This window comes from Seriola aureovittata, chromosome 3 (genome assembly GCF_021018895.1).
Source record: "Seriola aureovittata isolate HTS-2021-v1 ecotype China chromosome 3, ASM2101889v1, whole genome shotgun sequence".
NCBI classification, from domain to species: domain Eukaryota; kingdom Metazoa; phylum Chordata; class Actinopteri; order Carangiformes; family Carangidae; genus Seriola; species Seriola aureovittata.
The window spans coordinates 25,901,969-26,159,184 of record NC_079366.1 but is presented as its reverse complement, the minus strand read 5'-3'; the positions used below and the strand labels follow the sequence as shown (position 1 = coordinate 26,159,184).

At 39.6% G+C, this 257,216-nt stretch overlaps 7 protein-coding genes across 13 annotated transcripts; 2 read left to right on the top strand and 5 right to left on the bottom strand.

Annotated features, from left to right (window-relative positions):
* Positions 1–696: 696 nt before the first annotated feature.
* LOC130166796 (general transcription factor 3C polypeptide 1-like) lies at positions 697–30,180 on the bottom strand. 2 transcript variants are annotated; one of them, XM_056372562.1, is made up of 44 exons: positions 29,720–30,180; positions 28,276–28,485; positions 27,106–27,282; positions 26,847–26,990; positions 26,570–26,666; positions 26,362–26,485; positions 25,909–26,085; positions 25,349–25,464; positions 24,684–24,736; positions 24,249–24,577; positions 24,010–24,069; positions 23,700–23,830; positions 23,001–23,125; positions 22,747–22,900; positions 22,401–22,504; positions 22,027–22,154; positions 21,496–21,882; positions 21,193–21,338; positions 20,530–20,627; positions 20,350–20,446; positions 19,910–20,093; positions 19,680–19,776; positions 19,314–19,446; positions 19,124–19,211; positions 18,752–18,813; positions 18,172–18,280; positions 17,930–18,072; positions 17,483–17,625; positions 17,318–17,402; positions 17,121–17,233; positions 16,969–17,028; positions 16,779–16,872; positions 16,424–16,596; positions 14,784–15,437; positions 14,026–14,165; positions 13,318–13,422; positions 12,937–13,229; positions 11,575–12,128; positions 11,271–11,457; positions 7,153–10,451; positions 4,515–4,784; positions 4,031–4,360; positions 2,748–3,005; positions 697–2,225 (listed from the first exon to the last, which is right to left on the bottom strand). In XM_056372562.1, exons 1-40 carry the CDS (start codon positions 29,938–29,940, stop codon positions 10,239–10,241), a joined length of 6,708 nt encoding a protein of 2,235 aa, XP_056228537.1. In that variant the 5' UTR covers positions 29,941–30,180; the 3' UTR covers positions 697–2,225; positions 2,748–3,005; positions 4,031–4,360; positions 4,515–4,784; positions 7,153–10,238. The 2 variants fall into 2 exon arrangements, with proteins under 2 accessions (XP_056228537.1, XP_056228539.1); XM_056372564.1 differs by having other exon boundaries at positions 24,255–24,577.
* A 1,648-nt stretch (positions 30,181–31,828) lies between these two features.
* On the bottom strand, positions 31,829–45,694 carry LOC130165983 (axin-1-like). 2 transcript variants are annotated; one of them, XM_056371204.1, is made up of 13 exons: positions 45,186–45,694; positions 43,543–44,233; positions 41,539–41,732; positions 41,247–41,402; positions 40,460–40,594; positions 40,193–40,289; positions 39,787–39,924; positions 38,354–38,750; positions 37,555–37,732; positions 37,266–37,439; positions 36,049–36,348; positions 35,772–35,921; positions 31,829–35,136 (listed from the first exon to the last, which is right to left on the bottom strand). In XM_056371204.1, exons 2-13 carry the CDS (start codon positions 44,161–44,163, stop codon positions 35,010–35,012), a joined length of 2,667 nt encoding a protein of 888 aa, XP_056227179.1. In that variant the 5' UTR covers positions 44,164–44,233; positions 45,186–45,694; the 3' UTR covers positions 31,829–35,009. The 2 variants fall into 2 exon arrangements, with proteins under 2 accessions (XP_056227179.1, XP_056227178.1); XM_056371203.1 differs by having other exon boundaries at positions 37,266–37,442; positions 45,186–45,689.
* A 14,712-nt stretch (positions 45,695–60,406) lies between these two features.
* On the bottom strand, positions 60,407–64,362 carry thumpd1 (THUMP domain containing 1). Its single transcript, XM_056371207.1, has 5 exons — positions 63,581–64,362; positions 62,676–62,853; positions 62,507–62,592; positions 61,962–62,124; positions 60,407–61,872 (listed from the first exon to the last, which is right to left on the bottom strand). The coding sequence occupies exons 1-5, from the start codon at positions 63,785–63,787 to the stop codon at positions 61,541–61,543; spliced, it is 966 nt and encodes a 321-aa protein (XP_056227182.1). The 5' UTR covers positions 63,788–64,362; the 3' UTR covers positions 60,407–61,540.
* A 217-nt stretch (positions 64,363–64,579) lies between these two features.
* On the bottom strand, positions 64,580–69,389 carry eri2 (ERI1 exoribonuclease family member 2). The gene is made up of 9 exons (XM_056371205.1): positions 69,196–69,389; positions 68,848–68,912; positions 68,669–68,749; positions 68,437–68,564; positions 68,164–68,326; positions 67,808–67,908; positions 67,331–67,412; positions 67,153–67,241; positions 64,580–66,685 (listed from the first exon to the last, which is right to left on the bottom strand). The coding sequence occupies exons 1-9, from the start codon at positions 69,216–69,218 to the stop codon at positions 65,243–65,245; spliced, it is 2,175 nt and encodes a 724-aa protein (XP_056227180.1). The 5' UTR covers positions 69,219–69,389; the 3' UTR covers positions 64,580–65,242.
* Positions 69,390–69,564: 175 nt separating this feature from the next.
* LOC130164109 (RNA exonuclease 5-like) lies at positions 69,565–79,596 on the top strand. The gene is made up of 19 exons (XM_056368556.1): positions 69,565–69,832; positions 70,676–70,972; positions 71,162–71,288; positions 71,397–71,508; positions 72,202–72,309; positions 72,622–72,710; positions 73,595–73,710; positions 73,836–73,974; positions 74,357–74,451; positions 74,569–74,671; positions 74,766–74,854; positions 75,428–75,536; positions 75,941–76,057; positions 76,140–76,277; positions 76,597–76,689; positions 76,810–77,164; positions 77,274–77,464; positions 78,702–78,811; positions 78,890–79,596. The coding sequence occupies exons 2-19, from the start codon at positions 70,692–70,694 to the stop codon at positions 78,933–78,935; spliced, it is 2,418 nt and encodes an 805-aa protein (XP_056224531.1). The 5' UTR covers positions 69,565–69,832; positions 70,676–70,691; the 3' UTR covers positions 78,936–79,596.
* Positions 79,597–79,981: 385 nt separating this feature from the next.
* On the bottom strand, positions 79,982–89,949 carry parn (poly(A)-specific ribonuclease (deadenylation nuclease)). 2 transcript variants are annotated; one of them, XM_056372775.1, is made up of 26 exons: positions 89,803–89,949; positions 89,458–89,535; positions 89,278–89,357; positions 88,550–88,617; positions 87,986–88,067; positions 87,735–87,795; positions 86,744–86,909; positions 86,205–86,267; positions 86,050–86,088; positions 85,894–85,936; positions 85,687–85,767; positions 85,450–85,506; positions 85,169–85,246; positions 84,987–85,030; positions 84,823–84,865; positions 84,417–84,492; positions 84,216–84,326; positions 84,052–84,121; positions 83,903–83,958; positions 83,267–83,353; positions 83,106–83,180; positions 82,815–82,995; positions 82,577–82,704; positions 81,904–81,970; positions 81,658–81,821; positions 79,982–80,984 (listed from the first exon to the last, which is right to left on the bottom strand). In XM_056372775.1, exons 1-26 carry the CDS (start codon positions 89,819–89,821, stop codon positions 80,938–80,940), a joined length of 2,064 nt encoding a protein of 687 aa, XP_056228750.1. In that variant the 5' UTR covers positions 89,822–89,949; the 3' UTR covers positions 79,982–80,937. The 2 variants fall into 2 exon arrangements, with proteins under 2 accessions (XP_056228750.1, XP_056228751.1); XM_056372776.1 differs by having other exon boundaries at positions 81,658–81,818.
* Positions 89,950–132,637: 42,688 nt separating this feature from the next.
* elfn1b (extracellular leucine-rich repeat and fibronectin type III domain containing 1b) lies at positions 132,638–256,798 on the top strand. 4 transcript variants are annotated; one of them, XM_056372019.1, is made up of 9 exons: positions 132,638–133,115; positions 171,072–171,124; positions 199,741–199,804; positions 237,645–237,695; positions 239,183–239,362; positions 247,069–247,829; positions 247,920–248,073; positions 249,495–249,661; positions 251,012–256,798. In XM_056372019.1, exons 6-9 carry the CDS (start codon positions 247,546–247,548, stop codon positions 253,122–253,124), a joined length of 2,718 nt encoding a protein of 905 aa, XP_056227994.1. In that variant the 5' UTR covers positions 132,638–133,115; positions 171,072–171,124; positions 199,741–199,804; positions 237,645–237,695; positions 239,183–239,362; positions 247,069–247,545; the 3' UTR covers positions 253,125–256,798. The 4 variants fall into 4 exon arrangements, with proteins under 4 accessions (XP_056227994.1, XP_056227993.1, XP_056227992.1 ...); XM_056372018.1 differs by lacking the exon at positions 237,645–237,695; XM_056372017.1 differs by lacking the exons at positions 237,645–237,695; positions 239,183–239,362.
* Positions 256,799–257,216: the final 418 nt, after the last annotated feature.

Here is a 257,216-nt window from a genome sequence, read left to right as displayed (position 1 = left end):
AAGCTGGAGCGCAAAAGAGTCAGAGCTAATTGGGAGGAGGACTCTTGTAGTTTTATCTAAAGTTGTATATAAAGTGGATTTCTGTCTTAGACTAGGATGTCAGTTGCACATGCACTGAGTGTTGTGTGTAACTGAATCCTCCGGGCGCATTAAAAGAAAGCTTAAATTATTCCAGTCTTTCTCATGAGATACAGAGAAGAATTTTCAAATAATAATAAAACAATAATCAGATAATGAAAAACTAATCAGCAAAGCAGGGACAACATCCTAAACTGTTTTCTTTTTTATTATCAATATGTATGTTTATGACAATAAAACCTAATTTTAATGGGCTTTAAACACAAACAAACAGTGTGATACAGTCATTACTGTCACATCACATATTAAGCGAAATAATCAAATAATACTGCAAACCTACTTAATATTGTTATTAGGGATAAACTGGGAACTTTAAATTGCCTTTCTCTTTCTTTTATTTCTCCTCTTGTAGATTTTGTGAATATTTCATTAAAAAAAAAACTATAAACACTTTTTCCGACGCCATACAAAGTAGTTGTGATTGAGTAAATCGTAGTTTCCCCTTGGTCAGAAATGTTTGTGAGTTTTTCGATGCAACCACTGATGCCAAAGTGAAGGATATTCAAATTCTGCACTTACTGGCTTGAATGTTACGAAATAAACGTACAGAAAACACAATTATGGCAACAACATAACATTTATTGAACCTTTCAACCAGTATTTTTGGTCCAGATTAAAACATCTCAACAACTATTGGATAGATTTTTCCATTATGTTTTTGCACAGACATTCGTGATAGCGAGAGGATAAATCCTAATAACATTGGTGATCCTCTCTTCCTGTATTTCCCCCGATTCTTTCGTGAAATATATCAATATGTACTAATATTGGCACAAGATTTTGTACAACCATTGATCCTACTGCTTATATATCAGTATTACATAGTAAAAAGCATCCTTACAGCAAGCTAGCATCCAAGTATATGTGGAGAACTTTTGACATCAGGCGCCGGTTTCACAAAGATATTTTAGACTGGTCTGTAGACCAGTCATAGATTATAGATTATAGATTATAGATTATATCATAGATTAAAAGAAGCCAGACCGTTTCACAAAAATAATGACCGACTAATTTTAAGCCAAAAAAAAAAAAAAATTAGACACCTTACCTCCAGGCTAACGATGTTACCATGGTAACGGTCAATGACACTTGCACTGAGCAGTACCAACCAACAACAACAACAACAACAACAACAACAACAAACAGGAAAACATAGTTCATAATTTGTGGTTTTCTAACATAGTTATGGAGAGAGCAAAGCAAAGGGAAAGAGTTTTTAGAGACCGCGGCCATTTTTTACCAAATCAGATTTTTTTTTATTGTTACACTCTCCGCAGAAGTAAAACGTCCTTGTAACTACATTTTCCTCTGCGGTAAGTGCGATTCCTCTGTCGGCCATTTTGATTTATTCATCTATTTATTTTAAACAGTAATTTACCCAGAATTCATTGTGCCGCAGACTGGCTTAGGTTAGTCAAAAACCAAACTGCTTTGTGCAGCGGATGAATTCAGACGTCTATCTGAAGTCTGACTATTTGTTATTTTCTATAGTGACAATACACATAGTCAAAGTGTTTGTGCAACCAGCCCCAGATGTGAGCTACAGTATATACAGCTGAAGTCAGAAGTTTGCACTGCCTTAGACAAATACATTTAAACTGAGTTTTGCACAATTCATGACATTTAATCCTAATAAACATTACCTCTCTTATGTCAGTTAGGATCACGACTTCAGTTTAAGAATGTAAAATGTCAGAATAATAGCAGAGAGAAAGATTTGTTTCAGCTTTTATTTTTCTTTTATCGCATTCCCCGTGAGTCAGACGTTTACATACACTTTGATAGTATTTGGTAGCATTGGTCACTCAGACACCTTGACTTTGTTGTCCTTAAATTATTACGCTATGTTTGGGATCATTGTCCATTTTGAAAACCCATTTGAAATCTGTGGAGAGGCTAAAGAAATTGTAATAATGACTTTAACCAAAGTGTATATAAACTTCTGTACTCAACTATACCTTCATAGCTTTAGAGGCATTTGATTACATGTAATAAAAGCATAAAACACATAATGAACCTGTGACTTGGTCTGCTGTCGGTGCTGTTGGGCAGTACGGAGGTTGTGGGTTTGGCTGTTGGTGGCAAACCTGTGGACAAACACACAGTTGACATCAACCACATAAGTATCACCCACCAGTAACTGAAGGTCTTCACTTTATCATATTTACATACACAGAAAAATTTGAAATGTGGTGAGAAAAATGGCAATTAATGAGTGGAGAAAGTCAGAAATACTCATGTATTTGCACACATGTAATTGTGTATGTATATATGTATTTCTTTTTACACTTCACAACTAAAAGTATCATTATTTTTCAGTCATCTAGTAATCCTTTACTGCTCTCGTCTGCTTTGGGGCTCCATAAAGCGAACAAAAAGATAGATCATTAAAAGATTATACTATAACATGAATTTAGCATTTATGTAATTATCTAAAATTTGCTTCTCAAGTCTAACTTATGGATTATTAAGTACTTCCATATATGCATGATTGATGATGGTAGCAAGAGTGTTTTCAAAGTGAGCATGTAGTTGACTGCAAAGGGAGTCAAATCAGAGGTTTAAGTAAAGCAAGAAGAAACAGAGAATAGTTTGAAGTTTGAACTCACTTTTGACAACCACGTTAAACGTGACATTGATATACCCTACATTGTTGCTGACCATACAGATGTACTGCCCTTCATTCTCGGAAGTTACAGATTTGATATAGAGAAGGCTGTGCAGAGAGGTGGAAAGGCGATGTGATGAGTGCATCCAGGAGTATGAGGGGCCGGGGTTCGCCGCAGCCGAGCAGTTCAGCTGTAGAGGGTTTCCTACTGTGACGGTGATCGGATCTGGATGTGATGAACTCTCTAGCTGAGGCTCGTCTGTGTGTCGATTGAGATGGAAGGGGAAGAGACAGGGAGAAATACAGCACTGTCATTAATGCACAAAGCAAACAAGAGCAAAGTACATACAGCCATTAAACCCAGATAGCAAAATAAAATCCGGCCCGTACTTAGCCCACATGCTTCTTCCGGCCCAATATATCCCTGGTTACACACGGCCTGAATCTGGCTCATATACAGCATGATTTTAAGATTCTACTTACACATCTGGACCGAGTCCAACGCAAACACACAGAAAATCGTCCAGCTGTCAGTCAATATTGGAAGATATCACCGAGACTCTGCCCAGATGTGGAAGTATATGGGCCAGACTCGGACAGAGGACCCAGGCGTATGTTGGGCCAAAAGATTCAATTTGCTATCAGGGAAGGAACAGTTTGATAGTTTGGGGAAATACGCTCATTCACATTCTCTCCAAGAGTTAGATGAGAATATTGATACCACTAACATATATGCATATTTGTTTCCATTGTTTATGCTAAGCTAAGAAAAGCGGCTCCTGGCTGTAGCTTCATATTCGCCATCTACATGTGACAGTGGTATCAATCTTCTCAGCTAACTCTCAGCAAGAAAGCAAATAAGCATCGAACAGCTCCTTTAAAAATGGGTATACACTGTAAAAGATGACAACAGGACGACTAAAAGACCAACTGTAGAAAAAATTTTCTTAACCTGTGCATTGTGTTACGTGCTTGTTTTGTTAATTATATTTGTGGGTCTCAAAAAGTCTTTAAAAAAAGCAATAAATTCAGTTCCCTCAACAAAAGGCATGAGAAGGTATTTTTAAGGTTTCTAAGAAGGTTGGTTTGAATCTGTTAAGCCATCAATAACATTTTTTTTGTTGTTGCAGTAATTGATCAATTATATTAGTGGGAATTATATTATATACAGTACATCACAAAAATGTGATGTCAATAATGTCAACTAACTTTATTCTCCCCATTGGTTTGTGACCGTGAACAAGACATTAAATTGCATCATCTGTGGGATGAATGCACACTCACAGTAAACAGTGGCAGTGGCTCTTTGTGATGTCACCAGTGGAGGGAGCTCTGGTCCTTCAGGTCCCAGTTCCAGCTTGGCCTCACACCAGTACTGGAGTCCATTATCTTCTTTTCTGGGGGTGATGCTCAGAGAGAAGATCTCAGTCACTGGTTTCTTGTGTGTGTTGTTGGACTGTAGTTGAGTCAGTGCTGTTTGTCCTCTGTAGAACGTCACACTGAGCTTTTCAACAGGAGCAACGTTCTGTACTTCACACTGCAGAGCGTAGTCATGGCCCATGAACATCGGCCCAGTGTGATTAAGAAAGCTGATGGAGACACGGTCTGGAGGCTCTGTGGAGACAAACAGAGAGAGATGTAGACACACAGGCGTACAAAGCAAGCCAGAGCTGACCAGCTGAGTATAAATCCTGTTAACAAATAATAAAGGAAACCATCACTGATATTCTTTAGATTAGGTATTTTGGTAAACACAAAGTTAACTTACTGTACACAGTTATAGGCAGGGTGGTGCAACACTGGTGATTAGTAGTATCATTAGTAAAATAGCACATTGTATTTGTGTCCCATTCAGTCATCTTTTCAACCTTCCATACAATTGTGGTTCCATTAATTGTATGGCTTCCCAGAGCTCTTTCCAAATTATAAATGTTTTTTGAGCAGGGCTCGCACACGGAGCATCTGGCAGAGGTTGCATCACCATACTTCACCACCAGTCTGGAAGGAGTGAACTCAGGTTTCTCTGCACAGCTTGGATCTGTAAGAAAGACATGAAAGGCTGTTATCCTATTTAATTATAATAACCATATAGTGCACCTTGAATGAACAATATCCATATAAAAATAAAAAACACTTTTGTACATTCTAATTTTACACAAAGTAGTTATGCTGTCTACGTTTTCATTTATCCCAGATATTTGATTGTCTCTCATCAATTAATCAATTTATTTATTCTTTCAATTAATCACTTTGTTACTAATTCAATAAACAAGATGCTGTAAATCTATTATGTAATGAGCAAATAATAATTAGTGACCTATTTTCTACCACTGTCACAAATAATAATAATAACTAGAAAATTCCAGGGAAATTTTGAGTGCCACGGGGGCTACTGCAGGGATGAGTACATGATTTATTTCCAGTGTTCAAAAGTCACCCTGATCATATTCTGGTTTTGAGAAATGTCTTGATATAAAAGACTCTGGTATAAAACAATGTCACATCCCTCCATCATGTATTATGTGGGAAATATCTCATATTCTGTGTTGTTGTTTTTTTTATAAAACAAGAGGCAACATGTCTTCAAACTGGCATTTAAAGGGTTAAAAATCCTGAAAACTAATAAACATTTGGTAGGTTTGAGCAGAACTGAAGTGGTTTAAGAGATTTATGCAAAAAAAGCAGAAAAAAATATTGATATATGATGATTTTATAGCATTTTCTTTGTGTGTCCTTTTTTGGACGCGAGGAACCCCAGAGGATACAAAATGTGTTACCGGTGTATAATAGACCTGTAACAGTAACTGACATTAGATTTTAAAAATATTTCAAAAAAGACACTTTCTTGCAGAAATCCATACCTTCAGCTGTAACACAGCCAAAATGATCAGCAAATCAAAAAAGAAAAGTGAAGAAAATGTCCAAAAAAGGACAGAGGGACCCCTGAGGGTTAATAAATCCCATGAACCGCTATTATGTTTTTTTCGGTGCTAAATTTAACGTTACTGTGGAGGAGAGCAACGCGACTAGAAGTGACAGCGAGAGAGGGCTAGTAGCTTCTCCTCTCCTCTGTCTCAGCGGAGACCGTCACAACTTCATTCACTCTTTTAACAAAACAAAAAAAAAAGCAACGAAGGAAGCAGTAAATGGACTTACATATTTAAGACCTAACTAAATGTAATTTAAGACCTAACCTGCGGCTAATGTAAAGCTAGCGGAGCTTGGAGAGTTGGTTATCTGGTTGCTAGGCGCACGCACGCACGCACACAGGTCAGGAGCTGCCGTTGCCATGGCAATGTGAAAATCTGCCCAGAATTTGGCTTCTACATGGCTTCAAACAACTGCAAATTATGAGAAAACCGTTACTTCTTTTCAAAAACCGAAAAGACCGTGACAGACACTGAAGCCAGAAGTTTCTCACAGTCTCTATTTTATTCAGATATTCCTTAAAATGAGTGAGTAAGCTCAGTGCGAAGACAGAGTGAGATTATTTTGAAAAAAAAAGACGATTACATTAGGTGTCAATGAGAGTGAGACAGGTATTGCTGCCGGACTCGGCACCCCCGTTTAAATTTTGTGCAGACCCTGCCTGTCAAAGTTACATTTTATGAATCCCAACAACTGTCTACATTTTCAGAAAGAATTATTTGTCTCCTTTTTAAGGTTTGGCCATGAGCTCGAGTTAAAAATAAAAATAAAGGTTATTTTTTACTGCTTCACGCACTCTAGCCAACTGACGCTGTCACTCTAACTTTGAAGAAAAAGTGATTTGCACTCCTCCTTTGAGTGCTCACAGTTTGAAAAGTTTACATGTTATGTAAAAACAGTTCATGTGTTTTTGAGAGAGCAGAAGTTTTCCTCCGTTTTATAGTTTGAATCACATTTCTACGTGCAGGTATGAGAGAGCTGGGTGACTCAGAAAAAAGGTGAAATTTTGTGGGTTTCTAAAGAAAATTCCAATGCATTCCTAATGCATTATTTATTCCCAGTAATTTGGGAATAACTTTGGGAAAAATTGGAATTTTAACACCAAAAGTCGTAGCACGTCTTTCGGGAACAAGACGCACATTTTGATGTATATGTATATCCGCCCCGAGGCACTCCTCTAGAATAGCTGAGAGGAGGAGCTGAGCACCCGTGGCACTAATAATAATAATTGCTTTCTTTACAAGAACAAAATAAGTGCCAACGTGAAATCCAGAGGAATGAATACCCAAATGAATCACAAAAATAACAGTATTAAAACATGTCCTGAATTGTAAAGGTGCTTTCAGCCCCTTTTTTTTTTCCAAAAACAACCAGTACAGATCATCATTGTAATAATTAATAATTAAAAAACTCATTTATACAACAAATAGCCTGATGACAATAAAAGGCAGATTACAGAGGGAAAACTCTTCACTTACCACAACTGGAGACATGGAAGTCACGCAGAGAACTCATCAGAAAAACCACCGAAAGAACCAAAAACTTTCTTTCCATTCTCATAAGATAGAAAATGAAAATCACCAAACATGAACCCTGAAGACGGTCAGAGTGAATGCACTATATAAATTCAGTCCCTCGATTTAATGGTCTATTGTAGTAGAACAATGTTGGCACCGCAGCCTGTTTTTACTACACACGTCCTCTCTTTTTCAGTTATGTCCTCAAAGTTGGAAACCTGTGAAAGTGAAAGTGACATTATTCAGTTTAAGATCACGACCTCCATTTGAGAACCAGGCTAGACGTGTTTATAGACCCTCCCTAAACCGCTCCCAATGCATATTAAAAGGTACTTCACAACAATGGTTCTCAAACCTTTTCTCATCCAGGATCCCTGAACTGACACGAATTAGACCCACAGACCCACCTCTGATTAGATTTTTGCTTTTAGATGTTTTATTACAGAAAGTGTTTGAAACCCATGATCCAAACAGTCATACACTCTGTCTTTGTTTTACTAATAGATGGAATCACAATGAGAAAAAAAGATTCCCCTTTTTGCTGGGGACCCGCAGGAAACACAGTGGAGTTGTCATTGGACCATTTGGATGAAAGCTGTCGTCACTTCATCTTATCCTCAGAGACGTTTGAGTTAAATTGTGTCATAATTAGTGTATGTTTTTGTAAAATAAGGCCAAAAATGGATTCTGTGATGTCACAGTGACCATGAACTTTGATCACCACTTTGATCAGTTCATGTTTGAGTCCAAATGGACATTTTTGGCAAATTTGAAGAAATTCCCTAAAGATGTTAATGAGATATTGCGTTCACAAGAATTCGACACTCAAAATTAATAATTAATGATTAATAATCTCTGCAGCTCAATTAGTAAGACTCTGATAGAAAATATCTCCCATGAAATCTCTGGATTATCCAGTATAATTCATATCAATTTTGAATGTTTCAAGTACCACAAACAAAACACTATTCACCTCCATCGTAGCCTATTGGGGTTACAGCAGAGATCTTTTTGCTTGCATTAAATTGAAGCTGTGTGTTAATATCTAGGTAATGTGTCTGTATTTGGGAAGATGCCAGTGGTATCTATTTAAGGAAGTCCATAGACGCACGCCCAGAGACAACAGTCTCATGTGGTAAAAACTGAAAGTTTGGTACTTCAAGGATACAGAGCAGAGGAAGCTGACCCCAGATCAACTGGAGAAAGATAAGAACATTCCTCAACTTCCTGCGGATATAAGTCGTTTCCTGACACCCATTACTGTGATTACTGGACAAAGTCATGCTCACCACTCCACTCTCATTTACTCCTCAACAGTCCTTATACACTACCCACTGCATTATTCTTAAAGTCTCCGTTTTTAACATATTCTTATGTTGCTTCACCCTCTCAAGTTCACACACAAGAAGACAGGACTCCATATAGGAGCAGAAATATTGGAGGTTTTCTGAGACCAGTGTGAGTGCACTGGAAAAGAACAGCTTCAGAGGGTGGTGTCATGTTTACTAACTTCAGAAGCGTTAAGGGAATTGTAGGTTGCAGTATGTCACTGATTACAAGAACAAGCTGTGCAGACACCAGCAGCCAAACCTCCTCAGTAGCCAAGTACAAATTTGAGGTATTTGTACTTAACTTTCAGAGGGAAATAATGTACTTTTTAGTTACTTCACCAATTAAGATTTTTGCATATAAAACAGGACGAGGTTATAAAATATCATCCTTTTTAATAAAATAAACTACCCAACAATATATACAAGTATAGCTGAAACAATTAGCTGATTTAAGAAAACTTTCCAAACATTTCATGGTTCCACCGTCTCAAATGTGAGGATCTGCTGCTTCTCCTTTTAGTTATTTGAATATTTCTTTAAATGTATTTGTAATACTTTTGACGTTTGAGCTAAAGAAGGTTTGTGAAGGTGCAGAATACATCACCTACTTGTGCATTCTGATCCTTTTAAATGAAAAATCAGGTTGAACTTACAGTGGATGCGTTTTCTTCAGCAGGTCCTTCAGAGGTCTCCTCACCTTGAGTCCACATACAGACAGGTGACATAATAAAAGGAAAACCTGAATGAATGAATAAAGAATCATGACAAACACAGATGCTTCGGTACAGGGCATGAGGGAATGGTTTGACTGAGTGGTTAAATGACCTCAGCTATCTCATTGAGTTGGTCAGTGGTCAAAGCTCATTAGCTGGAGGTTAGTACATATGACACTCCCCTGATACTAGTGCACTGCACAAGTATGAGCACTATGGAGCAATGTTTTGATGAGTCGGCCCCCTGTTTTGTTTTTATCTTGTGCAGCTGCATGAATGCCTGCGCACCTCACACAGGTAACAAAATACAGATTCCCGCTGCTAAATTCATGCTACTCCGCTCTACTCCGTCTACACTAGGCTGGCTGGAAAAAAAACAGTCTGATAAATCCAACACAAATACATTATTGGCAAAAAAGGAGAGCATCAGCAAACTAAGGGATGTTATCCATGAAAACAGGATGGGAATCAAGTGTCATGGCACAACCTGCATCAAGTCCAACACCCACTGAGATCATATTTGGCAGATTAACCAGATCAACAGTTGTATTCTTCCAATAAAATCATGAGGCATGTTGCTTCAAAGTAACCCTGCCAAGAGGAAATTCACATCACCCTTCCTGAGTGGAACAATACCTTAAAAATTTCACTACCAAAACACCCCCACTTTGCTGCAACACAAAAGTCAAGAATGTAATGTGATGCATTTTTATTTATAATTTTAAATTAGAGTACAAAAAACTGACCACAAAAAAAAATTATTTTTAATTTTAGAACAAAAATAACAACAAAAAGTACAAAGAAATCCCTGTTCTGTAAAACCAGAATTGATGACATGACACTTTTTGTAAAATCACATTATTTAGGTTTCACAACGGCCTGATACAACTTTTTACTCAGCTTCTTGAAGCTTCAACTTCATCAGCCTTATCGTGTACCTAACCTGATGCCAGGTCAAGCCAGGTAAGATCACGCGCAGGTCGTGTGAAGTGGATGAAGACTTTCACGGTATACAGTAGTTCCAGTGACGTTCGTTGGGTAACACCTGGCTGAGCCGCAGGCAGCAGCTGATGGTGGGCTCATAAAACACTGTATCTGGCTCCTCAATCTTCACGTCCGTCTCCTTTCTTGTCTGGTGCACGGAGCGAGTGAACAGTGAGGGCTTAGGACCTTTAACCAGAGTTTTCTTCGTCACGCAGCCCATGTCTATAAGTGCCTACAGAGGAGGGAGGGAGGGTGATACATCAGTCTATTTTTTTTATTCAGTGAATTGTGTATTGTATAAACATAATTGAAGGTTTAAATATTATTATTATCTTAATAGCATTAACAAAAACTTCCCAATCATCACTTCAGCCATGAAGTTGCCCAACTGAATATTCCCACATCACTTAAACGCAGCAAGAAATAAAGACGCATACACAAATGAAGGTCTTTGTACAGAGGAACAAAGGGGAGGAAGCACCAGTAGAAAATCTAATATTTGACCTTCAGTGGTAAATTCAGGCATTTGTAAACCTGGTTTTAACAGTGTCACTTGATTACTGTCAAACAAATATTGAACAGTTATCAATGACAGCAAGGACACACAAATATTGGGAGTGGAAAGAAGTTATCATCCACTTAAGAGAATTCCTGAAACTTAAGTCAAATAAAATACGTATGTCCACATACTACGTCTGTGAAAACACATTCAAGAGACGTGACAACCACACTGCTGATCGATGTTAAACTATTGTCAACAAAACTCAACCTTCCCTGACGTTTTCACTCTCAACGCTTTCTTATAAAGTGAGAACTGAAATACTTTTAATGTGAAAATTCGTGAGGAAGTGTTGAGTTTCATTCATGGTAGTTTAACGGGGAAAAGGAAAAGTGCTGCTGCACAAAGTGGGATAAGGACTGTGGAAATGGAAAACACAATGAATTTATGAAAACAACACATTAACCGAGGACCAGGAGGCTGGTTTTCTCTACCACTCTTTCAGAGTATTGAAAGTATTGTAAAATAAAACATCAGAGTATTTCTGTTTACCTGCATGAGGTCCAGCACCGCCATTGGCTGCAGCACATCTTTGTAATGTTCCACCAGCGTCTGCAGTGTGAGTCCGGGTCGGGACATGATGTGGTAAAGAGTGGCCTCCAGCATGCCCTTACACACCTGCCGGTTCAGCGTACCATCCACCATGCGCCACGGCCGGCTGATGAAACTCACATTTTCACTGTGTGAGGTTGATGATGACAGTGATGGAGACAGAAAGAAAAAGGAGATTAGATACAGGAAAGGAAAATGCACGGTTAACTGCAATAAGATTATTGGGATCACAGTCTGTACTTACTCAACATTAAGGGGAGAGCATGCGTCTTCATCTCTTTCAGCATGTATACGGTCCTTTCTGACTCTCTGCTCTCTCTCTTCTTCCTGTCCCTCCTCAGTTTCCATCTTCTCTCGTCCAGCACCCTCCTTCGCTTCCACTTCATGGTGCGTCTGTTTTCCTCCCTCCTCTTCTTTCGAATCCAGCTGTTTGTCTCCACTTCCCACATCTGCACTCTCTTTCTGCTTTTCCAGCTGTGCTTCCTCGTTCAGTTTCTCTCTTGTTAAATCGCTTGACCCTCCCTCCACCTCCTCTTTGTCTTCGCTCTCTTGTCTGTCCACAGCAGGTTTTTTGGCTGGTGGTTCCTCTGCTGCGTGTTGGCCTTCTAGCCTGGACCTCTTGCGCATGAAGGGGATGTGGTGCTCATTCTCCAAAAATGGGAGTTTGTCAGATGTGAAGCGTGACTGGGACCATTGCTTGGTGTTTACAGTCAGCAGCCACGGTTCAGCGTGCTGTGTGAGCACCCAGCGGACACCCAGACCCCCAGCTTTCACCACCTGGCCTTCTTCTTGTAACTCCTGGAGCAAAATAAAACAAAAAAAAACATCAGATCAGACAACCTCTTTCAACACAGAGAAAGAAGAATCATTCATTTCAATGTCCTCTACATGGATCATCAGCTGGTGAGGATGCTGACTTTCTCATTTGCGACTTTAGCCTCAGTCTCTCAGGATTATATCATGTAGCCACCAAGTGCATATTAAAAGACCCTTTTACCAGGTTCTCCTTTTAAAATGGGCAAAATGATCTGGAGTCTGCTGGAGAGTTTTCAGCCAACTCATGGAGTTAGCATTAATCAGCTGGCTAGCTACAGCTGCTAACATCCGTTAGTGACTGCTCTTATTTTAGCCAACAAACGGTGGTTATCAGCCAGAAGCAGCTTTTGTTTACTTCTGTGTAAAACCAACGGACCATTGTTTCAAATATTACTACGTATTCCAAGTTGTAAATCTGCCGCTGTTATCATTTGACAGGTTTCCATTTTTCATCCATGAGAATATCTGGAGCTGGGAGAATACACATAACACAACCACAACCGTCTGTGGAGCCAATTCCTCAGCCAGGTGTCACAGCGATGACGCCACTAAAAGAGCTTCAGTCAAACCTCAAACGAACAGAATAATTTCTGTTTGTTGGTGCAAACTTTAAGTCACAAGCTTCATGTATGTTATGATTAACTCGTTAAGTTTTTCATGATATTTCATCTGGGTTTTTTCATATGACTAGAAAGCTTGACAGACGTAGCAACAACAAGTAACAGGGTATTGTGACTTGAACGTTACAACAAGTCCAGTCCAGTTCTTTAACAGCTATGCTTGTGTTTACCTTCATGTACTGCTGCAGGCTCCTGGTGCGTCCGGACCGTGGCTCCTCCAGGTGTGTGTGAGCCTGGTAGAGATCATGCACGTCCAAACCATTCTGACCAGCTTCATATAAGCTCCTCCTCAGCTGAGCCCACGCTTCTATATCCTGAGGAGTGTATCCTCTTTGCTGAATCAAGAGCCTGTCACACTCCTCCACACTGTGGGAAGAAGAGGAGGAGGGGGAGCAGACGGTGTAGGTGAGGATGGGGGGCAGCAGGGATGGACCACATTTAGTCAGGTCCAGTGGGGGACAGTCTATAAATGAAAGAAAAAAGGAAATCAAGAATTATTTTTTGCAGATCAAAAATCTGTTTGTACATCTGTTGAGTGTTTTGATACTTACTCTCCATAGTGAACATGTTGTGAGCAGGCGTGCTGCGCAGCTGCAACTTCATAATGCACGACTCCACCACAATGTTGTCATTGGTGTTGAGGTTACGTAGTTTGACTAGAAACAAAACAAAACAAATTTTTTGACAAATCTGAATAGGACTGCGACCAACAGTTATATTCACTGCAAATTTAATTTAATTGCAAATTCAAATCAATGAATTATTGACCATCAGTCCAAAACCCTAAGATATTAATTTTAACTGATGTAAATTTGAGACAAACTCTCACATTCAAGAGGCTAAAATCAGATTACTTCTTGATAAACAACTTTTCAATTATTAATCAATTGTCAAAATTGTAATCTTCTGTCGATCAACTAATTAATTATTGACTATTTGTTTCAGCTCCTGATCTAAATATACAAAAGAGCACACTTGTCTGTAAATCAAGAACTCCAACACTTTGGGTTGTGTTCCCGTAAAAAAATAATTTATGGATGTATATAATAGCTTTTAAAAGAGGGATTATCTTGTTAATATGTATTTAATATGTTTCACCATTTCATCACCTACGTTACTGTTACACTTGTTGTCCAAGGTCAAATTAAGTTGCTGAAAACCAAACTTTGCTTTCTTCCATCCACCAGGCATAAGACAAATTTACACATCATATATCTACAGAAAACATTCAGCTACAAAGTAGAAAGGTGAAACTGTACCTATGCCTGGGCAGCAGTATCCTCGCATCATCAGGTAGTTGGTGTGTGAGGCCTGATGTGCCTTCACCTCCAGCTTCTTTCTCCCCTCACACTCCTCACCGTCGTAATCATCGTCATCCTCTTCCTCCAGTGCTGCCATACTAAAAGGCCACAATTCCCCTCAAGTTAGATTTTCAAAGAAATCTGAACAGATTAAGGCTGAAACTAAATTATTTTCTGATTCAATCAATCAATTAATGATAATACAGAAATGCCAGTATTCAATTCACTGTCACAGAAAAGCTGCAACTATTCACATCTGAGAAACTGTAACCCTGAATTTCTGGCATTTTTGCTCGATAAATCAACTGATTAACTTTCTGTCAGTCAAGCTGTTGATTAATTGATAACAGTTCCGGTTTAATTCAATTGTATTTGTATAGCGCCAAATAACATAACCAATACACATTATCTCAAAGCACTTTACTGGGTAAGATCAAAGTCAAGAGAGGGAAGCAAGAGAGACCAGGAACAGCTTTATATAATGATTGTTGATTGTTACAGCAAAAATAATAATAATAATATTAGTAAAAAAGTTCTTATGTGGTGCACAAAACATGCAACACTAATTCCACTACAGAGAGTACAACGGCGAGTATGTTTTTTGTAGGTGTAGTATATAAAAAAAAAACTTGATTAGAAGTTATTGTAGGCATATTTTAATAAAATAATAAAGCCATGTCATGAATGAAGAACTAATAACATGAACAGTGTCTCACCTCTTGACCACATCGTTGTCCACCAGGTTGCTGTCCACCACCACCATCTGTTTGGGTATGGACACGTACACACTCAGCAGCCCCAGAGACATCAGGCTGAGACTGATCACACAGGCGCCACCTGAAGAGTCCAGAGAGAACTGCAGCATGTCAGACACATCCGGAGGATCCTCTGGGACTTTGGGTGCTGTGTTCGAAGCTGCAGCCTCTACTGATGGCTCTTCTTTGGGCAGATGATCGTCTGTCTGCTCCCTGCTGGACGGATCTTCAGCAGAGGAGGCTGTGAGGCAATCTCCTGCGTTTAACTGTTCATCTGTTTTGTTCATCACCTCATTGTTCATGTCTACATCCATCAGCTTTTCGTCTCCTTTCACTTGTCTTTGGTCGTTCTCTCCTTCCTTTGTAGACTCAGTATTTGGTTGTACCTCAGGTTGACTCTCTGGTCTGCCTTCAGCCTTTCCTCCGCTTTGTTTTTCTTTTCTTTTAGACCCTGTTTTTCTCTCCAACCCTCCATTACTGTTCTCTGACCTGTTTTCAGTTTCATGGTGAAACACAGTAAGAGGTCTGTCGTCTCTTGTCCCGTTGTTAATGATATTCCTCAAGAAGCGGAAGGAATCGGTGCACAGCGAGTGAGGAAAACGCCATGAAAAACATCTGTATGGGAAACAGCGGGAGAGTAATTTTGATTGATTGATATAATTCAACTGTGAGGTTTGAACATGTGTTAGAAAAGAAATGTACAGAGGTGAAAAAAGAGTTTGAAAATACCAGAAAGAAATGGCAACAATTTCCTTAAAGTTTTTAGTTTTCATCATATTATTCTGATTTCATACGTCTGCTACAGAAACTACCATTTAAAACACCACCTTCCTAAAAGAGTTTCTAAAACTGCTTTTAAATCCCACATGTTAATACAATAAGGTTATTCACTGATTAGATGCCTGTTAAACCACTTACACTCTCTAATAATCAGACACTCTAATCCTGACCTTTTGTTTTCCTCGTGTGACTTAAGGTATTCAATTTCTTTTAAATTTTTTGTTCGTCTTTACAGCTGGGAAAATATGAAGGCAGCTGGAAAATGACAAAGCAAAACTGAGGTGAAATTGTATTGAGATGGTATTGCACTGTATAAGATGCTTAAAATCAAAATAAAACCTAAATTTAATTGCTCTTCCATAAGCCGTAGTTCATCAGTAACTGACCGTACACTATACATTCAATATGCACAGTTTAGTACAACAGTCCTGTAATAAATCCTCCTTCAGGAAGGTTACAACTTTCTGTTTTTGTTGAAACTGTTTGATCATTTTGGAGGCTGCAGTCTGTGGTGGAATTGTACTGCATGATACTATTGTTTAATAGAATAATAGAAAGAGTTTCTATTCTATTTTTATATCAATGTCGATAAGATAAATAAGAGAAACACATTTCTTAGACTGCATTAGTTGAACTAAAAACTGAATTCATGATCATTTCCTGTCAATAAACCACAGATGAAAAACTAACTCTGGCGCAACACATCAAACGGCAGCATCTATCTTCACATGGTCCCTTATGATCAAATCAAATCAAATGATACATGATAGAACAGTGGGGTTTTGCAAGCTTCAGTGATGGAAGTAATTATGAGTAATGACCTGTAGTAGGACTGGGACAGCTGGTAGGACATGGGCAGGATGGGAAGCGCTCGGTTCTTCTTTGGCCCAAATGGCTGATTGACACGACGGCGGTTAACCAGACCTCTCTTCCTGCATTGTATGAAGACTTGGCACAGCAGCTCCTGGTTGTACCTACTGTACATGTGGAAGGTCTAAGAGCAGAGACAGAGCAATCATAAGTCTGCGAGTGTTTTGTGTTTGCGAGTGTAGAAGGAGAGGAGAGATGAAAAGGGCAGCTTTAAAAAAGCAGCTCGTAATTTTTCACGGTGGTCTGTTTTATTGTTGAATGCTGTATTGATAAACTTTGTGAACAGAGGAATGAAACGGAAGTTACCTGAAAGGATCTGGACGACTTCATCTGACAGTTGGTCATGGCCAGAGTGCTCTGGATCAAGTTATGCAACACTATGGCGTGAATGTCGTCTGTGCTGCAATGGACAAACGCACACATACAATTAACTGCCACCATAAGAATCCAAATACATTCAACAGAAATAAAACAAAAAATCAAACTGAATCGTTACCTGTTGAGAGCATCTTTGCTTGAAACCCACTTTCCATTGTCTATTGTGGAAACCTTAAACCTGTAACACACACATACAGCACACTGTTACATTACACGCTACACTCAGCTACGTGTCTGAAGCCGGCACATCCAACCTCCTCCTTTTCTTACCGCGAGAAGAGCTGCTGTTTCGTGTCAGGCATGGTCATATCACGAGTGCTCATGACAGTGCTGAACTTCTGCCTGAGAAGCCTGGCGTACTCTGAGAAAGCTTCTGCGCAATCCTAAAACAACACAGACGGAAATATTCAACTGTGAAGTCATAAAGTCAGTAACAAAACAGCAACAACAACAAAAGAAAAACCCACCTCTGGTTTATCAGGATCACCAGGTTTCTTCTCCTCCAACAGTTTCATCAGAGATTTGTCCTGGTACACCTCAGCCAGACAGATCCTGCGGCGCACAACTTTGGATGAGTGACACTTCAGGAAGTGCTTAAAAGTGTTTTAAAGCGTGTCTGAATCTGTAGCCACCTGTAGTTCAGAAGCGTCTGAGGATTTTTGAGGATGTATCGCGAGCGACGTCCGACAGCAACCGATGTTTTATCCATCGACATCTCAAACTCTGCGTGGAGCAGGTCTCTCACACCACAGTGAGGTATGAAGGGCCTTTTCAACTGCAACACATCAACAATATACTCTATGTTTCCTTTGCAACAGCTAAATAAAGGATAAATAGTAGTAACACAAGAAGAGACCTAATTATATATATAATTATATTTATAATTAGGTAAGACAAAGAGTTTATTGTAATGTTACATTACTGACCTTAGACTAAAAAAACATATAATGAATCATAAAAAATAAAACCCAACTAATCCAAAGATGTCTATGCTAAATGTACTCACCTGTGTTTTTTAAGTGTGTGTGTGTGTGTGTGTGTGTGTGTGTGTGTGTGCGTGTGCGTGTGTGTGCGTGTACCTTGCTGTTGAGCAGGTGTGAGGCCACGCTGCAGAGCATCATCAGTGAGTCTTCCTGCACAGACCAGTAGACTCGTTGTCTGGTCATCATTTTCAAAGCTCGGTGGTCCGCCTCGTCGTGGGCAGGGGTGCGCTTCTTTGGCTCTTTAAGGCAAAACAACAAACACGCACACAGACTGTCAGCTTTCCTTTTTCCAGTCCATCAGACACATGCGTTTACTTTCATGTTTAGGTGTCCTGCACCTTTCTTCTTCTTGCGTGGGACCTTGACAACCTCCTTCTTGCTTCTCTTCCTCTTCTGTCTCTTTCCACCGACCACCCTCTGGTTTCTGCTAGCAGGCTCTATATCCACCTGGTTACGAAGACACAAGTACGAGAAACATTGTTTGAAGCCTCTGCTCTTTGTTCTCATCTGCAGGGGTAAACAAAACCTCACTAACCCAACATTGTTTAAAAATAAGTGCAAGTCTATTACTCTCCACTACTAACACTTTTTGAGACAGGGCATGTGAGCAAATTCTTATAACATTCGGGGCAACCAACCGTGCTCACTGCTGAGTGACATTGATCATAACAGACTCATAATGGATTGAAACAGATGGTTAATTGTTTTGAAAATGACATCTTCAGTGTAAATAGCTCCTTTAACATTGTTATTGTCATTTTCTAATTAGGTAAATATCGGAACAAGAAATTGTACTTGCTGGAGCCGACACAGCTGCAGTTAAAGCAGACAAAACTGTTTATTACAAGCGATGTACCGATAAATAAAACAAAATTATAATAATAAAATAATGAAATAAAAAATGATAGAACCTTATACCTCTACATTTTCTAACAGCAGTGGTCGCTTGGTGGTCACATATCGAGGTGTAGTCATTCCTCCTGTTAAATAGACGTATAAAAACTATGTCATTGATGAGTAAGATAACAGTGACAGTGACAGTGCGGCTCTAATGGCTCTTCTCTCTCCTCAAAGCCAACACAAGAGTGTGCCGCAACACAAGATTGAAATTAAAATAGCTGCATAATGACAGCATCAATGAGACTCTAATACAGTGTTGTACCCGTATCCATTCATCTGTTTTAGGGATTGTTAATGCTGGATTAAAGCAAGAAGTCGACTTGTCACACAGAGCTATGAAAGCTTTGTTACGACTGGACACAGAAATTCATTATGTTCAAAGTGACTCACCAGCTTTAAGAGCAATCCTGAGAGCATTCTTACTCAGCAAGCTCTTCAGTCTGATTTTGTTTTCCTTCGCTTCCAAACCGGTTGAGCTCTTAAAAAAAGAAAACAAACAAACAACTGATACATGTGCCCAAAATGCCAAAAGCACACAAACACACACTGTCCATGTTCACCTGTGTTTTGTATTATTTACCGGTTTGACAGAAAGTAGGTGATTCGTCCACAACCAGTTCCTTTTAAGATGAGCAAAAAATTCAGAGTCCAGACCTCCTGCTCCTTTACCGTCTCCTGGTATCGACCCGTCATCACACACCTCACGACTGCCCCTGTGTGTGTGTGTGTTTGTGTGTGTGTGTGTGTGTGTGTGTGTGTAGAGAAACATAATAACATCACTCACACTTCTAAGTAACACACTGGTGGTGATCTGCATTTGTAAAGTTTAGCATAGAAGGAAAAACTTAAATTTCATGTTCCTTGAGTTCACTATTATTTTAAACCTGAAAAAAAAGAAAAACAAAGCGGAAAAGAGGAAAAGTAGAAAAAGTCTCACTGCACTTACTTTAGCAGGTTTGCCATTCCTACAAACACGTTGCGGTCTTGCACAAAAGAAGGAGCAGAGTCGTCATCTATCACGTTTCTCTTACTACGGATTACCCCTAAAAAACAAACAAACAAAGAGACAGACACGTCTTACAAAGGTGACATTATATTTTTCCATATGGTTGCCAGCGCTGTGAGTGATTCTGCTTTTATAAATGTGTGTGTGTGTGTGTGTGTGTGCGCATGTACCCAGTGGTGTATTGAGGCAGACACACATCAGGTCGAACCAGTAGTTTTCAACATCCTCATGAGTGTTGAATGTGTACTGGCGCCTCTCGAACGGTTTGTCAGATAACTCTGTGACCAGCCAGTAGTGAGGTTCAGCGTTGGTGGTGTCAACGATGGTGGCGTGACGTTTCAGGTACACAAACACCTTTATATAAAGATATGAATGGAGAATTCAATTAAAACGTTCATGCTTTATTCAAAGCACACGCTATAAATATTCTAAATTGTGTATAGACACATTTACAGATATTGATATTTGTATGTTTGAATGTAAACGGTGAATAAAAGCCAAATACAAGTCAGTGGTCTATTAGAGGATCAGAGCAGCAGTACGATGATGATGATGATCTATTCTTAATCCTCTCTGTTTGTGTTTGTGTTTGCACTGACAGACTGCGTACCTGATCTTTCTCCTTAAACTTCTCCAAAGGACCAAACTGCAGCAGACCCATGTAGACCAACTTCTGCAGGTTCTCATGAAATGAGAACAGGTATTTCCTGGTATGAAGAGCCCATAAACACTGAGTTCAGAATCACAGTTATGATGCGTTATAGAGAGAGCGAAGGAGAAAGAAAGTCACCGTTTATAAAGCAGCTGTCTTCTCATTCTGGCGGGCAGCGATCTAACAAGATGGTGTTGCTTCACAGGGTCGTTGAGATATTCCTCCAGTCCATCCACCTGCGGACACGAGTGTTTTTATGTCGTGCATCCTCATGCATTACAAGTTTCTACAAGAAATGGGCCATCAACAATATCTCATATCTCATTATAATGATATAAAACAGGGAAAAGCAGAAAATCTGTTTATTTTCTGTCAACAACATGACTATTATTTCTTGTTTTTCCAGTAAGAACATGTCAAATCATGTTTGTTTTTTCGGCTGTCGGCCACAAAGACATTATAACTCTTTGGATTCACTCTTCCCTTGTTCCGCGCAGGTTTTCAACAATAAAATCAAATGTGAAAGTATGTATAACGTTTACAATGGTACCGCAGCAGCTGCAGAGTTCCTTCATGAGGCAGATTGAGACGACAGAGTAATTATATAAATGTAATATTAAAATTTAAAGCTTTCTTTCAAATCAAATGCTTGAAAAAGGTGTTTTATATATTTACAGTTAATTATTTGATGCAAAGTAACACCATGTCAACGTAATTCTTCAGACACAACTACTATACAGAAAAGTAAAGTGAAATAACTGCGTAACATTGTTTTAAAAACAGAACGAAACATGAGCTCACCTTATAGTTGATCTGTATGACCTGAATGAAGATGGAGAGAGGCAGACAGAGGAGCAGGTCGCCCACCATCGCCCAGCCGCCACTAAACTCTTTGTGTGCACGAACAGGAGGAATGAACTTCTTCCACGACTCTTCATCAGTGTAAACTATCAGAGACAGACAGAAGATTACAGAAAAACCAAAGCGTGTAGATAGGAAACTCTGAAAGAGCAATTTTTGTCTCAATAATTAAAATAACTACTGTACCCACATTCACTAATACTTGCTACTACACATACATAGCTCCACTCATGATGCTCTCACCTTTCAGGTCAGACTGAGAGCGACCAGGTGGTGATTCATCCGTCTGCTCCTCCTCTTCATCACCTGATGTCTCGTCCAATTTAGACACAGCTGAATCTGCAATTTGTGGCTTCTCAGAGCTGGCGGCAGCTTTTTTAGGCAACTGTGTCTGTCGGTCTGTGTTTGTGGAGTTTTGTGTGTCTTTCAGATCCTGTTTTTCATGCTTGTCTTGGTGTTTGGCTTCAGGATCAGAGCTGCACAAGTTTGCTGGCGTTTCGCCGGTTGAGTCAGAGCTGGTGGAGTTGTGTCTGAGTGGGTGTCCGTACATCAAGTACCACAAGAAGTTGTGAACAACACGCAGACGATGCATCTTAGGCTGGAAGCCAAAAGTCTTACCCAATCCTCGAACTATAAAACCAGAGAGAGGCAGAAGACCAAGAACAAAACAATGGATAAGTGACACATAATTAGAGGAGGAAGAAAAACCTATCAATGAATATACAGTCATTCAGTCCTCCCCTTTGTACTCTGTGGTATACAATCAAACAGAACCTGTAGTGGGCTTGAACTCCTCGTTTTTAAGGATTGCTCTCCTCTTGTCAGCCTTGCTATTTGAGCCTGTGCTCGCCTCTTCAGACTCTGATTCTTGTTCTCTCAATTTCTCTTCAGCGTGCTGCAGACTGAGGCACAGCAGAGGAAAAACAAGAGGCTGGATCAAGAAACAGGCTACAGGACATGTCCCATGGTTATAAACAGAGCAATAATAAGTCAGGGTTGAGTATGCAGTACACAGTTACACTGAGAAACTGATAAAATGAGGTAAAGTCTCAGGAGTCAGACAGTGGGAACGAGCTAAGATACAGTATACTACTCAGACATTCTGGATTCCTCACTGACTTGTTTAAAAATATTTAGTTTACACTCACCGTACGGCCGAGTAAGAGCTGGAGATTTTGAAACGGACCTGCTCGATAACTCTGTGCACTATGTCATCATTGGGCTGAATGGACGGATGAACCACCATCTCAACCTGCATGTGCAAGAACGTCAGACAGACAGAGGAGGTGAGGGGTGGGGGTAGTAATATAAAACGTATTATTTCTTTTCTAGTCTCCACTCTGTGCAATTGTCTCTGCTAAAAATAATCTGACTGAGTAGTTAAATTAAGTTTATTTTACCACAGGGAGTGGATGTAATGAAAGAGAAAAGATATGGAGTCAGGTATGGAAATGACCATCAAGGTGTGGCGTGGCGTGTGGCGTGTGCTCGTACCTTCTTGGTGATCCCGTCCTGTATGACAGTGGTCGTGTAAATCTTAAGCAAGCCTTCTCTGGACAGACCGTGGACGAGACGTAAAATAGTTTTCTTGCAGCACTTTGAGCTGACTCCATCCTGCTTTTCTTCGTCATTGATCATCTTCTGTAAGCTGGAGAAAGACAGCATGTTGACGGGTTTTCTTGTTTCCTTTTCTATTGTACGATAAAATGCTTTGGAATAAACTGATAGAACATTTGAGACAAACTGACGGGAAAAGACCCTCTATGATTTTGAAGTTGCGCACGGCCTCGACGATCAGGTTCTTCCTCTTCAGCAGGCGGTACGTCTCATGAGACCTCTCCAAAGACTTTCTGGGTTTTTTTGGACTGGGGCTCTGAAGGAGGTGGAGAGAGCCGTTACTTTCATCTACCCATCTCAAACAGATTACCTTCAATTTGGGCCCCATTCTTCATATGTGGATAACTGATCCAGATTAGATCGTTGATGGTTTGACATAAATCTGGATTATCTGGTTCTTCAAAGCTGGTTTAAAATTTAACTGAAGCCTTCAGCCCCCGCAAAAGTGCAGCTTAGTGACAGTTCGCTGTATCAAGACCAAGACGTTTCAGGGTGAATCCCATACGTGAACACATGAACATTTTCAGATACAAATGTCTCGTTTTCTTGAAGAACTGTTGATTGAATTATGATTTTAGATGAGAAAATGCAGGTTATTGAAAAATCATTACGATCTGCTGACGAAATTCGTTAATTACCTTTTCTATCTATACATATACACATGATAAAATATAAAACTAAATAAAAGTTTGTACCAATCCAGATGTTGAGATACTGACACAAGACATAAATTCAAAAAGTCAAAAAGTCCTCGTACTAAAAAGCCAGAGCCAGAACATCGAGTTCTAGCTGGAAAAAACAAACTAGTGAAAGCAACTCATCAGACTGACCTGCCCCTCACAAACATCTTTAACAACCACAATGTTGTTGTCTGCTGGGTGACTGGGCGATGCCGCGCTCTGAGGTAAAGAACTGGCAGGAGTCAAGTTGGATTGTTCTCCTTCCTCAGTTGCAGCTTGCTCTGACAGAAGAGACAATAACTGTGATTAAACAGAATAAGGAGGAATACATAAAAAAAATACCGTATCATGTCAAAGAAAGTATGAAACGATGCTGCAAGGGCGAGTCATGAGAGGTAAAATACCTCTTAGCAACACTTTTGTTGGCTGTGAATGACGTGTAGCAGTTCAGGCAATTTACCTGTGTTGAGAACGTCAGGTGCCACACTGGTGTTGGATTCACTGCATGCCGAGGTTTCACCTGAAGGATGACAGGAATTTAAAAAAAGAAAGAGGGTGAAACAACATAAAGAGCTGTAATTAAACCAGCTCTTTCATTATGAGAAGTTGGGATAATTATGAGAGTTTAGATTTTGGCTAACACAGTCCTTTTTAAATAATATCTGTTGTGAAATGTGCACAGGGTTAATGAGGACTCACATTTACCCGGTGTAGGTTGTACTTGGTCGGTCTGTGTCTCACTGCCTTTCCTCCCTGTCGTCTTTCCTCTTGCTCCTGACTTTCCTCTTACTTTACCTCTGCCTCCATCCAACCCTTCATCACTACATGTCTGCCCACCCTCCATGGCACCTTTGTCTCCTTCTCCACCTGCTTTCCGAATCTTTTTTGACGCTGTCGACTTTGAGGATGATGGCGTTTCAGGGGTGGCAGGTGCAGCATGTGATGCTCGTGGTGCAGACGAGTAGAGGAGTTTCTTGCGTTCCTGCTCCTTAGCAAACAGCTGGAGCTGATCGCTCACACCCACAGACCTGTCGAGAGAAGTGAGCAGAACAATAATATTGATTCTATAGTATCTGATATAATGAGGTGTTAAAATAAGAATTTAGAAATATATTCTCATTTATAGATACACACTTATGGCTGATGTATTTTGTAGTCCTCTGCCGACCCTCATCCTCCATGAACCCCTGCAGGGTGAAAGACATCACACACATAAAACTGAAACACATTTACATCATAATAAAATGGTATGTAATCAAATAGCCCTGAAGGTTGAATCAATAGACTGAAATTTTGACCAGATGATGGTGCTAGATGAAACGTTCAGGGACCACCAACGTGATTACAATCCATCCTGAGGGGTAACATGAACATCAGATGGGGGGGTTCATCACAGCGAATCAAAGAGGAAGGCTTTTCTTTCGGGTGGTTGACCGCTGCTGTTTTGTTTTTAATGTTTATTTGTTTTTTTTTTTAAATGATCTGTTCGTGTAACAATTACAACGGATTTCAGTTTCAGGTTCTTTATGACCTTTTTAACTTTTTGTTTTCTGGATAATAATTTGGAACAGTGTATTTTTAGTTTTTACCAAAATATAAAAAAACAATCTGATGTTTTTGCCTGTAAGAACATCCACACTGTAAAATCATTTTTGAGGATAAAAAAATAAATAAAAGTCAACAAACAAATGGACCATTGTGAACTAAAAAGTCTTTTTGCTAAGGAGTAAATTTAGTTATTTTTTTGTTTCCAATATAGAAAAAAATGTGGAAAACACTGTTTACAGCCTGAAGCTTACCTTAATTAAACCCTCCCTCTCCAGTCTTCGGCAGAGCATACGAGACTCCAGTTTACCAACGTTCATCTTGTACCCGATACCAGTCTTGGGGATTCCCTTTGTGCCAGAGGATAACACTGCATGACAACAAAAAAAGAATTGATGCAATAATCATTTGGAGGTTAGAAAAGTTATTTGCATAATTAGAGTGTAATCCATAACTTCTTGGACAATGCTAATTTTGTTTGTTGGCTCTGTCCTTTCGAACATCGGATCTGAATAGAAACCATGGATTTGAGGATTAAGCGCTGATTTTAAGCATTAAGTCACGGGTGAAAAACATGAGAAGAGTTTCCTCAACAACATCTACATTTCATCTGCAATAATCTGGAGCACTCTGGAAAATGTGTCACTTTTGCATTTCTGGACTGCGGTGGACAACCTGGTGGATAACCCCATGTGCTTGTTTCTGCCACTGACAAAATCAAATTTACAAAGACTTGACAACTTTTAAATCTAATCACTTTTCCACATTTTCCTGGATTTCCTGTTTTTCGAAAGAAGGCATTGATGCACCGTACCGATGTGATAGGCTTGTGACAGCACATCCTTCTCCATGATTCGCGGCTCTTGAGGGAAAGCTCCTCTTCTTGCTCCGGAGTCATCTTCCTCATCCTCATCATCATCGTCATCATCAGTGACACCCTTCCTTGAATAAGGCTTCAGCAGCCTCAAACAGCGCACAAGCACTTTATTCCCTGGGGAACACAAGTACGATAACTCAGTGCTCGTGTCAGGCATATGGCAATAAGATATAATACATATAATATGTATTTATGCTTTTCCGCATCAAAAATAATGTTTGTAAATTCTTTTATTTATTACATCACTTTATTAGGTTACACTTTATTTGGATAGTCTGCCTACAGAGAGTTTACAAAGTATTTGTAACATTTCAAAAGACTATTAGTTAGTTCAATTAGTACAATTCAACTGTTTCACTAACTCTCACTGGTGCTTCAGGGGCATGTTACCTTTTTTGGTGGTGCAGGGCCCAGCGCTGGGATCCAAGTCCTCCAGAGGGTACTGGCAAAACTCGACCAACTTGGATGTTCGCATGTATTGACACACACGCTTGAAAGTACTGTCACTCATGTTCTGCAAGAAAACACACTATTATCACCACAGACAGACAGAGGAACACACACACAGTCCAACAGACCCTCACAGAGTGATACTCACAAGTTGCTCTTTGAATGTGATCAAAGTGGCAAACTGACCAGGTAACTGCTGGAGGACATTGGACACGTACTCCATCAGTATGTCATACTTAGACCTCCTGAAAGAGGAGAAAGGGTTAAGAGGAATTTCTCCAAAAAGAGAGACAAAGACAAAGAAAATCTTAATACTACTTTTACAAAAGCACAAACATCGGCTTTGTTCCCTCATCTTTCCTCCATATGTGCACAACAGTGAAACGCTGTTGAGAGAAAAAAAGAGACGAAGACACTAAACAAACCTGTTTATGTGGAAGCGTTTGAGCAGCAGAAGTATGGAGTGTTGCTGTTGTCCTGACTTCACTCGTGTGACATGAGACTGCATGCTGATGAGTCCATGCTTGACGAGAGACTTCCTCATGTAGTGTAACTTTCGAGCATCGGTCCTGTTGAAACACAACACTGGCTGTTATGAGACAACTGAGCACATCGGCTTGTGACAAAGCAAACCCAGAACAGTAACGACCCTGAGCTACATGAGTGTGTGTATGTGTCTCCTACTTGAAAGAGGATCCATGTAGATCACTCTGTAGCTCTCCTTGCCAGCGGGCTCGGCCCACTCTTTCCAACACACAGTAAGAGTCGTCGTTCAGTTTTAAATCGGGATCACTCTCGCTACCGATCACAGTCCGGAATCGCAGAGACTGAGATGCCACCACAACAAGCTTTCGGCCATATCTGAGGAGGAGGCAGTTAGCAAGAAGAGAAAAAGTGGAACATAAGACAAATGTACAATTTGCAGTAAACTTATATTATCTCACTTTGGTTCTTGTGATTAATTCAGGATTAGATTAATTTATTGTTTGTGCTCTTTGTTTACTAATTTGTAGGTTTTTGAGTGAAAAATAGTTAAGTCAAAACAGACAATCTGAAATATAGGGTAATTGTTTATTTGTCAGAATACCATTTAAACAAAGAGAGGAAAGTGTACAGGCATACTATAAATACATAAGTAAGTATGCATTGAGCTGAGAAGAGTATAATCTGGAATTTCAATTAATTCATTTTTCACAAACACTGAATCAGAAAAAAAACTGTTTTTCTGCTTTAATTACATTTTTACAATCGGTCAAGGAATCTTACCTGATAAAGGTCTAAAGCCTGTATGTCATAACTAAACAATGCTCAGTATAAGCAGCCGACATTGTTGGGGGTTTCTAGTTGCTTCTAATTTTACCGAATCCATCGCACTTGTAACTAAGACTTGATGGTATTAAAGGATTGTTGGTGTGTGTGTTTTTACCAGCAATCTGTTATTAAAATTCAGACAGATTCAAGCAGATTCTATAAATATGTTCACTATCATGTCAATGACTTCTTTAGTTCCAACATTTATTTTTAGCATTTATTAGTATTTAATTAAGAGAAAGGTTGAAAGTTTGCCAACTTTACAACTCTATGCAATTTATTGTTATTATATTGTTCTAACCAACCCACTGATAGAGTTATTAAATATTACACAATGCTTTGATAAAATCTAACATTCCTTGCTCCATATCTAATTAATAACACAATGCTTGTTTTCATGGTTCATATGACCTCAATAAAAATCTAAATTTTTCAAATGCAGAATGCTTAAATCAGTGCACATATCAATTTTGTGTGTAGGTGGTGGCTGGTTTGTAAAAAGCTGTTGCTACATTGAATACTTTTCAAACAATATCTACCAACCTTTCCAGAGCCTCCTCCAATTTGACCAATGCGGTGAGGGACTTGGATCGGACATGCTTAGTGATGTCTATCCTGTCTATGAAGAAGGCACACGAGCCCTGTATCCCATCCTTGTTTTCTAGAATAATATGGACGGGGTAGACATCTTTCTTTTTTTCAGGAAACTTCTGTGCTGTTTCAGTGCCTGCCTCTGGATCATTCTCTTTAAACCTGAAAACAAACACAGCCATGCACAAAGCACAAAGTCTATGTTATGGCATCCAAACACTAATACAAAGAAGCACATGGAACATGAAATATCCTACAAAGAAAGTTGATTCACTGTCTTTACATTACACCTGTATGTGATTGCTGAACACTTCAGTCCAAAAGCAGGGGAATAAATCTGCTGATAAAACAGCCAGCACTCTTCTGGTTTCAGGCTTTCCACAATATTTTGGAACCTGGCAAAATAATCTCAAATGATGTCATCTCAGGTTGACATTGTCAAGGTTATTTTTTGGACAGAAAGCCAGTGTTACAAACAAGGATTTTAAGTTTGAAAGATGCCCATGGCGTTAAGCAGATGGAGAAGGTGTAATCAAAGATGCTAGTGAGGAAACGTAAGACATTTGGGATTTTTATATTTCAGCCTCTCTTGCCTCAATTATCTTAAATATACCTCTGTCACCAAACTTTACAGAAGTAGAGTAAGGACCAGTGTAAGAATTCCCTTCATTCAAAGGAGCAGAGCACAAACCATTACGAACAATCTCAGACTAAAAGCACACAGAGTTGACTTTGAGCTTCATAATGCAACATGTCAAAATGATCAGTTCAACATAACAGAGATAACAGAAATACCCCTGGCAGAATATATGTATGAAAATGAAAATGAAAACTGAAACATAACAGCTTGTGTAATCTATCCCTTTTTTCATTAACCATATATTTTTCATATATGCTTAGAGTCTATAATGTTGTCATCCTGAGGTGTAGATTCAACTGTAGAATCATTTTGGAGGATATAGTTTGTGGTGCTGTTGAGCTGCATTGCGTTATTCAAATTCATGAGGGCAGGCTATACAACAGATAGATGCTATATTTCAGTTTCAACAAAAACAGAACATTATAACATTCATGAAGGGAGGATTGTTTGTAAGGATGTTTGTATTAGATTGTGTTAGTTGGCAACTGGGTGTATTTCTTCGAGTGAAGATATTCCCACTACAAACTTTCTTAAATTTGCACATGGTATTTTTGATCTGTATACTATTGTTTTTTTTTTAACTGAACACTGCAAGAGCACACGGTGTCAAACTGCACACTGCTGGTTTTTCTGATGGTGTGTTCTGTGTATTTTCTTGTTAGGGAAGTATATAAATCTTTCTAAACACTTCAGTTCAGCTCAGCTCAGCTCAGTTCGTTCATGTGGACAGAACTCAGCCTTCCATGATAAACTCACCTGTCTGTCAACACAACATCCCCTCTCTCCTCTGGGAGCTCATAAAATTTCAGGTCGGTGTTGCTGATAAGTGACCTCCAGATAAGCTCCTTCGTGCAGTCGTCAAACTTGAGGGGAAACCTGGGCAGTCTATCCTCTAGTCGAATCCACAGGGTGGGAATAGTTATCCCATCCAGTCCCTCCAAAGCCACTTCATCCGCGACTGCACTCCACGGGTCCATAGCTTGGCAACTCCTGGGCTAACTCTCAGCTAGCTAACATGCTAATATTTACCACTAGCTAGCTACTTAACAGCTTGTGTAGCCGTCCAGGGCTCATAAATTCTCTATACATTAAAGACAGACTATTCGCGTTGCTTCCGCGTCATATAAACCTGCTAACAAACAAAGAATTAAAAAAAAAATGAAGAAAAACTTGCTCTCGAAATGTTTCGTCCAACTCCGCTTTCTAACTAGTGCTCGTCTGCGTACGTGTTTACGTCACATTTGAACTTTGACCTCACGTCGTGCGTCAACCAAAGATCCTCAGCGTTAACCTATGGCGTTAACTAAGAAAAAGAAAATCTACAAGGAGGCGTTCAAGTACGGTTTCTGAATTATTTTCATGCATACATCAGGAGAAGAACAGATGTTACACTTAAGTCACACATATTTTGTTTAAAAAATACTAACTCAACAGTACAATCACTCCTGAAAATATATATTACTCTGCAAGGCTGGTTTACCAAGCAAAGCCCCAGGTTCCCTCCATATCCTTTTGATCTACATGTGATTAATTGAAGCAAATTCACTATCATCACTGAAGTAAAATATCGGCTATGATATGTCCTCCATCTGGTGTTGTAGAGGGACCCTGTGTCAAAATCTACCTTTAAACCTTGACTGTTTTCTTTATATACAGTATATTTCATATATTTGTTGTAAAATCTGATTTTATCAAACTGTTTCCATTGTTTCTGAGTATAAAGTAATAAACACATAGAAAACCTGCACCAAGGTAGCATTACTCCATCACAGAAGCACTGTGACGCTGCAACCAACAATTGCTTTCATTAACCATAAGTCTAACCAGTAATTTTCTTTAATAATCAATTTATTGTTTAGTCTATAAAATGCCAGAAAATAGTAGTAAATGTCCATAATTATTCCTGGGAGCCCAAGGTAACATATTCAAAATTGTTGCCTAGTCTGACCATGTTGTGTTTACTGTCATAGAAAAATGAGAAGAATCGTTGAGTAAATACACTACTGCAATGCCTTATTTATTTATCAATATAACTTGGTTATTGAATATTTCTTGTAACAACTATAAAATTAACTGCTATTAAATTAAAAGGTTAAACGTACATAGTATTTCACTTTGACCCGGTTACTCAGGAAAAAAGGAAAAAACAACATATTCAATCCTGAGAGTCCAGTCCTTCTAGATAACAGTGTGACTGAAAAAAATACTGACTGTGCGATTTGGGTAAAAGCTCTGCAAAAGGCTTCTACATGGACCTTAAGTTGGGAATGTTTTGTTAAAATCATCAGCCTCAGCTCACCCCCCTCTCAGCCCGGCCGAGCACCGAGTTAGCTGCCCACTATATGTTCTTCTCAGGTTCAAAAATTTAGTAACTGTTGCTTTCACAGCAATTTCACCTAATAATAAACAAGATAGCTAATGAGAACATATAGCAGGATTCATTGACAGCAATAACACAGTTTAATTCACACTACATTTAACTTTTATGTAGGTCCTAAAAATAACTCATTCTAAAGAGGGGTCCTTTTGATATTATTGATGATGTCATTTTATGTAGGTGACCAGTGTAACCACTCCACATATTTAAGTTGTATAGTGTAAATAAATAGTATAAATATTTGGCATTTTCTGTGAGGTAAGTGGCAGAATCTGTCACATAATAAACATTGATAAGATTTCATGGGATTTTCAGTAGCAGTTCATTAATTTACTGCAGTACAATACCTGAGTTCATGTTGTTCCTTTCACCTCATGAATGTATGAAAATGTATGTGCATTGTTGTATGTTAGAGTAAGAAACGTAAGTGAACAAAGACAGGTGGGGGAATACTGAAAATACTACCTTAAAAATAACTGCAAGGAAAGGTTTATTCAACATCTTTATTATGAAGTACCTTTTTAAAAGAAATGTACAAGTGGAACCAGCACAGTGACATCTTGGCGTTTACCTTTGAAAAACAGAAACACCATGGACATGTGGTGCAGGTCTGAAGACGTATGAAATGGTAATGTACATATTTACAGCAGAGAGTCTATCAGAACAGAAGTGAGCAAGCATGACTGCAGCTAAAAATACAACGGGACTGACTGAAAATAAAAAAGCATGGATTGGTTCAATAAACATATTCTGAAAGATAACATGATAAAGGCACTGTGTTTCACACAAATCGACACCACAACAGACGCGCTTGTTTGTTTTGTCCATCAAATCATAATCACAAGAAACAACTCTTTAACAAATGTTGTCATTTTAACTGTCCCTGGGCGTTCCAGCAAAACAGGTAAAATATATCAGAGGGCCATAGCATTTTACACATAGACATTAAAACAAAATAGATAATTCAACTCGTCAGGAAAACATTCCTTATAAAGAACATGCTTGGTGATTATTAAAATTACATTTTTTTTTTTATAAACAAATACATATCTAAATTTAAAATTTTATATTGAAGGCAAAATGTGTTGAAGTAAGGACAAATGTTTTATGATCCTATGTTTCCCTTACTGGGCGGAAACCCAGGACAAATTGTACTCAACATTCCTGCAAGACCTTCTCTCGGACGCCTTTGTTTGATGAACACATTCAGTTAACTACCAGCATAGAAAACACAAAACACACAGTCAGACCAAGTGTTGGAGATCAGCACTGAAGGTAGACTCTGGCATAATGACATGACAAATGAAGGGGTTTCCTTTGAGGATATAGCGGGTAGAAGATTTAAAAAGTCAGATTACATTCAGCTTACATAGCTGGTGTGTCATCAGTGCAGTGTACACTGTGTTTCATATTCATGATTTTATGATACTCTGGCACTGAGGCCTCATTGCTGTACTCCAGTGATGTTAAAAGCATGATAGAAGAGTTCGACATCTTTGGAAATTATCTTTTTTGCTTTCTTTATGGAGAGTTAAATGAGAAGATCCAATACCAATCCCATGTGTGTACATTAGATAAGAAACTGCAGCCAACAGCCAGTTAGCTTAGCTTAGTTTAGCATAAAGACTACAAACAGAGGGAAACCCAGCTCTATTCAAAGGTAACACCTACCTGCACTTTTAAAACTCAATTAAAATGTATCATCTAGTTAGTTTTAGACCTGAATCAATCAATACCCAACACTCTCTAGTATCAGATTATTAATTAATTGTGAGAATTTGCTGCTTCTTTTCTCTTAAGTGATAAAAAACCAAATATTTTTCATTTTTAAAATGTTGGTCAGCAATTTATAGATATGGTCTCAAACTTTAGGAGAGTGTGCTGGGGTAACATTTTATAGACTGATTAGTTAAGAAAATAATAGGCAGATTAAATAAATGATAAAAATAATCAGTAGTTGCAGCCCTAGTTTGTTTAACCCGTACAAACGTTAAACAAACCAACTGCTTGCTGTAGGCTTCATATCTGCCGTACAGACATGAAAGAAGTATCTATTTTCTCACCCAACTCTCAGCAAGGAAACAAATAAGCGCATTTCTCAAATGGTCAAACTATTCCTTTAAAATAAGCTCCAGATTTTAAACTCAAAGTTAAGCTACGATGTTTGAGGTGTGGGAATCTGCAAGAGGAAGAGGAGATTCCCTTCTGCTCATGATGAAAAAAGCACATTTGATACTAGTAGACTTGGACTGCACAGACACATGCATGTAGGCATACGGGACGTACGATATGCTCTTTGGCTGAGTTCAGACATACAAAGACCGACATGGGCTTTCACACTCACCAACGCGCTTCAGAATAAGCATTCTAGATAGTAATGGCACTGGCCAGGCAGGCAGGCACCTAGACTGAGCTCGGAGTTATGTACACAGGCTCTCGATATAGCATTAAAGTTAGAAGATACATGACAGGACAGTGTGACCTGTTTGAAAACAACAGATACTGTGGTCAAAGACGGCGCACCTTTAGTGTGCACTCCCCTGTTTCATGAGGATTTTTGAGGATGGAAAAAAAAAAAAAAAGAAGAAGTTATCCTATGTTCAAAATCTATCGCGCAGGAGAACAGAACTGCACACTCAAAAGGTAAACAGTACAGAACTGAGGTGCATGGATGTGGTTCAGAGGAAAGAAACAAAGAGAACGGCTGCCCTGACATGACTAATGAGCTAGCTTCAAAACATACACAATAATACAAAATTAAGTTGAGATATGACGAAATTAGGCTGCATTAGTAAGTAATAGTACCTGCCTTGTACATACACAATTCAAATAAAATGAAAACAAGTAGCTAGGATACTTGTCTTATCAAAAATATGTAGCTTTGGTAAACAAGTTATGTAGAGAACTGTTGTCTGAACATGTTGATGTGAGAGATCACTACATGACATCTAGGAATCAAGGGTGAGAAAGTTTCTCTGTATTGAGGCTATGAAGTCAGTGAGAGGAGAAGCAGGCGAAAAAGTTCCACTCCCCAAAAATCCTCTGTCCTCTCCCCTTGTCACCAGCTGATGAGGAACAGAGACAGCAAAAGGCAGCGAGACTCCCGAATGGAACAAAACTGCGTTCTTTACTGTCCCGAGCACCGATTGAAGAGTTTCCGTGGTAATGTAGCAGCATCGTAATGGTCTGCGGAGGACAGACGCCTCCAAAGCAGAAGTGGAAGACTACTTTATCCTCTCTCCTACCAGCAGTCCCCTCACCCTTTTCCATCCATCGCAGTGGAAGTGGAAGACTGGTCAGACATCAGATTTTAACAGCCCTCCTTGAATATCCACAGTGGAGACAAGACAGGTGAAATAATTTATGTTCCTTTCCTCCGCTCCTGTTTCATCTGGCCAAGCTTCTTCGCTTGATGTGGGTTTGATCCAGGCGCTGATGCAGATATCCAGATATTCCATAAAAAATAACCACCTCCTTAATACTTGAGCTTCTACCATGCAGCGCAATCTCCCCTCTGTCACACGTCGCTCCTTCCATCTTTCTACTTTCTTTCTTTCATTTCCTTAGCTGAATTTCCATCCAACCCCAATGTTCTCTTCCAATCTCCTCTTTTCCAAATGATGTAACTCTTTTGTTTGCAAATCTGTTTCGTCTTCCTGTTCCCAAATTTCAGTCAACCTTCTCCACCTTCCCGATGATCTTCTCCTCGAAGATAGGCAAGATGGCGTCATCGTCGCGAACTTCCTCAAACACCACACCACAGTCAAACTCATCGCTCACCTTCTTGAAGTAGAACCTGCAAACAAAAGACAGTCATTAGTTCTCAACTACAGTTGTGTAAGTGCCAAACAGTGATCCAAACAATCAAATAATAGGTTCCTCTAAATTGTACTGCAGGTGGCAAATTCTATTTCTGCAGTTAAATATTATTACTGATATGCTGATATTTTGCCATGTTTACTTATATTCTCCATATATTATAGGGCTGAACAATTAATCAATATGTTATGGAAATCACAATATGGCTGCAACTTTTTTGAAAAATTGCAAAAAGCAATGTCGTACTATGAGATGCCCCTGCCTATAAATCATATTCTCCAGATGTAAGGGGAAAAAAAAAAAAAAAAAAAAAATTTTTTTTTCTCAATGAAAATGAAATCCAAAATGACCACTCCAACTTTTTGCATATCGTTCAGCCCTTATATACTATGTTTAATTAAGATTTACTCTGAGTAAATACAATCATATTTTTACTTGTTTTACTGTCAATGCACTTAGAAATTAAATTATGACACTTAAATGTAGTTAGTTGCTTGCAGGTGAAGAGTGGAGCCGCACAGAAGTTAACGGCAGCTTTTTCTGTTGACATTTCTGTAATATAATAATTCTAATAATCTTCAAATATATCAGATCAGCATCAGATGTTCTCACCTGTAGTGGCCCTTTTTGGTAAGCAGCTCCTTGAACTGGCCCAAAGTCACCACACGGCCTTTGACTGATGTTCTGTATGGGATTGGCTCTCCACAAAAGTAGTAAGCGACCGTCATGTTCTCACACACTTGGCGCTTTCCAGACTTATGCCTTAAAGAGAACAAATCCATGTCAAAACACTCAAATAAGAACACATCCACAAAATAGCCACAAGCACAGGCCACTGCGGAAAATAATAATTTTATGCTACATACATAAAATTGACCTGACATCTCACCTCTGCTTGGCCTGCTGTAGTGCATTCCTCCTCCTCTCCTCCTCCAGCCTCCTCCTAGCCTCCTCCAGCTGGGTGAGGGGGTTGGGAGCCGGGTTGGGGGGCATAGCTGGGTCCTGGATGAAAGGGTGCGAGGGTTGGACCTGGGCGGACGATGAGCCGGGGATGGCGGCGGACACCGAAGAGGGGTTGTTACGCAGCTGGGCAGAGACCCAAGGATGCACAGCTCCAGGCCGCTCCACTGAAGTTGGACGCGGTGACTCGCTGCTGGTTCCCGTCCTCCTGGAGCTACTGGTGCTGCCGCTGGAAAAACAACAGGGAGGGAGAGAGAGGATGAATGTCAGGGGATTTGACTAAAAATATACAGACTAATGTATTGTACTCACTGAGACTCATGCTGATTTACAGCTCCTAAAATAACTAAAGAACCAAAGCATTTAGAGTAATTTTTTTACACAGCTACATTAATATGATTCCACTCAATCCTGCCTTCTTGAGGAAAAGCAACTGATAACAGTTGGACAAGGCACTGTGCACAAATATTATCCGCATGATAAGACAGAGCTAAAAATGTATTTTTTGGCAGGAACACATGGAGGTGTGATATGAGCGTGCATGCATTCTTTTGTGACATTTGGTGGAGAGACTAGCGATGGCTTCTTATAGCAATCCTAACTTGAAAAAGATATGCACAATTTGCGACTCTGCAGTTCACTTCAACTCCACAGAGCTACATAGCTTCTTTTAAGCTCTTTACTCTTTCAGTTTTCACTCGAAGTGCTCTCATTTCCCCCATTTTTTTCAGGAAAAAAAAAAACTCTACAAGGCAGCGACTAGCGAGCTGAAAATTTAGCAGATAAAGAACCAGATATTTCCTGCAGGAGTTGAGAGACTCCTACAGAGATAAAAGGAGAGTGAATATTGGACTTGTATTGTATTTACAATATATTGTATCAGGTAGACACAAACACCACTACAAATGAAATGGCATAATAATATTCCAGTCTTGTGTTTACATGCCTGTAAGAGGCCAAAATTATCAAAAGGTTTAATTGATCTTCATTTGTAAATCGTATGTGGACGGATATTATACAGATCATTTTTAACTGGTAAAATGATCACACCATAAATAAAGTAACATTATTAAGAAAATATACCAAATATTAACTTAGATTCTAAATATAATTTATCATAAAAAATTAAATCTTTATATTACTCACCCATGGGAGCTTTTCCTTTGTCTATCTCCTTCCATCATCCACTGCAGGATCTTCTGGTTTCTCTCCAGATCCTCCATTGGCACCTGGGTCTCCAGACCACGCCCACTCTCCTCACCTTTGCCTGATGTCTCCGCAGTCTTCTTGCAACCTCGGCGTGATAGCGTGCTGCCTTTGCTACTGCAGAACGAACAGGTAACACGAACAAACTTAGGTCATCTGAGTAAAAGACAGCACATACAGTTTGCTGAAGACCTAATAAAGATCGGCACATATAACCACACCAGCTTACCTGTAACCCATCCCCTCAATCGTGCTGGCTCCAGCCCCATCAGCATAGTTACGACTTCTCCCTGCGTACTGGCCGGCCGGGTCTCCGTTCCACAGGAAGTTGGGCTGAGACCTAGAGCCCGCCTCCTCCTGTCCCTCTCGTCCTCTGTGGTGGTACAGCTGCTTGTGGTGATGGATACCTGACACAGACATCAGGGTGAGATCCATTAGTGAGCTATTAGACTCTCTTCAATAGATCCTAGACTCAAGTACAACACACACTGCTGCTGCAGCTTCATTTGACGCCCACAGCACACGCTGCACACGTTATTTCCACACCTGAGAAGCCAATCTCTCCGACAGCAGCTCACCATGAAAAATTTTTAATACTATCTTTATAAAGCCATTTCTACTTTTCTCATAGTCAACACTACATTAAAAGTCAAAAACAATTAAATGAGCGCGTGTCCAAAGCCTGATGCATCTTTTCCCTGTGTCAAAGATTTCCACTGTTGCTCAAAAACTATTAAAAACACATTAAAGAGCCACACTATTGCACTGTGCAACATGTTTCATCATTACAAACAACAGAGGCACTGGACTTTATTATGAGTCCATCCCACATACACAGTCCACAATCAAAGAATATCATGTGCTATTACCAGACAAGAGGGAGTCAAGGTGGAAAAGTCGGTGAAGAACATTAATATAGACACCACTGATACGTCAGGTTACTTTACACAGAATATAACAAAGGTCATCGTACACTGCCAGAGTGTTTGGGGGTTTATTCTCTCTCCTTCCCCTCCACAGCCTCTTACCTTTGACCCCAGCAGCAGGCAGACTGTGACCTCCCCCTCGGTGTGGCGGGTAATGGGGCGGTCCGATCCCCCCGTCAGGTGAGCGTGACGATTTGGGAGGAGTGTGTCGACCCCCTCCTCCTCCTCCTAAGGTGCTGTTGGTGGCCCCTGGCGACTGGCAGCCCGGCGTTTTCATCACACGCGATACATGTTCATCCAAGATAGATTCTGGGTCATCGTCGTGGGAATCCTCCATGGCAACCAGGCCGCCATAAGTGGTCACTGTTGCCGTGTTAGCAGTGGTCTCTGAATAACGGGCGCCATAGAGAGGTGGAAACGATGAGGGGAGGGGGAGTGGTATGCTATGAGAAGACATGGAGGTTGTCATGGAGATGTCAGCATCGTCCCCCTCTTCTTCCTGTTGGGAATAACAGACAAATATTTTATTTCTAAATGGACATGAACATTATTTGAAGCAGAATGAACACACAAAGATGAGGACTGAGAAAAATCCCCTTTCCAAACATGCATGCGCTGGTAAATTTCAGACAAATAATGCAATATATTTGACATTTTCTTATCAAAAATAAGGAGACATCATTAAACATCCTTGTGACAGTTTAACAGCCTATGCTTAAATCTGGCTGCACATTCTGTCTGTAATTCTAACTTTATGTTATTAAAAAAGAAAATAAATGAAAAAACAACAAACACTGCAGCACATATTATTTTGACAGAAATTATTATTAGGCTGCATACGCAACTTACTATGTGGATATAACATTTGGAACATTAAGTACAAATTTAACAAAGTCCCACTGGCCGATCCATCACCCCATTTAGTTTTAGTGTTCACAGCTTCTGAGTGTGTTCAGCCAGAAAATATCTACTAGCAGAACAGCAAGAGTACAGAAGACATTTTTTTAAATGATGTACATGATTAAGATCATTCTGGTAAACCAACAGTAATAAAGTAAAACATAATTTAATTATCTTTTACAATTAGGGCTGTACCTGGATCTGAAGTTGCTAGTTTTCGTTGAATATTAGACTTTTGGAGGATATTTATATCACAGTTTCTGCTTTTGCAATACACCTGTTTTTGATTTTCAACTGTGATGTGAAAACATCAGATTTCCACAGGCAGAGCAATATAAAGTGTACATCCTAGCCACAGTTCGGTTATAAAATCCTAGTGCAGCATTGAGTGTCTCTCCTGCACGGCTGCTGAACTCACTGCGAGCCGATTTGCCAACCATAACGCACAGTTCCTCATTACTAAGGAGATAAACTGTCCAAGTTCTCAATGTGACTTTCACTCATAATTCACCAAGTATTTCCGAGGCAACAACAACATCAACAACTGTGTGAACAACTGCAATGAATTCCAGCTTCACTCTCAGTATCAAAATCCCACCACATCATGAGAAGCACATACACAGTTTTACACTCACCAGTCGTACTCTCTTCAGCCTCTCTTCGAGTCTTTCCTGAGCCTCTCTCTCTCTGAGAACCGTCTCCAGCCTGCTGATGAGCTCTGCTGCAAACCTCTCAGGCTCTACGTGGATGTCCTTTGGCATGCGGTACGTGCGCTGCATATAGACACATCAACAAAAATTAGAAGCCATAGATTCCTGCACACATCTGCTGCTCAAATTTATGAGCCAAATTTGAAAATCAACATGTTGCTAAAACATTTCAGACATAAACATAGATGTACTCATTCCAATAAAGAAAAAATACTGTGAAAGCTCAGAAATGTTTGTTTATCTCGTTATGTTAATATCAAAATAACAACTGTGTGACAAGGTAACCCTCTTGCAGCCATTTATTAAAATGAACAGTGTCTGTTTAACTCACAGGTATATGAGGTAGGGGCACACGTCCATTGGCTTTGGCACTTTCATGCATCTCTTTACGATGCTGCTTCCGATATCTGTATGGAGGAATACCATCTCTGCACACACAGATAAACAACCATCAAACACAGATCTTGACAGCTCATTAATTACTACTGAGGCGCACTATGGTTATTAAGCACATTAACATCCAGTAACTGAATTGTAAAAGGAGTGAATCAAGTAATGAATATGTGCAATGAATGTGGGTAGATCTGTGTGTACTTACACACTGCTGTCGGTCAGCGACAGTGTGTCTGCATCACTCGACATGCTCTGCTGCTCACTGTCATTGGCACTGGTGGCTGGAGCGCGAGCATATCCCATGTTCGCGTAGTATGGGTTGACCGGCTCCCTCCATGGTCTGGGGTTGTGTGGAGAAGATTTTAATGAGGTGAGCTCGCATTCATGAATTTTTGACACATGAATTTTCAGGAGGTTTTTCCATGACAGTAAACACCATTTCTATGACCAGGACATGTTTCAAGACTTAATTAAGCCAATATAATTATTTGTAATAAATATTCCAATAATAAATTTCTCATTGAAATTCTATTTTATTAAGAAAACAACAATCTAGCTTCAAAATAGGTGCAACAAGAAAAAGGGTTAAAGCGAGGAATCAACAGACTTTTCCTATGATGAAATGTACTCACATATTTTTGTTCTGTTTGATATATGACGTAAAGGAAAAGCCAAACAAATGAAAAAGCAATGGATATGAGCAGATTTGGAAGTGTGTTTAAAAAGAAGAGTTTTTAAAACCTAAGACAATTGGCACCAATATGAACTATTACAATTAAACAGGTAAAGGTCTCGGGTATACACTACACATGGTATTGTGTTGAAAGGACAAATATTGGTATCATTACCAATATTGGCTAAACGACCGCTGAAATGTTCCAATAGTAATGAAAAAATGTTCAGTGTTACAGGAAATAACATCACAGTCATTTTTATGAGTGCAAGAACCTTGACACTCACTCCCACACACACACACACACACACACACACACCTGTACTCCCTGCTGTCCTGCCTCCTCCTGCTGGACGTGGCTCTCTGCGGTGCTGTCTGCATCAGCAGGCTGTGAGTCAGCCTACCAGCTGGTGTGTCTCCACACTCCTCCACATCTTTTTCTTCCTCCACCTCCCTCACTCCTCCTCCCCCACACCTAAGATCATCACAGGCATTAATTTAATTATTTCACTAGTTATGAGAATGTTTTTGTCAGTGTTTGCCCTGAGCAAGTCAGAAAAGTGCGATCAATGACGTTAGTGGTGTGATGCAAAGTCTCAAGCCCGTCTCACCTCCACTCCTCATCCTCAGCGAGTGTGGGTAAGTACCCAGGCACAGGCTTGGCTGGCCCCGATGAAGGACTCTGATCACTGGGGTTAGGTTTGGGGCTCTCTCCTCCTGTCCGTGTGTACTCCAGGTACAGGTCTGACTTAAGGAACAAAGGGTATGTGTTCTCCTCCATCATGGCCTGGATCTCTGTCTGGGCCTGGAAAACACAAACAATGGTCACATAATGCTGCCTAAATATGTAACAATCACTTCACATCATTTCTAATAACACAATTAGTGCACAATCTCATCAATGGAACACACTGTTCAAACTGAAGCAAAGACTAATGGCGTTAAAGGTTGTGACCCAGCTCCTGGCTCTTCACTTGCTCTTGACTGAACACAATTGCTGCACTGCTTAGCTTTTACATGTAAGTGTAAACACAAGCCACAATAATCACTATAGCAAACTGTTACCAATTACAGACCAACACAGTCAACCGAGGTAAACCTGCATTTATGTAACCGACTACGCAGCTAGTTTAATACCCAGAGCATACTGACGCAGAGAAGTGTGTTAAACCCGCACTGGCATTCTATCTGAAAGGGTCAACGTGCGTTACTCGATGTGCTTTCACAACCCTTCTCCTGACTAGGTTTGACGGCAAGTCTGATGGTCTTTTAATTAGGGAAAGAAATTTAATGTATTGACAGTAAAACAAAATTTAACTGACCGCTAGAATCTTGTAAAAACAAAAAAAAACAAAAAAAATAAACAGCATTTAGAAAAGAAAGCAAAAAAGATCACGAGGGAAGGTTGGCTGCAGAGAAAATAATTTGGTTCTTTATGGTAATTATGTAATATCATTCTGTGTAATTTTGTTCTTTAAAAAGGAGTTGTGTAAGGCACTGCAGTCGGACACATTTCTGCTAACAAGACCTGTGATAGGAGTCTAATATACTATATGTGGTCAGAACAGTAGACCTACGTCATATCAAGAGAGCAATGAATACAGAGAATCAAAAAGATCAGGGGTGAAAGAGGGTACAGGTAGGTGAGCAAGAAACCTGAAACTAAAACTGAACTCCTTTGTTGTGGTTAACTTGCTAAAGCAGAAAAACACAAGAAAACATGAATCTGTGCTTCGACAGAGACATTTATAGAACAAGAGCAGCACCTTTTTTTGAGACATATTATAGAATACTATTTAAATTCTACTGCAAGGATGTCACAACCCTTTATGACCACAGGAACATGACTGAGAACCCAGAAACCTTTAGGGGTACTCGGGTGCTACAACTGCATTTTGACTGCAGGAATCTAGGTTTTAGTACCAGGACCACAGATCATGAACCTAAACAAATCTCTTCAGTGGAGCAGTGCTGAATGTTGCTGAAAGGTCTTTCACAAGCTTGAAGGCTGCAACAACTAAAAAAATTAATGCATACACGAACATACAACCTATACTATGATGAAATTGTATTTGGTATGTTCTTCAACTAATATACTCTCCACAAATCCTGGCCTTTTCAAAGACGGCGACACCAGCTGAGATGGAAGCAGACGTGGCTGTCAAATTCCTCAAATGTAGAAGTAAACACTGTCATACAACTGGACTATGATGGATCTATGGGCATTTAAACAATAACACTTGGCCTACAAATGTGCACTGGGGAAAGGTAATTAAAGCTGTGAGAGAAAAAAAGGTGAAGTTCTCAGCATCAGGCTGCAGACAAAGACAGCTGCCATCAAAGCCAATCGTAATACTTTTTAGGTGTCATATATGAACTTGCAAACAGGCATAATTCAGTTTCAGTTGCTGTGTCCTTCCAGCCCACTGCTTTGCTCAGGCTGATACCTTAACAGCTTACATTTCAGCATGGCTGAACCTGACAATATTATAGAACTGAGATGAACAGAATACAGCCAGTGAGAAATCTATAATATCCTGCACTGGTCTGTGTAATCCAACATGCATCTCTCTGCTAAGGAATCTTTACAAGCATGAAATCAGTGTCTTGAATACCTGTTCAAACATTGCAGGGTCTGGATGTGGCCTTCCCACACAGTCTCTGATGAAGCTCTTGGTGGCTGCTTTGATCTGCCTGGAGACAATCCCACTTCCGTCTACAATGTACTTCCTGTAGATGGCCTTGGCCAGCTTTGCCCTCTTCTCTTGGCTCGTCTTCCTGAACCCCGAGCAGGCAAACCAGAAGTCCAGAAGGTCTGCACACCCTTCCTGGCACAGGAAGTTTCGGAACAGCTGGATTCCTTCCTGGTCGTCTAGGAGAGAGTGAAGTGACTCAGCCCACTTCAGGTAAGGTGGAGTTGGTGAAGCCGAGCCCTCAGGTTCATACCCCAAGTCCAGATCAGGGCGACGCGGAGTCGCAGACGATGAGGAGGGTGTGTAACTTGATGGATCCCCCATTTTAGATAGTGAGGATGACAGGGGATAGCCGAGGGTTTGGGAAAGGGTGTTTGGACGGGTGTTCGTTGACTGGACTGGGGGGTCCACATCAGACCCCTCCTCACCAGGAACCGGGGGTCGCGGGGCATCCTCAGTGAAGTGGGTAGGGCCGCTCAGAGAGGCCACAACCCCACCACCACCCCTGTACCCAATCCCATGTAATTCTCTGACAACACTCATGTCTTTGATTGCACAAGGCAGCGGTCAGATCTTCGCCTCGAGCAATGATTCTGCTGGCAAACGATTCACCCTGTGATGGAAACAAGAAAAGCGGTTAGTTGCAGCAGTGGGTGTTAGCTCAAAGGAAATAAACATTATTACTAATATGATGAAACTGACTGACTCATCTCTCACCTACTAAACTGTGTCAGATCAATTATTCATTCTCACACTCACACACACACACACACATACATATGTACCACTAAGCAAGAAAATGAGATGAGCAAAACATGAACAACATGAAACTAAATAGGACAGGACATAAATGTGGTTGACAATGAGGAGAATCTTATCACAAAACTGAAAATAATGCGAGTGAATGTTAACTTAGCATGTAAGCTGACTATCACATAAGATTTTAGAACCAAATATCATTACTACCGGCATCTACTTGCAAATACCAACTGAGACTCCAGACTGACCAACAATTTAATGCTGTGTACGTGAATGTTCAAACTGAATTTCAGCAGTAAGTTTTTGTCGTCAGTTTAAGAGTCCCAAACCAGCGCCAGAAGCTGTCAAAACAAAGCTCACACTTCGTGTAGTTAAGCAAAAATATTCTATATAATCAACATTTGTTAACAAGCTAAGACAGCTAGCTAGCCTTGTAGCAATGCCACCACCAATGCCAGTGCTTTAAAGTGAGAATCTCATTCATCTTGGCCTGCAAAGACGGTGGGGGATGGGTACAGAAACAAACTCTACAACCACACAAGACGGGCCTGCATGCAAAACACTTCCACACAGGCGTACTTTGTACATTTATTCGTGCGAAGCAAACTCGTACAGAAGCAACGCCAACTTTCCAACTGATTAACTCCGACAAATCAGCCGATTTAAGATCAAACAAAACAAGAAAGCGAGGGCACGTTTTCCACTCTGCTGGCTGCAGTGCCAGCTAGTTTTGGTTAGCTTGCTAACTGGCTAGCTTAGCTAGGTGCGTTAACGTCCCGTGTTTTCCACAAAAGTGTCCGTCCTACCGTCTCTGAAAGCCCGTTCCCCGTAATCCGCTGCATTGGGGATACTGGCACGAACTGTTAGCTCCAAAACGCAGCATATGGATAGCTTTCTAATATTAAATATTAACGAAAATAACCCGTCGTCTTGCCCTTAACTCCCCATGGTGGCTGGTTTCAATAATACGGAGCGAGAGAATACGTGCGTGCGCGCCGACGCTGTGCGGTGTGTAGCACGTTTATAGATCCCCAATGGATAGAAGCTACACACAGTGTCACTAACTTAGCTTAGGAATAGTGAAAGAAGTATTTTGATTTTTTTTTTTTTTTTTTTACTTAAGTTAAATTAGCAATACCACAATGTACGGACAGAACTGCATTCAAAATGTACTTTCATAAAAGTGCATGAATATTATGAGCAAAATGTATGTATTCACTTCGCATGTACATTTAAAGCTGAAACATTTAGTCGATTAATCGATCAGTCGTCAGAAAAATAATCAGCAACTACTTTGGTAATGGATTAATAGCTTCAGTAGTGTCAGTCGAACAAAAGATTTCAGCCTTTCAAAAGATTTGCAGTTTTTCTTTATCATATTACTGTAAACTGAATATTTGGGTTTTTTGAAGACGTCACCATCAGCTCAGCGAAATTTTGACAATGTTTTTGTAGACTTAACGATTAATTGATAAAAAATAATTGGCAAGATAATCAATAATGAAAATAATCATTAGTTGCAGCCTTTAAATAAAGTACATGTACCTCATACTTAACATATGAAAATGAAAGTATCCTACTCACTTTAGCTATATTATATTTAGAGCTGAAACCTTAATTGATGAACAGATTAGCAAGTAGGCTACTTTGATAACAGATTTATAGTTTCAGTCGTTTTAGTCGAGCAAAAAATTTGAAAAAACGCCAATTATTTGCAGATTTCAGCCTCTGAGAAGATTTGACACTTTTCTTTGCCTTACATCATTTTTAACTGAATATTTGATTTTTAACAATTTTTTGAGGTTTCCTAGACTAAATGATTAATCGAAAAAAAAAATTGTCAGATTAATCAATAATGAAAATAATTGATTGTAGCAGCCTTAATTATATTATTGGATTATTGTTATTACTGATGCATATATGTAAGAAACATTTTAATGTTGATCGCAGTGGAGGTAATATTACATATTTTATTTACTGTGAGTGGATGTATTTTATATGCTCATAGGTTTTTCAAATCTCAATTTGTAATGTAACCAGTAACTAAATAGTAATAAATGTAGTGTACTAAAAAATACATAGAGTGTAGTAGAGTAGAGTTTGGTAAAAAAGCAGTGCTTGCGTGAACAGTTGTGTAACTTAATAGTAATTCCAAAGATTACAACATTTATGGAATTATCTTGAACACTACCGGCCGAGTACATCTGGTGGGGATTTTCTGTTTTATACATATTTATCAATTCACTGATTGTTCATACCTAAAAAAATACTTCCATTTCCACAAGTTCTTACAGTAACCATACCTATGCAGTACACACTGATGGAGGAAGTATTTAGATTACTTAGATAAAAGTAGCAATGCCATTATTTAAAAATACTTAGTTACAAGGAAAAGTCTTGCATTTGAAGATTTATTTAAGTTAAAGCGCAGAAGAAGTACAGCAAATGTACTTTAAGTATCCCAAGAAAAAGTACCCATCAGACGGACTAGCATTGGAGTGGGGCAAATACGAACAACTTCATACAGCACGGTTATTTGTTGTATAACCCATAACAAAGCATCTTATTTTATAGACTAATGATATGTTCTGTAAGTGAAATCTTGATATGAAAAGTAACTAGCGACTGTAGCTGTCAGATAAATGTAGGCTACTGGAGTAAAGAATATGATTCATTCATGGGGCAGAAGTACAAATAGGAAAAAATGTACCTACTTCAGTAAAGTATGATTATATTTTTAATTAAGTACAGTACTTGAGTGAATGTACATACGATTCATTAAATAAATTGATGTCAAACAGATTTTATAGATCATATCAGTTCTATCTGTCGCAGATCTATGTAAGGGTAGCGAAACTACGCCCAACAGCGCCCCCACCGCCAACAATAGGTCATTACACAAATTGACAAGATAAAATGGATTGCATTACAAACGCTGTCATTTTAATTGATTCTAAAATTTCTTTTGACAAGCTGTTAATACCAGACATTGTCATAAAGATGAAATAAAAGCCAGGATGCATTCAAATAAAATAAAAAAATTAAGGAGCCCAAATAAATAAATAAAAGAGACAGACACAAGAACAGCACCACAGACAAAATGACCAGGTGCAGCTTACTTTGCTCCAGGCAGGAACCAGCCGGTGTGAATGCGAGACAACCCCGAAGAAACCCACATGTGCTGGTGAGAAACACCAAAGCAAAACGAGGAGTCGACTCACCTCGGATTGTTTTAGCAGGTGTTCAGTTAACGGAGCCCATCTCCACTGGCACAGTGACTGACAGGACAGAGAGAGCACGCCGCCGCCGCCGCCACCTGAGCGTCCCGCTTGTCACTCCCCTCCGCCGGGCTGTCAGTCAGTCAGGAGCACCGAGCTGCCACCAGGTTGTGTGTGAAAGTGTGAGTGTGTGTGTCAGAGAGAGAGAGAGAGGGGGGGGGGGGGGGGGGGGGTGTAGAGAGAGAGAAAGAGAAAGAGAAAGAAAGGAGGGAGAGAGAGAGAGAGAAGGTGAGATTAGATTATTTATTTTCTCTCATTGCTACCAATAGATTAAACGCATCTCTTACCAAAAAACGTGCTCACATGCTCTCACATGTGAAGTGTCCAAAAACCACACATGCTTCATCACATGCTTTGTATTATATGTGGAACTGATGATTTCACATGTGACGCTTCAGGCTACATTTTATATGAGAAGTCTGAAAATCACATTTACTCATATGTGTTTTTATCATGTTAAATGGTCTCCAATGTGTGCTTTTTTTCCACTCAAAAAAACCTGGAAAAAATCTCACTAAAAGGTAATTTTAGTGACTGCACTGGAGCTTTCAATCATATCACATGATCTTCATCAGCAGATGGAGATTGCCCAGTTGTCATGGAATCTTAAATGCTCAGACTTCACTTTCTTGCGAGCACTTTAACGATTTCTCCATCCCCTTAAATTCAAATATGATTCACGACCTTGGAAACAGCAGCTGACAGTCTGCTCCATAAGAGCTACTAACTGGACCTTGTGGTGAGATTGAAATTTGTTATCTCTAAGGTTGAGAATTAACATTGAACCTCACTTAATAACAATACTTGAAGAGTAATTCATGTAACGCTTTGTCATTTACTAATAAACTAATAAAACATTAATTTTCATGGCAAATGTCAATAACATCGGCACAAGTTAAAGATAAAATCCCGCCTTATGTACATTACATTTAAGGCTGTAACTAATGACTTTTTACATTAATAACCAGTTTGCAGATTCATTTTTCAATTAATTGATCTGTTGTTTAGTCTGTAAAACCCCAGAAAATAGTGGAAAATGTATAATATAATTTCCCAGAGCGAAAGGCGATGTCTTCAGGCAGATTTTCTCTATTCAATCAATACTCCAAAACCCAAAGATATTCAGTTTACTACAAGATAAGACAGGAAAAGTGGTACATCCCCACACTGGAGAGGCTAGAACCATCAAATATTTGCCATTTTTGCTTAAAAATGGACATAAACGATTAATTGACCAGCAAAACAGTTGCCAATTCATTTTATTTCAATCGACTAATTGATAAATTGAGTAATTGTTTCAGCTCTAATTACATTCCAATGACTTTGAATCAGTCAGTGTTAATATACCAATGCAGAAAACACTGTCCAGAAACTTCAGTGAATGATGTTTTAATGTCAATGTAAATTAAAAATGTGAAAATGCTGCAGTCATTATGATGTTAAACTCTTCGGGATTTGTCTTTGGATGATCATCACTACAGTCAAAATATGAGAAAGATACAGAACATACATTTGGAGTAAAGTCGCCTTTCAAACTTAATACTTCAATAGACCTCTGAAACAAATGGCTCCACAGTGTTGTACAGTGGTTTACCATGCTTCCTGTGAGTTGTTGCAGCTAGCTGTCCCGTGTGGAGAAGGCGGGGTCAGGTGGCTCAGGTGAGGTCCAGACACCTGTCCTCATCTCTGTCCACTCTGGGATGGACTGCTTCTCCATCATAATCTGAACCTGGGAAACACACACACAAAAAGAAATGAAAAAAATAATGATCATTAAGAAATAAGCCAGCTGAGCAACAGACATTTTTTCAGTCACATCTGTGCTGTAGCTCTGATTTATGTCATTTTTATTTTCCATTTAGGCAATAATAAAGTCTGTAATGTACAATTTGATCAAAACAATTTAATATTATACTGGTATATCATGATTTTAAACAGATATTGTCTGGGATTTTGGTCTTTATAGTATTAAAAATGTGTATTCTTACTGTCTTAAAGGCTACTTTAGACTCAAGTGATGCATAGTTTTTGGACTATTGTGACTGAAACGTACAATAAATGACTATGTTTGATCATATCCACAACAGATGAGAGAAGCTTCTTAGTGGTGCCCACCCTTAAGACCAATTAAATCCCAGAAAACATAGGATTCTGCCACACTTTAAAATCCTAGCTAATTATGAGCTTATACCTTTAAAACCATTCAGATGTGTTAACACAGAGCACCAGTGTGAAATAGTTCAGTAAGAGATCTAGAGAAGCCTGTCACAGGGCGGCAATGAAGCGGGGCTGTTCGCTGCACCGATGGCTTAAGAAAATGATGATGAAATGTTTGGCGATGTGTTTGATTGGCAGACTTTACAGGCAAGCTAAACACGCTTCATTATGGAAATGTATTCATATCACTTTGGCTTATATCCTCCGCAGTCAACACACATCCACACATGCATACACAGGTTCCTGCTGCAACAGGCTGGTGTTGTTGTGGTTGCTGCAGTGTCTCCAGAGACAATGAGGAGAGAGGGAAGGGAGACAAAGAGAGAATACTGAGGAAGATGAACTTGACCTTTATGATGTCTTGGTGAGGAGGGGTTGGGGGCATGTTGGTACTTATGAATGTATAATGAATCTTGACTATGTATGTGTGTCTGTGTGTGTGTGTGTGTGTGTGTGTGTGTGTGTGTGTGTGTGTGTGTGTGTGTGTGTGTGTGTGTGTGAGAGAGAGTATTGTAGAGGTCTGAGCTCTTAGCTGAAGAAAGGTCATCACAGAGGGGAGGCACCAATACACCTTGGTGCCTCCCCTTGCCCCCTCCTCATCTATGTATCTATGTATCTGTCTGTCTATTTATCTGTCTGTTTCTGCATCTATCTATCTCTTTTGCCAATGACCAGATTTTAAATGTAACAGTCCAGACACAAAAAATACTTTCTGATACATTTCACTTTTGTGATTTTGGGGGTCAAACATCTGAATTCGCAGGTGTATTTTTCAGTTCAAAGTGCAATTTCCTTCCTTTTGAATTAAAGTTGCATTTTAAAAACCTGAGTGAGCAGCAGTCAACCATGGGCTTAAAGTCTACAGTCATGCCAGCAGCTCTTTGAGGCTGTACTTAGTGCACAGTGCTGCTTCGAGCTTGATGCTATGTTTACCATAGCATGCTATCATTTGCTAGTTAGCAGAAAACACAACAACAAGTACATGCTGAGGCTGATGGAAATGTCATTAGTTCGTAGTTAGTTAGTATTAGACAAATTTAAAATTTTGACCCAGTGATGGTGCGTTATAGAATACGAAGAGAGCACCATCCTATTTTAGGATGAGGAGATTCGACAATATATATTCACTGTGTGAGTATAACCCTATGTACGGTAAATTTGAGATTGTGCCACGCTGTTGATACCAGGGTGTATATCACTTTAATATTTCTGGTTGCATTAGTCTATAAACCTTTTCCACAGCCGAGGGTTTCATGTACGGAAAGTTACTGATAACATTAATGATGGCTCCATTGTATTTAGGATTCCCAGTAAGACAGTGAGTCAGCATGCACAATAACAGGACCCTGACACTGAATAAGGTAAATGGAATTCAACTATCGTTCATTTTTATTATTTCCTACTGTGACATGTCAAAATGTTTCTGTTAAAAAGGCCTAATCTGAGCAACAGGATTGGGTTTTATTATGATTTTTGCATGGAAGAGCTAAACAATCATCCTGTTTGGTAATTTTATACATAATCTTTTTTCTTAAATTAATTTCCAGATATTTTTTTTAAACAACACGTATGAATGTTGTAACAACAAATTACAGATACTGTGATAGGATTTCATCTAGATTCGCCACTCTTAGTTACTTTTGTTCCTTTTTTAACTGTGTGTGCTTGTCTCAGATTCTAGGAGACTGTATGCTTTGGCTAATAAGTGTGTGTAACAGAAAATTGTAGGGTATGCAGCCTTAGTTACAATTCATCTTGCACTGCTAAATTACAATGTCATTGATCTTTGATGCCGCTTCCAAGATCAACTGATGACTCTAGCCGGCCGCTCTGAACTATTCTTACAATCTCAGTAGAAGACAAAGAGCCCCAATGAATTACTCTTTCACTGTTGTCAAGTAGCCTATGTGACGAAAACAACCATTTCCAGTCAAGATAAAAGTGGATTATTAATTCTTAAATTGAGGCAGCCCCCTTAGACAGCTGAGATGGAGCTTTTGGTCAGTGCGCTGGTCCAGCTCAGGGGTGCCTTTGTTCCAGCTGCCACAGCAGATTTAGGCGTCTGTACGGAGGCCTGTCAGAAACAGGCTTATCTCTTGGGGGCCTCCCAGCACAAAGACCCATTTAGATGCTCACAGAGAGTGAAATCTTCATTATATACCTCTTGAAAGAGAAACAGACCTTTGCTCTTTAAGAAAATTAATTGGAGACAAGTAGTTTGTTTGGCTGCAAGGAAAGCTCCAGAACAAAGGATAAGAAAGATCTTGTACAGTGGACTATTTTATTTGCCGTGTAGTGAGTAGGATGATGTCGACATTTCATGTCGGTTTGTTTTCATGTTTACTATAATTTTTACATAAACATTGTCCTGCAGCCACGGAGGACATTGAAAGTTGAAGGGTTTCAACTCTATTTTTGTCTTAACCATTTAATTTCCTCCATTTTTTCTTTTTCTTAAAGAACCCTAATTAATTTACATGAAAGGACAAACAATATCTGAAATAAAGGAGCCAAAGTATCAATATCAAGGTTTTCTATCCATTCATGCAATTATCCATCTCTCTATCTCTCTATCATCCCTCCACCCATCCGTCCATCCACCTGTCCATCCATCTGCTGGCCTTTCCCAGCCATGCCTGTAGTAGCAGTGTCAGTATATCTGCCATGGCGTCCTGCTGATGTGTATTGTGATGGTGTTGAATACTCCAGCTACCAATATGGCCTGCACCAATACTGGATTAGCCACAGTGGATTAGCTGGCTGCCCTCCTGCTGCTTATTCAAATATTGTTTCACGTATTGTCATCATTGGGGCAGAGCTCTGGCCCAGTAGCCTGTGAGCTACAGAATATTCTTAAAGAGAATCACAAAAAAATGTCTTTGCTTCCATTTCCCCACAAAAGAATCTGATTTCATTTTTCAGCGAATGTGGAATTTGGACTACCGAGCGCTGGGAGAAAACCTCGATGGGGTCGGAGAGCGTCTGCAGCCCTACAACAGTGAGAAAAGGGAGGATGGAAAGATGATGGAAAGCAAAACCCAACCAAGGCCAAAATCAGGCATGAAAGCGTGCCTTGATCTTTGATACATGGTGTTCGTCTTTTTTTTTCTCCTCTCTCCCTTTCTCTCTTTCACCCTCACACATACACTTGGGAGTCAAGGCAATTGATGTGCTGCCTTTGATGGCAAAGAGAGGCCTATATTAACAGCCAAAAGACCATGATGAAAGGGCCGAGAAAAAGAAAGAAAATGGGTAGAAAATGTGTTATTAGAAAGAATGGCAACTCATGATAAATACTTGGGATGGAGTGATGGTAACCAGACATCGGGGCGTTGAGGGTTTGATGGTTTAACAGCAGCGGAGGAAAGGCTAAGGTAGACGGAGAGCTTACCGTGCTAGCCCGGCGGTAGTGGTGGCTGAGGTTGGCTTGGTGGTTCCAGTGTGTCATGCTGGTGGTCATCCTGTTAGAATAAGGGAAGTGAATACACTCGCTGCCCGGCCTGGGTTCCTCCTGGTGATGCAGAGGTCCAGACGCCAGTGGACGTCCCATAGCAGAAGCAGTCGCCATCTTTGTCCCGTTGTTGTCTTGGATATCCTCTCCTGCGTCTTCATCCCTCCCTCGCTCCTTTGATCATGCCTCCCTCCCTTGCTCTGTGCCGTATGACATCATCACGCAGCGGTATCGACAAGCATCAAAGAACCTCTGGGCAGGGCTGTGTATCTGTCGGTCTGTGCGTTTGAAAGGGGTGTAAATATGGAGCATAAAGAGTGCTGTAACCCCCCCGCTCCCTGCATCCACTGTTCTGCTCTCCCTGCAGATGGATGGTTTATTAGACCAATACAAAACTATACACACACATGCACACACCCACACCACCCATCTCTCAGACGGGTGTATCCCGTGGCCCCCTGCTGTGCCTGTAGCGTTTGATGATGTGTTTAACGGCTTCATTCATCCCAAAGCTCGCTCTTTTTCTTCCCCATTTACTTCATCTTCCTTGTCCATCTTTCCAAGCTGTTGCCGCAAACACAAACGTGTTCTTACTCAACTTTGGTGCTAAATGACAGTTAATTCCTTCTCAAACTGATCTACCAACTCGCCTCCTTGAGTAGCCGCCCCTCCTTCCTCCCACTTTGACTCTCATCCCCTGCTCTTTCTCTCTTACCTCTTACAGCTGGTCGGTACCATTTCCAATCCTGTTAAAGCTGTATGTCCTCTTAAGGAGCCCTTCTGTCTGTCTGTCATCTGCCTGAAAATCACATATACATGTTTCACTGTCACACTCTCAGTCCTCGGCGGCAGCTGTTATCCAATCCGATGAGATCTTCCCCCCAAAAACACACATAATTAACATCAGATCAAGTAGCATTTGTACAGCATTAATGTACCAGCAAACAGAATAAAGCCTTTACAACTCAATACTTTTATGTCTTTGACATACATTTCATTTAATTAACAGTAAACAAACAGTATTCCTATATCTGACCTACAAAAGCAAAGTGGAGAAAATGGATTTCAAGTTTTCAGGCTGGCTAACAAACTGTCTAAAAGATAGAAATGCCTTCATTTTATGCTTCTCTTGAGGCTGATTATTTGACCCCAACTTAACCATACCAAATCACATGAATACTAGGATTTCAGTCTAAGCTTGAATATATCTTCTTACTCTTCTATATCTTTCTTTCTTTCTTTCTTTCTTTCTTTCTTTCTTTCTTTCTTTCTTTCTTTCTTTCTTTCTTTCTTTCTTTCTTTCTTTCTTTCTTTCTTTCTTTCTTTCTTTCTTTCTTTCTTTATATTTTAGTTTAGTGTAGTTACACTCTAGTTTAGAGGTTTTACTCTTCAACATGACTACATTTAGCTACTGTTACATTACAAATATTTAACTATGTGGATTATAAAAATTGAATAACTTAGATGTCCGCTGATCAAATTAGATATTTGTCAATGACAAGAAAGCTTGAGGAAAAAAAGTAAAGTAAAAAAAAAAAGAAAAAAGAGAAGAAAGCTTTAGCTAAGAGTAACCTGCAGCTTTATTTGCAGCTCTCTTGTTTTAGGAATCTAGTTGGTCGTCTCTCTGTGGCAGAAAGCAGTTACTTGGATTTTACCTTTGTCTTGTACTTACTGCAAATTTTACTTGCTGTCTTCACAGAAACTATACATTTATATGGGATATATTTTATATTGCAAAGAAGTTTTAACCAAGTTGTGTAGAGAATTTTAGTTTAAACTTAGCCTTTAAACTTAACATTAGCTATAGCCATCTTTGTGAATAAATGTGTGTGGCCAAACATGTGCCTTGCCTCTAGCATTTTATCAACACTATCATCTCTCTAATTTCAGTGTTGTTGCACATGTTGGTAAAGAGTATATAACTAATGCTATATCTGAAAAGTTGATTCTGAAATCCAGTCATACCAATATTATTGTATGTCTTTTGCTTATAGCAAGCAAGCTAACATAAGCTACCAAATCTGAATGAATAATTCTTATACAGTGCAAATAAGCTCAAACATGTTCTTCACATGCCACTGGGGTTTAGAAAACGTATCATTTGACATGATAGGCATCATTCTGAGTCATTACTTGTGAAAAGCTGATAACACGATTGAAGATGTACTAAAATAGCTGGGAGTAGGGTCTTCTAAAGATGATGGTGCCTGTACAAATGGGATTTCTTAACAATTGTACTGACTCAAATTACATCTTATGAGTCTCGGTGTCATTCAGTTATAAGCTGAGCTCTTTCTGTGTGTTCATACATCTGTGTTAGGCTTATATCAAGTCTCATTAGTGAAACATGGACTTGATTTCTTCCTTTTAAGCACTGACCATTACATGGAGAAACAAAATAAATTTAAAGCGTTTTAGAGTCACATGCCTCCTCCCTCTAGCCTCCATGTTGTTTAATTTTTCCCTGGTTTTTATTCACATCTTAGCTCCATACGCTGCCCTCCTGCCTCTCTGCCCCCGAGTCCCCCCTGCTGTCTATCTAATTGTCAAGGTTCTTGTTAGCATTATGCTAAAGTGCGTCTCTCTGCAGCAAAAGCCATGCAGTGATATGGAAAGTACCCTCAGCAAGGACTATGCCACTGATGAGAATGAGTGAATAAATGTGAGTGTGCGGATGAGAAAAACTGCTCCTAAATTATTTGTTCCCTCTCTACAACTGCACAAACTGTCCTAAAACTAAGCTCTCTTTTTCTAGTCCACGTTTCAATCACATAAACAGTAATTTACATTCAAACAGCAACTTCATCCCAGGTATTAAGAAAACTAATTTCACCACATTAATAGATCCCTTAAAAATGCCCACTTATTTCCTCCATAAATTACTTACCATAATCCTAATCAACTAAATCCGTCTGCTGATTGCTCCTTTTCTGCAGGGACAAATAGGAATGTTTGGAATCAATTCGAGCACTCTTGGCCTACCTGTAGGATTGTTGGGGTAACAGCTAATAGCAGCGAGCTGACAGGCTGTAGAGGGTTGATAAGCATTTCTCATTATCGAACCCTATTCACATAGCTGACTGCTACACACGCGCACACACACACACAAACACGCACACACACAAACACGCACGCACGCAATCTCTCAGAGAAATAGATGCTCTCCAAAACATATTCCCTTCACTGTAACAATAGATATAAATAAATAAATAAATCATTGTGCATCTATTGACTATGCATGTTCATGACAAAAGGGAAAGCATCTGGAAAGCTACAAACTGATACATACCTAGAGAGGACAGACAATATAGCAGAAAAGCCGTACTATACAATGGCTCTGCAGGAAAATACCAGCCTGGCAAACGCTCAAAATCGCTTTTTTTTGTAGTTGTCAGACGTTCAGATTCAACTCAGTGGTCATTTCTGAGGCTATAATTTGTTATCAAGCAAATACCACATTTAGTGTCCTTCAGTTAGTGTTGGTCAGCTCATGAATTGCCACAAGCAAATGCAACTGTCCCATGCTCTGTTCTGTTTTCTGATTTTTGAGACTTTATCCCAAATATTGCATAAAGTTGCGATGCTTGTGAGTGACACACCAAATCTCATTACAATATTATAAATGCAGATATACAGCTTTAAGAGGTCTGACAGTTATGAATATGAACTTGGTAAACCCGACATCTAAATCACCACCCACATTTCGGATCTGTTCATTGGTTCATATGAAACTTCACTTTTTTTCACATTATTTATTATGTTGTAGATTTAACATTGTATAATGTGAAATAAAACAGGAATTGAATCTGACAGCAGACATTTTGACTTGGTGAAGTGGGTAAAGCTCATGGTTTACTATTACATTAACAATGACTCTATTCCAGGGCACAGTGCAGTAAGCAAGGACAATGTGAGAATGAGCCAGCATGCACAAAAGGAATTCAGCCGTCATCCATTTTGTTATTAACACCTATGATGTGTCAACATCTTCCATGAGGCCCGTTATGTAAGAGAATGTTTAATTGTTTGGGAACTTCTTGTGGTCAAGTCAAATTTTTATAGAGTGCTTTTAAAAACAACAAACATTGACCAAATTGCCAGATAAGACTATGAGATTATTTGATTGATGATTACAATAGAATAAACCCACAGATATAATTAAGACGATATAAGTAAATGAATCAGGACTACGCCAAGGTGTCACAAGATAAATCTGGGGGTCATAAAAAGATTAATGGGGCAGTAAATAAAGGGTTTTAATTGTGGTTGAAAAAAACCTCAACTCAAGGTCCCCTTACTCATAGTTCTAGAGATTTTTACCCATATCACACTGTTTTCATCAGCAGATGGACTTTAGTCAGTTGTCATCAATCATCATGCTCAGTATTTAATGTGGCTCAGTCACGTCCGTGTTATGTCTGAATGCTACACTCAGACACTTTTAGTTTTCTGTTTCTGAGTGAATTTCTTCGTGCTGGGTCGGTGCATTCTTGTTGGTAAAGATAAGGAGGGAAGGACGAACTGTAAATGTAGCTGCGATACAGAATTATGGGCAGAGCTTCGTCTCTTTGTCCATGTATCTGTTTTTCCATCAAATCACTGTGTATCCCTCCCTCTTGTATACATGTTCACAGACATATACAGTTCATCCTATCTAGTTTAGATATAGCTTAATGTTTGTCATGTCATAGTGGCGTGCATCACTTTATCCTTCTCTTTAGACATTTAATGCTTTCCTACAAAGAATACCATTTATGTTACTACTTGGTACTTCTTAAGATAATACACTAAGATTACCATTTTTCTAAGTGGGACTTGGTTGCAAACAGACAAGCTGCCCAATTGATATATACAAGGGATTGAAAACACATTTTATCAGTCAGCGTCTTTCTATGAACAGCAGGTTCCTCCATGAACATAACATTTCTTGTCAAATTTGGAATAGTCCTAGTTATTTCACATGAGAGGTTTCTGTATTTGTGTTTTTGTCTGAGGTTTTCCCACTGGTGAGTCTCTGTCAGAAAAGGTGATCAAAATGTGATAACCCCTAATAAATAATAATTAAATTATAAAATTAACAGATTTTTTTTTTTTCTCAAAATGTAACTCTGATTGTGGTTTATTTAGTCATAAGGTTATAATGTGATGCTTAATTTTTGAAATTGATTTATAACCATGGTCATTTTAACCACATGCACTATAAGTGAAAATTGGACCTGGAGTCCTTGAAAAGCTTTGAAGTTCAACAATTTGAGCCTCGCCGTGTTCATTCTGCAGTGAGAGAGAGAAGGCTACAGTTGTGAATGGGTTGAGGCCATTGTTCGGATAAAGTGAGACAAATGAGACCCTGGAGAGCGCTGCTTATCCACTCATAAAGGTCAGATATGGAGTCACACCAGTGGATGCTAATCCTGACCCTGGGGACTGTGTGCACATGCGCCTGTGGATGCAATTGTTTCACAGGCCTGTGACATTTAAACCTGAATGAGTGTACAGTCCTGGGTGGCAGAACAGTGTGTACGTGCTTGTACGCCTATTTGGCTGGAAAGCAGTGGGCTTTTGCGCCCATGGAGGTTTAATTAGACATGGCCTTGGGGGCAATTAAAACATCAGAGGCTATTTTCTCATGTAGACAACACCAAGTGTTTACCACTGTAAATATTGTCTTGATTTTGATTATGCTGTTCCTGGCTAAACATTTAAAACTGTCAGCTTCCACAGAATGCTTTTAATGAACTGAATGTGCTATCTTTTCTTTCTTTCCAAAAACCATTCATTAATAATAAAAAAAATGCTGTAGCATCTATAGGAAATTTTGTTATGACGTCTTTTATAAAAAATAAAAATTTCACCTGACAGCGGAGATATCATTAAGATGCTGCCACTGTGATATCATTATGGGGTATCACTGTACTTTAGCCATCCTGTAGGCCGGACACACAGTCTAATTGGTATTGTACTAATAACACACTGGCACTCTGAAAACATATAATCCTTTCCCCTTGTGTTCGAGCTATAAGCTTGTCAGCAGGTCACACTGATTGGGGCACCCAGAGTCAGTGGCGATGTAATTTGTGAGTTTTAGTTGAATGCAGTGGAGATAATGACTGAAGGGTCACAGCAACAGTCCCAGCCCAAGTGTAATGAGCAGAAAAAGAATTCATTTAATGCATGTGTGTGTGTGTTGTGTATACGTGACTGAGCTGGAGAGCTGTATATACTTCTCCTTCCTGTGATTATTGCCATCACTGCGTCTTACACCTTGTTTACTGCTTAGTTTGTTGCTTTAGAAAAAACACATTTACATTGTTTTTTTTTTTTTAAAAAGTTTCTCTTAATTTTAGACATCTATAAACAAAGACAAGTTCTCCTGGTAATATCTTCAAAAGACAAACCATAAAACTGTCTATGACCTTTCGAGGCAGGCTTGGTGGACGCAGAGGAGAGACCCAAGATAATTCTACAGAAGCACATGTTGTGACTTAAACCTGCAAACTGAACAGATACAAAACTCTGAATGAGTCGCAGAATGCAAGACCTGTGCAAAATCCAGACTTCAGTATCTCGACAAATATACTGCATGGATTGCCATGAAATTTTGTTCTGCATGGCCTTTGAGGTCCCCAGAAAATAAATCCTATTGATTTTGGTGATCTCCTGAGCAACCTGTCTCAACAACTGTTCGACAGATTGGCCTGAAATCTGGCAAGGACACATGCCGCCTTCGGGATGATTCATTGTAATTTTAATCATCCATAATTTTTCACCTAGCGCTTTAGTCAGGTCACAATTTCAGTTTGTCGAATACTTTGGTTTATGACCATATACCAGCAAAATTAATTACATTATCAACCTTAGCTGCATTTTATGTTTAATGTTAATATACAAAACGTTAGCATGATTAGAGGGTGAACATCAGCATGGTAGCATTGTCTCGGTGAGCGTGTTAGCATGCAGTGAGCATAAGGTCGAAGCTGTGTGACACTGGCTCAGTCACTAGTATCTCTCGTGGACTCTTTTGTCTTATTTCTTCAGATTGTTTTGTTGTGGAAATGTTCGCAAAAAATCTGATGAAACAATAAAACGTGACAAAATATAACAAATTTTATTGAGGCATTTTACCACTCAAAAAAATTAACCATCACACCCAAAACAGGTCAGATTTTTGGCATCACAGCTTGTAGTGGCTAGTTCCACTTTATCACTTTTCTGCTGTCAAATACAGGAAAATTCACAACATCCGTCATGAGACATATTATTGTCGGATATGATCTATCAAATTAGGTGTAATCTTTTTAAACCGATATGAAAGCCTACACTCTTCACAAGCACAAAGAATTGCAAGATATATAGAAAATTATTTGAACGGTAGGTGAAGTAGGTAAGACATGAGGAAATCTTAACAAGGGTTAAGGTTTTGTGATTAATTAAACCCATGAGCACAACTTGTCACACAGATGTCCATGCCTCTAGAAAATGAGGCATTAACTCCATCTTGTGGTGCAGAGAGGAAACTGCCAGTTCAAGGATGACGGTGGTGGTTAGAGGGACACAATGTCAAATAGGACGTTTTACTCCATGATGTGAAACGTAAAAGCCCTGAGAGCCCGCAGGTGAGAACATTATACGTACTTCATTATGTTTATGTAGCAGTTTTCAAATTCCCTTTTTCCTCGCTGTGCCAATCAGCGACGCACGTTGTATCATTAAATGAGAAAAGGATACAGCCAAAAACACAGGCAGCTTTAATTCAGGTACAGCTTTTGGAAATAACATGTCTTACAAAAACAGTCTATTACTACATGTGACACACAAGCTGACCTGAACCAAACTCTGTTTTTCTTTAGTTTAAAAATGTCAAAAAATAAAATGACATATAAATTTAAAAATGAAATTCAGCATTAAAAAAATGTGAGCTGTTGGCAAAGTGATGCTGCAGAGGGGTGATATGTACAGTTACTTCAAAATCACTGCTATTTAAAACAGACATCTTAATGAAGTTGGCACCGTTGTCTCATCGTCATGAATAGAAAAAAAAAGACATTAAATTATATGAGGATCCTGTTTGACTCTTGTCAGCCTTATTATTTTTTTTTAAGTAATGTTATCCTTCCATTTAAAAACAAAATTACTACAATATGACGCAACTTATTATGTCTGAGAAATTTTAAATCTAACTCAGCAGCTGACAACCCATTTCTTTAAAAGGGATCCCTTATTCCCCTTCACCTTGACTCTTATCAACCTCCTTTTTGTCCTCTGGCACATTTTTGTCATTTTCCTCTTCACCTTTCTTGTCTTCTTGGTTCGTCTCCACTGCATCCTGTTTCTCCTTCTGCTCAGGTGTGCTTGCATCTGTTTTTGCTGTTGTCACATCAGGCTTTGGTGCATCTTCTTTTACTACTTCCTGAACGTTGTACTTTCTATACAGTGTATAGTCTTTTACCACACTGAGGCAACACACAGCCTTAATGACCTCCACAATGATTGTCAATTCTGGGTTCGTCAAATCCACTTTGTTTTTAGGGTTCAGCTTCCCCACAAGACCTGCAATGATCAAAAAACGAAAGGTCAATTCAGTTTTAAACACCGTCATAATTAATCTTAAAAAAAAAAAAAGGTCAGATCAATATTACCTGCAATTGATTTGATGATTTCGTCTCTCTTGTTGTGGCTGCTGTTGCGGGCTTTGAAGGCGATCTGATAGGTAGCACAACTTGGGGTTTTGAACCAAGGCTCCAAGAAGGTGGTCAGGTACTTCACCATATCATCCTGGAAGGCCTTGCACGTTCCAGTTACCTGGATGAGATCAAAACAAGGATCACACACTGCAGACAACAATACTAAATTATTTTTGTTTTGATATATATACTTGACATTAAGTTTGATTGTAATAAAACACTGCACCTTATTTAAACGACAGAAAACAGCCTAACTGTTGTAAATTAGGTGTCTACGTCATTAGAAGTGTTATATCTAAAAATGTCAAATAATGTGTCATTTCCAAAACCACCAGTTTACTTGTAATAAGCATAGAAATCATTTAAGTCATATAAAAAGCTAATCTGCTCCAAAGTCCCTCAACCTCTTGTATAATAACATCTTTTTATGCTGCACGTGCTGAATCACTTCTATCACATTAAAAAGAGTTAGGTAGATTGCTATGATTTCAGCTGCTCACTGGTAGCATCCGAAGGATCACGCGGGACTTTTTCTTCTTGGTGGTGTGGAGATCAGACAGGATGTGATGAACCAACTTGTCAGATTCTAGGAGAAAGCAAAGAAAACAAATATTATAGCCATATTACAAAGAGATAAACCATTAACTCTTCTTTCAATTAAATGCTTACCCAGATTTTGAGTTTTGATGAAGATGACATTGTTTGCTCCGCTGTCCAAAGCCTGGAAGCGCCTCTCGGGTTTAGTTCCAGATGCTTGCAGCTGTGCCACTTCCTTCTTCAGTGCGACCTCAACATCCTCTTCTTCAGCATCTTCTTCTTCACTGCTGCTCCCAGTATTATCTTGCAACTGTGATAATAAGAGTAGCAAATTTTAAATACCATATTAGGACTGCAACCAACAATCATTAAATTCATTTTTCATATTTTTTGAATTTTTCTTTTTTGAAAATACAGATAAAGTCCAAGGCTGACTAAGGTGATATCCTCAAATTGCTTGTTTTGTCCCCCTGACCACAAATCCCGAAACCTGAAGCGGTCCACTTCTTATAATATATGTCATGTTAAATCAGCAATTACTCACATCTGATGAGCTAAAACGAGCATATATCTGTAATTCTTGCTTAACAAGTTACTTCATTTGCTCGTGATTAATTGTTTGAACATTACATCAGATTGTTAGACATCATTTTTTGTCGTTTCTGACTCAGAAAATGAGTAAATACTGAAATGGAAACCAGGTTTACATTTAGTTTAAATTTCCATATGCATTACAAGCTGTCTGTTCCAGAGCAATAACGCATCCTTTTGCCCTAGCTACCTTCATATAATATAATATAAAACACAAATGCGCAATAAAAAAAGCTAAATAAGGTCAAAAAAAAAAAAAAATTACAATTCAGCTTTTGTTTCCCACTACTTTTTCGAGGTGCAGTTCACTTGTTCAACCTGCACAGAAACTTTTGGAAACAGAACTAATATCAAAATGGCCTTTAGCTTTTAAACGCAGACAGTGCTGTGCAATGTCCTCTGATCTTACAGCATAACAGGAAACATTCAAATGTTGTCTCGCTCACCTTCTCGGGTCCGTAGAGCTCGTCGGCGTATTCGTTGAGCAGATTGAAGGCCTCCGCGGTGCACTTCCTCTCGTTCATGTTGCATGTGATGAGGATCCCCTCCATGCCCACCTCCAGCTCTCGGGAGCCCTTCCACCGCTTGTTGTGGTGGCCGGCCACATACCGCTTCTTGCTCCGTTTCCTCGACTCGTTTTGCGCGGCTGACATGTTAGCAGAGAGGCTTTCGTGCTGATTCAAAGCTTTGTATTTAAGCTCAGTAGCAGCGGGCTACCTTCTTGTTTTGGTTACTCCCCTTCGGCTTTATTAGCCGTTAGCGTAACCGTTGGAGCTAACACAAACTGTACGAGATTTTTAAAACTGCAGCGACTACAATGTTAAAGCCATGAGAAGTTCACGTTTTTAGTATAAACATGCGCTCAAGTTGAAAGTGCGGCTGTTTCACGTTTCAAGGAACGACGTCTCATTCAGTCACAACATAGCACGTTTTAGGTAGCCATGTACGGCGTGCGAAGAGGGACAAAAGCCTTCGACATTTTCACGATTCAAATATACTGTTAACTCACTCACCGCGTATTTATTTAGGAAACACTATACTGGGTAAAGCTTCCCTTTACTCTGAAACAATTTCTCTATGCCCAAGCTCATCTGAGATGGACTGACACAAGGAGGAGAAACAGTTTAAATGGTTTTTGGAAATCGTGGACATTGTGTCCTCCCAACTATGGGGAAAAAGGACCATTCAGATCGTTGCAGACTTCAGAAGCCAGCATCTGTGGCATCTTTTGGGGGTGTGTTCATACATCAAATTGAGAATGCATATATATTTATTTATTTAGTATATTACGTTTATCAGTCTGAACGTTAAATATCTTGTCTTTGTACTGTATTCAAATCATTGTTTCCTGTTTTTATTTAGCCTTAACAGAGCAGTCCAACTTCTTCAGAGTTGGGGTTGTACTTCATGTAAAGGTGATGCTGAAAACCAAGAAGCAAAATGAATAAAGTAAAAAACTATTGTGTTTATTTCATTAAGCACAATAAGCACAAATACAACTGTCTTTATTATCATTATTAACCATTTAATTTAATCTCCAAAGGGATAACATTCATTTTTAGCCATGTGTTTATTATTGATTCATACATGACAAATGCCTCCCATAAAATGCATCAAAGCAAAAATACTCAACTTACAATTTGCCATAGCAGCCAATTTGCTTTTTAGCATTAATTGAATTTGCTGACATCAATTATCAAAATTGGAATCACTAACTTTAGCATTTAAAATGTCTGATAAATAAAGGTTTGATTTGACTCCTGTATGTACTTCATAAAAGGAGAACTCTCCAATATGTGTGGCAGTGCAATAAATAAAATGTCCTTCATTATCTAAAAGCCCAACTCTTCAGGGTTTTTTTTTCCTTTTTTTCCATTACATTACATTTACTCATTGGACAGACCTTTTTATCCAATCCATGTACAAGTGGGGGGGCATCATTACAGCTTTTTCTAATATTAGAGAAGATTAGGGTTAGACACAGGTTAACCAACAAAATAGTTATTCAGGAACCACCTTTGTGGGAATTATTCATACTTTGCATTGAAAGTGTCTCAGTGTCAGAGTGACTGGTACGAGGGTGGAGGTGCAACTGTTTCTCCAACACCTTAATAGCTTTTTCTTAGTGTTGACCTTTGTTGCGGACGACAGTTCAGAGCCGAGCTGATCTGACAGAGTGAAACAGACGACCCGACAGCAGGATGGTCGACTGCACAACTCTTCATCAGAGATGACTCCCATTTGAAGAACTCGCATCCTTTCTGGATCCTGCCTCCGCTGCCTGAGCGGCGGACCGGACAGCAGTAAAAACCTCGGCCCTGGTTCGGACCACCGTTGGACACGACCTGTCGCTTTGCACGACGGCCGCACGCACACAGTGGGGATGTGATCTTCTGTCCTCTTGTTTTCGCAGAAATGAAGGAACGGCTGGTACATGATGAGAGTGTGTTGGCTGACAAAGAGCAGAGGACATTCTTGGGGGTGTACGAGCGAGATGAGGAAGGATGGGAGGGAGCTGCAGCCTGTTTTGCTGGGTCAGTGTAGATGGAAAAGGAAGATGGAGTCTTTTTGTGCTTTCTATTTTGCGTGATGACTGGTTTGGGCTTGGCAAATGAGGTATTCAGTGTGGAGGTGTTTTCTGGGATGAAAGATTTGCGCCTGAATAAAGAAGGCATGTTTGTTTCGGAGGTTTGTGGGGCTCCTTCTGACTTCTCTCGGAGATGTAGAGAGGTTTTAAGTCCTATTTCATGCCTATTTGTTTTGGAGCCCCAAGTAACGGCCTTAGGCACAGCAAAATATGTATCTGGCTCTGAGATCGCCGAGTGCTGCACCATCTTCTTTAACTGATCCGTTCTTATCTTCTTTGTAGATACAGAAGCTGTGGATACGTCACTGGTTTCAGAATTGTTTTCCACACTCATATTGGCCCTTAAATGTGAATTGTCAGAGTCTTCCCACACATAACATCCACTGTCAAAATCTGACATGTACTCAGTGTCACACTCTCTATCATCTCCATTGATAACATCATCTTCAGCACCCTCCAACACCACATGATCATATGAAGCACACCTCTCCTCTGCTTCCACTAGAAGATCTTCACTTTCCTCTTCCTCCACAAGTTCCACTGCTGCTCTGGTTTTTGAGAGCCGGTGATGTGGATGTGAAAGGGATCCCAGAGTAGTAGAACACAGAACAAGGCTTTTGTTGCCGTTACTGTGTGGTGAAGTACCATTTACCATAACTGCAGAGGAAAGGTTAGCGACACCCTCTGAGGTAACTGACCTCCTGCTGCGTCCCCACAGGGGTTTACTTGTACCAGTCAGAACGGTCTTGGGTGAGATCAGGCTTTGAACAGATTCCTGAACCGAACATGACGTTTCCTTTGTATCTAAATTCATTGTATTGGTTTCTGAACATGATTTTATTTGACATGGTTTAGGTGATGAGGGTTTGGTTGTGGTAAGTGTATTTTCCTCTTTATCAGTGTTGGCCTTTTCTTTCTTGTCTGCAGTTGTGTTTCCAAACATGGGTTTGACTGTTGACGGGGTCTGTGAGAAGAAGATAAGATGAGAGATATAATCGACAACTCATACAATATAATCCATTCCTGATTTTCTTTGAAACTGTAATATGAAATCATTTGTGTTAGTAGTTATTGTGGTTATGTTCTACAGCCCTTTGAGCTGCATGGTTAGTTATCGTTCCCGGTCTCCAGAAAGATGCATTTCAAATTTCATCAAGAACAAAATTATTAAAAATGGACCACATAAAAGGCAGGAAGATCATGGTTTATTACTTGCAGCAGTCCACAGTCATATTTGTTTATTTATATAAAAAAATCTGCACAAAACATGTAAAAAAAACTACATGTAAAATCTCTCTGAACCAAAAAGGCTACATCAGTGAAGATCTCCATAGATTGTAGTCATCATCCGTAACAGGCTTTGCTTTTGGAGACAGAAGGGCGGCATGGTATTTAGGAGCTGGGATGTATCGTCGGACGATTGCCACTCACCCTTTCAAGGCTTCTAGTGATCTTCATCACACACCCATCCCTCATCATCCTCGCAGCCAACTGAGCTGTATTTCGAGAGTCATCCAAACCTGAGGGGAAAGAGGATAAAACAGGTTTAGATTATATCTGTTGTCTATGCAGATTTATTTGGACCAAAGAACTTTTGCTCTTTTTGTACCTGAATGTTCTCTCCCTGAAAACTGTATTCCTAGATCTTGTAGCGCCCCGTTCAGGCCTTTGGGTTTCCTGTTGTAGAAGAGCTGGAAAAAACAGAAAAAGGATTTATTACACGTGGGCCAAAATGATTAGGCCTTTAGTTAATGATACACATTGATAATTAATTAATTGCTCAGATAATCATTTATTAAATAAAATTGTTACAGCTTCTTAAAATGTGACAATTGCTGTTTTCTCTACTGTAAATTGAATACCTCTGGATTTGGAAGATGTTGGTCAGAAAAAATAAGCGATTAGGCTCTGATAAATGAATTTTGTCATAATTAAAAATGTAAATTTAAAGAAAAAAAACAAGAAATCCCAGGATAAGATTAGTAGATTAATCAATTACAAAATGTATTGTTTGATCACAAACATAAGTTAGACAGCACGAAAGAGAATAGATGTCAAAAGGGAAATCAAGTGAGCTTGTACTTACTCTGTATGTGCTTCTCAGGTCTATCCAGCTGTTGAGTACATCAGGTTTATGGAGCTGCTTGCGCTTACACTCGTACTGTAAACAAACTCCAAGATCCCAGTCTGATACGCAACGCAAATGGTGGCACATTACATTTGTATCGACAAATACAAGGAATTCAAAGTTCTTGTATAAGTGTCGCTATGTCTGAAGATGGAAATGGCCTTGTCTTTGACATTCTGTGTGATCTTTTTTCCAACGCAGGAAAGAATCTCTTAAAGTGAGCCAGGACCACATGACGAGGCGTACCAGGTTCGTTACTAACAATTTATGGCTCAGCAAGCCGAATTATAGACCAATTAAAAAATATTTTTTACCTGACCACGTGAGGAAAGTGCACAGTTTTTGAGAAGGTGAAGGTGCAGAACATCTCTGTTGTCTGTTTGGAAAGACCACACCCTTCTCAAGCTGCAGGTTTTGTATCCAGCGGCAGAACCGAGAAAGACAGATCTGGAGTGGGATCCCTGCCTCAACTTGCACCTGGGAGACAGAGAAATGAAGCTGTCAGATGCAACATAAAACCATACACATGTAAACACAACTAGAAAGTGCAGTGGTCTTTGTAGCTGTAGTTGCATATGCACAGACACCTGTGTAATCCCTGTCAGCTCAGTGCAGAACTTAGACAGAATAGGGTGCTCCTGGGGTTGAACATATGTGTGAAACTCAGACTCGACTTCCCCTGAGGACGTGTTCAGCAGGACAGCAGGGAACTCAACTACAGGAAGGTGGAAAGAAAATAAAAATGTTACTGCCAATAAAGGTGGAAAAAATAAGTCGTCCTATATGAAACATATATTTTAAAAGATCAGTTCTACTTACTAATTTCCTGGCTGTAGTTGTTTTTCTCTCTCCAGCAAGTGGACTCAAAGTCAATCACAATCAGATAGGAAAATATTTGATCTGAAAGAAAGCAGACAGTGTTACAGAACTGCCACAGCAATCAAATCTAAACATTAACCCTCTATGTAAACGTTATCTATTCAGACGATCATACTCACTAGATACCAAAGATTTCTTTGACCCGGATGAAGATTGACTCCGCTGCCTCAATAACCCGAGCTCTCTGTGGAGGGAGGGAGAGATTAAAGAGGAAAAACTAAAACCTTAACTACCGCAAACACGACCGATTTCCTTGAATGCAGTTACTAAACTAAACGTTCATGCTGTTTTTTGTCAAAACTACAATTTCTTTTTGCTGAATAAAGCACTGACCTTTAAAGACATTCAACTTAACACAAATGTTTAACCTAGATACTCGAACGTATCTTTGTCTTTCCAGTTTGTTGTTTGGGTTGGCTGTTTAGCTAGTTAACAGGCTAAAGGCTGTTGGTTTACCAACTACTTACTTGGCCAGTTTCTTTGTAGACATAACTGTTTCTTTGAATCCAGGAACCGCTGAGATTTTTGTCACTAATCTTACAATAAAGAATGCAAAATTATGATAGAGTCTCGCCAGTAGCTACTGAGGAAAACAAAGCTAAAATCGCGCTGTTCTTTTAAAAAAAATACTCATCCATCATTCTGAGCTCGATTAGTTGTGTCTGCAAAGTATAATCAACTGCCGAAACAAATAACCGATCATAGAAAAGCCACGAAGTTAGTCGAAACGGAACGAACTATACTTCCGGTTTGACCATCTCATATCAAAATAAAAACATGAAGAAGAACGAAAAAAAAAAAAATATATATATATATATAGAGGTATAACGATATGGTGTCCGTTTTGTATCTAAAGCACGATTTTATTTTATTTTTAGACCAAAATCATCAAATATACCCAATTTTAGCGACATATATTCACTCAAAGGCATCACGATAGTCAACATATTCGTTTAATCTGAAATTGAAAACCGGACCTGCTGCTTATATATTTGAACTTTATATTACCGCATAACGTGCGACAGTGTCTCTGTTTTAGCCATGTGTTTTTAACAGTGGCGAAAAAACTGTGAATTTGGAAACCAGTTGGACAAAAAACATCTGGTATTTACTCATTTTACCATCGTCTTTATTCCCGCGCATAGACTGAGCTTATACATACTGCACTCTTGGATCGTAATTGTAGCTAAAATTATTCTTTTAACATGTTGGCTAGTTAGGTGTGTGGAGTTTCCTATGTGTTATTCTAAGAATGAACCAGCAATCTGACCCTTTAACTCTCACTGTTGTTAGACACCACAAAGTTCACCATACACCATAAACACTGTGCTGCCATGAGGCTGTTTAGCACACACACCGTAAGTGAAATGATAGTGAAATTACCTGTAGCGACAAAGTTTACACGTATTGTATTTACATTTGCAGTTGCAGTACAAATAAAGCAAACACATTATTGAACTTGTTTCCATAATCACTCTGTAAACACGTTTTTATACAACAACTTTTCTGTCTTCTATGTCTCAGTTGTGTATGATGTAATTTGCCTGCAGAATTATTTTAACAATATTGAAACTAAAATAGTGTAAAGATATTTCCTAAAAATACTGCCACAGTAGGGCCAGGAAGTATCATTAATATGATAATTTGATAATATGATAATGATAATTAATCATCTAAACAAGAAAATGTTAGATCGAAAAATAAGTGAACAACTGTTAATATCTAAAGAAGCATTTAATGCAGAGTTCAACATATAAATGAATCTGCAACTACAATTAGTGAATGATGGTTTCAAGATAACTAGATTTTTAATCAGCTGTTCTACCTTCATGTGCACCATAAAAGACCTGTGTAAAACTTAGATGTGCATAAACCTGTGTTGAAATGATACGTTTCATAATTGACAGCCAGAGCTCATTTGAAGTATTTGTTTTTATTTCCCTGTAGAAACATCAGCTCCAACATGGAGCCTTCATCATCATCACCATCACCATCACCATCAGCAGCAGCAGCAGCAAGCAACAGAGTGAAAAGAAAGAGCACTGCCCTGACAGCACATGAAGAGTCCAAGAGATTAAAAACCGAGCAAGAAGGTGAGGGGGTGGTGGAGTGTCCATATCCGCCCCGCTTACCGAGGATCTCTGTGCCGCTTGAACGCCTCCAGCAACCAATTAAACTGAATGAGCTGACAGAGCTGCTGCATTATGCCGCTCTGGGGAAAGCAGGCGGCATCAAACAGCCCAGGTAATGACTTTTGTAGCACGATCGGATCTATTTCATCGGCTCTCACTAAATAACGCTCTGTAATTTACTTATACTGTGTTTGTATGTCATAAAGACATCTAATTGAAGTCTTTTATCTTGCAGACTACACCCCCTTATATTCTTTTTAAATCTAATTTTTATGTCATCATCCTCCTTCCTCTCTGCCAGTTGGTGTCGTCTCCACCACCAGAGGAAGGTTAAAGGTGTGAATGTTGTCGTCGTGGAGGGTCTGACCCAGATTCATTTTTACAAACACTACCTCACCCTGCGACACCTCAGGACCAACTACAGCTCTGTAAGTATCCAGAGGAAAGTCGTGACACAGATTATGTAATGAGAGAAGTTCTATTCACGGTGTCAGCAATTCTGACTTTAATGTCTGTTTTAAATCGGGCTGTTACAGAGGGTCACCTTCACTCCATCATCCAACAACGTAGCGTCTGAAATCTTCAGCAGTGAACCTAAATCAGAGGGTCCATCGCTTTCACACAAGGAAAACAATGAATTGCACAAAGGTTAGATTCATGTATGTAGATATGTTCTATCTATAATATGAATATTATCAGTAAAACACAAGGCTATTGTCCAAGAAATAATTATATCATGATAAAACCTACATGACTTTGCCTTTTCTTGACTTTCCTAATATCTCAAGAGTGATGGTGGAAAGTTAAAACGTACTTACTTATTTGTTACGTATCCACAAAGTTCAGAGGGAAATATTCTACTTTTTACTTCACTACATTTATTTTACAGCTTAAGTCACTTACACTCATACAAATAACAAGTTAATTTCAACCTGAACATAAAATATGCTGCATTCTTACAGGTTAAACTACCATTACATAAAGTAGTTGAAATGAGCTCCACTTTGACCAACTACAACAGTAAAATGATGCTTACACATTAAAGTATCTGTAATAACGATTAAATAATAACATATAATAATATAAAACTCAAAGTGACATTATTCTAAAATAAAGTATTTTTTTATTGCTGCTTTTACTCAAGTAATCTCAATACTTTTTTCACTAGGACCTAAAACGCTGTGTTACACTTAAATGTTGAAAGCAGAATATCATCACATTATTATGTTCAGGCGTTTTGTCAAATATTTTATAAATGTCTCCTCGCTTCGGTTGTTTGTGTTTTTTCTCTCAGTGTTATTGCTTTTTGAATGTGTCTGTTATTTTGTGTTGCTGCCGCAGCTCTGAAGAATCACCCAGTAATCACCCGGTTTGGGATACGGAGGAGAGGACTGACAGCGTACGTCCTCATGGAGGAGGAGATGATCAAGAGACACTACCCTGTGAAAGGTGAATTTCTTTCTGGAGAAAAGACTTGCTTCAGGTTTTACTGCCACTCTGCTCCCGACTGTGTCTCAGCAGGCATATGTCATATGTCATTGTTTTCCCATCTTCACCAAGATGCCAGTGTTATTTTAGATCCATGCACTCTGGAGACTGTTCTTGAAAAGTTATGGGCTGTGAAAACACCAGTGTAGTGTGGAGGGAAGGCCTCAGCAGAGCGAAAGAGACGCATTTTCAGATTTAACTGGCTTAGTGTAGACACGGTCTCATTCTCTCATCTCCGCCTTCTCACTTCTTGTTTTGTTCCCTTTGGCACAGGAATGCCAGGGTTTGAGGAGTTTGTGTGCATAGACAGTGTTGACTGTGTGACTGACGGCAGCCCTCTGTATGGACTCGACTGTGAAATGGTGAGTTACTATTAATTATTCTTAATAAACTCTTAATCCAGTTTCAAATGTATCCACGTTTCATACATTAGTGACAGACAGGCCCCATTATCATGGTATGTTTATTCTAGCAATGCATTCTTGATACACCAATGTCACAGTAGTGTTTCAAGTGATATGTTATGAATACACTGGAATAACTTGAATTATTGTAAATATGATGTTTTGATTTGTTTTTTTTAATGGGCTATTATAAATTTAAATTAATTTATAGTCATCAGTTATATAAATACGCTTTAAAGGGGCCATTTGTAAGTTTTGCTATTGCTACATATCCAGCGTTAGCATTAACAGCTGTTTACTTACCAGTCTAGAAGAAACATTGTGACAAAGAACAGTAGTTTAAATGTGCTTAAAAACAACATAGCAGATTTTATCAAGTGTTTAGCAGGAGTTTTTCCCCCAGAGACAGAATCCTTTTTTAAATGGAAGCATATTTATGTTACTGGTAGTCCGTAAGCGATGGATATTTACCACCTCTCAGGATGAGCTACATCACTTTAAAGCAGTTTTATTCAACTCGTAGTTCATCTGAGGAGCAGCTCAAATTGTCAGACACCTCCTCTGGCTACAGCTGTCACCCCGCAGAGTCTGCACATAACTGCGTTCTGCTTCACCTCTGCCTTTTTTTTTTTTAAAACCGAACCGTGCTGAGCTCCTTGTTTGAAACATTTTCTCCATCATTTGCTGCTTCCTTTGTTGCTCTGTCTCCATTTCTTGTCCTGAGTACGATGATATGATCACTCTTGCTGACAAGATCTTGTCAAAATATTGTGTCCAAACTTATTCCACGATTTCCATCCCGGTTCCAAACAGTTCCTTATTGTTTTGCTGTTGTGCTTCAGTGTCTTACAGAAAAGGGAAATGAGCTGGCTCGTGTTTCTCTGGTGGATAGTGATGGGAACTGTGTGCTGGACGAGCTGGTGAAACCTCAGAACCGCATCCTCAACTACCTCACCAGGTACACACACACACACACACACACACACACACACACTGTTGTATTATTAATAACCAACATCACGTACTATGTTTAAAGGTTAAAGTTCATTTCTGTTGCCCACGCTGCCGTGTGCCTCCTGATAGGTTCTCTGGTATCACCGCAGCGATGTTGCGACCGATCACAACCACCCTGCGGGATGTTCAGGCAAAGCTCAGGGCTGTGTTGCCACGGGACGCCGTCCTGGTCGGCCATTCACTTAACAACGACCTCATAGCTCTGAAAGTGAGTGACGACTGACGTATTGATTTCTGCCTGCAACAGCCATGAAATGATGCTGACAAGCTTGAGTTTGAGTGCGGTCTCGTCCTCCTGTGTTTTGGGGTGTTTGAATCTTTCATGAAGATGAAGCAGGTGAAGCTTTGCAAACATAACTGCAGAGAAATTAAAGAGAAGTGTTTGTTTAGTAAGAAAATGTCAGAACCATTATTCCTCTCTGTGTAGTCTGCTAGCCCTGGATTTCTCAGACACTGAGGGGTGCAAAAACAGAACCTCAGTAATGTACATACAAGGTATTTTATTCTGGAGGGACTTCACAGCAACCACAGACATCATTTTTTGAATAAAATAAGTTTTGACCAGTATTGTGTCTCTGTGCTCCCTGCAGCTGATCCACCGGCATGTAATCGACACCTCGCTGCTGTACAGGAGAGAGTTTGGACAGAGGTTTAAGCTTAAGGTCTTAGCGGAGACAGTGCTGAAGTAAGTTTTCCATTCCTCTCTCTGTATTTACGTCTCTCTCTCTCTCTCTGTCTCTCTCTCTCTCTCTCTCTCTCAGCCACCATGACTAATAATTCAATTGTCCTCTTGTGTTCCCAGGAGGCAAATACAAACTGAAGAGGGAAAGGGTCATAATCCCATCGAGGATGCAGTGGCAGCCCTGGAGCTGGCCCAGTATTTTATTAAAACGGGACCCCGTCAGGTAACCCGTCGCTCCCTAAAACACACACACACACACACACACACACACACGCACAGAGTTGATACAGCATTTTTCTGTGTATGCTCACTGTCAGGTGGTGGAGCATCATCTGGAGGAGCTGTGGGGATACACAATAGAGGAGGAGTTCACTGACCCTGCACCTGCACCCACACCGAATCACAGGTACAGAACCTGATACAATCTGTATACCTCTTTGTTTTCTTTACATCTTACTACATTCGCTCAGACCGTGTCCGCACAAAGTCAGGAGACCTTATTGTTCTTCTGAGCTTTTGGACCTCTGTACCGAGCTATTATTTTTCACAACCAAAATGGAGCTTTCTGTGATGTTTTATTACAAAAACACAGCCTTCACATTTTTAAAAAACAATGACACAAACCTCCGCAGACACAGAAAATGGTCCAGAATTGACCTGAAAACATCATGGATACAGTTTTCAGTAATTTCAGATTAAAGCCAGTTCGAGGTTCGTCAGACTTTCTCTCTAACTTTGTCTTTGTCTTTGTCTGAAATGTCTATGATGAATAATTTCAACTACAGCCAAAGGGTTTATGACATTTAGCGCCTTGATAATGGAAATGAACTGAAAGCATTAAATCCGATCAGAAAATTCATGCACATCATTGTCACGAATAGAAGGATTTTGGTTTTCACCCGCAAAGTGAAATCCATCTCATCACACGTTCTGGTGCACATACACATGACAAACTCTCTGTCCCTCTTCCTTGTTGCAGGTTTGCCGACGTATTGCAGACACTCGGCCGGTCGGTAGCCTTTTTCGGGAGGCGTTCTGACGTAGCCCTGGACCTGTCCAATCAGCAGTGGCACAACTCTGACAATGAGGTTAGAAGCTTGGTGGTTTTGACTCGGGAGCCGGTCAACTCCCTCTTGACCTTCACCTGATCAAACACTGTCTTCTGTCAAGTCTTCTACATGCAGTGAGTCTCATAAAGGCTTTGCTGGTTTACCTATTTATTAGACATTATTAGATGAGACCTGCCTCGTTTAAGTTATGGATGTTCCAAGTTTAATGACATTTTTGCCTAATTTGGAAATGAAACAATAAAGTGAGAAAGCAACGAAAGATGCATTAAGTTGCTCCTTTGGTTCAAGATATATATAGACTTTAAGTGATACTATATTATAAGTGTCTTATCCTTTTTTCATTCCCTTCTTTTCACCCTCCTCCAAACTTTTCTTCTTCTTCCTCTTCTTCTGTCTCTACAACTGCATCCTCTCTCCCTCAGTTGTTGGCATCTTTCAGGAGACAGATCAAGCATCCGTTCCTCTCAGTGCTGCATTTGTCTTCCCTGTCAGACCACCTGAAGGGGTGCGTTCCTCCTCAGGAGCAGCAGCACCAGAGCGTGAGTCACTTATTACTTTACATCGTACATTTAAAATGGCAGTGATATTTTAATGCTGTGTGTTTGTGTGTTTATCCTGCAGGTGTGTGCAAACCTTCGCGATATGTGTGTCGTATTTGGCGGGCCGTTCCCTGCGGGTTTCTCTGAGAGGGAAGTGAAGCGTCTTTTTGGCTGCTGTGGACCGGTTCGGAAAATCAAAATGCTGAACACGTCCGTCAGGGTATGTCTCACCTGCATCATGATCCTCCATTTCTTGCAGTTTTCCTTTTGATAAACTCTTTTGTTTGTTTTATTTCTTTCACAATTTGACCAATGAACAACTAAATACCTCCTAAGACATGGTGCTGTCCATTTGTATGAAAAGGAAGGGTGATGAGTATTTACAAAGACATGCTAGGATCTTTTTGTTCTGCTGTATTATAGTGTGAAAGAGGAAAATATCTCCTTGATCCAGTGTGACCTTGATCTGGTGATAAAAAATATTTTCCTCCTTCAGCTCCTATTAAACTTCCTCTCTCTGGATGTGCTTTGGTCTCCAGGTCCATGCAGAGGTAGAGTTCGAGCTGCTGGAAGGAGCTACGCTGGCTTTAAAAACTTTGAATGGGTTTAATTTGCAGGGGCAGCCCATCAAGGTGACTCTCTCGCCTCTTTTTCTTGTGCTTTTTGTTACTTATTCACTTCACAAGTTATTCCCAAACTTTTTTTTAGATTGCTCCATCTCCAACACGTTTGCTTGTGTGTGCATTCTTTAGGTCAAGAGGCCTGTTAATGAGTCAATGCTGGACCTGGAGGTCACTCTCGATGCTTTGATGGATGACGTTCTCAACACCGGTCACCTCTTTGCTGTCAAACTAAAGCCCAGTGTGACTGAGTCCATAAACCTTTCTGCAAAGGTCAATGGACACACATTCGATGCAGGTGCACCCTCTGTTAAAACAGTGAATGGGTTTCAGCCTGCTAAAGTGAACGGTAAACGGCTGCAGCTGACCGCCACAAAGTCTGGACTGTCTGAGGAAACAGTCAGAGAGACATTTGGTCACTTTGGGACGGTGGAGAGAATCGTCCTGCCTGCCAAACCTGGAAAACATGCAAGACATGCATACATACGTGAGCACAAAGCTACAGTGTTTTCACTATTCACTACTACTTACTCTTGCATTTGTGGGTGCACAGATTGAAATTGAAATTCTCCACCTCACTTGTGTCCGGTTGACAGAGTTTGAGAGTTCAGAGGGCAAACACGCAGCCCTCAGCTCCTCTGAGGACCTCTGGAAGGAGGACTACATCATCTGTCCATCCCTGACTCCGCCCCACTTGAGTTCATGGGCTGCCATGACAACAACAGTGACTACAGTGGATGCTGAGGTGGAAGACAATGAGAGGACCTGCGTGCACACCAGTTATCAGGTAAGAAACAGGCTGTATTGACTCCAGAGGGTTGTCATACATTTTTAAAGGTTCCATATTTTGCAAGTTTTGTTATCCATAAGAATGTTTAGTATATCTGCTATGAAAAATATAGCAGATTTCAGGTAAACACCCTGAGAAACCAAATCCTGCAAGACTGTGTGGTGGGTCCTTGGGAATGGCTGAGTTGTTACATCACAAAGTTACAAAAGTCCTGACGGCTCGTTTTAAGGCTCCGTGTCTGGATACAGTGTGTGTGCATTCTCTGAGGATTGGAGCGCTTTGATACGTTCACAGTCTTAATTTAGAACCTAGACCTGCTTTATAATCAAAAAAGACATGGAAATACAATATGAAAATACAATTTATACAGTATGGGACCTTTAAAACAATAGTGTAGAAATTTTATATGATTGTTTCAGATTAATTTCTACAAAAATATTTCAGTTCTGGTGCAAAATGATCCTGTCTGTGTGTTATTTTATACTTTACCGTCTGCCATAGTGTCTCTTGATTTGTCAGCATGCCAACATGCCACTCATCAGTATTCAGCATGTGGGTAGGACTTAGACACGTTAGCTTTTATCTCAAACATCTAAACCTGACAAAGTAGTAGACTGACCAAAGCCGAGCAAAGCCTGGATAACAGCATGGCTTTTTCTCTGGTGCCTCCCCCTGACCAAAGTGTCCATTTTTTCCCCAACTATTGGTAATTATACATAGTATATAATTTAATATACTATGTGGTGTGTAATGACAGTAACAGCCACACGGGGCTGCTGGTGTAGTTACAGTCTTGTATACTTGGTTACTTTCTGTCCTGCTCTTAGTAACAGAGACAACAGCTGTTTGAGAGATGTTTGAACATCATACTTGAGTGATTGTTCTGGCTTCCAGCTGCCAGCCTCAGTCAATTCTCACTACATCTGCTCAAGACAAAAAAAAATCTCACTTTAAAAACTGAGCTTTTCAGATTAAGGGTGGCTTTGTGGGGCTTATTTCTCCTGGCATCTCTGTCCGACGGTGCGATTGTGCTTTGTGTCTCTTCCGACATTTCTTATCTTGCTATTCTTATTCTTATCCTGGACCTGTGATTGTTGAAGCTTCTTGAAGCCGGAGGGTTGGAAGAAGTTGCAAATAAGACACAGTTACAAGTGTCGTTTGCGATTTGGTTTTTCAGAGTGTTTATAATGTCTAGTGCACATGTAACGAAGAACCCAATACGTCTAACCTGCAGGACCAGAAAATGGAGCTCATGATGGGGAAATTGGACCGCCGCCTCGGGAAGCTCTTCAGATCTCTCCCAGACTGCACCCTGTCTGTGGTTGTGCTGCTTGGACATACCAGGTGAGGACTCTCGACAGTGTCTGGGGAAAAACTGCTACCAAGTTAAATATTTTTTAATCCATCTCTTCTCTTCCCTAGTGCTCATGGACACCTTCCTGGTTTGTGCTTTATGGAGGTCAAGTAAGGGTCTAGAGGAGATCAGTGATCCAGCAGAAACCTGCGCTAACAAAATACCTTCCTCTCCAGTGATGCCTGTTCAGTGGATTAACTGACACAGCTGAAATCAATGATGATAAAAAATAAATTGCCAGAGACTTCTTTCCTGTTTACTGAAAGAGCTGAGCGTGTTATCTCTGCATGGTACACTTTTCTCTTTGGCACATGTATATTAAAGGCAAGGTAAAACTACAATATTTTTGTAGACTGGAAATAAGCAAAGCTACAAAAGTAGCTTTCGGCTTTGGTACAAAATTATTTTCATAACAATAAACCCTCCTAATTTGTACAAGCATTGTTGGCCTTTGGTTTTACTTGGCTAGACTCTTAATTGGAAACATTAATGGAAGTCGGACGAACTACAGAACTGTGCAACACACGCTGGAGTAAAGATTACGAGTCTCCCAGATCCCATTTGTTCTACTGGAAGAAAACAAACATGGCAGTCTCATTAGATTATGTCAAATACGTCATTATCATACGCACTCACATATGAACTGATGTATCATGGATACTATTCATGTTTTTAAATGAAGTGTTACTTTTTCAATGAAAAAGACTTTTCTATGGAGCAGTATTTATCATGAGGGATCTATGCATTTTGATGTTGTGCAATTAAAACTGTTAATGTCAAATTTTGTCTTTTCGTTTATTGACTAGGACTACAACAAATCATGGTATTAAATTGGTCAAACTGGAGACTGATGGTACACCAAAAATATTTGTGACATTTGTGGGCCATCGATGCAGAATACTAAAGCTTTAATTACATTACTACTTAAATGACTTTATTCGTTCAAGAATAATTATTTTTACCTAGAGACTAGTCGGAAGTAGTACATTTAAAATATGCCAATTTAAGGTTCCCAGATGAAGATGTTATTTGATCAACTATATTATCGTGTTTTACGAGAACCTTAAAAAGCCCCATTTCAGAGCCTTTTAAATAAGTGACAACGCTCGAATGTTCGCTCCATCTGATCAGTTTGAGAACAGAAGGTACAGAAACAAAGATACTAAGAAACATTCTTTAATTGTTTCCCTTTCCAAGGAAATATTTCAGGATTTTTAAACTTTTATCTTATACAAAAATGTACACGTCTTCTTAACGTTTACACCTTTTGAACATACTTTGACATTGTTTCAGGGTTGACACAGTTACAAAACATTCAACACAAAAAAGTAAAGAAAAACATTTCTGTACAAAAAACAAAACAAAACAAAAAAAAATACAAGCACCTCATGAAGGATCAAAATGCCACCAATCATAAATATCACATTATCATTGATAAGCTTATATGATAAAACTGGAGGAGTTGATAGAATTTACGTTTTTTTCTTTTTAAAATGGGAAAAAATATCTGACTGCATTAAAATACTAAATAACCCTGACATTGTAAACTACAGGACCTGTCAAGTGGTATTTTATCTCTCACAATTTATGAAAACGGATTCACAGGGATACAAAGACTAGAGAAAAAAAGTACATCTCCCTCACATGCAAACTCGCACACAACTCACGCTCCCAAAATTTAAGACTGATTCGAGGTGACGTGTCATTAAAATTGATGAATGGTTCCAAAGTGATAGCATGGCTGTGGTGGCAGATCCCAGTCTGGACACATCAGGATAAATGAACATTTCTGCACTTAAGATTTTCAAGATCTCGTGGTATATATGTGTGTATGTGTGTGTGTTTACCCAGAAGAGTTTCCTGCTCCTCTGTGGTACAAGATCAAAATATGGCAGCTGTCGTTATGGCTTGTGTTCTCTCTTTCAATAGTCCAGTCAAGACGTTTGGCTGGTAGCTTTGGACACGGTATCCACAGCTGTTGAGTGAACGAATGAATTTAGGGCATGCACCACTCCCAGTGATGTACGACCATACAGGAAGTGCCCCAAGTGCTTAGGAAGAGACTCTGAGCAGGAGCCCAGTGTGGGACAGTGGCCTCTCCACGTCCCACTTCTCGCTACCAGACTTCTGGGACTTCAAACAGCGATGTTGTAGACTCCGCCGCTGCACAAGAGAGGGAGAGGCATGTTAAGATGAGAACATTTCGAGTATGTTGATTTGCAAGTGATCACACAGAAATCTTGTTTACTGTAACATTTAACCCTTTGAAACGCAGGCTTTTTGCCCGAGTGCTAGCACGGCTGTCGACTCAGTCTTAACTCTTTATGACAGTCACTATATAACTCGACAAGTCGTTTGGTTCTAAGGATAGGTTGGCCTACCCAGAAATGCCATCAATTTGCATGTCAGTAGTTTTACACACAGACAGCATTAATGAAAACAGAAAAATCTTTTTGTCTTTTAAATAAGATAAGATAAATAAGATTCAAATAACTGTTTATAACTGGACAGATGATTGAGATGGACCGATGAAGAACCATGCTAACAGGGCATTCTGAACACTGGCTGTCAGTAGTCTGTGACTTTGGTTGATATTTATTAAACATTTTATGAAATCTATGTGCTGGAAAGTCACGCTGCATTAGCTGTTGTTGATGTAGAGACAAATATAATTACTTTTGATGCTGAAGAAATCAACAGATCTTGCCTCATAATCATGGTAATTAGATATTATAAAAAGAAACACCATTTTTCCTCTGGTTTCTAGGTGGATTAACAGACATTTATCCACAAACAACATGCAGCTTCAAAGGGTTATCGAGCCTGACAAACACACCTTCAGACTTCTTTTTCTTGTTCTTTTGACCTTTCCTCCCGTGGACTGCCGGGGCTTGTTGCCAGGTGATCGTCCCGTCAGCATCATCAGCTGGATCTGTGCCCTCGGGACTTTCCTCCTCATCAGGGACTGGACTTAACCCTGCTGAATCTGATGCATCTCTGCTGGGCAGAGCAGCCATTAAGAGAGTTAAATCACAGCAAACAGGATTAATAGCAACAGGATGAGCGCTTCTATTTCACTTACCCCGTCTTTAGCCACCCCTCTGATGTCTTGCTCTCGACAGCCTCAGCATTTGCCTGTCCACTTGTATCTAGGGAACACAATAACAACTGGAGCATGAGAGACGAGATAAGACCTCCTTATATGGCAAGTGTATTTTACCTAGTAATTCACAGGACTGACAACACACAAGCAGAAAACTGAGGCTTAGACAGGGATACACTACAACTTGAAAACCAGGACTAATGGCTTCTTATGCGTCAGTTCAGATTTCTTGAACATTATCTGAGGGTTGCAAAAAGTTCCACCATTTTTGTGTGACAATTGTGTGAAATACGAAGATTTAAGATTCAACAGCGACATCAGATAAATCCACATGTTGCGCAACTCTAAGATCTCAGTGAATATAATACCCAAGATGCATCACTAAAATTACTTTGAGCTTCCTCAATTGAAATGAAATGCTCAAATATCAAGCAAAAAATACACACATCTGACCCGTCTGCTCTGGAGCGGGTGGCCATAAATAAAATCTGATCTTAGACTAATTACTCAGCCTTAGCTGATGATTATTTGAAACGCCACCTGCCCTCTTCCTCAGGACACAATGAATCTCTGCCAAGTACTTTCCTACAGGAAACCTGCAAGTTACCACTCTGCTGCAGGAAAGTACGTATGCATGCATGCGTTCACACACCATCAGTTTTCATCTTCTTGCTGCCGGTGCTATCTGGGTACGAGTAGTGACTCCAGCCGTCTGTAATTACAGGTTCTCCACTCCCCTGTTCTCCCTGAACCGGGCTGATGCTGCGTTTTCTCAAAGCCCTGGAACAAAACAAAAAAAAAAAAATAAGCCATAGGTACAAGAAGAAATACCTGCAGAAAATCCTAGGCAACAGAATATTAATCTGAAGTGTACAGCATCACATGCGTACCTGGAATATCCAAAACCACTAGTAGTGGATGAGGTGTAGTGAGCTTTCACCCAGCCGTCCTCTCCCCAGGTTTTGGCGGTCTGACCGATCTTCTCCTTCTCCTGTTGCTGCTGCTTGCCCTGGACGTACTCTGCATACGTCTGGATCCTGTAGCTCTCTGCATAGCGGCTGGTGTTCATAGCTGCAGGATGAGAGGAACAAGTTAACAAGCTGCATCGACATTTTTTTATTTTATTTTTTTTGTGTGCAGATGACAAGAGTCCAGTCTGACGTGAGGAAGGTCGAACTCACCTATCTGCACCTGGTCTGTTTGACTTAAGGACACAAATGCTGATGTGTCATCTATCCATGAAACCTGGATGTTCCCTGTGTGGAAAGCAGAAGTCGAACGTGAGTGATAAATCATGGGGTCATAACTGTTTGCAAGCAGAACACACAAAATCACATCTTACCAAAGGCACTAAAGAGCTGGTAGAGGTCACTGGTCTTCCATTCTTTTGGGAAGGTGACGTACAGGACGTGGTCTCTTTTGGGTTGCACTGCAGGAGCAGAAGAGATCAGCAGAACAAAGGGTGAGGTGGAGAAGTGGCTACAGTGGCTTTAACTGATATTTGATATTAATGCTGAACAAAAAGAAAATCCAATAATTTAATTAGCTGAGGAATTAAAGCCCATATAAAAGGTTATATACACAGCTAAGATGATATCAGGCCTGAGGTTTAGAAAAGGTGGAGTGGAGTTTTGTATTCCGTTTTGTTGAGACCTGACGAGCAGGCTGAACGCATTTCCTTCCTCATACAACAATTTTCATTACACTTTAAATTATGCATCGTTTACATCTATGTTTGCTAGCTCACGGTCTTCCTCTGCAAGTGCATTGCTACATTTCTTTGCACCACACTGTCACTCAGCAGAATAGCAGGAGTGTGTGTGTGCACTACACAAACAAAATGGGGAACCACTTGCTCCACAGTGCTACTATTGGTAAACCCCACAGGCTGCCTTTAAGTACGGCTAAACTTCTAAGCAGTAGTTAATGCAGCAATCCTGACATATGGCTGGGCCGTGCTACACAACATTTTACTCACGATCTGGTCCTGTGATGTTGAGGTAGGGAATATCTATTATCCTCATCAGGAACAGCCTTGAGAACAGAAAGAAGAAGAAATGATAAACCTCTTAAGTGTTTGAACTGTTAATAAAAAGAGCAGCAAATGAACTTAAGTGCGTCTCTTACTTGTTGAAGAAAGGCTCAATGAGTTTGGATCGAGCTGAGATGTAAGCTTTGGGTGGAGTCAAGAAAGAGCCTGAAAAGTGGAGCGCAGACCAGCTTAGACAATATGTATTTAGACACTTTTTTTTTATTTGAGAACAGGACCAGCGTGATCGTTCGTGTGTTACCCAGGTAGTTGGCCATGGAGATGAAACAGAGGCCAGTGATGTAGGCATCGTACCCTGCCTCATGGAGCTGCTCCTGGGCTGTGTCGTAACTGGGGAACCCCTCATCCGTTTCTGGAACAGCACAGAGAAGAAGAAGTGTCAGCAGGATTTTTGTACAGTGAAGAATATTTCAGGCAAACGTTTCAGGGCGTATTTACTCACCAACTTGTGGTGACTTGAAGGGGCTCTCCTTCAGCTGTTTCTCCAGCTCTGCCAGAGAGGTGTTAGTGATCAGCTCCTGCAACACAAAAAAAAAAAAAAAAAAAAAAAAAAAAAAAGGTAAAAAACAAGCTGTTAGTATTATAGTTTAGAGACATAAAAATCACAATTTTGCTCAAAAAATCATCATTACTTGCTCGATTTTCACTGGCAAGCCATGATCATAACTAATAAGCACAACTTAAAAGAGCATAGTCAATTTTACTGGTTAGGTATGCTGACACAAGAGAGTCCTGCTTCACAGTGGCTCTCCATATACAGTAATTTTACAGTGCAGAGAACACTTCCTGGACAGACTTACAGCTAAACAAAAAGATAACATGCTAAACAAATAGTTAAAAATGTCTACCTTAAACGGCTGAGTGGAAGCCATTAACTTTGTGTCCAGAATTCTGCAAGTCAACAGGTAAAAAAAAAAAAAAAAGATAAATAAGACATTAAAGAACAAAAAGCAAAGACAAGCCTCAGTTGTGAAGACACAGAAACAAACTTAGCAATAGAGTGATACGTTACCTTGGGAAGACGCACATCGTGACCTCTTTAAAGTCTTGGAGGTCCTGGAGAAGAGAGCATTGGTATAAATTATGAATAGAAGACATTACTTTGCTTTAAAACAGCTTGTTTGTGTAGCAAAAGGCTGAATATTTAGCAGCCAAAAAGGCTCCGTATTTAAAAATCCCCTCTTGAGTGTGTACCTCTGGAAGTGGGCAGTAGAACTGGTGGATGGTGTGCATCACATCCAACAGCATGTTGTGGCCAACCACGAGTTTGCCCTGTGTGTCAGAGGAAATGAGTTACAAGTCCGATTTTACCGAAGCCAAAGATATTTCAAGAGCAAGTAAAGCTCGATACTGCATCTTATGAATTGGGATTTAGTCTATACTTTGGAGTATCACTGTTTATTTGTGTGTGTGTTGTAACTATGAGAGGCACTAGAAAAACAAACACAAACACAGAAGTAGTGAGGTTTACTTACAGATTTAGAGATGGCATGGATCACCCTGGAGAAGCCAACAGCATCATTGAGCTCCTCCTGTTGGGGGAAGACAAGTGTCGGGTAAAAATACAAGACGTAGTCAGACAGTGGTGCAGTCTCCTTCACAACAACGTCACACAGAAAACGTATGCGTGTCTACATTCAATACACTATTGTGATAAACAGAAGAAGAGTGTGACGGGAATATTTGATATTTGTCTGAAGCCCACACTCTACCTGCTCTCTCTCCAGTTTCTGCTGCTCCCTCCTCTTCCTCTCCTCTTCATCCACTTTGCTCACCTGGATGTAACGCTCCTTCTGCAAACAAAGAAATCACATCTATGATTCTTCCAAAAAAAACCAAACAAAACCCCCCCACCCCCCCAAAAAAACACAAAAACAAAAACAGGAAGCAAGATAAGCTGAGATGAAAAATGCTCTAACCTTTTCTGTTTCAATGGTTTCCACATGAAGCCCTTTGGGAAACCTGTAAGAACAAGAAGAATGTTAAATCTATGACAAACATATAACAACAATAATAATAATAACAATAATAATAATAATAATAATGATAGCAGCCCAGGGGTAAGTGCCACTCACTTCCAGTTCAGTGTCTGGTATATCAGCTTTCTCTGAAACCTAGTAAGGAAATATGAATGTGTGCACATATTAAAATACAAAATCGGCACAGAAAATACAAACACAGGCAGATGTGGCTTTTTGAAGGGGGGGGGGGGGGGGGGGGGGTAGATTACCCAGTACATGGCTCCAGGTCCAAAGTCTTCTCTGAGTTGGTGAAGAGGGCCTCAACTTTCTCTCTGTGTGGAGAAATGGAGTAATAAGTGATCAAAATATAAGAGGGTAAGGTACCAACAGAACTGTGAAGTTGCATTTGTTTGAGGTTGGCAAGTTTCTCTCCATTAATATGTAATCACATGTGACTCAAAGTCACAGCACCAGCTTTTTGAAAAGAGCAGCCTGAATGTTTTTTCAGTGATTTCCCCGCACATCCTCCTGAACACTCAGCTGCTCCCCAGTCGGTTTACAGACGAAGTTTATCATTTATTTATACCAAGGAATTCTGGGGCAATGTTTCGGGGAGGGGGATTTCCTACTGGCTGACCACACCCACTTTACCCTCAAGGAAAGGTAATCAGGTCACGTAATCTTGGTCCAACTAGTGTGAAGGAACTAAGCTACCGCGACTTCATTCTCTACTCCTCAGACAAAAACAACCCCGTCACTACCCACAGCTCTTTTTTTTTTAGCCTTTAAATTAATCTTTAACACTTACACCACCCTGTTGATGAAGTCTTTATGCTCCTCGGGTACATTTGCAGCACCTTTGGAGGATGGAGAGATGTAGGATGGTGTCCCTACACCGTTAGCATGCTGATTCCTCCTCTCCTCCGTCTGCTCCCTCAGCTGGGCTTCCTCGTCTTGATTTAGGTACGGGATTCCTTTGAAAACCCAAGAAAAATCTGAATGTTACTTCTGTGTAGCGAGCTGCTGTTCTGTGTTGGCTCTTCCCACCGACTGTCCAAGACTACACATTCCATCAAATTAAACTTTTTGATACAGAGCCCATGTGCTGGAAAGGCTACTGCAAGATGAAAAAGAAAGTTGCTGAGAATTATTTTCAGCAAGATGTCATGCATTTTTTAAAGTTACGCCATGTTGTCAACAACAACATCAACAGAACTGGTAAGAGAGGAACATACGAGTGAACCAGAGCGAACAATGCTCTTGCAGGTTCTGCTAAGCCTGTATAGCTTTTTATGTGTCATTACATTTCTGAGGCCGTGAACACAAGTGGCAGTGAAACCAGGGAACACTTTCCTCAGACTGTAAGAGACAACTAGGTGTCTACAGAGGCTGCACTGGCATTTCATTTTGTCAGAGATCTGGATTCAGGCTAACAAAAGACCACTATCACAAGTCTGAATGAAGAGCAAAAGGCCCAGAACCAGCTGTTCCAGTACTGGTGACAGATGACAGCTTTTCTTAACACTGGTGCTGGAGGGGGATACCAGCGCAAAGAACAAAAACCAAGTTAAAGTACTGATTTAAACAGGATTGCTTTTCCTACAGAAACCCCTTTTATTAAACTGCGATATGAAATTAACAAGACTTTGGTTTGTATATCAGTCAATCTGATAAGAAACTGACAAAGCACTCACTTCCACTTTATGTAAAAGATACATGGTGCTATAAACTCATATCAGTTTAGAGTCAGATATTGAGGGTAGATACCCATCACTACACATCATGAGATACACACTCACCGTGACAGAACACCTTGTTGAAGTCAAATCCCTGACTGGCCAGAAAGTCAATACTGGAACTCTGAAATGAAGAAAAAAAAAAAAAAAAAAAAAAAAAAAATTTCTTCCATCTTTCCCATCTATCCCTAATATTGAAATAATCTTTTCACAGCTGACTGAGCAGGAAATATTTTAAACCATCTAAATCACTGTATCCAAAAGTCATTTGTTGTTCACAAAAGGAATTACCCTGAAGAATAACACCGACTTACTTGGCAGATGAACTTAATGTCAGGAGAAGTCCTGCTGAATGGTTTCGGGAATATATAAAAATTAAACGGCTTCGTGATATACCTAGGGAGACATGATAAGAGGAAAGAGAGAAAAATGAGGGTAATAGCTGGATCACTTCCATTATTAGTTCTTAGTTGACAAATGTTTTTGCATAAAACCTAACAGTGGCATTGGCAATGGAACTTAGGATAAATCAGTTGCTACACAATAAATGTTCTTGGGCCCTGAGGCAGTTGGGCACTTGGTAATCCAGCCCTGCTTTAATTCAGGAGATGGTACAAGGAGCAATTGTTAATTGTCAGTTTAACAATAGACACAAATTTATCTGTCCAGATACTGTGTCCAAAAACTGTCGCCCAGAGGACTTGCAACAAGTTGGCTCTTTCTCTGTACCTGATGAAGAACCAAGTCTGTCTCAAAATATTATCTCTTTGCTGAATGCAAAAAATAAGACATTTAAATATGAGCAGATGGCGATGTTGGGACACAGAATAACACGGTCAGATTTTAAATTGTGTATTTGTTCAGCAGATATTACTCACTTTGACTTTGCCTGGTCGTATTTGAACGTACATAATCCAAACTGGAACAGTAGAAAGTCCATGGAATGCTGGTGGATAGAAAGACAAAATGTTTAATGAGATAAAAACAAACAAACAAACAAACAAACAAACAAACAAACAAACAAACAAACAACAGACTGCTGCAGGGCTAGGGAGGCAAGCTGGGATGCACTGGATCTTCGTCCTGCTCCTTTGTTCTGGCCTCTCCACCTTGTGTGCATGTTTTGTCTTTCTGTCTCTGTGTAGTTTGTTTCTTTCACCTGTGTGAATGGTGTGCTTAAGTTTTGCCCTCTTGTGTGTTTGTGTAGTCTGTCCTCTTTCCAGGTCCTCATGGTGGAGAGGAGGTCCTGTGGCTCAGGTCCCATCTGTCTACCTGCACCTGAAGGTTGCTCTATCATATTCCTAATATATGTCTACAGATTTCAATGTTGTAATCCTGTTCTATTCTGTGCATATAGCATCTATTGCATGTGTCTATCCTGGACAAGGGATCCCTCCTCTGTTGTGCTTCCTTACGATTCTTCTATATTTTTTCCCATTTAAAAACTTCTCTGGGGAGTTTTTCGTTATCCAAATCAAGGGTTTAAGGACAGAGGGTGTTGTATGCTGTACAGATCGCAAAGCCCTTTGATTTATGATATTGGACTATATAAATGAAACTGACGTGATGTGTGATTGATGTGCAGTAATTATTAAGCTCTGCAGACCTTTTTCAGCTTCGTGTATCGCTCCTCTGGTGTGTCAAGCCCGTTGGTTAGTGCACTGACATTGGGGCCGTCGCTTATCCCTAAAAAAAAAAAAACACACAAAATCACATGTCACATTTCAGCAGAAAAAACGTTGGGTTTTATCAGTGTCCACTTCAGCTAAAACTCTCACACGGTTACCTGAAAATTCTCCATCGATGGCAAGGAAGTCGGCATCCTCTATCGCGCTGTACACCGTGTTCAAACAGTCTTTATAATCTGGAAAAAGTAAAAGTGCATTAATACTAGTATGTTAGCGTGATGCGGAAAGCGTGCTAGCCAGCAGATGAGCACACAAACCCGCAGCCGTGCTTGTTTCCTCGCAGCTACTAGCTAGCTAGCTAGCTAGCTAGCAGCACAAACACAACAATTAAAGAGCCTTAAGCATCATAGATATGTTTCATGACACTACTCAATTGTACAATTTTATAACGTATGAGTCCAACTACAAAAGATCAAGCGTGCAAAATGCGGCTGACTACTTACTTTTTCGTGTCACCTCCATCCCTGCACAATGACTGAACCCGGCTGACAGCTAACACCAACTAGCCTCCGTCAACTGGCTTTTAACCGTTTTACAAACACTTCCGGGCCGCTGCTGCGAGACAAAGTGCCGCTGCGGAGCTGCGGCGTGTCTATACAATCTATTCGGTCGGCATTTTTGTTATTTTAGAGACAAAATCATATTTATTACAATAAATATATCAGGTTATTTATTACAGTACTTGCTGACAACAATTTTATATTGGACTGATAGTGAAGAGATGTAATCACATTTACTCAATTACAAATTTGAGGTAGCATACTTGTACTTCCCATGACTTTTTCTTTTTATGCCGCTTTATACTTCTGATCTACTACATTCAGAGGGAGATTTTTTTACTCTACTACTTTCACCTCACAGCCTCAATTATTTTCAAATTTGTTTGACATGTATAGATATAGTATCTTGTGTCCATTGTTGATGTATGCATATGGCTTGTAGGCTACATAATAGTCATATGTTTATGTTTATTATTAGTACTGTAACCTGTGTGTAAGTACATTGAGATTCTGTAGAAACTGGAGTCAAATTCCTTGTATGTCCTCGTATTCAGATCCTTCACCTAAGGAGCCTATCTATCTATCTATCTATCTATCTATCTATCTATCTATCTATCTATCTATCTATCTATCTATCTATCTATCTATCTAATTCCTATCCACTGTGGGGTATTATTTCTGTCTCAACCCCTAGATTTGTTGTTGTTGCTTCATGTTTCTCTCAATATCTATATTTAATTTATCATTTCATCACAGTCTGCACCTGTGGTGCTCGATGCAATGCTGTACCTGTATGTCTATACAGCTATTCTAAGATTCTAACTATCTAAACAGCCTCTTTCTCTCCGCCTCACTATGTCTCTTCTTGTATCACTGTATGTCCTTTGTGCAAAATCTAAGGGTAGGGTGCATCAAATTTAAGGAGGAAGATGCTCCCAAAATGCAGCTCTACTGTCAAATCATGCAGGGGAATTAAAGAAAATCCAGAGAAAAGGTTAAAGGGAAGACACCAAAAGTAGAATTCCTTATACTGTTCATGTGCTGAGAATAACACACAGTTATTGGCTCATTGCCTTTGCTTTCTTCAACATGACAGAACGCTGGAGCCGAGCCAACAAACAATGACACTATATGTAAGGAAACATACTGGATAAAATCCATCAAAGTGCTATATTTGCCTAACATATTCCTATCAAGATCCACAAAAGCTGCCTTTCACAAGAGTGGGTTTTGTGGGTCTTACTATTCATCAAGATTGTATCGGCTACACTTATAAGTTCCTGATGTGGTGTTAGGTGGTGTTTCTGAAGTCAGCCTGGCAGTGCGGCTGACATTGAGTTTCATAGAGACAGAACAATTTCTGCAATTATTATCTACACTTTGTATTGTATAATGGATATAAAAAAGTATGGAGTAGGAGAAAATGTCTCCACATTAAAAAGCAGGGGTGTATTCTTCTCTCCAGTGAAATGCAAAGATGACAGTTCAAAAAGTACAGATGGGAAGTTTTCTTTTCTTTAATGAAAGGAAGTAGCCACAAAAAGGCTTCAGCTTTTATGTCTAATGTTTTCTCCGGGGGGTATAAAATTGTAGAATTATATTTTCTTTGACAGAATCTTACTAAGTTTTTGCTTTTTTTGAGCTTTAAGGCCTTTAAACACAACCAAAATCTATATTATTGCAGTGTAAGTCAAATATAGTTGTGTACGAATGCAATGAGCTGTATTTTGTGTGCCTTTGTAGAGTTTTATTACCTTGAGAGAAGACAGGCTATACACTCACTCTAGATTTTTATTATGATATATTTTTCAAGATGACAACAAGCAGAGGAGAACATCAAAACAAACGAAAGAAAGAAAGAAAGAAAGATGTAGGAAACAAACAAACATCAGGATGACAAGCGATTTGATGTAATGGTTGGTGTGTGGTAAGCTGGGTCATCAGCTGAGGATCAGCATTCATTGATGTTTTGCTCCTTTAACCCCAGTACATCTCCTGGTGGTGGAGAGGTAACAGAGATTTCTTGCTGCCTCTCACTGCTAATGCCTGAGGTGTTGTCTGGCCCCCAACTGCTATGCCTCCTCCTCAGCCACACCAAATCTGCCTCTTTTGGCCTCCTCAGATAGATTTTTAATGCCTTGCCTTCCTCTTTCTAGATATTGAGGAGTTAATGAAGCCCTTGCATTCCACCTCCACAGGGCGAACAAAACCCCTGCAGCCAGCCTGTCTACATCCATCCAACAGATGAGCGCACTATGAGATAGTCAGCCTCAAACCCCTCCTCCTATGGGATCCTGTGTTATATGAATGGGATGGTCTTGGTGACCATGGAACACATCATCATGTCAGGTTGGAGTGACATAGAGGTTATCTCTCTGGGGAACTGAGGCTGCCTTCCCAGGTCGACTCTCCCTGGTCGATGTTCTGCTCCTTGCTAGGTTCAAGGAGTCTTGGTGAATCTTTCAGGCAGAGGCTTTTGGCTCTCTCTCTGTACCTGGTGAACTGGATGAGGTGCTTGGCTGAGGAGGAAGGCCTACTGTTTGCATCCTGCCGGCATATCTCAATCACTCCAGCCAGTTTCCTCATCACAAGGTCTCGCCGCCCTCTTCCATGGTGGCCCTCGACCAGAGAAGAGCAGCCTCACCCCACCCCAGGAGCACACAGCACAACTGTTCAGCTTGTGGCCTTCATCAGGGTCATCACAAAACATATTAAGAGCAATATTTAAGTAGGGTAGGTATGACACACAAAAGATATAAAAATCATAACAAGCCACATACATTACAGCCAGTGGGGCTTGTACAAAATGTGTCCATTTGATGTGGCATAGGTCCACCCCAAAAACACTTAATTTCAAAGAAGGCCTATAAAGTGCTAAAAGGTAACAAGATGCAACATAAAAAGTACATCATAAAATACACAAATACGTTCAAACCACTGCTAAACCACGTAATTGAACATTATGTAGGAACCACTTCCTACCATTGGTGCAGGGTTAATTGGTAACATCATACTTTGTCCTTGCCAAGGAGTTGGGCAATCCTCGCCAGGCCATCTGAGAACCGTCTCTGAACTACTCTCGCCATCTGCCTGTCTAAGAGGAACTCTGCTGTGTAGGCTGTGGACAAGTTTGTCTGGACAGCAGTGGAGTCTCTTCCCCCGCCTACGACAAAGATGGTGCTGTCGCTTCTGATCCCTTCCCAGAGAGATAACTTCACAACTTGGATTGTTTTATTGTCGTTCTAGCCCACGTTCACAAGCTCATCAAGCCTCTTCAGCTGTCTCGATGGGCATGCTGCTGTCTGGAGCATGGTTGTCATGTTGTCCATGTAGCCTCTCAGCGGTGGTAGTCTTTGTACCGATGGCAGGTTCACTCCTACAACCATCCGTCCTGCCCCAAAGAGAATGATTTAAATAAGATGGGGGAGATTGCACATCCCATGGCGATACTTCCTTCCAGCCGTTGCCAGCCTGTGGTGAAATCTAGGTAGGTACAGCACATTCAAAGGTCCTTGAAGTATTTCGATACCAAGCTTCTGATACATTCAGGGATGTAAAAAAATTGTAGGGCAAAGTCAATGAGTTGGTGGTCAACAGACCCTTATGCATTTGCAAGGTTCAGCCACACGACATGAAGGTCACCTCTCTTTCTTGGGCCTCTGGATCTGTTGTTGAGGGCTCTACGCACCCTGGAAAGCCTGGCACTCCAGCTTCTGGCAGCTGGTGTCGATGACAACGCTGGTTATGAAGAAGTTGGTCAATCTCTTGACCATGATAGAAAAGAGCTATGTTCCTGAACTGGCTGATTTAGCAGTTCTGCTTCTTGACCGTGATAGGTCTACGGTAGGTTCCACAGGATTTTCAGGGGCCATGCAGGGTAGTTCTAGTAGAGCATTTATGGTATCCCATTGGGGCATGGAGTTGATGCTGATCTCGCCTTTCTGACGACCTCTGTAACCTTAAAAGCAAAGATATAAGCGATATGGAAAAAAGATTACAGCAGAGCACATTATGCTTATGTAAGTGATAAATGGCAGGGAAAGTGGGAGTGAGAAGGTCTGTGTGTGTTTGTGTTTGTGTTGAACCTCAACTGAGGGCAACTGAATCACAATTGATCAATGGGATGTCTATATTTTTGAATGACCTTTAATGTGTCATTTCAAATTTACTGCCAAGAAACTACAAACATACTCACATTAGTCATACTTTGATTGTTCATAATGTGGTTTTAAGGTCCGTCACACATGTGAGCAGAAATGTCCCCTCTAACAGTTGAGCCGAACCTGAAGGTGTTTCTACATTTTTTGAGAAAAAATATATCCTGGGATGTTTTCTCATTCTTTACACCACCAGACATCAGAGAGCTGTTCTGGTCAGTGAGTAAGTGATAACACGGTTGCTTTAGCTCGACTCAGCCCCTGTTCCATATCAATCTCAGGAAATCCGTTTCTCGAAATGACTTTTGCTCTTTGTTGAGCAAAGTGCAGTAAAATTTGTAATACTGAGAAAAGCTGAACCTTTTTTTAAAAAATTGTGGAGCATTTCATGCTTTCAAAGGATACATTTTTTGATGTCTGTCTTAAAACAATACTAACAAGCCCACACTCTATATACTCCATACACTGTAATAGTTTTTGTTTGCTGTAATTGCTCCTTCTGTCCTTACTGGCTGCAAATGAATCCACTCTTAAAGCTATGTAAATTTAGGTGACTGGGCACAAAATCCACAGTCCCTATTCTGTGCAAAAATAATTTGCACATTCTAAATTTCATCTTAAGCTAATATGACATTTCAGCAGTCTGAGTTAAATGCTGTGGGTTTAAGATACAGGGATTCAAGTCAAGGTTTTAGTCTTTGAGTTATTATCATTCTGCAGGAAACACTGTCAGTGGAAATACACAGTGAATTTCATATTCAAAACACTGTAACTTTGGAAGATACCCACTCTAGTTACCCGAACTTTAAAGGGGTTTTCTCTGCAGGTGAATGGATTCTTGCAAGGAGTGGGTGATAGTGATTGTCGTTTGACAAGAGCTTAGGCTATTGTTGCATTTACAAGACAAGAATTTATAACACGCCCTCTGAGCAGCGCTACGTCTTCAGGGCAGATTGGAGGCTACAGTAAGTCGCTATTGGAAAGTGACCAGATGGGCTGGGGCTAGCTGGTTAGTACCCAAACTTTAGTAGAAGGAAAAACGTGAAAGAAACTTTACACTGCCGTTGCTTTCCTCCACTGGAGACAGCTCTTGGCAGGTAGAGGAATGAAGTCTGATGCTGAACGTCAACGTTTCTTCTAGACTGGTATATTAAGAGCTGTTCATGCTGACACTGGCTATGTAGCAATAGCAAAACCTACAAATAGCTCTAAATGTAATTGTTTTTATCACAGATCACTCCTTTCAGTTCAGTTTTAAGATTCATAATCTGAAAATGTATTTCGTCCACTTTTTTTCCTAAGCTCACATCACTGTTCAGAGGCAGCTCAAAACTGAGCTGAAAACAGCGTTGTCCATCACCAGTGAGGAGCCTAGCTGCTAACAGCTGCTAAATTGAAAGTTATTTCAATGTACAAATGGGCACGTCAGTTTTTTTTTAAGGCAGACTTTAAATAAAAGTGAAGCTGTCCTTTAATGGACTGTGACAGTGGGAGCGATGACAGGAAACTAGAGGAGAGAGTGTGATGGGGAGTGACATGCAACAAAGGTCCCCAGTCACACATGAACTGAAGCAGTCTCATTCAAACCCTGGCCTTTGAAATTAAGGTCAGTAGCAGTAGTACCTACAGTATATGTGTGTACATAATTTGTTAAAATATGTTAGGTAATGTGTGTTTTACACTTGCTAATATTAACTCGTCAAACTCAAAGCCAGGATTTAACCTATTATGGGGCCATAGGGGAAAAATAAAAAATAAGCTGTGTGCAGAGTGTATGTAGCCAGACACCTGTCACTCAGTGTCAATGTACACATGACAGCAGCATTATATTTTGCCTGGAGTCCCATATCCAACCAGCACTGTTTAGGAATATGCAGCATGAAACTGGATTGCCATTTTGTTCCACTTTATTATTCAGTCTACATGAACATGTGGCAGCTGTAGGAGGAGTCATTGTTTTTTTAAAATCAATAAAACAAACATGCCAATTTAAGATTTGTTATTTATTTTAGTTTACCTACAACAGCCTGTATGATTCAATTTCATCTATGCCGTCTATATTCGTGGCAATTTTTCCTGCCGCTATTTTTGTGTCTGGCACTGGAATTTGACGTCCCAGCTCATAATCCCAGCCACTAATCTCTGATAGGTTTGGTTGTTTTTCCAACACGACACCAGACCTCTTTGAAATCAGAGATGGACTAGATTAGGTGGATCAGGTTAATTGGTTTAGTTATATAATTCAGCTTTACTGCATGAGTTTGGGACTCAGCGCACAGTCTGTGTTCTGCTAATGAATGTAATTTTGACGTGGGCTTGCCCAGTTGAATTATTTCATGTTGAGTCAGGTTGTGAAGGTGCAGATAGGGCTCTGCAAAACACGGCGGGTTGGATCTTGACAAACTGATAATGAAACAGCAATCTCAGGGAATTATCGGGGAGAGAACATCAGCAAAGCCCTGTGCACTTGGTAAAGGTGAAACAATACAATGTAATCTTGGCTGCGCTTTCATCCCTGAACAGGACAGGCAGTTTAGAAATGGGAAAGATTTAAGTTTTAGGTGGATTTTGGGAGGTGAACAAGCAACAATACAACACTTTTATATGAAAAAAGGTGGTGACTGTTGGTGGTATCGTTGGTTTGAATTTTTATTTAAGCTTGTGCTGTAAACCACTATATCACCTACATCTAGATCTCTCATTTAAGTTTGGGATTCACTCAAATCCACATGCTTGTATGAGTCTTGTTGAACTGCAACAATAGGCCGTCTCTCTGCATGAATGTGATGGGCATTGAAGCGAAGTCTAACGCGAGACACATCAGCTAATAACGTCGCAATAATGAGATCAAGATTTAAAATAGTTCAGACAGGGTTTTTTCAGGCGTCCTGTCACCCACCATTATTAAGCCTATACCTCTGCTGCCTGCTCTGTTTTGCTGTAACATAATAAACCAGTGTCAAAAGTACAAGTTTTGGTAGAAAAGAAATGCTTTTTAATCTGGACGTAATCAGTGGTGAAATCTAACAACATTTACTCAAGTCCTGTTCTGAGATACAGTTTTGATGCACTTGTAGCATATGTTTCTTGCATATATCGGTGTTATCATACTTTATACTTCTCCACATTTATTTGACTCCTCTATCTTTATTTGAGTGATTAGTTAATTTTAAGGGTTAAAATTTGACATAAACATGAGTTTATAAAATACAACAAAAGATTAAATCTACTTATACTTGAATGAAAGATTTGAATACTTCCTCCACAACTAGATGGTCTGTCATATTTATTACATAGCAAAAACAGGTTCAATACAATGTACACACATCTGCATGACCTCTACGTGCATTTAAAAAAATTTTTTTTTTACTTCTTTCTTCTTCAGCACTGTTGGTAAAACAGATACAATATTTCCCCAAACTTCATGAAGTTTCCTTTAGGTTCATGTAGAGACGGCACCCACAGGAGGGCGCTATACTCCACAATTTCTGATGAGTTGCTGTCTTGTTATCTGGCTTTTAGAGAGTCCCTCCCCTCTTCGCCTTCACACACACACACACACACACACACACACACACACACACACACACACACACACACACATAACCACATGTGGATGCTTGAGCTGGCTATAAAAGCCCTCTGCTCCCTCTGTATTTTTTTCCTTTTTCATCAAAGCACATCATACCTTTTACAGTCAAAATGAGCACAATGGGAGGCCATAGACTGGTTAGAGCCAGGAAGTAAATGAAAGAAAGGGAGAGGCAGGAGAGAGGACGGGAGCTGCAGTTTATGGAAAAAGCAGGTTGAGGGGAGACCATTAGCATCTGTCAAGTGAGCGTGCCCACGTGTGTGTGTGTGTGTGTTGTTTGTCTGTACATCTCCACAATCAACCTTTTTATAGAGCAGACAACGAAATTGAAGGGAGGCCACCGGGGATGGAAGAGGTAAAGAAGGAAAATATGTTAGTGAAAGAAGCAATCAGGAAAGGCTGGATGAAGGTCAAGGAGGATGAAAGACCAGAGACGTGTTATATTCCACGTGTAGAGAAGAAAGGACACTTAAGACTGAAGAAGCAGGAGGTTGACAAAAGAAAGAGAGAGGTTGTGATGTGACAGTTAGTGGTTCAATAAACATTTTCTAGGCTGTCACGCACATAAAAGCGCACACACACACACACTCACACTCACACACTCACACACACACACACACACACACGCACAGAGGAGCTCCCATTTTTATAACCTGCTCAGACAGTCGTGTTATTGCTCTCCTAATCATGCGTGAGATTAGGTGGCAACACACAAGCAAAAACCTGCTGTTGACACGTCCTATGCCATTTCATCTCGCAGACACACACACACACACACGCACGAACACACACACACACACACGCACACTCTCGGTTTTTACTGGTCCTCCGGTGAATAGAAACTAATTTGCTTTCAGGCCAAACAGAGGAATGAATAAGTATGCTTTATCACTGTTTAACTGTGGGGTGGGGAAGGGAGAAGAACAGAAACGTTACTGTGAAAGGGATAAAAGATTTCCAGAGTTGTGGAAGTGTAACAGATAAGTAAGAACAAAGAATAAATTGATGGCAATTTAGGAAGAGGAGCTTTGCTGGCTGCCTCTGGTTCTTCGTTTAAAAAGAACTTCTGCGAGGATGAGGGGTTTGACTCGGATGAAAAGAAGAGCTGGAGTGAATCTCAGTTGTGGAGACAAGACGGAGGAAGTCTCACTCTGAGGTGAGACTCATAGAATTTGTACCAACCATTTCCCATCAGCGGTGTACAAAAATGGTTCCGCTCCAGACTCTAAATATATCACACGTGATCAGAGAAGAGCTGTTACCTCTGAAATCTGCAGTATTTCTGGGTTCCCATTTGTTTGCTGTCGAGGCGACTGAAAATCTCAAACCAAACACGTCACGTATGAACATTATCGGAATCCAAATTTGTCTTGGTGACTTTGGAGCAGAGAAATTCAGCAGCTCATGGGCACGCAAACACAACAGGGAGACAACATTTAGTACAAAGGCAGAGCACAGGGCGCACAAGAGACCAAAGACAAAACATATCACTTCGTACACACTCATACTGCAGTATGAGTGTGTGAGTTAGTGAAAAAAAACAACAGTAACTGGATGCTGAGGCATAGATATATTTTAAAGCTGCACTGATCAATACTTTTATATTAACAATGGGTCAAACTTCTATGTGTAAAGTGAAAGAGGTTGCTTGTAGTAATTTATCGCCAGCTCTACAAAACATTTTAACATCTTTAAGCTCATTGTTTTGATTTTACGGTCCACAGCTTTTACTGTTTTGACTCAGTTCCACCATCTCTCATCAGACGCACAAGGCAGCTGTTTTTATAGATAGTGATGAGCTGGTGAACATAGTGGAGCTTTTTATAAGCAGCTGAAGAGCAAAAATGCAACTGAAAGGAGGGTGAATGTTGAACTTACATTCTTCAGGTGGAAACAAACATGACTGCAAATCAATGGTAATGTTTACATGTCTGCTGGATGTGTCAATAAACAAGTGTTTGCTAACGCTTTCACTATCAGCTTTATTCGGTGGTCTTAACCATAATCTTGTGTTTACGGCTGATTGCGTGAAGTGGAGGGAGGGGGGAGCCCCCAGATGATTACAGGTTTAATCTGCCAAACACTTGAATATTGCATATTTTTAAAGGCGGGTACCAGTGTTGTAAATGTTTGTAAATTGCTGGTGATATGTTCGATCTTTTCTCGCAGATGTCATTCACAATTAAGAATTTAACTTATACCCAAGTCGTCACTTCGGGATGGAGTCTCTTTGCTCTGTCTTACCGTGAACTTTGCCCGTTAGCTTGTGTTAGCACTGCAAGCGAAAGGATTCAGACATTTCCACTACGATATCTGATCGAGGTACGATCAGGTGTTACACTTTACATTGCAGTTTTTGGCTTTGCTGCTTGCAAACCACAAAGTGACACAACAAGGCCACAGGAGAGTGTTGCTGCAATGTCAGGGCCGAATAAAAAGCCTTTAAACCATCTTTAGAAGCTCAACATACGGCTGGATAATATTTTATACTGAGCAGTTTTATGTAACAAACTCAGCTGTGAACCGCTGAAGATGTGTGATGACACCATATGAGTGTTAGGATTGTTACAGCTCTGCTATTATTTCTGATTTTCTTCACATACAGGTCAGTTCAGGAGGGTAAAGAGATAAACTGGCAGATATATTGGCCTTGTATTTACATGTAGGTGTTAGCAGTTGTTCTCACTGTGTTACATATGAAACACAGTCATCAACATGGGGATTTTATTGACTATAATAGAACCCACACATAGGCAGACCTTTACACACACACACACACACACACACACACACACACGCACACACACACACTCTCTCACTCAGAGCTGAGCATTGGATGATGATAATCTCAGCCTGTGATGGCACTCACTGCCACAGTAATTTTATGAATCACTTCCAATTTCCCAGGCTTCTGACTCTGCAAGATAGGAGGCAGTTACCAAAAAACTGTTCCAGTTTTCTAAAAGAAATGCTCATGTTATCCCCATTTTAATGTCCAACGCTATCTCTACCCGCAAGATATGAACATAGATAGATAGATGGATAGATAGATAGATTGATAGATAGATAGATTGATGTTACACTCTCTTTCATCATTCAGCTCTGTGAAAGATGTACAGAAGCATACACTCCTGCTTGCTTTTCTCTCTTTCAGCCTCTGTATCTTTAACACATACAGGTATGAACACTGATGTTTGATCCTTGCCAGCGCTCATAACATCATTACAATTGTGTCGTAGTTAGTATCTGTATAGAGAGTGTGTGTGTGTGTGTCTTTCTATCACTTGGTGTTGAGCAGGTACAGTACATTTGGTTTGAGCTTTTTGTTGCCAAGAAAACATCTGCCTGGTAGAAAATGGACCGATGACAGCTGTGAGAGTGGAAACAGTCACTCAATAGTAAAGGTGTGTGCCAGAAAATTTAAAAAAATCAGCTGAAAGATGTTAAAATGCTCAGAGAGTTGATTGAAACTGAAGAATTTGGTGATCATTCTCAGCAGGTTCATCGTTACAAGCTACTAGTTTAACATTAAACATAGTCATTTGATCCATTATTACAAAAATATTAAAAGCTTTCAGTGTGTGCACATTATTTACTTTGATACCAGGTGCGATCTGACAGGTAGCCTGATCAACATTGGTCAATATAAAACCATTGATCTCCATCTGCAACTGTACAGATCTCAGCTTCAAAGACTTAATAATTCAACAGACACAGTGTTTTTTTTTTTTTTTTTTTATAAAAATATGCTTTTCAAAGGAGTGAGTGGTTTAAAATTATGGATTTGTTTATTAAAACTATGGACTATTTCACAACCTGATTCTGACTCTGCAGCCAAGATTCAAAGTTTAAAATTAGTGCTTTTAAAGAAATATTTCCACAGATTAAAAAAATGTTTCTGTGTTGCCACTTCATTTCACTGAAAAATGGCTTTCAGCAGTGCCTGAAAGCCATTTTTCAGTTAACTAGATTTCCTGCTCGTTCTGACTGGATAGATTTGATGAATTAATCAATTTTTCATCCAAACACATTTGAAACAAATTGTTACATTTAAAAACAGCAGGGATAAAAAATTTCACAGAAGTCCAGTTAACAGCATCGCTTTTGGTAAACCACTTGTTTAGATGAAAAACACCCCCTCTGAAATATCATATTAAGAGCTACTAGTGCTATTAGTGTAATAAAATATCCAAATTTTAGTTAAATCTGTAAACTGAGAACATAAAACACATCCATCACAATCACCATTAATATGTTCATTTAGGGAGAAAAATTGTTGCAAATCTCCATCCCACATTAGAATTTATAAACAGGCTACCTTTCAGTCCGGTACAGTAATACCTCCAACTACAGCCTGAAAGAAATGACAGAATCAGCAACTCTCTGAAAGAGTGTGAACAAAAAAATGAATTAAAGCTTGTTCACAGCAGACAGTATCCCGACAAAGTTAATCTGCTCATCCTTGGAAAATGGGTGGTTCTTAGCTTGTTGACATCGAGACTATTTCCAGGGTTATAGAGTGCTGCAGGGATGATGTGTTTTTGAGGGCCAACCCAGAAGTTAGCATCTCCCTGGTTCCCTTGACAAAAAGCTATGTTTACATTAGCCTTTGGATTACTGCAGGAAATAAGCTTTAAACAAACTACACCACTGCTGCATGACTTCAATCGCTATACTTCCAACACAAGTATAAACACAAAGAGGCCGTAAAAGCAGATTGTTGAGTAGATCGTTTTTGTGTTCACATTGATGATGTTTAACGTCCCCAAAAACCACTGTAGTGTCATTTAGCCACTTGTTAGCAACCAGCCTTTTTAAAAAAAAAAGATTTAAAAGCTTAGAGAAATTATGACTGGGGTATTTACTGATGTATTTCATGTTGTAGAATAAAACATGAAAATGTCTTGAGCTTGTGTTAGCTAATTTCCAGGTTTTAGAACTCATTCCTGAAGCACTTTACTTGGCAAACTACTGGAGCTGGTGAGCTAATGGCTAACATGCTAGCAAGTCATAAAGGCTCTCTAAGCTAGCTGGCTCAGCTAATAAACTAGCAAGACAATAAGTTACCGCAGTAAACACACCCAAGGAGACATAGTTGTACCATCACCTCCTGTCACATAACTGTCCACAAACCTATTCCTTTTTGTGGAGCAGTTTTTCCTACAGCACAGCAAAGTTCACCGAAGTTGAACTCAACACAAAAGATTTGACAGATTTACTTTTCCCCCTGCCAGCAGATCCAATGATCACTGAGTAATAAGCCTTTTCCAACAAAGGCTTTTTGACATTTCATTGTAGGAAAAGCTCAGGTGTAAAAGACTAAAGTGAACAGTGGCTGAAAACCTTTTAACTGCTTAAGTTTCAGGGTCCTGATATTATTCTGCATGCTGGCTCACTTGTAGCAGTATCATGGCTCACTGGGACATTTGAATAGCCAATGGTAAATTTATTAGTCTTCTCCTACAATGACACAAGTGAAAATATTGGCTGTGAAAATTCCACCGAAATCAGCTGATTTCACACCAAAATTTCACATTACGCTTTCACATCATGCTGGTGTGACAGAGCCTTTATACCTTAGTCATGTCATATAGTAATTTCTGTAACTCCTGGTTGCTGACAGTCAGCAAAATTATGATAATCATAATCATAATTATAATGATGATTATGATTATCATAATTTTGACTGAGAAACTCTTTTTGGTTAAAGCTCTGATATAACTGACTTGATATATGAAGCTGTTGCTCAAAGTCTGTTGTTCAGGTAATCAAAGCCAATTTAAAACAGGCGCTTTCACTAATTACGTTTCTTGATTAGACCTCCTCTCTAGACTGTCTGAGTACGATCAAACTGTGCTTGATCCTTTATTCTACTGTTTAGTTTTCCTGCAACTGGTAGGACAGGGCAACTTTCATCTTTACCATTTTTATCAGTACATACTTTGGTGACATGGTGTTAAGTATTTTACTGCACAGCTCCACCTGACATCCACCTGACTACAGGTCTAATCAGGGTGATTAAAAACACCTGTGCAGTTTTGCAGGTCTGGAATGTATCTAGTGCCATATAATGAATTCACATTATTTTTAACCCCTTACACAACCGACCGTGTAATAACACAACCTTCTTAATCAGCATCATTCATATCCAGTGGTATGAATGAAATCTTTCCCATCTCCCATCCATCATATATGATGTGAACATGGCATTAGAAGCTCAAATACTGTAAAAATTATATTTCTGTACAGCAAAACTGCAACAGTAACAGTTTGTGACTGGATTATGTTTTCTATAAACATAATGAAGACCTGTCGTTAATTTACAGATTTGACTAGTCACATATACATTGAAACTGAATGTATAAACGTTTCACAGACGACGTGTTTCTTTTCTGCCAAAATATCCAATCTAGCAGCACAATATCCGCTTATAGTGACTACAGCATTTTTAAACCTTTTTACGGTTCTGTTCATTCACAGCACTCGGTTCAGTTTAGAGAAAGAATGTGGTCTAATTTAATGCAGAAAAAAGTTCTGCCACAATGTGTTTATTTCCAGACCATGTGAACCCCGTTCTCTGGTGTGACAGGTGTGTGCTTTATCAGCCCCAGCCACCTCCTGTACTCCACGGCAGTTAATACATGTAGGGCTTCAATTATAAAAAAAAGAAAAAAGAAAAATTACCTCTGGAGATAATCCATCCAGCGATTACGTTTTCTACAAAACGTATTTGCTGCTGCAGTTCAGTTGTATATAAAGGTAATTCCCAGGAGACAGGGTTGGAAACTCACAGAGAAACTGATTAGAAACTTGAAAACTATCCTTGATTTTTTTTTTTGCAGGAGGTGTTGCAATACATTACACAGGTGCACCTAATTAATGGGTAACTGCTTTTTCCTGTCATTGTGTGTTGCTTTCTGGATCAATAACCTCCTCCACCCATTTACTATCTTACGTCTGGCTCCACATACACAAGAATTTCATCTTGGACAAATCCCACAGTCCTGGATCTCAAATGGGTCAGTGGAAACTCACAAACACTGACTGTCTGCATGGCCCGCAACCGTCTTTCTGTCCTGTCACTGCTTTGTGCAAATTTCACTTTGATCTGTTCTTTGTACGGCTATATATATGTATATATATATATATATATATATATATATATATATATATATGAAAGTTGATTCATGCACAGCAATAACTCATGCATCATCAAGTAGCTGGATTTCTGTATGTGACGCAAAATGCCATGAAAACTCTATGAGTCATAGTTTGATAAGGGCATATACATGTCTAAAGTGCACTTCAGTTATGAGATTGAATCCTTTGAGGCCTTAATTCAAAGCTTGTTTGGGTGAATTTAACAGAAACTGCTGTTTACAGGGCAATTTCTTACTGAGAATATTGTTTGATTTACAATAATGCGAGAATGTTGCTTTCCATTTAAAAGTCATCACTTTGTGCATTATACCTTCAAATTGTGTGGGTGGATGGCAACCAAACTGTAGAGGTAGGAGGGTTTGTTTATGTGTTTGTGTCGAAAAGTGAGAGAGGAAACCTTAATGAAGACAGAAGTTGTGTGTTTGAACAACGGTTTAACAAAGACTGTGTGTGCTGATGGTCAAAACATGAGGCATGAGTGTATTGTGTGTTTATGATGGTGCTCAGTTACCTTCAGCTGCTGCGTGGGCAAAGAATGAGAGTGACATTAACATGAAAACACTGTGCATTATTTATAAAGAACCAGTTTGCTACAGCGCGGAGGTATATGAATGCACACATGAGTATGAACAAATGCCTTCCCACACAGTGCATCAGTTGGCCATTCAGTCTGAAGTCAACCAGAACATCAGTCAGTCACTTCATCAGTTAGCCGATCAATCTTCTTCTTTTTTAGTCGCATTAGCAGCATCCAGGGATGGCAGTGTATGTCATTCTATCAGTTGGTTTTGTTCATTATCAACAACTACTTGATGGTTTGCAATGAGATTTGAGTTACAGCTATTCAAGGCTCCCAGAGGATGAATCTCACTCTCTCTGTTGACTTTTGGTCCAGTGCCATCATGAGGCCGACATTTGTGATGTTGAAGTTATGGACAGGCATTCATGGTCCTCAGAAGATGAACCATCCTGACTTTGCTTATCATGTGAAATATCTCAATATCTGTAAGGGTGGAGCGGCACACAGTTGTGTACAGACATTCATGGTGCCTAGAGGTTCTGATGATGTTGCTGATCCCGTGACTTTGTCCCTGTAGGGCCACCATGAGATTCACATAGGCTTTCAGTAAAATGACTCATCATCTACTAGATGGATTGCCATGCATTTTGTTACAGACATGTTCTCTTTAGAGTAAACTGCAATCGCTTTGACTGATTCCTGAAATTTTCCTGTTGTATAACCATCTGTTCAGAATTTCAATCAAAAGCCTTGGATTATGATCAAATACCTGCAAAACTGACATTAACATTCCCATCATCCTCAGCTCTAGTTCATGTTTAATTCTATTTGGAAGGCATGCAACAGCTAAAATGTGAAGGCATACATTTTTGTGGTTAGTAAAATGAGACAATCGTTATGAAAATATCTATCTTTGCTGAAAGGTTTATGGTCAATGGGAGGAAACAAAAACTAAAACAGAAGCTTGAACTTTATCATCAAAAGGCTCACAGCACTTACCACACTGTTTGACTGCTAAATCTTCAATGGAAAGTGAAGAAACACCAAAGCAATAACTACTTATCATCACAGAGGTGATATAAGGCCCTAAGATAGGAATAAAAAAAAAAAACTATGTGCAAGATTACTAGATCACAGACTGCTCATGAATTTTTCAACCTCTGCATGAAGTATATTGATTCAAAAAAAATTCTGAAGTCTTATTACATCACTCGTAGTGTGTGCTTGGTGTCCTTTCTTCACCTCCTTTGTCTTTCCCAGCTAACCCCTTCACTGTCTCTGTCCTCACTCTGTGATATCCACCTCTCTCTTTTAGCATTTATGTGCTATGATCCTACTTCTCACTTTGAACTCCAGTCTGTCTGTCTTTCCCACTCGGTGTCCTCGAGTGTCACTGTCCAAACAGCTTTTCAGTTACAGCCTGAATACTGTCGGACTGTGGGTGCCTCTGGGACAGGAATTAATTTACAGTTATTAATGTTGCTTTAATGTCTGTAGCACTAAAGCAACATCAGACAAATGTGTTATTCTTTCATTCAGTTTGTGATATATGGCAATATATAACATGGAAGTTTTGCCTCGACTAGCCGTCTGCTGACGTAGGCTGTGGTCACAAAGTCTTTTTTGTTTAGGAAGTTTCCTAACTTAGAGAAAAGACCTGGAAAAAGCTCAGTGTCGGCCGTGATAAGAGCTGGTCATTTTGAATTCTAAATGATGGGGAAAAAAGCTTCAATGCTTCCTATCTTATATCCTTTAACATAGGATACACTGGACCTTCCTTTACAAAAGGAAAGGAGATAATGCGGTCCCACAATTCCTTGCGGCAGCAACATTTAAAGCCTTGTAGTTTAATCCTGACATACTCACATAAATGTAGAAACATCTGAGCATCTATTTTATGCTTTTGACATGAAGCAAAAGTTATGGAAATCCTTACATGATTGACTGAGCTCCAACTCCAGAAATATAGATGTCTTCTCTTTGAAATCTGTCCAGGAGTCATCTTCAAGAACAAGAACAAGCGTATTGAATTTCTAGTAAACAATATCATAATCATGACATAATACTATATACATAACCCTGGTGTAAGTGCAGTTGGATTCTCTCTGGTTGTCTTTTCCTAAGTCCTTAGGAATTGTCCTTCTCATCTTTCCTTGACCTTGTGACATTTTCCATTGAGGTGAAGGAAAAGAGGTAAGGAAAGGAGATTTTTAAAAACTTTTCGACCGTAGCCAGAAACCGACTGGGGACAAACAGGAAACATGACAAAGGGGAAAAACAGCAGGAACACAAGGGAATGAGGGCGAGACAAAGCCGATACCCAACACATCCAGTACACTATAGATCAGAACAAATAGTTCTGAAGTGTCTTAAGTTAAGTGAAGTGCTTTGTAACATCCTGTAGGACAATTGCCTCCGCTGCTCTATATGCCCATAATTCACCTTCCTCTGTGACACTGTGCACTGGCTTGAGACAGATGTTCAATAGAAACAATAGAGTACTGTTTAATAGTGGCAGTCAAGAACAGCAGAACAAGGATTCCTGCAAACAAACAAATAAATAAATATAATGAAACACATACAAGGGACAAAAACAAATCATTCAGGGTTAACCCCCCCCCCCCCCCCCCCCCCCCCCCACACACACACACACACCTGTTATTATCATTTTCACAAAAAGCTGAAAAATGCAGTTTGTCAGTATAGGGTACATACAAATAGGCTCATCTATCTATCTGTGTGTGTGATGAAAACTGAGAGACAGAGGAGAGCAGAGAATTTATGGGAAATCACTCACACACAAACACACACACACACACACACACACACACACACACACAGAGTTAATCTCATACAGCCTTGTGTTCGGGCAGGATTCTGAGGTAGCTTGAGTTCAGCCTTGAAGGGGAAGAGACGCCACGATGGAGGAATAACGAGAGAAAAAAAGGGGGAGAGAAAAGAAATGAGAACTAATGAGAGGGGGATCATGTAAGGGTTTGGGGCTGTTCTCATTTTCTAATTTGGCAATAGCAGACATGCACTCACACACACACACACACACACACACACACAATCAAACCCACATATACACACTCATCTGATTCACAAACTATAAACTAATTTTTTGGTGGTTGGTCTTATTTTGTTGTGGGTTTATTCTGTGAGTGTGTGAGTGTGTGTGTGTGTGTGTTGTGTGTTGTGTGTATTTAAATTATTGGTGTGTGAATGTGTGATCATGCATGTAAAGAGTTTATTACACATGTTCAAAAGAGGGATTGATTATGTGCTATAAACTGACACCCAACACATCGTGGCCTTGACTTGAAGCACCAGATACGAGCAGGAAATGAGATTGTGTTTTACTAGCGTGTCACACAAGTGCGCGCATACACACACACACACACATTTGCACACACAGGAGCGGAAAAAGTCATATTCTCATTTATATCTGAGAGACGAAATTCAACATTCGCTCATTAAAATCACTGTCAGAAATGTAATGCGATATATAGTTCAGAAATTTGTCATTTCATACAGTGTGTAAAAGGGAGAAAATTATCTTACGCTGACAAATGTGTTTGTGTGTGTGCATGTGTGTGTGTGTGTGTGTGTGGGCATGTATTGCAACCTTTATAACCAAAGCTTGTCTTATTTGTCTGCTCCTTTTTTTTTTTCCATTTTTAATAATTGCAAAACATTTCCGTGACTTTAATTTGAGCTTGCCATCTGCTTTAAAGCCAATCTTTTTTTCCCTCTCCCAATGAATTTAATACACTTTGTCTCCTGCTGCTTTCAACAATGTTTTACACCCATTTTGCTCAAGTGAATGTCTATAAAAAATGAATCTTTTCACAGCCAACCAGTTTAGAAGGAATTGAAATGAAATCTATTTAAAATAAACTGCAGCTTTAGTGAGGCTTTCCCTTGGCTGAGGAGGTTTACACACTGATTCAGGGCCAATCAAGATGGTGCTCAGTGTATGAGTGAAGTGAAGGCGAAGGATAACTAAACACGGACATCCTCTCCAAACCAAAGATGATTCAACATTTGAATATTTTCTATTTGATATAAGATGGTATCTTCCATGTTCTGTTTCAATTTCAATATTTGGCAGCAAGATCCAGGTAAATGAAGTTTAAATATATTTGCCCATTATGAACGGCATAATGTGGCTCACAGTGATAATGACAGATGTAACAGTAACTGACAGGCTTTGGGATGGATATGTATTTACATAATATATGTCTACAATGTACTGTTAGCATACATATATATAAACACATATTATTTGACATAATATATATGTCAATATATGAAATTGCTCAAATTTCCAATGGGTTTTTATATATATATTATAAAGTTTTCTTTTTATATACACATGGAAATTCAATATGTGTACATATAATATTTTGGTTGCTTACACCTTATACAGGTGGATGAGCAGAGTATGGCGATGCCCAAAATGAATTCCCTGCTTACTATGTAGTCACTATATTAACTGTCGGCCAAGTGATCCAATGTCTGAGTGTGAAATTGAAACCGTACAGACTACAGTGCCTGCAAAAATCTCTCTGACTGCGCTCCTATGAATAACAATGGCATCAATTGTTTCAAGCAAATGACCAAAACGACATTCAGTATGTTTACATTCAAATCACAAAGCCCACAGTGCAACACATCGCATTTTATAATTGCAAATGCAAATGCAAAAAATAGTAAATAAACGACTCACTGAGGAAATTAAGTCTTACTTGTAAAAGAAGGACTGGATTCAGATGTATTTGATCTCTCTGTCTATCTCCAGCTTTGTTGCGGCTGCTAGGTTGTTATAAAATTACACCTTTATCATTCTTATTATTGTAACGTGGAGTCTTGTGACCTCAAGGTAGCTGCACCCAACTTTAACATAAGCAGAGATCTATATTCTTTTATTACATTCAAGCGTTTAGTGTCCATGACTCTGAAAACATCTGGTCTCCTTCACGTTCAGTTGCTGCAGTTATGAGACTTTAGTTTGACCATAGACTTTGTTAAAAGGTTCATTGCTGTGTGTCAAGAGTCTCAACTCAAGGTCCAACTTTTTCCCAGAGCTTTCAATTGCATCTCAGTTCTTCAGAGCGTTAACTCAGTTATCACAACAGCAGAGGCATCTCCATGACAACTGAGAAAATCCCATCCCCTAATGAAGACTGAGAAGCGGCCGAAAGCTTGTTAGCAGACCCTGAGTTGAGTTGAGATGTTTTTTTGGGAAAAAATTGAAAACTGATTCTGAAATGAACTGGTGGTCAGTGTAATGAGGCCGTACTAAAGTAATATTAAAGTTTTGTAAGAAGCCCGGCGGCAGAGTTTCCAACGAGCCGGCACCCTGCAAAAGTGCTGTAGAATATTTCAATGAACATCATGATTGTTGTATTGCATACTAACTGAACAACTGAACATTGTGGCATCACTTCAGAGGCCAGTAAAAGAACACCTGTTGGACGACTTGTTGGAACTAAGAAGACACTTCCAGCATTAAAGAAAATATGTCAGCGATGGAGAAACTGAGATACGACTTAGTGCCGTTAGAAAATAAGAAGTCAAGCAGTTTGCAGCAGAAGCTTTATATCTTCAAAAGATATTATGAATAGAAGGAGATCACAAGGCGGGCAGCTGCCATTGCAACCTTGTATACAATATTGCATAAATTTAAAAGATGGTGTCATTGAAAACTGAACTAAAATCATGTTCAAGGCCGGGGATGAACCTGGGGAACTGATGATGAGTGTGAAACTAGACTCCTAAAGACTTTCTTTAATCCTAATTTTGCAAACATTGGTATGACTTAATGAATCACAAAAAGTAAAAGTATTAATTGTCTCCCATCCGATTAAATCTGTGCTTATTCTGGTCCACTGGCACAGACATAACTCACAGCTTGAACCAATAATAGACACACTGACTGGGGCTGGAGGCCCAGGCCTCTCTTAATTATTACACCGCTTCGTAGAGCAGGCTGAACTGTAGCCTGTGAGCAAACACACAAACAGTTTAATTCCCCAAACACAGCGCACTCCGTGTTCATAAGGGTGGAAGGTGAGCTACACTGTGGGTTCACATGTCCCTGAGCGAGCTGTTTTTCATCCCAGATGAGATGCTCTATCCTGGGCATCCCTTCTCCCAGCAGCCCCTCCTCCCAGCAAACTATAGTCCATATATCCTCCCGTTGACATTTATAACATGAGCCGTTGCACTGCTGTATACTATCTGCACATACATGCTTGTGCTGTTTTTCTCCTCCACACATGCACATACTGTACATGCAGAGAATCACATTTATGTAATAACGAGAGCTGTAAATGAGCTCAGCAGGAGGATCACGAGGGCGAAGATTAAATCCTGTCAGTAGCGATTTTCTTTTATTATTCCTATCGGCAAAGTCAATGTATTCACGACTTCCACATGGTATTATTATGTTATTTTTTATGACCTCTTAATTAGCTATTGTAGCCTTGACAGTTATTCTCCTTAGGAATCAGATCCGACTAAAAAGGAACAGGCTGGTACAACAGGAACTTCATCGAGGTACAAGTGTATAAATTGACAATATTAGTGGGATTTACTTGCAATCACCTGAAACATACAGGAAACAATGACTGTTAGACTTCCTATTTTGTTTGATTTACTTGATAAAATACATGCTATTTTGATTTTCTTTTGCCCACACACGAGCCACAGTGGCTGCTGCCCACCCTCCGAGCAGCCGTCGTAGCAGCTTGTGAACTGGAGCGTGTGCAGTACCACATGTGAGGCTGAATTGCAGAGGATGAATCTAATAAAACCTTGAATTTCCGTAAATTGTCGTGCAGAGAGAGAGAGAGAGAGAGAGAGAGAGCTATTTCATGAGCAGATATGCAAATGAGCTGCTTTTGAGTGTCAACATGTCAAAGGAAGCCCCAGTCAGTAAAAAAAAAAAAAAAGAAAAGAAAAAAATGAAATGGGAATGAAATTGTTGGAGGTCTTTCAGGCTGTGCGGCAGAGACTAACTGTGCAGCTGCTCAGGCTCTGCTCTTACAGCACACACACCAGTCGATGCTCAGTGGAGCTAAAGAGAACTCCTTCAGTGAGTTGCCCTGCAAAATGAAATTATCATGTCTGATGATGAGCGCAGGTAATGACATCTACTGCTGCATTTTATGAAACCCATTTGAACTGCTGCTAATGTCACGTCATTATGGCACAATGTGAACGGGATGTACATATATTATAACATGATGCGTGTGCAAAACCGAAAGAATTAATTTACCCAAATTATAAAAAAAAAACATTTTCTCATTAACCACACGTGTTTCTGCAGTTCAGTTCATATTAGAGGAACAACATTCAGTTCAAGTGCTAGGTCAAGGTGACATGTAAGGTAGAGGGTGGTAGATGGGTGTATAACACATCGGTCCTGCTACTAATTTACTACAGCAAATACATTATGGAAGAAACAGCAGGTTTGCCAGATCACGTTTTTATCAAGATGATGAGGAAACATTTTTAATTAACATCTGCAAATTGAAAAAGGTTCATACAAGAATGTATCTACATAACGTTTGCATTTGTTTTCCCTACAGTATCTGCTCATGGCAACTGAGGCATTGTTAATGTTTCAAAGCACTTGGTTAAGTTTAGGAAAAGATGTCGGTCTTGGTTAAATATTGAAAAAGACAAGGCTGAGTTTACTTTTTGAATATTTAAATCTGCATTAACTGAGTTTTTGGCCACCAACAAGCTACCAATATGACACTAGCCATGTCGACTCAAAAGGTGATAACATGCCAAACTGCTAGTAATCAGATGACTATACATCCAGCAGAGATGGAGAGAGATTAACATTAACATTTGGACTCACGTTTCTGGCCACCTGAGGAATACCAGGCCAATATTCACTCTTGTTTTACCTCTGTTTTTGGTATCCATGAATTCCTTAGGAAAATGTCTCTTCAGCTACTAAATGCTCCAATATGTCCAGTAGCTAATCAATAGTTCTGTGTCTGCAATATGATGCTGGGCAGGTAGCGGTGGGTTTTCAGAGCTTCTTCACTGGAAACAGCTGCTGATTGGAGTGCAGGGCTGCCACCCATCCCGTATAATTAGGACTCGACCCGTATTTGAAAATAAAATGCTATATGAGACATATAGCGAACACAGCATGTCTTCAAACTGCTGTGAATAACCTAATGTCAAGAAAAAAAAACAAACCAGTTATAGCTTACAAGTGGATTGGAGGGAGTTCATCTGTGAGCAGCAGACCGACAAGCTCACGTGGCGTTAGCGTCAGTGGTTGCCCTCCACAGGTAAAGAAAGCAGCACCATCAGTCGCTGTTGTTGAAAGTCTGCAAATACAATGAAAGAGGCTGTCGACATATAAGGCTGAATGGGAGACAGAATACGTAGAGTTTGCTTGTTGGCAGACGCCCACGGAGCGATGTCTGGTGTTAAACAGAACGATGGCGTTGCTACCCGTGTGCGAACAGCTAAAGAGCAGACTACACACACTACACATTATACCTCAGTCCCTTTGTAGCCTGGAAGTAGCTGCTGAGTCATAAGATATAATTTCAGTTTCATTTGCTCCAGTTTCTAGATATATTCGTCTGCTGACACGCAATGGAAGTGAATGCAATTTTGTTTGTGCTGTTCAAAACATTAAAAAGGAAAAAAAAGTGGTGGAGTAAGTATTTCCAGTGAACATTGTTCACAGTGATGTCTGCTGAGTAACCAGGATATTGGTTTTCGGAAAGAGGTGTTTCAAATCGAGTTTTTTTTTTTTTAACTTTGAGAGCCACAAATGAAATTTCATTTACCTCCAGTCTCTTGCGGTGTGCGCAGGTATGTCCGAGACTGATGTTGTAAAGGTTGAGGAAATCAAACCAGAACTATCCGCATGACCACGAGTGATAGAAGCTAGAAAACCTGTTTTTGTTGTTTGGTTTAGAGCCGAATGGCGACGAGACAGTTTTTATAAATTAAAAGTTACTATTTACTTCTTTTAAAATTGTCAGAGGACTCATTTTGTGAATTGTGGGCATGTGGGATTTTCTTCACCATGGCAGCGAGGCAAAGATCACTGATATCTCTGAAAGATTCTTGGATATTACAATCACAGGACATCTGCTGCTACTAATGCTCTCCCCGAGGACTTACAAGGACTGAATATTAAGGAATGCGTGGTGACGGTGTCCACTATGAAAACAGTGAGTGATTATATTTAATCATGTCTGAGCTAATACTTTGAAGCTCGCGGTGGGAGAGAAACACACAGCGAGTATTCCAAACACACACATTCATAAACAAACTCATAAATAAAACGACCTTCAACAGAACACATTCACAAGATCACACAGTTAATATGGTTGACGGATGACCTTTAACCTGTGGAGCCTCCATCTGAAACCCTGCGATCTCAGAGCCTTGTTACACACACAACATGCAATTTGCAGCTACATTTCTGCATCAGTGGCACCAACAAAAATACCGTTATATTTATACGTTTGTTCACTGTTAAAATTTGAATAAAACAGCCGACAGCTGAGCGTTTGATAACGGCTGCCAGTTCACTGAAGCCACAATTCAATCTATCTTAATATTCAGTGTTATCGTGTGTGTTTGCGTGCCAGAGTGTATTGCAATTAGCCAAGAAAAAGTGGTTACTCTGTGGCCTCCAAGCTGAAATTCACGCAGCTAATTATTTTCTCACAAGCCCTGCTGGACGGATTCCTCGCAGCTCCCTGTGCGTGCTTTTTGCAAATACAGCACAGTATGTGTGTGTATGCATTGTAAAGCACGAATCAATAAACAGACATTAATCAATGGCTCTGTTGAAGTCTAATTTGCTAACAATGCATCACCCGAGACAAATGAACAATGCTTCAAAGATGCACACATTAGAGAACAAAATCATTGATTATTGTCTATAGATTTGTACTTCAACATGCACAGATGCAACAATTACAGACACACACACATAAGCACACACACAGGTTGAGTGCTGGTGCTCTACATCCCCGTGAGTGTGTGTAATTTCAGTAAGAATTACGTGCAGCACCATACAGTATAAGCTTCTTACAATATAATTAACAAACAAAAAGCACTCTAGAATAGAGTATGATGATACGGCACATTTTTTTTTCTTTGAATTTTCCCACCAAACACAAAGCAACCGCGCGCCATTTGATGAATAAGCCTAATAAAAATAAACAAACACAGAGCGCTGACAAACAGAAATGCTGCAAATCTGTAAGTTAAGGTGAAACAATTCCTGTGATCATTGCTGAACTCTACTGTAAAGAAACTAGTGCAATCTGTAAAGGAGCTTTTCTTGTTTATCTGCAGGCTATGAAGTGTGTGCTCTGTGTTTATAGGCCAAGCACACTAATACAACAGACTGAGGTGAAAGGTGCTTTATATGGCTTTCTGCCTGATCAAAAGCCATAAGAACATTTTTTTCTCATTATATTTCTCCTTTTTATTGTCTACAATGTATTGTGTCCCGATCACTTTGCTGCACTAAAATGTGTTTTTCTTTCAGGACATATCCCTTTACAGCTTTCTGAGCTGAAAGCCTGAGCTCTGTTCCAATCGAACAAGAGGTTCCCGCCGAGGTCCTTTCACAAGGCGTGGAAAAAAGATCTCTGCCATTTTAAGTGTGGCTCCAATCAGTATGTGTCGTGTGTGACCGCTGCTACGACACCTCCAATCTCCACAAATACCCGCCATGGTAATTTTAGGGGAAATGGGAGGATGTTTCCCATTAATGCATTGGCGCTTGGTGCTATCGCAGCTGATAAAGTCAAATATTTTCTATAAGGCACAATGTACAGTATATACTGAAGCAGCTTAAATGGCAGTTTACATATGAGGAATAGTATTACATTTTTATTTATTTATTTTTTAAACTGAAATGAGAAAATATATAGATTCATACCCCGAAGTAAGGTTAGGTTGGTATTTGTATAATGGAAAGATTTAATAAAGTCATCTAAAGAGACATGTATAGACAGGTGGGATCATACCTTCGCACACACATAAGAAATACTAATTGAATCTACATAAATGTATTGATTTTGAGATTAAAGTAAAGTCTGTGATGACTCACGTTGTCACTTCCAGAAATATCCGTGTATTTCTGGAACTTCAGTTAAAGAATGGGTGACATTCAGCCTTTCTGTCTAACAAATACAAAGTATCTGCCACCGAAGGTCATTGATAATGCAGAATTAAATAATGTCCTTTTCTGCAAATGGCTTCTAGTCGACTGTTAGGATCACAGTGGCTTTAAAAAAATAAAATAAAAATTAAGCCTGACATTTGCAATATGAATAAGAACATGATCTTTTTGCAAGCAAATGTGCAGTCACTGTAACCTGTGTCCTGCATATTTAAACAAGCCTCAGTAATATGTACTTTTGGCAGTTAAAGTAAGAAAAAAATTAGAAATGGAAATTATGTGCACAGACAGGCGGTGACTTTGGAAAGCTACACTGCCAGTTTCAAAGTTTTTTATTTTTTCTGGAACTGTCTTCCGAGTGTCCACTAATTTATTTTGATGGTATCTGTTGCATTATGTGACACCGGTGTCACCAACTTTAAATTTGAGACTATCCCAGAGGAAATTTGGTTTACAGACAACTATTAATACAGGTCACTAGAAAACACTTATAACACTGAACAGCAATAATCAACAGTCAAGCGCATAAAAGCAGGAGCAGGTCAAGCCAAAAATAGAAACATGACTGCTGTTTTGTACATACAAAAGTAAAAGATTACATCACATAAGAGCAACAGCAAATGCAGAGCCAAGTAATGTGCAGATGTGCACTTGATAGGAACAGTTAAGAATCAGTTAAGCCTGACTTACACACATTGACCAGCCTGTCTTTATTTACCAGAATGGAGCACCCAAATTGAGCAGAGTAATAATGTAGTATATCAACACCACATTCAAGAGTCAAGTAAATTTCTTTCAGAATACTTGATTTTTTCCTTTTATCAGATTGACAGACAGCCAATGGGAATTATTGGGTCTCTAGCTCAATTACATGATGAGCTTCTTGACCCCTAAAGCCATTAGGCTACTCTGAAGTGGGATATATTGCTTTAGTGAAACTGAAGATCAGTGCACAAGCCTTAACTTACTGGGAAAAAGTAAATATTAGCCATATTTCTGAAGGGAGATTGATGGATATTGGCGATGCATGCATTAATAATCATTAGAAGAATTCACACTCAGCTGTGGCGGTTCCTACAAACACATCATCTTTGAGTTTAGGTGCAACTTCCCACTGGAGAAAGGTGGCTGTCTCGTCTTCCCTAATATTCCTTTATGAGATCCTGTGTTTTTCTGTGTGTGGGTGTATGAGGGTAGCTGCAGGTAAACCTCAGGGGGGATATGCATGCATAACTGAAAAGCCACTGTAAGCTGACAGAAAAAAAAAAAGTTTCCCTACATGGTGTTAAAATGCTTAGCCAGGAGTTTAACTGGGGTAAATTATTCAACGGTATTCAGGCAAGTAAGGGAAACCTGAGATACTGAGACAGAACAATTGAAAAACAACAAAAAGTTTTTGTTTCAAACCTCTGGATAAACACAAAAGCTCAAATAGCACTACACATTCAGTATCCTGGCAACATAAATATTTTCCCACGTTTCCTTCTAAGCAACGGTTAAAAGTTCCTTCTTAACTTTAGAAAACTCACCACAAGGCCCATTTAGTAGCTGTTGTGGTGTGTTCGATTATTATCATGGTTCATGTAAAGAGCATAGGGAGGACACAAGCAGACACCCAGGCTGCTGCAGCGTAGAGATTAATAAAATGAAAAAAGGTTGGGCAGGTACATGAAACAGGTTCATGTACAAAAGCAGAGCAGGTAAATGGAAACAGCTGGGCAAACTTTATCTAATGAAGATCAAGTTATATTAAAGCTGCATGGCACAACACTTGAAATAATAATAATAATAATAATAATAATAATAATAAACAAAGAAATTAGTGAGTTTAAGATATTTCTGGATTGCTTTTCAAATTAAAGGAGCTATTTGTATGTTTTCATATTGCTACATAGCTAACGTTAGCATTAACAGGTGTTTACTTACCAGTCTAGGAGGAAACGTTGTGAGTTCATCAACAAAGTTTGTACTTTACTCACTAAGAGCTGACTCCAGAGGTAGTTTTGCTTTGGTTTTGCTTCTATTTCTTTCACTTCTTTTCTTCTATTGAAGTTAGCATGCTAACCAGCTAAACCCGCCATGGCCAGACAGAGTCCTGGAGAAGTAGTTCTGCTCAGAGGGAGGATTATAACCTCTTGTATTGCAAACGCATCGATAACTGAAGCGCTTGCCAAGACTGGTAAATAAAAAGCAGTTATGCTAATGCTATGAAGCGATAGTCAAACTTACAAACAGTTCCTTTAAAGCCAAATGGCGGAGACTTTTACAATGTCAAAAATTGACTCATGTGGTAATTTATCTTGTCAACCTCAAAGTTTCAAATGTTTTACCCCAGTTCAGTTTGGTGGAAAACATCACAGTCTCAGTGATTTGCTGACACCAGTGCAGACACTCATGAAGACACGTCGGTGCAGAGATGATGATTTAACGATGAAATTGACAAGTTTACAGGCAGATGAGTCGACAGACAGACAAAAAAAGGCTGGAACAGACATCATAACTCCACACAGGTTGTAGGCACAAAGGGAAGCACCTGGGAGCGAACACAGGAAACACTACAGATGAACTGACAAAGAAGAGAAGAGACTTAAATACACAAGGGATGCAGGGATAATTGGGAAGAGGTGAAACACATCAGGGCGGGGCAGACAATTACAGAAGCGGGAAAAAAACAAAGGCAGGAAGTAAAATACACTACAGACACACACAAGGAAATAATTTCAAAGTAAAACTGGAAATAAGAGTCCAGAGTCACTCAAGGGGCAGATTGTGACACATAGCAGAAAATATCAAACATGTTTCTTTAGGTTTTTCTCTACACAAAAGCAATCTTTTCTAGCCAGTGATTTTCTGTCTGAAATGACATCTGTCACCAGCAGATTGAATCAGCCGTAGCTAGCAAGCTAATTAAGCTAACCTTTGCTCCCTACGTTAGTTGAAAAGGTTTTCTCTGGCTGACTTTTTAATGTATTAATATGAACCCTGTAAAAGTGATATGCAAACATGTATTTGATTGTAAAATACATCATGTGGCGCTAAAAGGTTGAGGCCAAAGCTTCATTCCAGTCAAAAATAAATCTGTACTTCTTCACTCGTTATGTAGAGGACGTGTAGCTAAATATGAAACATTGGACTTATATTGTATGTGTAGAACTAATCAGTCTAATATTCCTGTGAGAAAAGTGAGAATTTAAGATCAGACTGTTAGCTTGTTCTCACATAACCCTGTTTGGCTGCTTAGCTTTCCTACATGTTTGTGTTTCCAAATCATGTTATGTCATGTTATAAGAGAAAATGCTTCTCAGATGGGGACTAACCAAAGAGTTTGGAAATATAACCAGTTGGCTGCGGTTGTTGGAAGAATTCCCCGAATCCAATAAAGAGCGGAACAGAGCCACTAACATTAACCTCTGACAGCTTCCACACATGGGGACGTACTACAGAGTTGATGTGCCACAGTTAGTTAATGATACATTAACTCTTGGCTTTGGAGGTAATGTTAGGTTACTATTGTAAATGGCCAGACATGCTGATGATTGCAGTTTATGTTACAGCAGACAAACACACAATTTATGCCATTCCTTACATTTTTGTTCTTGTGCTTTTGATTTTGTGAAGACAAAAAAAAATGAGACACCACTGTCCAAACTCTTAAAATGTCAAGTATCGCTCGCTTACCGTTTCAACATGTGGAGAAATCACAAGCTTGACAGGCCTGCCATGTCTCCTTAAAGTTACAGAGCTATGATACTATAATCGCTGCTCGGGGAAGGGAGTGAACATTCAATTGAGTCAATTGCAGTTTGAGCATAAGACAATACTATTGGTTTTAATGAGCTGAAATGCCTTATAATTTAAATGGTTCATAATCTGCCTCCGCTCTCTCCTCCCACACATACAGCACAACCACCCACAACCCATCTTGGTTGTGCCTCTTCTTGTAATTCTTGCCTCTCCTTTGCTTCATGGTTGTATTAAAAAACTTCCCTCGTTACTATTTATTCAAATGATAATTGGTAAAACTTGGCATACGCACTACTGACTTCTCTCTGTGTCCTGATTTTGCTCAAGTGCAGCAACACAGACTCACCCATGTACTACAGCATGTGCAGAGAGTGACGTCTGAGAGATGCAGGGAGAGACTACAATATATCCATCTCCTGCAGCAGGCAAATCCAAGCCTACCAGCACTGACATTAAACAAACAGAAATATTTGAGCAGCGGAGGTTTCTGATTGTGTTGATTGCCGTTGGGAAGGATTTATTAAGGACGGAGAACGGTGAAAATCTATCGCTGTCCCCCGAAGAAAGGAGCATTTGGACAGGCTTGGATGGGGATTCGCCTGAAGCCCTACTAAGAAACAGAAGGAACAGCTGTCCTTGACACATACACAGCAAACAGATATCCGTGCAGGCACGCAGACAAAGACATGTACATGGACACGTTCATGCACAGCGCACCTACACACACTCAAACTAAGCCTGTCTATCGTTGCCCGAGGGCACGTTTTTGGAGGGGGGGAAGTTATTCTACAGGATGGGCACAGGAGAAGCCCATGAGGCCAACACACTCGCATCACAACCTCATATCTCCTGCGCTGCCTGACAGGTGGAAAAGACCTCACATGTGAGTTTCAAATTATGTATGCTTGTCATGTAATTCATTGTTCGAAGACAAACAATTAATACTGTAAAATTATGAAAAGAAAAACATTTTTCTTCACCTTATGGTTTAATCTCTCAGTATTCGGTCTGTCTCTTGACCTCCCTCTATTTGTCTCTTTTCTCTGTTTAAATAACTCCATAGCTGAAGAGTCCTTTAGCACTTGTTAACATAGTAGGCCATTAAAAGGGTTCATTTAAAAAGAGACTGCTTAAATCGCCTGAGAAGGGATAAATCAATGTCACACACTTGTGCGCACATACGTAAACAGATACGGGGCCTTGAGGGAAGGGTTAAAGTGCCGGTGAGTTATAGCAGCCATTAGGTTTTCCCATGAAGCGTTTCTTGCATATTGGTTTCTGTTGCATTCTTCCTCTCAAGCAGTCTTAATACGAACAGTAGGTGCTTTATAAAATAACACATCGCTTTGAGTTGCTTGCAAACACATGTTTTAAAAAAATAGAAATATACAGCAAATCTTTAAATAACAAGCAGAAAGTGACAGGATTTTCTCGTTTTGGAAGAATACTATAAAAAAAGAAAATCATCTCCATTAGATGTTACATCCCACACATTCTGATTCAATCAGCTATCACCAAAACCATTTAAGTTGGCAAGTTCAAATCTTGAAAAATGTGTTAAAGATTTTATGAAGATGTTGGAATGTAAAAATTTATGAAGCATTGCAGTATTTTTCAGCATCTGTGCGTGGATGATTAGAAGCTTGTTGGCTGAAGTCGAGAAGGGAATAAATTCCTCTTAGTAATTGTGGAACATTTCACCTGATGGGTTGAATTTAACTGATACTAACAGACAGTTGCTTGTTTCTGGAAGAGGTGGGATCTGAGCGGAGAACTCGGAGTATCACTTTCACAATCTCAAACTATGGACCGTGACACCAAAGCTCAACATCCACAGACTGATGTGACTGAAAGAGGGAACTGTACAGTAAAACGTAGCCCCATAACTACATGTCTATCACGATTCTAAGTAATCCAGGTTGGATATACCAAGCGCTAAGTCAAAGGCAGCTGGGTTGGAAACATTTTTCATCGAGAAACACCTGCACGTCCAGCTGCCATACACTCAGGACCTCTAGGGCATTAATTCCCAAGCTGAAGGTCATGACCCAAACAAACGGTGGTGAGATGAATTGAAAGGATCACAAGGTGATGACCAGGGCCTCTAAAATGTATTCAGGTAAAACAATCTGTGAGGGGGAAAATTAATCTTTAATTTATTAAATTCATAGATGTGCAGAGCTTTGTTTTGACGGATCACAAAGAAAAATGTTTTGGAAGTTTTAAGTGTGCAGTCTCCTCCTCCTGTGTGGATGGAAATTATTGTAAATTGAAATTAAATATCAACCCGAGTTCAGGTGTGCCTTAAACTCTGCTGTTCAAGAAACTGCCAGTGTAACACCTGGGGATTTAAAAATTGGCAGGAAGACGGACAGTCCAGTGGACATAGATTTGGAAAGATTTACCTCCAGATGGACCTGCTTATGATGTTGTTTACAATTAAAACAGCCCGAAGCGTATGCAGATGTTCCTCAGACAACTTCAGAATTATAATAAAGGCAGACTTAGTGTTACTGTAGTTTCAAGAGCAAGAAAATAAGTTTTTGTTTGGCATTAGTGCAGCAACCACAGGCAGCAACATCCCTGGTTCAGATATTGTCAGGGATCTTTGCTGCATGTTGTTTCCTGTCTCTCTCCTCATGTATTTAATGAAAGCGTAAAAGAAATATTATGCAAAGCTGTTTTTGAAGGTACCTGCAAAACCCAGAGCATGTCTACAAACTCAAACCCTAATGCTGAAGACATAAGGTTTAGCAATCCTTAATGTCCTTCACGAGTTTTTAAATGCAGTCAAAAAAAAGAGCACAACACACAACAATGTGTGTTCATGTCAAGGAGGGGAAGAATGTGAAGGATCAGTGAAAAAAAATCCAGATTAGCCTTGGAGAGTGAGGAGCCCAATGAGTGACACCTGTGATTGTGGGTGGGGCTAAACCATACCAAACAAACCACAATGGAGGGGAACAGGAAGGAGAGAAGAGAGAGAGATCTCAAAAAAGACAGATCTATTTAAGATCTCATCTAACGCTGTACCTGCTCTGTGAAAGGAAAGCAGAGAAAACCCACGCAACAGTAGCTAAGGGGAAGTGCAGCTGGAAGAATGTGAGTGTCAGTTTGTATGCAGAACCGGCTGGATTTCCTGCTTGGGCAACCATGTGCTGCTAGACAGAGTGCTGATCCCTGGAGCAGCTGTGATTGATTTTTTTTTTTAATCTTCACCTTTTTTTCTGCTTGGATTTAACCCTCAACTTTTTTTTATTCGCTTTATTGGATATTTTCATTTGCCCAAAGGAGCCATCTACAGTAAGTCTTTTGCTTTATTGGATTCTGTGTTGGCTTCTCATAGACCTTTGACACTGTTTGGCCTTTAATTTACTATCCTGACAGTTTCTGAACTGAGTCAACTTTAATAATCATTTGATTATTTCAATACAATAAGCCTCCTTCTAACAGACTAATTGTGTTTCTGTCAGTTTTATTATTTGCATATTTAGTTTGCTGCTTTATTACTTGAATTTGTGAAGGAATATTACTCATTTCTTCATTCTTCACTTTTCTTATTTTTGAAAAGTTGCATAATGAAGGTGCACAATATTTATATACAAATCTAGTGGCTATCTGTTGATAATAGTGGAGTATTTAGCAGCTAAAAAGCCTGATGTTTCCCTCAGGAGGTGCTAGAGACCAAAAACAGAGTTAAAGTAGAGTAAATATTGAAAACACAGTCGCCAGGGGGACACAAACATGACTGCAAATGAATGACCGTGTTGCTGTGTATCTGCTGGACGTGTGGTGGTTGAGAACAAGTTCGCCTTATGTTTGTGGAGTCTGCAAATATGTCAGCATTTTATGGTTTCAGACGGTTTCTGCCGAGAATTAGATGAGGAGATCAACAGTCTAGAAAGTAAATATGTGGCTGGAGCGAGCAGACAGTTCCAATGGACGTCATTTTTCTAGGATGTCAAGATCTATGTGTGTGTATAAATACTAATAATTAAAAAAATATATATTATTCATTGCCATTTTTACTAATAGGGCGTTTCTTGTGTTCAGATTTTTGTCCACTTGCTTAGACAGAAAAAAAATAACACAATACAGTATTTTATTTAATGATTTGAGTGCATTTAGAGTAGAAATCCACCATTGAAATATTTTTTGTGTTTGGAACATAACTGGGTTCTGAATGGGTTTAAGACTGGAAAACAAAGGGGAAAACAATACCTGGCTCTGTCCAAAGGCAACAAAATCCTCCTACCCCCACCTCTGAAGCTCGCTAATTAACACCCTGTATCTCGTTTGTTTAATCCGCACAGAAAGCAAAGTGTAAAAATGTCAATTCGCTGTTTTGTGAGGGCTACGTGCTGGACTATTTCTTGGCAGAGAGGAGGAACTTCCTGGAGCCTCTGGTGGTCGCCTGCCAACTGCCAAGAGATATTCCAGTTAGCTAAGGCTAGCTATTTCTGCTACTGGCTCCAGCTACATATTCACCGTACAGATGTGAGAGTGGCATCAACCCTCTCATTTCCAAAATGTCAAACTGTTCCTTTAACCACGGAAGTTACATGATTAGAAGCAAATGATGTAGGCTACACTACAAAAGACGAGTGGGCTTCATTCAAACACGCATGCACGCGCACATAAACATGCATACAAACACACACACACGCACGAGCACACATCCTCTGGTGAATATTTATGAGAGTTGATGCTTCCTAGTGGGATGACAGACTGTTTTCAACCCTCTTTGATCTGTGTGCCTGCTCCCATACCACCCCCCACTCGCACCACCCTCATACACACACACACACACACACACACACACACACACACACACACACACACACACACAAACAAACACACTGTCCCTTTGAACCCTGGCCAAGATGGTGGGTCAGGAGCACACAGTGTCCAAACAGGACAGGAAATGGAGCTGGTCCATGCAGAAAAACAGCTTCAACAAACTCCTGTGCACATGTGAGGGAGACAGAGAGAGAGAGAGAGACATAGAGAGAGAGAGAGAGGACATAGAGAATGGACAGAGAGGCAGGGCCATGCATGAGGGGACAATGAGGAAAAATAACAGCTGAGGAGAGTGTGATATCTGTCGAGCCTTTCTAGTACTGTTACAGAGATTCTCGAGGGTTGACAGTAAATGCAGCTAAGTACATTTTGCGCGCATGCACAGCTTGTGTGTGTGTGGATGTGTGTGTTTGAGCTGCTCTCGTGTGCACACCCCTGCAAGTGTTTGTGTACTTTTTTACTTGTGTGTCTGCATGTGTCTGTCTGTTGAATAGGCTTCTTGTCATTGACCTAAAAACAGTGTGAGAGCCTGCCAGTGTCGCTTAAATCCTCTTTTCTTCTCCATTCCCCCAGTCTCTGTCTTCTAGTCTGCGCACACACTCGTCAGTGTGTACATGTGTGAGTGTTTCTCAGAGTGCGTGTGTGCGCACGCGTCAGTTGCTGTCTCTATTTAAACATCATACAGACTCACAAATGGCGTTCCTGCCAACAGAGATGAGAGCATACTGTTCACAAAGACTCTTACTCTCCCACTCTTTCTCTCTCCCACTCACTCCTTCTTCAGTCCCTCCTTTTTACTTTGTAGGTACCCATGGGATATCATTAGTGTTATTACTGTATTGAGATAAATGACTGCATGTACGTCTCAATGTGTTCGTGCAGTGTGTGTGTGTGTGTTCGTGCAGTGTGTGTGTGTGTGTGTGTGTGTGTGTGTGTGTGTGTGTGTGTGTGTGTGTGTGAACAGCGTCATAGAGGTGCTGAGATGCTGCATGTCCGAACCCACCCTGAAGGGTTGGGGATAATTACAGAGTGAGACAGATTACAGTTGCTGCTTTCAAGATTTCAAGTGTTTTTTTTTTTCCCTGCATCCTGCGCCTCCCCTTTCCGTCTAATGAATCCATCAAGAGAGTATATGTACATGTCAATATGCGTTTGCTTTTGGCCTTATGAAAAGGTAGAGTGAGGTGCTGGTGTTGTATTAGCCTCGTAAAGGCAGAGTGATGTTGCATCACCAAATCTCTCCTTGAGGGCTGAGGGTTAAGCATAATTACAGATGCTGCTTTCATGTTTTCTCTCGCTCCGGCTAGTATTCGCTGCCACCGCTGGCCTTTCGCTCCGAATCAAAGGAGACTTTAGTCCTCTGGGGCTTCAGACCCAGACACACATTGACACAGATTAACACACACACACACACACACACACACACACACACACACACACACACTCACACTCACGCTGCTCACACACATATACATTCATTTCAACCACACACATCAGGATTCCATTTACATTTTCATACTGTATTATCAATTTGGAGCTATAATCAGATGGAATCAGATGATGTTCCCAACTAAGTTCTGGAGTTTTCTGCGTTTTCAAGATAAATGTGTGAATTTTATAAACTGTGAATTTTGAAGCAACTGAATTCTATTACTGCGAGATTTCATATCTAATCTGTAATGACTGTAGTAAATATAGGACATGATCTTTGGAAGAACTGTGTCAAACTTTCTGCTCTGACACAGTAGCTACATCTGTAGTTTATAATGACAACAGGGCAGATTTACCATTGACCACCATATCATGATTATTAGTAATTTTCAAAACAGACAGGTGAGACAAAAGCTGGCTTCTCATTTTTATTTGGCAACTGACAGTTTTGGCAAAGATACATAGCCAATTAAGCTAACACGATTTCCATGATTTGGTTTCCAGCTGACTTGTTTTAAAACAGGAATGGTGTTATAGGAGTCTTAAATATGCACTTGATGGATACATACAGGATATTATGCAGAACGGCTGGGGTTAATGCTGCATGTCCCAGGAAAAAAAAATAAGGTTTTAGTTTTCCCAGCTGTTGATCCACATGGAAAACATGGAAATAAAGACACACACGATTGTTCTTGTGTTGCAGTGTAGAGCTGGTTTGTCTGAGGATTATTAGTAAGATAATATTGTTCTAACACGATGCCAATCAGCGGCTCAGCTTACGTACTCTTGACTTTTAACATTGTAAAAGAAAAGGCTTTGAGGACGAAGACTAACCGATGATTTTGGCAAATTTATCTCTATTTTGTGTGATGTTGATTGTGGTTGACGGAGTGTGATGAACAGGATGGAGCTGCTAAAATTTACCCTAAACCAGGGGACAGCAGTTAGGTTCATTGGCCATCTTTCTATGCATCGTTCACACTGTGGGGAAATACTATACAGTCATACTATATACTATATTGTCAATGAGCCTTTTTGTTAACGTAACGTGTAATCCTAAAAAACTTTGATTTCAGAAGTCACACAGGGTTCCTGCTGTAGATGGTAGACACTGGACATGCTAGTGATTACAGCTAAGCTCACATTAGGGCAGATAAACTCACTGTTCAATCCATTCCTCACACTTTTGCTCGTGTTTTTGGTTTTGTATTAAAAAAAAGAAAAAGAAAACACACCTTATTGTAGCCCTGTACACACTCTTTCCACATGCTGAGAAATTCAAAGTTTGGCGGGAGACTGGTTTAGCAAACGATCAGATACCAGTTTGAGTAAAAGACTTGAGAAAAACAAACATTGAATTTACTCAAACGACAGAACTGAAGATGCTTTTATTTCTCATAGATTGCAGCCCTGCTTTTGTACAACCTTAATAAACAAACGTACACATTCAACATGCAATCCACACAAGTGAAGGGAGACATTCCCAACAACGTGGTAACAGGGGTCAAAAGTGACCCCACAATGCCTGATAGACTTCCTTCTTACCTGCATCCTCTTCTCCTCTGCTGTTGATCATCTCAGACCCTCAACCCGCATGTCTGTCTGTCTGTCTGTCTGTCTGTCTGTCTGTAATACTTAAAATCTACTTTTTTAAACACAAAGACTCAACAATCATTCACATTATGTATGAATGCCTCACAGGAGTTATTAGTATTGACAATGCATCACTAAACGTTTCAAAATGTCCTTATACCTCCTAACAGCCACATTAAAGCTTATTTTAGAGTGTTTCAAACCATTTATTGATTGCACTTATACGACTAATAAATGCTTAATATGAGGGGGGGAGTAAAGTGTTATCTAGAAATAAATATAAAATGTTAATGTATACTTGTATACTTGCTTTCATTATGTAAATGAGTTCATAAATGTTGCTGCGCAGCCCAGCAGCAATGTGAAAATGTACCAGCTGTGGTTGTCGTATGAATAACTTCTCTAGTTTGCATTTATGTGCATAAATAATACATATGTGCACATGTAACTATTATTTGTGAAGGTCCACACAGATTTGAGACTTACAAGTATTATGTATAATACATAATACATTCAGTAACATCATTTTCAACCATGTCGGATTCACATCTGTATGATTCATTATGTATGAGACACAGATACTGTATGTATCCACATATATATATGTAAAGAAGTATGTATTGAACTACAATTAGAATAAACAAAAAATATATGCACGTACTGTATCTGACTTTCATATGGGTGCATGGAGGTTGTTGCTGTAACCCAGAAGACACTTTTCACTCACTACTAATCAAATCATAGTCTATTAATTTGATAGTATAGCCCCTGCAGTAATCCTACAATCAGTGAGATCATGTTTAATTAATGACACACACACGAAATGGTCAAAGCGAAGAACTCGGACAGCGACTCTGTGAAAACGACCTCCGATCATAGGAAAGATGCCGCTCAGAAGAGACATTCAGTTATTTTAGCAGCATTTGTAGCAGCTTGTTTTGCTGGATCTATTTTGTTGTTTATCGTTTTTCAGAAAACTGGCCAAAGGTAGTAAAATATTTCTCGTGTAGCAGAAGAGTCTGAAAGCTTCTAGCATTTTTATTTATTTATTTTATTTTGCAATCTGGGCCATGAACAGTAAACCATGAGATCGTAGTGTCCGTCTCCCAGCATCAAAGAGCAAAAGCTTCCATCCAGAATCAACATGCTCAACAATCATACAGGAAGAGAGAGATCCCATTTACAGCCACGATAAACCACAACGCATGACACATGTTGAGTTATAGGGCATAGTTCTTACTCTCGACATCTGTTATCGTCCAGTCAACATGTACGACTCACAGCTGAGGCCACGACTTCCTGCGAGTTGTTGGTTTAGCAGTGAATAGTTTTGATCATGTGTATCAACTACTTCAATCAAGGAGGATTCATTTTTTTCTTTCTTTTGATTTTGGCAAAAGTAACGGTTAGCTGTATATTATCGAACTGCTATATAACTGAGGTTGTGTGAGACTATCCATATTGTACTGGTAGGTTTTCCTGAAAAATGTGCATCGCAGACTTTTGTTGTGCACATTCAAATAGGAGTCCAACATTGATGTTTCATCGTTTTCTGGAGCTTTTAACTCCATATCATAGCCTTCGTTTTTGTGCTTGATCCCTTGCCTTGGTGGAAGGTCAGTTGTTATCAGGTGACATAAGTATTGAATTTCAGTCATGTGATAATAGGTGGTCATATAAATGTTTTTATTATTAAAAATTATATATATATATACTAGCTGTGAATGAATGGCAAAAATTCTACATTCTTCGAATGCAGTAATGGATGTGTTGCTGACAGTTCAAGTTTGAGATTTCCAGTCTGCACAGCGGACGGCTTTGTTTGGATTAAATTTGATTTTGGATTTTTAAAATGAGTATTCATATTGACAGTTGCTGAAAAAAGAGCTGAATTGATTATGTCTGTTAGCAAATGAAAATATTGAGTTGGGATAATGTATAATCAATTCATTGATGCAGTGGAACGCACCATGATCACAAATTAAGTATTAGCAAACACTAAACAGCACAAATCTTTATAATAATAAGTAATAGCAGCCAAGAGGATTATACCTTTCATGTTTTTAAAATTGTTCTTTATGTCACTTCTTTTCATCACATGAGGAAGTCTCTAAACTTGACAGAGCTGTAGTCAGTTTAGTCAGTATGTGATTTTGACCAGAAACTAAAGAATTGTTTTTAGTTAATTTCTCATTTTATTTCTCAGCTTAAACCACTACAACTGATATTTTACAATAACTGTCACAAATGACAATGTGAAAAAATATGACAATATAAAAGGGGTCAGTCGTATCACCTTAATTTGCAGAGCTAGAGTTACAGCTGTCTGAACCACAACTTTACTGCTGTGATTCACTCTCACTGTGCGCTCCCTGGAGTTGGTAGAGACCAAAAACGGAGCTAAAAGAAGAGTAATTATTGGACTGATGTTTGCCGGGTCGACAGAAACACAACTCAAATGAAAGCTATGTTGATCTGCAACTGCTGGATGTTTAAATAAGCAACAGTTCGTTAACAAGTCTGTCATATTAACTTAAAAGGTGATGATATGTCAATGTTGCTTCTTTCTGCCCCCAAGTAGCCAAAAAAAAAAAGTTATTGCGGATTTAAATGGATAAATTCTACATTTTGGAAGAGAAATATTGAAACTTTTCATCATGTATTAATTTATTGGCCTACAAATACTCAAATTTAAACCTTCATTAACTGATTTTTTTCATCCACTTAGAGGGAAACAAGGTGTTAACACAACATTTAACACATTATCAACTTTTAAAGTAGATATGATGAACACTGTCCAGTTTACACATCAAGCTGAAATAGAGCAACATTGCCATTTATTTGAAGCTGTGTTTCTGGCCACCTGAAGAACTAGGTCCAATATTCACTCTCCTTTTGGCTCTGGTTTTGGTCTCCACCAGAAATGTCTGTCTCTGTAACTGTTAAACAGTTAACTATGTTCATCAGCTAGTTGCTAACTGTGTTTGTCTGCTGTTTGATGCTTAGCGGGTAGTGCACAGTGTGTGTTTTTAGAGCTGTGTTTCTGAAAACGACTGCCTGCTGTGACTGGACACGACACTAGCAGCGAGAGTGAACCAATACAGTAAAACCAAAACAATGAGCTGAAAAACACTAAAATGAAAATAGTCTCTTATTAAACATATTTAGTCAAAATCAATAAATAAAATGAAAAACAACAACTAAAATCAGTATATAAAATACCTCACTGTGACCTCGCTGTCCTCCGGAGCAGCTACGTCCTTGTTGTGACCCAACAACACCTTCACCTTGGCACCACTGTAGTTTAGAGACTGGACTGTCATCTACCTGACCTTTTTTAATTCTATCAATAATAATGATAAGTCATTATATATTCATCCCCTGCGGAGAAATTATCCAACAGGTCAGGTCATAGGTCAGCCACTAACAGCACCCCTGGAGCAAATGCAAATTATGTACTATTATTCATAGAGACTTCAGCATGGGGTGTCTAATTCTATTCTGTTGTGTTGTTTCTGGACGCAAACGCACACAGACAGACGGACGGGAGGAGGGATTTCTGTGAATATACGTCGTCTCTGTTCTGTTTCTTCCCTTTTTCCTCCTCTGACCAAATCTGCCTCTCATCCCCCTAATTCCTAATTACTCAGTCGTGCATTATGAGGGTCACCAGGGTATGGTTCACTCCAATGTCAGCCATCACCTACAGCCATATAGCGGCAGATTACTGGGTTTATATATAGTCTCTACATCCACTAATACGACACATGATGTAAGCCAGAGAACATACAACTGTGGATTTATGCAATTTCTGAAAAAAAGGGTGCAAGGCTTTGAACAGGAGCCATGTTTTACAGTACATGTGCATATCGTTCTGTTAATATGTAGTTTGTGCGCCCATGCATTCATGTCTCTTTCAAGTGTGTGTGTGTGTGTGTGTGTGTGTGTTTGTGTGTGTGTGTGTGCCTTTACTAAAGAGGCAGTTAATCTGACCATGTCTGCTGGCAGGACATCAGGTTGCCCCATAGTGCATTTAGGCAAACAGCCAACCTCAAATAACATTGGACAGTTCATTCTGGTTAAGCTACTGTAGCTTTGACTCCCGGAGCAGAGACCTGATGCATCCACCAGCAGTTGGAGTGCAGAGAAATACCCAGAAATGTGGGTTCCCATCAACACCACCCCCTCCCCAAAACCCCCCCCCCAGTGTTTCTCCAATGCTGAGCTGTAGGTTATGGCTGTTTCATTCTCCTGAAGAACTCCCAATAGCCTGAATTTCATACAATTTCGACAAGAACTTTCCCAGTTTGGGTTTGATAGTACAGTAGTACTTATCTCGCTCTCCAAATGGGAAAGGATCTAATCTAAATGACTGTCTGTGGCGCTCCAAGTGCAATGCAAACCTCTCTCCTCCACCGGAACAGCTGGCTGACGGTCGCATCAGTTCAGAGGAGAGAGGCGACGGATTGAGGTTGATTGAGGCACATATAGAAAGAGAGAGAGAGAGAGAGAGAGAGAGAGAGAGAGAGAGAAACTGAATTCCAGCAAATTAATCACCGTCTGTTCCTCTGTGTGTGTGTGTGTGTATGAGAGAGAGAGAGAGTCAAAGACAGTCAACTAGAGAGAGGGAGAGAGAGAAAGAGAGAGAGAGGAGAGGAGGGAGGAGTGGAGCCTGACGCAGTGTGAGAGGCAGAAACTGAGAGGAGACAGAGAGCGAGGGAGACAGAGGCGAGGAGGCAGCACATCACATCAGGCGCCGTTTTGCATCTCAAAAATCTTGACGCGGGTGAATCTCCACACTGGCTGCTGCTGCTGCTGCTGCTGCTGCTGCTGTGACCACCGAGCCCCTTCCCGGTCACTGCTCTTCACAGAGACCGCAGAGGAGACAGGAGCGAGCTGGGAGCAAATCAGTGACAGAGAGAGACTAAAAAAAAAAAAACTACAAAAACCCCAACAAAACATATCAACACAACCACATATAGGCTACACTGCCAGAGGCAACAAGCGGGACCGTCTTGCTGAGGCGAAACGCGGCGTCTTCCTCCACGCTGGCATCTGGAGCAGGTAAAGTGAAAACGGGAAGCGGACATGTGTGGATTGCGCACAGAGCTTTTGGCTTCATTTCATGTGCCTGCCGTGTGATGGCTGGACTCGCATTGCGTAGGCAACTTTGAAATACGCCAACAGCTCTGGCATTCCTGCGGTTCTCAAACCAAAGACACTGAACCCATCCTTGTGTGTGTGTAGCCCTGTGTGATTGTGTGTGTGTGTGCGTGCGTGCGTGCGTGCGTGCGTGCGTGTGTGTGTGTGTGTAGAGTCGTGATGAATGAGGGGAATTTGCTGGTTGGCTATTCTCAAGCAGCCTTGCTTGTCTTATCTGCCATCCCTGTGTGTCCATTGATAATGCGGCCGCAGATACATACATCTACATTTACATTATCGGCTCCTGGTGAACGTGTGCGGTGCTTGAACGTACCGTGATCCTGTGTGTGCAACCTAAAGCAGAGCAGCGCCGAGCCTGTTCAGCATTTAACGCTGTGTCTGAGACGTGTCATATGTTGTCAGCATTTAAGGTGGTCACTTAGTATCAATTTAGTTTTTGTCCCGGGACGGGCTGCAGTTCCACAGTTGCAGGACCGGCAGGGTTTAGCCTCATACCCGCATCGCGGTCCAGCGGGCTGGGTGTTCAGCACCCTGGACAGCGGCTCTTCACTCTCCGGTTTGCAGGCAGTGGGGAAGAAAAATCCACCTCACTGAAGTCTTCCTTTTCTCTGAGATGTCTTTGAAATGGTAGTTTGATCCGTATGTTCTTGTCAGCATGTTCCTTATTTTAGATCTGAGGAATCTGTGGAAGGTAAAACTTTAACACATCAGGCCTGTAGTCTACATTACTTCATAGTCTAAGCTGTCAGGAGAGAGATGTTCATGTATTCCCTCATACATTTCAGTGGAACCATGCACACGTTTTAGCATGTCTGTTTTTTGTTTTTTTTTACCATGTCAGATTCAACATGCAGAGCCATACAGTGCAGACACATTCCACCACAAGTGCTTGTGCATGCAAGAGATGGCCATATTCAGAGAGGTGACAAATACTCCAGGGATTTGCATTTTCATAAAGTTGGGGGAATAAAAGAATAATGTTCAAAATGTAAGCAACAGAAGCCCCTAACACTGGTTTCTACGATTCCCATAATGGAACTTAAAAACATCCCTCATTAGACATCGCCAGGGTTCTTTTTTTTCAAACTTTGGAAAGTTCCCTCCAGATCCACAGAAAACATTTTTTTTCACAGTACACCTCATGACAGGTACTCACACGAACTTCATGTGAGAAATTGGTGGCGTGCCCCTTTTAAAGGAACAGCCTGAATAAATGAGTGGAAAGAGATAATGAATGTAGATGCTTCCATGTTGGGCAGAGGGGTCGCTAGATAGTTTAGTGAGCGTGGAAATTATGGCCTTCACAGTCACCTGACCTCACCCCAGTTGAACACCTATGGAAGATCTCCACCATCATCATCATCAAAACATCAAATGAGCTAATATCTTTTGGAGGAATGGTGTTCGTCCCTCCGCTGGAGTTAAGAGACTTGTAGAATCAATGCTAGGAAGCATGTGGTGGTGGCTGAGGACTTCTTTCTCACCCATCCGTATGATTATCACACTGTAAGACAGCACCACTTTGGCATAAATGCAAAACTGTTACCCAGTTAAAATGTGGCTGTGTGGCCAAAGTGTGGCCCTGTTAAAACGGTCTTGATGCGCAGTTAAAACCGTGAGTGCATGTGTGTGGCACAAAGTCGCTCAACCAGTTCAATTTTGGCTGCTGTGTCCTGTGCCTCCTGCCTACTGCCCCACTATCTGTTGTAACGGATGTTGTTGCCACTTTGTCCCATAGGGCATGGACTACTAACAGAGTTTTTCCACTGACTGACTCCAATTGTTGGCTGAGTGCCACAGAGGGAGAGAGGGAAAGAAGAGGAGGACAGAAAGATTGATAGAAAGAGAGAGAGAGAGAGAGAGAAAAAGGGTCTCACTCCTAGCACCATGAATAGACATGAGGTAGTGCCAGTAAAACAGAACAGCTTCAATGAGTCATTTTAGGGCATAATGTGTTTGAATATGAGAAATGGTTGACTGGATTTCTATCAAGGCCAGAGATCCTCAGTCACTGTGAAGACTTTAGTTGTCCTGGGAATTCATTGATAACTATCTTAGAGGTCGCTCATCTTGCTTTCATCCTGCATGAGTACTGCAGTGTTTGCTGCAGCACACTTCTCCAGTCTCCAGAGTAGTAAGAGCAGGACACTTCAGATTGGGCTGGAACAAAAGAGTCCTTAAACCCGTGGTTACCAAACTGCTCCGTTTGATTCTCGGGAGCTAAAAACTCCACTCAACAAAACTAAACAACCTCTCTCCACAAGCAGCTACACAGTGAAAGCTTTTTGTGCTGCAGCAGCAGAAATGTCAGAAACGGTGGGACTCTAATGGTTACATCTGTAATAAAGCAGGTGCAGGCAACATTAAAAATCAGCTGTAATGAAAAGTGACAACTTTCCTCAACTGTAAAGAGGAACTGCCAGAATGTCTGCAAGTACAAAATGAACGAAATGTGATGGGTTTAATGTCTGTGCTGTCTTGTCATTGCACCAGGTTGTCGCTCTGAACCTTCACCTTCAGCTGTAAAAGGACCTTTTCTTTTCTCTCTGTATCATTTACTGTAAACCCAGGAGTGAGCTATCCATCCATGGTACAATCTCAGTACCTAGAGGCATCACTGTGGGGCAAGTTCTCCAGGAATACTAAAGAAACACCACTGTGTAATGGGAGATCCCTCCTCGCTCTCCCATCCATTTACTGCACTTTTAGCCCCTTTAGCTGCCTCTGCGAGGGAGCAACACGGAGCACGTCTGTTGAAATCCCAAGCTAAATTTCAGAATCAACTTTCATCAGTTGTTATTTGTCAAAGCCATCCATATTTCAACAGAATCTAGCTCCCCATATTAAGCATGTTGGTGCACAGAGAGCCGGCAGTATGACTTGTCATAATGTTGATCTTTGTTGAGAGGGAAATACCCCATGGTGTGGAAGCAAATCTGCATGCATAGTTAACATGACACCTCCCTGCTGACTGGGTCTGAACGTGATGGTATTTTTTACTCTGCCATTGTTGAGAAATTGTCTACTGTTACATTTATTCATTGCTGCTGAAATACAATTGGAATACAAATAAATTATAAACAAATCTCAGATTAGGCTACATGTCACAAGAAAAGTAGCCCAACACGATAATCTGGTGTGACATTTTTATACACAAACACACCCACATGCTGCTAACATGACACTTTGTATTATTGCACTAACACACATTGCAGCACATATGATCGCAGCATCTGTAGAAGAGGTTAAGAGGGATGTGGAGAGACACGCAAGCAGACAAGTGCATGCACAAATGCACAAACGTGTGGATGTGCGCACACACACACACATGCACGCTGCAGACATGCACTTCCCAGCGCGGGATGCACACGCTCAGGCTAGCACATGGATTAATAATGTACCATACTCCCCGTAGGAGGCTAGTTAGCATTTCAGGAAGATTGCACTAGCACTGGGGAACTGTAATTAGGAAGTTATTGTTACAAGTTGCAACTCACACAAACACACGCACATGCAGGCACACAGTATGCAAACAGTGAAGCAAGTGGGATGGTGGGGGGTGTGGTTTACTATCCGTTACTCAAAATTACTGTTTTATCAGTGTGTGTGTTATACACTTTGCCTTTGCTTGAATTCTGTTCCCTATATGTGAATGGCTGTACAAAGATTTAAAGGGTCAGTTCACCTAAATTTGTAAAAACATTTTCTCAGTGCAGATAGTTTTGGTATGATGCTGGTGTTTTGAGATAGCTGATATCTATTTAATTAATTGATTTTTATTAATTAAACACAGGTAACATCAAGTACGTCACAAGTCAGAATTACACAGTAAATCGTGAGGGAAAATTTCTAATACAATGAGATAAAAAAAGCAACTTTATCCTAGAAAAAACCTAAACAGCACCTTAAAACAACACAGGAGCTGTTTGAAATACCCCACAAACAGCAGCTGCCAGAAAAGACAGCACACAGTGCCTGCTGTACAATACAACGTGGGTGAATGGAATATAGTTTTTGGTGTGCACAGCATCGAAAAATCACATTTAAAAATTCAACAGTAACATCTCTTTTCACAGTCTGCCTGTCAGAAGAAACTAGTTCCACTGAGGATTGTTCAAAGAAGTTCCATTCATCATATTACAATGGTGGCAGAAATCCTAAACCTGGGTAAATAATAAAACCCAAACTGTCCGCAAAAATACCATGAGAGGTAAGTGTGATCTGTCTTTTATATTTGGGTGAACTAACCCTTTAAGATGGTCCATAAATATGGGTAATTTGTGATCGCAGATGTATTCTCTCATAACCCTGAATTTTACCTAATTCTCTGTGTTGACATGGTGCCTAAACTTTCTAGGCGCCAGGCTTATGAAATTTTGATCGTCCTCTTTTCGCCGGGGAATCCTAAAAACTAGAAACGTTTCGGGTCCCGAGCTGTAGTTTAAGAATTTCTGTGAGCTGGTGTCATTAACCAGAGCGTTACATTTTGAAACGATAAGACATCCTAACGGTGACCTCATACCTCATGCTCACAGTGTGAATGATGAATGAGCTGCTTAATGTATGCTGACGCATGTCTTGCTGATGCCAATGCTGAGCTAATCCCAGCCTAAACTCTCCAGCAAAGGTCTCACACCTTCTCCTTTTCTCTTTTTATCCCCTCCCCAAACACCTATTCCCCTCCTCTCTCTGTTTCCTCTCATCTCTTGCCATCTATGCTTCCATCTTTCTAAACTGCCACAATGCACACACCCTATTCATGCAGCCCTGTATGTGTGTGTATTGAGTCAGCTAGTTTGTATGCTGGCTGCTGCTATACCAGCCTCTCTCTGGAAATCAAGGAGAGATCGTGGTGTGTATGCTGAGAGAGCGAGACGGAGAGGAAGAAAGAGCAAGGGGAAGAGGGAAGGCAAAGAGGGCGAGAGGTGGTAGAGACAGAAAGAGAGATGGAGAGAGGGATAGGGATGCCACAGGGTGAAATGAAAAGGCAGAGGGGGAAAAAAACAACAAAGAGTGGGGAAAAATGGAGAAAGCGTTCAATAGATGTTTTCTTCCCAGCCTGCTCTACTCTATTCTGTTTCATTACCCCTGCCCTCTGTTCTGCAGACAGCACTGTCTCTGTGGCAGAGGTAGTTTGGAGACAATGTGGCCTGGCAAAGACTTGAAAACCCCTCTCATGTTCTGTTCTGAGGTGCTCTTCAGGGCTAAGAGGAGAAATCTCTTTGGCTGTCCCATTAACTACTAGAGACTGGACTATTGAAATGGTATTACCTCCCCTGACTGAGCAGCACATCGGCTCTCCCTCCATTTCCCAACAAAGACATGTCTTTCAGACCCCCAGGGAGATTGTTTTTTGATTGGTCTCTCCTCTGTCATCTTTCAGGCATCTCTCTGTTTTCTCTCCTCTTTGGTGACAAATTTCTCTAGGGTTTGGGCGTCATTTGTATCCCCTTCCCTGTTGCTTGAAATATACTGAGAGCAGCTCCGACAGAGACGATGATAGAGGAGAGGGGGCAAAGATGATTCTCTCTTTTAGCTAACAGATAACTTTCATATATGAGGGGCCGTTTGAATCCTAAAATGGTTTTACTCCCTGCCTGAAAAACCATTAGTGGGTCCATTTAATACCTAGAAGCTCCTTCTACAACCACCTGACAATCTATGGCTCTGTGCAGAGATAAGATGTGAAGGAAACACTCACTCAACGACCATGAGAGTCTAGAAATATTTGCAGCAAAGATTCAGAGACCTTCCCTCTTATTTCCTGCACATTTTGTGACTTTTTATATATAAGAACTGTGGCATATGCTTTTTCGGCTCAAGAGACCAATTTTTTAATGTAACATGATTTGCTGGCCATTCAGAAAAGGGACTAAACTCCTCGCTCCGGCACTGATTGTTTACTTGTAGTTTAAAAACTGTTATTTCGGTACGGCAGTTGGATTTCTCTGCATGTAGAAATGATGTGCATGGAGCTATTAAGTAAAACGTTTGTGTTCAAAGAGTTTGAAAGGGTGTTTGTGTGTTGATAAAAATCTGCCCCGTTTTTACTGTAAACTGCTTGCCTGCTCTGCGAGAACGTGTGGCAACATAAACTAAGGCAGACAAACAGTTAATAACGGTCAATTTATAGGAAAGCGCAATAATAAGGACAGCATTTAAAGCTGAGATCTCTGAGTAGGGTTGGCAAGTAAGCTCTTTATGTCCTTCTTTTGGTGTTATGTTGGAGGATCAAAAGGAATCACAGTAGGACTGAAGAAACTACTTATGTGCATTTGTGATACATGCGTGAACTGGGCATCTACAAAGGGAAAAATAATATTTTTTGTGGTTTCAGTCTGTCAAGTCACGTCACATCAAGTTTGTTTGTGTAGCCCAATATCCTATTCAGTGTCTCAATGGGCTTTACAGGCCGACAACATCAACGGCTTTGAGCCCAGGCTTTCTTAGAAGACAAGAAAAAACTCCCCCAGAAAATGTTACCACATAAAAAATGGAACAGACGTTGAGAGGAAATTTAAAGAGATTCTACCTCGGCTGCTACAGTATTTCTGTTGATTATTTTGCCCTAAATCTTTTCTTAAAACAAGTTGAACTAGAAATATGTTGACGCCAAATGTAATGAAATTCCCTCTAGGCGTCCCTGATATAATGTATTCACAAAAACCCGAGGTCGCCATCATCTTTAAATGAGATATTGCATTCCGGGGGGCTAAAACTGTGATTTGTGAGGTCACTGAGACCTTGACCTTTGACCTTTGCCCACCAAAAACCAAATCGGTTGATCTTTGAGACCAAGTGAATGTTTTGCCGTAATCTGAAGAGGCAGGCTTGAGATATCAGATTCAAGAGACCAAAATGGTCAAATAATAATAATAATAATGACAAAGTGAAAACTTTCTTTGTAAATTTATTAAAAATCAAAAGCTGAAATGTCTCATTTACAAAAAGTATTTATACCCTTTGCTGTGGAACTCCAAGCTGTGGTCAGGTGCTTCCTGTTTGCTTTAATTATCCTGAGATGTATCAAGAACTCTACCTGTGGCAAATTGAATTGATTGGACATAGTTTAGAAACGTACACATGTGTATATATAAGACCCCACAATTCACACTACAGGTGGTCAGGACCAAAACCAAACCATGAAGTCCCAGGAACTTTCTTTAGAGCTCAGTGTTAAAATTGTGGTGAGACATAGATCAGGACAAGGATATAAAACTATTTCTAAAGCTTTGGGTGCTCCCAGGAGCACAGTGGCCTCAATAACTCAGAAGTGGAAGAAGTTTGGAATGACCTGGACTCTTCCAGTCCGACCAAACTGAGTAACCAGGCAGGAATGGTCTTGGCCAGGGAGTTGACCACTGGTGTTTGCCCTATGTTGATGCACGGTGGTAGCAGCATCATGCTATGGGGGTGCTTCTCTGCGGCAGGGACAGGGAGAGGGGTCAGAACTGAGGGAAGGACGAATGCAGCCAAATGCAGAGAGGTCCTTGAAAAAACACCTCCAAGGGAGTGCACACGACCTGAAACTGGGGTGAGGGTTCACCTTTCAGCACGACAATGACCTGAAGCATACCGCTAAGATGATGCTGGAGTGGTTTCAGGACAAAGTCTCTGTCTGTCCTTGAGTGGCCCAGCCAAAGGCCACACTTAAACCCTGTAGATCGTCTGTGGAGAGACCTGAGGATGGCAGTTCACAGACGTTTCCCATCCAGGCTGACGAAGCTTGAGAGGATCTGTCAGGAAGAATGGGATAAACTGCCCAAACCCAGGCTGCAAACATGAAGAGACTTATACAAGAACACTCATTAGTAATTGCTGCCAAAAGGTCTCCACAAAGTACCGTTTTAAGGGTCTGAATACGTTGTAAACGGGGGTGAATCTGAAAACAAAAATGGCACCTGCAGTCTATAAACTTAACAGTGTAAGCTGATGCTAATATTTAATGGTAGAGGTGACATTAACCGATTGTCACTGAGCCTGTTTTTTCAGGTCCTCTGACCAAACACTGAAGTTTTTTCCACTCCACTGATGTTCTGTTCTCTGCAGTTTGTGTGTCACCCACACACACACACACACACACACAGTTTTTTGTTCAATTTAGCACTCCAGTTATTCACAAGCTTTGTGAAATCAGCCAATTGGCAATCGCAACAGGAGCTAAACCATACAAACCTTTTGTCAATTAGCGCTCAGTAACACCAGGGGAAAATACCAGTGCTTGGCAGCCAAGTGTGTATGTGTGTATTTTGGGTGGGGAGTGTGCGTATGTGTGTATTTGTGTGTGAATATGTGTGTTTTTCGTGAATTATTTAGTGAGTATGAGTGGGTGGGCTTCTTCTTTCTATGTGTTTGAGGAAGATCAGAGGTCAAGTGTGTACATAAGTTTATGTCAGTGTGGGTCTATAATCTGTGTGTTTGTTTGTGTGTGTGTCTGTGTGTGTGTGTGTGTGTGAGTGTGAGTGCGTGCGTGCGTGCGTGCGTCTGTGTCTCTAATTTCCCAGAGTGCCGTGCATTTTATCCACTTTTTGTGGCCAAGTTACAGAGATACTTGTGTGTGTGTGTGCGCGTGCATGTGTGAGAGAGAGAGAAAGAGGGATACAGAGTGTGTGCATACAGTATGAGCTTGTATCTTAGAGCAGAACCAAAAAAAAAGGAAATGAAACATGAAGGAAACAGTGTACATCAGTGACAGCTGTTGGCAGTATGTACTCTAGGTGTTGGGAGTGTGACACGCTGTATTTTTCTGTGTGTGTGCGTGTGTGTGTGTGTGTGTGTGTGTGTGTGTGTGTTGAGGCATGTGTTGGGTGTTAAATGTGTCAGTGAAAGCAATATTAGGTGTATATGATTTAATAATGGCTGCCTGTAGTCAGCCTATCATTTTCTCCCTTTGTCACTGTCACTTTTCCGTCTCTCAGGCATTGTGTTGTGATGTGACATGTTGTCTTCAAGTATTTTCAGATTGGTTTTGTTTGGGGAGTTTTACAAAAAGAAAAGACCCTCAAGAATTAACGCCTTAATATCATCTTATCGGAGGAGATAAAAACATGCTGTTCACACTTTTGAGTGTTAGAACAGCAGCTATCCAGTCTAGAGCTGCCACCATCAATTTCCTCATCAATGAATCTGTCAGTTATTTTTTCAATCGATTAATTAGTAGTTTGGTTTATAAAATGTCAGAACTTAGTTTAAAGAAAAATCTCCAAAAGACAAGTGACATCTTCACTTTGGTCTAGCCAACAGTCGGGTGACCAAATCTACTGAATTCACAGTTATGTAAAACAGGGAAAAACAGCAGATTCTCACACTGGAAAAGCTGGAACCACAGAATGATTGAACTTTTTATGTTTGAAAATTAACTTAAATGATGAATTAAAATAGGAATGGTTTGTGATAAACGTCCGGTTGACCCATGAGTTAATTCAGATGTAAAGCTGCTTTTAAAATCTCTGCTTTAAAAAAGAGCAAACCTCACAGCAGGAATATAACGGTTCTCTGTGAACAAAATGGCCATAAACAGTTTGACATATGCCTCCTCACTTTCTCCACTGAGAGTTAGATGAGAAAATTGCCACCACTCTCATGACTGTGCAGTGAATATGAAGCTACAGCCAGCCTGTTAGCTGAACCTTATAGACTAGAAACATAGGGAAACAGAAAGCCCAGCTGTTTGCCAAATGTTATATCCTTGTTGTTGCACAGATACCAAAGGTTTACAGAGGGTTATGTGTCGGCCTATTTCTTGGCTGAGTGCAGTAAGTGACAACAGCACTCCAGAAAGTTAAAAAGTTTTGTTAGTTCTAGACAGAGCTAGCGAGCTGTTTGCAGTATGCTAAGCTAAGAAAACTAACCGCTAGTAGAGGCTAGACATTGAAGTGGTACTGATCTGAACTCTTGGCAGCAAAGCAAATTAATGTATGTCACAAAATGTTGAACCTGAAATAAATACCTTTTGAATCTGAAAAAAAAAAAAAACTAAAAGTTAGAAATGTAATATGAATGCATCACTTGATAATTAAACAGCAGCTAAAGTATGTGTTCAGTGCAGCAGCAAACCGAGAGCTGAAACACTCTGCGGGTTCAAAATGAAAAGAACTCAGACGAAGAGTTTTTCTTACGCATCACAATAGCTCAATGTTAGATATAGTCGAATCCCTATTTCTCTATCCTTCTCCTTAGATCTGCCACAGACATGCATTACCATGACAACCCTGAGAATCCTGGATAACGACAAACAAGCGGCGCTGTCAACCGCTCAGGACTGTTGCAGTAATTCAGAGCTACAGCCGGCATTGCTCTGCTGTGTGGTACAGACAAACTTAACCCAGGCCCACATTTTTTTAGACAAGATTACAATTTAGTTTGACTTGTTCCTTTTTTTTTTTTTAAATGATATTTTGTGAGCAGCAAGCTACAAAAGCATGTGATACCTGTATCGTATTCTATTGAATAATACAATACATCGCCATTTTGCCATTTTCAGTAAATTCTTTTTTTCTCTGCATCTTTTCTGGGAGTACACAGTCCAAATTATAAGGTGCCAAGATTTTACTAGTCTTCTCTGCAGCGTCAAGCTTATAAATGAATTAATTTATCAGTAATAGATGGAAAGAGCAGCTGACAAAATAACACAGTGGGGTTTTCTCAGCTCCGGTTCACAATTCCAATTTTTCAAAATGTAGATTTGAACATCTACAATTACCACAACTGCTGTGCTAGATGCAAGATGAAGGTAGGCAAGCCAAAGTTATTTACATACAGCACATTTAACTGCAAGTAAGGCCAGAGTGCTTTAAATAACAAGTGATAACACGTGACACTTAACAAAAGAATATCATTGGCTAAATAAATGCAAAAAAACCCCCAAAAAACATCTGCTTCCTTTGCCTATACTATATACTGTACATAATCCCAAACATGTGTTGCAAAAAAAACTAGTGCACGCATTAACTTGTTGCTAGGCGACACTGGTGAATAGCGCACTGCCACTTACACAGTAGGATTGTTTGAACCAGAGCAGCTGAACAACAACAGGTAGCTGGATGGATATTTGGTGACTGTTGAGAATGACCTGTTCCTACATGAAGACAAAGGAGTTTAGGAAATGCAATGTCTGACTTTGAATTTGAACAGTGATTTTAATTCATGTAATTCAGGCTTAAAATGTCACATTGTCATTAGATTTGGACCTGAGAATCTGTTCTGAAGACATGAGTGTGGAGTTAACATCTCCATGTTGGTCAAGCACTGCCTGACCTGTCGTCCTGCCTTCATGTCCCCTGTGTTGACGCTGCCTCTCTCATAAATATTTCTTTCATAAAAAAGGAGGAGACCAGGTGTATTTCACATGCTGTACAGATTGTTTTATTTCTAAAAACCCTCAAATGTACGAATTCAGAAAAGCAAAGACTAGCTTTAGAGAGCAAAAATAAATACTTTTGATTTTATCTCCACCGTGCACACGAAAATATTGAGATGCAATTTTAGCTGAGCTTCTCGATAAAATCAGAGGAGCATATTATGGAGCATGAAGCACTCACACGCACACACACACTCGCACACACAGACACACACACACACACACCAGCATGATGATGTCAGGACCAAAGTCACATCATCTTGGAGAGAAAACAGGCCAAAATCTCATCACAGCATCCTGAAATGAGATTACCACCCCAGCCTTGCTTTTATATAGAAGTCAATATATCATTCATCCCTCTCTGCCTCCTTCCCCTACAAATTGTATTAAATCCCAGATATGTCCCTTAGAATCAGGACCGGATTGCTGGGTGGGGTGGTCGGGCGAGAGACGGAGAGAGAAAGAGGAGAGAGAGAGCGAGAGAGAGAGAGAGAGACGTGAGTGTTGGGGACTTCACAGAGCGCAGAGCTTCTTTGTGCGTCACTCAGAGCAAGCACAGTCAAGGACACATTGAGACGTGTAAACTGAAAATATCACACGCAGGAGTTTGTATCTGTTGTGTGTCAGTGTCTGTATGCATGTCACACAAAGCTGGGTGCACCATTGTGATGTCTCTATACCACACGCACATACACACACACACACACACACGCAGTGCTGATACTCTGAACAAAACTGCTGCTCTCAAATCCCTGTTCTCACATTGACTGCTAATACACCAACTGGCCAAAAGTATCAGGACACGGTTGTCAATGTGCTCACATAAAGGTAGCTAGAAGCCTCCTCCTTATCTATCTATCTATCTATCTATCTATCTATCTATCTATCTATCTATCTCTTACATAGAAAGGTCAAAGGCTATAATTAAAGAGTTCAACTTTTGGCCACCAACATCGTTAGACATTGATGTTTGGTTGAACTAGTACGTGACGTCAGGTGACCAAAATTCAACGTCAGGGCAACATCTGATGCCAACATCAACTTCACGAAGAATTCTGACGACACCAGATTGGTTTTGATTTGTGCTGTAGAGTAACCAAAAAACATTTAAGATACAGACACTCTAGTCATCTGCTAAACGACACATCAATTAGCCAACGTCGGGTTTTGATGTTGACCTGATTTTCATTTCCAACCAAAATTTAACGTCTGTCAGACATCAGAGTCATTAGACTCCAACGTCTTTCCGACGTTACATTGATGTACGGCGCTTGCTGGGTTCACACCAAATTTGAATATTTCTCCATGTTTTCCGACTGAATTCAAACATGAAAGTAAAAAGTGTCTTTGAGATAACATGTGAGGGCTCTGCTAGCTGAGTGGCTTTTTGCTGTTATCACACCTGTAAGATGCAGCCGCTGTCATAACCATAATAGATTAAATCATTATTTAGAGGCAGGTCAGTTGTGAAACTCTAAATATTCTTAACTAGGATATGAAATATACTGTACTAGATACTTCCCAGTTTTCATTGTTTGAGCTAGGGCTGCCACTAAATACGTTTTACAATAACGTACAGTTTTATTAATTAATCCATTCGTCAAATAGTGAAAAATGCCCAATGTGATGTCTTATGTCGTCCAATTGTCAAAATTGTTACAGAATAATTTGTTGTTGATTGACTAATTAACTAATTTACTGTATACAATAATATTTTACACAATAATAGTTTTGGGAATAAGGTCCTTTCTTTTTTCAAGGAAACAGTTTTCCTAGTTTGTTGTGGAAAAGTCTCAAACAACACTGTCATGCCCATATGTACGATGAAACAGCTGTTTGTCACCGTCACCATTCCTTCTGCCCATACTAGCTAAGAGGAGATCCTTGATATGAGCTGTCGTGAGGCTTTAGCAGTCTTGAGTTAGAAAAAGTTTTTGTTATAATTCCTTCACCATAGCTTGGTGAGGAAACAGACTGTTGAAGCCTTTTATTTGCATAGGAACAGGACTCTCGGGATTTTGCCCACATCTTTTATGTTAGAATTGCATTACGAAGGATTTCTTTTTGGCCAGTATGAACAGGAGGAACATGCAAAGAGAGATGCTTAAGATAGCCTTGGGAAAAAAAAAAAAAAATGCAAACCTAATCCTGTGCCAATTGTGTGCCAGGCGTTATCACTCAACATCAGTGGTCGACCTCACTAAAGCTCTTGTGGGTGAATGGGAGCAGATCCCTGCAGCCAGGTACCAAGATCTTGTGGAAAGCCCTCTCCAGGGGACAGGAAAGAAACAGGCTTGTGTGTCCATGTACTTTTGACCATCTGGTATATTTTATATGATTAGTCTCTTGAGATTGGGCTCATTTTCCTTGCCAAAATAGCACACCACAGTTTACAGACAATAAAACCATCACAACAAGAAATGCAGTAGAGAGCAGAAAAGACAAAGCACCACACCATGGAGACATGGAGCTCACTGTTTCCAGCCACAGAGAACATAACCCCACAGGAAGAAAGTGAAAAAGTCTACTGTCCTTACACTGTACCTCATCACACAGCAGTGTGACTCACCCACCCCTCTCTTCCCCCTCTACTCTACAGTTGCCAACTCAGCTATTTAGCTCACGTCTGCCCTCTCTGACCATGCATGGCCTCACCCCTCCTTTCTCTTCCTCTTATTCTCCTCTGTTCTCCTCCTCTTCTCTTTCTCTCTACTGGCTTCTGCTGTTCCATAACTCCTTACAAAACCACTCACGCACAGCAACACATACGTGCCAGCACTGCACACACATGCATTTAAGGCACTTTATATACTTAAGATGCAAATACAACATAAAAGAGTGTCCTGATCAGCAAAAGGTCTCGAAGCCAATCACAGTAATGAGATCCTTTGGGAGGCATAGGTACATGTAGATGTGTTTGCTTGCATATGATTGTGCTTTACTATGAGTATGTGTGGTTGTTTGTGTGTGCTCATGTGTCCTGTGTGTGTGTCCTGTGTGTGTGTGTCTGTGTGTGTGTGTGTGTGTGAATAGAGCTCTCTATGATGGCTGAACAGTTGAGTACTGTCCGTCTGTCCACGTTTTCTACAATTAGAACTGAGTGACTGTCGGAATATTTGGCTCCTCTTCCTCCATCCTCAAAGCCCTTTGATGTGTGCAGCCAGCAGCTGTGTATCAATGGGCTCGGAGCCAATCAGAAGTCAACTAGGGCTCCTTCTACTTTGGCCCAATACCGCAAAACACTGGACTCTTTGATTTGAGTGACATGATCCTTTTTCTGTTCAGAGGGTGATAAAATGGAACAGAAAGTGAGACCTACTGTGGATTCAGGAGTTTTTGATGAGTCTGTGTATGCAGTGCCCACATGTAGCCTCTATTTATAGTGATGTGGCAGCAGGAGCCTTCCTGTATATGCATATACAGTAGAGCTACAGTACATATGCATATTATTGCACAAAGTTTAATTAAGTGTCTCTATTCAGACTAAATAAGCCACAGTGGTGTTGCAATATCCTGGCAAGGCTACGAAATCCAAAAGAATCAATTTAGCCCAGCTAAACATTGTACGTGCTGGACAAATGAGTGAACTATGGGTGATGTTTAGATGATAACGTGACTCACTCTCTCAAAAGTCACACAAACAAGACTAGATCAAAACCCAGTATATGTCTGGACCGCCTATGGACAAAATCCTGATTTTATAACTGCGACGTCGACCGACACAAGCATCAAACACAAAAATGAAAGACAAAGACTGAGCTGTGTTTTCAGCTATAATTACTTATGAAATGATCACTCAGAGAGCAAGTTAGAAGAGACAGACTATCTTTCTTATTTTTCCTCCCTCAGAGCGCACAGCCTCCGTCTGGGATCCACAATAGTGTAGCCTTTATTTACCGACGTTTATTATAGGCAGGTCTTTATTTCTAACGCCCCCTGTCTGATATGTAGAATTGGTCAGAGCGGTATTTAAGTATGAAGCCTCATTTTCAGTCGCTCTCGTTTGCCATGTTAAAGTTACTGCATTACATGTTAATACAAACTCAACACTTCCTGTAATCATTTCAAATTAAAAGCTTTCTAGCATTTCAGTGGAAAGTGACCCTTTTATTGATGTGCTCAGCAAGTGTATCGTCTCAGTTCTGGTTGCTGGCGTTTCTGTTGCTGTCGTGGTCCAGCCCAAAACTGTTTAAGGTAAAAATGCATTTACCTAAATTGATTATTTGACCCTGTGGTCTATTTCTTTCTTCATTTTTAATTGACGGGTTGTATGTCAGATGATAGCTCTTTTGTGGAAGATTTCAGCTGGATTGGTGGCTGTGTACTTCCTTCCTTCTTCCTTCTTGTTAAAATTATTGTCCAAGCAGTATGAGAAAAGGTGAGCATGAAAGTGATCAGATTTAAGATGCATTCAAAAGAGTATTTATACAATATTGTGTGTAGAGAGTTAGCCTGTTAATCCCACTGTGAGGTAGGGGACTGTCAATCATTTACTTAATGGCTTGTTTAAAATTATGGAATAATTATGTCTCAAATTATGGGCCTGTTAAACCCAACCAAGTAAATTGCTTCACTGGTAGTGCCAGCCAGTGTAGCAATAGCTCATAGTAAAAATAATAAAATGTTCTTTATCATAATAAATGGATGTGAATGGAGTAAAACCCATGTGCTTTGTATTCGCATAACAACCTATTTTCTATTGCCAAGTTTAAATCTCACAGAAATGGTTACTATTTGGTTGGACATGTTTTCTGCTTGGCTCAAAGACTTGATCCCAAAACCTGGAATCACACAATAACATCTGAGTGTACAGTTAAACCTGGGGCACTGTGGTGAATAATGATGTTAACAGGGTCCAATAAGCTACTGAAGCATTCACATTTTCTCCAAAGCTAAAAACCTGAAATGTATTCAGCTATTTTACCTTACTGATGTAGATACATAAACAATGGACAATATTATAGAGAAAAAGACATTCAGAGTTTATGTACACAAAACTTTTAAAATAAGCTTGTTGGTCTATTGGATCATTAACATGACAGTAACATGGAAGATGATTCTTTACTTGAGTAAAAGCAGAAATACAACAATGTCAAAATATAGCTGCAAACAGGAATGTGGCAGCCAAGCAAGCCAGAGCTGCAATGGCAACAGGATGTCATTATGTCAAGGGCATGGTTGTAAACGCTCACAACAGGTTTCATGTCAGTTGAGTAAAGATTGGCTGAGATATGGCTTGATTTCTTGTTTGGCATCTTTGCTGCCAGTTTGGATTGGCTCTGTCAGGTGAACGCTTTTGCAAATCAAAAATCCAACAAATAAATTTTGATTTTAAGACAAACGGTCCAACAGTTATAAGGCAAAATGCAAATTTTCTTATTGCAGTGCCCATGAGAGGTTAAAGGACACCAGATTTCTTGAGCTTCCTCTTGATGGGGTCCTGAGTCCATGTATGAAGTTTAGCTTTCATACATGAAAGCATTGCTGATATGACCTCACTTCCTGTTTGGCAGCTTTGCTACAATTTTTGGTTGTAACGTTTGGCTGTGACGGGCGAACGCTTTGGAAAATCAAAAATCCATGTGATAACTTTTATAAAGCTTGGTCTGAAGATTATCTGTACAGAATTGATCCATTAATTGCAAATTAATCAGTGACTAAAGCTTTCAGATGAAGTGTCGTGAAGTAAAATGTACAATGCTGCTCTTGGAAATGTACTGATGTGTAAAGTAGCGTAAAAGAGAAATACCCAAGTACCTCACACCAGTGCCTAAATACACTACTACTAAATATACAGAGTTAATATTCCACCACTGTCCGAGGCTGAGTGAATCTGACAGAAACAAATCTGGGACTGTTACTGCTCATCTTTTCCACATCAGCTTGTATGTGCATCACTTTGAAAAGGTCAGACATTTCCTATAAACTGACCTGTTTTCTCAACCTGTTAAGCTCACACTCCATCAGTCTTCTCATGTCTCCCCGTGCGACTGGCAGACATATCTCCCGAACGGATCCTCCTGGGCCATCTGCCGCTTGTCACCAGTTGATCACTGTGCTTGTCTTCCTGCTTTGTCTGTCACCTGGTTTGCTACAGAAAAGGCGTGACTTGACCGGGAGAATCTAGTCTGCCGAAGTGTCCTTGAGCAAGGTGCTGATTTCCCAGCAGCTCTAAATGAGGCTACTGCTCTGCAGCTGGAGGGCAACTGAAAAGAGAAACTCCCCAGAGGGATAAACAGAGTATCACATTATTGCTAATTATTATCAGTGGCCCTGATGTGCCGATGATGAACACCTGATTTAATTATCATTGAAGAGTCTTTTTCTTATCAGTCTTATCGCAGCTAAAAGAGCCGCGAGATTAGGAAGTAAATTCTGGAAGTGCTATTTCCCTGTTTAACCGTCTGGTCTCTCAACCTGAAATGATCGTCTTTAAAGGGATCTTGTTACATATCGCATGATGGCCCAATAACTACAAGATCCTAAATGCAACACATTGAATAAATGCCAAGGCAATACTTCCAATCTTTGTCTGTATGTGTCCATAATTAGTCGAGATACTCTGAAAGAGGGGACATAGGTCGAGCTGAGAAAGACTGGCATTGCCATAGGAACCAGCTGCACCCACGCATTCATGGAGGGAAGGCAGGGAGAGTCACAGAGAGACGAGGAGAACAAGAGAGAGTGAAAAAGAGAAAGAGAGAGGGAGAGATGTGATGTCTTTGAAGTGACTAGCAGCCCCAGGTCTCTAATCTCTTCCTTCTAAATATTTTTCTGCTTATGCGATGAGATTTACCCTCTTTTTAAAATTCCCCCATTTACATGTTCTTTGCATCCGTGACAGATGTCCTTGGGCAGAGTGAACGTGGAGACAGGAGTTGAGTCAGAGATATAGAACAGCAAGTGTGGTTTGAAACAAAAAAAATGGTGTCAGTCAGTCCACCTCTGTGTGCAGCTATGTGGAGGAGTGGGGGGAGTGATAATACCAGCAGGGTGCCCTGAGCTGAAGGAAGCCTTCAGGGAGCCAGAAATGCAGTGTAGGATTTTATATGCATTGGACATGTGGTGGCCCATGTGTCACATCTTATCAGGCTGCCCAGAGTATCTTAGCAGCCGCCCCGAGTCTACCGTGTGATAGCTCTGTCTGTCACATTCTGTAGCTGTACTGAAATACTGCGCTGTCATTTTGTTTAGCTGAACATTGATCTCTCTCATCTCGCTCACAGCAAACCCATCAAAAATTCCTTTTTATCAAATCCAAGCTTCCATCAATTACTAACTAGGCCTGGGTGCAAAGCTTTCTGTTAGCTTCATCGTCTTGTTTCCGTACAGTGGAGACAACAGTCATGTTTCAGTGTATAGTGTTTGTAAATCCAGGAGGCAATGTTTCATTCTGTTAGCTGGGCAAGTTGCTGTAAAACGAGACTACAGATGATTTTGGAGAGAGAAAGACTGTTAGCATTACTGCGCAATACGTGGCACTAGGAATAGTGTCTATTGAACCTCAGCTCTTTTTTAGCACCAACGAAAATATTGAAAAAGTCAAGAACTGAGAGATGAAAGAAATGTGATGCAGACATTTGATGTCATCTAATCTTTCTCATCTTATTTCTTTAATCTCATATCATTTATTAACAACCTCTTTTAAATCTTACTGCATGTTATTTCTTTAATCATTTCTCTATCTAACCTAATTTCTTAAGTCTCATTTCTCTGGTATCTCTTTGTGTATCACAGCTTTTTCTCATGAGACCTCTTTAAATCTTGTCTCTCTCTATCGCATCTCATTTCTTGCATCTTATGTCTCTAGCTCATCTCATTTCTTTATACTATATTACTATATACTATTTCTCTATCTCATATCCATCCATCCCTCCATCCATTTTCTGCTGCTTACCTGCGGTCAGGTCATGGTGGTAGGAGGTTGTCCGGACATCCCTCTCCCGCTTTCCAGTTCTTCCTGGCTCCTTTCGACGTGACCGAGCCAGCTCCTTACCCAATCTGTAAGGGTGAGTCCATCCCCCCTAGAAGGGAAACTCATTTCGGCCGCTTGTATTTGTGATCTCATTCTTTCGGTCACAACTCAAAACTCATGACCGTAGATTGAGCGTTGGGGTGTAGATTGACTGGTAAATCGAAAGCTTTGTCTTCCGGCTCAGCTCCCTCTTCACCGAGGCGGTCCAGTACGATGCCTGCATTACTGCTGATGCACCAATTTATCTGTAATCTTGAGCTCCATTTTACCCTCACGCATGAACCCTGTGATACTTCGATTTAATAGTGAGATATAAAAGTGAGCCTTGGCAGAGAAACCATGGCCTCAGATTTGGAGGTGCACTCAACCATCCCAGTGCATGCTGGAGGTCACACTGATGAAAGCAACAAAACCACATCGTCTGCAAAAAGCAGCAAGGCAATTCTGAGGTTCATTTCAGTATCTCATGCTATGTCTATATCTTATCTCTTTCGTCTCATCTTGTTTATATCAATCTCATTTCACTCATCTCATTTCTTTTATATCACCATTTTCAAATCTTATTTCTCTGTCTCATGTCATTCCTTGTATCGCCTTTCTCTGTCTCATCTAATTTCTTCTATCCCAGTTCTTTATCTCATTTCTCGAATGTCAGTTTTTCTAACTCATCTAATTTCTCTAATTTTCATCCCTGTAATTTAGTTTCTCTCGTCTCTGTCGAAACATGTCTCGAACATAACAAAATGCCATTACCTCCATTTCTCAGTCTCATCTCTTTTCTCCTTTCCATTTCATCTCATTCATCTTTTTCATCTAATTTTTTCACATAATTTCTCTTATCCAATTTATTTCATGCCATCTCTCTCTCTCTCTCTCTCTCTCTCTCTCTCTCTCTCTGTCTGTCATATTTCATTTGTCCTTTTTATCTCATTACCACAAATCACTTTTATCTAACAGACTCAGAAAAACATGGTGGATGCGCTAAAAGCTAGGGCTGTTTCTCTACTCAACTAACACTTTTGAGATATAACATTTTCATGTGGCACTGGGATAGTCCGACGGACTGTAGAAAAGAAAGTCTTGAATGATAAGGAAGATAAGAGAGGTCAGTGGGAATGATAAAGAGGAAGCTCGATGCCTGTGCTGACGCGACCATCTGTCAAACGCACGTATCACCCGGCTCGCCTGCAGCCACCTCACTCATTGTCATCACTACGGCCTGATGGATGGACTTGTGCAGAGTGTGTATGTGTCAAGACTGAGTCAACACCAGAGTGACAGTGTGATATGCAGGGTGAGACAAGGGACAGAGTGCTTTCAGGGGGGTTTGTCATTAGATAATTGTGCGCATGTTGTTGGCCCAACACAACACACATATGCTTCAGGGCAGTGTTGGCTATCATTCCCCCACTTCTTTGTTCTCACTCTCCCTTTACCTCATGCTGCACATAGCCTCCTTTCCTTTCCTTTCCTTTCCTTTCCTTCCCTCTCTCTTCCCTTTCTCTTTCCTTTTCTTTCTTTCAACTCCGCCTCCTTCTGGTCCCCGTCATGTTTCGTGATTTTAATTAAAATGGATGTCAAACTTTTCCAGTGACGAAGTTTTATGCACAAGCTTCTTTGCTTAGTGATTAAACTTTTGTCTGACAGTATCTTTTTGAAATCCCTCTCCCCTGAGGCTGTGAAAATGACAAAAACAAACATTAGGAAAAAAAAGGTGGGTCATTTGCTTGTCACAAAAGACAAAAACTGTTTGCTGAAAAAGAAATTTCTGGTTTAAGATAGCTGTGTCATTTGACCACCTGAGCCAGTTGTCCTCTCAGGTGCTGTTTATTTGAATCCCAATGAAACCACAAGATCAAATTGTTCTACTTCATTAATGCTCCTTCTTATTCTCTTTGACACACCCCTTCCCACCTCTTTTACTTTTTACTTTTATCAAAATACAGCATTTCTACGGCTGCGCTTTTTCCCAGAGCTTCTCTCCATCCCTCTCTCCATCCTTCTCTCTCTCATTTTGTGTCTAAACCTTCCTCCTTAAAAGTGATATATACCACCAGAGGGGTAATTTGCTTTAGCTCAAATCCTAGATGAAAGCCATTTTTCACCCAACAGAGTCAGGACGGCTACATATTCAAGTGCTAAGAGCAATATATTTCACAGAAAGAAGGTGCGATTGTGAGGAATAGTAAAGACCAGTTGGGGGGGGGGGGTTCGGAGAAACCCACAGCTCATAACGTACTTCGTAGTATCGAGGACATTCTGTGCCACTTTCTTTTTCTTTCCCAACATCAAACAAAATAGCGGCCATTGTTTTTTGTGTGTTTTTCTAGTGATGAGAATGGGTTAATTAATCAAGGAATCCCTTTGCAATCATTTGTGCAGAAAGAATAATGAGGAGGAGAAACACTTACACATGCATTATTCATTAGAGGAACCATTTTATTTTGTACTCAAATTTAAAGTCAAGAAAGTAAAGTATTGGTCTGTTGTTTTGCTCCCTGAGTCAGTTAAAGATTGACTTTCTGTGACTCTGGCAGATAAGGGACTGTAGGTCTTCTGTCTACATATCGGCTTTCATTTCCCAATCCACTGTAGTAATGTATAGACGGTCAGAGTAAGGTCCAAATCATCCTGCAGCCCGGGGAGCGGCCGCTTTACTGCTGTGGTGAAAAAGAGTTATTATAGCCTCCTCTCTTCCTGCTCCAGTATTGGCACTCCAGAGTGATGTTGGGCCAAATGACTTTACATATTTAATGTATTGCCACGGGCTGGAAGGCAACAGGCATCCACTCCTCACATTGTGCACTACTCGTCCCTTATGCCTCCTAACAGCAGACCTTAATGATGCTGCTGGAGGGATCCTCAGCTCTGCCCTGGGCTTGTCCACATGCCATTTTAAAGGCTGCGCTGTGGTTTTTAGGTTTGAATTTGAAATGAAAAGAACATTAGCAGATGTGCATGTTCTCTGGCTGAGTGAAATCAAAGTGTTTTGCTTGTCACCGACTGAGCTTTAAGGCATGTGCTGCTCATTTGGCTTCTTGCACTCACTGGCAAATGATTGTAAACTGTCTGTGAGATTTTCACAGCACAGCTTGATTAAATCAGGTAATTTTTTCAGTTTTCTTTTGGCTCATTTTGCCTTCGAAGCTCTGGTCAAATTTTGGTGTGTATCGTTCTACTCAAAGATGTGCAATGTTAGCATATGAAGAGTGTGATAAACACAGGACAGGGCTGAGGTGGAGATGTTATTAGTTTATGCTTCTCGTGTCTCTGTGCAGGAGATGAATATTACTTTGCTATCTCTCTGAACGCCGTGTGTGTGTGTGTGTGTGTGTGTGTGTGTGTGTGTGTGTGTGTGTGTGTGTGTACTATCTATGTATCTATACACGAACGTGTGTTGCTCATCAGACCAGTGGTCCTTGACAGTCTAACATCTGACACATGCACACACTCATGTTTGTATGTCTGTGTTTTTTAGGATCCTCATTGACATGAATTTGCTGAGCCTCTAACCCCAACCTAATTCTAACATTAACCTTAAAACCAATGGGGATATTTATTAAACCTTCCAGAAGTTACAGTCATCACAATTTTTCAATCTGATTTTCATCCCCTCCTCCCATATCTTACGCTGCTAAACAGGAACACCTTAAAATACATATTGCATGAGCCCAGGAGAATACACTGCAGTTTTCAGCAGTGTCGCTTTTCTTCCATTTTACCTGTGCAAACCTTCCTCGTGGTCCCTCAGTAAACAAGAGAACTGGCGTTTTTATTGCCCAAACAGCAGTCACACGTCCTTTGCAAACACCCCCCTCAGGTGTTCACTGTCAAGCAAAATAAAAATGTGCAAAAATATCCCAAATTCTTCCAAAATTGTTCCCTAAAAGATATACCTACAAGAGCACCCACACTTGACTATGGCTGAGAGAATCCTCAGTGACTGCATTTACATGCACTTAAGTAACCAGATTACTCTTGGCTTTCTCCAGTAAGCTAATGTCTTAAATGTCATGTAAACGAGAAACCTGGTTTCCCTAATTGGTGTAGGGGATTATAGAAACCTGATTTCCCCAGGTAGATTTTTATCCTGCTGATTTCTTTGTCATTTATAAAGGTAATCGGGTTTCTAATTGACTTTTTACAAGTTTGCATGTGCACGACAAAGGACTACAGACAGGCGGAGTAGTAGCGGAGTTGAGAAGCTGGATGAAACACGAGATCATTACACGGAGCGATGCTTCCTTGTTTTTTAAATAAGTCTGCTGGAAGTTCAACGAAATGTGAAACCTTACACAAAGTGGCCTCTAGAAATCTTAGTCGACATCCACCGCCGTCAAGAAGCAGCGTCCTCTGTCACTCTACGAGCCATGCTTCAAAAATACATCACAGGTAGAGGAGACGTCTGGTTACTGATCTGCTGCATCTATATATAGATTTACAATAACCAGTTTACAGTTTACTGTTTACCTGATTACCTGCATAACCCGACTTCTCTGTATAACTTGGTTACTTATGTAAATGCACTGATTGACTTATAGCAGTCCATCGCCCCTAACACTGACCTTAGATGTAACCATTAGAGCTGGATTCCTTCTTCTGACCCATATCCTTAACTAAGAGTCATAGCTCTCAAGGTTTCACAAAGTCCCACAGCTCCATTCTGAATGATTGTTTTTAGCACAAACAAACCACCAATCTGTTGGAGCGCAGCCCATCGCATCAGATGGTTTCAATAAAGAGGGGCTACAATTTCGTTAGTTTTACTGAACTCAATGTCAGGCACTTGCAGACTTGCCTCCAGTGAATCCCGGGCACACTGGGATGTAATCATAAACCTTTAACAGAATAGTGAAATGTACTTTATGAGGAAGTGATTACAGAAAAATGTGATTTTATGTCATCATGAGTTTGAAACCAACTCATTATGAGCCCAGATAATTACATGAATTGAATATGTGCATGTGCCGGTTGAGAAAGACTGAGTGCAGTCTGAAGGACAGAAAACAAAACAGACAGCAGCTTCTGTTTTGATGGTGCTTTGCACAATAGAAAAAGGCAAGCGGCATTAAAGAACAAATACACCCTCAGAGACGTGCATTGTTATTTTCAGCCATTAAGCTCTGATGTTCAGTACATTCGAAGAATTATTATGCGATAAAGTGCTGTAATTTACTCACCCCTGCAAACCCTCATGTACCCTTAGTTCAGTTCGCAATGTTCTCCAGAGACACCAGTATGAAATGGTATCATTCAGCTGTGGATTATACAGTTCTTTGCATCCCATGAGTGAGATTTTCTGGTCAAGAAAACGTGAGAGCGGCACTGTTCACAGATGAGGAAACGTGCCCTGTGGCTGCAGTACAGTTTGGTCTGTCGAGGCTGCTCTTGCGAGAGAAGCAGGTTTGATTTCCACTTTTATAGTGGATTTTGTAAGATCGCTCTCTGAGCCCGGAGAGAAAGAAACCTTCGCTTTTAAATCCTGCATTGCTTTTCATTAAAAACCAGATGGCTCAGATAGGTGGAATATTCTTTGAGTTTCTGTTGACTATATTCAAGGCATATTACAACACATTGCTTACTGTAAATTTAATATAGTGTGAAACCTTAGTGGTTCTGTGATTGGGGGAAAAAAAGGGCCTGAATGAAAGATTTCCAAGTTAAATACATGACAAGTAAAAATCTCCTGCATATGGATGATTGCATGAGTCTACTTGAAATACATTTAGGTTTAAATTTACCCCTATGTATCACTTCAGCACTAATCTGCTATAGTTCTCTGTTTTGATTGTTTCGCCTGCAGCCTGATTGAATTTTCATCCATTATCTGGAATTTAAGGAGCAATTTAACTTCTCCTCAGCGCCACTCACAGCCCTGAGCAGAGCTTTATAGTAGCACATTAGTAAGTGTTGAAATTAGAGGTAACACACAGTCACTGCTATATGTGACTTATGGACGACTTTCATCACATGCATCAAACTTGGTTTCAGCTGTGATGAGCCATTTGTTGTCTATTCCAAGATGCTGATTGTCACATTAAAGCCAATGAAGTGCAGAATTTGACATTTTTGAGATCGGCTGTCAATCAATGAAGAATTAATTTTTCGCTTAGATTATCATTTTTTACTACAAACATAAACTTGTTTCAGTCAGAATCAAGCAGCAGGTTTTCAGGTCCTATCCTAAAATGAGCATCTTCTGTTTTGAATAACCAATTTTAAAAGTGCATGTCTCGGCCAATCCAATTCAGTGAGCCGGATCACTCATTAAACCACCAACTCACCGCTGTCTTGGTCAGTTCTCTCTTATAAGAGACCTTTTTATCTCAATGGAACTTCCTGGTAAAATAAAGGAAATAGATCTATTTATACTAATATAGCACTTTATCTAAATAATTTGCAGCAGTAATCTGACCTTGAGAAAAATATCGTTTTCCCACATGTATTTTAAAGAATAGTCCAGGCCTCACAGTTGCATTCGGATTCAAATCAGGCGGCAGTGATTACAGCATGTTCTACAGAACTGCCTGATGTGGTATTAAAGTCAGGTCAAACTTTTCTAATCATCCATTTTGATTCGTTTTTGGATCACTCCATTGTGAAGTACCACTATGATCACTGCACTCGGCCGCCGGCACAGAGCGCAGCGGTGTCATCATTCTCCTAAATGTCCCCGTTAGCACAGTTCCCCCTGCACACGTTGCTGTGTGATATGCCAGCAATTAGTTTCTCTGAATTATGTGTTGTGACAAGAGTCTCTCTGCAGCTAATGCAGGTTGCTAAAAAATAAATGATTACTAATGGGAAAAGGATCACCACTGAATGCACAATTAGGTGAATAGAATAACATCGTACCATTAGATGGTGTAATGGTTATGCAGCTGAGTATTATCACTCCTGTGCCTCAGAGTCCCTCGGTTTGAAGGTAAACGCTGACTTGTGTCCCCTAAAGACAAAAATGGAAATGAAGAGGTTGTCCTGATTCAAAGTCACTGACGTCTCTCTGATGTTTATCTCTGTAAAAGAGACTATTCAGAAGAATGGGAAAATGATTTTCACAGTAAAAGGGTTACATGCTGATTTTCATATTCAATACCGTTTTAAAAGGCTTGAAAATCATAGTAGAAATTATTGAAAAGAATCTCACAGAGTCGTCTGTATGTCAGAAAATGACATCTGAGAGTGATATAACTACACCTACCAAATTAAAACATGTCCCCCTCATTAACCGTCTTAACCTTCATGTCTTAAATTAAGACCAATGTTTTAGTGAAACGCTTCTTCACATAATTCAACATGTGCACAAACGGAAGGTTCATTTTACTGAATTCTTCCTTTTAGAAATCAATTCATTACATGAACTCAATCAATATTCAATATTGCTTTTTATTATGATACTAACTGAAGACAATAGACAATATCACCACAGTCCACTCATTCATCACCACCTCTAAGAGATACCAATATGTCCAGGTTATTTTTGAAGATCTTTGTAGAATAAGCGACGACTCTTTTCACAGCGTCTTTGTTTTATTCTAAGGCAAGATAAATAAGGCATGCACGTGTGCATGACAACCGAGCTCTCGATTTGAACCGTTTTCAGGAAGAATGGAGCGTTGTTTTAATGAGATATAGGGTCACTGACACTTCTGTTCCCGTCTGTACATTTGTACAGGTGTTTACTGCCGTCAACCAGCCTTTTGCACTGTGCATGAAATTTCAGCAGAAATGTGGCCAGGGGTGCAGCATTATGTAAATTCTAAATTTGAGTAGCAGGCACCTTTTTAACACAAATACACCCCATATGTCCTGAGGTCTGCCTAGTGCTCATCTCTGTCCCATAATATTCGGCTCTCAAGGCCCCCATGGAGACCAGGTACGAGATCCACACCACTGTGTGTTTGGGTTTTCATTTCTGTGTGTGTGCTTCTGTGTGAGTTTATGCTTTTGATATATACAGTATAAATATCTTAATCTACATACATGTACATGTATAGAGATTGGACAAAATAACAGAAACACCTGAAAAGTGATGTAATCCAATGTAACAGCATGACAGAGCTTCCTATAAATGACCATATAGGTCAATTTACTCCCCTCTAACACAGTTTAAAAAAAGAACTGAGAGCATTATGGGCTTTGGTGAATGTGTGTGTGGTGTCTATGTGTTAAACAGTGTTTGGTAAGTCACTTGAAACGTGCTACTTGCTATTTGTTATATTACCTCAATAATTACACAACATCAGAAGCAATTAGTTTCATTACTCGTTATATTAATTTGTTACTCTCCAACGACTGTAAAGCTCCTGAACGTACCGGCGTCTTTATTTAACATTTACAAACATATAGTGGTAGTTTAACAAGCAGCCAGCCTTCAGTCTGGAGTTATTCATTAAACACCAACAGTTTGATTAGTGTACAACTCTCCACGATTAGTGTCCGCACACTGTCCATCACACAACCCTGCAACTCTGAACAAACCCAGGTGAATCCTGATTGTAAGCTTATCCAAACGCCTGTCACCAGACACAAAGCTGACGTTGATGTTGGACGATTCTGCAGCTCTCTTAATATTCAGTACCAATATCAGCTGCCTGACAAGCAGCTACAGTGGCCAGCTAAGAAAACACAACATGTAAATAAATAAATTCGACAACTCTGGGGTTGCCTGTCGACATATTCCTCCTTTTTCACCTGAGGCGAAGCGTGTCCCGACCCTTTAGCTCCAGTAGCATATTGCTGGATCAGTCTGTCAACTGAAGGGTCTGAGATTAAATGAATACATGTGTGTTTATGATCAAGCTGAGGGAGTGTCACTGTGATTAGTTACTGTAACATTACTTTCCAACACTGATGCATCTGACAGTCTCTCTTTTCTCAATCACTGTCCTTCCCGCCACTCGTACATCTCTCTCTGTCTTGTCCTCCCTCTCTGCCCTGAGACGTCCTCCTCCCTCTCTCCTCTGCAGCCTCTCATCTCCAGTGGCTCTCATCTCTCATTGTGTTTCAAGTGTCTGGTTAAACAGTGTAGTTTTTATCTCCTCCAGGGCTGATAATGCCTGTAATTGGAGGTTAAATATCCACATTTCACAAAATCTAAAACACACAATGTGTTGTCTCTTTGTCCTTGTAGTTCTGTGACCTGAGGGAGGAGTTCTCTCTCTCTCTCTCTCCCTCACACACACTTTACACACACTTTCGAAGGAGAAGTCAGTTAAGTGCCCCAGTTTTGAAGCTGAGACCAAGAATCCGATGCCCTGATAGCTTCTGATCACCAGCTGTCTCCATCATCTGAGTGCTGACACACTCCTATATGCCCCCAGACGCCACTAACACCGGACTGGAGTGTGACTGAGAGCAACAGCACAATACACTTCAACCGACTCTGCACTCAGACGCCTTTTCTGTTTTTCACTGATCTCCTCTTCTCCAGCTTGACCCTCCCTTCCTCTTGTCCTCTCCTCTCCTTCCGTGTCCTGTCCTTTTCCCTTTTTTATTTTTTTATTTTTTGTTAGCATAACTGCTCATCCACCCACAACTCAAGACCTATCAGAGGCACTTGTATGTCTTGTCTCCTGCAGAGAGCTAAACAAAGAGAGGTGGTGGAGTGCAGGTGGTTTGATTGAAGTGGGCCCTCGTTCTTCTTACCTTACGGTCTCTACAGTGGTAAAGAGCAGACGAGAGATGGATGAGGGAAGGTTAAAAAGGAGACTGGGGGGAGGAGGAGAGTGGGAGGGTGACAAAAGGAGCAGTAACTGTGACCAAGAAGGGGGGGGGGGGGGGTCTTTCAGTGCAGCGTACTGATGAGTTGAAGAAGTGATTGGATTGACGAAATGTATACTCATAATGTCGGATACAGGGTGTGAGGGTTTGGTTATGTTAGGATACCAGGCGGAGCTTTCTTTCTCATGGCATGAAGAGTTGTTCGCTGCACATCCACCACAAACCCAAGCAACTGAAAACAACCCACCTCTACTCCGAATGTGACCAGCTCATGCCACGTCTACAATCAGTGTCAGTTTCTTTCAATCTCGAACACCCTTTCTATCCTTAACTTGGTGGTTTCTGTTGCCTAAATCAGGCAGCGTTGGAAGATTTAAAAACATTTATGCAAGTTGTTTTGTGATGGTCATCAAGGTCATTTTGAAGAACTTGTTAAAACCTTGTAATTCAGTCAGGAAAGAACAAAAAAGGGATCACAACTTATTGCTGGTTAGACTGGTTATGAGGCGTCTCCAGATACTGCAGGTGTATGAAGGAAGACTAACCGACAGTTTTTGGGCTGGTAGGACTTGCACATTAGAGTTTTTCTCTGGCTGAGCCGGCCAACTCTCCACACACACGACTGGATAAAAATAATTTACTGATACAGCGCTGTGAGAGTTTTTTAATTTTTGTTGGATGTAATGGCTCAAATTGTGAAAATGCAGTTTTACATTCCAGAGTAATCTCTGAGTGTGTGTGTGTGGTACTTTTATGGGAGATGAAAGCATTGGTCGTTTGATTAAACACTTCAAATAACTTATTTTTAAACGTGTCCTCATAAGGATCTCTTGTGGCTGTGTGAGGGTGGATGGTTGGGTCAATTATCAAACAAGCTTACTGGGCACAGGCCCAGGAGCCTGAGAGGTCAGTGGGCCCCTGAGCCAGAGCCAGGGACAGAGTGGGGAAAAAAGAAATCGGGATCTTGGGACTTTTGACTTTGGACTGGCTCAGCAAAACCAATCACATAGAGCTCATGTCACACACGTGATAATCATGCAGTAAAAAGGTTAAAGAGGTTAAAGTAAATGTGTGATTTGTAGAACAATATATAACACCTGCACATAAATTATGTATATATAAGTTTGTTATTTACTCTTTACAAATTCATTTATTATTACAGAAACACCTTTTCATATCACGGTCCATGACTACAACAACAAAGGAGCTCCATTCTCAAAAATGACCATATAACTGTTTAACTACAGGTCAGTACAGAGAGAGAGAGGGATGAGAGTTCAGACTGGACAGTGCAGCAGTAAACACAGCAGCAGACATTTGAATTTTAGTGGCTTTCTCCTCCTCTGGATCTTTCTGTAGTACAATCCTGTAGGTCTGAGCTGATCACACAGACTTTGAGGACTTATGCTGTGAAATTTGACTAGTGTTTATACTGGACTTACTGGGGGCTGTACTGGGAGCTGTGCTCTGCTGCTCTGGTCCTCCTGTCTGTTGTCTGCAGAGTTACTGCTGCTGCATGCACAACTATTTCAATTCTTTTCTCTGAGCTTTTCAGCCAGACCTTTATTTTTTAGCTTTTTTTTTTTGTTTTTTACTTTGTTATTCATTTAAAATGAGAAACAGTCCACTGCTGGCTGCCTCTGTGTTTTAAACTATGATAAAGACGCCAACACATGAGCGGTAAATGTGTGGGTGGAGCTGCTGGATCGAAGAGAACGTAGTTAGCTGGAGAGGGAGGCAGACATGAGGGAGATTATGGCCACAGAGAACCACAGCCACCTCTATCTCTCTCCCTCGTGCTCGATCTCTCTCACTTTCTCTGTCTCTCTCTGATCTCTCATTTCTCTCACATTGAGCCACAGGCCCAATTTGTGTAGCAGCCCATCGGGAAAAATCCTGGTCCTCCCAGTGGCCACACTGGCATTGGCCAGAGCCTTTGTGTGAAGTGAGTGATGTTAATATTTTGTGTTTGAAAGCCATAAAGCTCATATAAAACCACCATAAAGAAACACAAAACAACCATGAAGCAGTGAAAAATTTACATAAAGCGACAAAGACAACTGCAAATGACACCGTGGCTTGTGTAGTCTGTGTAGGAGTGGTGGAGGGGCCTTTTACCTGTCTGTCTCCTGGGGCCTATTTCCTGTTAATCCACCCATTAGTCAGGTCAACAATGTATGTGGCATCCCATCTTCCACCTACAGTTCAGTTTTCTTGCTTTTAATCTTTACCATGGTTTTTTTCTAACCTTAAATAAATAGTTTTAGTGGCCTAACCCTGATCAGACCTTATGTCAGATGAGTAAATGCTCATATGAATCACTCTTGTAACGGTTATTTGAATTGGTTTTGAAAGGTACCGACAATATCGTCCTGTAACAATGGCGGAAGACCTATTTTTAATATTAGAGGACTTGATGTTTTACATGTGTTTCTTTTGAAATGGTTGGGAAAGTATTTTTGGGCCCAAACACAACAGGATGGTGGTGAAGAGGCAGCAGGTGGAAGATGGAGCCTCATTTTTCGAAACTCTCGCTAAAATCAGCAGATCATGGTGGTAACTGGGGAGGTAGAGAGATGTGCAAAAGACAGAGTGACAGAATCCCAAATAAATATTTCAAGCTGGTTAATGCGGAAGGAAAGCTAATTGATCAGATATGACCGAGGGTGGAAATAGAAGAGGCCGGAAATGTATCAGTGAAAACCAGCAGCTGAAGACAGCAGAAACTCACAAAGAGGAACCATAAGAAATGATTCAACTCCTGAAATCAAAATCATTAAAAGGATGATTTCAAATGATCCTTGAATTGCTGTCATTATATAAACAGTGATTTAAAACAGCGTAGAAGTGAGTGTGTGCAGTGTGTCTGTAATCTGTTTACCAAATGCACAAACACGTGTGTGGGCAGGCACACACTTACACACACACACACACACACACACACACACACACACACACACACACACACACACACACACACACACACAGTAGAAAATGCAGAGTTGGCAGGGTGGACTAATTTATGCTTGAGTGCGGTTCAATTAAGGCAGATGTAAAGAACAGTTCCCCAGTCTCAGCTTGTGCTACCCTGCTAAACGCAATGCAGAGCACACACATCCCCTCTCTCTCTCTCTGTCTCTCTCTCTCTCTGTCCCTATCACACACACACACACACACACAGACACACACACATATGCATATACACAATACAGAGGGTGTTAGAAAAATTAATTGACTTACTCGATGAAGCTGGAATTGTTTATTGAGCCATAGGATGTGTACAAATGCCATGGCAACACAGAAGAGACTGGATACCAGAGCGCTGGAATTCAGCTTTAAGACTTCGTGACTGAACTAGATTTGTGGCTTCAGTCAGAAAATGCTGGTGTGAAGCTTCGGCACAAAACAGAAAAAAAAAAAAGAGAGAGGAAGTGTTTGTTTTTCATCTGCTGTGTATGAAAAGCACTAAACATCCTCATTGACTGAAGAGAGGAGAACACTGAGGTCAGCGGCAGCAACATCACACGGACCAAACTCAAATACTAGATACTAGTTGGAGGTTGTGTCACCTTGTTACTATTGACTGTACTGGTTGGTTTTTCTGTGCTGGTCACATGTTAGTGACGCCATTCCTTTAAAGGTCCCCATATTATATTCCATGTATATTTTGATTAGAAAGCAGCTCTAGGTTCTATATTAATACTGTGAGAGTATCAAAGTGCTCTGTCCACAGAGAAATGCACACAGCCTATATTCAGAAATATATTCAGTCTTAAAACGAACTGCCAGGACTTCTGTAACTTTGTGATGTCACAACAAAGCAGTCACCGCCCTCAGCCACGCCTCAAGCCCCGCCCACCTGGACCCACCATCCAACCTAGCAGGATTTGGTTTCTCTGAGTGTTTACCTTAAATCTGCTTTATTTTTTTATTTGATCATCACTCAGAAAACAGTCAGCCAATCAGAAGAGAGGTTCAGAGCCTCCTCTCTTCTGATTGGCTCATGACCTGTTGTTACTAGAGCTCCACAGAGAAGCCAGAGACAGGAGATGTAAAACTACACTGAGATGGTTTTTGGTTCTTAAAACCACAAATATATCTTCTTATGGATCAAAACTTCAAACAAAAAACAGGGAAGGTGTAAGATATTTGACCTTTTAAGAAAGTTAATCTGGAGCTGTCATAACGTCTCTCTTGTCGATGCCAAAGTGCCACTGGAGGTTCAGTCGAGTTGAACTTTGGAATCAGATCAGTGTGCGCCGCTGCAGCTGCACACTCCATTAAAGAATAAAGCCGTTCCATGTACAATATCACACTTAATGTTTGATGCATTTGGCTGTAACAACCTGCATTTGATTTGCACATGACTGAGAGGTGAATTAGTGCGTTCGTGTGTAGAATTAGCAAATACGTTTTTTTCTGTGACGATAAACTTTTAATAACAAAAGAATTCAATAGTGAATAGAGGACTGATTTATTAGTATTGCAGAGAAAAACCTTCCAATTAAAAAAAAAATACTGTGCACACAAAATAGCCTGAGCATCAAGGACAAATGTGAACTGGAACCCAAGTATTATGGTAGAAGATAATATATGGGGAGAGCCTGTGTGCTAATTATCACAATTATGGAAGGAATTTGACTGGGAATTAATAATCAGGTATTTTAACACACCTCTTTGCATTTCTTCATGTGTGAAAGAACCTTTTGTGGAATTATATTGGAGAAACTGTGAAATTAGGGGATCAAACGCATGTCTCTGAGGACTGCCCAATAATTCAAGGCTTCTGGAAAAGAGTTAAAGAAGTAATTGACAGCATCTTAGAAGTGGATGTCCCTCTGGGTCCATTGTTTTTTTTTATATTAGGAGCTGAATCTTAAAGGATGTATGAAGCAGATCAGAGGTATATAATGAGGATACACAACAACATTGTGTTGTTAAAACAGACTGTCACTGAAAATGTTGTTCCTCTAAACTGAAACTGTTATGCTGCAAATACCTCCCTCTACCTATTTATTTTAATTATTATTATTTTTATTTATTTTATTTTATTTTTTAAGGTATGGGGTCCTGTGTCAGGCAATGCACTGTTCTGTAAAATAATGTAAAGTTTAAAAAAAAAAAAGCAAAGTAGGAATCAATAATGGAGCAATGGATGTTTAGTCTTTTCTTATAGCAGCTGATTGTATGCAAACAGCCCATCCTCTTCCTCTTCTTCTCCTTTTTTCCTCTCTCCCTTTAACATAAATAAGTGACACAGTTAGAGTATGAACACTTCCCTCCTTCAGCCACTTATTCTTTTCATCCATCTCTATCCGCAGACTCGTATGTCCTTGTTATTGTACAGTTTTAGTTTTTCTAGGTCTTACTTAATTCCCTGCCTCTCGCTCTCGTTTTCTGTCTATCTCTTTCACCGCTCCCTCCCACATCTTATTGCTCAGAGCAAACAATTACTTGGCTTGTTTGAGATACTCTGGACTAAAATAAATCTGAATAAATGTAGGGATCTCAGTCGCTAAAGAAATGTAATGCGGGTAAGGGAGGAATGGATGAGGAGAGGCAATAAGAGGTATACAAAGAGGATGTCACTGCAGCTGAGTGTCAGAATAGCCCTCCCTGTCATTTTTCTCCCTCACACACAAACATACAAACACAGAATTATATATATGTCCACATATTTCCAAAAAAGAGCTTCAGTTAAAGAGAATTTCATCCCTACAGGCAGGAAATAGTTTTTTTTCCCTCCTGAATTGCTAAAGAAAACATACAATCTTGTCAGACCTGAGGGCTTTTTATTGTTTCTGGGTTAAAAAAAAAAAAAAATCCCATTCCTTGCTTTGCCTTTCTGTTTTATTTTTTTCTGCGTATTCATATGTTTGCTTTACTGTAAATTATTTGTGGATCCCCTCCAATCATCCGCACTGGTCCATCATTTACGGTGACCTCCATTTGAGGCTGTTTTCCCAACTGCAGCTCTAAGATCTTGGAAGAGAATTAAAGAAGCAGGGAGGATTTAAATTGCAAATAACACTCTGCAGGACTCTTGAGGACGCACATGCATGATTAACTTAAAACATTTATGGAATTTCTGACTTTTATTTTACACTGTACAGTAGCATGAAAGAGAGTCAGGGATGGAGAAAGAGCGAGGGGAGGGATGATGGTGATGAATTGGATTAAAACCTACAGTATGACACTTTTATCACTCTGAGCCAGGAGAAGTTTTACTGTTAACAGCATTTCATCCTCTCAAAAAGCCTCCATTCATTACGATCTGACTGTACAACTCACAATAAAATGACACAAAAACATACATATTTTCTTTGTTTTTGACGTCTCTTTTAAAGATCCTATATTTTACACTTTTCTGGTTTTTTAGTTGAAGTTTTGATCCATAAGAAGATATATTTGTGGTTTTAAGAACCAAAAACCATCTGAATGTAGTTTTACATCTCCTCTCTCAGTCTTCTCTCTGGGGCTCTAGCAACAACAGGTCAGTGAGCCAATCAGAGGAGAGGAGGCTCTGAGCCACTCTTCTCATTGGCTGACTTTTTTCTGAGTGATCAAATAAGAATATAGCAGATTTCATGTAAGCACCCACAGAAATCAAATCCTGCATGGCTGCTGGGTCCAGATAGGCCATGTTTTGGGGGTATATGACTGAGGGTGGTGACTGCTTTGTTGTGACATCACAAAGTTACAGAAGTCCTGACGGCTGGTTTTAAGGCCAGTTTCTGAATACAGGTGTTTTTCATTTCTCTGTGGACTGAGCACTTTGATACTTTCGCAGTATTAATATAGAACCTAGATCTGCTTTATAATCAGAAACAACATGGAAATCTCACTTTATACAATATTTGTCCTTTAGATGATGATATATCTGCCATACAAGATCTCTCTACAGATATGGACTTATGCTGCATTTCTCCAATTCCAATGTGTTTGTGTATGTGTGTGCATGTGTGTGATTTTGTGCCGATAATAGAATCTTAATTGGTTGATTAGGGAGGATTAAGGTCATTGATTGGATAGAGCTCAGGGCTCACCTGCTGTTCCCTACATCTAATTGGTTGGCTAAATAACATTTCAGTGAAAGGCTGGGAGCGGCACCAGGCGAGTGTTCACACACTCGCATGCACACACACACAGAAATACACATACACACACACACACACACAGCTGAGAGGGAAGGACGGAAACAGATAAGAAGAGGAGTGGGGGATGCGGGACGGAGGAAGAACGATAGAAGGAGAGAACATCCTTTTACACCCGAGTGTCTCTGCCTTTCTGGATGACCAAAATATGGTCTGTCAATCACAAAGCAGGGTAAAAAATGTGCTTGTGAATGAGTGAGTGAGTGAGTGAGGAATAGACCACTAGTAACCTGTGTCAGCACACACACTCACACAAACCAACTCTCTCACACACACACACACACACACAACACACACACACACACACACACACACACACACAGAGTCACACAGGGCGCTGTGTGTGACGTGTGATGGCAGCAGCGACAGTGACAGGCTGTGGAAGATGAGACTAATAACCGATTGACATTGGTGTCCTTGCAGCTGTTTCAATGTTTGTACATGTAGATATGGATTTCGTGTGTGTGTGTGTGTGTGTGTGTGTGTGTGTGTGTGTTTGTTAAACATAGTGTGTGTATGCCTGTGTGTGATTGAAATGTTAATTTGACACAGTTAATAGGGAAAGAGTACATATCTGTGCAAATGTGCTTTTCTAGCGGTAAGCATGCTGCATGCTGCAGGCTGTTGGAGGATTATTGAGGTGCCTGCTTGGCAACTACAGCCTGGATCATTATTATGGGAGACCTTAATGACGGTGAATTATCATTACTGCAGAAAATGCTCCCCTGCACGGTGGGAAGGAGGCACATAAACAACATATTCACACACAGGGGATTGTAAATCCCACTCTAGATATTTCTAAAGTGCTGTGTGTAGTCATGAACCTGCAGGGGCAAATATGTTGTAGCAGTCACTTTGTAACACAAAGTCTAAAACAGTGTGACCTATGTACTGTAAACACTGAGTAATGACAGCAACTCATCGCTGGTTGTAGAGAACATCAGGTGAAGAAATAACCAATATATTTGCTCTTTCTGAAAAACTGAAACTAAATTTTGGTCTTAAATACTTACTTAAATCAACGTGACCTAATTCTATTGTAACATTTTTAAGAAATTGAACAAAAATCAACAAATCACAGACAATATGAATCTCTTACCACTTGGTTAAGGTTAGAGAAACTTCGTGGTCTGGTTTAACATAGAGAAAGTTCAGTGATTCTAACCCAACATGTGGATTTACAACTAACCAAAACTACAGTCTTTCCCTCCCCTTTACCAAAGCAGTTTTATTGCCTAATGCTGACCACAGACGGGACTGTGAATCCAAACCCACTGCCTGCTGTGACAGTTGTGCACTTTAAACACCCGCTGTCCACCCAAACCACCTCCTGGCAAATCTGCTGCTGTTAATAAATGTAGTGCTTCATTAATTCCGAAAAAATCCCCCCAAAAAAACATAGCCTCTGAACATGATCCAGCCAGTGATGAAGTCGCCACCACAGTGTAAATGGAGAAACAGTTGAGTAGTATATGAACATAATTTCTAGAGGGGAGAGTTACCTCTTTAAATACTGGTACTACGATTAACATACTTCACAAATTACATGTCCAGAATCTCAGAACATGTAATAATGTTATTACATATTCAGTCACGTAACAACATGATAACGTCACTGAATGTTCTTCTTCTCTTCTCTTATTTAGATTCATTTGGCCTGAGCAGCTGACGTGGATGTCCTGTGTGCCTGGTGTCAGATGTGAGTTACCTCTTTATGATCTAAACTGATGATGCACTTTCTCTCTCATTTACACACACACACACACACACACACACACACACACACACACACACACATTTTTATTCGCACACAATTACATATGCACACTACAAGGCCTTGACCTTTTGGCCAATGGTAGTGTGATACTAAGTAGGGTGAGAGCACAAACCTGACTCAGCTCTTTAACAGTAGCTATTTAGAGACACACACACACACACACACACACACACACACACACACACACACACACACAACACACACACACACACATGCACACACAAATAGGAGCCAGTAGAATACTAGGCTCTTCTTCCTCATATTTGCCATATTGTTCAGAAGAAAGTACCTAAAACCAGATGGAGCGCACTCTCTCTCTCTATCCCACACACACACACACACACACACACACACACACACACACACACATGCACAGATGCATACACATACACTTACATGCACAGATGCATACACACACCCAGTCTCTTACAAATTGGGTATGCATATTTATAAGATGAATCACTGAATTATTGAAAGGTTTGAAATGGAGCCAATGAAGGTTCAGCAGTGTGTGTGTGTGTGTGTGTGTGTGTGTGTGTGTGTGTGTGTGTGTGTGGTGTGTGTGTGGTGTGTGTGTGCGCGCATGCTCACTTACCGTATATATCTGTGAAAATGTGTGTGTAAAGCAAATGAGCCAAAAATCACGACACACATACCTCTGCAGGTATCGATGGCTTGATGTGCATAGACACACATGCATAAACACACCCGTACATTACAGAGCTGCTCTTATACTCACACACAGCATCAAGTCCTTCTACTGTATGGGAACCTTCTCAATAATTCAGTAGTTCATTGTTTTTAAACACTTCAGTTGAAGTTTTTAACAAGTTACATTTTTCATATACTCAGAGGCTGTGTTCATGAAGTTCACGCTCGGTCATAGCGTTGTTTTCCAAATAGAAATCCTTCTCACCCTCCTGGACTAGTGAGCAAAGATAATAATAATTCTGCTTTTAAACCGTTACATTGTAAAGGTACAAAACTCTCTGAGACTGCTGTAAAATCTTTGATTGGCCTCAAGGACTCCAATCTGTGCCTTGGGCTTAGTAAATGCAGATGTGGTACGTCTTTCCCACGTTCATACATACAGAGTCAAATTGACAGTCTTCTCACACAAGCCTTAAGCTTGTTTGAAGTAGTTTTACGTAGCTGAGTGGAGTAGGAAACAACCGTGCTTCTTTTTCCCGGGGGGAATCAAAACAAGCGTGATTGGTTGTCTCCAGGTTGTAGCTCCTGCATGTCAGATGAGTTTTCAACGATTCATCTGAATTACAAAATACATTGTTTGTATCTGCTCTTTGGAAAGGGCGGGTTCACTTCTAACATCAGAGTTAGTGAAAGAGCGTGCTTAAGGTTTGGGGATGATTGTGGTTTCTATTTTTATAAATGGCAACACTGGATAAGCATTTGATGGGCTGCTAGAGGTCACTTATAATAGTGCTTATAGGGCATATGTGTATGTGTGTGCTTGCATGTGTTAGCGACTAACAGAGTGAACAGGGTACTGCAGAACAAAGCGCTGTGTGACACTGTATGAACCTGTTGCTGAGTTTGAAGGATTGTCAGACACCAGAACACAACAGCAGTTTACTATTATGGAGATTTACAACTCTGGAAAGTTATCATGGCAACAATAACTTCATCCGATTTTATCTGAGCTTCGATTATTGCGAATTAAATAGTAGAAGTCTGTTGTTCACGTTACATAGTAACCTATCAGGAATATACTTGCACATATTGGATTGGCCAATGTGATTGCGGGAAAACAACACATTGCTTTGGAGCAAGAGTTGAGTCAGGTATGATTTTTTTTGCTGGATAACGCTGCACCCCATCAAACTGAATGAAATGAATGTTTTTTTCCTTTTAGACTCATTAGGAGGTATAAATGGTCACATGACTTGACCAGCCGTCCCAGACCAGCCGTCCTATTCTTAGAGCTTTAATGAATACAACCCAGTTTGACATCTTCTTATGAATCATCCAGCTCTCAGACTCTTTTCACTATTAAAACCCTGTGATAGTCACTCTGTGTTAACTCGAGAGCATACAAAAATACCAGTTACTCATTTAAAAGCTCATGACAACAAACCACATCAATACAATTTACATTTTCAGATGACAGACAAATTTCTGCTTCTGAAGACTGCTAGCTGCACAGTTATGTACACTCGCAGTTATGAGACAGTACAGCTTGTACATTTTGATGAAAAATGATCTGAATTCAGAGTCATTAGTAGAGTATGTGGGCCGCTCAAAAAATCCACATACTGTATATTCTCTAGCCCGGAGCTCAAATTAAAGGCCTCTTTACTCTTGTAATCACACTCAAAAGACCTGCATAGATCACAGACATATTTCAGCCATATTTCATCCTGATCTCACTCACTGTCCTCTATTGTCTGTGCAACGTATCATCTGTCCCCTGAGAAAGCCCACTGTTAGTTTGTCCAAAAAAAGAACAGACTTGGAGCACTTACATACAAGGTAAATGGAGCATTGATGCAGAGTAAAATGGGATTTTGTGCCGTACTCAGTTGCCATGACATCTGTAGCATCAAGCGACTGAACGAAACACTAACAATTATAAAGCTACATTTGCTTTATAATCCTGTGGTTAAACAAAGGAATTTTGGTCTATTTTCCACTACAGTGTGCATCTAAGTCAGGTCTACAGAAATGAACATTTCCTAAGAGGAAAAATTATTATTGCATGCTGATCAATTTCAAGTAACTACAACAACAGTCACATTAGGAAAGAGCTGATGTTTAGTAGACTGTGTCTAGTCAGGCCAGCACGGTGCAGGATATGTGTGAAACTGTGAAGGTCTAGAAATAGTTTGCTGCTGAGTCATACAACTTTGGGTTGTGCACAAACATACTGTTTGCTCAAGTTGAAATATTTTCAATGTAGTAGATGCTTCTTCACCCAAATCATGCTGCCGAGAGTGAAGTCATTTTCACTGGAATCTAGGGCGCTGAAGTTGTATTCTGTGCCAAAGTTTTCAGGTGTGGTTTTACTTGTAGAACGTGCTGATTGATGTTCCTCTGTATAAACTATAATAAACTAGGACTGGTGACCAATGACTGTACTGCTGTACTAAACATAACTGCATTGATGTAACTGTCACCCCTAACTTTTAGGGTGCTGTTTGTAGAGTAAAACATACAAACCTTGAACAAAATCAATAAATAAAGAAAAATAATTAGTTGAATGCAACTGTCAAAAGATAAATCTTGAGTTTAGACTCAGACTCAGCAATGTTTCTAGTTTCAGACTTTATGGCATTTTGTTCCAAATTAAGGCAGCATAGTGGCTAAAGGCAGCTTTGCCATATTTAGTTTTAACCCTGGGAACAGCCAGTAGTCCTGAACCAGCCAAACTGAGCAGTCTGCAAGGTTCATACTGGTTCAACAGCTCAGATAAGTATTCCATACCTAAGCGGTTCAGTAATAGTGGGATTTTAAAGTTAATTCTTTCAGAGTCTGGTAACCAATGAAGTGATCTGAGAACTGGAGTTATGTGTTGAGCTTTTTTTTGGTTCTTGTTACAATCCAGCCTGCTAGAGATAAATGCATGTACAAGTTGGGGCGGGCGATCAGGCAAAAAGATCGCATGACTGCCGTCGCTTGCTGCAGTTAGCAGGCTAGCTGTTTAACAATTAACAATATGTAAATGAGGCGTATTTTAATGACATGATCCCCTATGATTCATCTGAAAAGTAGATCATATCCCAAAGTAAGATCGTCCATGATATAAGATTGTCAGATCACCCACCCCTGTGTACAAGTTTGTCTAGATCAGATTTTGACAGCAAGTCTCTGATCCTTGCATTATTTTTGAGGTGGTAGATGAGTCATCCAGGTCTGAATCCAGGACAACTCCAAGGTCTGTAGCTTCTTTACTTTTCAATGACAGACTGTTCGGGTGAGCATTGACTTTGAGTCTTTTCTAGACAATAACTTCAGTTTTGCCTCATTTAACTGGAGGACATTTTGGAGCATCCAACTATTAATTTGTTTAATAAACTTATAATAATAAGGGAACCAGGGAACCTAATGAGCTTAAGTTGTTCGGTGGCAAAGCTATATATATGCGTGTCATCTGCATACATGTGGTAAGAAACCGAGCAATTTGTAGTGATACTGCCTAATGAAAGCATGTAAAGGTTGAATAATAGAGGTCAAAGAATTGACCTGTGTGGGACTCCACATGTTGGGAGACGCTCTGATGTAGGCCTATAGCTACCAATTGAAAGTAGTCTCTGTGGTAAGACAAGTGTTTGGAAAGACCAAAACAGTCCTCTAGTCCGTCTATTAATACACCGTGATCTATTCTATCAAAACCAGCAGTAAGGTCTAATAGTACAAGGACAGAGACTTTGCCAGAGTCAATACTGAGATTAATGTCATTCAAGACCTTGATAACAACAGTCTCAGTGCTGTGGTAAGTCGAACTCCAGACTGACATAAATCTTCTGCCAGAGGGTTGGTGTGTTGTCTAAAAACAGCTTTCTCAATGATTTTACAAATAAATAGCCGGTTTGATATGGGCCTGTAATGATTCAGTACTGATGGATCCAGATGAGCTTTTTTTTTTTTTTTTAAAAAAGTGGTTTGAAGACTGCAGTTTTCAGGGCTTTGGGGAAAACTTGAAAGTAGTGAACTATTGACTATGTGCAACACATCTGTTGCCAGGCAACTAAAAACCGTCTTAAGGAAATCTGAGGGCAGCAGATCAAGACAACACATGGAGGATTTGAGATGAGGGAACAATTTCTTCGAGAGCTGTGAGATTTATGGCATCAAAATGAGCCGTAGCAGAGAAGCAGTATGACTCCTGGCTCACACCTTCGCAGGGTTTACTGTGTATTGTGAGGAAGTTTATATTGATAAAGCAACTGTGGTGCGTCAGATGACATTACAGATTACAATCAAAGCTCAAACAAACTATCAGTGAGACGTGACTGACAAGTGTTTTGAAGAGTCGCAGGGTTGAAGGTTTCGTGAAAGAAACCTTGAAAAATAGGCTTTTCTCACAGCAGACATTTTGATTTGTCATAGTAAGAAAAACCCTGGTGTTACTAATAACATTAACGACAGCTCTCTTCTATTCAAGTGTCCCGGTAAGCCATAGCAGTGACAGAACCCTCAAATCAAGGCAGGTATATGGAATTCAGCCATCATTAATGTTATTATTGACACCTGTGCTCTTCCTGCTGTGACATATCAAAGAGTCTTTGTTTTAAACAGGGAAGTGTGATACTGTCTGGCTTTTGTTTGATTTTAAAAATACAAACGTGGTGTGAAATTGTTACTTCCAGTTCCCTGGCTGCTTTAAATGGACTTTGCTGGCACTGCCAACCAGAACAGGTGGCTGGTTTTGTGTTTTATATGATGGAAGCTCATTCACTATTGTTTCCAACTGAGTTTTGTTTGGATGTACTTAATTGTCTGTGCTCATGTATTGTCTTCTTCCAACTTTCCTTCGTTAGATGTTTAAAAGAACATTGTAATTTATGACCGTTATCAACTATCACCAGCTCGTGGCCAAGTACAGCAGGACTGTGTGAAGTAAAACTGTTTGCTTTTAATGGCTTAAGATTTAAATGTGATGTAACACTGGTACCTCGCTTTGAACACCCACCATTCTCCATTTTTACAAAGTTTTCTGAGGATGTGTGTGTATTGGTGTGTCTGAAACTCATCTCAGCATCTCAGCGTGCAAAGTAACTGTTAAGTCATTGATATTGATTAAAACCCCTGCAGATATATTAGGGTTCATTTTATGCGACAGTTAAATCTTACTCAGTGCGCCCTCAACAACTACGTACATTTTAGTATTATAACGCAGCAGTCACAAATGGAAATCCATAGCACTAATATCAGAGATCCTGTATTGATTGGGATTGTTTTTTGTTTCTTAGCCTCTTGTACTTTGAGAGCAGAGCTTACTAAATGAATCCCCGCTGTTTTGTGTGTGGAAACAAACTCTGAGATATTAGAAAGATAATGTGAGTCGACAGATCTGGGAGAGACGAGAGCAGAGATCAGCATGAGAAACCAAGAACAAGACTATAAACACTTTGGGGAATGAAGCCCTTGCTGTCGCCTCTGGATAAGTGAGAGCCTTGTTCCATGTTTATAAGTTCAGACTCGTGATCAAAGAGTAACAGGTGGAGTCTTAAATTGAAATTGGCCTTTTAATAAGCAGCTGAATAACAACGAGGGGCAAACCAGCTTAGCAAATCTTACATGCCTCCCAGCTGGGCTGACTTCATCATTTGAACTGCTGATGAACATTGTCTTAAGTGTTCATATAAAAAAAAAGTAATAATAGTGATTAATGCTGATCTTTATTTGTAACAAGTCTAATGGTGCAATTATTACAATTAACCTTTGTGTATAATAAAGATATTTAGATGATTCCATACATTTTTTATTATGGACTGGAGTATTTAGATATTTCTCTAGTAAAAGTAGAAATACCACACTATAAACATACTCATATTACAAATAAAAGTAATGCATTTTCATTTTTTAGTTAAGTAAAATTACAATATTGTTTGCAACGACGGTTGGATCTGTGGTGGCAACTTACGGTGGCAGCTGTTCAAGAGTAAATTACTGAAAAAAGCTGGTGAAAACATAATTGAATTGTTGTGATGTGTTTCTGAAAAAGCTTAGACCTATATTTAGTGTGAAATTGTTGTCATTTATTTAGACACAAAAAGACAACGCTGCACCCGTGTGTTATTCTTAATAACCCACATTTCTCAAAATAAAACAAAAGCAAAAGCAAAAAAACACACACCTGTTTCTCATCACATAAAAGTGTTAATGCCACCCCTGCAAGCACTCAATGCAGCAACAATAAAATGCTTGACATTGCAGGTGCTTGTACTAAATGGAACCATTTGGACCCTTTTTACCACCTATGAACATCTCAGCAAACTTTGAAATTGTTTTTTATTTTTTATTTTTTATTTTTTTGGTTACATATAACAACTCTTTTAACAGCATCGAACTCATAGACTGTATATAAAACCATAGAATCTAAAAGAAAAACTGTTTACAGCCACATATATAAACAAAGTAGATGTCCACACATCCTTTGACTGGCAAGGAAACAAATCGATTATGTTTTTATTCTCTAGTGTTTATTTGTTTTTTTTTATCTGTACCAATAACATCTTTGTCAGAACCGGAGATGATGAAGAATTGAAAAGACAGAGCCAAACAACAAGCAGGAAGGTTTTCATATATTATTGACACAGACTCTGTGTCTAGCATTTGCTCTATTCATGTGAGACAGATTATACAGTTTTCCTAATTGTTATGGTTCATATTCATTAGTATTTGTTTTTCTATTATAGGCTTAGAGAAACTGTCATTTACTGCAGTAGCAGAGCCCTGGCTTTAACAGAGCGTGTTGCTGCGCAGCTGCAAATAAGCTGCAGAGGGACATGAAGGCAGAGGACAGGTGTGTTTGAATGCCTTTTATTACAAAATGAGGATTTCAGGGGAGAGTTATATGGAGCTACAGCTCAAAGGTGTGTTTGCTGAAAATGCAGGCACTATTGAACTTGAAGGTAGAGCAGCATAGAGCATCTAAATCCTTTATAAGAGATTGTATTAAAATGAATTGTTAAATTATATTCACCTTAAAAAATGCAAGACCTCCCCCTTAATCATTCATATTTTCTTTGGGCCCTGCAACAATGAGTCCTGTCTAAATGACCGTACATGTTGCTAGTCCCTAACCTCAGATATAACCCATAGGAGTGTAGCAGGGCCTTTGTTTTGGTTTGGTTCAGGCATGGAAACTACTTGGTTAGATTTAGGGAAAGTTGGTGGTTTGGGTTTGGATGAGTGCTTCACTAAGGTTAAAGGACCTTCATCATCACAGTTACAGTAATAAATGTGATTCTGTTTGTAGATAAAAGAAACAAAGACTGTTGGTTTGAAACAGTCTCAAGTATCAAAGTCTTGTGTTTTGTTTACAGACACAACTGTAAGCAACATTCACTAATATCTGTATTTCATAAATACCTAATAACTGAAATAGTGTTCCTATTAGCTGGTTGAATTTACCCATTAAAGGGAAAATTAAGTGCTGAAACAGTGACAGGATTGTTGTACTGTGTGTATGATGGTGCACCTTTATGACTCACTCTGCAAACTAAACCCACCATTTGTGACTGTTTGATCCTGTTTTTTCTTTTTTTTAATCATCCCGCTAAGGAAGGCCGTGATATAAATTTGAACTGAGTGGAAAAGAAAAATGTCAGTCTCCCATCCCTGCACCAAAAAGAAAGGGAAAGAAAAAAAAACTTTTGCTTTTTCTAACATCCTTTTCCCCCTAACAATTCTTGTACACTGAGCAAAGATGATACGTTACTTGGCATGAACAAAAAGCAGAGAGAGGCTGAGAAGCTGGAATATCAGATACACTCGTCGGAGGTCATTTTTTTCTGATTGACTTTTTCTTGCTTTTTCTGCCTGTGAGCTTTCTAGAGAAGATTTTACACGTCTTCTGAAGAAAGAGAGAAGCCAAAGCAACATCCCTGCCTTATACAACTCCTAACCTTATCTATCAAAATGTAATGGTAGTGCATGAATCATGCAGCAGCCACTGCAGCCACAGCATAAATAGCAACGTACAGACCATCAGCTGGCTGGTAAAGATTCCCCACAGAGACTTTTCGGACATGCACAGTTTTCACGGACGCCTGCGAATGTGAAAAAAAGTTACTGATATGTTTCTGCAAAACCGAGATGGAGCGAAAATTCCCCAAGGTACCTCCCTGCTTTCTCCATCCTCTCCCTCCTCTCCCTCCTCTGTCCACTGTCATGTTTCTGCTAGTGCTACAAGTCTTTACTGCCATGCAGTGTGTCTATTATGTTTGTCTATTAAATCTGTGAAGAGTGTGTGTCGGTGTGTCTGTCTTTCTCTAACATCTAATTGTGCACCAACCTGCTTCCTCCATTAGAGATACAGTATGTCAAAGGAGCCTCTGGGTCTTGTGGGTATCTGTTTGTAAAACTGTGTATGTGTGTGTGTGTCATGCTGTTAAGAGTTTAGCCATGAGTCCTGTCAAAACCTTAAGTAAACACACACAGCAGCTCATTTGCAGAGGACGCTTGACAAGGAAAAAGACAAGACAAACAAGGCGTGAAACATAAAAAGACATTATACAGTACAACTGTTCGGTGTGTGTGTGTGTGTGTGTGTGCGTGCGTGTGTGTGTGAATCCTTTGTGTCTGTGTGAATCCTCTGTGTTCTGGCCTTATTTAGACTCATTTACAGTAAACAGATGAGTTAGAAATTCTGTTTATCTGGTGTCAGGGGGTTGGAGGGGGTAGTTGGAGACGTGGGAAAGATGGATAGAAGAGGCAGAGCAGCTCCTTGCATACAATGATCTATTTATCAATTCCCCATCCTGTTTCCCTCCTCTCCACCCATCCTCTCCTCTCCTCCTCCTATTTCTCCTCCTCTCCTGACTGGCCTACTTGCTTATCCTCTTCAGAGCACTTTAAATTCAACTTAACGACACTTTTTTTTTTGGCTGCCGCATCGTTCCTCTTCTTTCTTTTTTTTCCCCCTTTCATTTAATTTCTGTTCGATTGCTCATCTTCTCTGGTACAAATAAGATACAGTAGAGACAATTGGCTGCCTCTATCTCATTGCCGTTATTACTCCATCCAAATGTGTGTGTGTGTGTAAATCTGTTTGTGTGTGTGCAGTTTGTTTCAGAAAGAAAGAAGCAATGAGGACAATACAGTGGGCTGTAATAACCGTGGAGTTGTTGTTCTCAACAGTACACTGCTGCAATGCTTTAATTAATGTCTAAATATAGAGCCTTAAATAAATGCTTAGAGGCTGATTTGAAGAAATACATGCCAATTTCCTGTAGGCATATTGCTTAATTAAAAATGTTATTTTCAGAATTTAAGATTATGTCAGTCTGGAAAATGGAACCAGAAACAGCAAGAGAGAGCGAGAGGCAGTGAGGATGGAGAGTAAGAGTGGGGTGGCTCATCTAAAGTGTGAACTTCTGGAAACAATACATTAAAACACGGCTAAGAGGCTAAAGCCACACTAATGGCTCTGTGAGGCTGGACTTAAGGACAGCAGTGCTTTGAGCTAAATGCTAACGTCAACATGCTGATGTTTAGCAGTTATACTGTTCTGTACCATATTCACCATCTAAGTTTACTTTGTTAGCATGCTAACACTGCGGCTCAGGTAGAGCGGGTCAACCACTAATTGGAAGGTCAGTGTTTCAAATCCCAGCTCGTCCCATCTGCATTTTGAAGTGTCCTTGGGCAAGTTACTGAACCCCAAATTGCCCCTGACTGAATCATCTTTGTGTGAATGTGCGTGTATGGTGTAAAAAAAATAAAAGAAGGAAAAGGTGCTGTATGAACGTGTGTATTAATGGGTGAATGTGGTGCGTGGTCGATAAAACTAGAAAAGTGCAATGTAAGTGCAGTCCACTTACCATTAGCTAATTAGCATGTAGCACAAGTTCAGCTGAGGGTGATGGGAACGTTGTTGCATGTTTTGAAGGTTATTTGGTCATAAACCAAAGAATTGGACGAACTGGAATTTTGGATAGATAATGACACAAGTCAAAAATATCAACATGCTCATGGTGTTACAGGACAAGTCTTTTTTTTGGGGACTATTTCCAGCCATGAAATACACCACATCTGTTGTGTCAGTAGCAGCAGGATGGTGTATGTTAGCCTGATAATAAAGACAACTTTGGTTCAGTTGATTCAGTCAGGCTGACCTTTTGACTTTTTGACTGATGGTTTGGATCAGAATGAGTTTTTCATGTAGCTTCTAACCTGTACAACTCTGTTGCTCTTATCCAGTCTCACGGATGTTCTTCTGGTCATTTTCTGTCCGACACCATGTTTTGTGAATGCAGCTAGGTATCTGACTATGAAGGATGATAACGCTTCCATTCTTAATCCCACCTACAAACCTCTGATTGCTTCTCCAGTCAGTGTAAACAGCAGCCAACGGACACAGCACCAAACCTATCACTGAACAAATCTGAGATTTGGAGGTTGACTCAAATCAAACTGCGGTAGCCATGTTCATTGAAGGACAGGGACATGTCACCCTGTGTGACACCCAGTGTGACTCACCGATTTGTTCTTAATAGTGTTTGGACAAGAATGGGGATAGATTTATGGCAGGGAAGAATAAGGCTTTGGCTACACAGTCAATACTTGTTAGTAGGATCAATTCATTTTTTTTTTTGTTGGATTTGTTGACAGAAAAATATAAAAATATCACAAGATTGCCCTTTAATGAGAGAAAAGTGGGAAAGGGGGGAGATTTATGTCTCTCTGCTGTGATGATTTGTAGGATTGTTCTGATAACTGTTTGATCCTCTTGCATCAGGACGTGAGTGTACGTCGGAGTGTGTGTGTGTGTGTGTGTGTGTGTGTGTGTATGTGTGTGAGAACGACAGAAAGAAAGAGGGAGAGAGAGATGATAAATCTGTGTCTCCTCATTTTCTGTCAGGATTGTACATCCTTCCCACAGTGGGTTTTGTTTTTGTATGAACAAACAGTAATCAGAGCAGGAAAACCCAGTGGGGGGGCAGACAGAGGGAGAGAGAGAGACAGAGAGAGTGGGTGAAATCATTACTCAGTGTGCTGCTGTTTGTGCTTTTCAGAGAGAAAGGGAGAGGAAGAGAGAGAGGGAGAAGGGGGGAGATTACACTGAAGGGATAACTCAAAGCTGATTGAAGGCCGTGGCGGGACTGGAGCATGTGACTGGCTCATGATGATATTATGGTGTCATCAAGATCATAGTTCATTTCTCTCTAACACCCTTCAATAAGCAAAGCTGCTAAAAAGCATGTGTTGGAGTGTATATTTAGCAACATGGCGCCACTGGTTTCAGTCTGCAATGGCACAAAAATGTCAAAGTCTCCATGATGGAGAGTAAGAGCTGTGGACATGAGGTGATTGGTGGAATATCTGTTTATTGCCAAATCACTCCTTGCAAACTATAAGGTGTCTTTTAGTAGCGCATGCAATTCAGTCATTTGTGCTCTCTGGCATTCTGCCTTGTGTTGCCATGCAATCTCTACGCGGGTGTTATCTAAATAAGGAAAACACACATGGTGATGCAGGTGGAGGTGCATGCTGAAAACAACCAGAATGCATTTGGTATCGATCGAATCTCAGCCTAAATGAAGTCTGTACAGTTTGGTCACATTCTTAAGAAAACAACAAATTCATTTACTTTTCCCAGCCGAGGAAGGGTCAGAAAAACACGTAACCCTCATAAAATGGCAAAGTGTCAATTTAAGACTTTGGCTTTGTATACGGATTAAACAAATAAGATACAACAGTGTCAATTAGTGAGCTTAGAGAAGCTGGTAGGCGGATTTTGTTACCTTTAGAGAGAGGCTGGTTAGCCGTTTCCCCCTGTTTCCAGTCCTAATGCTAAGCTATTCTAACCAGCTGCTGGCTCCAGCTAGTGTGTTTACTGTGCAGACATGGGAGTGGGATTTATTTCCTCATTCCTCACTCTCCAGGAGAAAATGCATAAGCATATATTCTGAAATACTGAACTATTCCTGTAACACCAGGTGTGAATGGAGCATTAGCGTCAAGTATCTAACGATAGTTACAGGTCCTCGTGCTAGCAGCCAAGTCAGTGTTTGGGTATTTAGATGACTACAAAATACTTCATATTAATGTCCTCAGGTTTTCTCATTCATTATATTTGTCCTTGTCCCCTTCACACTGTTTATACAGTTAGAGCTTAGACGTTGGTTCAGTGTAGCAAACCTCAATGTTTATTTGGTACTTTTAGGAAATGCGTCAATAGAGCACAAATTTGTATATTTTTCCCCATGAGACTTTCAGGGCTCTGAAACTGATAAAGACTGTCAGTAATAAAATAAAGAAATAAAAAAAAATCCTGATTTGATGACACCTCAAATACATCCATTCTGCTGTGAGAGAACCTGGGAAAGGGGTGAACATGACACACCAAAACAGCACTGTTTATTTATGGTGCTGTATTTATTGTGTGTGTGTTTGGGAAGGTCCTGGCAGAATGAGCAACTGCAGCTATAAGGTTTCTCTCTGTTTTGGGGAAGGGAGGGAGGGTGAGATAGGGAGAAAAATAGAGAAAGGGGAGCAGGGTGACAGAGGGAGAGGTTGGTGTGTTTTCAGCTGATCCACTTCCTCCCTGATGTTGGCTCTCATTTGTCTTGGCTGGAAACTGAGTACAAGGTTGGAATACTGATGACTGTTACTCCACACTCCTCCTCTCCTCCTCCTCCTCCCCTCTTTCTACCTCTCTCTCTCATCTTCACCCCCTCCATTTATCCTCTCTACACATACTCTACATTCTGTCTGCTCAACTGATTTTTTCCTGCCTCCTGTCTCTCTCCCCTCCTTTTTACCCTCCTCATCTCAGCTCTCTCCCGATGCAGCTGCACTCCGCCGACCCAAATTTCCCTTACACCCCTCCCCTCCTCTCCTTCTATCCATCTCTCCATCTCTCCATCTGACCTCGCTCTACCTCTCCCGCTGCTCAGTCTATCACTTACTGGCTACATTATCCAGCTCCATTCCTCCTCCCCCCTCTGGCTTTTTTTCGCCCTGACCAATTCCTCCTCTCATCTCGCCTTCAGCAGCCCCCCTGCATCTTGCTTGTCTTCTCTGCTCCGGCTTTCTGCTTTCTCTCATTTAGCCGTCTGCCTTCTGTCCTCCTTGTTTGCTCTGCCTCCCGTCACCTTTCTGTTTCTCTTTCTGTCTCTCTGTCTCTTTCTGGCCTGTGTGAATTAGTACCTGGTCTATGTGGGTCACGGGGGTGATGAGACGTGAAATCAGTGTGTTCCTGTGACAGAGAGCAGGAGAGGGAAACAGGAAGGAGAGTTACGGGGAGAGAAAAAACAAAATACAACAGAGCAGCTCCGACTCTGTGCAGGTGACGTCCAGCCAGGTATCGCGGCTGTTCGTGAAACGCTTTCATTGTAGCTTTTCGAAACATACGAGGATAAAATGTACGAAACACAATGAGAAACTAAATCGCAGCAGTTTGGCAACGAAACCAAATATTTACCTGTTCGTAAGCTTGACTTTCAAAAGTCCTTCCTGATCTAAATGACCACATCAGTCGTTTTGTACTTTCCTTCAGTCATGGCCCACAGGAGAGCGCCAGTGGCAGGTGAACCGCACCTTTGTCGTGATGGTTACAGTGACGAACACATGGTTAAGGTTGTAGAACGGTTGCTTGTCAACCCATCCATCCACTCCAACCCTCCTCTTAACCTGGACTCTGCTACTGTATTTAAAACTCTTGTATAACAAAACCCACTTAGATCCTGAAGGGTCTTTTCCTGTTTGCTCTGGATGATGTGCAACTCTTTGGACAACTGCCCCCTGTGACTCTGAAAAGATTTCACATTTAGATTCTGGAGATAACAAGTTGTATAGATTCAAATTGGACACTTAGATTATTCAACTTTAAGATCATTTAAATCCAGACACTTGACTTATTTCCATTTAAGCTTCATTTATAACTGTGTGTCGAGCCTATAGTTCTTCTATAGTATTGAGAATCTTAGTTAAGTAAGAGTACACCATGCTGATGTGAAAATTAAGTTCTCATTATGCAATGCATCATGGCCCCATTCAGTATTTGTATAACAATACATCATATTTTATAAACCGATCATCTGTTTTAGAGATCTGAAAAGTAATTATAGCCACAGAATGCATGTAGTGGAGTTAAACGTATATTATTTCCCTCCGCCACTGGAGATAGTTTAATGTCCACAGTCTCACCACAGGTCAGTGTCATGTAGAAAAGCCTCTGTGGGATTTGACAGGCCACAACAAACACAATGCATTTATGAAAGGCAGTGGGGCCAGCTTGAGAGGACTTCCCCCTTTTCATGTGGGCAAACCATAGATATGGATATCATGGGTGCATTTAAAGACACTTAGATTTAATTGAACTTTTGCAATAAGCTGTGCTCACCAACAAAACACACAAGGGTTCAGAACAGAGTGCTCATCTGTTCAAACATCTCCAAAACAGATGAACTGAAAAACTGGAAGGCTCATATCATGTAGGTGATATGAGGTAAAGTCCTCATGTCACCTAAATGTCCACATAAGAAACTTTCTATATATCTGTTCATGGTCTGTATATTTTGAGTTGGAATATGAAAAAAAAGGAATCCATATCTTGCTGCAAAGTGAGCTGCTCCTCTGCAGCATTACCGAGAGGTTTATTCTGAAGTGGAGAGGGTGTAAAGTGAACGGCACATACATCCTGGAATTTCTCAAAAATTTGTCTCTGTGGCCGTTTCACATTTAGGACAATGGGAAGTGAAGCGCGTTTCATCCTCAGTGTCACCTAAATCACCTTCTCTCCACACTCGGTGCTCCCACGGTGACCAGGTTTTTCAGTGGCTCTCTCTCTCTTCCTCTCTACCTCTCACACACTATTCAATAAAAAAATGACATGATTTATGAAATGTGTCGTCAGTGTTTGCACAGAGGTACAGAGGAGCAGGGCAACTCGCCCTACACTGAGTGACTTCAATTTATCACCTAATGACCAGGTTACTGTGGGATTCGACCATGTAAGTAGCATTGTTTGTTTCCAGCCATTTGAGCCTTTGTGGTGTAAATGGATTGATTGATTGTTTGATGGACTGGTTTATTGACAGGGTGTGGCTAAGACGGCAGCTTCTCCTCCCGGCAAACTGTGCGTTTGAAGCAAACTCAACAAAGCAAAGCAAAGTTTGGTTTGAACAGGATGTTAACTATCCGAGAAGAGCTTTTGCTTTTCCCGGGATGATCTGTTGTTGCTGTGATGCAGTTTGTCAGCAGCAGCCTCTCTCTGAGTCCTCTTCCCTTCCTCATATCTCCTCAGCAGCGTGAGGCAAAGAGCAGCCATAAGGCTGTCTCTCTGAAAGCTCATTTTTACGATCTGAGTTTAATGAGCATCTGCGGCGGAGCAGTCGATGGTTTGCTGATGAGCAAGAGCTCATTTGTGTTGACCATTCACTATCTGGAGGACTTCAAAGTTGGAAGTCTCGATAGATTTTCTATTGATGGGACAGCGGTGCAGGAGATCACCACAGCAGTGATGAAGGAGGACACTTTCCTGAAATGTCAAATCAAAAAGTTAAACTCTAATTTTGCACGAATTAATGAATGAAGTAAAAGAGAAGGCAGAGGCCATAGAGGCCACAGGGTCGTGCTGAACTGTGGGCGTTTCATACTACTCTGATAGAGTCGCTTCGAAAAGTTTTCTTGCTTAGAAAGTGAAACTTATTTGTTCCCATTTTTTTTCTCCGCTGATAATTGCTCTCCACTGGCTACCCAGGGTCGCCCCAGTCACAATTCAAGTCACTAATGCTGCCTTCAGAGTGACTTCTGGGTCTGCACCGTCTACCTGAACTCAATCATACAGCCTTATGTGCCATCTCGGGCCTCTGGGTCCCTCCAAGGAATGTTGTCTGGCATTGCTGTCCCTGCACACAACACAATCTTAGTCCAGACTGTTCTCCTCTGTGGTGTCTCGATGGTGGAACAAGCTACTGCACGCTATCAGAGCAGGGTTGTCTCTCTCTATCTTCAAGAATCTCTTGAAGACTCATCTCTTCTGAGAGCACCTCTCCTCCTAACTCCTCTAACACCCTGACATGCCCAACTAGCACTTACTATTCTCTTTCAATGCACTTCTTTACTTGATCTCTTGCACATATCTAGTAAATTTAGAACTTAGTACCAAGGCCTCCTATACTGCACCGAAGCTTTAGTGATGTCCCTCACTTGTGAGTAGCTTTGGATAAAAGTGTCTGTTAAATGAGTAAATGCACATGTAAAATATATTGAACCGTGAACCATGTGTTTTCTGCAGTAGGAGGTTCCATGTCGCCCGTAGCTCACGTTTTATAAGATCTACAGGAGGAGAAGTTGTGCAGCTTTCCAGCTGAATAAAGGAAAACCTTTATTTGTTTTCCGTCCACTTCATTAAACCAACATAAGAACTGAACTGAAAGGTAGACAAACAGAAAAGGATTACAACTCCATTGGATTGGATGTAAATTGAACTTTTTTTTTTTGTTGTTGCTGTTTTTTCTGTTTTATTTGATAGCACTTTTCAGCTGCTAGGCCTGTTGGAGTGTGTTTCTGGTGGCTGCTGATGCATAAAGAATAAAAATTGCATTTCTTTTGTGGTTGTGTTTGTCGTTTAATCTGGACAAATTCATTACGAGAGGAGTCTCAAGTCTCCCCCAGAGGAGAGTCATTTTCAGCTGATTTTAATCAGGAGAGGTAAATTGTTTGTTTTCAATTTAGTTTTCGGCTTTTCAAAATAAGTGTGTGTATGTGATCTGCCAACATTTAGAGACACTAGCTGGAGCACCGTGACATCTGGTGATGCTCAGAGCAGCACAGAGTTACATTTAATAAGTACAACAGTGATGTCTCTTTCCAAATATAACAAGATGCTCAATCACAATAATCAATAGTCTGTAAAGAGTCAGGTGTGCAGATGTTTATTTCGGTGAAGTATCGCTTTAACTTATGATGTTAGCCTGTACATAATATAATAGCCGAGCCTCGTGCTGTCATAAATAACAATCCTCTGTAGTGTCATTCATCTACATGTACTTGTCCATTCTCTTTGAGATCTGTCGATTCCTTTTTCCTTCCATCCCCACCTCCCCACGCTCACACTCACCCACCTCCCTCCTCTCCCTCCCTTGGCCCCCGTCTCTGTAATTCAGATTATTTTAATTCATATTTCATCCTTGGCTGTTTTATTCCAACTTAATCTATTATTCACGGCCTGTTTTTAAAAATGTAACAGTGCGAAGGTCACTGATCCATACTTACTACTCACTGGCTCATACAAGACACCATGCACACACACACACACACACATACTGTACATGCACAAACATGAAGAAAAACAAACACAGCAACACACTAACACACACACGTACACAGAAATGTCCAGAGAAATTATGCATGAGGCTAGAGGTTTTCATATGCAAGATAAATAGAAAGAAAAGAGAGAGAGAAATTGAGAGAGAGAGAAAGATTACTGCCAAAGAAAAGTACATCAATCACTGGACTTTTACTACCAGAACTCAAAGTCAAGTTCAATTCTATTTAGCCCTTCAAAGACAACACTAGAACACACAAACACACACAAACTAAATACAGACGACAAGTCCACAACTTGAGATTATTAAAAGTGATGGACAGAGACAAACCTGGCAACCCAGAGCAGTGGTAAACGCAGACCTCACCCTGTTTGAAGACACAACAACCAAGTTCTTCACTAACATAAAACTCAAATGAGAATTTGACGAACTGTCAGATAAAACAAAACAAAACAAAACAAAGCTCAATGTGATTTGTGTCAAGATTGATCTGAATGTCAAAGGCTGAAGGAAGTTATTTTATCCCCTTTCTTCCACAGTCCTTACTTTTATACGATTTTTTTAATGGTTCGTTTGCAATGGGTTGTTTTTCCATATGGTAATATACTTATAGTATATATGTGTGTGGTTTCATGTAGCATATCGTGACGATGCCATCCCCTCTCATTGTTCTCACATTCTGAATTGTTTTTCCATCAATATCTTTATTAACCTCCAACAAAAAGCAATCGAAATACTCACATCCAGTTCGAGGGAGAAGTCACAGGCTTCACCTCATATGATGTATATCTGGAGAACAATAATAACAAAACACATAATATAAATATACTGTGTGTATATGTATATATATATATATATATATATATATATATATATATATAAAATCATAAGAATAAATTTAAATATATTTTTTAAAGTTTGCCTTTTTTCTCTCCTTTTTGTTTGTTCATCAAAGTCAAATAGAAAAGACACATTCAAAGGAAGCAGAACAATCATATAAGAAAAGGAGTTTCTGCAGAGGGCCACATCTGGACCTGTATTTACAACTCACCCGCCGTGTTCATCATATTGTGTTACTTAAATCAACATTTTCTGTACACTGTATAAAAGGACCTCAAATTTGTTCAAAGAACGATTGTTTACCTTTAATCATTGAAGTTATAAAGCTAGTTTGAGTTTGAGAGAGAGCGAGGATCAATGAAATGAAAACCGGTGAAGCAGAGAAAGAAAAAGAGATGCACTGCACACAGCGTGACACACACCTACTGTATGTACACACACACAGACACACACACACACTGAGCAGCAGATCATGGAGCAGTTAAATAGGATCATCAGGATAAATAATTTAAAGAAGTGAGTGACATGCCAGCGGTCTCCTGACATGTGTTTCTTTGAAGCCCACACTCTCACAGATAATGCATAGAAACCATCACCCCAGCTCCTAGCCTCTCCGTCTCTGGTCTATGCATCTATGCACTGAATTCTAATTGCCTCCTTTACCAGCCAATTAAATGGCAGTATCTGTCTCCATGACAGCTCATTAGCAAATCAGCATTCAGCTTTCAAGCAGTGTGTTATCATGCGTGTGTTTGTGTGTTATCCTGTGGATGCTTGCGGCAGTAATGCCTCATAGCTTTGCACAGTGTGCAACAGCCGATCGCTGACCAGACCACGTGCACGTCTTTGTATCTGCGAGTGCTGCTAAAAGCAGGAAATGGAAAAATGTGTTTTGGGTTTTTTTCCCCCCAGTGACTATGTGAGCAGCTAGACGGGAGGAATGTGAGCTCTGATTTGTGGGGTTTGTATCTGCAGCCGCCTCTGAATCCATTTTCATTTGTTTGGAGGAGAGATTGGCTCCGCACCTGGCAAAACACCAGCAGGCGATGCGGGGAAGCGGGTTTGACACCCTGCCAGACAGGGAAAGACCCAGCAGAGCATGCTGGGAGTAATGACAAAGAATAATTACGCTTTGCTTCATAACGGAGGGAGTTCAATTATGATCTCTCAGCTCTAACTGTATTTTATATTAAAGTCAAACTGAAATTAAAGCAATGTTTTTTTCCCACTACAGTGTACAGATCTCCTTTTAGATAAGATTACAAAAAACCTGTAGACTACTCTAATGAAAGAAATTGATATTTTATATTTTCTGGTGTCGTGATTGTGCCGACTGTTTGTGGATACACCAGTTTTAAATGCATTGCATAAATCCAGTCAATATTACTTTTCTGTGAATGACAGACAGTGACGAGACTAACAACTAGACAACAGCAGTGACACAAATACTGCCACAAGCTTTGTGCTGCAGCCCACACTAACTCGCCAACTACTGTGATCTTTTTATGTACAGGCACGGAAATAAGCTACCAAACAATCATTCACCAGGGAGAAAGTTCACTGCCAACGTCATTGTGCTGCCTGGAAAAGAGTCAGCTGATGTATTTGGAACAAATAACCCTAACCCGCAAATGTTGACATTGGTGTTTAGATTTGGGTCAGTGCGAAGTTATTAAGTATTCCTTTAACACTGTATGTCCCATTTTCAAAGTGTTATTCAAATTAGCTCCTCAACATATTATAGATTCATCAGCCTCAGCCACTGCTATGGTGCTTTGTCACGGCAACTAGAAACAACAACAACAACAACAACAAAGAAAATCGTGTATAATTGCTGATTTCATCCACATTAGATAAAGAATCCACACGTGAACCGATGTAGTTTCTACAAATGTTTCTCTTCAGTTTGCTGTGAGCAGCACATAACCTACAACACAGATTTAAGGTCAGTGATTGGACAACAAAATGCTCCTTGAGAGTCGTAGTTGATTTCTCCACTCACACAAGCTTGTAATGTCGCCGACACGTGAACTTTTAGATATTTTATAGCGCAGTTTCTCATCCTTTGTACTGATGATACACCCAGAGCGGTTTAATGCCCATCCAAGCTTTAGAACTGCTCCTGCTGCCAGTCACCCACAGCAGTGGTTCCCACAGTGGGGCTCTTCTGGGTCCCCAGCCAAAGGGGGTATAATTTAGTTTCACTTTAATTCCATCCCTGAGTAACACAATGACAGAATATATGACTCTTTTGGTCGTGGGTTTCAAACGCTTTCTGTAATAAAACATCTACAAGTAAAAAATCTTATCAGAGGTGGATGTAATTCGTGTCAGTTTAGGCTCCTTCATGTGAAAAGGTTTGAGAGGCACTGACATACAGAATATTCATGAAAATCTTTGATGCCTGAAATAGCTCCTCCCACTTCACCACTGTACGCCATCGCTGACAAAATGCTGCCTGTCTCTGACTTGTAAGCTGCAATTACCAGTGCTAGTTCATTTACATTTGTGTGTCCGTGTCCCTGCCCGCTCAGCTGTCAGTCCGCCCACTCAGAGGCTTGCAGGCTAAAGAAGCGTTTGTGACGTGTCGAAAGGCATGTTTTTCTTTCTTTCGATGATAAAAACCTACTCACAATTAATTTGAGAGTCTGCTCTTGTGTAAAAAAGCGGCCCCACAGGCAGTCTGTGTCAGACGACCTTTAGTGTCTGTAGTAATTATGATGGGGGCAAAGGAGGAGGCTGGAGTGGATGGATGGTTTGAGAAAAGAAAAAAAAAAACACACAGGAGATCACTGTTAATTTCCTGTGTGAACCTGATGGATGACTTTTCTTTTATCCACAACCTTAACAGCGTGTTTATTTTTGTGACCATGACAACAAACGTTCTCAACCTCTAACCTTAACCAAGTAGTTTTCATGCCTGAGCTGAACCAAACCGGGACTACTACAACTTCAGCTGAGTGATTACTATTGTTACAATGCCGACAATGGTTCTTATCCAAATGTAGGGAGAAGTGACCTACATGGTTGTTTGCAACCAGTGGAGTCGCCCCCTAATGGTCGTTAGATAGAATGCAGGTTTAAGTCACTTCCTCACTTCATTTTCCAGACCCGGAGTCGACTACTATTTTTTTAATATACAATCTATGATCGGTTCGTTGAAGTTGGAGGACTTGTTTGGACACTGATACTCTGTTGTGTTAAAGTCCATTCATGTGGCTGCGGGATGGGAAGGATCATCAGCTCCAGGTGGTAGCTCCTTGTCTGCATGAAAGTTTTACAGCCCAGCTGTTTGCCCTGACAGCAGTCCACTTGTTCCTCTCTGGGTTTGGCCTGGCTGCCTGCTCGATTGTTCTCAGCGCTCTCCACGCCTCCTTCAGACTGTTGTTGCTGTATATTGCACTCTGTCCTCTCCTGGTAGGTGTTCTTCCCATCCTCCATTCTCCTCTTTGGCTCCCCCTGGACAGACTTAACTTCCTCCTTGTCCCAAGGCCCTGAGAGCTCTCTTCTTTCTATTTAGAAGGGATTTGATGGCTTTTGTCGTCCAGAGTTTGTCCTTTGGAAAACACTTTTCTGTGGGAATCTTAAGTGTCCACACAGGCACAGAAGTAATCTGTAATACCGTGGGAGAGTCCTTTGATGTCCCACAGAGCAGGTTTGAGCCTGTGCATTCATTAACAGTCCTGTAGACTGTCGAACACTCCTGAGACCAAACTCACAGCCTTAATACGAACAGGTTTCTGCTTGACAGCAAAGACGAATGAAGTCATGCTCGGATTTTTAAGTGGAGGAAGAGGTGGTGGAGCTGCACAACAAGATTCACGCTCTGCTTATGCATGTGCATGAATAAGTGGCCACTCAAACACAACACTGACGTATTATCACCTTTTAAAGTTGTTACGGTGAACGTATAAGTAAACAGCGGTTTGTTTACACATCCAACAGACATGGAGCAACATTTGTCATGTTTCTGGCTTCATGATGAATGTCCAAGTCCAATATTCACGCTTGTAGCTCTGGTTTGGTCTTCACTGACTACCTCAGGGTACACATGCTCCACAATGTTGTCCAGCTGCTCGCTTACTCACCTTCCTTGAGCTGTGAGGGTGAACCAAACCACTGAACCAAAACAGTAAAGTTGGGGGCTGTAAAACCAAAACAATAGCTGTGTCCCAATTCAGGGGCCGCATCCTTCTGAGGCTGCATCTGAACACCGATGGCGTCACAGCGGCACGACTAAGCTGTCCCATTGCAAAGGCTCTTACAAATGCGGCCGAGAAATGCGGCTTTCTTTTCCATGGCAACAAAAGGCGCCAACGGGCGGATCCTTCGTGGACTAACCTATCCCAACATTCATTGCACCCTGTTAATGAAAATAATATGGCAGCAAACAACACTGACAGAGAGCCTGAGGATTACACTTTTAAACATAAGTATATGGTACGACTGTTAAAACCAAGGACTTTAAAACCTCAAATTTTTGTGAAAAAAAGTTACGTGTTGTCAAGGTTGCTAGGCGACAGGAGCTGCATGACGCAACGGTAAAGGTGGACACAGCTGGTGACGCATAGCGACAGTCCTCCGTAGGCCATACCTGGCCTTCGTGGTCTATGGCGGCTACAAAGGGCCACTCCTTTGTCGACTGCGTCGTCCGAAGGATGCGGCCCCTGAATCAGAGGCGAAGCTAGAAGGGAACTGCAGAGCTCAGTGGAATTCTCCGTGGGCTCGATCACAAATAACATCTTTCACATTAAACATGGGTTAAACATTTCATTCTGATCTGAGAGCATAGCTTATATTTCATCCACCTTCTCACTTAACCTTATGTTGTTGTTCACATATTAAAACAGCACATACATGAAACATATATCATACGGTAAATTACACATACAACACTTCTGTTGCTTAGTCAGGAGAGATGACATTCAGAAAATGCAGACTGAGGCCGCTGTGACCGGCTCGGTGCGCCCTGAGCTTGCCTGAGGCCAACTAGATATTTTTTTCTTTTCTTTTTTTCTTTTTTTTTTTTCCTCAACAAATCAGATATCCCACACTGCAGACCTCCCACTGATGGAGACCAGCTGAGTCTGACTCACTCACACTGCTCCTGGGCTCACTGGTCACCGTGTTTTTAGCCTTTACAGACACTAGTCTGCGAGGATAACAATAAACACCCAGCTCCTCTCTCTGCTGTCCTCTCCATTCGCAGTCAAGGGGACTACAGAGGAGCAAACGCACTGCTGATGCATAAGGAATAGCTAAAGAGCGCTGTGTGTGTTTGTTTCTCTCTCTCTCTCTCTCTCTCTCTGTGTTGTGTGTGAGTGTGTGTTTGTGTGACAGTTCAGTAGTAGTTAGCTAATTTGCCAGCAGTAATGCATCAGAGCCTCAGTTTTTAGTTCTTTGTTTTTCTGCAGGCTCCTCATCCATCTCTCCACTTGTGTTTTCCTCTTTGTTTTTTTCTTTCTTTTTCTACTGAACCTACCAGCCCTCTCCGTTTCCTCCTCTGCTTCATGCTGCTTCACCTGAATGATTTTCCTTTGTGTTTTCATTGAGTTTTCTAATGTCAAATGAGGTAGATAATGGGTAAGTGGGCTAAAGCCAAAAACAACTTCCACGACAAAACTGCCTTCTTGGTTGATGGTACAGTACGTGTGTGTGTGTTTGTGTGTGTGTGTGTGTGTGTGTGTGTGTGTGTGTGTGTGTGTGTGGAGTTTGTGTTCACCGCCTGCAGTGATTACAGAGCGTTTGTGATGTTTGTGATGAGAAACTGATCTCTGCAGTAGAGATCAGAGCTCGGGAGCTCAGGGATGTTGACTGAATGTCTGACTGTTTGTTCTGTCCAGCAGGCTCATAGGACCGCGCACACACACACACACACACACACACACACACACAAGCCTGTGCACGCGGGTCAGAATCATTACACGTGTTAGCAGTACGATTCAGCTGTCAGTTACAATCAACAGCTATTCATCTGTAACAGTCTGCTCGTTTACCTATTCCACCCTTACAACACAGGCCTCCTCTCGTTTTCCAGCATCCCTTTCTTCCTCGTTCCGTCTCTCTTCCCCTTGTTGGTTCTGTCCATCTTTATTTCCTCAAGCTCAAACAGCTCTTGCTAATAAAAAAAAAAGCATAGCTGCTGTGTGTGGATGAGTGTGTGTGTGTTGCTGTATGTTTGTTGATTGTGCAGTAGCAGTAGATGTCAGAGGTTTAGTTGAAAGCAGAGACAGAGACTGTAGACTTTGACTTGAGACTTAAGCCTGCTCTGGCACTTGACTCCCTAAAGACTTGACTTGATTGGAAAGTTGAAAGTAAAAATATTCAAGTCTCAAGCGGAGCCTGACCTGGTGGAATCCTCTAAATATGTATTTAGTCTGTGCATTGAAAGGACAAAGTCTCAGCTCAGTAAAAACACTGATGCTGTACCACAGACCATTAAATGCTGGAGTACTTGAACCTTTTCCTTTCAAAGATCCGATATGTTTGCATCTCGACTCGTACTCTATGTAGATTTGACTCAGACCAACAGCAGCATTTAAAAGGCAAAGTTATCTTTAGTTTCTTCCTACACCAGGATGCGCAGCGATGTGATTTACTATGTAACGAGGCCATTCTGAATGTTTGAAATGTAAGTGTGGTTGCTAAATTGCAAATACAATTGTAATGGAAATATTGACAGTATTTTTTATTATTTCCCATGATTGTTTTTAATGATCTTAATGGCAAAAAAAGTGGCTTGCTTGGGGAACTCAGATGCCCCTCCAAGAAGTTTTCTCTGGCTCTAGAGCTGAGTTAGCCTGGCCTTGGTTAGCCTGGCTAGTCTCTAGAGGAGAAATGTGACTCCAGGTAATAACAAAGTTGTCTTGTTTAATTGTTGTGTGTGCTTGGCTGGATTGCTAATGTTAGCGACTGGTACACATATAGTACATTCAGGAGTCACCTCGTTTTGTTTAGAGTTGGAGGGTGTGCGGCTGAGCTTCTGAGGTCAGGACTCCTGCAGAGCTGTATGCAGGTACTGAGGCTGCGCTAGCTGGCACCACTGATGCAGCTGGGTAACAAAAGTAAAGTAATGATTGACGTAACACATGACTTTTGTTGCAGAATAATTCATTGCATATTTAAAAAAGTGATCATATTGCTTTACTGCATTACAGTTACACAACACTTCTTATAACTTGCTTTAAAAGGCTTATAAAAGAGGCTGAGAGAAGGTCAGCACTGAACCTCCACACTCAAATTTAGGGTGGACGCAGGGACCTTTAGCTGATAATATAACACAGTGGAAAACTGAGGACTATTCAACACCAAGTGTAACTGACGTGAGATTTAGATAGATGTTAGATTTATATCTAACATTCATTTCATTCATTTAACTTCTTCTTACTTTTACATGTCTGTTCTGCACTAACAACTGGTAATTCCATGACTTTGGAATCGCAGTGTTGCTCAAATGACAACCTTTGCTTTGCCAAATTACACTGGTCAGAATAGTACATGCACCAAATAAACATTCAGTCCATTTGCACTGAATTATCCTACAAAATGTAGATAATCAGAATATTTAGTTCACATTATTATTTTCAAATCTAATTTATAATTCTGCAAATACATTTGGCATTTGGAAATGTTTTGCAGGAGAATAAAATTACACTTATTATCATGAGGCCTGACTTAAATAGACTTAACAGAAAAGACAAAATATCATGAACAGCAGATAAACTTACATAATTCTATTCAACAGTCCTGCAACTGTTCGCTAAACCCTCCACTGAGCAGCGATTATCTTACCAACTGTAACCCTGCACAGCAGGCCTGTCAAACTTTGGATTTTCCAACATGTTAAAGCCGCGTGCACATAGCTGTAGCGCCGGCGGTGAAGAGTTTAGAGGGTGGTGTCTTTTTTTAACCCAAGATCACAAGAGTAAAAATGTGAGGAGTGGATTATAGCGTCTGTCTGTTCTTACATTAACATGCAGGGCTAACCAGCTCGTCGGTAACCTAATGTTATTTACAAAGACAAGTGCTACATCATTAGCTAAGTAATTTATTTAGTGGGGTAGTGAGGTTAAGAAAATACCTGTTCAGCACGGGAACATCCACTGTGTAATGATACTGCAATGTAATGATATCAGCTCGGTCCTGCCCTTTATTCGGTCTGGGGGAATTTACACTCCAGCAGCTCCAGCCAAAGTTGTGTCAGGTAGTGTTATGTTTGCCAAACTTATTGCTTACTACTCATCTCCAGGTCCTGTTCTCATGTTAAAGTAAAGCAAAGCAGAACTGTGACATGTGTGCTTGTCTCATGTTTTCTTCTATCCAATCCATAGGATAGATCGAATAACATTTAATTATATTTTTGTATTTAAATAATCATGTACAAATATATTTTATATAACTGCCTTACAGGAGCAGTGTTGCTTGTTTATTAACATATCTTGTGATATGTTCCTGACTTTTTTCCTGGGAGAATATAACTTTTAGCATGACAACACATATGCAGCCTTCATGTGCGTATTTCAGACCTTTTTATTGGCTTTTTATTTTAACACGGATCCACTGAAAACATTAAAATGTCAGCTGGAGACAGGGTTTTCATCCATCAGCCAGAATTGAGAAACCTGCTTTTGTTTACTTGTGATATCGAAGACGTGTGTTTATATTTTAGAAACTGCACATTTGCTGTTTCAGAGCTGAAACCCTGACAGGCGTAACATCGGTAGGGTAACTACCGGGGAAGGGATTTAATCATATGTTCTAGAAGCTTGTTATGTAAATGTGTCCAAGGTGTTCAATCAAATAAGTGGTACTTTTACTTTTTTGAGTCTCTAGTTTGTCGTGTTGTTGTATTGCCTTGGCTGCAAGGAACTGGTCATATTTTGGTTTTGGCGGGGGGATGAACAAAATAGTACGAACACTTAACAGCAGGTAGTTTTCTTTCAGGGGTTATTGCAGGCTTACTCTTAATGTTTCATCCACCACCTGAATTATTGAAGTATTTTTTTATATCCCTTCAGCCTTTCACACACACACACACTCTCTCTCTCTCTCTCTCTCTCTCTCTCTCTCACACACACACACAGACAAGTGACTCGATAGTTGAGGATGAGCAATCATGTGGCAGAGAAAACGGAAAAGGTTGTAAACTCTCTTCGTATGAGATTGCGTTTTTCCTACGAGGCAGAGCCATGGATTAGCCTTGGAAATAAGAACTCTTTCTCTCCATCTCTCCCTCACTGTCCATCACTGACTTGCCAACTGTCAGATGTTGCTGTCATCCTCAGCCGTGCCTTCATCTGTCTCTCTAATGGGAATCCCCCTCTGTTTTCTCTTCACACAGCCCTTATTTCAACAATCCCTCGCTTTTTGTTCCTCTTCAGCGTCCTATTTCCCAGTCTATCTCTCCTCCCCCTCTGACACACATAGAGCTTTGAGGTGTCCTATTAATTGTGTTATATAAATCCAATTTTTATTATTATTTAACGAGTTTCACTTTACCACAGTAACCAGGGGGAAAGGAAAAGCTGAGTCCAAACTTAATTTCCACTCCACTGGTTTTTTCCTGATGCAGCCTACGAAGCTGCCCCTGTTTCAGACTTTTAATGTGGCAGACTGTCAGTCTGTGCTGCCGCCAGACGATTTTCAGATATTCCTCACCTTTGTCATTCTAACCACCCTCTGTCTCCGCCCGCCCCTCCTGTTCCCTTCCCCTCCCTTTTCTCTGTTTTTTGATAGCGATGTTAAAAGTGCGCCGCGACTGAAGGCTCAGCTGGTTCGGAGAGGTCCTCCATCAGCAAAGGTAAAAAGTTTTCCTCCTTCCTCTTTGCCTCTGTCTGTTTCCCGCTCTGCTCTCTGTCTCTGCTTCTGAACGCCAGCCATCTCTGCTGGGTGGGACGATGTCAGCAGAATACAAAATGCTGCTTTAAGTCCAGACAGAGAAGGGCATGCAGAAAATATTAAGAACAAACTTTGTTTCGACAGCATGCCCACAATGCCTCCATGCATATGGACACTTACATACATGCGTGCACCAGAGTGCAGAGTGTGATTGCATGTGTATGTATGTGTGAAGCGATAGAAAACTATTTTCTTTTCCCTTTATGAAAAACTGTGAACTGTCAAAGGTTTAGAGTTCTCATATTGTAGAAAGTGAGAGTGTCTGTTGATTATAAATACTGTAAAAGTATCGAAGCGCTCAGTCCACAAACAAAATGCTCACAGCCTGTATTCAGAAACTGTGCCTTAAAACGAGCCGTCAGGACTTCTGTAACTCTGTGATGTCACAACGAAACAGCCGCCACCCTCAAGCATGCCCAGCACGGCCCACCTGGACCCAGCGTCCAATTTTTCAGGATATGGTATCCAAGTGTTTATGTGAAATCTGCTATATTTTTATTCCATCACTCAACTCACCTGTTGTTACTAGAGCTCCGGGGAGAAGCCTGAGAGAGGAGATGTGAAACTACATTGAGATGATTTTTGATTCTTAAAACCACCAATATATCTTCTTATGGATCAATACTTCAAATAAAACACTGGAAAAGTGTAAAATATGGGACCTTGAGGGACTACAGCCACAAATGAGAGGAGGATTTGTAGAGAAAATCAGAAATGCAGCTTGGAGCTGTGTTTATCAAGTGACAACATCATAGTTTACCTTATTGAACATCACATTGCGATAACAGTGTGTGTATACTCTAGCAGCTCGCGCATCAAGGTCTGTTTCCCCCCTTGACTCAAATAAGCAGCAGTCAGTGCAGCAGTATGGAATTCGGTTCAGTTTTGATCCTCTAACCTGGGAGGGAGTAGCATCCAATGTTAGCAGCAGGTTAGCAGCTGTGTTTTTGTGTTGAGTTCCCCTCGAATTACCAAATGAATTCTTTCAAATTAAGACCGTTAAGTTGCCAGTTACTCACCTGGAAGCCGCCCAGTGCAACCACAGTCTGATGTGTTGGCCACTGAGCACTGTGGAGCAGTTGGTAGAGCAGGTTCAGGGCCTCGCTTGAGGGCATCTCGGCAGTGGTGATGCTGCTTTGTCACTTTCCCAACCCAGGTTTGTGCTGCTAGTCAAGGAACAGGGATACAGCTCCCACTGATGACAGAGACTAAGCCCTTTGTATTTTTTCTGGGGATTTAGGGGTTTGAGCAATGAACAATTTACTGACTTTCTACATTAAAAAAGTAAGCAGTAGAAGTAAAACTTTTCCACTATGTTTAGAAATTTAAATTTGACTCCTTTTTAGTGAACATTCAAGAATTTATTCACCAGATTGTTACAGCTGCCAGGGTGGAGAAGACGTTTAAACACCCTAATTGTTTCAGGACAGTGATGGACCCTCATGGGAAATGAAATTTGAAACAGTTCATTGAATAAATAAAACCTAAAAAATTTAAATAATGAAGAAATTTCAAAGAGCGCTATGCAGCGATTGAACTGGTGACAAAACCTGCGTCACTAACCGTGAGGTTTCTGTTGCTATGGTGGATGTTGTTTCAAGTCGCCTCCTTTTTAATCTTTACTAGACATTTTGGCTGCTATCAGTTTGGTGCACATGCTCTGCTGTGTAATGCTGTCTGTGAAGGAATTTTCTTACTTTTTGTGCTCTTTTCTTATTTTGTTAGACAATGGTTCACTGGGATAGCTGGGGAAACCAAGGTCTTATAGATAAGGATGAAGGCAGAAGCATAATTTAGAGAAAACTTTCCGAATTCAGTTCCAGACAAGGATGAGTGAAGTGAGGCAAAAGGGCATGACACATGTAGCAGTAGGTAGGTACAGACATCATTTCCTTTTCCTTGCTGCATCAAGATTTCAATAAATATATATATGAAATATATGCCTATACCCCTGCCTGATACATCTGAATCTGAACTCGTGGTGAACTGTGAAAAATAAATAAAACAACGTCTTGGACAGGGTGGACTTAAATCAGGTTTTTCTGATGGAGTCTTGTTCTGATTTTGGACTGAGATCACATGACTATTGTATGTGAAAGGGGCCCACTCGTAGTGATGAACCCATAGAGGATCATCACCTGACTCTGCAGGTCCACTCAGCTCCACAGAGCATTTTCTTTGCATGGTTATTCCTTTTATGGCCCACAACTGTACTGTTTTGATTCACTCTCACAGCTCTCTAAAAGCTGCCCAGCAACAAATGGCAGACAGACACAGTTAGCAAGTAGCTGGTGAACACAGTAGAGCATTTAGTTGCTAAAGATCCAGATATTTCCACCAGGAGTTAATGGAGGATAAAAAAAAAAATAGAGCTAAAAGAGCGAGAGATCAATAGTTTGAAGGAAATATTAGGTTGGGTTGTTTGGTTGATTGCTGGGTGTCTGCTGAAAATGTAAATAAGTTCTCCATATGAACTTAAAGTGATGCTATATACATTTTGAGAAATCAGGACATCTTTCCTGTACAAATAATAAGCAATAAGTCAATAATCAAGTGAATACACTAAGGAGTCTTTCTGCTACAGCCTTACATGGTCTGGTATGACCAGTAGCTTATGGTGGCTAACAATGACTCCTTACTGCTTGTACTATAGTTGCACTACGTTTTAGAACCATTATCCTGTAGCTGCCACTTGTGGTAACAGTGGCTGCTGTTTAGTAAAATTTACATAGCGTCGCTTTAAAAGGTGATAATATGTCAGTTATGTTTTCATAGCTTGTCTCTGCTGCCCATATTATTATTTAAGGTTTAACATCCCTTTGTAAGATATTGTATTGCCTTTTTTTAAGTTCTATTACCAATAGTTCATCCAATGGAATAAATAGATTAATTTGAATTGTTCAAATTATCAAATATCTCACCACTCAAACCTGCCAACTGTTTATCAGAGCTTTGCAAAAATAAAACAGCAGGAGATTTTTCAGATCTTGTTACAGTAATACCTACCCAGTCTGCTGTGATCAATGATCTCTTCTGTGACATCTTAGACTTTAAACTGCCGTCATGGTTGCACCACGGGAGGTCGTCAGTCAAACCTGGAATTATGGGAGAGGCAGCTGAAAAATAATAGTCTTCATCACAGAGGGGAGGCACGAGATAAAGACTGAGCGAACATCATCATTATCATTATCATCGTTTCATTGCTTGTATTGTCACTGTGACCTTCATCATTCATCAGTTTAATCATGATCATCATTGTTTTCACCCTCAACAAATGTGCGCTCCATTTTTGCTCCGTCTGTCCCCGTTATTCCCGTCGTCTCTGTGCCAAACAGTGTCTCTGATCCTCCGGAGTCACATGTGGCCTCCTGCCCTCGTCTGTCAGCATTTACACACCAAATGATGTTTGACCAGGATTCAAGGCTTTTCTGTTTCCATCCCTAATGCATGTGAATGACCTGATTGTCTACGCCTGGTATGTGCATATATGTGTGTGCGCTTGTGAATTGTAGGGGTGTAAGGTTGTGAGTAATGAGGTGATTTTTATTCGTACTCCTTGTCCTCTTGCCCTGTCAAGACCACAGATTCAATTTGTGTGTTGAGATAGAAAGAGAGTGATAAAGTGTGTGTGTGTGTTTGTGTGTGTGTGTGTGTGTGTGTGTGTGTGTGTGTGTGTGTGTGTGTGTGTGTGTGTGTGTGTGTCTGTGTGATTGAGAGAGAGCGAGAAAATTCCTGCCAAAGGATTCTCATCTTTGAGCCCAGAATCAGATCAGAGATGGATGCAGAGATGAATGCTATTTTTGCCCGGCTGTGTGTTTACCTCCGCGTACATGTGTGTGTGGGAAAGGAGATGGAGAGCTCAAATTTAACAACTTGGCAGAAGCTTGAGAGAAAGAGAAAGAAAGAGATAGAGGAAGAGATGAGAGGAGGAAACGGGGGCATGAGAGACAAAAGGTGGTGGTTAAGTGTGAACGGAGGAGTGTGTGGAGTGAACAAGTGATTTTGTTTTTGGGAAAAGTGGAATTTCAGATTACAGGAGAGCAGATAATCTGACAGGAGAGACTGGAGCTGCTGTGAAGCCCAGTGGGCAAATGAATAAATGATATATATGCACAAAAACAATGCATATGCAATTTTCCACTTAGAAACTGGTATTTATTTAAAACAAAATAGAGTCATGATAGTGTGTGTACCAACTTTTGTACACATACACACAGACTGATATGGGATTTGGTTTTAGAGGTCCACAGTCATTACACTTGACATGAATTACCCTATTTAGCATTTATAAGTACATGAACATATAATAAATAACACACTATAATGCAGGTGTAAGCAGATTCAAGTGTTTATTAATGTATTTGTGAACAACTATAACTCCTCCTGTGGTCCCCCCATAAGCTGATGCTGGTGTATGAACAAATAATAAATGGAAATATAATAAAACACAGTTGCAATAATATAAATTATGTCTTGACAAAAGAAATAATTGAATTGTTGACAAAATAATGCACATGAATAAACACTTACAAATGTCCTGACATCTGCATGAAGCCTGGACTCCAGTGATGGCCACTTTAATATTTGCATAATGTGTTGTTTGGTACATAGATGTAGTGTATGAACGTTGTCTATGAACATAATCCAGGCAGCAATTATGTTTCGCAGCACAACACAATTTGGGAAATAAATTAGCACTATAAAAACATAATTTCTAGGAGACAGGGTTAAGAAGGGAAGGCTGAAACTCAAGTTATTACAGAGTCATAAAAGAAAGTCTTATCATGCAGAAATCTGTGCCATTTACAGGAAGTCAAAAAATTAGGATTTGAGCCATGAAGTGGACTTGACTGTGCTAAGATATGAGTTATTTGAGAAGCAAAAATTCAAATTTTATCCTGGTAAGATCCTGGAACAGTATGCACCACCAGTCAAAAGTTTTAGAATATCCTTGGTTTTGAATAAACCTAAATGGTACAAAGGTAAGTAGTAAAATGCCCAATAATATGTCATTTTTAGGACTTTTATGCCTTGCTGTACTATGACCTTTTGTGACTTTTGATGCATTACTATACTATGACTTTTTATACCTAAATACGTTTTGACTTTCTATGACTTTTTGTGTCTTACAATACTATGTTGTTTTTACGGCTTTTGATGCCTTACTACACTATGTCGTTTTTATCAACTTTTTATGCTCTACTATACTCTGACTTTTTATGCCTTACTATACTATGACGTTTTTATCAACTTCTTATGCTCTACTATACTCTGACTTTTTATGCCTTACTATACTATGACTTTTTTATGATTTTTTATGCCTTCTTATACTATGTCGTTTTTATGACTTTTTATGCCTTACTATACTATGACGTTTTTATGATTTTTTATGCCTTGTTATACTATGTCGTTTTTATGACTTTTTATGCCTTACTATACTATGACGTTTTTATGACTTTTTATGCTTTACTATGCTATGACGTTTTTATGGCTTTTTATGCCTTACTATACTCTGTCGTTTTTATGACTTTTTATGATTTATATACTATGACGTTTTTGTAACTTTTTATGACTCACTATACTATGTTGTTTTTATACCTTAATATACTATGACATTTTTATCACTATTTATGCCTTACTATACTGTCATTTTCATGACTTTTTATGCCTTACTATACTGTGATGTTTTTAAGACTTTTTATGCCTTACTATACTATGACATTTTTATGACTATTTATGCTTTACTATACTATGACTTTTTATACCTTACTATACTGTCATTTTTATGACTTTTTATGCCTTACTATACTATGACGTTTTTATGACTTTTTATGCCTTACTATACTATGTCGTTTTTATCAACTTTTTATGCTCTACTATACTCTGACTTTTTATGCCTTACTATACTATGACGTTTTTATGACTTTTTATGTCTTACTATATTATGACGTTTTTATGACTTTTTATGCCTTACTATACTATGACATTTTTATACCTTACTATACTATGATGTTTTTAAGACTTTTTATGCCTTACTATACTATGACGTTTTTATGACTTTTTATGCTTTACTATACTATGATGTTTTTATGACTTTTTAAGCCTTACTATACTATGTCGTTTTTGTGACTTTTTATGCCTCACTATACTATGTCGTTTTTATCAACTTTTTATGCTCTACTATACTCTGACTTTTTATGCCTTACTATACGATGACGTTTTTATGATTTTTTATGCCTTGTTATACTATGTCGTTTTTATGACTTTTTGTGCCTTACTATACTATGACGTTTTTATGATTTTTTATGCCTTACAATACTATGACTTTTTATACCTAAATATGTTTTGACTTTTTATGACTTTTTATGCCTTGTTATACTATGTCGTTTTTATGACTTTTTATGCCTTATTATTCTAGTAAGTTTTAATGCCTTACTATACTATGACTTTTTATGATTTTTTATTCCTTACTATACAATGATGTTTTTATGACTTTTCATGCTTTATTCTAGGAAGTTTTTATACCTTAGTACACTGACTTTTTATGGCTTACTATACTATGACTTTTTGTGCCTTACTATATTCTGACGGTTTTATGACTTTTTGTGCCTTACTATACTATGTCGTTTTTATGACTTTTTATGCTTTACTATACTATGACTTTTTATACCTTACTATACTGTCATTTTTGTGACTTTTTATGCCTTACTATACTGTCATTTTTATGACTTTTTATGCCTTACTATACTATGATTTTTTTAAGACTTTTTATGCCTTACTATACTATGACATTTTTTTGACTTTTTATGCCTTACTATACTATGACTTTTTATACCTTACTATACTATGATGTTTTTAAGACTTTTTATGCCTTACAATACGATGACGTTTTTATGGCTTTTTATGCCTTACTATGATGTTTTTATGACTTTTTAAGCCTTACTATACTATGTCGTTTTTATGACTTTTTATGCCTTACTATACTATGACTTTTTATGGCTTAATAGATTATGTCGTTTTTGTAACTTTTTATGCCATACTATACTATGACTTTTTATGGCTTAATAGATTATGTCGTTTTTGTAACTTTTTATGTCTTACTATACTATGTCGTTTTTATGACTTTTTATGCCTTACTATACTATGACGTTTTTATGACTTTTTATGCATTACTATACTCCGATTTTTTATGCCATACTATACTATGATGTTTTTATAGCTTTTTATGCCTTACTATACTATCATGTTTTTATGACTTTTTATGCCTTACTATACTATGACTTTTTATGCCTTAATATATTATGTCGTTTTTATGACTTTTTATGCCTTACAATACTATGTCGTTTTTATGACTTTTTATGCCTTACTATACTATGAATTTTTATGCCTTACTATACTATGACTTTTTATGGCTTAATAGATTATGTCGTTTTTGTAACTTTTTATGCCTTACTATACTATGTCGTTTTTATGACTTTTTATGCCTTACTATACTATGACGTTTTTATGACTTTTTATGCATAACTTTACTCCGATTTTTTATGCCATACTATACTATGATGTTTTTATAGCTTTTTATGCCTTACTATACTATCACGTTTTTATGACTTTTTATGCCTTACTATACTATGACTTTTTATCAACTTTTTATGCCTTACTGTACTGTCATTTTCATGACTTTTTATGCCTTACTATACTGTGATGTTTTTAAGACTTTTTATGCCTTACTATACTATGACATTTTTAAGACTATTTATGCTTTACTATACTATGACTTTTTATGCCTTACTATACTGTCATTTTTATGACTTTTTATGCCTTACTATACTATGATTTTTTTGACTTTTTATGCCTTACTATACTATGACTTTTTATACCTTACTATACTATGATGTTTTTAAGACTTTTTATGCCTTACAATACGATGACGTTTTTATGGCTTTTTATGCCTTACTATACTATGATGTTTTTATGACTTTTTAAGCCTTACTATACTATGACTTTTTATGGCTTAATAGATCATGTCGTTTTTGTAACTTTTTATGTCTTACTATACTATGTCGTTTTTATGACTTTTTATGCCTTACTATACTATGACGTTTTTATGACTTTTTATGCCTTACTATACTGTGAATTTTTATGCCTTACTATACTCTGACGTTTTTATGACTTTTTATGCCTTACTATACTGTGACGTTTTTCATGACTTCTTATGCCTTACTATACTATGAATTGTTATGCCTTACTATACTCTGACTTTGTATGCCTTACTATACTATGACGTTTTTATGAGTTTTCATGCCTTAGTATACTCTGACTTTGTATGCCTTAATATACTATGACATTTTTACAACTTTTTATGCCTTACTATATGATGACGTTTTTATAGCTTTTTATGCCTTACTATACTATCACGTTTTTATGACTTTTTATGCCTTACTATACTATGACTTTTTATGCCTTACAATACTATGTCGTTTTTATGACTTTTTATGCCTTACTATACTATGAATTTTTATGCCTTACTATACTATGACTTTTTATGGCTTAATAGATTATGTCGTTTTTGTAACTTTTTATGCCTTACTATACTAAGTCGTTTTTATGACTTTTTATGCCTTACTATACTATGACGTTTTTATGACTTTTTATGCATTACTATACTATGTCGTTTTTATGACTTTTTATGCCTTACTATATATACTATGACGTTTTTATGACTTTTTATGCCTTACTCTACTATGATGTTTTTATGCCTTACTATACTATGACGTTTTTATGACTTTTTATGCCTTACTATACTATGACTTTTTATAGCTTAATAGATTATGTCATTTTTGTAACTTTTTTTGCCTTACTTTACTATGACATTTTTATGACTTTTTATGCCTTACTATACTATGAATTTTTATGCCTTACTATACTATGAATTATTATGCCTTACTATACTCTGATTTTGTATGCTTTACTATACTATAACGTTTTTACGACTTTTTATGCCTTAATATACGATGACGTTTTTATGACTTTTTATCCCTTACTATACTATGACGTTTTTATGACTTTTTATGCCTTACTATACTGTGAATTTTTATGCCTTACTATACTCTGACGTTTTTATGACTTTTTATGCCTTACTATACTGTGACGTTTTTCATGACTTCTTATGCCTTACTATACTATGAATTGTTATGCCTTACTATACTCTGACTTTGTATGCCTTACTATACTATGACGTTTTTATGAGTTTTCATGCCTTAGTATACTCTGACTTTGTATGCCTTAATATACTATGACATTTTTACAACTTTTTATGCCTTACTATATGATGACGTTTTTATGACTTCTTATGCCTTACTATACTATGAATTGTTATGCCTTACTATAGTATGACTTTTTATACCTTACTATACGATGATGTTTTTAAGACTTTTTATGCCTTACTATACTATGACGTTTTTATGTCTTTTTATGCCTTACAATACTATGACGTTTTTATGACTTTTTATGCCTTACTATACTATGACATTTTTATGACTATTTATGCCTTACTATACTGTGACTTGTTATACCTTACTATACTATGACGTTTTTATGACTTTTTATGCCTTACTATACTATCACGTTTTTATGACTTTTTATGCCTTACTATACTTTGACTTTTTATGCCTTACTATACTATCACGTTTTTATGACTTTTTATGCCTTACTATACTTTGACTTTTTATGCCTTAATATATTATGTCGTTTTTATGACTTTTTATGCCTTACTATAGTATTCGTTTTTATGACTTTTTATGCTTTACTATACTATGACGTTTTTAAGACTTTTTATGATTTATATACTATGACGTTTTTGTAACTTTTTATGACTCACTATACTATGTCGTTTTTATACCTTACTATACTATGTCGTTTTTATGACTTTTTATGCCTTACAATACTATGACGTTTTTATGACTTTTTATGCCTTAGTATACTATGACATTTTTATGACTATTTATGCCTTACTATACTGTGACTTTTTATACCTTACTATACTATGACGTTTTTATGACTTTTTATGCCTTAATATATTATGTCGTTTTTATGACTTTTTATGCCTTGCAATACTATGTCGTTTTTATGACTTTTTATGCCTTACTATACTATGAATTTTTATGCCTTACTATTCTATGACTTTTTATGGCTTAATAGATTATATCTTTTTTGTGACTTTTCATGCATCACTATACTCTGATTTTTTATGCCATACTATACTATGATGTTTTTATAGCTTTTTATGCCTTACTATATTATGACGTTTTTATGACTTTTTATGCCTTACTATACTATGACTTTTTATGCCTTAATATATTATGTCGTTTTTATGACTTTTTATGCCTTGCAATACTATGTCGTTTTTATGACTTTTTATGCCTTACTATACTATGAATTTTTATGCCTTACTATTCTATGACTTTTTATGGCTTAATAGATTATATCTTTTTTGTGACTTTTCATGCATCACTATACTCTGATTTTTTATGCCATACTATACTATGATGTTTTTATAGCTTTTTATGCCTTACTATATTATGACGTTTTTATGACTTTTTATGCCTTACTATACTATGACTTTTTATGCCTTAATATATTATGTCGTTTTTATGACTTTTTATGCCTTACAATACTATGTCGTTTTTATGACTTTTTATGCCTTACTATACTATGAATTTTTATGCCTTACTATACTATGACTTTTTATGGCCTAATAGATTATTTCGTTTTTGTGACTTTTTATGCATTACTATACCATGTCGTTTTTATGCCATACTATACTATGATGTTTTATAGCTTTTTATGCCTTACTATACTATGATGTTTTTATGACTTTTTATGCCTTACTATACTATGACTTTTTATGCCTTACTATACTATCATGTTTTTATGACTTTTTATGCCTTACTATACTATGACTTTTTATGCCTTACTATATTATGTCGTTTTTATGACTTTTTATGCCTTACGATACTATGACTTTTTATGCCTTACTATACTATGACGTTTTTATGACTTTTCATACGTTATTATACTATGAAGTTTTTATACCTTACTTTACTATGATGTTTTTTTAACTTTTTATGCCTTACTATACGATGACGTTTTTAAGACTTTTTATGCCTTACTATACTATCAGGTTTTTATGACTTTTTATGCCTTGTTATTCTATGAAGTTTTTATGCCTTACTATACTATGCCATTTTTATGACTTTTCATACCTTATTATACTATGAAGTTTTTGTAACTTTTATGCTTCCCTACACTATGACATTTATGACATATTATATCTTACAGTATTATGTAATTTTCATGATATTTTTCATGCCTTACTATACTATGTCAATTTTAAGACTTTTGATGCCTTTCTATAGTATGCTTTTTTTTTACATTTTTTATGCCTTACTATATTATGTTGTTCTTCTGCCTTACTGTAGTAGGTCAATTCAATCAGGAGAGACTGATAAGAAGAACAAGACAGTATCAGAATGAAAGCAAAATGAAATTTATTGTGAACAGAATGAATAGATTTTCGGCACTTAGACCCCGGCCGGAAATGGATCACTATGAACAAGATCCATAGGTTTAATGTCCTTCCAATGAGAGGAATCTTCCCCTGGAGTATAAACACTGGTGGTGGTGATCAGGAATGGAGCTCAGGAATGGGAACGTCTTGATGAGGGAACTTCTGATTGGATGGTTTGATTGGAGATGGTCTGGCGTCCAAGGTTGAGGTGGAGAAGGGGTGGAGGTGGGTCGCAGATTCCTCGCAGTGCTGAAATGACAGCTGTATGGAAGAAGAGACAGACACAATTTTAAAGTTTCAAAGCTTATGGGTGATTGGCTAAAGGCCGCTGTGTAATGTTGTGATTGGTTGAAGATGTGAATGAGTGGGTGGAGCTTTCAGATCGGGGGAAATGTTCCTTGTTACTTAGTTTTTATGCCTTACTACACTATGACGCTTTTATGACTTTTTAAGCCTTACTATACTATTACGTTTTTATGACTTTTTAGGGCTTACTATACCATCTTTTTTGGTATATATGCTATATATATACATATATACTAGTATATATAGTATTTTTTTATGCCTTGATATACTATACTTTACTATACTTTGCCTCTACGACATAAGGCATAAAAATTCATAGTATAGAAAGTCATAAAAAGTCATAAAAACGTCAGAGTATAGGAAGGCATAAAAAGTCAGAGTATAGTAAGGCATAAAAGGTCATAAAAACAACATTGTATAGTAAGGTGTAAAAACGACATAGTATAATAAAACTTAAAAAGTCATAAAAACGTCATAGTATAGTAAGACATAAAAAGTCATAAAAACGTCATAGTAAGGCATAAAAAGTCATAAAAACGTCATATTATATTAAGTCACAAGTCACAAAAATGGCATAAATATAGTAAGGCATAAAAAGTTGATGAAAACGACATAGTACAGTAAGGCATAAAAAGTCATAAGAATGTCATAGTATAGTAAGGCATAAAAAGTCATAAAAACTTCATAGTATAGTAAGGCATAAAAAGTAATAAAAACGACATAGGTATAAAGACATAGTATAGTAAGGCATAAAAAGTCATAAAAACTTCATAGTATAATAAGGCATAAAAGGTTGATAAAGACGACATAGTATAGTAAGGCATAAAGAGTCATAAAAAGTCATAGTATAGTAAGGCATGAAAAGTCATAAAAACGTCATAGTATAGTAAGGCATAAAAAGTCATAGTATAGAAAGGCATTAAAAGTCATTAAAACGACATAGTATAGTAAGGCATGAAAAGTCATAGTATAGTAAGGCATAAAAAGTCATAAAAATGTCATAGTATAGTAAGGCTTAAATAGTCATAAAAACATCATAGTATAGTAAGGCTTAAAAAGTCATAGTATAGTAAGGCATAAAAAGTCATAAAAACGTCATAGTATAGTATGGTATAAAAACGACATAGTATAGTGAGGCATAAAAAGTCATAAAAACGACATAGTATAGTAAGGCTTAAAAAGTCATAAAAACGTCATAGTATAGTAAGGCATAAAAAGTCATAAAAATGTCATAGTATAGTAAGGCATGAAATGTCATAAAAACGACATAGTATAGTAAGGCATAAAAAGTCATAAAAACGACATAGTATAGTAAGGCATAAAAAGTCATAGTATAGTAAGGCATAAAAAGTCATAAAAACATCATAGTATAGCAAGACATAAAAAGTCATAAAAACATCAGAGTATAGTAAGGCATAAAAAGTCATAGTATAGAAAGCCATTAAAAGTCATAAAAACGTCATATTATAGTAAGGTATAAAAACGTCAAAGTATATTAAGGCATAAAAAGTCATAAAAATGTCATAGTATAGTAAAATATAAGAAGTCATAAAAACGACATAGTATAGTAAGGCATAAAAAGCCATAAAAACGTCATAGTATAGTAAGGCATAAAGAGTCATAAAAACGTCATAGTATAGTAAGTCATAAAAAGGTGATAAAAACGACATAGTATAGTAAGGCATAAAAAGTCATAAAAACGTCATAGTATAGTAAGTCATAAAAAGTCATAAAAACGTCATAGTATAGTAAGGCATAAAAAGCCATAAAAACAACATAGTATAGTAAGTCATAAAAAGTCTCAAAAACGTCATAGTATAGAAAGCCATTAAAAGTCATAAAAACGTCATAGTATAGCAAGGCATAAAAAGTCACAAAAACGTCATAGTATAGTAAGGCATAAAAAGTCATAAAAACGTCATAGTATAGTAAGGCATAAAAAGTCGTAAAAACGTCATAGTATAGTAAGTCATAAAAAGTCATAAAAACGTCATAGTATAGTAAGGCATAAAAAGCCATAAAAACAACATAGTATAGTAAGGCATAAAAAGTCATAAAAACGTCATAGTATAGTAAGGTATAAAAACGACATAGTATAGTGAGGTATAGAAAGTCATAAAATCGACATAGTATAGTAAGGCTTAAAAAGTCATAAAAACGTCATACTATAGTAAGGCATAAAAAGTCATAGTATAGAAAGCCATTAAAAGTCATAAAAACGTCATAGTATAGTAAGGTATAAAAACATCATAGTATAGCAAGGCATAAAAAGTCATAAAAATGTCATAGTATAGTAAGGCATAAAAAGTCACAAAAATGACATAGTATAGTAAGGCATAAAAAGCCATAAAAACGTCATAGTATAGTAAGGCATAAAAAGTCATAGTATAGTAAAGCATAAAAAGTCATAAAAACATCATAGTATAGTAAGGTATAAAAAGTCATAGTACAGTAAGGCATAAAAAGTCATAAAAATGTCATAGTATAGTAAGGCATAAAAAGTCATAAAAATGACATAGTATAGTAAGACATAAAAAGTCATAAAAATGACATAGTATAGTAAGGCATAAAAAGTCATAAAAATGTCATAGTATAGTAAGGCATAAAAAGTCATAAAAATGTCATAGTATAGTAAGGCATAAAAACTTCATAGTAAAATAAGGTATAAAAACGTCATAGTATAGTAAGGCATAAAAAGTCATAAAAACTTCATAGTATAGTAAGGCATGAAAAGTCATAAAAACGTCATAGTATAGTAAGGCATAAAAAGTCATAGTATAGAAAGTCATAAAAAGTCATAAAAACGACATAGTATAGTAAGGCATGAAAAGTCATAGTATAGTAAGTCATAAAAATTCATAAAAAGGACATAGTATAGTAAGGCTTAAAAAGTCATAAAAACGTCATAGTATAGTAAGGCATAAAAAGTCATAGTATAGAAAGCCATTAAAAGTCATAAAAACGTCATAGTATAGTAAGGCATAAAAAGTCATTAAAAACGTCATAGTATAGTAAGGTATAAAAACGACATAGTATAGTGAGGCATAAAAAGTCATAGTATAGAAAGCCATTAAAAGTCATTAAAACGACATAGTATAGTAAGGTATAAAAACGTCATAGTATATTAAGGCATAAAAAGTCATAAAAACGTCATAGTATAGTAAGGTATAAAAAGTCATAGTATAGAAAGCCATTAAAAGTCATAAAAACGTCATAGTATAGTAACGTATAAAAACGTCAAAGTATATTAAGGCATAAAAAGTCATCAAAATGTCATTGTATAGTAAGTCATAAAAAGGTGATAAAAACGACATAGTATAGTAAGGCATAAAAAGTCATAAAAATGACATAGTATAGTAAGATATAAAAAGTCATAAAAATGACATAGTATAGTAAGGTATTAAAAAGTCATAGTATAGTAAAGCATAAAAAGTCATAAAAACGTCATAGTATAGTAAGGTATAAAAAGTCATTGTATAATAAGGCATTAAAAGCCATAAAAACGTCATAGTATAGTAAAGCATAAAAATTCATAAAAACGTCATAGTATAGTAAGGCATAAAAAGTCATAAGAACGTCAGAGTATAGTAAGGCATAAAAAGTCATAAAAACGTCATAGTATATTAAGGCATAAGAAGTCTTAAAAACATCATAGTATAGTAAGGTATAAAAAGTCATAGTATAGTAAGGTATAAAAAGTCATAAAAACGTCATAGTATAGTAAGGCATAAAAAGTCATAAAAATGTCATAGTATAGTAAGGCATAAAAACTTCATAGTAAAATAAGGTATAAAAACGTCATAGTATAGTAAGGCATAAAAAGTCATAAAAACTTCATAGTATAGTAAGGCATGAAAAGTCATAAAAACGTCATAGTATAGTAAGGCATAAAAAGTCATAGTATAGAAAGGCATTAAAAGTCATTAAAACGACATAGTATAGTAAGGCATGAAAAGTCATAGTATAGTAAGGCATGAAAAGTCATAGTATAGTAAGTCATAAAAATTCATAAAAAGGACATAGTATAGTAAGGCTTAAAAAGTCATAAAAACGTCATAATATAGTAAGGCATAAAAAGTCATAGTATAGAAAGCCATTAAAAGTCATAAAAACGTCATAGTATAGTAAGGCATAAAAAGTCATAAAAACGTCATAGTATAGTAAGGTATAAAAACGACATAGTATAGTGAGGCATAAAAAGTCATAGTATAGAAAGCCATTAAAAGTCATTAAAACGACATAGTATAGTAAGGTATAAAAACGTCATAGTATATTAAGGCATAAAAAGTCATAAAAACGTCATAGTATAGTAAGGTATAAAAACATCATAGTATAGCAAGGCATAAAAAGTCACAAAAACGTCATAGTATAGTAAGGCATAAAAAGTCATAAAAACGTCATAGTATAGTAAGGCATAAAAAGTCATAAAAACGTCATAGTATAGTAAGTCATAAAAAGTCATAAAAACGTCATAGTATAGTAAGGCATAAAAAGCCATAAAAACAACATAGTATAGTAAGTCATAAAAAGTCACAAAAACGTCATAGTATAGAAAGCCATTAAAAGTCATAAAAACGTCATAGTATAGTAAGGTATAAAAACATCATAGTATAGCAAGGCATAAAAAGTCACAAAAACGTCATAGTATAGTAAGGCATAAAAAGTCATAAAAACGTCATAGTATAGTAAGGCATAAAAAGTTGTAAAAACGTCATAGTATAGTAAGTCATAAAAAGTCATAAAAACGTCATAGTATAGTAAGGCATAAAAAGCCATAAAAACAACATAGTATAGTAAGGCATAAAAAGTCATAAAAACGTCATAGTATAGTAAGGTATAAAAACGACATAGTATAGTGAGGTATAGAAAGTCATAAAATCGACATAGTATAGTAAGGCTTAAAAAGTCATAAAAACGTCATACTATAGTAAGGCATAAAAAGTCATAGTATAGAAAGCCATTAAAAGTCATAAAAACGTCATAGTATAGTAAGGTATAAAAACATCATAGTATAGCAAGGCATAAAAAGTCATAAAAACATCATAGTATAGTAAGTCATAAAAAGTCACAAAAACGTCATAGTATAGTAAGGCATAAAAAGTCCTAAAAACGTCATAGTATAGTAAGGCATAAAAAGTCATAAAAACGTCATAGTATAGTAAGGCATAAAAAGTCACAAAAACGTCATAGTATAGTAAGGCATAAAAAGTCATAAAAACGTCATAGTATAGTAAGGCATAAAAAGTCACAAAAACGTCATAGTATAGTAAGTCATAAAAAGTCATAAAAACGTCATAGTATAGTAAGGCATAAAAAGTCATAAAAACATCATAGTATAGCAAGACATAAAAAGTCATAAAAAGGTCATAGTATAGTAAGGCATAAAAAGCCATAAAAACAACATAGTATAGTAAGGCATAAAAAGTCATAAAAACGTCATAGTATAGTACGGTATAAAAACGACATAGTATAGTGAGGTATAGAAAGTCATAAAATCGACATAGTATAGTAAGGCTTAAAAAGTCATAAAAACGTCATACTATAGTAAGGCATAAAAAGTCATAGTATAGAAAGCCATTAAAAGTCATAAAAACGTCATAGTATAGTAAGGTATAAAAACATCATAGTATAGTAAGGCATAAAAAGTCATAAAAACGTCATAGTATAGTAAGGCATAAAAAGTCACAAAAACGTCATAGTATAGTAAGTCATAAAAAGTCATAAAAACGTCATAGTATAGTAAGGCATAAAAAGTCATAAAAACATCATAGTATAGCAAGACATAAAAAGTCATAAAAAGGTCATAGTATAGTAAGGCATAAAAAGCCATAAAAACAACATAGTATAGTAAGGCATAAAAAGTCATAAAAACGTCATAGTATAGTACGGTATAAAAACGACATAGTATAGTGAGGTATAGAAAGTCATAAAATCGACATAGTATAGTAAGGCTTAAAAAGTCATAAAAACGTCATACTATAGTAAGGCATAAAAAGTCATAGTATAGAAAGCCATTAAAAGTCATAAAAACGTCATAGTATAGTAAGGTATAAAAACATCATAGTATAGCAAGGCATAAAAAGTCATAAAAACATCATAGTATAGTAAGGCATAAAAAGTCACAAAAACGTCATAGTATAGTAAGGCATAAAAAGTCATAAAAACGTCATAGTATAGTAAGGCATAAAAAGTCACAAAAACGTCATAGTATAGTAAGGCATAAAAAGTCATAGTATAGAAAGCCATTAAAAGTCATAAAAACGTCATAGTATAGTAACGTATAAAAACGTCAAAGTATATTAAGGCATAAAAAGTCATCAAAATGTCATTGTATAGTAAGTCATAAAAAGGTGATAAAAACGACATAGTATAGTAAGGCATAAAAAGTCATAAAAATGACATAGTATAGTAAGATATAAAAAGTCATAAAAATGACATAGTATAGTAAGGCATAAAAAGCCATAAAAACGTCATAGTATAGTAAGGTATTAAAAAGTCATAGTATAGTAAAGCATAAAAAGTCATAAAAACGTCATAGTATAGTAAGGTATAAAAAGTCATTGTATAGTAAGGCATTAAAAGCCATAAAAACGTCATAGTATAGTAAAGCATAAAAATTCATAAAAACGTCATAGTATAGTAAGGCATAAAAAGTCATAAGAACGACATAGTATAGTAAGGCATAAGAAGTCTTAAAAACATCATAGTATAGTAAGGTATAAAAAGTCATAGTATAGTAAGGCATAAAAAGTCATAAAAACATCATAGTATAGCAAGACATAAAAAGTCATAAAAACGTCAGAGTATAGTAAGGCATAAAAAGTCATAAAAACGTCATAGTATAGTAAGGCATAAAAAGTCATAAAAATGTCATAGTATAGTAAGGCATAAAAAGTCATAAAAATGTCATAGTATAGTAAGGCATAAAAACTTCATAGTAAAATAAGGTATAAAAACGTCATAGTATAGTAAGGCATAAAAAGTCATAAAAACAACATAGTATAGTAAGTCATAAAAAGTCACAAAAACGTCATAGTATAGAAAGCCATTAAAAGTCATAAAAACGTCATAGTATAGTAAGGTATAAAAACATCATAGTATAGCAAGGCATAAAAAGTCACAAAAACGTCATAGTATAGTAAGGCATAAAAAGTCATAAAAACGTCATAGTATAGTAAGGCATAAAAAGTTGTAAAAACGTCATAGTATAGTAAGTCATAAAAAGTCATAAAAACGTCGTAGTATAGTAAGGTATAAAAACGTCATAGTATAGTAAGGCATAAAAAGCCATAAAAACAACATAGTATAGTAAGGCATAAAAAGTCATAAAAACGTCGTAGTATAGTAAGGTATAAAAACGACATAGTATAGTGAGGTATAAAAAGTCATAAAATCGACATAGTATAGTAAGGCTTAAAAAGTCATAAAAACGTCATACTATAGTAAGGCATAAAAAGTCATAGTATAGAAAGCCATAAAAAGTCATAAAAACGTCATAGTATAGTAAGTCATAAAAAGTCACAAAAACGTCATAGTATAGTAAGGCATAAAAAGTCATAAAAACGTCATAGTATAGTAAGGCATAAAAAGTCATAAAAACGTCATAGTATAGTAAGGCATAAAAAGTCACAAAAACGTCATAGTATAGTAAGTCATAAAATGTCATAAAAACATCATAGTATAGTAAGGCATAAAAAGTCATAAAAACATCATAGTATAGTAAGGCATAAAAAGTCATTAAAACGACATAGTATAGTAAGGTATAAAAATGACATAGTATAGTGAGGTATAGAAAGTCATAAAATCGACATAGTATAGTAAGGCTTAAAAAGTCATAAAAACGTCATACTATAGTAAGGCATAAAAAGTCATAGTATAGAAAGCCATTAAAAGTCATAAAAACGTCATAGTATAGTAAGGTATAAAAACATCATAGTATAGTAAGGCATAAAAAGTCATAAAAACGACATAGTATAGTAATGTATAAAAACGACATTATAGTAAGGCATAAAAAGTCATAAATATGACAAAGTATATTAAGGCATAAAAAGTTGATAAAAACGACATAGTAAGTCATAAAAAGCCATAAAAACGTCATAGTATAGTAACGTATAAAAAGTCATAGTATAGTAAGGCATAAAAACGTCATAAAAACGTCATAGTATAGTAAGGCATAAAAAGCCATAAAAAGTCATAAAAACGTCAGAGTATAGTAAGGCATAAAAAGTCATAAAAACGTGAATTGTTGAAATTATGTTTTCATTACATTTTCTATGCCTTACTATACGATGACATTCTTATGACTTTGCATCCTATACTATAGTATGATGTTTTGTACATTATTCATGCCTTGTAACATTATGTTACCTGTTGGTATGGTGGTTAGAGCTGTTGCCTTCCAGTGTGAGGTTTGTAGGTTCATATCCCAGGCCTGGTCTTTCATTATGGAGTTCATGTCTCACATTTGATGACTTTTATAACACCATGTTATATTATGACGTTTCCATGCCTCACTACACTGTCGTTTTTATGACTTTTTATGCCTTACTATACTATGTAGTTTTTATGCCTCACTATAGTATGTCATTTATGACATTTTCATTGCTTAATATAGCAATGTTTTTATGACATTTTTTAATGCCTTACTATACTTTTACTTTTCATGCCCTAATATACGATGACTTTTGTATGCCTTTGTTACGTTGCCAGTGAGAGTTCAGGGATTGAGGGGGAGGTAATAATAAATGAAATACAAAACCAGGCAAAATATAAAAGAAAGAGGAAAACAGATTCAGCAAATAATAAGGAATTTTATTCACAATTTAAAAAAAAAAAAAAAAAAAACTACAACAGAAAACCAACAGTGGAACACTCAACCACTAAAATAAAATAAACCAAATTAACAATAATCACCTCATAGGATCACTATCACTATTAGCTAATTAGCTATTGTTGCATCACACCTATAATAGGATATATTATAATGACATATATACATCCTCTGGACATATGAAGATATACAAGTTTATAACATTTACGAAATACTCATAGTAAAATGCAACTTTATTAAAACAACATGCTTGTTAAAATTCTACATGTTTGTATATGATTTTCTTAATAATTTATTGTCAAATTTAAACATACATGTCTATCATTTGTATTCACATATATGAATATATATTGACACACTGAGATGGATATATATTTAAATAACATATGTTTACAATATAAGTATTACATCATAATAATAACAGATTTCATATGTAATTTTATACATATATATGCTATACTTTAAATACATATATGATACTACCATCTATATATCTCATATATGAAAATTCAACACATGTACACATCTTACATTTGCGCATGGGCATTCCTGAATGTAAACTTGTATATGTCAATAAACCATTTGGTTGGTTTGGAGGGGTGGCGGGGTTGTTAGAATCCCTACCAATGTTGAGGACAAACCTACACCCTTGCTTCAGACTAAAACTGCATGGAGCTGGTTTGGGATGGACTGGACAAAGGGTGAAAGCAAAGAAATTTGAAAGTGCAACATATTTGTGGGAACCTCTGCAACAGTGTTGAGACAAACTTTCAGAAAAATATTTGGATGAGTCAAAGATTTAGATTCAATTCAGTTCATTTCACACATATTCCATGATTCCTGGTTATTTAAATGTAAAATGCAAATTTAAATACCAACTTCAAAAAATGGACTTGTCAACACTTTTGTCTGGTAGTGCAAATAAATACAATTAGTAACAAATGGCCCTGCATGGTTACAGCTGTACCTATTAGGCCAATGCACTGAAACATTTGTTTTTAGTTATGTAAAAACACTATTAACACATATGTCATTTTAATGATCTTGACTTGACTCATGTAGGTAGAACATGAGAGAGGCCAACACACAACTCTGGGACTCACTAATCAAAGTATTACCATGCAGTGCCACCAGCGGTCAAATACTCCACAGTGTCCCTTTTAATCTTTCCACAGGTTGAGTCACAAGGTCTCAGTAGAGTTTCATACACAGTCATTTCCACAAGCTTGATTTTTACTCCAACAGGAGTAAATAGCTTCACTTGCTGTCAGTCCACTTGTGCGATAAAACACACATCAGATCATAAATTATTACCCAATCCTGAGCGATCAATCACCGGGCTGTTAGGGCTCACAGTATGTAACGGTGCGTAATGATACAATGGCTGCTGCGGGGCTGTTAGTGGATGCTGACTATGCAAGACTGAGGAGAGAGAGCAAGTCTTATTTTCTAGCCTGTGATGGTGATTTAAGTTTATGATCAGTGCAGGTTTAATAGAGGTGTATCAACACTCTATGCAATGGAGGCTGGTTGAGCACATTTTTTAGTTCATATGAATGAACAAAAACAAGGTGAAAAAGAATCAATATAAAAAAAAAATGGAGTGGAAAATATAATTATGAAAAAATATCATTTTCAAACAAACTTACAAAAAAAATATATTTATTTTTCTTTCTTGAATGGAATCTGGTGCATAAGTGCATCAGCTGCTCATTGGTGTTTTCTCTTCATTATGTAACTGAAACTTACTGCAAACTATGCACCAGTCACACAGGCCTACTTTATAAAAGAAAAATTAAAAGCAGTTGGAAAAATACTGTCCATGCAAGTTTTCAGTTTTGCACACACACAACTTTTTCTTGCCTCGAATCCTGTTTTATACATGTGACCGACTTTCTCATAGTCTTTTCCTCGTCCTTAGAGATAGTAACAGAAGCCAAGATGAAGAGTGAGGATTTTTTTTTAATATAACCCAAATTAATTTGATGAAGAGAGGATGAAGTGTCCACAGCCTGATACGATATCATTAAAGTTGTCTGATGTCTCTCAGGTTGGGTGGAGGCTCCAATAAACATCCAAATGAGACGAGTCAGAGTGGGCCGCAGAGCAGATCCATCTTGGTTTATTGATAAAGCACGGCAACAGCAGCAGACACATTTCAGCGCTCAGCTGTCATCAGCTCCGCGCTCTAATTATCCATGTGTCTACCTGAATGAACAGGTGCTATGTGTGCCATTTGCAAACATCAATATATTTAGGTGAAATTAATTACCATACCTCAGTGTAATTACAAATGACACCATGGCAAAGACAGTAAATAGCCTCTATTTTCCTAGTTTGCATGAGTTTTAGTAAAAATTAAGAGCACATTTCCCATAAATACTGATTTAAAGACGTTGTTTCTGCCTCCCGGCCTCTCCCTGGCATATATCTGCATACATTTATTATCTCTTTGGATTTTCTTCAAGAGATAAAGATGTTGAAATTTATTTTCCTTTAACCTTTTCATTCCTTCCACCATCTACAACAGCGATAAATCTGTTTCTCTGCACTGCAGAAGTCTCCATGTTATCAAGCCATTAATTGGCCTAAAAGTCTTATTTTTTGAAAATGTAATGTGAAAGTAAAGAAATCTGACAGTGTGGCAAATTAATTCAAGTGTCATCAATACAAATGTATTTCTTTTAAAAGATTGTTTAGGATCAAGTGTTGCAGTATTTGTCTTTTTATTATGGTGCAGCAAACTGTCTTATACTTAGAAATCCTTGATAAAATATTCATATATGAAGCTGGTTTAAAAATCTTACTGCAGCAGAGTTTTTCTTGTCACCTGCTTTAAGAAAACTAGACCTTTATTACTCTGTGGCTCAATACCAGACAAAAATTGGTCCAGTGATACACTCAACAAAGCTTAGACAGTAATGTTTAGAGCAGGAATGTGGAGTATTGATGAAAAGGTTAATTGTTCACATGGTTTGTTCTTGAAATAGTGAAAAAAAATGGTATCAATCGGTTTCAACCTCTTCACGTCGTCTTCAGGTTCATTTGAATCATCAACTATCTTTACCTTTACTGACTATTTGTGATTTGTTTGGAGTGTTTCTGTATTTTCTAAATTACACTAATTATCACCCATCTGTTGTCTCCATTATCCAATCAGGACACATCTCTGAATGAATGTATAAAAATGTCAGTTTCAGGTATTGTCTCCTGATTCAACTGTTTCATGAACAAGCCATGAAGCCAATAAAGGCCCCATATCAAAACTCCACATTACTCCTGCTTAGCTACTGTACACTGTACTTTTTTTTTTTTTTTTTACAATATTTTTTATGCATAGAGCACTTTTCTAAAACTCTATAAATAAAAGTGCTTCACTCAAGACAACAACTTCAAAACAAGCAGATCATGAAAACAAAATAAAATAAAATAAAACCATTTACATGTTCAGTGGAGATGTTATAACAACAGCAAACTCCACCTGCTTTGTGGTGGAAACAATCCGGTAGACATCATTCAGAATCAGGTCATTCCTCTCTGTTAGAGTCTTGTTTGTTTATGCTGATCACAGTAATGTCTCAAAATTAAGGCGGTAATGACGCATTTATTTCGAAATGCTAAGCTAAGCATTGGCACGTGCGTTTGAGGAAAAATCGTCCCGAGAAGATCCTGTCACCATCTGTGTGGTCGATTTGTCTCCACAGCGTGCCGGTGACAGGTGTAAAAAGAGAGACAGACAGAGCAAAAGACAGACGGAGAGAAGTCGACGCAGAGCTCAGTTGAAAGAAAATCAAAATCAGCCACATAAGTTCCTCCTTGCTTTATCACAGCCCCACACATCCACGCTGCACGTGCACAGACGCCTCCGAGATGTGACAGACGATAGTCTAGCGACATGACACGACGGAAAACAAAACTGAAAACAAACAAAACGAATCACAAAGTCTGAGGAGGTGCATTTCATATGCAGGGGAACTACCGGGAAACAAAAGAGAGGGACAGAGCCTAACAGATGGAGGTGCATGTTTGTGTTTCTGTGTCTGTACTTGTGCGTGTATTGGGGGGGGGGGGGTGGGGGGGGGGGGGGGGGGGGGGGGGGGTCGGATAACTTGAGAGAAAAGTGCTTCTTATCCACTGAGCTCTGCAAACAAGGACAAAACCATTGAACAAATAATATAAACTCAGTGATAAACAGAGGTGCAGCTGGAAAGTTTCTGGCAGAGGGTTTGCCTTTCATTCACACTAGCACTTCACATGCCCCCCCCCCCCCCCCCCCCAAAAATAAAAAATTAAAATTAAAATTAAAAAAACAAGACACACATTTTAAACTGTTATGGTTTATTTTTGAATTAAAATCAGATTTCAAAGACCATACACGCTTTGGGGCAACAAAGATTAGCCTCAAATAGCTGATTATCTGTGGGAAATTAGCATCTTTGCCTGTATGTGTTTGCAAAAGTCTGTGTGTCTTGTCCTAAAGCATCTAATTTGAATTCTTCAAATGTTAAATTTGCAAGGTGGGACTCACACTCACATAAACAGACAGATGTCTCTTGGGATTATGCAAAATGGTCACAAATCTGCAGCCTAGTCAGATCTTTTCCACACAGCACCTAAAACCATATTAAATCTTCCCTGGTACATTATTTTGGTGAGGAAAAATGACTAATAGAATAATCCCTCGTCGTTGCTTTAGAACCCGACTCTAAGCTCATCACAAATCCAAAACAATTCCCATCTGAGGCAGAGGAAACCAAAAATAAGCTGTGAAGATGCTGTTTTTGTGGATGAGGAAGGCAGGTGAGGCTGTGGTGAACGACAGAGCCCTTCGCCAGTATCAAATGGTGTTTGAGGGATAAGTCCTGTGATCGCAGGCGTAAATGTGAGGTACTTCATTTGGAATAGATTTGTAAAAGTGCCCAGCCATGTTTAACCACATGAATATTCATCTGGGAAAGCTCTTCTCTTCAGCCAGTAGAGTATTTCTATGATCCAGGCCAATTCTCTTTATTTTAAAAGATTTTCTTGGTACACTGTAAATTTGAACAGTAGTGGAAAAACTACTCGGATCTTACTATTCAGCTGCTAAACGGCCAGATATTTCCCTCAGGAGTTGGTTAAAGACTTGACTCAGAGTGGCCAGAAACATGACTCCAAATTCATGCTGATGTTGCTTTGTATCTGCTGGATGTTAGCTGTTACTGTTAGCTAACAGGTCTGCAATATCAACTTTATTATGTCACAGTTTCCACTGCTGTAGCCAAAAACTGTCTATTGCAGGGTTAAGTAAAAGTACTACAAGTAAAAAGTTAAAGTTTTGGAAGTGTAAAATCTGTATACTTCCCCTTTAAGTAAAATTACAAAAGTATTACCAGTAAAATTAACTTAAATCTTGAAAAGTAAAAGGACTCATTGTGCAGCAGAATGGCCCTATGAATGTTAGTTTAAAGGAGCTATTTGTAAGTTTTGCTATTGCTACAAAGACAGTGTTAGCATTAACAGCTGTTTACTCACCAGTCTAGAGGAAACTTTACTAGTTCAACACCAATCACCACTACACACTCCTGACAAGAAACCATGTTCAGCAGCAGAGAAAACTTACAAATAGCCCCTTTTAATGTACATTATGTTAATTATTGCTGAAGCTGTGTCAGCAGCACCTGGTGGATGATAGTGAAGCTAATTTACCTACTTTAGTTAATAAACTGATCATATGGCTTGTGCTTAAAAATCTTATTCTGCAAAGCAACTAGTAACTAGTGGAGTAAAAAGTACAATATTTCACTCTGAAATAGAAGTTTAAAGTAGAACATGGAGATAAAGTACAAATACTTGATTTTTCAAGTCACATCTGCATTTTAATTAGAGCATGTTGTGTTAATAATAGCTACATGTTCAAACAAATAAATGTTAAGGTCACTTGCTGCTATAGGAACTGGCTGGTCCACTGGCACAGTGGCCCACACAATGTTTTGCGTGTATGTGTGAATGTGTAGTTATGAGATGTGATCAGCAAGGATTGATAAAGTTGGATTTATAATATTCAGCGGGAGAGACTTTGTAAGGGTCTGAATTGTAGCGTATCGCATGTTTTCAGGAAAATGTGACACCTCAAAGATAAGAGCAACCTTTTCATCAAATGTAGTGGATTTCCCTGCTGTTCTAGAAGTGCTAAACTTAAAATTTTCAAGCCTGTCAGGAGCTGAAATATGAAGAAACATCAAGAAAATGCATCCAAAAACAGTCTGACGTCCGACTTCTATCAGGGACTAATATGTCAAACACAGCTGGTTTTATCTTTGAAGGAATAAATGCGTTTGGTTGGTTTGGTGGGTGAAAAACACTGATACAAAACATTATAAATCTTTAATAAAAATTCTAACTTGATGGAGATGATGACTCAAGCAAGAAATTTAAACAGTTGTCTCATTCCTTTATTCTAGTCTGATCAGATTTGACAGTTGTTTGAAATAATTTCAGGCTCCTCTTGTGGTTTTGTTACTCAACAATCTCTGATTTTATGGATGTACTTCAACTTCAGTGGACGTATGAAAAGAGCAGCAGGCGTTTCACTGCATCTGATTGGTGATGAATGGCCCTTTTTAATATGTGCATGTTCGCCAAGTATTCATTTGTAGAAACATAATACGGAGAATATGAGGAGGCAGACATAACAAAAGAGGAAGCGGTGGTGAAATATGACGGTGGTCAAACAGATTATTAGCAGCTTGTTGTGTCTGAGTGGAAGTGTAACTGTGAAAATGAAGCTCTGATGCAGCACCTCCTGCTCGCTCAGAGATGTCAATCAAACTGTGTGGTACTGGTGGAGTAAGCAATTCTTCAGAGTATTTACATAAAGAGTGGAGGAGAGGAAAGATGTCTCAGCTCATCTGAATGTAGAACAGTCTGATTGTATCATTTTGATAAATTATTCTAAGTGTCTTTTTATGTGCAACATCACATAACAGCTCAAGCAGACCATCACTGTTGCCTAACCTCATCAGTTTACTATCACTGAGTAATTTGAGTACTCTGCCTGGCCAAAAGTATGTGGACACCAGTACATTAGACACATATTTGAACACTTCCAAAACACTTCGACTCATTTAGTTGGATGGGGATGAGGTCAGTGTTCTGTACAGGCCAGTCAAGCTTTTCCACACCAACCTGGCCAAACCATTTTCATACTGAGGGTTTGGAGTTATTATTCCATGGAACAGCTCCTCATACATGAAAAAGAAAACATGTTGTTTGTCTGTACATTTTAAAAATCATCCATATGAACAGTTTGGATAAGGAAAAGAACATCTTTATGGTTAAAAGAAACCAAGGACTTGAGCTGTGGTCTGTAGTGTCAAAGTCATGTGTTTTGTAGAGTGGTTAAAATACTTTTTTTAAATTTTTTTTTGCTGATCACATCCAAAGTATCTCAGCTCGTCGCTCATCTTCCGGGCTGGTACTCCCGGCTGCTTCTCTAAACTGGGAGCACACTGATCCAAATCTATAGATAAGTACCTCACACAACCCCAAGTCAGCTAACCCGAACTATCACTTTAACAATACCACGCCTGATACCTATATTTATGTTATTTTAATGAAGAATTAATAGCCTCAGTATCACTGACACATTGAAATAACACAGCTGGAGACTACTTAATCTCACACAGCTTATTTTTTATAAGCTTCTTGATCCAAATACTGAGGGTCATGCTTCAAAAATATAAAGTTTATAAGCTTAAACTATTTATATGATATGAATAAAAGTCCATTCAGGAGAATGCCACAGTGACGTGACGTGATGATCTAGAAAGACGACTTCTCACTCTGTTGGATTTGTTGGCACTAAAAAAAAAACACAGAGTTCATTCAGGGTTATATGTTGGTGTTCCAGAGTTGAGGATCTCTCTCACAAACTATCTTTGACAAGTGCTGACAGCAGCAAACCAACAACAGCCAAGTTTAAGATGGGAGCTACTGCTTTGCTAATGATCATTAGCATCAGAGCTTGGTGAATCTGTGTACTTTTCCAACCTCAGAGTCTGAACTCAAGGTCACCTCATTGCTGCACAACAAATAATATTTCACACGGCATGTTGAAGGCTGAGGTAGACAAAACACAGCAGAGTGAAATGAAAATGAATGAAAGGAGCAGATTTTGATCTGTGATATTATAGGCAGCACAATCCATTAAAGTTTACCTGGATTGGCCTGATACTGACCTGATTAGGCTTCATCCACGCTGGTGTTGTTTAGTTTTAACCACATCACTTTTGCTACATTTACACCTGGCGTCCTATTACTATTCACAAGCTTTCAAGCCCCTAAAACGGAGACTTCTGGAAACTCTTTAGTTGAATGGAAACTTTTAGTTTTGAAACTCTGGTGATGCATTTTAACTTTTGGAAATGATGACGCAGACAACCACATTCGCTTCCTGATTCAGTCTCATCAGTCAGTCAATCAGTATCCTTCCCTGATGCGTCATACTCCTATCACGTGACCCTTCCCTTTTCTAATATGTTGCCGTATTTGCTTTGCAACGACTAACAGTTTGTTTTACAGCCGCCATGTCAGTTCAGTAACAGTTCCAACTTATCGCCGCTTCAAGCAAAGAAATCTCTGGTCTTACATTTTGCCATTGCTGCTCTTCATTCATAGTATTTTCTATAACCGAGCAACCAACTGCAGAGCAGACAATCTGCCTCCTGTTTACACCCACATGTGGAAGCCCAGTGTACACGAATGGTCATGTGAGATGTGTTTTCAGGCGTGTTAGTATGTAGGAGATTATCTCTGATACGGAGCTAAAACGCTTGTCTGGACAGAGATCGTGTGCCGTTTTAAAACGAAACATATTAGCATGGACACAGTCTAAGGATGAGCTCAGCTCCTTCACCTCCTACTCCTCGCTGTCTCTCCGCTTCTCTTTAACTCTCCTTCCTTTTCTGTTTGTGTGTGTGTGAGCGTCTGTGTGTATACACGATATAAAAACACATTTATCACATTGTGCTAGCCGTGGCTTACTGCCTCCTTCTTCCTTTCCAGCTCATGTGTGAATGTATTTGTGTGTGCGCTCATGCTGGGTTTTCTTTTACTTTAGGCAACACTGCTTTCTTTTAGGCATTTTGTTTACACAAATTCATGTTTTATGTATGTAACGCATGCAAACATTGTAGCTGTATTGCATGCTATGCATTTAAACTGTGTGTGTGTGTGTGTGTGTGTGTGTGTGTGTGTGCTGGCGTGAATGTCATCTTTTTATTGGCCAATTCTTTGAAGCAGTGTCCTTAGGTCAACAGATTTTATGAGGTTTAGACAAAAGATTTACAGAGTGTCATTGGATTTGTTACACACACATACCTACGCACACGCACACGCACACGCACACGCACACGCACACGCACACGCACACACACACACACACACACACACACACACACACACACACACACACACACACACACACACACAACCTCTCCATGCCAGGTCAGTTCAATCACACTTCTTGAGTCACAGTTGCTATGAAATAACCTTGGCGAGCTTTCTGTGGGTTTGTATGGAGCCAGATGAAGCACCGCCGTGATGAGGTGTTGACCTCAGCTCCCGCCTGGTTGGTTCAGTGCATTCATAAAGTGTCCAGACCCCTTCACTTTTTTCACATTTTATTATGTTGCAGCCTTATGCTACAAGTGTTTGAATTAATTTTTTCCTTCATCAATCTACACTAAACACCCCATAATGACAAAGAGAGTTGAAACACCTTTGGGAACTGGATTTGGGGATTTTCTGCCATTCTTCTCTGCAGATCCTCTCAAGCTCTGTCAGGGTGGATGGGGACTGTCTGTGGACATCCACTTTCAGGTCTCTCCAGGGATGGTCACTCGGGCCACTCGAGTTGTCCTTAAGCCACTCCTGCGTTGTCTTGGCTGTGTGCTGAGGGTCATTGTCCTGTTGGAAGGTGAACCTTTAGGTCAGTCTGAGGTCCTCAGTGTTCTGGACCTGGTTTTCTTGAAGGATATCTCTGCACTTTTCTGTGTTCAGCTTTCCCTCAACTCTGACCAGAGCTGTGCCTCGAAACAATCCTGCAATTGAGCTCTGCAGGCGGTTCCTTCCTCTTCATGGCTCGGTTTTTTCACTGATATGCTTGTCAGCTGTGAGACCTCATGAAAACAGGTGTAAGTCTTTCCAAATGGGAGGAAAAATGGGAGGAACCTGAGCTAAATTTCAAGTGTCATAGCAAAGTGTCTGAATACTTATGTCAATGTGATATTTCAGTTTTTCTTTCATAATAAATTTGCAAAAAAATTCTAAAATGATATCTCCACTTTGTCATTATTGAGTACTGAGAGTAGAATCATGAGGAGAAAATCAATTTAAAAGGATTCTGAGGCTAAAATTACATACAAACAACAAAAAGTGAAGGCGACTGAACACTTCCTGAATGCACCGTCGCTGCTTTGAGTCTCATGTCACAGAGCAGCTTTCCCACACACACTCACAATACAAGTTAGGAGGTGGATACACGCTTTTCTTTTTCTCGTCTCCATACACTGAAAATAATGAGGCTGCTGGTTCCCATGATGCCTGACTGGCCGGGTACCCCTCCCTTCATGGCCAATGAAGTGGCAGACACTCGCTCATTACAGCTTAAGGAGGCACGGACACATTGATGTACGCACACACACGCACACACACACACAGTCTGACTTCACCTAATGCTGATTTAGCAGCACATACCATCTGTCTAGAATGATTAACCTTTCCATCAATCACTGCTTTCCCCATTTTCCAGACACACATTTACAAAGCATGCACATGCCGACTCTCACAAGCAGCGAGTGAGAACGCAATCACATTCATATAGACATGAAATAAGAAATCCAGGTTTTATCCTCAATATTTATATAAAAAAAAAAAAAAGGTTATTAGCGCCTGCCACTGATACGAGTTTATGGAATTTTCTCACGCCCTGAACATCAATCTTAATTAGCTTCTTGTAAGAAACGGGCTCCTACATGAACACAGTATTATCAGTCATGGTTAGAAGAATAGTGCTTATTTTATAGGAGAGATTTCCATATTATTGTATTGTGTCTGCTCATGTTCAAACTACATTAAAGTGGATTGGGCTCTGTTGAAAATACATAACCAGCTGCTCTCAGATACTGCGCTGCTATTGCTGCATCCTTCACCCAACAACATCCGTGCTCTGTAGTTTGAATGGGCAGGTGCCGCTCCACCACTGCATCTGCTGCCTACCCCTGACCCTACAAACTACAGGTTGCTACTGTGAGTTAGCAAAATAACATGATTAACAAAGCAAATTTGTCGAATATCAAACATGGATTGATTAACCCAGACAGGATCATCAAACTCTGAAGCTGATGTTATTCCTAGAATTTTCTTTTTAACTGATACGTTTATATTTATGTTTAGCTTGAAAGTTGAAAAACTTCTGACAGTGTATTATTATATGGCCAGTTGTAAATTAATGAAAGTTGGAGTGATATTGGACGAAGCCACAGTCTTCGTCAGTGGATAGTTTTCGCTGTTGTCATGGAGATGGATATATTGACGTGAGCTCAATAGCTGGTATGATTTCATCTATTGGACTTTTAAGACATCTTATTTGTGCTGCTTTATATTCAAACATTCTTGATGTTGAAAACAACAGTTCCATTTACTAGATGATTCCAGAACTTTCTAACTTGTTACACAGTCTTCATCATCATTGCGGGAGAATGAGAAGTCCTAAAGTGTAATAAAACATAAGTCATAACGGCCACTGAGTTCACATGCAAACAGATCTGTCTCCATGACAACTCAGGAAACACAGTCTGCTGATGAAGACTGCATGATATGACAGAAAGCCCCAGAAAAAGTAGTAAGTGGACCTTGAGTTGAGATTGTTTTGTCAAAGATAAGTTTGCTCACTGCTGGTGAAGAGTTGTTTAACTCTGTGTGCTGTGGTAGTTGCTATGGTCACACACAGCAAGTTGGAAAAAGTTCAAACATCATCAGCTCAGGTGGCAGCAGCAAATACTGTAATAATGTGTGTAGGTGGAGAGAGAAACAACCCCCCCCCCCCCCCCCCATCAGCTGCTGCTGACCGCTGCTGCAGGTCCGCAGTGTTTACATTAGACACAATAGAGGAGGAGGTAATTGCTTGTTGTCAGAATCAGAGGACAGTTGTTTATGTTTCGAGGGAGATGCCAGTGTCAATCAGGTGAAACCGCAACCACAGTCCCAATGACACAGATTAATTTAAGGATGTCTTTCTAACTTAACTGGAGCTTAGTTTGTCACTAATGTTTAATTTGTACAGAAATATGTACAATTTGAAAACGTGTTCAGGTGCTTAAAGTTATTCACTAAATCCACCCTCTCTCTCATTTTTCTAGTTAAACACTCACTCATTCTCGTTTACTCAAGGATCAGCGCAGATTAAATTAGGCTTGAAGGTCCCTTTGTTGTTCCCAAAAGCATACTAGTATTGCATGTTTACTGTACGTGCATTTCCTGCTGACACATAACAATATTTGCACACGTGAGCAACCACAATGGCATACTAATGTTTCAAGCCTGGCCTGATTAATCTGTCTGTCTCTGTCTGTGTGTGTGTGTGTGTGTGTGTGTGTGTGTGTGTGTGTGTGTCCTGTTATGTCATGTGCCCTACAGCTACTGTTTGGGAATTTCAGCCTATCTTTAGTGGAGACCAGGAAACAATATATTACTAGATTTTTGACAGAGATGCGACCCTTCATACACAGGACCATGCTGATGCTGCTGGAATTGATGATTGATTGATCTCTGAGTTTAGAGACGTTTGATGAAATAAGGGTGGAACTATTACTCACAGACCGGACTGAGTTTCAAAGTGAAACAGTATTTGTGAGATCTGTACATAACATTTTAATGATTTATGTTTGCTCAGTGTGACCTTTTCTTTTTCCTCTTAGCTTAAATTTCCCATAAAAGTTTTCTATCTGAGGTTCAAGCAAAGCTCAATAATTTCACTTAGGGAGATGAATCTGCTGAAGCTGAACTTTTGTCAGTACATTTGCAGTTAACTGACATTATGTTGCATGATTACTTTGTATTAAAGCCTTCCAAAATTGCAAGTGAAACTTTAGACTTAAGCAGTAAAAACTGCAGATGAATTTTAATGGCAGTGCAACAGAGGCAGCTGCTGTCCTTTCATTTAGGTGGCTGGATCCCAAGCTCCGGGGCTAAACTGTGGGAGGTGCATTATGACAAAAACAGGTGGGGCAAAATGTTCATTAAAGCCAAATGACCAGACCGAGGCTGCAACGTTACTGACACAAAGCCAGAATAAATCAAATTGAAAAACAAGCAGCATTTCCATTGTTGAATCTCGTCAGCTGCAACTAGTGAACTGATGCTACACATTGCAACGTATAAAAATCAGTTTTTCAGTAAACCTTTGAAAAAACATCCTGGTATAACAACCGCTAATAAGCCAATGCTAATGTCAAGACATCCAGGCTTTTAGCACGCACAGCAGCAGCTGCTGAAACTCATGAGACACAAGAAGCACTTGTATTAAAATGGACTATAGATCAGTGGTCTCTAACCTGGGGGGGTCACGGCTCCTCCAAGAGGTTACGAGATAAATCTGAGGCGGCACCAGATGATTAACGGCTTTGCAAAGGAAAAACTATCCTCACCTTTTCAGGCCTTGAAGAATTACACAAAATAAATAGTCTAAGGTCGGAGGGGAACACTTAGAAATCATAGCCATGTGCAACTCGTGGGTTGCTCCACTTTAAGGGGTCACAAGTCAAAAAGGTTTGGAACCACGGGACACAGAATATCTTGAGTAGATTTTTTTGTGCAGGGTTGGGGGTAAACCCGTCTGCGAGACCCCCCCTGAGCTGAGCCCGCTGAGTCCAAAACAACTTTAAATTTAAATTTATTAAAATGCAAATTCAACAGATTTTTTTTTTTTTACATTGCACTATGGTTTTTAATTGTGCCATGAGATTATGAGAGATTCACAAATTGTCAATTCACCTCTCCCAACTTTCACCTGTCCCACCTTGGCTCCACATTTTGCTTCAGTCTAGCTTCTTCAGCTTCAAATCATTTAGAAACCATTAGGTGAAACCACACTGATTTCATATCTGCTATTATTTAAAGTCTGTTGTTAAAAGCAAGTTATGATGGTGTGTTTAAGTCAGAATCTATGACGTGTCCCTGTACATGTTGGTGGTCGCAGCACAAAATATAGCTGAACGGATGCTATTCGTGGTTCTACGGCCTGTGTGTGACAGAGATCGCACGACTATGAGAGAGACACAAAAGAAGTTAGTACCGTGGTTCCATTATTTCCATCATATATCTGGATTGCCGTTCCCACCATCACAGCAGAGGTTGTCTCTATTTTCGTCAACACATCGGCAACCTGGAGAGCAGGTGAGCAGCACTTCCATTATGTCGCCTTCCCAAATTCAGTCAACAACTCACTGGTGTCTGTCACACACAAACGCACGCAAACCAAACACAACACAAGCTGACAGGCATGCAGAGAAATGTGCGCTCATGGCAGAGCTACAGGTCGTATGAATACTTTTAACCATAATGTGTTTATCAGGAAGTGGCAGTGAGAAAAGGTTATTATGTGTGTGTGTGTGTGTGTGTGTGTGTGTGTGTGTGTGTGTGTGTGTGTGTGTGTGTGTGTGTGTGTGTGTGTGTGTGTGTGTGTGTGTTTGGGAATGTGCTCAAAGGACACATTGATGCTGCTTTTACAACATTTTACAGTTGGCTGCATGTATCAAGACAGGAAGGAAATGAACAGCTTGAGGTGTCTGAGTGATGCTTCTTCAGCTGCTGCTAGCTGTGGGTGTGCGTATTTGTGTGTGTGTGTGTGTGTGTGTGTGTTTGTGTATGAGGGAGCGACAGATACAAATAAAGAGAGAGGGGGAGATGCTTTCCACTATGAGTTATGGTATGTAGTCCCGGTCATTTGTCTGGTAAAGTTCTAAAGCCAAACTTTGCAAAAGTTTTCAGACAGGCCATAACACGGTCCACCTACCAGAGCACATAAGCTCTGCTTTCTATTACTAAGAAATCTCTCCCTCTCTCCCGCGCTCACTCACTCCCTAGGTGCAGAGGTCCTATATTTTACTGCATGTGCTGAAGACAACAGATAACTACAGCAGAGCTGCTTGTTTGGAAAAAAAAAAAAAATCCATCCACTTTTCAGAGAACTCTGGAGATTATTTTCCGCAGGAACATTAGATTGATCCATAGCGCGCCTGCTTTTTAAAGTATTGTCCGTCTAAACAGATGTGCTCTTACAGGACTAATTGCTAGAAAATCATTCTTCTGAGAATCAAATTCTCGCTGCCTGTAGGTTGAAAGATGGCTCTGAAAAGTTTTGCTCTTTCATGGAGAATAGCAGCTTGGATTCACAGCAGTCAGTGTCTGGCTAGACCAGAGTGGAGTAAAGCGCTCAGTCCACAGACAAATACACACAGCCTGTTTTCACAAACTGGTCCTAAAACGAGCTGTCAGGACTTCTGTAATTTTGTGATGTCACAACAAAGCAGTCACCGCTCTCAACCATGCCTTAAGCCCCGCCCACCTGTATCCACCATCCAACCTTTCAGGTTTTGATTTCTCTGAGCATTTACCTGAAATCTGCTATTTTATTCACTCAGAAAAAACAAAACATGGGGAGAGAGAATGTTACAACATGCAACATAAATATATGCATGCTTTTATCCACCACTGGAGAAAGGCATATCAAGATAAACAGTTTGAGTTTGGATGCCATTAAACCATCACAGAAGAAGATTGTGCACCACGACAACGCAATTAAAAGAGCACCAGTAAAACCTCCACACAGATCTAATGTTTTCATCTACCATTACTGTTTTTTCATCTCCTCAGTAGAGTGTAAGCTTCAGTGATATTTAAGTCACATGCTTTCTTCACATCATCGTGTAGCCATTTTGTTGCGATGCTTTATGCAAATTTACAGTTTTACACTATTTATTTTTGACTGTTACCGCAAATATCAGGACTTTCAAGACAGAGTGTAACTCATCCGTCACTTAGAAATAAAAATAAAAAAGTCAACAAAACCTCTCAAGCAAAATCTCAAACATAACGTACTTTTCTGCTGTTGATCAATATTGGTCAGTATGATCCAGACACTCAGTTTTTCTACAGCTTTGCCATTTACACTACACATTTATATAGTCATATTGTATTATAGCAGAAAGTATTGTATTTAGTCACATATTGGCAAAGCAATGAGTGTTTGGAACAAGCCGAGCGTACAGATCAACAGTGGAGAAATGGATTATAGTGCAAGACTAGTTTGAAAGATTTCTATGAACACATTTTTGGCCGGGACTCTGAGTCACTGTTAGGATCCATTGTAACTGCTGTGAATCCAATCTAACGACAGCTGTCATCCTCTGCAGAAAAAAAAAAAAAAAACAAGCTACAAACTCCTCCGAGTCACCTCTCAAGCCTTCACACTGAAAGTATTTGATACTCAAAAGTGGATTTTTACTCCTCTAACACCACCTGAAGTGTAACAGGTCACAATGACCACTGCATGCAACGCTGATGCTGGACAGACACACAATAGAAGATTTGTGAGGGTGGATTCAGCTGCCTGTGTGTTTTCATCCTGGCAGGTGTATAAAGCCACGTCTTTTGGAAATGAGTGAGTAACAGTAATGTTACTGTGTGGATATTGGAGTCCATTAGTTTTGCATGTATACAATGTGGGAGCCTGACAAATCCTTTTATGTCAGAGAGTGTGCATGTGTGGGTGTATGTGTTTATTTGTCTGGGATCACACATAGCTTTCAGACATGTTTATCTTCAACATTAGCGTGTGTCCGAGAGTGTGTATGTGTGTGTACTTCGGAGTGTGAAATCCCATTAAGCGTGTTAAAACCCTCTTTGGCCTACTGCCTGCTCAGAGAGAGAGAGAGAGAGAGAGAGACTACACACACACGCAGTTATCACACCTGTGTACATGTTTGTTTTTCTGTGCAGGCCTGCAGTGTGCGACTTTGCGTAGCAGCTTTTGGAGGAGTGCTATGTAAGGTGATGGTGCTAATTTTCTGATGTATATTTCACAACACCAACACCGTGTCACACTTGACACAGGATTTACCTGTTTCTGGAATCTTGTATACAGAGTCTTCAATGTGCCAAAATATGTCAATACTTTTTTTGTGTGTGTGTGTGTGTGTTTTTTCAGTGTTTAATCAATGAATAAATAAAAAACCGATGAACTAAATTAGGTTAAATGATGCATAAAACAAAATGCAAATAATCATAATAATAAAAAAACACAATGATTACATTTTGCTTCCTATTTGCCTTTAAGTGATCATTTATTTATTTGAAATGCAATATGAAATTGAAATACATAAAAAAAATAAATAACATTAAGATAAATTTAAATGCCTATTTTGAAAGAAATAACTTTGAAGCTCCATTTGAAAACTCATTAGTTTTTAGTTTGAATGACAACATGAGAATATAAATTCATCATTCAAAAATCCAATAACGAAATGCACTACATTGCCAAAAATAGTCTTTCCACTTTGTTTTTGTCTACTGTAGAATTATTAAAGGTCCCATATAGTGTAAAAAGTGAGACTTCCATGTCTTTTTTGATTATGAAGCAGCTCTAGGTTCTGTATTAATACAGTGAAAATATCAAAGCCTCAGTCCACAGTGAAATGCACACAGCCTGTATTCAGAAACTGAGCCTTAAAACGAGCCATTAGGACTTCTGTAACTTTGTGAGGTCACAACAAAGCAGTCACCCTCAGCCATGCCCCAAGCCCCGCCCACCTGTATCCACCATCCAACCTTTCAGGATTTTGATTTCTCTGAATGTTTACCTCAAATCTGCCATATTTTTCACTCAGAAAACAGTCAACACCCACCAACCTGTTGTTACTAGAGCTACAGAGAGACGCCGGAGAAAGGAGATGTAAAACTACATTGAGGTGGTTTTTGGTTCTTAAAACCACAAATACCAAAATATCTTCTTCTTTTACTTAAATATGTAAATGTATATTTCAGATTGGGTTTAGTAAATGAATTCATCACTCATGATAAGAATTCAACTGTAGCATAGCTGGGATTCAAAGTTCATTTTGACATTGGAAACAGCAGCTGACAAAACGATCTCTCCTCAAGGTCTTTTTAGTGTCTGTTCTGGACGTGTGGTATATACGGTGATTCTGGCACACACAACACTCTATACTTCCAGCCACATTTTAATGTTATTTTAGCTTTAGGGGACTTGACAATGAGAAGCAAGATTTACATCTCAGCCTGTTTGTCAGAGATAACAAAATAAAATCAAGGACTTATTCCTTCTTGCTGTGATTTGCTTCTTTCCTTTTAATGTAGCTCTGAATCTTTCCACCTCTGCATGCCATTTTTTTCCCTCCATTCCCCGTTCTCATCTTCTTCTTTTCTCCTCTCTGAATACTAAACGCATTACGTAACCATACAATGCTTCGCCACGGAGGATCATCCATGGCATCTCACATGTTCACTTCTCTCTGCAGGGGAGTGACAAGTGGAGCACCGCAGGGCCGACGGAGGAGATTTATATCAGCCGTGCCTATTATTCTGGCATAACCCCCACACTGCAACGACAGAGACAGAGATAGACAGACAGGGATGCTCTGCCACTGACAAAGAGACAGAGACGGATGAGACGCAAAAATTGTACCATGATGAGAAAAGTAAGAGCTTGTATCAATAGTATTGTTATTTTCCCCACTTTGTCTCAGTTGCCATCCCCTACAACACAGCAGTGAGCGTCTCTCTCTCTCTCTCTCTCTCTCTCTCTCTCTCTCTCTGCACCACAGGCTGGGTAGCAGGCAGTGGGATATTTCTATAATAGAAATGTCCGTCACGCTCCGTGTTTCCATATCTCTTATAGAAACGTCCATCACCCTGAGTCTGGACGTCAGCTCAACCCTCAAACTCCCCCACACCCCTCACTCCACCACCACGACCACCCCCTCACTCCCCCTCCTTTAAAGCCCCCAAGACGGAGAAGAGTGGGGGAAAAAAGACATAGGCTTTCTTCCCCTTCAGGGATGTGTGATGTTGAAGCCTTATTTCCATAAGTCAATCACTCCGATAACAGGGGAGAGGGTGAAGATGGGTGAGACTGGGAGTCAAAACAAATTACATGTCGTTGAATCGTGTGGAGGAAAGACAGACGCGCACACACTCGCTCTGTGTCTCCCGGTCGTGAGGAAGAGATGTAGTCATACTTTTCCTCGGAGCGAGCTGCTTTTTGATCCGACTCTCTTTCACTCCTGTACCTCTTCTCCTCTCCTCTTTTCTCTTTCTTCCTTTCCCCCTCACTTCGTTTCACCCCATAATCTAATCAAATCCAGATGACTCACTTTCATCGATTGCACAAATCTCATGTGTCATTCGTGCCTTGTAAAGTGTGTGTGTGTGTGTGTGTGTGTGTTTTGGCCTGTGTGTGAGTTCATATACACCAGGAGGCGAGTAGTTTGTAACTGCCGAGGACAGACTATGTAATACAGTGTGATGTGAAGTCCCAAGACACAGAGGAAAGATTAATTCTTCACAAGCTCGTCCACTGTTTGGCATCTGCACGTCCAGGGGAATCAATGAGCTTCACAGTAAAAAAAAAAAAAAACAGGCGAGGGGAATTCACTATTTCTTATTTAGTTAAATCTATATTTAATCGGGTTACACCTTTTGAACATGTGCAACAGAGACCACACCAAGAAGGCAGCTACATACTGTACATGAAGTTTTTGATAAATAATACAGAGAGGAGAAAGTTCTGGGGACAGATAGACGGATAGACTGAGAGACAGAGGCCTAACATCCCACAAAAAAAAAAAAAAAAAAGCCAACTTATTCAGAGCAATGACAACTCCCATGGATTCATCTCGCACAGCTCCAGCGGAGGCTTTGAACTCCAGCAGAGAAATGAGTTTCTGAATTTTCAAGCCTTTAAGCAGACAAATTTACACGATGAACTCAAAGCATCATAAAGACTGTCTAGCACATCTCTGTCAGGGCTCGAGGCAACAAAGAAAAATAAAACTGTACACTACTAACGTCCATATTTCTGTGTTACATAAATACCTAAATTATTTGAGAGCAATCCTGAAATAGCCGTGTAAATCAACATACAGCATTAAGAGAAGCATGTGACAGCGTTTGTAGAGCAGCGGGGGAGTGTCTCCAAAGTAAAAATCGAGAACTTTGCAGTGAGCAGCGAGAAAAACATGAAAGTCGTGCGAGGGTGTGAAGTAAAATCACGTTGTAGCTATATGCATCATTTTTCATTTTGACTGACAGCTGTGGACCAGCGTTGCAAGGACACAGTCTTGTATAGTTAATGAACATTGATACAAATTGGTCACAGCCCCCACAGTGCTGCTGCAGTCAGTAACCACATTGTGGAAACTCACAACAATAGTTACAGTAGCGACCTCAGTGCTCTGTATGTTATAAAGGCTGGATTTAAAAGAAAAAGAAAATGTTTTCAGATTAATCACGTCAATCATTTTTATTTGGATGATCCAATATCAATTCTCAAAATCCCAATACTGAGCTTTTTAGTCACGCCTTTTCTCAGTAAACATGTAGATCTCTGTTAAATGTTATGTGCAGGTAGTGGTTACAGTCTGGAAGTTGTTCAGTTAGTACTGTGTGAAATTCAGGTAGTGCAACATGCACAAAAAGCTAATTTCAAGTCAAAAAGTAACATAGATGATGGTGATGATACGACAGTCTCGTAATTATTACAGTCTATATGTGGACCGCTGTTGGGAGAATTTTGCCTTCAGGACTTTCCACTTACAGCTTTCTTTCTTTTCAGATTTCAGTCTCAGTTTGGTTTAAGTTCAGGCTACAAAGCTACTTGGTTGGGTTGAGGAAAAAACATCATGGTTTGGGTTAAAAAAGACACTTTCACAAAGGCTCTGTTCAGACCTGGTATTAACAACTGTCTCGGGGGATCCGATCACAAGTGGACAGCTGTAAGCACAGGTGTGAACGCTCGCGAGACACATTGAGGACGCATTTGAGATCCAATCACTCAGGCCACATTCGGAGGAGGTCTGGGCCACATGTGGCCACAGTCTTTTAGTAGTGTGAAAGCAAATGCATCCTGGGCAACACTGGGTTATTCCTCTCTCATGTGCATACAGATTCACCGATCACAGATTCATTTATAGGACTATCATGACTCAGGATGGTCAGCTAACTCTGGCGTTCTCGTAGTCGATGTAGAGATCACATCTACAAGAGGGATAGACTGGAAAAAGATTGCACACTGATCCGAGCTCTGCTTGTGTTTAGATATTATCTCTGACTATGAGATGTGAGGCCGTGGAAATGAACAGTGTGTGAATTCTACTTCATTCAGTCTGTCCCTGTCAGGGAGCTAACGCTAGCTAGCTGTCTGTATCGGTCTGATGTCTCAACACAAACAGATTTCAGTCAAAAATAATTGCAAGCATGATCTGAGGTCATGCTGCGTATGACGCAGGTAGTTTTCCTCACAACAGCAGGGTACAGTGAAAGAAGTTGGTTACCCAGCGGAGGAGTTGGAGGTGGACAGCCTGTTGCCTGCAGCTCTTCAAGCTGCTCTCTTTTCTTCCATTACTCCCGAAAAGTGATCTGATAATGGAAAAATGCAAAATATGCCAATATCTTGTTATGTAGAAGCACTTTTGATGAAAAATCACGTGAACCCTGATGACATACACATCGTATTTCCTGGATGCTTCACAATAAGAAAACAGCTTTTTTAGTAAAGCAGCAGTAAGAACTGTTGGGTTTGCATTCGCTGTAATACACCTGACAAGGTGTAAAGACACTGAACATTAAACAGTGAGGCTTATATCAGTGAGATAAAATTGTGTTGGATTAGATGCAGGCTTCACTTCTTGTGTTTGAATTCAACGTGGGAATGGCAGACTACTACTACAAATAGAAACTACTCTATAGAAAAGGTCATTACAGAATATAAACACATTGAATGACGAATGGAGTTTGATTTCATGCAAGTTTTAAAAATTATAACTTTAAACAGCCTTCATTGCTCATTGGCTTTCCTGCTTATCTTCACCTTCATCATCAGTTTTCTGTTGATGGCTTTTTGCTGCGTGCTGCTGTACTGGCAGAGTGTGTGATGTTCAACCACGCAGTGAGGTGGGGATCAGTGTGTGTGTGTGTGTGTGTGTCTGGTTCTTTGTGCATGTATGTGTGTATATTAATGTGTGCCTGTCATTAATGCACTCATATTTCTGTGCAGGACTATAACCACTCTCCTAAGTGCTGTTCATCAGTCACACGGGGGAAATAAAGGTATAGTGGGGTGTTGGGAATGGGGTGTGGGTGTGGGTGTGTGGTGTGTGTGTGTGTGTGTGTGTGTGTGTGTGTGTGTGTGCAGTTGTTATTTATGACAACGCAGGGACAAAAATCTATTTCAGTGTTGAAGGATCTGGGATGGCAGCAGCAAGAAACCAGTTTGGAAGGACACATGAGTTTTAAACAAAAAAAGCGAGAGGTAAAATTATGACCCAGTCTGTCCATTACAAACATCACAGGTTTTTTACTTCCTGGTTCAACTTTCAACTACTGTAATTACTGTAGCTAAGCACACACCGATTTCCCGTGTAATGAGGGATTATTAGCGACAGTTCAGGCGCACTGTAATTTTCAGTTTTACCTCCAAATGAAGTGGAATAAATAATCTAAAGACTGAACAGTTTATTGGCTTGTGGTTGTGATATGTAGCAGTTGTTTTTAAAGGCTTAGATAACAGTTTTTGAAATACATACTTATTTGCTTTCTTTCTGAGAATTAAATGAAAGTAAAGAGTCAGTTGGTTTAGCTTAGCAAAAAGACTGGAAGCAGGGAGCACGCCGACACTCTAACTATATGTCATATCTACAGTAGTTTGTTTAGTCGGTTCAAAAACCAAAGTGTAAAAAAAAAAAAAAAAATGTGCGGTTTCACAGGGATCTATGTGCCGGGCTTTTTCACAACTGAGAGCTCATGTAAAAACCACAGCTCGTCATTTTAACACTTCGGTCTAACCATTCCCTTAAAGGGATCTGAATTTAGATTCAGGTTTTGACATGAGGAGGTATGAATTATTGATTAAATTATTGACTTTTACTGATATCGACTGCTTGTCAGACAAATGAACAGCAGCAAATGAGGCCAGTTATTAAGAAAACATTTGAAACTAAACCTCACAACATTAAAATGTAGGGGGTGCATAACTTAACCAAAGCTGCACAATCCTCTAATGTTCGTATGTAATGTTGTATATTAATAAAAGAACATCTCACTAACACACACACACACACACACACACACACACACACAAACACACAAACACACACAAACAACGCCTAACCTTCAACCAGATGTCACTTGTATTCTGTGAAGTATCAGACAAACTGGACTGAAAATGTAGCCTTCTTGGCAAAGGTGGAAAGAAAAAGCTTTAAACCTCCTCAACAGGAAACAACATCTTTATTGTATTTTTGAAGCTGGGCTCTCCTCTCAGACCTCTCTGACTCATGCTGTAGATCTGTTTAGTTGTCGGATCCATCTATGACACAGAGAGGTCTGAGAGGAGAGCCGAGCATCGGAAACACAATAAAGATGTCGTTTCCTGTTGTGGAAGCTTCAGCCTTTCAGTTTGTGTTTAAAATATTCTTTTGCTAACTGCCCTAATTTGTTGCCGTTCATTTCTCTGTGACAAGCTGCTGGCTCTGCCGGGATTATGATAAATGAGTGTGTATGAAAATTCTCAGTCAGGTAGGTTTTGAGATATAGATTCATTAGGTCGAATGACGCTGGACTTTGTTGTTTTGTCTTGTTAACGGCAGATTTGGCCGCTTTAGACTTTGTGTACGTGTGTAAATGTGTTTTACAAAATTGGGATGTTCTGCAGGAAAACAGTGAGGCTCAGTTCCCTGTTGTTTGGCAGGCTGTGTGAGAAAGGTGACACACTGCTGTGCGCACGTGTGTGTGTGTGTGTGTCAGTGTACCGCAAGCCCAGTTTTTTTCCCCATACATACTTTTCTCATAAATGTGTACATCTACACAATATATTGAGAGTGCCGCGACCTTGACGCCATAAACGTCAGCCTCTCAGTAACGCAAGGTTAGAGTCTACCTCAGTCTTCCTCCATATGAAGGTTTGTACCCTATAAATCTTTGAGTGTGACATGCCTGGAAAGCGAGCAGGTCATGATGCTGAGTGCTGGAATATTCCACGTGGCTGTTCTCAGTGCGTGTGTGTGTGTGTGTGTGTGTGCGTCTGTGTGTGAGTACGCGAGTACGCACAGAGAGTGCAACTGCAGTCAGGGAAGAAGGCGATGAATGATGCAAAATGGAAAAGAGGTCGACAGACTCTTAACAGTTCTTTCTACGCATATCACGTTAGTTACTACAAGTGTATTTACTACAAAAAGAGGTCAAGTGCGAGTCATAACTGTTACTGTATCTCTCCCTGGCCTCCGCTGCTCCGCACTCCTCTTCTGTCTTCTGGCCCTTCAGCTGACATCACTTACCTCTGTACAAAAAAGAGCCAGGCAGAAATCAGCCATCTCTGGACGTTAATTATACTGTTGGCTCACCCCGCCTGATCTGCATCCTCGCTACATCCCCATCCTCTCTGTTCTCAACAGTTTGTTTACCCGAGCTTAACCCTTGGTCAGCAAAACGGACATTTCCTGTGCATGTGTGTGTAGCTGGCAGCAGTTCCTGGCCTTCCTCTAGTGGCCTAACCGGGTAGTTTGTCTCATGCTATGTGGGAGGAAGTCTCACCATCAATTATAGATTGTGCTGACTGGCTGGAACAGCCTCTGCATGTGTGTACACACCCCAAACACTCACATATGCCACAAAACATTTGTGATGTTTATATAAAGAGCCGAGAAGAAACTGGAACTTTTGGATTTTGTTAGAGAAGAAAAAAAACAACTTTCAAAATCCTGCTGATATTTGTAGCAAATAAAACGTTAATAAAACAATCCTAGAACATAATCTTGCACTCTTTTTTTTGTTTAGTTTTGGCATTGATCTCATATTGATACTCAAATTAAGATTTGGTATTAGTAGCCTTGATACTTTTCGTATTAATCCATCCTCCTTTATTGAAGCAGCAGAGAAGCAGCTAGGAAGCAGGATAGATGACATAAGAGAATATTGATGGATGACTAAGCTAGATGTATTACATGTGCTAAAATGCTGGACAAACTTTATGGGAATTGTAGTACTTTTTTTAAAGCAAACTAATGAATTGTTGTTAAAATCATGAAATTTACAAAATATTTTAAATGCTTTTAAAAGATGAAGCTGACCTTCATTGAGAGACAGTGAACTGTGGCTATAGCCAGGACGTGACGCCAGACAAGCTTTGTCCCACTCTCGAGAGGCATTGCCCTCGTTTACCCTCCATCTTAGGTTAGAGGTGACACATCAGCACCTCTTCGCCTCGCCATTCATCTGTAATCAATAAGGAGGGAACAGCAGCCAAGAGATTCTAGTGAGGAACGCTGGACCTCTTGCTCCTTCCCACTCCTTCACCATCGCCCCTGTGATGTCACATCCTGTTTGTTGCTCTCACAGCGGAGAAAAAGGCTCTCAAAGAGAAGAGAGAGCCGCTATTCTCGCAAATTCCCCAGACAGAGAGCCACTCTACATCCCTCGCTTCCCAGCCTCCTTTTTTTCCTCACAGAATCACTGCCTCTTTCTCTTCCTGCCGTTTCATCCCCACCCTCTGCCTCACTCTTTGCTCCCATCTCGCCATCTCTCTCCCCTCCCCCAAACATCTTTGCTCACTGCTCTCTTGCGCCCACTTTTTCCTCCTCTTCACCACTCCACAGCACTTTGCGAGCCTCTTTCATTTCCCCACATGCCTCTGTCTCTCCTGCTCCATCAGACATCAGCTGTTTTTCGCAGGAAGTGTTTTATTTAGAGCAGATTAATTAATTAGATACAGTATCAGAGCCATGGCCATTCTTAGCCCAGGCCTATCAAGGGCCCAAGGCTAATGGTGTGGCAGAAAATGTGTGTGTGTGTGTGTGTGTGTGTGTGTCCACAACAACAAGCTGTGTGTATTTTAAAGATCTGCATGTGCTTGTTGTGCACTGCACCAATGTGTGCAATAATTGGACGTGTCAAAAAGGAAATGTGTGTGTGCATGCATAAATTGTGTGTGTGCGCGCGCGCGCGTGCGTGTGTGTGTGTGTGTGTGTATGCACGTCAGGCTTTTTATATAGGAGGAAACAACTACCTCTCTCATCTACCTCTATCTCATCAAGCTGGTAACAGGGTTGTGTTTGTTGGTATCTCACCAAACCACTGTGTTTCATTAGCGGGTCTTTTCTAACACCCCCCTCCCATCTCTCTCCGCCTCCAGGGACGAGTTCTCACACCAAGTGCAGACCAGTGGGCAATGAGGAAGAAAGAAAAGAGGTGCTTGTCCAATCAGAGATGCAGATGGCCACAGAGGACATGAGTACCAGCCAATCTGGCACCAAGATGACCTCCACTTGCCAATTAATACATAACAAATCAAATGTGACCCCCTAATTAAACAACTGATACAGTTTACCTAGACACACATACTGCCAATGAAGTGATACAGCCCCATCCCTGCACTCATTTCTACTTTAATAAATCCATTTCTAATAAGAGTTTAACAGTTTAAATTTGCGGAACCAGAGAAGCTGAGGAGAAGGAACATTTGTCACACTGTGACCACACCGGAAGCAGAACAGACACAAATCTGAAGTAAAAAGGCAACAACAAGTCACCATACGCAGAGATATTAGTATACAAAAACAAAGCCCTTATATCATTTCAAATGGCGGCAGCCTGCTTGAATAAATGTTAGATGGCAAGCACCTCTGCACGGCTTTCTCCAATGGATATTGCAACAACATCCCAAATGGCCCAGAGGACAGGACGGCAGAGACATAACGTGACTGGAGGTTCTTCATCGGCGGTCCTGTCCAGCGCCAGCTCCTTCCTCTGTTGGCTCACCCTGCTGTCCATAATGCGGTTGCCAATGGTTACAGCTGACTGTTGGCTTATCGAGGGGGAGAAGGGCTTTGTGTGGCTGGCTATCTGCAGTATGAACCAGCCGCCTTACGAGGCCATCCCTGCCCACATTAACAGGTAAGAGAACTCGTATCGAGAGCGGGTTTTTCTATACATTATTTCTGCCTCTTTGCCGAACGTCTACAGCCCTCACACTTCTCTCAACAGCACCATTGTGGACCTGAGGCTGAATGAGAACAAGATACGGTCGGTCCATTATTCTTCGCTCAGTCGCTTTGGCAACCTGACCTATCTGAACCTCACCAAGAACGATATCAGCTATGTGGAAGACGGAGCATTCTCAGCACAATTCAACCTGCAGGTGAGTGATGATAAATTTACAGTCACACGCTTGTGGAATAAATATTTGCATCCATACAGATGTATGCTCTTGGATGCACTTGTTAATGCACATGAAAACAACAGAGGAAGTTTTTCAAGTATTTTAAACTACCTCACTCCTCTACTTCACTGCATTTCAGGGGGAAATATTTTCCTTTTTACACCACCAGATTTCTTACACCAGTGTAGCTAATGTTTTACAAACAAACTAGAATGACCGGCTCACGGTTGTATGCCTCTGCCAACCAGCCAAGTTGCAGGAAATATGATCTCAATCTTCTGCTTCCTAAGCTACAGCGTTGGATAATGGCCAGAAATGTTTTTGCAGAACATTATGTCACAGTGAAGTCGACCTTTGACCTTTTGGATACAGTATATCATCACTTCATCATTTTATCCTTTTAGATATTTGTGTTAAATTAATTAGCATATTAATTTGTGAGTTATGGCCTAAAACGTGTTTTGTGTGGTCACAGTGACCTTGACCTTTGACCACCAAGGAAATTCCCTCGAGGCGTTGGTGCGGACGCATAAAATATGATGAATTCTGACATATTAAAATCCCTGAAAATATATAAAGTTGGTAAAGCTAGCATGATTTTAACCGGCTGAAATATTCAAACGCTGCTTACACCTGAATGCATCAGCAGGCTAATAATCCAATTACATAATACATAATTAACGCTGGGTATTAAACCTCAATACCCTCTTTGCTACAGACCAAAATGTAGCTGCTGCACCAAGAATCAAAAAGTAGCTTAGCATAAAATACCAGGTAAGATTTGTAATCATATTCACTTATTATTTAATGAGATATTTACTCCTTCAAATCATAATTTTGATCATTTTTGACAGAATTTTATTTAAACGATATTTAATTTTTATAACTGACACAAAGAGAGGTTTATAGAAAAACATGTTTAAGGGGCCATTCTGCATCATGACTATATTTTACATTTTACTTCTACACTCAAACAAAACGTACAAAAAGTAGATTTTGAATGAAAGACTTCCATTGTGCTACTAAAGACCTAAATTTGTCCACCACTACACACACAGATGGACACAGTCACACAAGAAAAGACAACACCTGCTCATTACGGCTTCCAGAAACATTCAGGCAAAAGTGTTTGGCCAAACTTAGCTGAACGCAGCCATAATGAACTGGCATGCTCACACATCTACCCCAGCTGCTGGAGCTGAGCCAGGAGGTAAAATGTGAACAAGACAGATCTGAGTAAATTCAGAACAGCACAGAGGCTTAGATCAGCATGTGAAACAAGAATTGTACTGAACCGTCGTCTGTTTGTTCTGTATGTTTTCCAGCTTGTAGTGAGTGATGCCTGGCGCCGACCGGCTCTTCAAAGATTAGAATAATCCCACTTGTCTTTGTCTCCCCAGGTTCTCCAGATGGGCTTTAACAAATTGAGGAACCTGACAGAGGGGATGCTTCGAGGCCTGGGCAAGCTGCAGTATCTCTACCTTCAAGCCAACCTCATCGAGACTGTTACACCCAACACCTTCTGGGAGTGTCCAAACATAGAGAATATTGATCTCTCCATGAACAGGTAAATAGGTGAAATAAAAAAGTAATGAGAAAGAAAAAGAAACCCTGTGGTAATGCTGAAGTGATTAGTTGATTAAAAAGAAAATTCATTTTCTTACAGCAATTTTAAGTCAATTATATAAAAAAAAAAAGTCTGGATAAATGAATAAATCTCCTTAAATGTGGGGATTTGCATTTTTGATCATAGAAAATTGAATTTATTTGGGTTTTTAAACTGTTATTTGGACAAAACAAGCCATCTAAAAATGCTACTTCAGGCTCCGGGAAATTTTAATTAACTTTTTAAACTGCGTTCTGACATTTAATAGAGTAAACAATTTAATGATTAATTGATTATAATGATTGCAGCCTGAAACTGTACCTTTTTTGTTGTTGCTGCTGCTGCTGCTGTTGTTTAATCGTGACATGATGTTAAAAGGGGGAATCCAACGTAAAAACCGAACAAACTGCCACTTGCAATCTGACTCGTCTTTCTGGGTTCATGAGGCAAACAGCTGCACTGGAGTTAGATAACAAGAGTACACATTTCTTAAACACACCCGAAACATTAATCTTAAATGTCAAGCCGGAAATCAAAGATCAAGGGCTGCTTTCTAAATTCTCCAATTTGAGCTTGTGTTGGGCAAACTTACAGGGAAGAAAAACGCACTGCAGAAGATGCAGAGACACTGCCAGGATTCTCAGTAGATCATGATGCAATGCCGCAACAGGCCATGGTTTCAATTAAAGTCGAGATCCCTACTGGACATAATGGTCTTGTTCTTACTGGTGGTGTAATTGGTATTGATCACATCACACAAATGCAACAGCTGAGTGGAGCAAGTTGAACTGTTCTTTGGGGCTCGCAGAAAAGTAATTTAGGAGATTGTTAAGACCATAAACTGAAGTCAATAGGAAGACTGAGCACAACAAATGCATGTGAAGGGGGGGAAGTGCACCGGTGTAACACACCAAAGTCTATTTACAGGTCTTGGGGAGAGCTACTGCATATGTGAAAGAAAGTTGTATAAAGGTTTTGTGCCTTCTGCCTGAAGGCTGAGAAGTTACCGCAAATCATTTCATCAAAGTCTGTGTCAAGGCTGAAGACTTCTGCTGAACAACTTTGAAAATTTAAAAAAAAAAAAAAAAAAAAAAAATGTGGGTGTGGAGTTAGAAAGAAGTGATTTCATCTCTGCTCATGGTTATATTAGCCGGTGCTAGCATTAACACACCTGTATCTCCAACTGTCGGTGTGGTTTTTTTTTTGATAAGGAAGAAGGAAGTATGGGATAAAGAAAAGGGCATCGCTGGTTTAACATGTCACATGGTTGTGTATTAAACTATGTGATTTTTCCCTTTGTGTCTCCCTCAGGATCCAGGTGCTGGACGGCAGTTTGTTCTCTGGACTCTCTAAGCTGACGACCTGTGAACTTTACACCAACCCCTTCAACTGCTCTTGCGAGCTTCTGGGTTTCCTGCACTGGCTCTCAGCCTTCCCCAACAGGACCAGTGAGAGGATGGTGTGCGACTCCCCTGTTGGATTCTCTGGCTTCAACCTCCTGAGCCAGAACCCCCGCATGGCTACCCAACGCACCGCTCTGCACGTGCTCAGTATTGTCTGCACGGAGGACGGCAGCAGCGTGACACCTTTCTATGCCATAAGCTCGGCCGACTCCACCACCATGTCCCCGGATTCTGCCTCTCCCTGCGGATTGGATGATTGTGCTTCTGGGACCCCTCCCGACGAGGTCATCAGCTTGAGTCCCATTTTCTCCGACACCAGTCCGCTCATGACGCTAAAGCAGGTGCTACATTCAAGCGCTGTGATAACAGTTCAGATCCCTCATCCGTACAGGAAAATGTACATCCTGGTGCTTTATAACAACAGCTTTTTCACCGATATCCAGAATCTGAAAAGTCAAAGAGAAGATATCGAGCTCAAGAACTTAAAACCTAACACTGACTACACGTACTGTGTGGCCTCTATACGGAACTCCCTGCGCTTCAACCACACCTGCCTGACCATCTCCACCGGCCGTCGGGCGGGGGCTGAGAGGATCGCCAATCAGTCATCAGCCACTCACTACATCATGACTATTTTGGGCTGCTTGTTTGGCATGCTGCTCTTCCTTGGCCTCGTTGTCCACTGCCTGAGGAAGAAGAGGATCATGGAGGAGAAGGAGAGGAAGATGAGCAGGATCCAGAGGACTCTGATAGAGCTCAAGTACGGTGGAGAAGGGGATATAGAGGGCGGGAGTGGAGGATCTGTGTCCCAGAAGCTTGCTGCTGGGGACAGTCTGTCCAGAATGCCCTACCTGCCTCAGGGTGGTGAGATTGATCCATACAAGCTGCAGGAGGTGATAGAAACACCAGCCCACAAGCCTGCTAAACTTAACTACATGGAGGTCAGAGGCTCTGGAATAGAGAGGGAGAGAGAGCGAGAGAGAGAGAGGGAAATGTCACCACAAGCAAATCCCCAGGGCTCTGTAGCGGAGATCTCTACGATTGCGAAAGAAGTCGATAAAGTTAACCAGATCATCAACAACTGTATAGATGCTCTCAAATCTGAGTCGACCTCCTTTCAGCAGGGGATCAAATCTCCTTCTTCTGCAGGCGGAGGAGCTGTTTCCACTGCAGAGCCACAGCTGGTGCTTCTCTCAGAGCAAGGAGAGCGAGGAGAGAGAGGTAGTGAGTTCCTCTCCCCCGTGTATAAAGGAGGGAGAGGAGGAAGAGAAGAGCGGGGGAGAAGCTACCATCATTCTCTGCAGCGGCATCACAGCATGGAGGCTCCGCCAACCTCCAAAAGGCCCAGCACGTCCTCTTCTCCTGGCTCTGCCCGCAGCCCACGCTCCTTCCGCTCAGAGGGAGGTTACCACTCGTCAGAGACGCGCTACATCGAGAGGACCTCACCCGGAGAGAGAGGAGAGAGAGGAGAGAGAGGAGAGAGGGGAGGTGGGGGAGGAGAGGCCATCCGTACAGTCACCCCGGCAGCGGCTATCTTACGAGCAGAAGCCCAGAGAATCCGCCAGTACAACGAACACCGCCACTCCTACCCCGGCTCCCAGCAGCACCTCCAGGAGCTGCAGCACCACCCTCAGATTTTGCAGGAGCTCCACCACCACCCAGGGGGCCGTAAGCCCTCCGTGTTAGACCCCCTCACCCTCAGCAGGCAGGCCAAGCAGAGAGAGCTGGCCTACTCCCAGCTCTCGCCTCACTACCCACTCTCACCCCAGTACCACAACCTCAGCTACTGCTCCAGCCCCGAGGAAGACGAGGAGGAGGAAGGGCTCCTGTGCACCCCGACCCTGGGCTTGTGGGAGAGGTTCAAACTGCACCGTAAGAGGCACCGGCAGGCGTCAATGGAGGACGAAGGATATGTGGCAGCCGGACATGCTCTGAGGCGAAAAGTTCAGTTTGCCAAGGATGAGGATCTTCACGACATACTGGACTACTGGAAGGGCGTGTCTGCCCAGCAGAAGGCCTGAACCCACGCCCGGAAACCCCAAACACTTTGAAGATGGAAAAATAGCACTGCACCCATAACATATTGATGCAGACACACACACTGATACAAAACAAGACCTGTAAATACACATAAACACACACAACTTACAGGATCTACAGACTCAAACTACACACACAACACTCACACTTTACACAAACTAAGCCTTTTCTTCTGAGAACATAAAGGAGGACCAAACTAATATATTATATTGAACAACAAAAATCATAACTTATAGAGAGACTGAATTACTTTTTGTAATGTAATGAAAAATTATAGCTCAGACTTATGTAGCTATTTGTACTAAGTTTTGAATGAAGAGAAAAAAAAAAAAGAATCAACATTAAGAACAGAAACCTTAAATGTTGCCGGGCAACCCATCCCGAACAGCCTGGCTACGCGTTTGATCTGACATTCATCAGTCCCGACCACGGCATGTTAACCTCGCCGATTCTCATTACGTCTGCGGATTGATCAGGATGCTTTGTGTCGCAGGGGGAGGTTGGTTTTTGCATCGCGTCCTGCGATGCGGCCCCGAGAGCAGACATCTTGAAAGATCTGCCGCCATTGGGGAGATTTAAAACATCCAAAAAAGAAATTCTGGATGGGTCGCCAGGCAACAGAAATATTTAACTGTGCTGAGAATGAGTAGGTAGCTCTCACCAGAGAGTGAGTATAATGTGCCAAATCAACCAAGGGGATAGTAGAGCCCTACTGTGTACCAACATCTCCTCGCCACTGTTTTTATATACAGAATTTAAAAAACCTAGAATGATATGTTGTTATTACTATTAATTATTCTTATTATCATTACTGGTCTTCTTATTATTCCTATGATCCTCATCATTAATATTCTATTATTTGAATATGGCATGGCTCTGTCGTGTGACTGTGTTTTGACTGTTTTCGGCCTCTCAGCTGAGAGGTGCACACCAACAGAGACAAACAGTACGATGGACAAGACATTTGAGTTCTTCTTTTCTACCAAGAGGACTGTGCTCTCTGCTGAGCCAGAAACAAACCCGTCATTTCTCTTGGAGAAACCCTTGCTACACCTGCTCCTCATCCTCCTTAAAGAGGGAACGCTGTACAGACGAGAGAGATGAAGTTCTATATTTGCAACAGAGGTGACTGTTTTGTTTGTACAACATGGTTTTGAAATCTTTCAGACTTTTCAGAAACCAGAATCCCAAGTTAGTTACCTACCTGCTCACTTACAACGGTACGTTTTTGATTTTGAAATCGAACTAAAAAAAAATTCTAATCTTCAAATGAATGTCTTCAATTCCCACAGGGGAAACATATCTGCACTGTTCAAAATCAAAAAACGACTCTTAGGAAAAGACCTAAAACTCTCAGCTTCCTTCCCGATACACTGTAGCTCCACTGTGTTTCATCAACAATTCACCCCCCACCCCTCCCCCCTCTTTCTCCACCTATCTCCCAAGTTTTTACTTTTTACGTTTTGGATTCCTCTGGTTCCACTGTGCCAACTTGATAAATCACAAAGAAGTATTTGAAAAGATTTTAAATACTACTATTTACAGACCTCTTCCTCCTTCACATTGATACACATCAGTTTGCCAAACAGAACAAACGATTTGCACAAAAACGATCCACCACCATTGGCTCACTGCTCCCCATTTCTATCCTCCAATCATTTCTAAAGACCAAAGTACTGTGGTAGTAAATTGACCCTTATAAAAACCCCTGACCTGGCCCCCTGACCTGACTATTTACCCACCATCACCCTTACAGTTGCTACTTTAGCACATGTATACACGCGCATCCAAGTGTACTCATGCACACACACACACACACACAACTCCAACCACACACAGATGAATGTATTCTCTGAGAAATCAATACTGTTTTAGCAGCTGGTTTTTCTGTTTCTGATATATGAGCTGTATTCAAAAAACAGTGTCTTCATCTGTCTGGCAGAAAACTTTCATCAGATGGCCACTTGTGTTTCAGTATTGGAGATAAATAAGGAATACTTGGCTTTCTAAAAAAAAAAAAAAACAACAAACAACTAAAAAATCTGACCAAATTTTTCTCATGGACAACTTCTCTCACCAGTTTGTGTCACCAACTGAACCAAATGTTGTCGACAAGAAGCCCAAAATTGCAGCTGCAGACGGCTATTGAAGTAATACAATGATGGGGTTCTGCCTTATCAAAGGTTTTCAAAACTGAAAAAGCTCTTGGTATAAGAAGTGTTATAGTAATGTAATTCGTATCACTTGTGTGGTGAAAAAAAAGAAAAAAAAAGAAGAGACTTCATGTATATCTGCAATATCTGCAGGATCTAAACAACTGGAGGCTGAAAAAGAGGAAAATGTGACGACAAAAATACTGCTGTTTATTCTATACAGAACTGTGCTACAACAACTCATTTAAGAAGACTGTGACCGAAGGGATTGGAGTCAAGAACATTTCAATTCAGTGGATTTTTGAGTGTAACGAGCTCGTAGTGTTCGCAGTACTGACAGATAATTCGTAATAACAAACACCTGACTGACGGAATCGCGCCCCCACCTCGCTTTCTGAATTGAAACAGAATTGACTCCAACCTAGAGACAGCACTGAAAAACTACACAATAGAAACAACAGAAGCTGGCAAACAATGATAAAGTTTATTGGTGAATGGAAACACTGTATAAAATATTTTTTCTCTGCTATAATGAGTTCAGAATGCTCAAGTCATTAAGCCCAGTTAAAGCCATAATCGTGGGTTAGTGAAATCACCACAGCTGTTCGTAGCACTGAAAAAGCACATTGAATTGTGTGATTAACAAAAGAATAAATAAAAAGGCAAGTTATTTTCCCTCCCCTCTTACTGCAGCAGCTACGACATGAATCCTCTGCTTCTGCAGCAAACAGCTCTGATCCAAAAGGAAACTGATGAGCCGCGGTTGTTTCTGCATCACACGTCCCAGATTGTGGCTTTAACTAAACAACAGCCTTAAAACATTTGATTTTCTTTAATCTTTTTAACTTTAGCATTGCTTTGAAAAATCCAAAAAAAAAAAAAAAAAAAATCCTTGTTTCTTAACTTATACTTTCCTGACTGCAATTTTGTAATTGCTTGATTCTTAAGCCTCACTTGAGCATTCTTTGAGTAACAGTAATATCAATGTAGCGATGTATTAAACTACTGTTTTTGTTTTTTTTTTTTTTGTTTTTTTTTCCCTTTCTGTTTATGAACAATAATGGCCTGAATTCATCACGTGTCAGAGAGTAGCAGAGCTCGTCTAGAATCAGACGACAACGAGCCGGCGGTCAAGGCGTCCAGTCGACGGCGGTGACCCCACCAGCGCTGCTGCTCTTTGAAGCGTGATGAAGAGAAACTGTGTTTTTGAAACATCAATGCCTAGAAAGTGGAAACAAATAAGAGGTCCTTCTGACAGCAGACAGAAATGACAATGGAGCATGCTGCAAGGAAATCCTCAGTGGAAGCTTGTGTTACATTCTTCTGGTGAATGACTCAGGAGTGAGAGAGCAAGAGAGAGAGAGAGAGAGAGAGAGAGAGAGCGAGAGAGAGAGAAAGAGAGAGAGAAAGTGAGAACGCTCTGCCATAGGATTTCTCAGAGGCTTTCTTTATTTTCTTGTCAAAAAAGTTTAAATGAGCACAATAAAATAGCCTTTCTTTCACCGTCTCCTTTCCTGGAGAAACCGTATGTATGCCAGACGTTCTGAACACACTCAGGACCTTCATTTCACATCTCAAAGACGGCCGATTACTTTTGCTTCAGTAAATCGTGGATGTATTTACAGGAACTGGATAACGGACTCAAAGGTGGCACCTAGTCAATTTAATGTAAATTGATCACCTGGCGCATGAGCCAAATATAAAGCTTCCATGGACCAAAACTTCATAATAGAAAGAGTAAATGCTTGTACTTGTTTGCAGGTGGAGGTGTCCTGTCAACAGTTTTCTGGAGAACGTGCTCATTCTCAACAGTGCGAGCGGTCACAGTGACACCGCCGTATCCAGCTCTCTTAATACATCCATGGAGGAAATGCTTAAAGGGTCAGTTTACTCAAATCATGAAAAACATTTTCTTACTTG

Coding starts and splice junctions, on each gene's coding strand:
- eri2 (XM_056371205.1), bottom strand. CDS start 69,218: ATGTCTACAAAGAAACTGGCCAA. Junction 68,913..69,195: donor TCTACAAAGAAACTGGCCAA/GTAAGTAGTTGG, acceptor CTCCCTCCACAG/AGAGCTCGGGTTATTGAGGC. Junction 67,413..67,807: donor ACCTGAGAAGCACATACAGA/GTAAGTACAAGC, acceptor TGTTTTTTCCAG/CTCTTCTACAACAGGAAACC.
- parn (XM_056372775.1), bottom strand. Junction 87,796..87,985: donor ACATTAAGTTCATCTGCCAA/GTAAGTCGGTGT, acceptor TCTTCATTTCAG/AGTTCCAGTATTGACTTTCT. Junction 85,768..85,893: donor AAACCATTGAAACAGAAAAG/GTTAGAGCATTT, acceptor CTTTGTTTGCAG/AAGGAGCGTTACATCCAGGT.
- thumpd1 (XM_056371207.1), bottom strand. CDS start 63,787: ATGTCAGCCGCGCAAAACGAGTCGAGGAAACGGAGCAAGAAGCGGTAT. Junction 62,125..62,506: donor TGATCCTTCGGATGCTACCA/GTGAGCAGCTGA, acceptor GATCTCATCCAG/GTAACTGGAACGTGCAAGGC. Junction 61,873..61,961: donor AATCATCAAATCAATTGCAG/GTAATATTGATC, acceptor TGATCATTGCAG/GTCTTGTGGGGAAGCTGAAC.
- LOC130165983 (XM_056371203.1), bottom strand. CDS start 44,163: ATGAGTGTTGTCAGAGAATTACATGGGATTGGGTACAGGGGTGGTGGT. Junction 41,733..43,542: donor ACCCTGCAATGTTTGAACAG/GTATTCAAGACA, acceptor TGTGTTTTCCAG/GCCCAGACAGAGATCCAGGC. Junction 35,137..35,771: donor ACCAAAAAGGGCCACTACAG/GTGAGAACATCT, acceptor TTTTGTTTGCAG/GTTCTACTTCAAGAAGGTGA.
- LOC130164109 (XM_056368556.1), top strand. CDS start 70,692: ATGGAGCCTTCATCATCATCACCATCACCATCACCATCAGCAGCAGCA. Junction 71,509..72,201: donor AAACAATGAATTGCACAAAG/GTTAGATTCATG, acceptor TTGCTGCCGCAG/CTCTGAAGAATCACCCAGTA. Junction 78,812..78,889: donor GTGCTGCTTGGACATACCAG/GTGAGGACTCTC, acceptor TCTCTTCCCTAG/TGCTCATGGACACCTTCCTG.
- LOC130166796 (XM_056372562.1), bottom strand. CDS start 29,940: ATGGACCCGTGGAGTGCAGTCGCGGATGAAGTGGCTTTGGAGGGACTG. Junction 27,283..28,275: donor TTGGAGGAGGCTCTGGAAAG/GTTGGTAGATAT, acceptor CCTCCTCCTCAG/ATATGGCCGAAAGCTTGTTG. Junction 18,814..19,123: donor CAGGATTGCTCTTAAAGCTG/GTGAGTCACTTT, acceptor TCTATTTAACAG/GAGGAATGACTACACCTCGA.
- elfn1b (XM_056372020.1), top strand. CDS start 247,546: ATGGCAAGCACCTCTGCACGGCTTTCTCCAATGGATATTGCAACAACA. Junction 248,074..249,494: donor CAGCACAATTCAACCTGCAG/GTGAGTGATGAT, acceptor TTGTCTCCCCAG/GTTCTCCAGATGGGCTTTAA. Junction 249,662..251,011: donor ATTGATCTCTCCATGAACAG/GTAAATAGGTGA, acceptor TGTCTCCCTCAG/GATCCAGGTGCTGGACGGCA.